Source organism: Aquarana catesbeiana, linkage group LG06 (genome assembly GCF_042186555.1).
Source record: "Aquarana catesbeiana isolate 2022-GZ linkage group LG06, ASM4218655v1, whole genome shotgun sequence".
Classification (NCBI taxonomy): domain Eukaryota; kingdom Metazoa; phylum Chordata; class Amphibia; order Anura; family Ranidae; genus Aquarana; species Aquarana catesbeiana.
Window position 1 is genome coordinate 390,416,467 of NC_133329.1, and position 230,621 is coordinate 390,647,087.

Consider the following 230,621-nt stretch of genomic DNA (forward strand, 5'->3'; position numbering starts at 1 on the left):
CTCTTTTCCCTTTTGCACTCTCGTTGGCTCTCTTTTCCCTTTTGCACTCTCGTTGGCTCTCTTTCCCTTTTGCACTCTCGTTGGCTCTCTTTCCCCTCTCGTTGGCTCTCTTTCCCTTTTGCACTCTCGTTGGCTCTCTTTCCCTTTTGCACTCTCGTTGGCTCCCTTTCCCCTTTTGCACTCTCGTTGGCTCTCTTTCCCTTTTGCACTCTCGTTGGCTCTCTTTCCCTTTTGCACTCTCGTTGGCTCTCTTTTCCCTTTTGCACTCTCGTTGGCTCTCTTTTCCCTTTTGCACTCTCGTTGGCTCTCTTTTCCCTTTTGCACTCTCGTTGGCTCTCTTTTCCCTTTTGCACTCTCGTTGGCTCTCTTTTCCCTTTTGCACTCTCGTTGGCTCTCTTTTCCCTTTTGCACTCTCGTTGGCTCTCTTTTCCCTTTTGCACTCTCGTTGGCTCTCTTTTCCCTTTTGCACTCTCGTTGGCTCTCTTTTCCCTTTTGCACTCTCGTTGGCTCTTTTCCCTTTTGCACTCTCGTTGGCTCTCTTTCCCTTTTGCACTCTCGTTGGCTCTCTTTCCCCTCTCGTTGGCTCTCTTTCCCCTTTTGCACTCTTGTTGGCTCTCTTTCCCTTTTGCACTCTCGTTGGCTCTCTTTCCCTTTTGCACTCTCGTTGGCTCTCTTTCCCTTTTGCACTCTCGTTGGCTCCCTTTCCCCTTTTGCACTCTCGTTGGCTCTCTTTCCCTTTTGCACTCTCGTTGGCTCTCTTTCCCTTTTGCACTCTCGTTGGCTCTCTTTCCCTTTTGCACTCTCGTTGGCTCTCTTTTCCCTTTTGCACTCTCGTTGGCTCTCTTTTCCCTTTTGCACTCTCGTTGGCTCTCTTTTCCCTTTTGCACTCTCGTTGGCTCTCTTTTCCCTTTTGCACTCTCGTTGGCTCTCTTTCCCTTTTGCACTCTCGTTGGCTCTCTTTCCCCTCTCGTTGGCTCTCTTTCCCTTTTGCACTCTCGTTGGCTCTCTTTCCCTTTTGCACTCTCGTTGGCTCCCTTTCCCCTTTTGCACTCTCGTTGGCTCTCTTTCCCTTTTGCACTCTCGTTGGCTCTCTTTCCCTTTTGCACTCTCGTTGGCTCTCTTTCCCTTTTGCACTCTCGTTGGCTCTCTTTTCCCTTTTGCACTCTCGTTGGCTCTCTTTTCCCTTCTGCACTCTCGTTGGCTCTCTTTTCCCTTTTGCACTCTCGTTGGCTCTCTTTCCCCTCTCGTTGGCTCTCTTTCCCTTTTGCACTCTTGTTGGCTCTCTTTCCCTTTTGCACTCTTGTTGGCTCGCTTTCCCTTTTGCACTCTTGTTGGCTCTCTTTCCCTTTTGCACTCTCGTTGGCTCTCTTTCCCTTTTGCACTCTCGTTGGCTCTCTTTCCCCTTTTAATAAAAATAAGGAAAGGGTTTCCGCGCTCACGGACCTAGAGGCTTGCAGCCTCCCCTTACACTTACCCCCGAAGGGGTGAGTTGAATAGTGGAAGGGATTGATTAGGGGTGGATGGCGCTGCCTTATCTGGGTATCTTGACTTATAATTTAATGAACCTCAAAAGGAACCAGGTACTATATAATAATAATAATAAATGCACCCCTTTATCCCTCATTAGGTAGTGGATCTAGATGTCCCCCGTTACCTGAGTGGACTGTGCTAGCAAATCAGTCTCATACCTATATACAGGTGTACACCATGTGATTAATCAACACAAATTAATTAAGTGACAATTGATAAAAAAATCACTAGTGGCAACCAAACAAACCAAAAATAAAGTTAAAATTAAATAAAATACCACGGTACGAACTTATATTAATCCCCAAATGTGTCCAAATGTGCTTATAAGCAAAAATGTGAATATGAATAGTCCCAACATTAGACATATAGTGCAGGATTGCTCATTAGATAATATAGAACTGATGGAAAAATAATAGAAATTAGTGAACAACTTAGTGGAAAAAAAAAAAAAAAAATTTTTTGATGAAAAAATATTTTGATGAAAAAAATATATAGTGTAAAAAGTGAAATAAAGTCCAATAGCAGGAAGTGAAAACGTCTGTAATCGGTGACTTTCGTGAAACCAGCTGATCAAATCCAGTGACTTGCGGTGCTCCCCCTCAAAGATCCCCACTCACCAGCTCCCTGCACCCCTGCAGGGGTAGTAGGCATGTAATAGTAGGCAGCAATAAGATGTATATGGGTCATCAGGGTCCACCGCTCCAGCTGTAAGGTATCCTTCAGTGTATCCTCATAGAGAAGAAACAGGGCTCCATAGTGTGATACTTTTTTTAAAAAAATTTTTTATTTATCACAACAGTACAAAAATAAAAATAAACCAGGTGAATAAAAAGTTCAAAAACCAAGCCAAACAGTCACACAGCGTGTAAGCTGTTTCGTATGGAGAGTGCAGGCCGTCTAGAACCGTCAGCTGTGCGGCGTGCCGCACAGCTGACGGTTCTAGATGGCCTGCACTCTCCATACGAAACAGCTTACACGCTGTGTGACTCACCTGGTTTATTTTTATTTTTGTACTGTTGTGATAAATAAAAATTTTTTTTTTTAAAAAGTATCACACTATGGAGCCCTGTTTCTTCTCTATGAGGATACACTGAAGGATACCTTACAGCTGGAGCGGTGGACCCTGATGACCCATATACATCTTATTGCTGCCTACTATTACATGCCTACTACCCCTGCAGGGGTGCAGGGAGCTGGTGAGTGGGGATCTTTGAGGGGGAGCACCGCAAGTCACTGGATTTGATCAGCTGGTTTCACGAAAGTCACCGATTACAGACGTTTTCACTTCCTGCTATTGGACTTTATTTCACTTTTTACACTATATATTTTTTTCATCAAAATATTTTTTCATCAAAAAATTTTTTTTTTTTTTTTTTTCCACTAAGTTGTTCACTAATTTCTATTATTTTTCCATCAGTTCTATATTATCTAATGAGCAATCCTGCACTATATGTCTAATGTTGGGACTATTCATATTCACATTTTTGCTTATAAGCACATTTGGACACATTTGGGGATTAATATAAGTTCGTACCGTGGTATTTTATTTAATTTTAACTTTATTTTTGGTTTGTTTGGTTGCCACTAGTGATTTTTTTATCAATTGTCACTTAATTAATTTGTGTTGATTAATCACATGGTGTACACCTGTATATAGGTATGAGACTGATTTGCTAGCACAGTCCACTCAGGTAACGGGGGACATCTAGATCCACTACCTAATGAGGGATAAAGGGGTGCATTTATTATTATTATATAGTACCTGGTTCCTTTTGAGGTTCATTAAATTATAAGTCAAGATACCCAGATAAGGCAGCGCCATCCACCCCTAATCAATCCCTTCCTCTTTCCCCTTTTGCACTCTCGTTGGCTCTCTTTCCCCTTTTGCACTCTCATTGGCTCTCTTTCCCCTTTTGCACTCTTGTTGGCTCTCTTTCCCCTTTTGCACTCTCGTTGGCTCTCTTTTCCCTTTTGCACTCTCGATGGCTCTCTTTCCCTTTTCTTTTCCTCTCTCCTTCCCTTCGCTCTCTCCTCCCCTTTTGCACTATTCTTCACTTCCTTTTCTTTCAATCATTCAAAATTAGCTTTTTTTAGGCAGGACCAAATCTTGATTTTTTTTTCCTGTTATATATATTTTGTGATTGCAATCTATACTTCTTTTTTCTGTTTTTTCTTTTCAGGCATTCCTTGAACAATACCCAGCTGTGAACAACAGTCTGCTGGTGGATTAAATGCTCACCATCCATCCGTTTGTCAGAGCACTTACTCCCTTCTTGCCCGGACCCCTGTTTAATCGTGTGATGGGTGTGGTGTTTGTGCACAAAGAGCTGCCCCTGCCTGTGAAATAAATACTTTTTGTGTAATTCAGACTCTGTTATTTTCCGATCGACTAACTGTTAAGGGTGTAGATTTAAAAAAAAAAAGTCTCCCTTTAAGGCTGCATTCATACCTGAGCGTTTTGAGCTCATAAAACGCCGGAAAAACGCCCAACAAGCAAAATCCCATTCATTTCAATGGCACCTGTTCACATCTAAGCGTTTTGTCACCTGAAGCAAAACACCTGAAACAACGCCCTAAGCTCAAAAAAGAACATGAGCTTCTTTGGGGCAGATTACAGATGTTTTTCTGCCTTTTCCATGGGTGACCTGAACAAAATCGTAGTGAAAACTGCAACAAAAACGCGCAGCTTTGAAACGCTCAGGTGTGAATGCAGCCTAAGGGTTTACCACAGTATAAAGCCTACCTGCTGAGCAGTTCAGTTTTTCATCCATCAGTAGCTGTACTGCACCAGTCCTCCCCATTCCCTTGTGTCTGCAATCTGGTGATCCTGGAACACACCTGCTGGTGATGCTGGAACATCCAACTTGAAAGGGGTGCTTGATGATGATAGAAAAACAAATGTTGGTTATAAAACATTTCTCAAGTTCCCTAATCCGATTCAGACCTACCCTGAAAGCCTTAATGTTATTAAGGCAAAAAGCAGAGAGTCAAATTACATAGCACAGACTTAATGAAGTCGATTCCTGCTGCCTTCTGCTAATCCTTATATAGAAGTGTGATTGTGTCTGCAGGGAATTGCAAGAAATAAACACAACTGTTGGGGTTGCTGGAGAGCATTGGTTACATTCACATGAGTGTCTGGAGGCAGAAGCCCAAAAAAATCTGCAGATTCTCGGCGGTGGTTGTAAATGCTGCCTGCACACGCTGTGTGCGACCAATGGCGGCTGTCAGATTTGTACAAATCAATGTCCAGTGCCACCCAGTGGTGGTGGGTCCATAAGGGGCACAGGAGAACCACCCCCCCACCCAAGTTAAAAAAAATGTTAGAATGATTTATTTTAAAATAAATGATAATATGACTATGTGTGTGCAGTGCACTGTGTGGGGCACCGGACTAATAGGTGTCTATTAGGTCTGCCAATTTTTAACAAGCACATGATAAGAGCCTGGGGCTCTAATTGGCTTGTTATAAGTTGTCCTCTAGGGCGCAGAGCACTGCGCCCCAAACCCTCCCACTTTTGATCTTAACGAATCAAAATTCACCATCACGTCACTTACAGTTTCCGGCTTCTCGTCCCGGCCAGTCAGGAGACTGAAGATTTGGAACACGGAAGCCGCTGGGTATCAGGGGAGCCGTAACAGCCCAGGCTGGAGGCTCCCTTTTGCAGGTAAGGACCTGGATGGGTTTGTTTGTTTTTTATCATCAGCCACCACTGGTGACACCGCTGTTCACATGCAACCGCTCATTGGTTACATGCAAGTAAAGTGTATCTAGGGGTTGTGTTTCTGCAGCGTTCTGGCCACAACCAATTGGTCAGTTTGTATGCAGCCATCGCAAAGAGTGTTGCCGCACCCAGAGGTGGCGTTTAGCCTCCTCTGAACGCCGCAAATGATCTGTATCCATGCGCTCATGTGAATGTAACCTTACTAGAGTACTGAGTACCTGTGTTGCCAGGAATTGCTCTTTAACCACTTGACTTCCGGAAGATTTACCCCCCTTCCTGACCAGGCCGTTTTTTGCGATACGACACTGCGTTAATTTAACTGACAACTGCGCGGTCGTGCGAAGCTGTACACAAATAAAATTGTATGCCTTTCTTTTCCCCACAAATAGAGCTTTCTTTTGGTGGTATTTGATCACCTCTGCAGTTTTTATTTTTTGCGCTATAAACAAAATGAGGGTAACCATTTTGAAAAAAAAAAACCAATTTTTTTACTTTTTGCTATAATAAACATCCCCAAAAAATATATAAAAAATTCTTCCTCAGTTTAGGCCAATATGTATTCTTCTACATATTTTTGGTCAAAATAATCGCAATAAGCATATATTAATTGGTTTGCGCAAAAGTTATAGTGTCTACAAAATAGAGGATAGATTTATGGCATTTTTGTAATTTTTTTTTTTTATTTAATTTTTTTAACTAGTAATAGCGGCAATCTGCGATTTTTAGCAGGACTGCTATATTGCGGCAAACAGATCGGACACTTTTGACACTTTTTTTTTGGGGACCAGTGACATTTATACAGCGATCAGTGCTATAAAAATGCACTGATTACTGTATAAATGTCACTGGCAGGGAAGGGGTTAACACTAGGGGGCGATCAAAGTGTTAAATGTGTTCTCTGGGAGGTGTTTCTAACTGTATAGGGGCTGGGCTGACTGGAGGAGGAGAGAGATCACTGTTCCTAATCACTAGGAACAGACGATCACTCTCAGCTCCCCTGTCAGATCGGGGATCCGCCGCGTTTACACTGGCAGATCCTTGTTCTGCCTCTGTGTGGAGCGGTCGCGGGTGGCTGGCGGACATCGTGCCCATCGGCCACGCGCACGGGCTCTGGGGGCCGCGGGCTGCTATATCTACTACACGAAGCAACGTACAATGATGGCGATTCGCGTAATAGCACCAACCTGCCGCAGTACAACTGCAGCGGCTGCTCTTTAAGTGGTTAACTGACAATTGCGCGGTCGTGTGACACTGTACCCAAATAAAATTTTATGCCTTTCCCCCCACAAATAGAGCTTTCTTTTGGTGGTATTTGATTACCTCTACATTTTTTATTTTTTTGCGCTATAAACAAAAAAAAAAGCGGCAATTTTTGAAAAATAAAAATAATTGTATTTTTTTGCTTTCTGCTATAAAACACATCCAATAAAAAAAAATGTAAAAATCGAATTTCTTTATAAATTTAGGCCAATATGTATTCTGCTACATATTTTTGGTAAGCAAAATCCCAATAAGTGTATATTGATTGGTTTGCGCAAAAGTTATCACGTCTACAAACTATGGGATATATTAATTTTTTAATTTTTTTAGTAATAGCGTTGATCAGCGACTTATAGCGCGGCTGCGCTATTGCAGCAGACAAATTGGACCCTAACTGACACTTTTGACACTTCTTGGGGACCAGTGACACTAATACAGAGATATAAAAACACAATAATGGCGCACTAAAGCTTTGGGAGGAGTGGGTATGGGCTAAGTTCAATGAGAGAGCAACTGTGTGTCTCTAGGAGTCTCTGATGAACAGTCTATGGCAGGGATATGCAATTAGCGGACCTCCAGCTGTTGCAAAACTACAAGTCCCATCATGCCTCTGCCTCGGGGTGTCATGCTTGTGGCTGTCAAAGTCTTGCTATGCCTCATGGGACTTGTAGTTCTGCAACAGCTGGAGGTCCACTAGTTGCATATCCCTGGTCTATGGGATGAACTGCCGGCTGTAGGCGGCTGCAGGCTCGGGGAGGAGCTAGAAGGAAACTCTGCAGGTACAAAAGGCAAGGAGAGAGAGCAGCGCCATCGGAGTGCAGTATTACAAATAATTCAAAGGCAACAAAGAATATGTAAAACAGGGTTCATCCGCTCTGTATGGAGGACATGCTGTGGCGTGTGGGGGTGTCAGAAAGTTTCTTATATCTAATATACATTAATTAACGAATGAATGGATTAGATCTTACAGAATAATTGAGTTGAATATAGAGAGAGAGAGAGATATCTTCTAGTTATGGAAAAAGTGAAATTATATAGATTTTTATACTTGTAGAAGTTTACATATTGTTATAAGCTCATAACCATTTCTTTGGAGAGGTCACATATGGCAATAATTAGGAATCTTGTGTTGGTTTCCTTCACTTTCCCCCATCTGTGAGAAGGAAGGATTCACATTTCTTAAGATGTAAAAGTTCATGTTGTAGTTAAGATTATAAATCCGTTATACTGCAATATTTCTTGATTAGGATATTAAGAAGAACATTGGGTTTTCTTGTAATATTCTAAATATACACATACAGTGGAACCTTGGTTAACGAGTAACGCGGTTAACGAGCGTTTTGAAAGACGAGCAACTTTTTATAAAAAAAAATCCTGACTTGGTTTGCGAGTGTTGTCTTGCAAAACGAGCAGTATTCAAGCTAATGTGGTGTGCAATACTGCATTTGGCCAGAGGTGCGGGGGTGCTGGTGACACTTGGAACAGTTCGGGGCTGTTCGGAAATACTCAGTTCCCAAGTGTTTCCGAGTTCAGTCGAGCTGTCCCCGAGTATTTCCGAGGCTCTCCGGCGCCCCCCCCCCCCCCCCCCACATCTTGCCACATGCGGGATTGCATGCAATAGAAGTCAATGCAGGACTAATTATCTTCATTTCTATTGAATTTTATGGGGAAACTCGCTTTGATATGCGAGTCCTTTGGATTACAAGCATTCTGCTGGAACGGATTATGCTCGTAATCCAAGGTTCAACTGTATATGTATGTATATATAATTTTGATTTAGGATTTTAAATGGTTTCACACACAGTTTTTGCCAACTCCTCAGGAATGTGAAAGCAACTCCCATCATTACGTGGATAAGCCCGTGGTTTTCTGTAGAACAAGAAAGCCCAGAGAAACTTTAAGCCCAGGTTAACACCTATGCGAATTAGACGTGCGTTTCCCCGCATCTGATTCGCATAGCGGGAGAATGTGACGGGCTCCCTATAAAGCCGGTTCACATATCTCCGGGGCGGCTGCGGAGCGCACTGCCCAAAAACGCTGCACGTCTTTAGCTCCGTTTCAGGGCCGAATTCAGGTGTAGAGTCGGTCCTGATTCGTCCCTGAAACGGGGAACAGGGACGCACGGCGCTCCTGTGCGATCTGCAGCGCGTTATAGTGTGAACTTGGCCTAAACCAGCCCTTTCAAAGATAAAGTGGGGGGTCAGATTTTAAGAGTAAAAACTAGTAACAGAAGACAGAAAGGCAGATTTTGCTGCAGACACACAACACGAGACATTGAAGAAAGCTGCCACATACACACATCTGATTCAATCTTCATCTTGAGAATATAATATACTATCGATTTGTTATTTTTACATTCTAAATTTTGATATTCTTGTAATATTTTGCTATTTTTATTAAATCAATTTTTGAGTTTTTACACAAGAACTGAACAGACTTTCTTGGAACTTTCCTCATCAATTTGAATTATTGAAATATCGATATTAATACCATAAAACGATATTTCAACAGTGTCCCTCTGGTCGTGGCCATGGCTAGTGGCCCCCAGCACTTCCTAGTCCATAGGCGTATGCGGGAGGACACCGCTGACGTCACTACCAGATGTTAAATGGAGCCCGGACGTGCGCACGTTCGGAGCATGCACGCTCCTTCCTCAGGCATTCTTTGTTGCCATTAAAGCGGAGTTCCACACAAAAATGGAACTTCCGCTTTTCGGAACCCTCCCCCCCTCCGGTGTCACATTTGGCACCTTTCAGGGGGGAGGGGGGTGCAGATACCTGTCTAATACAGGTATTTGCACCCACTTCCGGCATAGACTCCCATGGGAGTCTATGCCTCTTCCTGTCCCTCCGCGCTGTCTCCTGGGAAACACACAGCTCCCAGGAGAGAGCGGGGACCAGTTACGATGCGCAGCGCGACTCGCGCATGCGCAGTAGGGAACCGGGAAGTGAAGCCGCAACGCTTCACTTCCTGATTCCCTCACCTAGGATGGCGGCGGCAGCTGCGGATTACCGAGCGGGTTCTCGGCGTCGCCTGCCGACATCGCTGGACCCTGGGACAGGTAAGTGGCCATGTATTAAAAGTCAGCAGCTGCAGTATTTGTAGCTGCTGGCTTTTAATATTTTTTTTTTTTGGCGGTTTAGGTGGACTCCCTCTTTAAATTATTTGTAATACTGCACTCAGATGGCGCTGCTCTCTCTCTCCTTGCCACTAATACAGTCATTAGTGCTATAAAAATATGCACTGTCGCTGTACTAATGACCCCGGCTGGGAAGAAGTTAACATCAGGGGCGATCAAAGGGGTTAACCGTGTGCCTAGCCAGTGTTTGTGTACTGTGTGGACGAGGTGCTTTTACTCGGGGAAGGCCATGCCTTTCCCACTGCCAGAACGGTGATCTGCCTTGTTTACATCGCCGTTCTGGCTCTCTGCCTAATGATCAGCGATTGCCAGCGGATATCGAGTCTGCGGTACCAGCAGATCAGCTTCCACTGTGTATAATAATAGCGTTGGTGGGCCGCCGGCAGGTACCAGACGCGGGAGTGCTGGATTACATACTAGGTAGATGATCCTACTCAGGAGAGGCGCCTTGCCGTCGTATATGTAGGTTATATGGTCGGCAAGCGGTTAAAGCAGAACTACGCTGTTTAATTCATTTTTAATATTCAAAGCTCACAGATCCATCCATGATTCCATGCTTTATTTTGTTGAGAAATCACTTTGCAAATTGCCCCCCCTTAGCATTTCAGTCTGCGGCTATCTTGAGTAAGGGCAGATGATTCATGTAGCATTTACTTCCTGGAATCCATCTGTCCTTAGATCAGGCATGCATGCATGCAGGAGAGTGTGCTTCGCTAAGAAAGCCCCCCCTTGAAGACTCCTTGGATGTATGGAATCATTTGCCTAGGCAAGAAACCAGGAAGTAACTGAAGGAATAAAAAAAAAAAACAAACAAAAAAAAGTAACAACAAGTAAAAATAATATACCTTTGTATCTATTTACTAATGCTAGCAGCATGAGGATTAAAAATAGTCAATATTGATTGAGAGAGTGACGTTCCACTTTGAGGCACCTGTTTCAGCAGACTGGGTCCTCAATGCAGGGGTTTTGCCTTCGGTGACCATTTGTGCTTAGCCTATGGAATAAGGAGGGGGAGGCGGGATGGAAACAAAGTTTGTGTACTTTAATAACGTTTGTCTATTACAAAGATCCCTTCAACCAGCAATGGATTAAGGCAGAATGGGGCCCTAGACAAGATAGCAGCTTTACCCCCCCCCCATCGCCTTCAATTTACATTGATGAGGATAGCACAGAGAAGCTGCCCCGATTTCATGGTCTGTATTGGTCTGGCCCTATCAGACACCAACTGCCTACAGGTGAGCGGCAGCCGCACAGCTTTGATAATTGCACTATCCTCTGGTTTACTGCAGGAGCAAAAGGGTTTTTGCTGGGCCCCAATGCCCGGTACACACGATGAGATTATCGGACGAATGATCGTCTGTTTTTTTTTTTTTTTTTGCATGCTAATCTCAGATCGAATCTGATGAGTTTACTAAATTCACGAAAATTCTCGTACGCCAGAATAAAAATTTGGAAGTGATGTCATGTGTTTGTAATGCATTTTCGAATGACAGCTGTACTGATTTGAACGAAAATCGTAACGATCAAATAATATCGGATGAACTTGTCCCGATCGGCTCTCGAAAAGCTCTGTACTAACGATCAGATTATCGTACGATCGCTCCGAAATCGGTATTTTCGTACAATTTTCTGATCGTGTGTACCGGGCTTTAGACCCCTTTCACACTGAAGCGCTGCTAAAACAGCCGCTAAAGCGCCGGTCATTTTTGCGGTGCTTTAGAAGCGCTTTTTTTTTTTTAAGGTCATGTGTCATCGACCTCCCCCCCGCTGAGTTGTGTTCTGGCAGGGGAACGCCCTAGCCCCCCCCCCCGCCAGGACACTCTGATCAGCGCTCTCTGCCATTGGCTGAGAGTGCTGATCAGGAGTTGGTCGGCTGCTGGTTTTCGGAGGCGGCCAGACCGACACACACACACGGGAAGAATGTCGGCTGTTTTATTTTATCGTTTTTTTGTTTTTGAACCGGCAAAAGTCTCCCGACATTCTGCCCATGTGTACACGGGGCTTTAGTGCCATTTCTGTCTGCTGCTTCCTTCCTCTGCTATCAGCATATGTCACTTCTGACAAGTTTTTCTGACTCCAAGAGAAAAAAGGTGACAGGGGAGGGACTTCCAGCTGATTGACAGCCTCACTTCTGTTCCTTTGCCCTGTGTGAAAGGGGGGGGGTGTTTCTTCCCTCCAATCAGCTCTCAGGCTCGATTCACATCTATGCATGTTGCTTTTGAGCGTTTCTGCAGTGTTTTTTGTGGTGCTTGCCACGTTTTTGAGCAGCGGTTTTACGGCGTTTTTGCCGCGTTTTGAGTTTTTTTTTTTTTTTACAGTTTTTTTTTTTTTTTAGACTGTATAGTCTAAAAAAAATAAAAAACGCCAAAAACGCAAAACGCGTCAAAAACGCTGCACTTGATGCTGGTCCATTGAATTCTATTACATGCAAAACGCTGCATTTTGCATGAAAAAAAAGTCCCTGACCCTTTCCAAAAACGCAGAGGTACAAAAAGGCATTGATGTGAACATGTTCCATAGGAACCCATGTTAAAAAAATTCCTATGCATTTCTGCAAAATGCATCAAAAAACACGCCTAGTGTAAATGGAGCCTCAAAGTTATTCTCACTGAGCTCTGCAGTGTGTAAGTTGAGGTTTCCGACCCCCTTTTTTTTTTCCTAACGGCTCAGACAAGCTTTATAAATTCTGCATTTTGTACAGATCTAGAGAAGAGAAGACCACAGCTCTTCTGCGGTCTTCTCTTCTCTACACCTGTTCAAAATGCGGAATTTATAATATAAAGTGGTCAGAAACCTGAACAGGTACAACTTCTGTGGGAGGATTTGTTTAATCTCTGTGTATCACCTGGGGGCAGTCACTTCACTGGGTATATGTAAAGGTTTACAACCACTTCATTATTTTCAATTATTTTGTGAATTACAATATTTTGCGATTTGGTACAATAAAATTATGATTAACAAATAATTAAAATTAATAATTTTATTGTAATTTTATAATTTTTAAATTTTTTTTTTTAATTAAGGAAAAATGTTTATTGAACAAAAAAGAAAAACAGCATGTAACAGACATACAGTGTTCTATATAACAGAGCGGTCCCATACACAGTGTGAATATACTGAGCATGTACACACTGCAGCTGTACAATCCGTATCCACCAAGTAGTACAGGTATAATAATAACCAGGAGCCCCGACAGACCAAATTTAAGTGGCACAATTTTATTCATTTTAATTTTGTATCTTTGGTGATCAGGTGATCTGCTTTATTGGAGGAAAATAACAAATTGGCAGGAGAAAGCTGTGAAAATTTGTATCCTCCTTTTTATTTTACAAAATGTTTATTTTATCTGATCTCTAATTTTTTTTTTTTTGGTGCCCATTCAGAATAGACACGCTGTTGATTCACAGGAATGCCAGGGGTTTAAAAAAAACTGTTTAGAATTTCACTGCAAGGATGAAATGGTAATTCCTTCCAGGATCCAAAATTAGATTTTTTTTCCTCCCCGGACCAATTTCCTGCTGGTCTCCTGCCAGATGAATGACGTCAGCAGTTGTAGATCCATATCTTCAAGTGCTCAGACACAGCAGATTGCACAGATCCCTACTAGTGTGAAAAGCAGGATTAACCTGTGCATTGCTAATAGAAGGTCTTACAGACTACAGGTGTATAGGGAGCTCTATGGCCTTTTTTGGTCTGGATATGTGAATGTCATCAGCTTAAAGTGTTTGTTACCCCCAACACTTCATATTCCTGATATGTGGCTGCTGTACCATGTACTTGTATGAGAAAGTCTCCTGTTCTCTATGTATCGCTTCCTTTATGTGAACTCCCCGGTGTTCCTGGCAGTCCCTCTGCTTTATTATACACAAACTGACCACAATAACCCCTTCCCGCTGACCGTATGCACATATGCGTACTCGGCTTTCCGGGGTTATACCGGGATGATGCCCGCAGCTGCAGGCATCATCCCGGTACCGTTGTTTCCAGCGGGCGATCGGCTACCCGTGTATAACAACCGATGCGGCTAAAAGCCGCTCGGCTGTTATACCGGAGGAGCGGGAGGGGACGTCCCCCCCCCTCCCGCCGCTGTCACCGGGCCTCCCGTGCGATCGGGAGGCCCGGTGTCCAATCGGGAATCTTCGGCGGCTGGGGGCGGGCTGGAACGAAGCTGTGAGCAGCTTCGTTCCAGCCTTCTTGTTGTAAACGCAGAAGCGACGTCATGACGTCACTTCCCGTTTACTCGGCTGCCAATGGCGCCGAATTTAAAAAAGTACACAGTATTCAGAATCGCCGTTTTTGGCGATCTGAATACTTTGAAGTGTGAAGGAGGGATGGGGGGTCTTTTAGACCCCCCATCCCTCCATAAAGAGTACCTGTCACCACCTATTACTGTCACAAGGGATGTTTACATTCCTTGTGACAGCAATAAAAGTAAAAAAAAAAAAAAAAATTTTTTTTTAAACACAATTTTAAAGTAAAAAAATAAATAAAATAAATAAATAAAGTAAAAAAAAAAAAAATTTAAAGTGCCCCTGTCCCCGCAAGCTCGCGCAGCGAAGAAAACGCATACGGAAGTCGCGCCCGCATATGTAAACGGTGTTCAAACCAAACATGTGAGGTATCGCCACGATCGTCAGAGCGAGAGCAATAATTCTAGCACTAGGCCTCCTATGTAGCTCAAACCTGGTAACCGTAAAAAATTTTTAAAGCGTCGCCTATGGAAATTCATAGGTACCGTAGTTTGTCGCCATTCCACGAGTGCGTGCAATTATAAAGGGTGACATGTTTGGTATCTATTTACTCGGCATAACATCATCTTTCACATTATACAAAAAAATTGGGGTAACTTTACTGTTTGGATTTTTTAAAATTCATGAAAGTGTCCCTTTTCCAAAAATTTGCGTTTAAAACACCGCTGCACAAATACCGTGTGATAAAAAATATTGCAACAATCGCCATTTTATTCTCTAGATTCTCTGCTAAAAAAATATATATAATGTTAGGGAACTCTAAGTAATTTTCTAGCAAAAAATACGGATTTTAACTTGTAAACACCAAATTTCAAAAATAGGCTTAGTCATGAAAGGGATAAGCAGCAGAGCACAGCGTGGTCAGTTCTCTAGCTATGCTGGGAACTCAGTGTACTCTCCTCTAATGATCAGACTTGTCCTGACACGCCCCCCCGCTGCACAGCCATTCACTGGGAAGCTCAGTGTGCTTCTCCTCCCCCTGAGAACAAAGGGAATGTGATCACTTATAAAAAAGGGGAAAACAAAAGTATAATGTTTTTTTTTCTATCTATACAAAAATGTTTTGTCTTTCATTTCTATTTTAAAGTGAATCAATTGTTTTACAAGGTGATCCTTTACAATCACTTTAACAAATTCACCTCCCTGAGTTAAAGCAGAACTAATGGCACTGTGTCCATCAGTGCAGCCTCATCAGTGCCTCGCCCTCAGTACCCATCAGTCCAGCCTCATCAGCGCACATCAGTGCAGCCTCATCAGTGCCTCGCCCTCAGTGCCCATCAGTGCTGCCTCATCAGTGCCCCATCAGTGCCCATCAGCGCAGCCTCATCAATGTCCATCAGTGCAGCCTCATCAGTGCCTCGCCCTCAGTGCTCATTAGTGCAGCCTCATCAGTGCCCATCAGCGCAGCCTCATCAGTGCACAGCAGTGCAGCATCATCAGTGCCCCATCAGCACCGCCTCATCAGTGCAGCCTCATCAGTGCCTCGCCCTCAGTGCCCATCAGTGCAGCCTCTTCAGCGCACAGCAGTGCAGCCTCATCAGTGCACATCAGTGGAGAAAAATTACCTGTTTGCAAAATTTTATAACAAACTATGAAAATTTTTTAGTTTTTTAAAAATTTTCAGTCTTTTTTCGTTTGTTTAGCAAAAAATAAAAAACCCAGTGGTGATTAAATACCACCAAAAGAAAGCTCTATTTGTGTGAAAAAAAATGATAAAAATTTCATATGGGTGCAGCGTTGTATGTTCGTGCAAATGTCATTCAAAATGTGACAGCGCTGAAAGCTGAAAATTGGCCTGGGCAGGAAGGGGGCAAAAGTGCCCAATAAGTAAGTGGTTAAAGTGGTCTTAAAAGGGCTTAAAGTAGAACTGTAGGCAAAACTTTTTCTGGGTGCCCCCTTGGCAGCATACCTATGACAAGCTCCATCTTGGCTCCTCCCTCAGGATCAGTGAATATTATAAAAGAATAGGATTAGAGCACCCCCAGTATTCTCCTTTTTTTTCCCCTCATACCTTTGGTCAATGAATGTTTGGTCGGGTGTCCTTACCTCTGCAGTCGGCAGCTTCCATCTGGTCTCAGCCACTCCTGGATGCAGTCCCTTGGCCCGGGCTGCTAAACGTGCTGAAAAGCAAGGGAGTCCCTTCTGAGGGTTTTTTGGGACATGCAGCGTGTCCCCTAACCAGGGGCATTAGTTCTGCTTATGAGGATGAGGCTTCAGCTCGTGGGGCAATGGAGGGAGCAGCTATCTCTTATTCCTTATTTTTTTTTTCTGTAGGTTTGCTTGGTTCCCGTTCCCTGTTTTTTTTCTCATGTTCTGGTTGAGTCTGTGCCCCCCCCATATGCCATCCCATTAGTGTAGCGTTGTGTATAGGGGCAGCGCACTCCTCGCGCCATCTTTTCTATACCTGCCCAGCGACATTCTGCGCATGTGCGATCATCCGTGACGCTTGGCGCTTTGGAGCTGGGTGGGTCCTGGCGTTGCAGCGCATGTGCGGTCCGTTCGAAAGCCGCGCGGCCTGTGTCTGGCCGAGAAAGTTCCCTCGGCGGATAAGTTCCCCCCTGTACTGCGCAGGCGCAGCGCCTGCGCAGTAGGAACTACTGTCAGCCGCCGGAGATAGCCGAAGCTCAAACTTTTCAATCAGCTCTACACGGCGCCTGCGCCCTAGGTCCAGGTTCCTTCCTCACCATCCAAGTGTACCTAGAGGGGGAAACAAAAAGAGCCGAGCGAAGCGAGGCCGTGCACGAAGCGTGGCGAGCGAAGCGAGCCCGCGAGGGGCCCTCTTACAGGCGCCGTGTACAGCTGATTTTCAGCTATTCTTTGGCTATTTCCGCCGGATCCTACTGCGCAGGTGCAGCGCCTGCAGAACACCGTCTTGGAAATGGAAAAAACATCCCATTTTTTTAGCCACTAAGTTCCAGGTGTGTTTAATAGGGGCATGTTTTTTTTCCTATCCACTATTTATTGATCCTAGGAGCCTCAGTAGGGTGGCCTGCTTTCCCTTGGCAGTTTCCACTCTGAGAGCTCCTGGAGTTTGGAAAAGTTTTCCAAAGGTGAGCAAAATCTTTAAAAAAAAAAAAAAAAAAGAGAAGGGGTAAAGGGGATGGAGGTAGGTTAGGGGCCCCTCTGGTTCCTTTAAAAAAAATATATATATATAGGACTTCAGGGCGTCATGAGGACTCAAGCCCCAGCCCGGATAGATCTTCCAGGTCTAGACACCGTCCAAATGGGGGAAAATCATCCTCAAAGAGAAAACGATCTTCTCATTCCCAACGCCCAAGGTCCGCAAGGTGTCAAGCCTGTGGCGCCACCCCACTACCAGGCAAACTAGTCTGCAAAAGCTGCTTCAGAAAATATGCAGCTGACAGGGAATCTGAAGGTCAACAAGTGACCGACTTGGTGAAAAAGGTGGTGAAGGACTCTCTTGCGGAATTAATGTCCGCGGTCCCAACACAGCAGATTCAGTCACCACCTCAGGAGGAAAATGAAAACCTTTCTCTCCCCGGCCCTTCTACGGTGGAGCCCCCTCATGCCGGGCGCGTTGCCTCTACTAAACAGATGGAGGGAAATGTTCAGTCGGATGAGTCCTCAGATGATCCAGAGACCTTAGGGTTCAGCTTTTCCCTAGTAGTACAGCCTTATGTTCAGGCAGTGAAGCTGGCTATCGGCTGGAAGGAGGCCGACGCTCCTTCAAGTCGAAAAGCTATTTTCCCTTTCTAAAAAAGCAAGTGTCCTTTTTTCCCTTGATGGATGATATCAGAGGTGTCATCAAACAGAAATGGAATCAGACAGAAAAGAGATTTCCAATTAATCGGTTGTCAAAGCTGTATCCCCCAGCCGAATCAGATTCCGCTCTGCTGTATGGCCCACCTGCGGGGGACGCAGCGGTAGTGCGCCTGACGAAGAACATCGCGCTTCCTATGGACGATTCAGCTTCATTTAAAGATCCTTTAGATAGAAGGATAGATATGGCTCTGAAGAAAGCCTATAAGATGGCTGGAAATGCATGTAAGCCACCAATAGCTTTGACATCTGTGTCCAATGCTGTGCGTGTTTGGACATAAAATGTAGAAGCGGCAATTTGTCAAGATGTCCCTATAGGATGATTTAATAAAAGGCTCTGGATGAGCTAAAGCTTTCGGCAGACTTTATCGGTGAGGCAGCGATTGATTCCATCAGATGTTCTGCGAAGGCAATGCCACACAGTGTGATGGCAAAACGCGTGTTATGGTTAAAACCGTGGGCAGCAGACATTGCATCCAAACAGAACTGGTGCAAAATTCCATTTGATGGGAAGGCCTTGTTTGGAGAGAAGGTGGACAAGGCCATCTCCCGTGTCACAGGAGGCAAATCCGGCTTGCTCCCACAGGATAGAAGAACCAGGCGCACTAGAACTATCGCTTCCAGGTTTCAACATTTCAGGAACAGAGATTTCAGGCAGTCTAGGCAAGGAAGGGGCTCAAGACAAAATTGGAAAGGCACACAATCCACTTTCATGAAGTATCGCAGACAAGGGGTTACACCTACCCTTCCACAAAACCCCTTTGACGCTAAGTTAGCCCAGGTGATCCCAGTGGGAGCCAGACTCAAACGCTTTTCCGAGGTTTGGGTCAAAAGATGTCAGGATCCCTGAGTGGTCTTGACAACCCAGTACAGTCATTTTTGGACATTCTCAAGCCAGCCACCCAAGGATTTCTTCACCCCTTCAAGATTACCGGGGTCCTCACAGAAAGCAGAGGCTCTCTATCAGTGCCTTCATTCTTTACAGGAATAGCAAAAGCAGCCGTACCAGTACCTCCGTACCAGAGATTCTTGGGTTTCCACTCTGCCCTTTTTCTGATACCCAAAAAGACGAGGCTGGAGACCCATATCAGATCTCAAAAGATTAAACTACCACATACTTCAGAAGAGGTTCAAAATGGAGTCATTACAGACCATAATCCGTGCAGTCCAACCAGGGGACTGGGTGATATCTGTAGACCTACAGGGTGCATATCTGCACATTCCCATACTTCCATCATTTTAAAAGTACCTCAGATTTGCGGTAGGAAAAATTCACCTGCCGAGCCCCCCTTCAGTCTCTGTACATCACCCAGAGTTTTTACGAAGATGTTGATTTCCATCCTGGCCCCACTTTGAGAAAGAGGTCTCAGAGTTTACCACTACTTAGACCACATTCTACTTTTAGTGGGAGATCCAGCTCAGTTAACGGAACACAGGGCACTCCTTCTGTCAACCCTGGCAAAATTCGGCTGGGTGGTAAATCAAGTAAAAAGTCACCTCACTCCTACACAGGAGATGATCTATCTGGGCGCCCACTTCGATACCGCCAAAAGGACAGTATCCTTGCCTCCACAGAAAGTGTCAGCCATCACTCAGAAAATGGAGAGTAATGCCGCGTACACACGAGCGGACTTTACGGCAGACTTTGCCTGGCGGACGGGATTTTGTCAGACAATTCGATCGTGTTTGGGCTCCAGCGGACTTTGTTTTCTCAAAAGTTGGACGGACTTAGATTTGAAACATGTTTTAAATCAATCCGTTGAAATCGAGTCCGGTCGAAAAGTCCGCTCGTCTGTATGCTAGTTCGACGGACAAAAAGCCACGCTAGGGCAGCTATTGGCTACTGGCTATGAACTTCCTTGTTTTAGTCCGGTCGTACGTCATCACGTACGAATTCGACGGACTTTGGTGGATTGTGTGTAGGCAAGTCCGTTCATTCAGAAAGTCTGTCAAAGTCCGCCGAGCAAAGTCTGCCGTAAAGTCCGCTCGTGTGTATGCGGCATAAGACTGCAGCCCTATCTGTCTGCGTCGACAGATGCATGTGCTTCCACTGTGGAGACACTTATAAATCTAGTAGTGTTAGGACTGCAAGTAATACAGGGTGCCTTGACGAGGCCTTGCAGCTTTCACATGCGTTTGCAAATGTGTGCTAACTAAACCCCTGCTTTTAACATACGGTTAGACAGGCTAATTTGGTTGGTCAGCAGACTGGTTGGTGAGTTGAGCTATGGAATTGTCTTTGTCTTACATGTATATGCCCTCCATGTGCTCCTTACTGTGAAGGCCAGTTATGGGTGTGGGCGGTGGCCAGTGTTTTGTTACTGTTCGTAAATGTGGGTCAGGGACACGCTGGACACCTTTGCTGCCATTGTGCTCTTGCTGGGTGTCCAGTGTGCTCCTGTCCCTTTAAGGGGGCTTGGGCCGCCTCCAGGCTCACCTGTCTCACACCTATCCATTTAATGCATGTGCTTCCACTGTGGAGACACTTATAAATCTAGTAGTGTTAGGACTGCAAGTAATACAGGGTGCCTTGACGAGGCCTTGCAGCTTTCACATGCGTTTGCAAATGTGTGCTAACTAAACCCCTGCTTTTAACATATGGTTAGACAGGCTAATTTGGTTGGTCAGCAGACTGGTTGGTGAGTTGAGCTATGGAATTGTCTTTGTCTTACAGCCCTATCTGTCTGCGTCGAATTGCCTGAGCCTACTGGGGATGATGATGTTATGCATTCCAATGGGCCTACGGGCCCATCGGCACCTGAGGAGCTTTCAAACGGAATTCCTGAACCAATCGAACAGATCCGATCTCTCCCTACGTATACACCTAACAAACCCAATGCACAGGGGTCTACATTGGTGGACGAAGAGGGAGATGCTGGTAAAATCGCGCCCTTTGGGTCACATCTCTTGGACCACGTTTACCACATATGCCGGTGCAGTAGGCTGGGGGGCTCACTGCAACCATATTGCAATACAAGAGAGATGGGCCTTCAATACAGCAGGAGTAGTGTCCAACATCCTAGAAGTCCGTGCAGCATACCTTGCTCTGATTGCTCTGACTCAACAGATCAGAGGGAAAGCAATATTGCTTTGGATGGACAACAGGGCTGCAGTGTCATATATTCATCGCCAAGGAGGAACTCACAGCAGCTCCCTCCTGGGAGAGGTAGAGCCCATCATCCTGTGGGCGGAAAGGAATCTGTTTCGATCTGAGAGCAGTTTGTCTCCCAGGTCATCTAAACTTGGAAGCCGACCTCTTGTCACAAAAGTTTGTAGATCCCAACTAATGGTCACGGCATCCGAGAGCCTTGGATTGAATAGCAGACCTCTGGGGTCTTCCCGAATTGGACCTCTTTGCCACAGCGAGCAATGCGAACTTACTGAGATTCATCACACATCTTCCACACCCTCTGGCGGAGACAGTGGATGCCCTCTCCAGCCCATGGGCTTGCAGTCTAGCCTATACGTCCCCCCGGCCATTTATCTCCAGGTTTCTTGCGAGGCTTACGATAGAGGACACAATGGTAATAGCAGTCCTTCCATACTGGCCGGGGCGTCCTTGGTTTCCGACTGCAATGTCCCTAAATACCCGACCTCCAGTCAAAATACCATGGGCTACCTCGCCTTCTTTTGCAGGGTCCTCACATCTTCCCGAACCCACTCAGACTGAACCTTCACATTTGGATGCTGAAAGGCAGAGGTTCCAGGCGTTAGGAGGCTGGTCTAGCGTCATCTCAACCTTGGTCAGGGCCAGAAAGCCATCAACAAACGGCATGTATGATAGCGTGTGGAAAAAAGTTTAAATTCTTTGCGGTTGGTAGAAACTTCGATCCAATCCTGCCCGATGCCTTTCAGATACTCGATTTTCTACAAACTTGAGGTGCGACGCAAAACTATTTTATTCTCCAGGATCTCTGCCTTCAGAAAATATATCATGTTTTTGGGGGGAGTTTAAGTAATCTTCAGGCCTGACATTATTTTTTTTAAATGTGTGCATCAAATACAAAAATGTCTCTGGCAGTGTAAGGGTTAAAGGTTAGTGTTTGGGTAGGGGTTAAGTGTTGGAGCCTGATTAAGTGTTGGCCATAGGTCAGAGGTTGGGTACATTTAGGGGAAAAAAAAAAAGTCTCTTTGTTTTGGGGCTCATTGTTATCAGCACTGAAATCTAATGTACCAGATAAATTTGTCGTTTTTCATTTTTGCAGCAAAACCGGAGTTTCCTTTTTAATGGTTTTCGGTCGTCTGCTTCCAAGCGTCGCACACATCTGTTTAGTAGCAGCCCCTCCAGCTACTGCCATTATCTCCTGCAAATTCTGTTTGTTAATATGGATGAAATGTCACCCAGTTCCCAGAATTATACCCAGAGGACAGGCTGTCATAACTGCCGCCTCTTCAGGCCCGGCGTGCCATACAATAGGAGTAAGTATCATTCATTGGAAAGCACTCATCCACCATTAGCTCCCCTGCAGATATCTCTGTGCATCCTCACAGCTCCGCAGACCGATGGTAATTAGGACAAAAATATGTGCTGTTAGCTGTAGTGCCATAGAACAGCCACCGATATGCGGACAAGTTCTTCCCCATTATACGCAGCTCACCTCTAAGGCTTAAAAACTAAAGGCAAAACTTTGTTTTTTTTTGTTTTTTTTTTTTTTTACAACAGAGAGTAAGGGAGGATTATAACCCCTGCAGGTTTTTTTTTTTAACATTGGGGAGACTTCCCTTCACTTCCTGTCCAATAACCCAAACAGGAAGTGAGAGGAAATCCCTCTAAAGTGAGAGAATTCCTGGTTGTCACCAGAACTAGTGTCCCCATTGGAGGATTCCCCTCCATTAGGGTTCTGCTGACAACCCAAAATGTAAGATTTTCTCTGACATGGCCTAGGCTAAAATAGGCACTCTTCCCTAACAACCAATCGGATTCTAGCATTGACTAGCAACAGAGAAAGGAAAACCGGCCTGCCAAGGGCCACATGGATTGCACTGCTTTTAAAAACTTTTGGTAATGCATAGCTCCCAACTGTCCCTGATTTGGAGGGACTGTCCCTGATTTGGAGCGATGTCCCTCTGTCCCTCTTTCCTCCTCATTTTGGTCTGATCTATATACCCTGTTTCCCCGAAAATAAGACCTAGCGTGATTGTCGGTGATGGCTGCCCCCCCCAAATAAGCCCTACCCTATTTCCCCCGAAAATAAGCCCTACCCTGAAAATAAGACCTACAAGGACTTTAACCAGGGCTTATTTGGGGGGTAGGGCTTATATTGCAGCCATCACCGACAATCACGCTAGGTCTTATGTTCGGGGAAACAGGGTAGTTGTATATAAAATGCACTTTTTATCTATCAAAAAGTGTTTCCCAGAGCCAAACCTTTCCGAAAGCCAATATAAAGGAATAGTAGTGGTAAAAGAGCACTTGTGGGTTTAACCAATCTTGTTTTTTTTGTGCAATTCTCCTTTAAGGGGGCGTGGCAAGGGGTGTGTCCTATACCTGCATGCTTTTGCTGATAGGTGTCCCTCATTCCCATCTCAAAAAGTTGGGAGGTATGGTAATAACATAAGACTTTTTTGTTAATCTGTAAATATTCTTTCTGCTCAGCTCATATTTACAGAGATGCCCAATATGTGTGCAGAATGTAGGCACATTAACACGAGCTTTAAGAAGCTATGTATTGTCAATGTACTAAGGTGAGAGGCTCACAATTCTGCATTTGTCGCACCTGCATTTTTATTAAACCACATTCTTACCATGAGTGCCATTGGCTGGTAGAACTCAAAAGTTATCTGTATTCAAATGCATATATACACTATATTACCAAAAGTATTGGGACGCCTGCCTTTACACACACACATAGCTCCCAACTGTCCCTCATTTTGGTCTGATCTGTAGAGATGTATATAAAATGCACTTTTTATCTATCAAAAAGTGTTTCCCGGTGCTAAATCTTTCATCTGGTTTCTGAATTGCTGCATTTGTAAATTCCGAAAGCCAATATAAAGGAATAGTAGTGGTAAAAGAGCACTTGTGGGTTTAACCGATCTTGTTTTTTTTGTACAATTCTCCTTTTAAGGGGGCGTGGCAAGGGGGTGTGTCCTATACCTGCATGCTTTTGCTGATAGGTGTCCCTCATTCCCATCTCAAAAAGTTGGAAGGTTATGCACGCACATGAACTTTAATGGCATCCCAGTCTTAGTCCGTAAGATTCGATATTGGGTTGGCCCACCCTCTGCAGGGTGTCACCAGAACTAGCATCCCCATTGGATGATTTCCCCTCTATTCCTACTTTGGTGTCAACCGAAAATTTGGGATTTTCTTTTACTTTCACTTTTGCTGATAACAGTAAACAGGACAACTAGAGAGGATCAGTCTCCCTAACAGGGGCACAGACAGCAATAAAAACCCAACAAGGGGTTCTAATCCCTCTCCACTCTATCCAAAACTAAAAAAAAAAAGTTTTTTTTAGATGCACCTTGAACCATTCCTTTAAGCCCCTCCCGCTGTTAGCACAATTTGGCCACACCCAACATTTAGTGTGGTGTTTTATTTTATTTATTTATTTCAGGTACTTATATAGCGCCGTCAATTTACGCAGCGCTTTACATATATATTATACATTCACATCAGTCCCTATACCCTCAAGGAGCTTACAATCTAAGGTCCCTAACTCACATTCATACATACTAGGGCCAATTTAGACAGGATCCAATTAACCTACCAGCATGTCTTTGGAGTGTGGGAGGAAACCGGAGTACCCGGAGGAAACCCACGCAGACACAGGGAGAACATGCAAACTCCAGGCAGGTAGTGTCGTGGTCGGGATTCGAACCAGCGACCCTTCTTACTGCTAGGTGCGAGTGCTACCCACTACACCACTGTGGTGTTCTTCGCATGCTTCTGTTATCCGCACCCCCTGCTCCGCCCCTGCCGAACCCCCAATAAAAGTGGACATGGTCAGTAAGGTGCCTCCGGATTTTATAATATATATATATATATATATATATATATATATATATATATATATATATATATATATATATATACACGTTTTTATTTATATATATATGTTTAGGAGTTGCTTCAACACACTTAACATATGTTGCAGTAATGCACACATTAAAGAGTAACTCCACTTTCGATGAGAAAAGCACATTCCCCTCTGGGTGATCGATGTACATTACAAGAATTTTAATAAACTTTGTTGCGGATTCCAACCTTTTATTATTCTGAAGAAATAGCTGTTTGTTTGTCTGTGTCCATGTGCAATGTGAATGGGAGTGACTTTATAATTATCAATCAGCTTCTGCACTTGCAGGACTCTAATAAGGAAAGTGGCAGGGTCTGCATACCTTTTAGATGCGATTTCCCTTTGGGAGTATCTCAGCAAAAAATTCAATTTTTATTCCAGGGGACGCCCAAAAACGGACTTGTATCTTAGTGCAGACTTCTTGGAAAATCAGTGCGCCAATCACACAAGCAGGAAATGACACTTCTTGGGGTGGGGAGGTGTTCTGTATCCCACCTGTGTACAGAACACCTCCAGGTTGCCATATTGTATTTTACAGGAAATTACAGTGCTGCAGATTGAAAACAAGAGGTCATTTTTAATAATGATCAATTATTTTTGAATAGTTTTATTATTATTACTCCTACTATTATTATATATTATTATTGATTAGTGTTATTATTATTATTGAATATATATATATTTTTACTTGCTATTTTTTTTCCTCCACAAAGTGGAGTTACCCTTTAATGCAATCATTACCGCAATTAAATAGAGTGAATGGACCCTAAATGTAGCAAAACACTATTTTTAGCAACTCTTATCAACCAATCAAAAATAATCTTTTATTGTTGTGACTCCAGTGACCCGAAAATTGATTGTGTTATTGGCCTTTCCATCATTAGTCCTTCCTGAATGCACACGTAGGAGGACATCCCTCCATAGACCGCCCTCCCATCGGTCACCAGGCTTTATCTCAGAATAGGTGTAGACTGGACAGCTTGGAGCCGCAGATTTCATAAGTTCAACAATACGTCCCCCCCCCCCAGTCCAGAGACAGAGATCTGCCAGACTAATGAGTGTCATGTATGGGGGGGGGGGTGGACATATAGATGATGCAATTACTATGGTTACTAACAGTGAGTGGGTGTTAGGGGAGCGATCTGAAACGGTTTATATATATATATGAATGTACCGCCATTCTACACACTGAGCAGAAAAATGATATTATGTACCGGATTCCCGATAGTCTGTATTCTGGATCCTACCTGTACAGGAACCGAGTCTGCTGATCACCCCAACACCGGGTGGCATCTGTCAGGACAACCAATAGTCTTCTACACCGATCACCAATGTAAGGGATGACTTCTACACAAACCGCCAATGTGATGGGTAACTTCCAAACCAACCATTAATGTACCATAAGGGGTCACCCCTACACTGACCACCAATCTAAGAGGTCACCTCTACACTGACCACCAATCTAAGGGGTCACCTTTACACTGACCACCAATCTAAGGGGTCACCCCTACACTGACCACCAATCTAAGGGGTCACCTCTACACTGACCACCAATCTAAGGGGTCACCTCTACACTGACCACCAATCTAAGAGGTCACCCCTACACTGACCACCAATCTAAGAGGTCACCTCTACACTGACCACCAATCTAATGGGTCACCTCTACACCTCTACACTGACCACCAATCTAAGGGGTCACCTCTACACTGACCACCAATCTAAGGGGTCACCTCTACACTGACCACCAATCTAAGGGGTCACCTCTACACTGAACACCAATCTTAGGGGTCATCTCTACACTGACCACCAATCTAAGGGGTCACCTCTACACTGACCACCAATCTAAGGGGTCATCTCTACACTGACCACCAATCTAAGGGGTCATCTCTACACTGACCACCAATCTAAGGGGTCATCTCTACACTGACCACCAATCTAAGGGGTCACCTCTACACTGACCACCAATCTAAGAGGTCACCTCTACACTGACCACCAATCTAAGAGGTCACCTCTACACTGACCACCAATCTAAGGGGTCACCTCTACACTGACCACCAATCTAAGGGGTCACCTCTACACTGACCACCAATCTAAGGGGTCACCTCTACACTGACCACCAATCTAAGAGGTCACCTCTACACTGACCACCAATCTAAGGGGTCATCTCTACACTGACCACCAATCTAAGGGGTCACCTCTACACTGACCACCAATCTAAGGGGTCATCTCTACACTGACCACCAATCTAAGGGGTCACCTCTACACTGACCACCAATCTAAGGGGTCCCCTCTACACTGACCACCAATCTAAGAGGTCACCTCTACACTGACCACCAATCTAAGGGGTCATCTCTACACTGACCACCAATCTAAGGGGTCACCTCTACACTGACCACCAATCTAAGAGGTCACCTCTACACTGACCACCAATCTAAGAGGTCACCTCTACACTGACCACCAATCTAAGGGGTCACCTCTAAACTGACCACCAATCTAAGGGGTCTCCTCTACACTGACCATCAATGTAAGGGGTCTTTTCTACACCAACCACCAATGTAATGGGTCACTGACTACACTGATCTACACTGTAATTGAACACTTCTACACCAACCACCAATCTAAGGGCTCACTTCTAGATCGACCACCAATGTAAAGAGTTATTTATACACTGACCACCAATGTAATGGGTCACCCCTACACTGACCACCAATGTAATGGGTCACCCCTACACTGACCACCAATCTAAGGGTTCACCTCTACACTGACCACCAATCTAAGGGGTCACCTCTACACTGACCACCATTGTAAGAGGTCACTTCTACGCAGATCATCAATGTAAGGAGTCACTTCTGTGCTGATCACCAATGTAAGGGGTCATTTCTACGCTGACCATCAGAGTAAAGGGTCACCTCTACACTGACCACCAATGTAAGGGGTCACTTCTGCTCTGACCACCAATCTAAGGGGTCACCTCTACACTGACCACCAATCTAAGAGGTCACCTCTACACTGACCACCAATCTAAGGGGTCACCTCTACACTGACCACCATTGTAAGAGGTCACTTCTACGCAGATCATCAATGTAAGGAGTCACTTCTGTGCTGATCACCAATGTAAGGGGTCATTTCTACGCTGACCATCAGAGTAAAGGGTCACCTCTACACTGACCACCAATGTAAGGAGTCACTTCTGCTCTGACCACCAATGTAAAGGGTCACCTCTACACTGACCACCAATGTAAGGAGTCACTTCTACAAGTTCCTCCACATTAATCTGATCCCTCCTGTATTGAATTGTAATGTAACTGTACTGTCTGCCCTCATGTTGTAAAGCCCTGCGTAAACTGTTGGCGATATATAAATCCTGTATAGTAATAATAATTAAACTCATCCAGTCAGGTCTGTATGGAGCTCTGTACACAGGGGCACAGTCATGCTGGAACAGAAAAGAATCTTCCCTGTACTGTTAGCACAAGGGTGGAAGAGCACAAGAGGCCGTGACGACACAATTTGCTGGGCGTGGCGGGCGCCGTCATCCGTAGAAGTGATTGGTTGAATCGGCATTTACCTGTTCATGTGCATTTCAATGTATTCCCCAAACGTGAATCTTTCACACGTCACACACACACACGCCGGTAAATGCTGGTTCAAAAAAAGTCTCAATGTTTAAGTGAATACAGCGATTCACCTCTATAGACACTGCGTGTGGCTGTGGAAAAAAAAAACGCTGCGATTTTCATGTGAATGAGGCCCATCTGTCCTCAGGTCAGCGGCTCCACAAATTACAGCAAGAGGGTAAGAAAGACAGCCAAGCAACTAGCATTTTCAGAATGAAGACTCAACATTGGCAGCCTTCTTTATGTCTCTAATAATTATAATAATGATATCTCTAAAGGAAACTTTCATTGAAAAAAAAAAACTGGCAGGGTCAGTCTTTGTTGACTTTCTTTTGAAAATGCTTAGTTGCCTGGCTGCCCTCGCAGTAACGAAATGAATTTTGAGTGAGGTGTAGATGGCCACTTTATTAGGTACACCTGTTCAGTTGCTTGGTGACACAAACTGCTAATCAGCCAATCACATGGCAGCAACTCAATGCATTTAGGCATCTAGATGTGGTGAAGACGACTTGATGACGTTCAAACCAAACATCAGAATGGGGAAGAAAGGGGGATTTAAGTGACTCTGAACGTGGCATGGTCGGGGGTGCCAGACAGGCTGGTCTGAGTATTTAAAAAACAGCTGATGTTCCTGGTACCAGCGAGGTGTACCCAATAAAGTGGCGGTAAGATAATACAGTATATATATATATATATATATATATATACACTCACCGGCCACTTTATTAGGTACACCTTCCTAGTACCGGGTTGGACCCCTTTTTGCCTTCATTCTTGGTGGCATAGATACAACAAGGTGTTGGAAACATTCCTCAGAGATTTTGCTCCATAGTGACATGATGGCATCACGCAGTTGCTGCAGATTTGTCGGCTGCACATCCATGATGGGAATCTCCCGTTCCACCACATCCCAAAGGTGCTCTATTGGATGAGATGTGGTGAGTGTGGAGACCATTGGAGTACAGGGACCTCATTGTCCAGTGGTGAGATGATTTGATCTTTGTGACATGGTGTATTATCCTGCTGGAAGGAGCCATCAGAAGATGGGGACACTGTAGTCATAAAGGGATGGACATGGTCAGCAACAATACTCAGGTAGGCCGTGGGGTTTAAATGATGATCAATTGGTACTAAGGGGCCCAAAGTGTGCCAAGAAAATATCCCCCCCACCATTACACCACCACCAGCCTGAACCGGTGATACAAGGCAGGATGGATCCATGTGCCAAATTCTGACCCGACCATCTGAATGTCGGAGCTGAAATCCAGACTCATCAGACCAGGAAACGTTTTTCCAATCTTCTATTGTACAATTTTGGTGATCTGTGCGATTTGTAGCCTCAGTTTCCTGTTCTTAGCTGACAGGAGTGGCACCCGGTGTGGTCTTCTGCTGCTGTAGCCCATCTGCTTCAAGGTTCAATGTGTTGTGTGTTCAAAGATGGTATTCTGCATACCTTGGTTGTAACGGGAGGTTATTTAAGTTCCTGTTGCCTTTCTATCACCTGGAACCAGTCTGTCCATTCTCATCTGACTTGACATTGACAAGGCATTTTCCCCCACACAACTGCCGCTCACTGGATATTTTCTCTTTTTCGGACCTTTCTCTGTAAACCCCGAGAGATGGTTGTGTGTAAAAATCCCAGTGGATCAGCAGTTCTTGAAATACTCAGACCAGCCCGTCTGGCACCAACAACCATGCCACGTTCAAAGTCACTTATATCCTTTTTCTGCCTCATTCTGATGTTCGGTCTGAACTTCAGCAAGTCGTCTTCACCACGTTTAGATGCCTAAATGCATTGAGTTGCTGCCACATGATCGGCTGATTAGCAATTTGTGTTACCAAGCAATTGAACAGGTGTACCTAATAAAGTGGCCAGTGAGTGTGTGTGTATATATATATATATATATATATATATATATATATATATATATGTATAATGAAAAAAACTCTGTACATATAAGGGATATATTTACTGGCCACTTTATTAGGTACACCTTGCTAGTACTGGGTTGGTACAGATGTACCTAATAAACTGGCCGGTGAGTGAATATATTTTTATATATTTTTTTTAGATATATCTTTTTTTCTGTTTTTATATATATATATATATATACCCTTTAAACGTCAGGAATCAATAAAGCAGATTGGGGTGACAACCCTTCCTATTACATACAGGAAGAAGGCATGGTGGTCAGTGAAGGGTTAATGGGCGTGTCCCTATGAAGCGCTCATTGCTGGTCGGTGATAGGCGGGGGGGGGCGGGGCTGTGAGGCGGAGGGGCGGGGTCAGCGGGCGCAGTCTCCGCTCGGCTCTCCAGTCGCTGTCCGTGGTGCTGATCGCGGCCGGGGAGAGCAGAGCGGGGCGGTATGCGCCCAGTGTGATCGGGAGCCCAGGGGGCCCCTCATCCGTCACACCTCGGAGGCCTCCAGCACCAGGATGGGTCTCCCTGCAGGCGCCGTCCTCTGCCTCCTGATGATTACCTGCTGCCCCCGCGGGGGCCTGGGGGCCCGGAGCCACGGTGAGTGACATCTCCGCATCCATCCGATCCCCCCCCGACTGCTGTACAACCTTCTCCCGAGGACTGCCTGTTATAATGTATGGGGGGATTGTACACCGATCTGTACACACCGGGGGAGGGGAGACTCATCACTAACATCACCCGGACACATACAGCCCCCCCGGATCTACACACACCCCCTACTACAGGGGGGGCTCCACTACTAGGGGGGGTTCCACTACTACAGGGGGGGGGCTCCACTACTACAGGGGGGTCCTCCACTACAGGGAGTTACACTACTACAGGGGGCTCCACTACTACAGGGGGGCTCCACTACTACAGGGGGCTCCACTACTACAGGGGGGTCCTCTACTACAGGGGGGCTCCACTACTACAGGGGGCTCCACTACTACAGGGGGGTCCTCTACTACAGGGGGGTTACACTACTACAGGGGGGTCCTCTACTACAGGGGGGCTCCACTACTACAGAAGGTCCTCTACTACAGGGGGGTCCTCTACTACAGGGGGGCTCCACTACTACAGGGGGCTCCACTACTACAGGGGGGTCCTCTACTACAGGGGGGGTTACAGTACTACAGGGGGGTCCACTACTACAGGGGGCTCCACTACTATAGGGGAGATCCACTACTACAGGGGGCTCCACTACTACAGGGGGGATCCACTACTACAGGGGGCTCCACTACTACAGGGGGGGATCCACTACTACAGGGGGCTCCACTACTACAGGGGGGTCCACTACTACAGGGGGGATTCACTACTACAGGGGGGCTCCACTACTACAGGGGGCTCCACTACTACAGGGGGGTTACACTACTACAGAGGGGCTCCACTACTACAGGGGGCTCCACTACTACAGGGGGGTCCTCTACTACAGGGGGCTCCACTACTACAGGGGGTCCTCTACTACAGGGGGGATTACACTACTACAGGGGGGTCCACTACTACAGGGGGCTCCACTACTATAGGGGAGATCCACTACTACAGGGGGGGCTCCACTACTACAGGCGGGTCCTCTACTACAGGGGGGGCTCCACTACTACGGGGGGATCCACTACTACAGGGGGCTCCACTACTACAGGGGGGGCTCCACTACTACAGGGGGGATCCACTACTACAGGGGGCTCCACTACTACAGGGGGGGCTCCACTACTACAGGGGGGATCCACTACTACAGGGGGCTCCACTACTACAGGGGGGTCCACTACTACAGGGGGGGTTCACTACTACAGGGGGGCTCCACTACTACAGGGGGCTCCACTACTACAGGCGGGTCCTCTACTACAGGAGGGGCTCCACTACTACAGGGGGGATCCACTACTACAGGGGGCTCCACTACTACAGGGGGGTCCACTACTACAGGGGGGATTCACTACTACAGGGGGGCTCCACTACTACAGGGGGGTCCTCTACTACAGGGGGCTCCACTACTACAGGGGGGTCCTCTACTACAGGGGGGTTACACTACTACAGGGGGGTCCTCTACTACAGGGGGGCTCCACTACTACAGGGGGCTCCACTACTACAGGGGGGTCCTCTACTACAGGGGGGTTCCACTACTACAGGGGGGCTCAACTCCTACAGGGGGGCTCCACTACTACAGGGGGGCTCCACTACTACAGGGGGCTCCACTACTATAGGGGGGATCCACTACTACAGGGGGGCTCCACTACTACAGGCGGGTCCTCTACTACAGGGGGGGCTCCACTACTACAGGGGGGATCCACTACTACAGGGGGCTCCACTACTACAGGAGGGATCCACTACTACAGGGGGCTCCACTACTACAGGGGGGATTCACTACTACAGAGGGGCTCCACTACTACAGGGGGCTCCACTACTACAGGGGGGTCCTCTACTACAGGGGGCTCTACTACTACAGGGGGGTCCTCTACTACAGGGGGGTTACACTACTACAGGGGGGTCCTCTACTACAGGGGGGCTCCACTACTACAGGGGGCTCCACTACTACAGGGGGGTCCTCTACTACAGGGGGGGTTACACTACTACAGGGGGGGTTACACTACTACAGGGGGCTCCACTACTATAGGGGAGATCCACTACTACAGGGGGGTCCTCTACTACAGGGGGGCTCCACTACTACAGGGGGTCCTCTACTACAGGGGGTCCTCTACTACAGGGGGGCTCCACTACTACAGGGGGCTCCACTACTACAGGGGGGTCCTCTACTACAGGGGGGGTTACACTACTACAGGGGGGTCCACTACTACAGGGGGTTCCACTACTATAGGGGAGATCCACTACTACAGGGGGGCTCCACTACTACAGGCGGGTCCTCTACTACAGGGGGGGGCTCCACTACTACGGGGGGATCCACTACTACAGGGGGCTCCACTACTACAGGGGGGCTCCACTACTACAGGGGGATCCACTACTACAGGGGGCTCCACTACTACAGGGGGGCTCCACTACTACAGGGGGGATCCACTACTACAGGGGGCTCCACTACTACAGGGGGGATCCACTACTACAGGGGGCTCCACTACTACAGGGGGGCTCCACTACTACAGGGGGGATCCACTACTACAGGGGGCTCCACTACTACAGGGGGGTCCACTACTACAGGGGGGATTCACTACTACAGGGGGGCTCCACTACTACAGGGGGCTCCACTACTACAGGGGGGTCCTCTACTACAGGGGGCTCCACTACTACAGGGGGTCCACTACTACAGGGGGCTCCACTACTATAGGGGAGATCCACTACTACAGGGGGCTCCACTACTACAGGGGGGATCCACTACTACAGGGGGGCTCCACTACTACAGGCGGGTCCTCTACTACAGGGGGGGCTCCACTACTACGGGGGGATCCACTACTACAGGGGGCTCCACTACTACAGGGGGGGCTCCACTACTACAGGGGGGATCCACTACTACAGGGGGCTCCACTACTACAGGGGGGGCTCCACTACTACAGGGGGGATCCACTACTACAGGGGGCTCCACTACTACAGGGGGGTCCACTACTACAGGGGGGATTCACTACTACAGGGGGGCTCCACTACTACAGGGGGCTCCACTACTACAGGCGGGTCCTCTACTACAGGGGGGGCTCCACTACTACAGGGGGCTCCACTACTACAGGGGGTCCACTACTACAGGGGGGATTCACTACTACAGGGGGGCTCCACTACTACAGGGGGGTCCTCTACTACAGGGGGCTCCACTACTACAGGGGGGTCCTCTACTACAGGGGGGTTACACTACTACAGGGGGGGTCCTCTACTACAGGGGGGCTCCACTACTACAGGGGGCTCCACTACTACAGGGGGGTCCTCTACTACAGGGGGGTTCCACTACTACAGGGGGGCTCCACTCCTACAGGGGGGCTCCACTACTACAGGGGGGCTCCACTACTACAGGGGGCTCCACTACTATAGGGGGATCCACTACTACAGGGGGGGCTCCACTACTACAGGCGGGTCCTCTACTACAGGGGGGGCTCCACTACTACAGGGGGGGATCCACTACTACAGGGGGCTCCACTACTACAGGGGGGGCTCCACTACTACAGGGGGGATCCACTACTACAGGGGGCTCCACTACTTCAGGGGGAATTCACTACTACAGAGGGGCTCCACTACTACAGGGGGCTCCACTACTACAGGGGGGTCCTCTACTACAGGGGGCTCTACTACTACAGGGGGGTCCTCTACTACAGGGGGGTTACACTACTACAGGGGGGTCTCTACTACAGGGGGGCTCCACTACTACAGGGGGCTCCACTACTACAGGGGGATCCTCTACTACAGGGGGGCTCCACTCCTACAGGGGGGCTCCACTACTACAGGGGGGCTCCACTGCTACAGGGGGGGGCTCCACTTCTACAGGCGGGTCCTCTACTACAGGGGGGGCTCCACTACTACAGGGGGGGATCCACTACTACAGGGGGCTCCACTACTACAGGGGGGCTCCACTACTACAGGCGGGTCCTCTACTACAGGGGGGGCTCAACTACTACAGGGGGATCCACTACTACAGGGGGCTCCACTACTACAGGGGGGTCCACTACTACAGGGGGATCCACTACTACAGGGGGGCTCCACTACTACAGGGGGCTCCACTACTACAGGGGGGGCTCCACTACTACAGGGGGGCTCCACTACTACAGGGGGTCCTCTACTACAGGGGGGGCTCCACTACTACAGGGGGCTCCACTACTATAGGGGTCCTCTACTACAGGGGGGCTCCACTACTACAGGGGGGATCCACTACTACAGGGGGGTTACACTACTACAGGGGGGTCCTCTACTACAGGGGGGCTCCACTACTACAGGGGGCTCCACTACCACATGGGGTCCTCTACTACAGGGGGGTTTCACTACTACAGGGGGGCTCCACTCCTACAGGGGGGCTCCACTACTACAGGGGGCTCCACTACTACAGGGGGGCTCCACTACTACAGGCGGGTCCTCTACTACAGGGGGGGCTCCACTACTACAGGGGGGATCCACTACTACAGGGGGCTCCACTACTACAGGGGGGGCTCCACTACTACAGGCGGGTCCTCTACTACAGGGGGGGCTCCACTACTACAGGGGGGATCCACTACTACAGGGGGCTCCACTACTACAGGGGGTCCACTACTACAGGGGGATCCACTACTACAGGGGGGCTCCACTACTACAGGGGGCTCCACTACTACAGGGGGCTCCACTACTACAGGGGGGGCTCCACTACTACAGGCGGGTCCTCTACTACAGGGGGGGCTCCACTACTACAGGGGGGATCCACTACTACAGGGGGCTCCACTACTACAGGGGGGTCCACTACTACAGGGGGGTCCTCTACTACAGGGGGCTCCACTACTACAGGGGGCTCCACTACTACAGGGGGGGCTCCACTACTACAGGGGGGATCCACTACTACAGGGGGGCTCCACTACTACAGGGGGCTCCACTACTACAGGGGGGCTCCACTACTACAGGGGGGGCTCCACTCCTACAGGGGGGATCCACTACTACAGGGGGGCTCCACTACTACAGGGGGGGCTCCACTACTACAGGGGGGCTCCACTACTACAGGGGGGGCTCCACTACTACGGGGGGCTCCACTACTACAAGGGGCTCCACTACTACAGGGGGATCCACTACTACAGGGGGCTCCACTACTACAGGGGGCTCCACTACTACAGGGGGGCTCCACTACTACAGGGAGGCTCTACTACTACAGGGTGGCTCCACTACTACAGGGGCTCTACTACTACAGGGGGCTCCACTGCTACAAGGGGGCTCCACTACTACAGGGGGCTCCACTACTACAAGGGGCTCCACTATTACAGGGGGGCTCCACTGCTACAGGGGGCTCCGCTGCTACAGGGGGATCCACTGCTACAGGGGGGTCCACTGCTACAGGGGGGCTCCACTACTACGGGGGGGCCTCTACTACAGGGGGGCTCCACTACTACAGGGGGACTCCACTACTACGGGGGTCCTCTACTATGGGGGGCTCCACTACTACAGGGGGGTCCTCTACTACAGGGGGGCTCCACTACTACAGGGGGCTCCACTACTACAGGGGGGCTCCACTACTACAGGGGGATCCACTACTATAGGGGGGATTCTCTACTACAGGGGGCTCCACTACTACAGGGGGGCCCTCTACTACAGGGGGGCTCCACTACTACAGGGGGCTCCACTACTACAGGGGGGGCTCCACTCCTACAGGGGGGATCCACTACTACAGGGGGCTCCACTACTACAGGGGGGGGCTCCACTACTACAGGGGGGCTCCACTACTACAGGGGGGCTCCACTACTACGGGGGGCTCCACTACTACAAGGGGCTCCACTACTACAGGGGGATCCACTACTACAGGGGGCTCCACTACTACAGGGGGGCTCCACTACTACAGGGAGGCTCTACTACTACAGGGTGGCTCCACTACTACAGGGGCTCTACTACTACAGGGGGCTCCACTGCTACAAGGGGGCTCCACTACTACAGGGGGCTCCACTACTACAAGGGGCTCCACTATTACAGGGGGGCTCCACTGCTACAGGGGGCTCCGCTGCTACAGGGGGATCCACTGCTACAGGGGGGTCCACTGCTACAGGGGGGCTCCACTACTACGGGGGGGCCTCTACTACAGGGGGGCTCCACTACTACAGGGGGACTCCACTCCTACAGGGGGGCTCCACTACTACAGGGGGCTCCACTACTACAGGGGGGCTCCACTACTACAGGCGGGTCCTCTACTACAGGGGGGCTCCACTACTACAAGGGGCTCTACTACTATAGGGGGCTCTATTACTACAGGGGGCTCCACTACTACAGGGGGGCTCCACTACTACAGGGGGCTCCACTACTACAGGGGGGCTCCACTGCTACAGGGGGCTCCACTATTACAGGGGGCTCCACTATTACAGGGGGCTCCACTACTACAAGGGGCTCCACTACTACAGGGGCTCTACTACTACAGGGGGGGCTCCACTACTACAGGGGGATTCACTACTACAGGGGGGATCCACTACTACAGGGGGCTCCACTACTACAGGGGGGCTCCACTACTACAGGGGGCTCCACTACTACAAGGGGGCTCCACTACTACAGGGGGATCCTCTACTACAGGGGGGTCCACTACTACAGGGGGCTCCACTAATACAGGGGGGCTCCACTAATACAGGGGGGCTCCACTACTGCAGGGGGGGCTCCTCTACTACAGGGGGGCTCTACTACTACGGGGGGCTCCATTACTACGGGGGTCCATTACTACAGGGGGGGCTCCACTACTACAGGGGGCTCCACTACTACAGGGGGGCTCCTCTACTACAGGGGGCTCCACTACTACAGGGGGGGCTCCACTACTATGGGGGGCTCCACTACTATGGGGGCTCCACTACTACGGGGGGCTCCACTACTACAGGGGGGGCTCCTTTACTACAGGGGGCTCCACTACTACAGGGGGGCTCCACTACTACAGGGGGCTCTTCTACTGCAGGGGGGCTCCTCTACTACAGGGGGATCCACTACTAAAGGGGGGGCTCCACTACTACGGGGCTCCACTACTACAGGGGGGCTCCGCTACTATGGGCGGCTCCACTACTACGGGGGGATCCACTACTATGGGGGGCTCCACTACTACGGGGGGCTCCACTACTACAGGGGACTCCTCTACAACAGGGGGGCTCCACTACTACAGGGGGCTCCACTACTACAAGGGGGCTCCACTACTACAGGGGGATCCTCTACTACAGGGGGGTCCACTACTACAGGGGGCTCCACTAATACAGGGGGGCTCCACTAATACAGGGGGGCTCCACTACTGCAGGGGGGGCTCCTCTACTACAGGGGGGCTCTACTACTACGGGGGGCTCCATTACTACGGGGGTCCATTACTACAGGGGGGGCTCCACTACTACAGGGGGCTCCACTACTACAGGGGGGCTCCTCTACTACAGGGGGCTCCACTACTACAGGGGGGGCTCCACTACTATGGGGGGCTCCACTACTATGGGGGCTCCACTACTACGGGGGGCTCCACTACTACAGGGGGGCTCCTTTACTACAGGGGGCTCCACTACTACAGGGGGGCTCCACTACTACAGGGGGCTCTTCTACTGCAGGGGGGCTCCTCTACTACAGGGGGATCCACTACTAAAGGGGGGGCTCCACTACTACGGGGCTCCACTACTACAGGGGGGGCTCCGCTACTATGGGCGGCTCCACTACTACGGGGGGATCCACTACTATGGGGGGGCTCCACTACTACGGGGGGCTCCACTACTACAGGGGACTCCTCTACAACAGGGGGGCTCCACTGCTACAGGGGGATCCACTACTATGGGGGGCTCCACTACTACAGGGGGCTCCACTACTACAGGGGGCTCCACTACTACGGGGTGATCCACTACTACAGGGTGGCTCCTCTACTATGGGGTGCTTCACTACCAGGTGCTCCTCTATGGGGTGATCCTCTACAGGGTGCTCCACTACTGGGTGATCCACTATAGGATGCTCCACTACCGGGTGATCCTATACAGGGTGATCCTCTACTGGGTGCTCCTCTACAGGTTGCTTCACAACAGGGTGTTCTTCTATGGAGTGCTCCACTACGGGGTGGTCCTTCACGAGGTGCTCAACTACAGGGTGCTCCTCATGGGTGCTCCACTACAGAGTGCTCCTCTACGGGATGCTCCACTACACGGTGCATCACTACATGGTGCATCACTACAGGGTGCTCCACTACAAGGTGCTTCTGTACAGGGTGCTCCTCTACTGGGTGCCTCACTACGGGGTGCTTCACTACAGGGTGCTCCTCTACAGGGTGCTCCTCTACTGGGTGCCCCACTACGGAGTGCTCCTCTACGGGGTGCTCCACTACAGGGTGCTCCTCTACTGGGTGCTCTTCTACAGGGTCCTCCTCTACAGGGTGCTCCTCTACAGGGTGGTCCCCTACAGGATGTTCTTCCACGGGGTGCTCCTCTATGGAGCGCTCCTCCATGGGGCGCTACACTACAGGGTGCTCCTCTATGGGGCGCTACACTACAGGGTGCTCCTCTATGGGGTGCTACACTACAGGGTGCTCCTCTATGGGGTTCTACACTACAGGATGCTCCTCTATGGGGTGCTCCTCTACAGGATTTCTGCACTGTGTGTTCCTCTACTCGGTGCCCCTGTACAGGGTGCTCCACTGTGTGCTCCTTCAAAGAGTGCTTCTCTACAGGGTGCTCCACTATTGGGAGCTCCTTTACAGGGTGCGACACTACTAGGTGCTCCTCTAGAGGGTGCTCCTCTACTGGGTGCTCCTCTATAGAGTGCTACGCTGTGTGCTCCTCTACTGGGTGCTCCTCTATAGAGTGCTACGCTGTGTGCTCCTCTACTGGGTGCTCCTCTATAGAGTGCTACACTGTGTGCTCCTCTACTAGATGCTCTTTTACTACAGGACTCCACTATGTGCACCTCTTCTGCATGTCTATACTAATGTACACAATGTATCCTTTTATTTATATTGTCAGAATCATAAACCTTTACTGTGTGATATTGTGTATATTTACAGTATATATTGTCATTCTGGAGCAGACAGAATCTGTAGTAGCTGTGCATGGCAGCCAATCAGCCTCCAGCTTTCATTTTCAAAGCTTAGCTAAACAAGCTGAAGAAAGAAGCTGATTGGTTACTTTACATGGCGGTTCCTGTTTTAGTAAATCCCCCCCCATTTTCATGTGCTCAGTTATTTGCTGTTGTTATGTTCCTCTCATATACCTTTCATCCTTCCCTATTCCATGCAGGGATTGGGATTTTGAATAGAACATGATATTCGGTTACTTTTAGAGATTACTTAGAAATGAGTTGTTTTTTTCTTCTTGTGCTTTTTTAGGTTTATTCAGTAAATCTGAGCAAAAGCCCCGTCAGCAATCTGATTTCTAATCGCTGCCAGATTGATTCTGATTGGATGCTGTTGATTGCTGGTCTAATGGGACACTGTTGGCTGAAATCACAAATCTTTACACATTAATATTTTATTGTATTATGTGACAGTTATTTTCAAGTCTCATTGGGCACAACTGAAAATAGCTGTCATTTTTTTTTTTTAAAGCTTCTTATCTAGGTGTTTTAATTTTGTAAGGTGAGTCCTTGTAGGTTCAATTCTCATTGCTAACCCATCAAGATAAGTATTTGTATTTTCCCAAAAAAGTGGGTTATTTTCAGTTAAAGCTAAACTCCGGTAATGACACAAAATGTAGCGCCCCCCCCGCACTGCAAGGGTTAAATGATGGTTTAGTCTAGAGGTGGGGGGATAGGCTGGATTACCTAATTCCTGGCTCCAGCTCTGCCCTCAGGCTCCGGTCTGTAGGCACTCCTATGGCATTATCACGCCTAGTGCGAGGCTATTAACCCTGCATTGCCCAAAGGGAAGGCAAGACGGCGACCTCGGCCTGAAGCCCCCTAGGGAGGAGGCTACATAGACTGAGGGACCCTCAGTCTCCTCCTGGCTCCGACAGGGTCCCTCAATCTATGTAGGCTGCTCTCTAGAGGGGTTTTCAGGCCACGGTTTCCAGCTCGCCTCCCCGTGGGCAATGCAGGGTTAATAGCCTCCCACTAAGCGTGATAATGCCATAGGACAGAGCTGGAGCCAGGAATTAGGTAAGTAATCCAGCCTATCCCTGCACCCAGGGCCGGGACAAGGGGTGGGCAGAAGGGGCGGCTGCCCTGGGCACTGTGAGGTTGGGGGGGTATTTGTGTTCTAGGAGCTGAAATTGAGGGGCGGGGGGTGCTAGGAATAGTGATTTGTGTTGGATGGAGATTGGGGGGGAGGTGGAGAAGATTTGTTCTAGGAGGGGGATTTGGGGGGAAGAAGATTTGTTCTAGGAGGGGGATTTGGGGGGAAGATTTGTTTTAGGAGGAGGATTTGGGGGGAAGAAGATTTGTTCTGGGAGGGGGATTTGGGGGGAAGAAGATTTGTTTTAGGAGGGGGATTTGGGGGGAAGAAGATTTGTTTTAGGAGGGGGATTTGGGGGGACAGAAGATTTGTTTTAGGAGGGGGATTTGGGGGGAAGATTTGTTCTAGGAGGGGGATTTGGGGGGAAGAAGATTTGTTCTAGGAGGGGGATTTGGGGGGAAGAAGATTTGTTCTAGGAGGGGGATTTGTGGGGAAGAAGATTTGTTCTAGGAGGGGGATTTGGGGGGAAGAAGTTTTGTTCTAGGAGGGGGATTTGTGGGGAAGAAGATTTGTTCTAGGAGGGGGATTTGGGGGGAAGAAGTTTTGTTCTAGGAGGGGGATTTGGGGGGAAGAAGATTTGTTCTAGGAGGGGGATTTGGGGGGAAGAAGATTTGTTCTAGGAGGGGGATTTGTGGGGAAGAAGATTTGTTCTAGGAGGGGGATTTGTGGGGAAGAAGATTTGTTCTAGGAGGGGGATTTGGGGGGAAGAAGATTTGTTCTAGGAGGGGGATTTGGGGGAAGAAGATTTGTTCTAGGAGGGGGATTTGGGGGGAAGAAGATTTGTTCTAGGAGGGGGATTTGTGGGGAAGAAGATTTGTTCTAGGAGGGGGATTTGGGGGGAAGAAGTTTTGTTCTAGGAGGGGGATTTGTGGGGAAGAAGATTTGTTCTAGGAGGGGGATTTGGGGGGAAGAAGTTTTGTTCTAGGAGGGGGATTTGGGGGGAAGAAGTTTTGTTCTAGGAGGGGGATTTGGGGGGAAGAAGATTTGTTCTAGGAGGGGGATTTGGGGGGAAGAAGATTTGTTCTAGGAGGGGGATTTGGGGGGAAGAAGATCTGTTCTAGGAGGGGGATTTGGAGGGAAGAAGATTTGTTTTAGGAGGGGGATTTGGGGGGAAGAAGATTTGTTTTAGGAGGGGGATTTGGGGGGAAGAAGATTTGTTCTAGGAGGGGGATTTGGGGGCTTTGTGCTAGAAGAGGTGATATGGTAGAGGGGGGAGGAAATTTGTGCTAGGCAGGGACATTTCTGGGGGGGAGGGGCAATTTGTGCTACTAGATGTTTGTACTAGGAGGGGAAATTTGGGGGGGGGGGGGATCTGTGCTAGAAGGGGGGATTGGGGGAAGAATTTGTGCTGGGAGGGGTTATTCAAAGTGGGGGGGGGGGATTTGTGCTCAAGGGGAAATTTAAGGGGTAGAGGATTTATGCTGGGAAGGATGTTTTTTGTGTTTGGAGGGTTTTGTGCTTGGGAGATTTGAAGAGAGAGAGAGAGAGGATTTGAGCTTGGAGGGGGGATGGGGGAAAAGATTTGTGCTGGCAGGGGGGGACTTCAGTAGGGGGGGCAGATTTGTACTGGGTAAAGGAGGATTTATGCTTAGGGGGTAAACATGCAGATTAGTGCTCAATTTCTTTTTTTTTTTTGGGGGGGGGGGGGGGTGATTTACTAAAGGCAAATAGACTGTGCACTTTGCAAGTGCAATTTCTCCAGAGCTTAGTAAATGAGGGGAAGCTTCACTTTGCAAAGAATACCAAATCACATGCAAGAAAAGTAAAAAAAAAAAAATTTAGAGCTGCACGATTCTGGTAAAAAATTAGAATCATGGTTTTTTTTTTTTGCTTACAATAAAGATCACGATTCTCACGGCGTAATATCATCTGTCAAAGTATTTTAAAAAAATTGGGCTAACTTTACTGTTTCGTTTATTTATTTATTTATTTTTTTATCAAATAGTTTTTTATTATCATTTTTTTTCCCTAAAAAAAAAAAAAACTCAAAAACACACAAAACTTTGCGATCACATATCCCCACCCAACAACAACACCAAAAAAAAAAAATCCATATCTGCACTTACAAGATTATATTTCGATCGTTATTCAGAGCCCTCCATCACATTATTACACCTAAATGGTGTTTATATTCGTATGCAGTTATTCCCCTCCAAAAATCGATCCCATTATTAACTTTCCTCGATATCATTAGTATTACTCATCTGACTGTTCAAACAAATTGGAGACTAACCACCAGTGCCAAATTTTCACAAATTTTTTTAGGACTTCTCCTATATTTATATGTCAATTCCTCTCATTTAGATTAAGATTAATTGCTTTAATCCATTGATCTCTATCGTTTTTTTAAAATTCATTGAAGTTTTCTTTTCAAAAAAATTGCGTTTGAAAGACTGCTGCGCAAATACAGTGTGACATAAAATATTGTAACGACCGCCATGTTATTCTCTAGGGGTCTCTGCTTAAAAAAAGAAAATATATATATATATAATGTTTGGGGGTCCTAAGTAATTTTCTAGCAGAAAATACCAATTTTAACTTGTAAATAACAAATGTCAGAAAAAAGCTCAGATCACATCTTGGCGTCCCGGATCGTGGGCGGAATCGCCGCGATTCTGCCCACGATCCCGAACCATGGCAAAGTGCAGGACGCCCATGCGATCCCTGTCACTTCCAATGGCACTGTGATCGCGGCAGGATTTTGCCGCGATTGTCGCCTGACGAATCGCGGTAAAATCACGCACACAGAATTGCGGTATACGCCTGACGCCCAAAAAAAGTTCTTGTACTTCCTTTGGGCGACAGGCGTCCCGCAATTCTCTTTGCGTGATTTTGCCATGATTCGTCGGGTGAAAGTTGCGGCAAAATCGTGCCACGGTCAGGGTGCCATTGGAAGTGACGGGGATCGCACGGGCGTCCAGCGATTTGCCGCTATTTCGAATCGCGGGCAGAATCGCAGCGATTCCGCCCGCGATTCGGATCGCTCAGTTGTGAACGGAGCCTAAGTCTTTAAGTGGTTAAACTTTCCTCATTTACAGACCGAAGTTCACCACTTTGATCTAAAAGAACCAAACGTTACAATGTTTCCTTTTATATCTTGCCAGGTTTGACAGCTGTGAGTGAGCAGAGAACGGCTCTGCACTTGTTACATGAATGAATTGTGGAAATGCTGGATTAGGATTGTGAGGGGGAATGAATCGAGATTGCGATTTTTTTAACAATTAATCGGGCAGCTTTAACATAATTGGATGATGGAAGTCAAATTTCACAATTTTAATGTTTTTACATACTGTCAACAGTGCAGTACAGCATCATCATATAATTTGTTTGTCGGTGATCCGGAACACTGACTAGTGACAGTATGTAAAAAAAAAAAAAAAAAAAAAAAAGAATTAATAATAAATTAATAATAAATTAAAGAATTAATAATATTTTTCAAAAAAATTTTCAAAAAAAATAAAAAAATTTATTTATATTTATTTATTTATTTTTAGTTATTTTATAACACTGTGACCAGTGCAATATAATGTTATCATAGTATAACATCAGTATCAGTGTCATATCACAGCCCATCTGTACCATGTGATTAGCTGTGGCCAATCGCAGCTAATCACAACAATACTCACTGAATGAATCAGTTTCATTCAGTAAAGAATGGTTGTTTATACCAATGAAATTCATTGGTATAAGCCACGGGTGCTCAACCTGTGGCCCTCCAGCTGTTGCGGAACTACAAGTCCCATCATGCCTCTGCCTTTAGGAGTCATGCTTGTAACTGTCAGCCTTGCAATGCCTCATGGGACTTGTAGTTCTGCAACAGCTGGAGGGCCACAGGTTGAGCACCCGTGGCTTATACCAATGAATTTCATTGGTATAAACAACCATTCTTTACTGAATGAAACTGATTCATTCAGTGAGTATTGTTGTGATTAGCTGCGATTGGCCACAGCTAATCACATGGTACAGATGGGCTGTGATATTGACCCTGTCTGTACCATGTGATCAAAGTGACCAATCACAGCTAGCAATGCAATCGTGCACAATGGATGGCATGAAAGGAAGCCATCCATTGTTTACAACTGTCATGTGATCTGCTGAGATTGGTCACAGTGATCACATGGTACCGGGCTGGTACCACAGTGATTTGTCATCAGCTGTGTCCGGGCGCGTTACGGGCAAAGACTATTGTCCCGCCTGGCCGTCATTTTGCAATAGGCCGGGCAGAAAGTGGTTAATGTGTTGGCCCCTGTACTCCGGTGAGCTAGTGTTGTACAACTACCCTTTCATTATCTATTACCAGTGCATCAAGTGGACATTTTGTCTGCATTGTATCGATTATACCTGAGCAATGTTTGCTTAATTTTCATCTTTTTCTTGTGTTTTTGTATTTGTATACTTTATATACAATAAAGTTACCTTTAAAAAAAAGGGGGGGGGTGAAGGGTTAGCCCCTATAGAGCTCAATTTACAAAGATAAAACACCAAGATAAAAAAAAAGTACTTTCTAGTAAGTGGCAGTTATTTTCAGTTGGGCCCAATGACATTTGAAAATAACTGTCACATAATGAAATAAAGTAACCTTAGCCTTGTATATTGAGATTTAAAAATGTCAGGTACCTGGCTAAATAAAGCTCCTCATCCCCCAGTGATGACACGTTGTGGATGGAGTCTCTATGTATGTAGAAGGTGTCTTCAGATTGGTTATAGCGTCCCCCTGTGCCGGCACACTTCTTTTTATTGCCTCCAATATTTTTTTTATTGCTTTAAAAAAAAAAAAAGAAGAAGGATTTGGCTGTCAGAGGTGTCACTTGTAGTAAATATATGAAAGTTGATTAGAGGTCGGCTGTTGTCGGAAGCGGCACACCATGGCACGGTGTCATTAGATGGAAGCCCCAGGACGGAAGAAGCGACAGCCGTGCCGGAGAATACAGAATTCTATACTTTTAGTGTTGAATAATTCTCTTTGATGGCGGTGATAATAACCAGCCTCAAGGAAGCCCCAGCAGGCCCTCGAAATATTTTATCGGGAAGATTTGATGGTGTTTACGTGTTTTGTTTTGTTTTTTTGGGAACGCAGAAAATTCAAAATGTGAACAAAAACAAAAGTGTGCCGATACCAAATCATTTCTTGTATGGAAACCTCACAACAGTAAAATCAGTCTGTATATGCAGTAAAGCATGCTTGTCACTGTGGAACCTAAGGGGTTAATCCTCTGCGTTGTGTGAAAAGGCTGTTTGATCCATTCATCTCTGATCCTCCCCTTCTTCCACAGTCCCCAATCCATCACCTGATAGAACAGAGCCCTAGGAGGCACTCTGCACATGCTCAGTTTGGTGTGTATTGCTAGAGAGGTTTTTTCTTTTCTTGGAAGGGTGCATGTGATCAGCACAGGGCCAATCAGCACTGCCCAGACAGAGGGTCAGGGGTCCTGCAGCCTCATAGGACAGTCAGAGGAGAATGAAAACTCCTCCTACAAGCTTTAACCAGACACCGATAGAAGTCACAAGACTGCTATATACTGCTGATGAGAAAAGGTTTGTATTTACTAAAATAATTGCATTTCCATGTTCTGTGTACTGTGGGAGACCAGATATAGTGAATGCAGAGTCCTGGGTTTAGTAACACTTTAAAGCGGTTGTAAACCCTTACATTTTGCCTAGTGAAGTGACTGGCCTCAGCTCATACACAGAGATGAAACAAATCCTCCTACATAAGTTGTACCTGTTTATCTGCAGCCGTCTGTCCCCTACATCCATTCAAAGTGCAGAATTTACACAGGATCGCTCAGCTCTGAAAGCAGGGGGTGGAGATCTGAAGTTACATCAGTGAGGAGAGCTGATTGGAGGGAAGCCCCCTCCCCTTTCACACAGCACACAGGAACAAAGCTGAGGCTGTCAATCACAGACTGTGCCCTCCTGTCACCATTTTTTTCTTGGTGTCAGGAAAACTTGTCAGAAGTGACTCACACAGATAACATAGGAAGGAGGCAGCAGACGGAAATTATACTTAGTGCTTTGGATTGAAACAAGTGCACACTATTCAGGGGTCTCAAACTGGTGACCCTCCAGCTCTTGCGAAACTACAAGTCCCATCATGCCTCTGCCTGTGGGAGTCATGCTTGTAACTGTCAGCCTCGCGATGCCTCATGGGACTTGTAGTTTCGCAACATCTGGAGGGCAACCAATTTGAGACCCCTGAGGGATGTCTTTTGTTCATATGTCATGTCTGAGGTTTACAACCGCTTTAACCAGTTCACGCAAATCGCCGTACCCGTACGTCGGTACATTGACCCTAAATACCGTTGTCGTGGCAGCAGCTAGCTGCCATAACCCCGGTATTTTCAGGAACAGCGTGTGTTTCTCTTTAAGATAAAAGTGCCCCCTGAGCCTGGATGCTGAGTGAGGCGAAGATTGTCTCCGCTCAGCTCCATAACATTAGATGGCAGAAGTGATGTCAAACGTCACTTCCGCCCAATGCTCTTAAAGGGGAATTTTTTTTTTTTAATTTATTGCATTTTAGTGTAAATATGAGATCTGAGGTCTTTTTGACCCCAGATCTCACATTTAAGAGGTCCTGTCATGCCTTGTTTTCTATTACTACAAGGGATGTTTACATAAAATGAAAAAAAAAAAAAAAAACGATCAAGCTTCGAGGGTCGTAGTTAGGAGACCTGGGGGGTAGGTAGCCAAAGTCCTACCCCAGCACTGGTCAGTTTGGGGCTCCTATCATCTATGGTTCTGGAGATACGGGCCTCCTTGCGCAGCCTGTCAGAAGCTACATACATCGCAGCCAGTTTAAATACAAGCTGGCACACTCTGCAGCAGACTTAGAGGATGAGCTCACAGTGCCTCTCACTTCTTGTCAGAAACACTGAGCTCAATAAACAGCTTGGAGCGTTGTACTAATGGTAAAGCACCATTGGAACAAGCTGTCCAATAAAAATGCTGCAGTGGAGGCTCTCCTCTCACTGCAGTGTCATAGAAGGGGTTCATGTTTCTAAAAGACAAATGCTCCCTTCCAGCCCTTAGAGGGGTTGTAAACCCTTGTGTTTTTTCACCTTAATGGATACTACCCAACATTTTGAGATGGAAACGAGGGACACCTACTAATAAACGTATGTAGGCATAGGACACGCCCCCCTGCCACACTCCCTTAAAGGAGAATTAACAAAAAAAAAAAAGCTTAAATAAATCCACAAGGCCTTTTTTTTTTACCATTACAATACCTTATATATTGGCTTTTAAAATGTACAAATGCAGCAATTTAGAAATTGGATGAAATGTTTAGCACTGGGAAATACTTTTTGAAAGCTAAAAAGTGCATTTTATAAACAACTATATAGATCCGAGCAAAATGAGGGACAAATGAGGATGAAAGAGGGACAGAGGGACATTGCTCCAAATCAGGGACAGTCCCTCGAAATCAAGGACAGTTGGGAGCTTTGTTAATGCATCCTATGCATTAAGGTGAAAAAACACCTGCCAGCCACGACCCCCCAGCCCCCCCATTTTACTTACCTGAGCCCTTTCATCTCCTCAGTGAGGACGCGCTCTCCCTCTCTCCACGGGGTCCCAGCTCTTGATTGGATAGATTGATAGCAGCGCAACCATTGGCTCCCGCTGCTGTCAATCAAATGCAATGACGTGGGGCCAAGTCCGGCATTCGTGTCTGTGGACGCAAATGCTGGACTCGGGAGCGCGCCCTCAAGGTAACCCCCTCGGGAGAGTGCTTCTCCTAGGGGGGTCATCTGATGCGGAGAGGAGCTGCGAGAGCTGCCGGGGGACCCCAGAAGAGCAGGTTTGGGGCCACTCTGTGCAAAACAAGCTGCACAGTGGAGGTAAGTATGATATGTTTGTTATTTAAAAAAAAAAAAAAAAATGATCCTTTACAATCACTTTAACTGCTAGGAAAAAACATGTGTTTATGGGTATTATTATTCATTATTATTATACACGATTTATATCGCGCCAACAGTTTACACAGCGCTTTACAATGTAGAGGGGGGACATAAGATTTACCCACAATCCCATGTTTTTCTCACACGGTTAAGAGGGAGAATGATAATCTGCTGCCTGCTGAAAGGGTACTGTTATAATTAAGCTAAATCATATCTTATTATGCTATATGTTAGAACATAATTTATAATTTAACATAATGTATTATTTATCTATTTACTGCGAAATTACTGGTTGGAAGTTATAACTTTAAACTTCAGTAATTTGTCCGTTAAGCCCCCTGCTTGAGTGCAGCTTTTGGAAATATAGTAAATTACCTTAAAAACAATATATAATAATTATTTGCATATTACTTACTTATGGTAATTAACCCATTAACCCCAGGCCAATTCTGACACTTCTCTCCTACATGTAAAAATCATCATTTTTTTTTGCTAGAAAATTTACTCGGAATCCCCAAATATTATATATATATATATATATATATATATATATATATATATATTGCTTTAGCAGACACCCTGGGGAATAAAATGGCGGTTGTTGCAACTTTTTATGTTACACTGTATTTGCGAAGCAATTTTTCAAACTCGTTTTTTTTGGGAAAAAAAATGTTTCATGGAAAAAAAAAGTTAGCCCGTTTTTTTTTTTTTGTATACTATGAAAGATGATGTTTTGTTGGGTAAATAGATACCTAACATGTCACACGTTAAAATTGCGCACACTCGTAGAATGGCGCCAAACTTCAGCTCTTAAAGTTCTCCATAGGCTACATTTTAAGTTTTTTCATGTTTAGAGTTACAGAGGAGGTTAGTGCTAGACCGCACGTCCCTGCCATACAGTTACATTGGTTCAGCTTTGACCAATGTACCTTATTTATCGGTGTATAACACGCACTTTTTTCCCCTTAAATCGGGAAAATCGTGGGTGCCTGTTGTACGCCGATCCCCGCTGTCTGGAGGAACGAGCGCCACTGATATACACAAGTGTACTGTGTACTCGGCTAGGCTCGGCTCCGCTCGCAGTCTCGCCCAGTCCAGCCATTGGACCTGTGTTATGCCCATCATAGGAGCCGGGCCTAGGGGAGGGACTGGGAGAGGAGCTGAGTACACCGGACGTCTGGCTCTGTCTATCTCGGCGGCGGTAATTTTAAACGGCAAGGCTGCAGTGACACTGGGGCAAGGCTGCAATGACACTGGGGCAAGGCTGCAGTGACACTGGGCAAGGCTGCAATGACACTGGGGCAAGGCTGCAATGACACTGGGGCAAGGCTGCAATGACACTGGGCAAGGCTGCAATGACACTGGGCAAGGCTGCAATGACACTGGGGCAAGGCTGCAATGACACTGGGGCAAGGCTGCAATGACACTGGGCAAGGCTGCAATGACACTGGGGCAAGGCTGCAATGACACTGGGGCAAGGCTGCAATGACACTGGGCAAGGCTGCAATGACACTGGGCAATGCTGCAATGACACTGGGCAAGGCTGCAGTGACACTGGGCAAGGCTGCAATGACATTGGGCAATGCTGCAATGACACTGGGCAAGGCTGCAATGACACTGGGCAAGGCTGCAGTGACACTGGGCAAGGCTGCAATGACACTGGGGCAAGGCTGCAATGACACTGGGCAATGCTGCAATGACACTGGGCAATGCTGCAATGACACTGGGCAAGGCTGCAATGACACTGGGGCAAGGCTGCAATGACACTGGGCAAGGCTGCAATGACACTGGGCAATGCTGCAATGACACTGGGCAAGGCTGCAGTGACACTGGGCAAGGCTGCAATGACATTGGGCAATGCTGCAATGACACTGGGCAAGGCTGCAATGACAATGGGCAAGGCTGCAATGACACTGGGGCAAGGCTGCAATAACACTGGGCAAGGCTGCAGTGACACTGAACAAGGCTGCAGTGACACTGGACAAGGCTGCAATGACAATGACACTGGGCAAGGCTGCAATGACACTGGGGCAAGGCTGCAATGACACTGGGGCAAGGCTGCAATGACACTGGGGCAAGGCTGCAATGACACTGGGGCAAGGCTGCAATGACACTGGGCAAGGCTGCAATGACACTGGGGTAAGGCTGCAATGACACTGGGGCAAGGCTGCAATGACACTGACAAGGCTGCATATGACACTGATAAGGTTGCATTGATGGGCATTTAAATGTAAGTTTTTTCCTTTTAACTTCCCTCCTAAAAGTTTTTTTCCTTAAAATTCCCTCCTAAACTTGGGGTGCGTGTTATACGCCGGCGCATGTTGTACGCCGATAAATACGGTAATTATGTATATACCATACCTGTGGGATCCCTCTGGAAGCTGGAGCTCTCTGTAGTAGACACCATTACTCCACTTGCTTCCCGGTCCGATTCCAAGCCGCTGCCGTGCTGCATTGTAAACACAGGAGGTCGGCTGCTTGGCACAGGTGCCATTCCGAAATCGCTTTGTGTTTATTCCGGGGATGTAAAGCCTTCTCTGGAGTAGCGATGTCCACTACTGTAATTTCCAGCTTCTAGAGCAGGGGTGTCAAACTCAAATTCATCGGGGGCCGCATCAGCAATATGGTTGTCCTCAAGGGGCCGGTTCTATATCTAAGACTATGTATCTACTCTTTATCATATTAAATAATTGCTTATGCATTTAATTATAACTTTTTTAATTTAAGTAATAATTAGCTTAGAGTTCAGGGGTGTGATGTGTACATAGTGCAAGGTTCAAGAGTGAGTTACGTAGAGAGCGCAGGGTACAGGGTTTGCACTGTGGACAGAGTGCAGGGTTCAGGGGTTGTGCTGTGGACAGAGTGCAGGGTTCAGGGGTTGTGCTGTGGACAGAGCGCAGGGTTCAGGGGTTTGCGCTGTGGACAGAGTGCAGGGTTCAGGGGTTTGCGCTGTGGACAGAGTGCAGGGTTCAGGGGTTTGCGCTGTGGACAGAGAGCAGGGTTCAGGGGTTTGCGCTGTGGACAGAGCGCAGGGGTTTGCGCTGTGGACAGAGCGCAGGGTTCAGGGGTTTGCGCTGTGGACAGAGTGCAGGGTTCAGGGGTTTGCGCTGTGGACAGAGTGCAGGGTTCAGGGGTTTGCGCTGTGGACAGAGTGCAGGGTTCAGGGGTTTGCACTGTGGACAGAGTGCAGGGTTCAGGGGTTTGCGCTGTGGACAGAGTGCAGGGTTCAGGGGTTTGCGCTGTGGACAGAGAGCAGGGTTCAGGGGTTTGCGCTGTGGACAGAGCGCAGGGGTTTGCGCTGTGGACAGAGCGCAGGGTTCAGGGGTTTGCGCTGTGGACAGAGTGCAGGGTTCAGGGGTTTGCGCTGTGGACAGAGTGCAGGGTTCAGGGGTTTGCGCTGTGGACAGAGTGCAGGGTTCAGGGGTTTGCACTGTGGACAGAGTGCAGGGTTCAGGGGTTTGCGCTGTGGACAGAGTGCAGGGTTCAGGGGTTTGCACTGTGGACAGAGTGCAGGGTTCAGGGGTTTGCGCTGTGGACAGAGTGCAGGGTTCAGGGGTTTGCGCTGTGGACAGAGTGCAGGGTTCAGGGGTTTGCACTGTGGACAGAGTGCAGGGTTCAGGGGTTTGCGCTGTGGACAGAGTGCAGGGTTCAGGGGTTTGCGCTGTGAACAGGGTTCAGGGGTTTGTGCTGTGGACAGAGTGCAGGGTTCAGGGGTTTGCGCCGGGAGGAAGAACGGGTGAGAGTCGGAGGGCGCTGCGGGCCACATGACAAGGCTCGGCAGGCCGGATTCGGCCCTCAGGCCTTGTGTTTGACACCTGTGTTCTAGAGAGATCCCACAGGTATGGAATCTACATAATTAGATTGGTCCAAACTGGATTAATGTAATTATGTCTTAATAGCCATTCCTGGATTTCTTCTTTAACCAATTGCCTACTAGGCACCTTTACTCCCTTCCTGCCCAGGCCAATAGTCAGCTTTCAGCTCTGTCATGCAAAGCTGTACCCATATGACATTTTTTATCATTTTTTTCCCCACATATATTTAATCACCACTGAGTTTTTTATTTTTTGCTTTTTGAAAAAAAATAAGTCATTTTTCTCCCACACTGAGACACTAATATGCAGCACCGATGGACACTGATAGGCGGCACCGATGGACAATGATAGGTGGCACAGATAGGCAGCACTGATAGGCTGCACTGATGGGCACTGATGAGGAGGCACTAATATGCAGCACTGATGGGCAATAATAGGTGGCACAGATAGATGGCACTGACGGGCACTGGTGAGGAGGCACTAATTTGCAGCACTGATGGGCACTGATAGGCGGCCCTGATGGGCAATGATAGGTGGCACAGATAGGCAGCACTAATGGGCGGCACTGATGAGCAGGCACTGATGGGCACAGAAAGGCAGCACTGAATTGCATCATTGATGGGCGCAGAATGGCCTCCCTGGTGGGCACAAATTGGTGTCACTGTTGCGCACAAATTGGCATCACTGATGGGCACAGACTGGCATCACTGATGGGCACTGTTGGGCTGCACTGATGATCAGTACAGGTCTCCCCTATGAGGAGATGCCACTGATTGGCTCTCCTCTCCTCACACTCTGTCAGTCTGAGGCGATGAGAGACGATTAATGGCACCTCCGTGTTTACATGTGCTCGCCTGTGATTGGACACAGCCCATCACATGGGTAAAAAGCCACGTCATTGGCTCTTTACTGAGATCGGGGTCACCCCTTGTCCCGGGGACACGGCGCGCCTGCGATCGCCGCACTGTGCACCCTGGGGGGCGTGTGATCGCCGTGAGACTAGGTGACATCATATGACATCATCATTTGAAATACACCCCTCAAGCATCTTGAGTAAGGACTGGTTCACACCACAAAAACGCACTTCAGATCCGTTCTGGATGTGTTTCTGCATGCGCGTTTTCAGGTGCATTTTTAATGCGTTTCCGGATGCATTCCAGATGCTTTTTTTCTTCTTCTTCTTTTTTTTCACTGTACTGTGGTTCGGAGCGACTTTGATGCATTTTACTGCAGTCCGGTACAGTCCAGTGCAGGAAAAATGTAGCATGTTCTATTTTTTTTCTAGAACTGGAAAGCCCTGGAACTGGCTGGCAGTGGCGGCTGGTGCTTAATATTTTTTTTGGGGGGGGGGGGGGGGGGCGGCAAACAAACCGGGAGACAGATGGCGGTGATCACCCCTCCGTGCCCTGCGCCCCGAGCCCACCAATTAGAGCCTCAGGCTCTAATCACGTGTTTCAAAAAAAAACAAACCCTATCGAAATCCATGCGTCCGGCGACCTGCGTGTACATTAGGGGCCGGGCTCATGGTTTAGAAGGGAGATGCCCCCGCGCCCCTAATGGACGGGCCGCCACTGTTGACAGCACTGGTGTGAACTATGCCATTGGAAACCATATAACCTACTTTCCATGCGTTTTTGATGCATAAAAAAAACGCACTGGACTGCATGTGGTGTGAACTGGCCGTTAGGGCAGCTGATTCACGATCACTCATCCATCTGCCCTTAGGTCAGGCATGCAAGCAGTGAAAACCCCTCCTCCAGATGGAGACTCCTGGGATTTATGACATTATTTTAGCCTAGGCCAGAAACCAGGAAGCAACTAAAAAAACGATGTAAAACAAGTAAATACCTTCCTATTAGAGCTGCTTGATTAAGGCTGCTTTCACACTGGGGTGGTGGGGGCGTCGGCGGTAAAACAGCGCTATTTTTTAGCGCTGCTTTACCGTAGTTTTTGCGGCGGTATTCGCCCGCTAGCGGTGCGGTTTTAACCCCCGCTGGCGGCCGAAAAAGGGTTAAAACCGCTCGCATAGCGCGGCTATAGCCGCGGTATTGCTGCGGTATAGCTGCGCTGCCCCATTGACTTTAATGGGCAGGAGCGGTTTAGGAGCGGTGAATACACCGCGCCAAAGATGCGGTTTGCAGGAGTTTTTTTTTACTCCTGCCAGCGCACCGCTTCAGTGTGAAAGCCCTCGGGCTTTCACACTGAACAAACAGTAGAGTCTATTTTAGGTCGGTTTGCAGGCGCTATCTTTAGCGCAATAACGCCTGCAAACCGCCCCAGTGTGAAAGGGCTCTAATCGTTAAGAATCGTTATCGTGATTTTTTCCCCGTTGCGATCTTGACAAAGTATTTCCCAATTCTTTCTTTGCAGAGAATTCTATTTGCTCTGCTAAAGCCGACAGCCTTCAAAGGAAAACAAAAATAAAAAAAAAAAAGGCAAATCACAACATTCTTTTGCAGTGGAACTTAAGTATAAATATTGTAACGATTTGTCCTTTAGATCAAAGGAATAAACTTTGGTGTGTAAATGAGGGAAGTTGAACCACTTAAAGCGGGGGTCCACCTATCTATCATTTTTTTTTTTTTTTGAGTTAATTCACAAACTTTTCTTCTCAGCATTACATACTCACATATTGTGTGTAATATGTCCGCCTGTGTCAGATTTCGTCGGAATGAATAACTTATATTATTCACTGCAGGCGGTTTCCATCTTCATTGTGGGCATTTGAAGCCCACAAGCATTTATTTCCTGGATGTGGTGAATGCTGTGCTCCCAGCATTCACCGCTCGTTCCCGCACATGCTCAGTGGCATCCTGGGAAGCCTGAGACTAGCTCCCAGGGAGGAGAACCAGGAAGTGCAAAGAAGAATAGAAAAATAAAAGGTAATTACGGCGATTTAAATTTTTTTAAACGGCATGTCAGCATCTAGGCAAGGAAGAGAATACATACAGATATTGTTCAAAATTTGGGTGGAACCCCGCTTTAAAACACTAAACCTTTTTTTTTTGACATTTGTTGCTTACAAGTTAAAATCTTTTTTTTTTGTTAGAAAATTACTTAGAACCCCCAAACATTTTATATATATATATAATGTTTGGGGGTTCCAAGTAATTTTAGAAATCGAAAGGCAGGCATTTTACAGAGATCAAAATGGACTTCCTAAAGGATTTCACTTGATGACGGGATCTGCAAACCATTTGATTATTTTAGAGAAAAGCTCAGTAAATGGTAGAGAGGGAGATCTCTTCTTCTTCCTGGGAACGGCAGGCGCCGGGAGATGGAGAAAAGGCAATGATTGCTCATTCTCTGCGAGGAATAACAAGCACTTCTGGTGATATGTGCGTTCTTAGGATTGCTTTTTTTTTTTGATTATACTAGAAAATATTCTAGCGGGCAGCTCTCAGGTCGGTCGCATTGCTTGGGAATAGCAGGCAGTGGACTGTGCTGAGCTGTGCCTGCATGGAGGTCACCAGAGGCCATATGGAGCCCGGCCAGTCATTGGGTCCAGGCCGACCATCCCGGGGGGGGGGGGGGGGGGTGAAGGGAAGGCAGCTGCAATGTTCCAGACTCATTTACTCATGTCAGTGTATGTATTAGATTGTAAGCTCTTCTGAGCAGGGCCCCCTTACTCCTCTTGTATTTTATCGTATTATAACTGTATTGTCTCCCTTTTATGTAAAGTGCTGTGTAAACTGTTGGCGCTATATAAATCCTGTATTATAATAATAATAATTATGCCGCACATTCGGCTTATTTGAATTGATGTCACGATGATGTCACATTTGATGATGACATTTGATGCCATGATGAAGTCACGATGATGTCACATTTGATGTCATGATGATGTCACGTTTGATGTCACGATGATGTCACATTTGATGTCACGATGATGTCACATCAGGTAACCTTTACCTGTTGCTCGGATCCGGGCCGGGTAGGTAAATGAGTGTTGCAGAGGTGATATCTGAAAAGCCCAATTAACGTTCAGGGTAAAATCAGCTAAATAGGTGCATCAAAAAAAAAGCGTTCAATGGTTTGCAGTTCGTTTTTTTTTTTTCCACAGCCTGAGCACAAAAGCCTGTCCCCTGCCAGCCTGCTGCAGAGGTAAACAGTGCCTTGCATTCAGCCACCAAAAATGATCAGCTGACAATAGGGTTATCGCCGAAAAAAAAAAAAAAAAAAAAGGTGCTGCGTCCCATTGACTTCAATGCAAAATCACGTCCTTCTGACTTCAATCCAAAAACACCCCCCCGATTAACTTCAATGCAAAATTGCATCCCATTGACTTCAATGCAAAATCACGTCTTATTGACTTCAATGCAAAAACACCCACTACTGACTTCAGTGCAAAACCGCGTCCCATTGACTTCAGTGCAAAAACACCCACTCTTGACTTCAATGTGAAATTACATCCCATTGGCTTCAATGCAAAATTTTGTCAAATTGACTTCTATGCAAAAACGCCCCTATTGACTTCAATGCAAAATCGCGTCCCATTGACTTCGATGCAAAATCAGCTCCTATTGAATTTAATGCAAAAACAAGTCCTTCTGACTTCAATCCAAAAACACCCCCGATTAACTTCAATGCAAAATCGCGTCCCATTGACTTCAATGCGAAAACACCCACTATTGACGTCAATGCGAAATTACGTCCTATCGACTTTAATGCAAAAATGCCCCCTATTGACTTCAATGTAAAATTACATCCCGTTGACTTCAATGCAAAATCACGTCCTATTGACTTTAATACAAAAAAATGCCCTCTTATTGACTTCAATACAAAATCACATCATATTGACTTCAATGCAAAATTGTGTCAAATTGACTTCTATGCAAAAACGCCCCCTATTGACTTCAATGCAAAATCGCGTCCCATTGACTTCAATGCAAAATCAGGTCTTATTGACTTTCATGCAAAAACACCCTCTTATTGACTTCAATACAAAATCACGTCCTTCTGACTTCAATACAAAAACACCCTCCCCCCCCCCGATTAATTTCAATGCAAAATCGCGTCCCAGTGACTTCAATGAAAAAACACCCACTATTGACTTCAATGCGAAATTACATCCCATTGACTTCAATGCAAAATCACGTCCTATTGACTTTAATGCAAAAAATGCCCTCTATTGATTCCAATGTAAAATCACATCATATTGACTTCAATGCAAAATTGTGTCAAATTGACTTCAATGCAAAAACGCCCCCTATTGACTTCAATGCAAAATCGCGTCCCGTTGACTTCAATGCAAAATCACGTCCTATTGACTTCAATGCAAAAACACCCTCTTATTGACTTCAATGTAAAATCACACCCCATTGACGTCAATGCATAATTGTGTCCCATTGACTTCAATGCAAATTCGCATCCCATTGACTTCAAGCTGTATGTAGGAACGTAGCCTCCCTCTTTTGCTTACTCCGGAGATTGGGGATTTGTATTGTGTATAGAGCAGAGCACATGACCGCAAATATTGTGCACTGCTTGTTCCAAACAACAGGAAGTGAGGGGGGAAGAGAGAGGTTCAGGAGCTCACAGAGGATGGTGCCAAAATACAGCAAGAAACGATTTCATGAAAAATAGATTACAGGACCATTAAGTAGTGGATGTGGATGGGTGTGGATGGATGTGGATGGGTGTGGAGGGATGTGGAGGGATGTGGATGGATGTGGATGGGTGTGGATGGAAGTGGATGGGTGCGGATGGATGCGGATGGGTGCGGATGGGTGCGGATGGATGCGGATGGGTGTGGAGGGATGTGGAGGGGTGTGGATGGGTGTGGATGGATGTGGAGGGGTGTGGAGGGGTGTGGATGGGTGCGGATGGGTGCGGATGGGTGCGGATGGATGCGGATGGATGCGGATGGATGTGGATGGGTGTGGATGGGTGTGGATGGATGTGGATGGGTGTGGATGGGTGCGGATGGATGCGGATGGGTGCGGAGGGATGTGGATGGAAGTGGATGGGTGTGGATGGATGCGGATGGGTGTGGATGGATGTGGATGGGTGTGGATGGGTGCGGATGGATGCGGAGGGATGCGGATGGGTGTGGATGGGTGCGGATGGATGCCGAGGGATGTGGAGGGGTGCGGATGGGTGTGGATGGGTGCGGATGGATGTGGATGGGTGTGGATGGGTGTGGATGGATGTGGATGGATGTGGATGGGTGTGGATGGATGTGGATGGGTGTGGATGGGTGCGGATGGATGCGGAGGGATGCGGATGGGTGTGGATGGGTGCGGATGGATGCGGAGGGATGCGGATGGGTGCGGATGGGTGCGGATGGATGTGGATGGGTGTGGATGGGTGTGGATGGATGTGGATGGGTGTGGATGGATGTGGATGGGTGTGGATGGATGTGGATGGGTGTGGATGGGTGCGGATGGATGCGGAGGGATGCGGATGGGTGTGGATGGGTGCGGATGGATGCGGAGGGATGCGGATGGGTGTGGATGGGTGCGGATGGATGCGGAGGGATGCGGATGGGTGTGGATGGGTGCGGATGGATGCGGATGGGTGTGGATGGGTGCGGATGGGTGCGGATGGATGCGGATGGGTGTGGAGGGATGTGGATGGGTGCGGATGGATGTGGATGGATGTGGAGGGATATGGAGGGGTGCGGATGGGTGCGGATGGGTGCGGATGGATGCGGATGGGTGTGGAGGGATGTGGATGGGTGTGGATGGATGTGGATGGGTGCGGATGGGTGCGGATGGGTGCGGAGGGATGTGGATGGAAGTGGATGGGTGTGGATGGATGCGGATGGGTGTGGATGGATGCGGATGGATGTGGATGGGTGTGGATGGATGCGGATGGATGCGGATGGGTGCGGATGGGTGCGGATGGATGCGGATGGAAGTGGATGGGTGTGGATGGATGCGGATGGGTGTGGATGGATGTGGATGGGTGTGGATGGGTGTGGATGGATGCGGAGGGATGCGGATGGGTGTGGATGGGTGCGGATGGATGCGGAGGGATGCGGATGGGTGTGGATGGGTGCGGATGGATGCGGATGGGTGTGGATGGGTGCGGATGGGTGCGGATGGGTGCGGATGGATGCGGATGGAAGTGGATGGGTGTGGATGGATGCGGATGGGTGTGGATGGATGTGGATGGGTGTGGATGGATGCGGATGGGTGCGGAGGGATGTGGATGGAAGTGGATGGGTGTGGATGGATGCGGATGGGTGTGGATGGATGTGGATGGGTGTGGATGGATGTGGATGGGTGTGGATGGGTGTGAATGGATGTGGATGGGTGTGGATGGATGAGGATGGGTGTGGATGATTTTTGGAGAAGAAGGATATTGTTTATTGTTACCTTCAGTATCTGTATATAGGAAGCAAAATATTTCGGAACTTCTTATATTTTATTTTTATTGTAACCACACCCCCTCCATTGTTGTAAATGGAAGAGACCTTCTAATGCATCTTATTTCATTAGACAAATAACAGTGTGCAACGTTCAGGACTGCACAGCGATCGATCACAATTCTTTTACTGCTCAGACCACCATAAAATAAAAAATGAAGTATTATGGGACTCGGTTCATCATCTCTTCAGTGTGGCCGCCGGGCCCTTAAAGTGAACGGAAACCAAAGCTGGATGACGTTTGGCTTGTCAAAGCCGTATTAAACCCAAAAGCAAACATTTATTATATGACAGCTCACCAGTCATTAGAAGTGATGGCCGCATTAGTTTTCTTTTCTCCTGGTGATCTGACCAGTAAGGCTGTGTTCACACATATACGATGCGGGAACCAGTGCGATTCCTGTGCGGGTTCCCGTATCGCATCTGACTCGCAGGCAGTTCACACTACTTTCTGCGAACCGCTGCGGGTGTCAATGGAAAGTTAAGTACACCCCCGCCCAGATCGGTTCGCAGAAAGCAGCAGAACGCAGTGCGACCTGTGGAATTGGATCGCATGGGTAATAGGGGCGGCCCGTCCATTAACCGCTTCAGATCCGCGCTGTAGCTGAATGATGGCTACAGTGGGGACCTACTTTGCCGGGAGGGCATCAATAGACGTCCTCCCGTGCTCGAGCGGCCTGTGTACCCCTCATTTATGAGACTCGCTGGATCACAGATCGGAGGTCCCAACCCCTTACCACGTGATCAGCTGTCAGCCAATGACAGCTGATCACGTGATGTAAACAGAGCCGGTAATCGGCTATTTTTTTCTCCTCACGCTGATAGCATGAGGAGAAAAAAAATGGCTATCACCGGCGGCTGTCAGAGGGACATCGGTCCCGATCAACGAGAGCAGCCGCCAGCTCATCTGTGCCCACCTGTGCCACCTACCAGTGCCCACAGTGCCACCCATCAGTGCCCACAGTGCCGCCTATCAGTGCCCACAGTGCCACCTATCAATGTCAACAATCAGTGCCTCTTCAACAGTGCTGCCCTTCAGTATCACTGACCAGTACCCATCAGTGCCACCTATCAGTGCCATATATCAGTGGTACCGATCAGTAACACCTATCAGTGCCCTTCAGTGCCACCCATCAGTGCCACCTTATCTGTGCCCATCAGTACCACCTTATCTGTCCCCATCAGTGCTGCCTAATCTGTGCCTATCAGTGCCACCTTATCTGTGCCTATCAATGCCGCCTATCAGTGCCCATCAGTGCCTATCAATAAAGGAGAAAAGTTACCTGTTTGCAAAATTGTATAACAAACTACGAAGCATGATTTTTTTCCCCCCAAATTTCTGTCTTTTTTTGTTTGTTTAGCAAAAAATAAAAACCCCAGAGGTGATTAAATACCACCAAAAGAAAGCTCTATTTGTGTAAAAAAAAAAGATATAAATGTAATTTGCGTACAGCGTTGCAGAACCGTGCAATTATATATAATTATATTATATTCGACTTTTTAATTAATTTCATGAATTTAAATGAATATGAATTTATTTTCGGCCATTATCAGCATATTTTTTTGGCTGATTATTTTCGGCGGCCATTATTGGCACCATTTTTTTCTATCGGCAAAAAGCCCATATTTTCGACCAATCATTTTCAGAGGTCGATATATCGGTGCATCCCTAAAAACAACTGCTGGAATTACATGAACATGTTAACTCCTTGCTGCCTGCCCACAGTAGTGTTATCGCGGGGCGAGGCAGGACAGACAACATGGCTGCACATCACCGGGTTGCTTATAGGGTTGGGGCGCACATGTGTGGGTGTGCCCCCCATGTCTACCCGCGCTGTTATTCGACACAGCACAAGTTTGGCAGCTGATTTCAGCCAATGATTTTGGCTGAGATCAGCTGTGCCCAATCACACACACACAGTTCTGTGTTTTACAAACACAGAACTTTGCGTACAAGGAACAGCGATCTGGCTGTTTCTACTCCATGAAAAGCAGGGAGAAAAAACAGCCAGATCAGAAATTAAAAGCCAGCACACATTACACATTGTTAGGTGCACCTTATCCCCTTGAGTGGCCCCGATCATCGTCTTCTGGGGTCCCCCCGGCGGCGCTCGTGGCTGCTCCTCGCATTGGTAAACCCCCCATGGGAAAAGCGCTTTCCCGGGGGGGGGTTACCTTGCGGGCGCGCTCCCGAGTCCAGCATTTGCGTGCATAGACACAGACTGCCGGACTCGGTTCGCCCCCCCCCCCCCGCCCCGGCGCCCGCGTCATTTGACTTGATTGACAGCCGCGGGAGCCAATGGCTGCACTGCTATCAATCTATCCAATCAAGAGCCGAGAAACCCGGGGCAGAGAAGCCAAGGGAATGAACGGGCTCAGGTGAGTAAAACGGGGAGGCCGGTCAGTGTCGGAAGTTTTTCACCTTAGTGCATAGGATGCATTAAAGCAGAGTTCTGCAGACAAATACTGCAGCTGCCGACTTTTAAAATATGGACACTTACCTGACCAGGGCGACCGCGATGTCCGGCCCCCGAAGCCCATCTATCCCTCGGCTCTCGGGTGCTGCTGCCGCCATCTTCGTTTTGCAAGGAGGAATGGGCAAAAATCCCAGTGGTAAGATGTGCCAAGTTCATAGAGACTTATCCAAAGCGACTTGGAGCTGTGATAGCCGCAAAAGGTGGCTCTACAAAGTATTGACTTTAGGGGGGTGAATAGTTATGCACATTGACTTTTTCTGTTATTTTGTCCTATTTGTTGTTTGCTTCACAATAAAAAAAAACACATCTTCAAAGTTGTGGGCATGTTCTGTAAATTAAATGATGCAAATCCTCAAACAATCCATGTTAATTGCAGGTTGTGAGGCAACAAAACACGAAAAATGCCAAGGGGGGTGAATACTTTTGCAAGGCACTGTAAATTGTGATTGGAACGTCACACGCTCTTTTTTAAAGCGGGGGTTCACCCACACCACCAAAAAAAAAAAATATTAAAAGCCAGCAGCTACAAATACTGCAGCTGCTGACTTTTAATACATGGCCACTTACCTGTTCCAGGGTCCAGCGATGTCGGCAGGGGACGCCGAGAACCCGCTCGGTTCTCGGCAGCTGCCGCCGCCATCCTAGGTGAGGGAATCAGGAAGTGAAGCATTGCGGCTTCACTTCCCGGTTCCCTACTGCGCATGCGCGAGTCGCGCTGCACGTCTCAAGTGGTCCCCGCTCTCTCTTGGGAGCTGTGTGTTCCCAGCAGACAGCGCGGTCGGGACGGGAAGAGGCGTAGACTCCCATGGGAGTCTATGCCGGAAGTGGGGGCAAATACCTGTCTTAGACAGGTATCTGCACCCCCCTCCCCCCTGAAAGGTGCCAAATGTGACACCGGAGAAGGGGAGGGTTCCGAAAAGCGGAAGTTCCATTTTTGTGTGGAACTCCACTTCACTTCCTGATTCCCTCACCTAGGATGGCGGCGGCAGCTGCCGAGAACCGAGCGGGTTCTCGGCGTCGCCTGCCGACATTGCTGGACCCTGGAACAGGTAAGTGGCCATGTATTAAAAGTCAGCAGCTGCAGTATTTGTAGCTGCTGGCTTTTAATTTTTTTTTTTTTTTGGTGGTGTGGGTGAACCCCCGCTTTAAAAAAGAGCTTGTGACGTTCCAATCACAATTTACAGTGCCTTGCAAAAGTATTCACCCCCCTTGGCATTTTTCGTGTTTTGTTGCCTCACAACCTGCAATTAACATGGATTGTTTGAGGATTTGCATCATTTAATTTACAGAACATACCCACAACTTGGAAGATGTGTTTTTTTATTGTGAAGCAAACAACAAATAGGACAAAATAACAGAAAAAGTCAATGTGCATAACTATTCACCCCACTAAAGTCAATACTTTGTAGAGCCACCTTTTGCGGTTATCACAGCTCCAAGTCGCTTTGGATAAGTCTCTATGATCTTGCCACATCTTACCACTGGGATTTTTGCCCATTCCTCCTTGCAAAACTGCTCCAGCTCCTTCAAGTTGGATGGTTTGCGCTTGTGAACAGCAATCTTTAAGTCTGACCACAGATTCTCTATTGGATTGAGGTCTGGGCTTTGACTAAGCTATTCCAACACATTTACATGTTTCCCTTTAAACCACTCAAGTGTTGCTTTAGCAGTGTGTTTGGGGTCATTGTCCTGCTGGAAGGTGAACCTCCGTCCTAGCCTCAAATCCCACACAGAGTGGTACAGGTTTTGCTCACGAATATCTCTGTATTTAGCACTATCCATCTTTCCCTCAACTCTGACCAGTTTCCCAGTCCCGACTGCTGAAAAACATCCCCACAGCATGATGCTGCCACCACCATGTTTCACAGTGGGGATGGTGTTCTTTGGGTGATGTGATGTGTTGGGTTTGCGCCAGACATAGCGCTTTCTTTAATGGCCAAAAAGGTCAATTTTAGTCTCATCAGACCAGAGCACCTTCCTCCATACATTTTGGGAGTCTCCCACATGCCTTTTCACAAACTCAAAACGTGCCATTTTGTTTTTTGCTGAAAGTAATGGCTTTCTTCTGGCCACTCTGCCATAAAGCCCAACTCTATGGAGCGTACGGCTTATTGTCGTCCTATGTACAGATACTCCAGTCTGTGCTGTGGAACTCTGCAGCTCCTCCAGGGTTACCTTAGGTCTCTGTGCTGCCTCTCTGATTAATGCCCTCCTTGCCCGGTCCATGGGTTTTGGTGTGCGGCCGTCTCTTGGCAGGTTTGCTGTTGTGCCATGTTCTTTCCATTTGGTTATGATAGATTGGATGGTGCTCCTAGGGATCATCAAAGATTTGGATATTTTTTTATAACCTAACCCTGACTTGTACTTCTCAAATACATTGTCCCTTACTTGTTTGGAGAGTTCCTTGGTCTTCATGGCAGTGTTTAGTTAGTGGTGCCTCTTGCTTAGGTGTTGCCGCCTCTGGGGCCTTTCAAAAAGGTGTGTATATGTAATGACAGATCATGTGACACTTAGATTGCACACAGGTGGACATCATTTCACTAATTATGTGACTTCTGAAGGTAATTGGTTGCACCAGAGCTTTTTATGGGCTTCATAACAAAGGGGGTGAATACATACGCACATGCCAATTATCAGTTTTTTATTTCTGAAAAATAGTTTTATGTATATATTTTTCTAATTTTACTTCACCAACTTAGACTATTGTGTTCTGATCCATCACATATAATTCAGATTAATAAAACATTGAACTGAAGGCTGTAATGTAACAAAATAGGTAAGGGGGTGAATACTTTTGTAAATCATGATTTAAATCACTAGTAAAAAGGCTTGATTTATATCATAATTTATAAAGCGCAACTGTCATCTCTGTCCCGCAGCGGCTCCTCCTCTGACCCGCTATTGACTCACCGACAGTCTCATTCACTTTAATGGGACGGCTGGTGATGCAGCAGTGACACAACAAGGTGAAGGACGTGGCGGCAGCGGGTGATTGGATGCCCGCTAACAGGCGCTGCCATGATGGATCTGAAATGACAGGTGCTCTTTAAATGTAAGGACTTACTCTGGCTGGTAGTTAGAATCTTTAATATTTGCAAACAAAATGAAGGTTTCCTATTTAGAATAATAAGCTGTCAGGTTAGTAAATTAGCGATATCAGAATCGATTCAGTCATACAGTTTGCAGTGTACATTTGCAAAACAATGGGATAAAGGAATATTCCTGAACTTTTGTTTTATCTCACGGTTACTGTGAAATTGTGTGAATGCATCAATACAGTGCATGTTATCTCAGCTTGCAGAGCTTGGATTCATTGAATGAGTTTACCAAAAATGTAAATATTGCAGAATATACAGCCTCATGCTACATTACTAAGCTCCATTTCACGCTGAATAAACTAAATGATTAATGTATCCTAAATAGAAAACTATCTTTAGGTAGATGTTTACTCCAAAGGCATTTTATTAAAATAAATTTGATCAAAATTAAAAAAAAAAAAAATCGATTTAAATCCATAAATCTGATTGAAACTTAAAAAAAAAAAAAAAAATCTTATTTTTTTTTTTAGATTTTTAAAAAAAAATCATCGATTTTTATCCACCCTGATATGTGCAGCTGCCGGCCGGGAAATGCCACGCTGCCTATGATTGGCGGTGTGCAGTAATGGCTTCCTAGCGGGCTCGATCTGGACATGCCCGAGCCCCTCACTACTCAACAAACGTTTCAAAGAAGCTACAGAACCATTTTGGGGCGTGGAGTATCATGCGTTTTTTTTCCATGCGGTGTTTGTAGCGCATTCATTAAAAACAAAAATTGCCCCATAAATTTATATGTGCCTTTCTTTAACCAGTAGCTGTCCAGGGCAGTTTTTTAATTTGTATTATCATTTTTTTTTTGCTAGCAAATGATCCAAAAGAGGATCAATGCCTTCCCTCCTGACAGAATGGCGATCTGCCTGTGTAACGAACAATCAGCGGGCGCCGGCGGACATCAAGTCCGTAGTACCCGCACCTGGGCACAGTGGGAGGAGTGGCAGGCCACCGGCGGAGCGCTTGCCGCACCCTAGACCTGGAATCGTCAGATCACGTACTAGGTACGTGATCTGCAGAGCGGCCGACCCTGCCGCAATATATCTACGCGCGTTTCGACGGATCCTATTTTTTTCTGCAAAAAAAAAAAAATAAACATTTTCCGTAGCGTTCATATGTGGAAAATCTGCGCGGTTTTGTGATTATCCAAAAATTTCACGTTTCGCTCGCTGAGTATAAATTGATCTCCAGAACCCCACCAGCCGCCATCCTTCATCGTTATGACAGCTCGGGATTGATAAAAATAAAAAACGTTCTGGCTGTGCGCCGCCATCGCCGCGGCATGTTGTTCTGCCCTCAGAAATAAACCCAACGGTATGATTTGTGGGGCTCTGGAAAAGCACTAATAACGCCGAGGGTTGTTACACAACCTCATTTACTGCGGCTAAACAAATAAACAGCCTCCTGCCTCCGAGAGAGCTGTGGACGTGTCCCAAAATCCCAGCCATGATGACATAAATTTGGGAAGGAAATTGCTGGATGTCTGTATCTCCCAGATGCTCCATCCTCCCCGGAGAGCCACTGCTTTCTGCTTTCAGCTGAACGTAGCTTTTTTTTTTTTTTTTTTTTAATTCTCTTTGGTGAAATTTTAGCAGCTATTTCTGAAGTCACGCAAACTAAAGTCTTAGCTAGGCTAGCATGGATCGCTATCCACCTGGGCATCGGATGTCTCTTTGACCGTCTGAACAAAAGTCCCCCCAGATCATTCATTAAAACAAAAATTGCCCCATAAATTTATATGTGCCTTTAACCAGTAGCTGTCCAGGGCAGTTTTTTAATTTCTATTATCATTTTTTGATAGCAAATGACTTAGAACCCCCAAACATTACATATTTTCTAAAAGCAGAGGACCTGGAGAAGAAAATGTTGGCTGTTGCTGGGTTTTTTTTGTCCTTTTATCACATGCAAATTTTTTGTAAAAAAATACACTAAATTAAATTTAATTGTGAAAAAATACACTAAATTAAATTTAAGTGTGAAAAAAATACACTAAATTAATTTTAGCTGTCCAGGGCAATTTTTAATTTTTATTATCATTTTTTGCTTGCAAATGACTTAGAACCCCCAAACATTACATATTTTCTAAAAGTAGAGGACCTGGAGAAGAAAATGTTGGCTGTTGCATTTTTTATTTGTCTTTTTATCACATGCAGATTTTTAGGAAAAAATACAATAAATTAAATTTAAGTGTGAAAAAATACACTAAAATGAATTTTAGCTATCTAGGGCAATTTTTAATATTTATTATCATTTTTTGCTAGCAAATGACTTGGAACCCCCAAACATTACATATTTTCTAAAAGCAAAGGACCTGGAGAAGAAAATGTTGGCTGTCAAATGACTTAGAACCCTCAAAGATAATGGAAAATTTATATCAAATACTTACCGTAATTTTCCTTTCCTGATGGACTCCATGGCAGCCTACGTATGGGTTAATCCCGCCTCTCATACCTCATAGGACCCCACTCCCATAAATATTTGCATCTGGTCAGAGACCGTGTTCCGTAACTTAGCCTACTGCAGCAAATGGGAGGGAACTCCTGCTGCCATGGAGTCCATCAGGAAAGGAAAATTACGGTAAGTATTTGATATAAATTTTCCGTTTTCCTGACAGACGCCATGGCAGCCTACGTATGGGAAATAACTAGCCATACACACCCGGGTGGGTAATTGCTGGATAAAGAAAAAAAGGTTTAATTGGCACCATCAACAGATAATACGTGCAAACCAAAGTTAACCGAAGACAAAGAAGCCGGTTCTACACAATAGTGCGTCATAAAAGTGTTAATTGATGACCATGAGGCCGCTTTACAGATTACTTCCCGAGACACATGCCGGGATGCTGCCCACGATGTAGAAACGCTCCTGATAGAATAAGCGGTTACCGCCTCCGGAGGAGCCAAACCCCTAGACCTATAAGCCCATTGAATGGCCTGAACGATCCATGCTGCGATGGTTCTAGAGGAAGCCCGTGATCCTTCCATGAAAGAGAACAAACAGATGATCAGATTGGCGAAAGGAAGCTGTGGCTTCTAGGTATTGCTTTAGAACCTCCCCAACATATAGAGGGTGAACATTAGAGTCCTCAGTAGACCTGAAAGTAGGAAGGACAATCTCCTGATTCTCATGGAAGATGGTTGTTACTTTTGGATTCGATCCTAACATGGGGATCAAGACAACTCGATTTGGGAAGAAGGTAAGGAATGGTTCTTTGCATCCTAAGGAACCCTCTTGGCCGATGTTATGGCCACTAGAAAGACCACTTTGAGAGAAAGCTCTTTAATCGATGATTGATCCATATGCCGTATTTCCTTTTCTGAGAAGAAATCCAGGACAAGAGGAAGATCCCATTTAGAAAATCTTGGTCTTCTCTGAGGCCTAAGCCTTATTGCTCCCCTGAAGAACTTCAAAGAGAGACTATGTTGAGATGGACCATAAGGTAAGAGATACACCTTGGTCCTAGGAGGAGAACAAAAAAGGAACACGGTCTCTGACCAGATGCAAAGATTTATGGGAGTGGGGTCCTATGAGGTATGAGAGGCGGGATTAACCCATACGTAGGCTGCCATGGAGTCTGTCAGGAATACATATTTTCTAAAAGCAGAGGACCTGGAGAAGAAAATGTTGGCTGTTGCGTTTTTTTTTTTTTTTTGTCCTTTTATCACATGCACATTTTAGGAAAAAATACACTAAATTAAATTTAATTGTGAAAAAATACACTAAATTAATTTTAGCTGTCCAGGGCAATTTTTAATTTTTATTATCATTTTTTGCTAGCAAATGACTTAGAACCCCCAAACATTACATATTTTCTAAAAGCAGAGGACCTGGAGAAGAAAATGTTGGCTGTTGCTGGGTTTTTTTTGTCCTTTTATCACATGCAAATTTTTTGTAAAAAAATACACTAAATTAAATTTAATTGTGAAAAAATACACTAAATTAAATTTAAGTGTGAAAAAAATACACTAAATTAATTTTAGCTGTCCAGGGCAATTTTTAATTTTTATTATCATTTTTTGCTTGCAAATGACTTAGAACCCCCAAACATTACATATTTTCTAAAAGTAGAGGACCTGGAGAAGAAAATGTTGGCTGTTGCATTTTTTTATTTGTCTTTTTATCACATGCAGATTTTTAGGAAAAAATACAATAAATTAAATTTAAGTGTGAAAAAATACACTAAAATGAATTTTAGCTATCTAGGGCAATTTTTAATATTTATTATCATTTTTTGCTAGCAAATGACTTGGAACCCCCAAACATTACATATTTTCTAAAAGCAAAGGACCTGGAGAAGAAAATGTTGGCTGTCAAATGACTTAGAACCCTCAAAGATAATGGAAAATTTATATCAAATACTTACCGTAATTTTCCTTTCCTGATGGACTCCATGGCAGCCTACGTATGGGTTAATCCCGCCTCTCATACCTCATAGGACCCCACTCCCATAAATATTTGCATCTGGTCAGAGACCGTGTTCCGTAACTTAGCCTACTGCAGCAAATGGGAGGGAACTCCTGCTGCCATGGAGTCCATCAGGAAAGGAAAATTACGGTAAGTATTTGATATAAATTTTCCGTTTTCCTGACAGACGCCATGGCAGCCTACGTATGGGAAATAACTAGCCATACACACCCGGGTGGGTAATTGCTGGATAAAGAAAAAAAGGTTTAATTGGCACCATCAACAGATAATACGTGCAAACCAAAGTTAACCGAAGACAAAGAAGCCGGTTCTACACAATAGTGCGTCATAAAAGTGTTAATTGATGACCATGAGGCCGCTTTACAGATTACTTCCCGAGACAAATGCCGGGATGCTGCCCACGATGTAGAAACGCTCCTGATAGAATAAGCGGTTACCGCCTCCGGAGGAGCCAAACCCCTAGACCTATAAGCCCATTGAATGGCCTGAACGATCCATGCTGCGATGGTTCTAGAGGAAGCCCGTGATCCTTCCATGAAAGAGAACAAACAGATGATCAGATTGGCGAAAGGAAGCTGTGGCTTCTAGGTATTGCTTTAGAACCTCCCCAACATATAGAGGGTGAACATTAGAGTCCTCAGTAGACCTGAAAGTAGGAAGGACAATCTCCTGATTCTCATGGAAGATGGTTGTTACTTTTGGATTCGATCCTAACATGGGGATCAAGACAACTCGATTTGGGAAGAAGGTAAGGAATGGTTCTTTGCATCCTAAGGAACCCTCTTGGCCGATGTTATGGCCACTAGAAAGACCACTTTGAGAGAAAGCTCTTTAATCGATGATTGATCCATATGCCGTATTTCCTTTTCTGAGAAGAAATCCAGGACAAGAGGAAGATCCCATTTAGAAAATCTTGGTCTTCTCTGAGGCCTAAGCCTTATTGCTCCCCTGAAGAACTTCAAAGAGAGACTATGTTGAGATGGACCATAAGGTAAGAGATACACCTTGGTCCTAGGAGGAGAACAAAAAAGGAACACGGTCTCTGACCAGATGCAAAGATTTATGGGAGTGGGGTCCTATGAGGTATGAGAGGCGGGATTAACCCATACGTAGGCTGCCATGGAGTCTGTCAGGAATACATATTTTCTAAAAGCAGAGGACCTGGAGAAGAAAATGTTGGCTGTTGCGTTTTTTTTTTTTTTTTGTCCTTTTATCACATGCACATTTTAGGAAAAAATACACTAAATTAAATTTAATTGTGAAAAAATACACTAAATTAATTTTAGCTGTCCAGGGCAATTTTTAATTTTTATTATCATTTTTTGCTAGCAAATGACTTAGAACCCCCAAACATTACATGTTTTCTAAAAGTAGAGGACCTGGAGAAAAAAATGTTGGCTGTTGCATTTTTTTTTTTTTTTTTTTTTAGTCCTTTTATCACATGCAGATTTTTAAGAAAAAATACACTAAATTAAATTCAAGTGTGAAATAAATACACTAAAATGAATTTTAGCTATCCAGGGCAATTTTTAATTTTTATTATAATTTTTTGCTAGCAAATGACTTAGAACCCCCAAACATTACATATTTTCTAAAAGCAGAGGACCTGGAGAAGAAAATGTTGGCTGTTGCACTTTTATTTTCAATTTTTATTTTACACTTTTTTAAAATGAACTTTATTGCTATCAAAAAGGAGGGGCTAACAAGCCCCCTTGTAATAGCTTTGGGCAGGTGACAGGTAAGAGTACAAGGAGGCTATTATGGAGACAAGAGGGGTCTATTTTAGACTATGTATGAATTTGTATGGATGTAATGATTTATTTATTTGGAGGTACACTGATGTTGTGGCTGAAATTTAGGTATGGCTTCTTCATAGTTACCTTGGTCCAGCTTGGACTGATATACTGGAAGTATCCACGTGACCTCTGAAAGATTTACCCCCCTTCATGACCAGGCCATTTTTTTGCTATACGGTACTGGGTTCTTTTGACAATTGCGCGGTCATTTAACGCTGTACCCGAATAACAATTGTGTCATTTTTTTCCCCACAAATAAAGCTTTTTTTTGGTGGTATTTGATCACCACTGTTTTTTTTTTTTTTTGCGCTATGAACCAAAAAAGACTGTCAGTTTTGAAAAAAAAAAAATATATTTTTTTAAGTTCTGTTATAAAACATATCCAATAAAAAAATGTTAAAATCTAATTTCTTTGATAATTTATTTTAAGTTTCTCTGTTACATAATTTTGGTAAAAAAATCCCAATAAGCATATATTGATTGGTTTGCGCAAAAGTTATAGTGTCTATAAACTATGGTATATATACACTGGAATTTTTTTTTTTTAATACTAGCAATGGCAGGGATCAGCGGGACTGTGATATTGCGGCGGCCAATCTGACACTAACTGACACTTTGTGGGAACCAGTGGCACTAAGACAGTTATTAGTGCTTAAAATGTCACTGAACTAATGAGACTGGCTGGGAAGGGGTTAAACATCAGGGGCTATTAAAGGGTTAAATGTGTGCCTAATCAGTGTTTATGTGTACTGTGTGAGGTGCTTTTACTAAGGGACATCATGGATTTCATTCCCTGCTTTGCAGGGAAAGAAAATCCATTACTTCCCCGATGACAGGACAGAACTCTGCCTTGTTTACATACCCGGAAGTGCCGGATCACGTACCCAGTACGTGATCTGGTGCAGCAGAGCCGCCTTGCCGCCATATATGTAAGGTGGTACTGCCTGTGTTCTATCGAATACTGCCCTCCGTAAAAAAAAAATGCCTCCCCCAGGCTGCGCATGCGCAGTACGGAACGATGCTCCAGCTGATTTCCCGATCAGCTGTTGTGACGGCTTGAGGACGAATGCGCAGATCGTAGGAGGCAGTCTTTGAGGATCCGAGCGCTGAGGGAGAATGTAATTGGCAGATTCTTCCTCGCTATTGCGGGGCGGGTTGTGGGTGTGTTGAAGGGCGGGTTTTGTGTGTGTTTTGACCCACCCCTAGACACAGGAAAAACACTGAACACGCCGTGCAACAGACAGAAAACACGCCGTTCTATACAGGCAAAACATGCCCTGCAGCAGCGAGGCAGAATCTGACAAGTACGTTCTCCCTCCCCTGCTCCCTCCGATAATGCCCCCAACGATGTGCGCATGCGCTGTGTTGACGTCACGCTAGCTGATCAACATACAGTCAGGTCCATAAATATTGGGACATCGACACAATTCTAATCTTTTTGGCTCTATACACCACCACAATTTGAATTTGAAATGAAATGAACAAGATGTGCTTTAATTGCAGACTTTCAGCTTTAATTTGAGGGTATTTACATCCAAATCAGGTGAACGGTGTAGGAATTACAACAGTTTGTATATGTGCCTCCCACTTTTTAAGGGACCAAAAGTAATAGGACAGATTAACAATCATCCATCAAACTTTCACTTTTTAAATACTTGGTTGCAAATCCTTTGCAGACAATTACAGCCTGAAGTCTGGAACACATAGACATCACCAGACGCTGGGTTTCATCCCTAGTGATGCTCTGCCAGGCCTCTACTGCAACTGTCTTCAGTTCCTGTTTGTTCTTGGGGCATTTTCCCTTCAGTTTTGTCTTCAGCAAGTGAAATGCATGCTCAATCGGATTCAGATCAGGTGATTGACTTGGCCATTGCATAACATTCCACCTCTTTCCCTTAAAAAACTCTTTGGTTGCTTTTGCAGTATGCTTCGGGTCATTGTCCATCTGCACTATGAAGCGCCGTCCAATGAGTTCAGAAGCATTTTGCTGAATGTGAGCAGATAATATTGCCCGAAACACTTCAGAATTCATCCTGCTGCTTTTGTCAGCAGTCACATCATCAATAAATACAAGAGAACCAGTTCCATTGGCAGCCATACATGCCCACGCCATGACACTACCACCACCATGCTTCACTGATGAGGTGGTATGCTTTGGATCATGAGCAGTTCCTTTCCTTCTCCATACTCTTCTCTTCCCATCACTCTGGTACAAGCTGATCTTGGTCTCATCTGTCCATAGGATGTTGTTCCAGAACTGTGAAGGCTTTTTTATATGTTGTTTGGCAAACTCTAATCTGGCCTTCCTGTTTTTGAGGCTCACCAATGGTTTACATCTTGTGGTGAACCCTCTGTATTCACTCTGGTGAAGTCTTGATTGTTGACTTTGTTACACATACACCTACCTCCTGGAGAGTGTTCTTGATCTGGCCAACTGTTGTGAAGGGTGTTTTCTTCACCAGGGAAAGAATTCTTCGGTCATCCACCACAGTTGTTTTCCGTGGTCTTCCGGGTCTTTTGGTGTTGCTGAGCTCACCGGTGCGTTCTTTCTTTTTAAGGATGTTCCAAACAGTTGATTTGGCCACACCTTATGTTTTTGCTATCTCTCTGATGGGTTTGTTTCGTTTTTTCAGCCTAATGATGGCTTGCTTCACTGATAGTGACAGCTCTTTGGATCTCATATTGAGAGTTGACAGCAACAGATTCCAAATGCAAATAGCACACTTGAAATGAACTCTGGACCTTTTATCTGCTCCTTGTAAATGGGATAATGAGGGAATAACACACACCTGGCCATGGAACAGCTGAGCAGCCAATTGTCCCATTACTTTTGGTCCCTTAAAAATGTGGGATGCACATATACAAACTGTTCTAATTCCTTCACCGTTCACCTAATTTGGATGTAAATAACCTCAAATTAAAGCTGAAAGTCTGCAGTTAAAGCACATCTTGTTCGTTTCATTTCAAATCCATTGTGGTGGTGTATAGAGCCAAAAAGATTAGAAATGTGTCGATGTCCCAATATTTATGGACCTGACTGTATCAGCTGGAGTGACGTTTTTCGCATTTCTCGATAGAACACCAGCAATCGGTTAATGTTATCGATGCAACAGTTCTCCAACAGCCAAAGCCAAAGTCACATCCAAGTTGTAATGGAAATCGCACCACTTTGGAGTTGCACAAGTGTGAATGGAGCCTTAATGCTGTCTGTGACCCTGCACTTCCTGTCCACAGGGACACAACAGGAAGTAAACAAATATGTCACTACTAATGGCACTGTCTGGGAAGGGGTTAAACATCTAGGGGGATCAAAGGGTTGGATGTGTGCCTAGCCAGTGTTTGTGTACACAGTGAGGTGCTTTCGCTAAAGGATGTGCTAGGCTTTATTCCCTGCTACGCAGGGAAACAAAATCCAGCACAGCCCCGCTGACAGATCAGACATCCGCCCGGTGTGTCTCCTCGGCGATCAGTGGGTGGCGGCGGACATCCATTGGCCGGTACCTGCTGATCGGCTTCTGTTGTGACTAATCATAGCAGAAGCGGCGCGCACCCCACCCACACAGATGTCATATTGGGGGGCAATGGCTGTGTCCGGGCAGCCGCTGTGTCTCAGTTGACATCAATGGGACTTCCTGCACAGGGACACACAGGACACCCATGCATTCCTACGCAGGTAAACACGGCCCTCACACGGGATACGCATTGATACGCCTCGTGTAAATGAGGCCTAAATCTTCACTGGTGCCAAGGCAGCTCTGAGGTAAACACATGTAAACAAGGCCTCAGAGATCTGAATCTCCTCATTCTCTCTGCTGAGGGTGTTATCAGCAGTATAATAAGAGATAACATACGCAATGCATGACCTTCTCAGACCACATCAAAAGGCAACACTGATGAGTAAAGTGCAGTCGCCATAGCAACCGGGTTACACCTTTCATAACCAGCTGAACAGTGGAAGATGTTTGCTCATTTCTCACTGAGGATGACTGGCCTTTACACGTTCATGTTTGCCTTAAAGACATAGTTCACCTTTACCAACGAGCTGCTTCTGCAAGTAAAGGGCACCTGTAGATAAAAACAAACTGTGCAGCTTTCACCAAAGTTGAATAATGCCCTTGCTATAGATCAGCGGTCTCCAAACTGCCGCCTGGGGGCCGGATGTGGCCCTTTGCTTGCTTTTATCTGGCTCTTGGGGCACTATCCACCCCCACCCCCCTCCCCCCACTGTCAGCAACCATTCCTGATACTGACACCAATGATGAGGAACCATTCCTCCCACTGACACCAATGATGAGGAACTATTCCTCCCACTGACACCAATGATGGGGCACTATTCCTCCCACTGATACCAATGATGGGGCACTATTCCTCTCACTAATACCAATGATGGGGCACTATTCCTCCTACTGACACCAATGATGAGGCACTATTCTTCTCACTAACACCAATGATGGGGCACTATTCCTCCCACTGATACCAATGATGGGGCACTATTCCTCCCACTGATACCAATGATGGGGCACTATTCCTCTCACTAATACAAATGATGGGGTACTATTCCTGCCATTGACACCAGACTGCCTGCCAAACGCTCTCTGAGGGCAGGTTCACGTCATGAATTGAATTCCTGTGTGATTCACATGTGATCCGGGCGCAGTGCAATTTCAGCCCATTCATTTGAATGGACTGAAATTGCGCCGGGCCTCACCAAAAATAGTGCATGCATTACTGTAAAAACAGCAACTACTGTACCATGCTATCCCGTGCAAGCAAACACACTGCATTTGCGATCTGCATTTGGGGTGTCATTACATTAACACTGCCAACCACTGCAGATCACAAGTGCAATGCGCTTTCAACACAGTGCAGTAAAAAAGCGCATGGAACGCAGTTTTCCCACACTGTGATCTGTTGTGAACTGGCCCTGAAGAGGGATCCAAAGGCAGACTGTTCTTCAAAGACCAAAGCTTGTGTGAACAAGCCCTATATGAGCTGTATAGGTGCCCAGATGTAAAGGGAAGTGCGTCCACCTATATCCTCCGACATCTGTTTGGGTCCTCATTATTGGACCTGGACATAAATGTATTGCATTCAGTTCGACATTCATGAATGGACCCGGATGTAAAAGGATGTATAAGGACGCACATCCACTTACATCTGGCCCCCGCCCATAGGGATACACTGCAGTGCGGTCCAATGTATCTGAATGGACTCGGGTGTAATTTGGGTGCCCATCCTCTTACAGCCAGATGCCCATACTTTGCAGTTTAGTCCAACATTCCTAAATTGTTATGGATGTAGCCGGACGCACATTTGCTTCAATCTGGCTGCCCATAGGGCTACACTGCGGTCCAGTCCAATGTACCGGAATGGACCTGGATGTAACCGGATGCACATCTGCTTAAATTTGGCCGCCCATAGGGATATGCTGCAGTCCGGTCTGAACGGACCTGAACGTAAACAGATATAACCAGACGCACATCCCCTTAGATCTGGCTGCCCCTAAGCCATGTACTACAGTCCAGTCCAATATACCTAAATGGCCCCGGGTGTAATGGGACGAACGTTGACTTATATCCAGCTGCCCATAGGGTTACACTGCAAATGGTGTCGGCTATGTTTGAGCATTTGTTTGTGCCACATCCAATATTAGAGAAAAGAACAAAATCCCCTTGTGGTGGACTTTTAAGGCACAAAAACTTTTGGGAAATGGTTTTCTAATTTGAAATATTTATTCAATATGATAGGTACAAAACATGTATAAAAAAACATAAAATGTATTAGAACAAGTTTACAATGCTGTCATCATAGCATAATACAAGTAGTGAGCTAGTAGTTCTTGCACCCTACGCGTTTCGGAGTACATAGGTGTCTTTCCTTCTTCAGGGGTATAGTTAAGCAAGAATTAAATTATAGTTAAGCAGAACTGCTGGATGCTGGAGCGAACGGTCACTAGTCTAACAGGGTCTTTTTCCTCTTCTGGCCTCAGTGGGTCCTCTGGCCTGACCCTCCCGGGGTGTGCGTTGTGCGGGGGAGCTGGGTCAGCAATTTGGGCTAGGCACCCCTCTTCAAGGCACGCCACCTTTGTTGGATTTCTGGCTCAAGCAAATTGGGAGCATCGTTTGCACTCATATGTTTTTAATCAGCATGGTTTGAAAGGGCTGCCATCCCAATATATAACATAAAGTATTCTTGCTAAACTATACCCCTGAAGAAGGAGAGACACATATGTACTCCGAAACGCATCGGGTGCAAGAACTACTAGCTCACTACTTGTATTATGTTATGATGACAGCATTGTAAACTTGTTCTAATATATTTTATGTTTTTTATACATGTTTTGTACCTATCATATTGAATAAATATTTCAAATTATAAAATTCCACCACAAGGGGATTTTGTTCTTTTCCATAGGATTACACTGCAGTCCAGTCCAAAGGTCCTGAACTGACCCGGGTGTATACGGGTACATATCTGCTTACACCAGGCTGCCCATAGGGATGCATTGTAGTCAGTTTGTGATCCATCCAATCATGGACTGATGGAACGTCCATATAAAAGAGGCGCAATTGAGGACGCCAAAAGGCCCGGCAACCACCTGGAGAATCGGTGTAAAGAGCGGAGAGCAGGCTGCGAGCGCTAAGGTAAGTAAAAGTGCTTTTTAATGGTCCCCTGGATGGGCATTTAACCCTTGGTGTGCAGGGGGGAGTACAACTGCAAGGGTAGTTTTTAGTTTTCCACTTCGGCTTTAAAATGAAACCCATCTATCTGTTTTATCCAATTAACTGCGGAAATTAAACCATTTATCAAGAGCAACAGTATGAGTCTATCATCTGCACATCTACTCTTCTTAGGTATTAATGTTGCGCAAGATATTATAATTATATTTCATTCTATTTATACCCCCGTTGTCATAATCCCCCCTCCCCCCCGGTTGTAGACATGTCACTTTTGACCGCGGTGTGAAGTGTGTGCTGATTCAGAGAGTGACGCTCTACATCCATTCTCCTCCACCCCCACTCCTTCCTGTGACTCATCCCACGTCAAATAATGAAGCTGCCCTTTACATCGGATTATATTCTGCTCGGCATTGCTTCTGTGTGGGAGATCAGAAGCATTGTTGTAATTGTGCCCCATCCTATACCCAGGTGAGCTCTGCCTTACCTCAATTATTGGCACCAGCTTAATGGTTGGCGCTCTGTATTGCCGGTCATACACCAAAAATCCCCACAGTTCAGCACTGAGCAGAGGACATAGCAGAGCTTCATTGCTAATTGGGTGGATTAAAGTGTATCCTAAACCCAAGAACAAAAATAATAGGATGCAGTCTTCCGATCCTAAGGGTCCTTTCACACTGGGGCGGTTTGCACGCGATATTGCGCTAATAATAGCACCAGCAAACCGACCCGAAAGTGCCGCTGCTTTCATTCCAGTGTGAAAGCCCCGAGGGCTTTCAAACTGGAGCGGTGCGCTGGCAGGACGGTAAAAAAAGTCCTGCTAGCAGCATCTTCGGAGCGGTGAAGGAGCAGAGTGTATACCGCTCCTTTACCGCTCCTGCCCATTGAAATCAATGGGACGCTGCGGCTATACCGCCGGCAAAGCGCCTCTGCAGAGGCGCTTTGCGGTGGTTTTTAACCATTTCTCGGCCGCTAGGGGGGGTAAAACCGCCCTGCTAGCGGCCGCATACCGACGGTAAAGCGCCGCTTACAATAGTAGCGATTTACCGCCGACGCCCGCCCCAGTGTGAAAGGGCCCTTAGTGGTGGCAACATCTGTTCAGGGTTTTTATCCTTAATTTTCACCTGGCCAGTAACACACTTTCTGTTCAAGGGTGACAATATCACTCGCTGTTTTGTATGTAGAGAAGCAGTGTTGTCACCCTAGAAGAGGATTCTCACCTTCTCTCCCCTTCCCTTTTCTTCCCTTCCCTTCTCTTCTCCTCTTCTCTCCTCTCCTCTCCTCTCTTCTCTTCTCTCTTCTCTATTTTCTTCTCTCTCCTCCCTTCTGTCTTCCCTCTCCTCCTCTGTTCTCCCATCTCTCTTTTTTCTCCTCTCCTTTCCTCTCCTTTCTTCTCCCTTGTCTCTTCTCCTCCCTTCCCTTCTCTCTGTTCTTCGCTCTCTTCTCCATTCTCTCTTTTTTTCTCTTCTCCCTTCTCTCTTGTCTTCTCTTCTCTCTTTTCTCCTCTTTTCCTCTTCTCCCTTCTCTTCTCTTCTCTCTTTTCTTCTCTTCCCTTTTCTCTCTTCTCCCTTCTCTCTCTCCTCTCTCTTCTCTCTTTTCCTCTCTTCTCTCGTCTCTCTTTTCTTTTCTTCTCTGCTCCCTTCTCTCTTTTCTTCTCTTCCCCTTCCTCTCTCTTCTCATCTCATCTCTTCCCTTCTCTCTTCTATTCCCTTCTCTCTTTTCTTCTCTACTCCCTTCTCTCCTTTCTCTTCTATTCCCTTCTCCCTTTTCTTTTCTTTTCCTTTCTTCTCTCTTCTCCCTTAAATATTCCCTCCTCTCTCCTCTCCTTTCCTCTTCTCCCTTCTCTTCCCTTCTCTCTTCTCTCTTTTCTTCTCTTCCCGTCTCTTCTCCCCTTTCTCTTTTCTTCTCTTCCCTCTTCTCTCTTCTCCCTTCTCTCTCCTCTCTCTTCTCTTCCCGTCTCTTCCCTTCTCTCTTCTCCCTTTTCTTCTCTTCTCCCTTCTCTCTTTTCTTCTCTTCTCCTTCCTCTCTTTTGTTCCTTTCTCCCTTCTCTCTTTTCCTCTCTTCTCCCTTCTCTCTTTTCTTCTTTTCTCGCTTCTCTCTTTTCTTCTTTTCTCCTCTTCTCCCTTCTCTCTCCTCTTCTCCCTTCTCCCTTCTCTCTTTTCTTCTCTTCTCCCTTCTCTCTTTTCCTCTCTAGTCCCTTCTCCCTTCTGTTTTCTTTTCTTCTCTCTTCTCCCTTCTCTCCTCTCTCTTTTCTTCTCCCTTCTCTCGTTTCTTCTCTTCTCCCCTCTCCCTTCTCCCCTCTCTCTTCTCTCTCTATTCCCTTCTCTCTTTTCTTCTCTTTTCCATTCTCCCTTCTCGCCCTTCCCAATTCTCCCTTCTCCCTTCCCTCTTCTCCACCTTCTCTCTTCTTTCTCTTTTCTCCTTTCTCTCTCCTCTCCTCTCTTCTTCTCCATAGCATAACTCTCAACTTTATGATGGGAAAGAGGGACACTTATTAGCAAAAATTATGCAGGCAAATGACACACTCCCATTACATAGAGAACTAATACACAAAAATTGTTGAATAAAGCACCACTTCATAATAATTTTTACCCCCTCCCGCCTCTGGTTCACCACTGGAAAGAAAAAAATCCCTATCTGTTTTATTGCAATTACATGATAGTTTAAGTTTTTGGGGTTTTATTCGAGATGTGCAAAGCGAGATCACGCAAATACATATAAGTATAACATTTAATTAGGTAATGACAGATACAGATAACAAATGTCATAACATTAGAAAATTTAACAAGAATACTTAACTAAAGGTGCCTTTTCTGCCACCAAACCGCTTTTGTGGCGTGGCACAGAAGATCAAAGTCGGACGCGTGCATGATAGCAGCTCTGAGATGAGACTTATTATTCCAAGTTTTAGCTGTGTTATATACTGTAGAGGACTTGTGTGTAAGTAAATGACCAACCCCACTTTCAAACAACATGATCTTTTAAGGACTTGGTCAGTTTGTAATGGCATTCCTTTGGTATGAAGTCAGCTAAGGTAACCAGGCTTTAGACAACTTTATTAAGGAAATATTAAATTTCTCCATCACTATCTAAATGCCCTTTTTTTTAGTTAATTTAACTGGTGGTCACATGATGCTGCAGCCCCTTTGGGTCGTTTTTTTGGATGCCCAGTGGCAGGGTCCTCTTAGGATCCAGAAGAGGATGATGGCCTTACCGGTGGAATGGCGATCTCAGAGTGGGCATCGCAGCGCTGGATCAGCGGCCCTCCACCCGTAAACCGGTGGCGGCGAGGGACCTGGAGATGGTACTTAGATAAGTATATCTTACTTTGCAAGGTAAATGGAAAACGATGCCTATTAGGGTATATTTAGACATGCGCCTAAATCTCCTTTGCCTCTAAAGCCCGGTCTGTGTAAGGGGCATTCTTCCCACTGACCCCCAACTTAAAGAGCATTTTTTCCCATTGACCACCAATGTAAGGGGAATTTTTCCCAATAACCCCCAACAGTGGCGGCTGGTCGGTTGGTCGGTCCCCCCAACAAACCCACCTGCCCCTCCGTCACTTGCTCGTCTGTCTGCCCACCAGCCCTGCACTTACCCATGAAGTGAAGGACACGGCCGTATCTGGGGAGATGCGATGCAGCGGAATGCGGGAAGACGTGTAACCGCCCTGGACCAAATCGAAGGGTCCGGTGTGCCTGCCAGAACGAGCCGAGCCAATCATGAAGGGAAGCCAACTGGGAAGCGGGACCGAAGACCAGGGGAGCCGAGCTGAAGTGTCAGGATGACGTGCAGCACCAAGCCGGATGGGAGGAAGGAGCATGGAAGCCCATGCTTCCCATCTCGGCCAATCGGGTCTCAGGACCGATTTCCTGATTGGCCAGGAGGAGAATCAGGAAGACAATAGCGAATATTAAATTTCTATTGTCACACAAGTGGGTGGGCACTGTACCCCGAGCCCACCTTTTTTGAAGCCAGTTAGAGACTCCAGCTCTAATCACGTGCTTCGGAAAGAAAAACCCCATTGGAATCCATGCGTCCGGCGCCCTGCAAGTAGATTAGGTTCCAGGCGCATGGATTAGGGGAGCGGCACCACATATGGACAGGCCGCCACTGACCCCCAATGAATTTTTTTTAGCAGGGATTACCCTAGACCTGAAAATGATTGAAAAGGTTCTTCTGGGGTAAAAACGTTTGAGAAAGGCTCTCCTAAACAAACCATAGTCCAATGCCAGTAGAAGTCATTCGGTCTACATCAGCCAGGCAGCCAGCTGTCTATTGCTGAACAAAAATCAATCCCACGTCATACCATTAAACGCCTTCAGGATGGTTGCTGTCGATTCCTGGGAGCACCAGCAAGAGAAAACATCTATTTCCAATAATCTGATTACATTGAGCTGCTGAAAGCTGTGCTGTGATTGATTGGTATAAACTGTTGATTGTTATTTGTACAGTGTTATTAAATCAAGTCTATTCAAATTATTTGTTACGTGGTAAGCTTAGAGATTCTGTAGAAGACTACCAAAACAGGGGGTCGTATTGTTGAGGCTAAATGAGTCGTATTTGCGAAAAATCACTGAAGTATCTGTGTGACATTTCGAGTCAATGGAAAGGCAGCTTTTAAGTGTCCGCCTTCTGTACTCCCTCTGCATATATCCTGTCGCTGTTCATCTCACATTCGTCTGAGAGCCCCAACCGACGTCAGCAAACACAATCATCGGCAACGTCAAGTGTAGATGGGAATATTCTGACATATGAAGAGGCTCTGGTATTACTGCCTTGTGTTCTCTAAGGGTTTCCAGGCAGAGAATCTCATAAGCCCCCCTTCCTTTGCTTGTCAGATTTTATTTCAACATCTCAAAGCTCTGCTCATGATAATCAACTGTGTCCTTCTGTCGGTATATGCTGGGTATATGTAATTACTAAATAATCATATTTTATAATAGTGGACGCTTGGGTGAGAAACAGTTATTGTTGGGGGAGATTACATTTTTTCTTTTTTTTTTTTGCTTTGCAAACGTGAAGGCTGTGCAAGGAGGATGAAAAGTGAGTGATGGGAGGAAGGGAGTGTAGAGGGCAATGGGGCGAAGGGGGTAAGTGTGGAAGGTGATTGTAAAGAAAATGGTATTGGAGAGGATAAGTGGATAGAGGAGGTGAGTGGAAAGGTAGAATGTGATTAGAAGAGAGAAGAAGGCGATGGTGGAGTGTGATTGGAAGGGGGTAGGAGGTGAGGGTAAGGTGTGATTGCAAGGGGCAGAAGGTCAGGGAGCTGTGTGATTGGAAGGGGCAGGAGGTAATGGCGGAGCATGATTGGAAGGGGGTAGGAGGTGATTGGAAGTGCCGGAGGTGAACATGGTGTGTGATTGCAAAGAACAAAAGGCTAGGGAACTGCGTGGTTGGAATTGGGAGGTGAGGGCAGCGTGTGATTGATAGGGGCAGGTGGTGAGGGCAGAGTCTGATTGGAAAGAGCAGAAGATGGGGTAAAGTGTGATTGGATGGGGCAGGTGGTGAGGGCAGAGTGTGATTGGAAAGAGCAGAAGATGGGATAAAGTGTGATTGGATGGGACAGGTGGTGAGGGCAGAGTCTGATTGGAAAGAGCAGAAGATGGGATAAAGTGTGATTGGATGGGGCAGGTGGTGAGGGCAGAGTGTGATTGGAAGGGGCAGGAAATGATGGTAGAGTGTGATTGGAAGGGGCAGGAGATGATAGTAGAATGTGATTGGAAGGGGCAGGTGGTGATAGTAGAGTGTGATTGGAAGGGGCAGGTGCTGATAGTAGAGTGTGATTGGAAGAGGCAGGAGGTGATGATACAGTGTGATTGGAAGGTAAGAGTACATTGTAATTGGAAGGGCAAAGGTGAGGGTACAATGAGTTTGGAAAGGCCCAGAGATGAAGGTACAGTGTAATTGGAAAGGGCAGGAGGTAAGGGTAGAGTGTGATTGGAAGGGGCCAGTTAGGACAGTAGAGTGTAATTGGAAGGGAGTAGGAGATAAAATACTGTGTGATTGGAGGGGACAGTAGGTGATGGTAGATTTTGGTTAGAAGGGGCAGGAGGTGATAATAGATTGTGATTGGAAGGAGCAGATGGTGAAGGTATAGTGAAGGTGAAGGACATGAGAGTGTGTTTGAAAGGGGGTAGAAGGTGAGAGTACATTGTGATTGGAAGAGACAGGAGGTGAAGGTAATGTGTGATTGGAAGGGACAGGAAGTGTAGGTAATGTGTGATTGGAAGGGGCAGGAGGTGAGGGTAGAGTGTGATTGGAAGGGGCAGGAGGTGAGGGTAGGGTTTGATTGGACGGTGAGAGTACATTGTAATTGGAAGGGCAGAAGGTGAGGGTACAATGAGTTTGGAAAGGCCCAGAGATAAAGGTACAGTAAAATTGGAAAAGGCAGGAGGTAAGGGTAGAGTGTGATTGGAAGGGGCCAGTTGGGACAGTAGAGTGTAATTGGAAGGGATACTGTGATTGGTGGGGATAGGTGACGAGGTAGAATATCATTAGAAGGGAGCAGGAGGTTGAGGGTGCAGTGTGATTGGAAGGGGCAGCAGATAATGGTAGAGTGTGCTGGACAGGGGCAATTAAGAGGTAGAGTGTGATTTAAAGGGTTTAGGAGGTGGTGGCATGATGTGATTGGAAGAGAGCGAGAGGCAGGGGTAGAATGTGATTGGAAGTGTTCAGGAGATAAGGTAGGGTGTGATTGGAAGGAAGAGGGTGGTGAAGTAGAGTGTTAATGGAAGGATATTTTAAGGAACATAATAATGTAAGGAACATAATAATGTTTGTGGTTCTTGGGGTTTTCATACAGTACAAAACAACCATTCTCAAAGATGGATCTGTGGAACCCCAGGGTTCCTTCAGAGGTTACTAGGGGTTCCATGAGGTATCACTAATTGACCTCTCATACCTATATAGATCCAGGTCAGCAGCAATTGGCAGAGTCAACTGCATAACACCAATAATATTTTTAGCATTCAAAAAGGGGTGCATTCTGACCACCACTGTAAGAAACATTCTTTCCACTGGCCACCAGTGTACGGGCCATTTTTCCTAGTGATGAATTGGTTTTAGCAGGGCTTCACCCAATCCTGAAAATTATTTTAGTGGTTCCATTATTAAAACTTGGCCCATGTAACACTAGAAATTTTGACTCTGGGAAATTGTATATGATTACTAAAGGTTCCCTCACCCTCTCCTATGGCGTCTATGCTCTACTGGCAAAACCAACAAGATATCACCCTGACTGGCAAGCGAGGGAGTGTTGGGTAAAATGGGAGTTGCACATCGCTGATTCCGCCATTGGGGAGATGTCACCAGCATCAGATTGACAATATGACAGGGCCCCTTTATTCAGTGGAGATTTGCATATAACTGCAGCTGTTTGTATCTCTGGATCTGCTGGTTATTATCTTCTAAATTGCTGATTATTTATTATGTGGTTTTGACTGAAAACAACCTCTGTTGATGCAGTTCGTCATGCTATGCTCAATTTAAATTACCATGAATTGTGCGTCAGTTGTTCCCAATTATAAAAACCATTCATTCTCTCTTTTATTGATTCTTAAGGCTGCCTGTTTGATCTGAGGCTGTGCTCCAAGGAGGAGGTCTGTGTACAAGGTGAGTCTTCCTACCCGCATATCCTCGTATATTCATAACACATCACATCTAGTCTGACCCTTTTCCTATTAAAGCAGAACTGCAAGCCAGATACTACAGTGGGGAAAATAACGATTTGATCCCCTGCAGATTTTGTAAGTTTGCCCACTTACAAGGAAATGAAGGGTCTATAATTTTTTATCGTAGATGTATTTTAAGTGATAGAGACAGAATATCAACCAAAAATCCATAAAAAACACACAATACAAATGTTATAAATTGAGTTGCAGTTCAGTGAGTAAAATAAGTTTTTGGTCCCCAAGTAAAACATGACTTATTACTTGGTGGAGAAACCCTTGTTGACAAGCACAGAGGTAAGACATTTCTTGTAGTTGGTGACCAGGTTTGCACACATCTCAGGAGGGATTTTGAACTACTCCTCTTTACAAATCAACTCTAAATCTAAAGGGTTTCTTGACTGTTGCTTGGCAATTCAAAGTCAAAGTTTCAGCTCCCTCCATAAACTTTCTATAGGATTAAGGTCTGGAGACTGGCTAGGCAAAACATGACTTACTACTTGGTGGAGAAACTCTTGGCAAGCACAGAGGTCAGACGTTTCTTGTAGTTGGTGACCAGGTTGGCACACATCTCAGGAGGGATTTTGGTCCACTCTTCTTTACAGATCTTCTCTAAATCTAAAGGGTTTCTTGGCTGTTGCTTGGAAATTTGAAGTCAAAGTTTCAGCTCCCTCCATAAATTTCCTATAGCATTAAGGTTCCGACCGTTACGCTCCATCGGACAATTGTCAGATTTTCCGCGGACAAATGTTAGATGGCAGGTTTTAAAATTTTCCATGGACAAATTTCTGTTGTCGGATTTTCCGAGCCATCCATTCAAAATATTTTTCTCGGGCTAAAAAAAAAAAAAAAAAAAAAATTGATGCACATATACACTATATTACCAAAAGTATTGAGACGCCTGCCTTTACACGCACATGATCTTTAATGGCATCCCAGTCTAATGCCCTGTGCACACGGTCGGATTTTCCGACGGAAAATGTGTGATAGGACCTTGTTGTCGGAAATTCCGACCGTGTGTAGGCTCCATCACACATCTTCCATCGGATTTTCCGACACACAAAGTTGGAGAGCAGGATATAAAATTTTCCGACAACAAAATCCGTTGTCGGAATTTCCGATCGTGTGTACACAAATCCGACGGACAAAGTGCCACGCATGCTCAGAATAAATAAAGAGATGAAAGCTATTGGCCACTGCCCCGTTTATAGTCCCGACGTACGTGTTTTATGTCACCGCGTTCAGAATGATCGGATTTTCCGACAACTTTGTGTGACCGTGTGTATGCAAGACAAGTTTGAGCCAACATCCGTCAGAAAAAATCCTAGGATTTTGTTGTCGGAATGTCCGAACAAAGTCCGACCGTGTGTACGGGGCATAAGTCCGTAGTGTTCAACATTGAGTTGGCCCACCCTTTGCAGCTATAACAGCTTCAACTCTTCTGGGAAGGCCGTCCACAAGGTTTAGGAGTGCGTCTATGGGAATATTTGACCATTCTTCCAGAAGCACATTTGTGAGGTCAGGCACTGATATTGGACGAGAAGGCCTGGCTCACAGTCTCCGCTCTAATTCACCCCAAAGGTGTTCTATTGGGTTGAGGTCAGGACTCTGTGCAGGCCAGTCAAGTTCCTCCACCCCAAACCCATTCATCCATGTCTTTATGGACGGAACTCAATATCACAGGCAAGACTGCAATACTGACCTTCAATCCAAAATCCCCCTCTGCATTACTTTCGTTTTTACCTCCAATTTTGTTGAGAAAAAAAATGTTCCCCTCTGGGTGATCTCTGTACATTGCAAGGATTTTAACAAACTTGCAGATTCCTACCTTTTGTTATGCTGAAGAAATAGCTGTTTGTTTGATTCTGTGCATGTGCTGAGTGAATCTAATGGGAGTGATTTTATATTTATCAATCAGATGCTGCATCTGCAGGGCTCTAATGAGGAGAAGTGGCAGGGTCTGAATCTCTTAAGACGTTTGTTGCAGGGGACGCCCTAAATCAGTCTGGTAGCTTAGTGCAGACTTCTGGGAAAATCAGTGAGCCAATCACACAAACAGGAAATTACATTTCTGGGAGGCGTCCTGTATACCATCTGTGTGCGGAACGCCTCCAGGTAGCCATATTACATTTTACAGAAAATTACAGAGCTGCAGATTAAAAAGGAAAGGTAAGATTTTTACTAACATTCAATTACGAAATGATTTGTGTTTGCTATATTATATTATTATTTTATTTATTTTTTGCTATTTTTTTCCCCACGAAAGGGCTTTGGAGCAGTGGTGGCCTGTCCATTATCGCCCCCCCCCCCCCCCCCCATCCATACGTCTGGCCCCCTGATCTACATACAGGGCGCCGGACTATGAATTTCAACGGGGGGAGTTTTGAAACACGGGCTTATAGCCAGAGGCTCTAATAGGCTACAAAAGAGGGGGGGCTCGTGGGGCGCAGGGCGCCGGACTATGAATTTCAATGGGGGGAGTTTTGAAACACTGGCTTATAGCCAGAGGCTAAAAAAAGGGGGGGCTCGTGGGGCGCAGAGAACTGCGCCCTGATCACACCCAGTTGTGTGACAATAGCGAATGAATATTCTCTATTTTCACACATTTTCACACTAAATCTCCTCCCCGCCAATCAGGAAGTGGGTCGTGAGACCCGTTTCCCAATTGGCCAAAACGCCAGGCGATCCTATTGGATGACTAGTGCCTAGGAGGAGGAGAAAGGAGACCGGAGCCGCCACCTAGATGGGGTAAGTGCCGGACCGACCGCCAGACAGCGGGGTGGTGGGGGTTGTGCTGCCGCCCCCCCCAAAAAAAAAAAAACCCCACCAGCCGCCACTGCTTTTGAGTGTATAAAGCCACAACTTTCTCTACTTCAACCAAAATAAAACAAAAGGTTTTGCCTGTACATACACTTTAACACCTTGTCCGTGTTTCTTTATTATGTTGTTTTTCAGATGGATTATTCGGCCAGTGTCGGGATCGATCGGAAAGGGAAGTGGGACAGTTTCAGGTGACTCCTAGAACTCTGCAACAGTTGCAAGGCATTCTGCGTCGGCTGTCGGCAAAAGGTAATCAGTAACCGAAATAATCAGCTGTGAAGCCCCGCTCCATTATTTCCGAGGACTTACAAAAAAAGATGACAGCCGTTCCTCACAATTGAAGCAACCGGCTCTGCTGTGATTAATTGAACGGCGAAGCTCCGTGTCATTTGCATTTTCTCCCAGAGTGACTTGATGCATCCTTTTCTTTTGATTTCCCCGTTTTTTTTTTTTTTATTTCATAAAGAATGATTTCGCCAGGCCACACAATTAACTTCTAACCGACATTTCTAGATTAATCACCATCAGCAGGGCAAAGAACGCATAAGAAAAGAGAGGATATGCAAAGTAGATTGGCTGGAGAATTAAAGTTTTATTCCTTTTTTTTTTGCCTGTGGTCACAGGGTTGTCGTGGAAGGATGATGTGACGCAGCGAGTAATGGCTCATGAAATGGGGCGCATCCCGCAGCACAAAGCACTGGAGTCTTTCGATCTTCTGGATGAGGAGAGGTAGATTATGATATTAAAGGTCCATTCTGGTTTGAAAATGAAGGATTGCAGTGCATACAGGGAACACAGTTTTTGTTCTTCATCCAGACATAGCTGTAGTGCACCGAGCCTCTCTTTTCCAATTGTACACGAAATTACCAAATGTATTGGGACGCCTGCCTTTACACGCACATGAACTTTAGCCTGGGTTCACACTGCTGCCTTGCGATGTGGTGCGAATTTGATGCGGCTTTTTGTCCACGGTGAGGTGCGAATTTACTTTGCGATTTGAGATGTGGAGGTGCGAACAAATTTGCATCACACCGTAGAAGATCGCGTCGCACCCGCGTCAAAGAAGCACCGGAGTCTTTTTTTTTTTCCCCCTCATCAAATTCACAATGCTGCTATGTGAACCAAACGCATAGAAATCCATTCTATTCAATTGATATGCAAATCTTGGTCTTCCTAACCACATCCAAACCACTCAAGATTTGCAGCAGTGTGAACCCAGTGTGAAAGTTTATATACAGTATACTCTATATTACCAATAGTATTGGGACACCTGCCTTTACACGCACATGTACTGAACTAATGTGATCCCAGTCTTAGTCCGTAGGGTTCAATATTGAGTTGGCCCACCCTATAGCTATAACAGCTTCAACTCTTCTGGGAAGGCCGTCTACAAGGTTTAGGAGTCTGTCTATGGGAATGTTTGACCATTCTTCCAGAAGAGCATTTGTGAGGTCAGGCACTGATGTTGGACAGGAAGGTCTGGCTTCGCTCTAATTCATCCCAAAGGTGTTGAGGTCAGGACTCTGTGTGGGCCAGTCAAGTTCCTCCACCTCAATCTCGCTCATTCACACTATATTAGGGTTGTCCCGATACCACTTTTTTAGGACCGAGTACAAGTACCGATACTTTTTTTCAAGTACTCGCCGATACCGATTACCGATACTTTTTTTTTAATGTCACGTGACAGTTTTTTTTTTGCTATTTTTTTTTTTTGGGGGGGGGGTGAACGTTGTATGTGTGTGTTTTTTTGTTTTTTTTTACAATTTTAATTTTTTACAATAATATTTTTTTATTCTTTATTGTTTTTTTTTTTTTTTTTTTTTTTAATCAGCCCTTTTGGGGGGCTTTGGTGAGATATCAGGGGTCTTAACAGACCTCTGATATCTCCCCCTTGAGACAGAGGAAGAGACCGAGGATAGAGATTCCCCAGTCCCTTTCTCTGCAGCCTCAGCTGCACTGAGAATGAATGGAGAGAAGACAGCGGCTTCTCTCCATTTATAAACTGACACATAGTAATCACAGAAGATTACAATGTTTCAGTTATGTAAATGGACAGAGTCAGCTGACTCTATCCATACACAAAGGAAGGAGGAGGGGGACGGAGGAACTGAGGGGGAGAACGGAGGGGGACAGATAAGGAGAGAGGAACGGAGGGGGAGAACGGAGGGGGACAGATAAGGAGAGAGGAACTGAGGGGGAGAACGGAGGGGGACAGATAAGGAGAGAGGAACGGAGGGGGAGAACGGAGGGGGACAGATAAGGAGAGAGGAACTGAGGGGGAGAACGGAGGGGGACAGATAAGGAGAGAGGAACTGAGGGGGAGAACGGAGGGGGACAGATAAGGAGAGAGGAACGGAGGGGGAGAACGGAGGGGGACAGATAAGGAGAGAGGAACTGAGGGGGAGAACGGAGGGGGACAGATAAGGAGAGAGGAACGGAGGGGGAGAACGGAGGGGGACAGATAAGGAGAGAGGAATGGAGGGGGAGAACCGAGGGGGACAGATAAGGAGAGAGGAACGAAGGGGGAGTACGAGGGGGACAGATAAGGAGAGAGGAATGCAGGGGACAGCGGAGAGGCACAGAGGAAAGGAGGGGGCATGGAGGAGGATGCAGTGACAGTCAGCTGTGAGCAATCACCGCTGTATGTCACTAAAGCTGGTGAAAGCCGCTGGGGGAGAATCTTGTAACTCCCCCACGCGCCGATCACAGCTGTCCTCTAGGTATCGGGGGAAGCATCGGGAGCATTTGCCCGAGTACAAGTACTTGGGCAAATGCTCGGTATCGGGACAACCCTACACTATATTGCCAAAAGTATTGGGCCACCGCTCCAAATCATTCGGTGGAGGGGGGATTATGATGTGGGGTTGTTTTGCAGGGGTTGATCTTGGCCCCTTAGTTCCAGTGAAGGGAACTCTTAGGGTGTCAGCATACCACATTTTGGACAATTTCATGATCCCAACTTTGTGGGAACAGTTTGGGGATGGCCCCTTCCTGTTCCAACATGACTGCGCACCAGTCCACAAAGCAAGATCCATAAAGACATGGATGAGCGAGTTCCCCGCTCCAAAGAAGCTGCTGGTAGGACTTTTTCTGACGCCCTGCCAGCGCACCGCTCGGGCTTTCACTCTGGAGTGAATGGAGCATCTGTTTTAGGGCAGTTTGCAGGCGCTATTTTAACGCTATAGCGCCTGCAAAACGCCCCCAGTGTGAAAGGGGTCTTAGTGAGGATTCCTGCAGTGCAGAGAGGTAACAAAGGGGGACCGGTTGGGTAAAAATACATGGCTGGAGGGGTGGGATATTTGCAGACATTCTCATTTAAAATCCTAAAATCCCTATTTTCTTAGATCCCCATTGGCGGGGCGGACAATTCAGCGGCTTACAGGTCCATTGTCAGCTCAAAGGTGGACCAACCAAGTGGATCCCTTACCATATTTAAGATCAAAGGTGACATCATCAGATTCCTCATCAGGACCACAAAGACTTCCTATGAGCTTCAAGCAGAACTTGTCTCCTCTGTTGGATCGATACTTGACCTACTTTCTGCTCTCCTCTCAGTCACCAAGTTCACAGGTAAGTCCTAAGCAGGAAAATATCAACCAAAGCTCAATGGTTCACCTGTAAGGAGCAATACTACCACCATATTAGTCAGGGCTAGCTGGAGACCTGTTGTTCCCCTTTTCTAGTTTAATCTCAGAGTTCAAATTATCCCATCAGGCTTGTAAAATTTTAAAGTTCAAATCACCTTCCTGAGAGCAGATGCCTGGTATTATCTTTGTTAAAGTGTATTTGTAGTCAAAACGTGGGAAGATTTGCATTCGCTTTTGTTCCCGGTGACCATTGTCTCTGCGACAAAAAGGGATTGATGCTCCAACATGTTTAGTTGTCATCAAAACATAAGTGAGGTAAAGTCCTCCAATGAGCACATCTTTTTTAAAGCGGAACTTCATTAATTGTTTCCATCTAATAAATATTCTGCCCTTATTGTTTTAACTTTGGATAGTAAAACTTTTTTTTTCTGCCAGTAAATACCTTATACAGCCCACTTCCTGTTTCTTGTCTGGTCATTAGCCTAGGCGTTATGACATCACGCACAGCTCTCTCTCTCACTCTTGTGAGAGTTTGCCAGGAAGGGAGGGGGTGGGGGTCATAAGAGGGCCAAATAGTGCTGCAGAGCTGGAGGTGTGCCTCTGTGTGTCTGTGTAAATCCAGGAAGTGAACAGGCAGCAGCTTCAGCTGCCCACAGTTAAAATGGTTGCAGCCAGACTCAGTGGAGGGAGATTTCTGCAGCATATTTGGCAAGTACAGAATCACAGTATATGTAAAATAATACGCAAAGTAGCTAGAGGGAAGCTTCAGAATGGCATAAGAGTTTTTATTACAAATTATATGAGCAGACTGCAGTTCCTCTTTAAGTGACAGCCAGACTGCAAGTGAATGGAAGTCTCCCAAATGGGATACAAATATTGAAGAAACCCCTTTCCCCCTATAACCCCGCCCCTCACTCCCCTCTAATCAATTGCCCCAGTTTAAAAATATCTAAACTAAATGGATCAAATATTTACCTGATTCTTGGCCTTGTGATGTGCCGGGTCTGGAGTCTTCTGTTCTGGACTGCAAAGTGGCAGGGTTAGTTTCGGGAGCCCAAGTCTCAGCATGGTGATGTGAACACCTTCTATTGGGTCCATCAATAGGGTTAGTATCCTTAAGACTCCAGTGGCAGTGACATGACCTTAGAATGAGGGGCAGCAGGAAGACCAGTCAGGTGGTAGGCCCAGACTGAATCAGTGAACCGCTACTCTTTACTCCAAATATAGGAGGTGCGGAGGCCCATGTGATGACGGGAAGATAAAGTTTGTTTCAAAGTGTTTTCTCCTAATTGTGAGGTAGTGTTCAAAATTTAAAGTGGGCTTAACTATTCAGTCTCTAAAAAAAAAAAAAGTTTGGGCTAAAGTTACACATTAACTTGAAGAATTTCTGGATTGTTCTCCAGGTAATGCTTCCATTACTGTGATGTAGGAGATAACTTCCCCTACACCCCAAATTCAAACCCCAACGCAGTCCTCCGTCCAATGGGAGCCCCAATTATTGTTGTTGACCTGCTGAGCACATTAATTCCATCCAATTTCCCAAAAAATGCTGTTTATAATAGAAATTACCAGCCCTCATTTGACCCAACATTGGAGGTGACATTTATGGGAAAGATAACATTCTAGCAAAGCATTATTTTGCCATATTTTCTCCATTTATCTGTTTCTTTGAACTTGTCTATTTAAATATCTCTAGTTAACCCACTTGTCATTATCTGAAACTTTCAATTTCTATCTATGTAGCTGGGCTATCAGGACCCCAACCGTGTGAGAAACTCCCAACACTTCTTTGCTGCCTCTCACTCCTGGCCCGAGGGATCTAGACATGTTGTCTACGGGAGGCTTCAGGGTGGACCAGAATCGCCTTTACCTATTCAGTGGCCCAGTGACACTCACCATGCCTGGGCAGAACTGAGAAGGAAGCTTCCACGTGATAGTGTGGACAGTAACTTGATGGATGATGTCCTTGATAGTTCCGAAAGGATTGAAAGGATGAGCCTGATGGACGAAGGTGACCAGGACCGCCGGCCAGAAGAAGGAAGGACATTGAAAGGTCTCTGTGCTTAGTTATTTGTTGGTTGTTTGAAAAGTGGGGCTATCTTGAGGGCAAGGAGGTGGAGGTGGTCTACTCAATGTTCAAAGCTATCAAAGCCCCAACGGGGACGTATTTTTTTGTCAGTGATTGTTGATTAGTGCCTAGGAAGTTTTATTGAGGTTTATAATGCTATGGTTGGTTTGTGTAGTGATGTGCAGCGAGGTCACTGGCTTTATCAGCCGTTTTCAAGCATCACATTTACACTTCCTTTACATATATGCCGTTTTGCCTACAATTGGCATGGACACACACCATGAAGTTATTATCTAAAAGAAATCCTGGTAACATTTATACATACAGTATATACTATATAAGGCACGTCCATAAACAACTTGATAAACCTGAATTTGGATTTGGAAATAGAAGAAGATTATTTATGGGAATTAAATGTGTAGGACTACCAACATCCTTAAAACGTGAGAAAAAAAAGAGCATGAAACAAGTGCAACAGGGGCCGTCCCTTTGGACTTTTAAGGCAGAAATAAAGGAAATGGAGTAAATAAAAGGCAACCATGTGCCACTTTTATTGAGTACACAGTATCTGATAAATTTTGTAGTCATAAACAATCACATTAAAATAAAAAAAAAAAATCAGTTGCAGCCACTGTGCCCTCAAACGCTGCCACTGTGCTCTCAAATGCTGCCACTGTGCCATCAATTGCAGCCACTGTGCCCATCAAACGCTGCCACTGTGCCCATCAAACGCTGCCACTGTGCCCTCAAATGCTGCCACTGTGCCCTCAAATGCTGCCACTGTCCATCAATTGCAGTCGCTGTGCCCATCAAACGCTGTCACTGTGCCCATCAAACGCTGTCACTGTGCCATCAAACGCTGCCACTGTGCCATTATATGCTGCCAGTGTGCCCATCAAATGCTGCCACTGTGCCATTATATGCTGCCAGTGTGCCCATCAAATGCTGCCACTGTGCCATTATATGCTGCCAGTGTGCCCATCAAATGCTGCCAGTCTGCCCATCATATGCTGCCAGTGTGCCCATCAAATGCTGCCAGTGTCCCTCCTGGGATACCCCGCTCCCAATACCCCCCCCCCTTGGATGGATCGCGGGACACCATAGGAGGAGGACCGGCGCTTACCTTGGTAAGGAGTCCTCTTCTCCGGCGTCTCCTCTCCAGTCAGCTTCCTCCGCTCTGTCCCACTTCCGCCAAAGCGCTGAGCATCCAATAGGGACGCCTGGCGCTTTGGCCAGTCAGGAAACAGGTCTCACTGACCTGCCTCCAGATTGGTGTGGAGGCAATGCGGTGTGAAAATAGCGAATGTTCATTCGCTATGGTCACAATTGGGTGGGATCAGAGCACACTCTCTGCACCCCAAGCCCACCCTTTTTTGAAGCCTATCAGAGCCTCTGGCTCTAATCAGGTGCTTCAAAAAAAATACACCCCCTCTTGCCCCCGCCATAGGAGTCCATGCGTCCGGCGTCCCGAAAGGGGCCGGGCGCATGGATAGGGAGGGGGCAGCAGGGATGGGGGGGCGGCGCCTGTGCATTGTACCCACAATGCACGGGCCGCCACTGGGGAAATGATAAAAACAAGTGCGGGGAATGGACATTGGCTGAAAGAGTCGGCTTGGACACAAAGATGGACAAGCATGCAACCCAGAACCGGCCACTGATTCACATCCACAAGGGACGCCCCGATGTTAAACCAGCAAAGGAGTATTGCTGTCTGAAAGGCCATAAATAAACAAAAGAAATTCAATCAATGTTTTTAGAATAAGTGTACAAGTACAACTAGTGTGCTGTAACAAGACAAGAGCTTGTGTTACCCAGAATTTCCTATATAAACTAGAATGTTACCTTTCACTGTGCTGATAGAGGTGCAGACATCAGAGCGGCAGTCCTCAGTCCTTATTATAGGCTTACCTATAGGTAAAAGTAATGTGTGGAAGGTTACTTCCTCTTTAAAAGGCTTCTTTACAGTGTATTCAGTGACAGTTGCTCCTCGCGTCTTTTGCATAGACAGAGATACATAATGGTCCATTCTTTTTGTTCTAGGTCCGATGGGAAAGCAGACCATGGCGGAGATGCAGTCTATTCCAGATGTACAAAATTTGGGAGACGTGCAGAGTTTAGCGGGAGTGTTTGAGAAATATGGCGTAGACTTAAGACAGCTCAGCGAATCACAACTGGAGCAGCTGTCTGCTTTTCTTCAGTTAATCCAATCAGATGCTCTACAGAACCAGGGTACGGAAGTCATATGGGCCATCTATTAGTAGCAGAAATAAGGAATATATGTGATCAGTCACTATGCATGTGCTGAGGATTTTTTATTTTGCATTTTTTTGCATTTTTATTTCTTCTTTAATGGATTTTTACGTATAAAAGATTATTGACATTATATACACTGCAGATAAGAGGAGCTCACAATATTGTAATGCTTTGTTTAAGATGTTCTTAACTAGTTTTTCGGATTTAGTATTCTGATATTTATTGCCATTTAGACCTAAATTCGCTATATACAAGGGAAGGAGCAGGGTGAGGTTGCAACAAATATATAAAACCTTTAAAATTTTGCCATTTCCTATTATATAACAACGCTATAGTTATTGGTTGCCTTTAACTACTTGACCTCTGGTAAGGTTTTAACCCCTTCGTGACCAGGGCGTTTTTTTGCTATTCAGCACTGCGCTACTTTAAATTGCACGGTCATGCAACACTGTACCCAAATATTTATATAATTTTTTTCACACAAATAGAGCTTTCTTTTGGTGGTATTTGATCACCACGGGATTTTTAAATGTTTTTTTTTATTATATAATTAAAAAAAGACCGAAAATTAAAAGGAAAAAAAAAACAATATTTTCTATTTTCTGTTATAAAATATATCCAATGAAATCAAATTTCTTCATACATTTAGGCCAAAATGTATTCTGCCTCTACCTCACAAATAAGAGAAACTTTATCTTCCCCTCATCATATGTATTCATGTCTAGTAAAGACAAAACTGCATTTTTGGGGACACTCTACTATTGGGGACACTATACTATTGGGGACACTGGTATAGTTCCGAAGTTCTGATTGTGATCAAGATACCGATTCATACAGATGCTATACTTGTAATGGGGGTGATCAGCTACTTATAGTGTGACTGTGATAGTCTGGCGGGAAATCTGGCGCTAACTGACACTGCCTGGAAGGGACGCTAACAGACTAACAGACACTGACATCGCCAGTGACACTAATACAGTGGTTAGTGATAATACTGTATGGACATGTGCATGACGATAAAATTAATTTAGTTTTGATTCGATAATCTAGTTATTTTGTTTTGTTAAATTCAGTTGATCCCTTTAATTCGTATTCGGGATTCATATTCGGAATTCTTCAAATTTTCTTCAAATTTACCGATTTTTTTTTTTTACTGAACTTGTTTTTCGATTCGTTAATCTAGTTATTTAGTTTTGTTAAATTCGATTGATTCCTTTAATTCATATTCGGAATTCATATTCGGAATTCTTCAAATTTTCTTAGAATTTACACATTTTTTTTTTTTTACTGAATTTGTTTCGATTTGTTAATCTAGTTATTTCGTTTTGTTAAATTCGATTGATTCCTTGATTCGTATTCAGAATTTTTCGAATTCTCTTCGAATTTACAAATGTTTTTCGTTTCGAAACGTTCGAATCGATAAATTTTAAATTGGCCGAATCGAAAACTTTAGTTTTTTTTTTTTGTTAAATTCGAATGTGGCAAAGTGAACAAACAAAAGAAAAATCTTCATCAAATGATTACAATGACTCTTTAAATCACCTTTGGATTAACTAAAACAGCATTATTTTGAAATGGTACTCTAATGACACACACGGTCTTTAAATTCAGCAATATATATACAGTTAGAATTTGACTGGATTTCGATGTAAAATTAGATTTGAATTTCAGTCCGAATTTCCGAAATTTGGACGACATTTGTTTCGTCATTCAGAGCATTCGGGAAAATGAGTTTATATTGTAATTCAGGTATGTGTCTATTTCTGAATCTCTGAATAATGAAAAATTTGTCCGAATATTAATTCGGAACGTAACGAACCTGTCTAATACTGTACACTGTACTAATGACACTGGCTAGGAAGGGGTTAACATCAGTGGCAATCAAGAGGTTAACTGTGTGCCTAACAAGTGTAATGTGTGTAATGTGTGCTGCTTTAACAGAACAGTCTGCTTTTTCTCCCTGAAATCAGAGTTGATTTCAGGAAGAAGAAATAGACAAATCACTGTTCACAATGCAAGTTACGGTGAAGGTGTGCATTTGTGAGAAAAAGCTTGAGACATACTACATAGCAAGGCACCACATCCAATATTACATGGAGAAAAAACAAAAAGAGGAAAAATGGATTTTGAAGGCTACCAATATAATCCCAAATAGGAAAGGAAAAAGGGAGTCTTTATAAATAAAATATAATATAAAAAATATCAAAATGTATTAAATCACATAAAAATATGATGAAACAAAAAACATGAACATTATTAAATGGTACACTGTCCCCTATTATGAATACAGAGGCTGAGCAAGAAAAACCGCATGAATGGCCCATGTAATGATGGTATGAAAGGTCCAAAACAGATCCCTTCTGGTCGGAGGTCAGGCATACGGAGTACCAGTGTCAGCGCCAGTGGATCACTACGCGTTTCGCCAATAGCTTCTTCAGGGGGTCCTATTGGTACTAGGGGGTACATTATAATTCACATTAAGTCCATGTACTTTACATATGTGGTCATAATTATTTGCTGTACATTGTCAGAGATCACTCAATAAGTGCAACACATTCTGGCATTCTATATATAATTGAAAGACATTGTGTAGTACTTTTAAAAAGAAAGAAAATTATTGAAAAATATTTACTCAAGAGAGAGAAAAAAAACACGAAAATATATACATATATGATATTATCCAAACCAATATACCAATTGACTGGTGTAAATACCATGACTGGAGAAAAACATTCAGGAAACACAGGAGGGGTCATTTCATGGAGCAGTGCATCAGCAACAGGAAAGATATCAGGGAAGGGAAAAGGAATGGAAAGATAAAAACTGAAAAGAAGGAGGAGAATGCAAATGGCTCCAAAGAAGAGGGTGTGTAAAAACAGCCCAATTGGGAGTCCTTGGTCGAAAAACTGGCAACCTGCCAAAAATCAGATTAAATCAGATTATATATATATAATTTATATAAATATATATATATATATATATATATATATATATATATATATATATATATATATATATATATATATATATATATATATATAAAACAGAATTTAAATAAAATAGTATCTATGTCTAAAGCTGGAAAATAATTAATAAATAATTATGTAAATTATATGGTACTTAATCTCATTAAGAGGTCTATGTTAAATTAAATAAGACTAGATTATATTACCGTATATACTCGAGTATAAGCCGATCCGAATATAAGCTGAGGCACCTTATTTTACCACAAAAAACTGGGAAAACTTATTGACTCGAGTATAAGCCTAGGATGAGAAATGCGCAGCTACTGTAAGTGGAAAAGAGGGTCAACAATGCCCATTTGCAGCCTCACTGTGCCCATTTGCAGCCTCACTGTGCCCATTTGCAGCCATAGGTCCCCCAAACTTCAAACGCGGTAGTTAAGGGTTCCTAGATGCCCCCTAGCTGCAGTCGAAATTTGGGGTCTCTGGACCCAAAGGGTTCCAAAATGACATTACTGCAGCTGGACACAGTTGACCGACTTTGGGTCCCCGTATCTCGGGGCCACGTGGTGCTAGGAACCCCAAAAAATGTGCAAACCCAGTGTAACTAGCACTACATCATATCCAAAGATGGGGTTCCTAGCACCAAGTGGCCCCGAGATACGGGGCCCCAAAGTCGGTTCGGAAAATGTCAAGCACTTTTCTGCAGCAGAGAATGACACTTTCGGAACTGAATTTGGGGCCCCGTATCTCCGGGCCACGTAGGGCTAGGAACACCAGCTTTGGATAGTTGTAGTGCTCGTTCTACTAGGTTTGCACACCAAATTTGGGGTTCCTAGCACCAAGGGGCCCCAAAGTCAGTTTGGAAAAATGTCATTCTCTGCTGCAGAAAAGTGCTTGACTCGAGTATAAGCCGAGGGGGGCATTTTCAGCACAAAAATGTGCTGAAAAACTCGGCTTCTACTCGAGTATATACGGTAACTTAAATCATTTCAATCGGATCAAATTGATATTAATAGTGTCTGAACTTTAGAATAAATAAATATAAAGTGTGCATTGTGATGGGGACCTGAGCGTTAACAGTTGCGGTGTCAGTATACATGGTGTACATTCATCTCTAAGATTAGAGGCCCACCATAAGGTTGAGTATTCCCTCACGGCAACATCAGCCTTGTCCCAGGGAATTGGTGAAGACGACACGAAACAGTCTTACCCTATATGTGTAGTAGAGTGACCCTGTAACAATGTGCCTAGCGTTGCCCAGAAGAACCCAACCCTGGGGTAGACCTCTCTTGCTTGGCACTCAAAGAGGAGGAGAAACCTGAAGGACGTGACTACAACCGCCCGCCTACTACGAACCCCCGCAGCCCCCTACCCCTTACAAAGCTGTTTCCCAATACAAGGCCAAACAAATGCTGGGTAGAAATGCAAAAGGAATTCTTGATGTACAATAAGATGAATCAAAAACCAGGAGCCATTTGTTATTGTCATCTACACCCATGCTTGAGGTGGATGCATGCAGGAAGATTGTAAGCCCTGAATGGAGGTTCAGTTTCTGTGAGGACAAGGTGTCCTCTTACTTCCCTACTGGGGGAAAATTTTTGTTCTCCTCCATTATACAGTCTATTACCTCATCATTCATTGTGTAATCTTATGTCATGTAATATATACTTTTAACAATGCATTGTCTAATATTTTTGGAAAAACAAAATTATATATATATATATATATATATATATATATATATATATATATATATATATATATATATATATATATATATATATATATATATATATATTTTCCTTTCTTTTTTTAAAATTATTTTTCAATTATTATTATTGTGTTTTTATTTATTTTTTAACTTTATTATTCAAATATTCATTTTAATATTTTTCTCTACATATATTACTGATCTTTGTAGTGAGTTTTCTTTGCATTGTAATACTTTAAATGTCTTAAATAAAAGAAATAAAAAAAAAAAACCTACTGGGGCAGATTTACTAAAACTGGAGAGTCCACAATCTGGTGCAGCTATGCATAGAAACCAATCAGCTTCCAGGTTCCAAGGCTCCATTCACATCTAAGCATGTTGCTTTTGGGCGTTTCTGCAGTACTTTCTGCATTTCTTTAGCACATTTTTACCTTGATTTTGCCACGCTTTTGCTGCAATTTGTGTTTTTTATCCTTTTTTAGGGGGGGGGTAAAATTTGTTGTTGGGCAGATTTAAAAACGCAAATTGTGACAAAAAAACGCTGTAAAAACGCACTACATGCCTTTCTGCAGCTTCTCCATTGAAGTCTATTAAACCAAAAAAAAAAGCAAAAAAGCACAGTTTTGCGTTTAAAAAAAGTCCCTGACCCTTCCCAAAAATGCAGAGGCACAAATATGCATTGATGTGAACGTGTTCCATAAAAACCCATGTTAGGCCTGATTCACACCTATGCATTTTGAGTGCTTTTTGCATTTTGCAGATTTGCATACAGTCCATTTAACATGGTTTCCTATGGAACACGTTCTGTAGTGCAAATCTGCAAAATGCAAAAAGCACTGAAAATGCATAGGTGTGAATCAGGCCTTAAACAAAAAAAAGTCCTGCATTTCTGCAAAAAGCATGAAAAAACGCATTGGTGTAAATGGGAGTCTTAAGCCCCCATTCACAATGGGCATATTTGAAAGGTCAAGCCACATGCCAAATCGGAGCCTATTGCCGGCAAAGGCACCGTCCGAATGGGTGCGACGCCGACACCGATTCCCAAAAGTACTTCCTGCACTACTTTTGGAGATTTCAGGGGCATTTTCCCCAAAGTCGCAATGAAATGCGGGTTTGAAATTGTGCAAGTTCAGCTGAATTTGCACGATTTCAAACCCGCCTCCAATGTGTACCTGGGCTTATTGTCAAAGTTTAAGGCCAGGTTTACACTGGTGCGACAAACGCTCCGACATTGGGAGCTCATGTCGCATGACATGTGAAAATCAATGTTTCCCTATGGGAGCCGTCTTAACTGGTCCGACACAAGTCGGTCCGACTTTGAAAATGCTCCCTGTACTACTTTGGTCCGACTTTGATCCTACTTCAGCCCATTGACTATCATTGAAGTTGGATCAAAGCCAAATCGCAGTCTTGCATGATCCGACTTTGGCATGCGACTTGTGCTCTGATGATCTTGAAGGGGAACTCCACACCAAATTTTAAATAAAAAACCGGCATGGGTTTTCCCCCTCCTAGAGCATACCAGGCCCTTCGGTCTCGTATGGATTTTAAGGGGAACCCCCTACGCCTCAAAAACGGCGTGGGGGGTCCCCCCAAAATCCATACCAGACCCTTATCCGAGCACGCAGCCCGGCCGGTCAGGAAAAGGGGTGCAACATGGAGGGGTGTATGTTTTGGGTCGGGGGGGTGCCCTGTGCCCCCCCATCCAAAAGCACCTTGTCCCCATGTTGACGAGGACAAGGGCTTCTTCCTGACAACCCTGGCCATTGGTTGTCGGGGTCTACGGGCGTGGGGCTTATCAGAATCCGGGAGCCCCCTTTAATAAGGGGGTCCCCAGATCCCGGCCCCCCCCGCCCTATGTGAATGAGTATGGGGTACATCGTACCCCTACCCACTCACCTGGGGAAAAAAAAGTGTCAATAAAGAAAAACACACTAGACATGTTTTTAAAGAAATTTATTAGGCAGCTCCGGGGGTCTCTTCTGACCTGGGGGGTCTCTTCCGACTTCTCCGCTCTCTCCGGCCTCTTCTCCCGGTCTCTGGTTCTTCTGCCGGGCTCCTCCGTTAACTTCTGCTCTTTTGCCCGCTATTTTGCTAGCGTTGGCCCGGTCTTCTCTGTCGTCTTCTTCCCTCCGGTCTTCTTCCGATGTTGACACGACACTCTCTCCCGCTGTAATGCCGCGTGCTTGGTGCGCAACGACTTATATAGGCATGGGGCGTGGTCACCGGGTGATGTCATCCGGTGACCCCGCCCCTTATGACGTCACCGTTCCGTCATGCCCCAGGTGGTGACATCATAAGGGGGCAGAGTGCTGGACTCGGGAGCGCGCCCGCAAGGTAACCTCCCTCGGGGAAGCGCTCCCGAGGGGGTTATTAGATGTGAGGAGGAGCCGCGAGAGCCGTCGAGGGACCCCAGAAGAGCAGGTTCGGGGCCACTCTGTGCAAAACGAGCTGCACAATGGAGGTAAGTATGATATGTTTGTTATTTTTTTTTTTTTTTAATTTTACCTTTACAATCACTTTAATTGAACAAGCTGAATTTAGAAGCTGATTGGCTGCCATGCACAGCTGCACCAGATTCTGAGTGTTCCGGTTTTAGTAAATCTCCCCCTTTGTCTTTTAATTATAGAGAGGCTTATGGGGGCATTGGATAAATATTTATGTAAAGAAGAGAACCCCTTTAAATTTGTATCTTATCTCTTTGCAGGGACAAAGAATGTGGATAAAAGCCCACCAAAAAGAGTGAGTAACATTTTATAGCATAATAAAAAAAATAAAAACTAGATTGTTTGTAATTGTGTGTGTGTTTTTACCATATGCTGAGTAATTTATTGCCAAGTGTCGCTAGTTTCTTTAGAAACCCCCTTATTTTGGACATTGATCAACTTTTCAGTAAAATCCTTTTTAAATGCTTGTTTTTACCATATGAGTTGTCCATTCATAATATGTGGATTTTCACTGGTCTCTGTATAAAGAAATACAGGCGTTGTGCATCCAGAGCTGGGCATTGCACCCAAAGTCAGAGGATGGCCTTATTTCTTAAATAGGAATTGCAAAAAAATATAAATATATATGTATGTATATATGTATATATATATATATATATATATATATATATATATATATATATTCATTCATATATATAATTTATATAAAAAATAAATAATTGTGATTGTAAAAAATAAGTAAATGTGATAAGCATTCGCTCATCCTTGACAAATTATTTCCATATTCCTAAAGTATATGTAAACCCTCACCTTGTAAAATCAACCCATTCCGTTTAAAATAGAAATGTAAGGCAAAATATTTGTGTATAGCTACAATAAACATCATGAATACCTTTTTTTTCCCCCTTTTTTTTAAGCGATCGCATACCCACTGTTCTCAGCTGCATAAGGAGCTGAGAGAGGAGAAACAACAGTACACTGGTCTTCCCAATGAATGGCTGTGCAGACGGGCATGTTGGCAGAAGTCTGATCATTGGAGGAGGGCAGGCTGGGTTCCCAGCACAGCTAAAGAACTGACCCCTGGTCAGTTTTTAATAGGAAAGCAGAGGGACCGGCAGGAACAGCAGGGATTTTTACATAAAAAGAAGCAATACAAAGAGAAGAGGAGACGTCCTCATACAAGTACATGGTACAGCAGCCACATATCAGGAATAGGAAATGCTGGGTTTACATATTCTTTTAATACAATGATTTTATGTGATTGTCAGCTCCATCTAGTGGCCATAATGCTGTATTTTTCTGAAATACAACAATCAGAAAAAAAGTACCACAATATGGCCTCTAGATGGAGCTGACAAGCATCCTTCCTGGAAATCACTATGAGGATTGACTGTAGGCTGGAAAAAAATGGCTGAAGTTCTGGCTCATGGTCACCGACTTACCTACATGTTCTATATTGGATAAGTAAGGAGAAGCAGCATACTGATAAGGTTATCCCTTAAAATGGTAGAATGCATTATAAGGTTAATTGTTTTCCTCTACTGGCTCTTTCTAGTCTGAGGTTTGATTTTCAAAAGGAGTAAAAGCTAATATAAAGACAGGTATTAGGTATTAAAGTGTATCTCCAGCCAAAGTATTGTTTTAGTTTTGGAGTGAGGACCACTGGCCCTGTTGAGGAGGTTTTCCTTCACTTCCTGTTCCAGTGACAACACACCATCAGGACAGGAAATTAAGACAAATCTCCAGGAGTAACATAGATAGCAATAAAAAGTATTAGCATTAACTATTAGTTGGTAGAACATGAGACGGTTTTAGCTTCCGTCAGCTTTTTATTGCCGTTTATGTTCCCGTTGGAGAACATAGTGATGAGGGACACTATAATATAAGGTACACATTTACCCCATTTCCCAGCTACAGGATGTCCAGTATTATTAGGCCACATATGTCAAACACAAGGCCGGTGGGCCGAATGCGGCCTGTTAGGCCTTGTTATGTGATCCTCACACCCAGTTTTCCAGCAAGAATGTGGGAAGCTCCATTCTGCCACCTCCGACTCTCACCCTCCGCGCCCCGCTGGGACTTGTAAACATAGAAGCCTTCTGTGTTTACAAGGAACAGCTTTGCTCAGTGGCTCCCAGATCTAACAGATCCCCGCACACACTCATGGCAGGGCATGGTGGGGACAGATCTCCAGGATGTGAGGAAGAGAACTATCAAGGCAGTCATCTACACAGGGAGGTACTAGGGCCGGACCAGGTAGGAGAGAGAGAGAGATACAAAAAAGCTTTTTTTTGGGGGGGGGGGATTGGGGTTGCACACCCTGCACTCTGTACACAGCACACCCATGAACTCTGTGCATAGTGCACCCCTAAACCCTTCATTCTGTACATAGCCCACCCCTGAACACTGCATTCTGTTCATAGCGTACCTCTGAACACTGCATTCTGTACATAGCGCACCCCTGAACACTGCATTCTGTACATAGCACACCCCTGGACACTGCATTCTGTACATACCGCACCCCTGAACACTGCATTCTGTACATAGCACACCCCTGAATACTGCATTCTGTACGTAGAGCACCCATGAACTCTGCATTCTGTACGTAGAGCACCCATGAACTCTGCATTCTGTACGTAGCACACCCATGAACACTGCATTGTGTACATAGCGCACCTTTGAACACTGCATTCTGTACGTAGCGCACCCATGAACACTGCATTATGTACACAGCACACCCATGAGCTCTGTATGTAGTGCATTCCTAAACCCTGTATTCTCTACATAGCCCACCCCTGAACAGTGCATTCTGTACATAGCCCACCCCTAAACACTGCATTCTGTACGTAGCGCACCCATGAACTCTGCATTCTGTACATAGCCCACCCCTGAACAGTGCATTCTGTACATAGCGCACCCCTGAACAGTGCATTCTGTACATAGCCCACCTCTGAACACTGCATTCTGTACATAGCACACCCCTGAACACTGCATTCTGTACATCTCATACCCCTGAACAGTGCAATCTTTACATAGCGCACTCCTGAACACTGCATTCTGTACATAGCGCACCCCTGGACAGTGTATTCTGTACATAGCGCACTCCTGAACACTGCATTCTGTACATAGCGCACTCCTGAACACTGCATTCTGTACATAGCACACTCCTGAACACTGCATTCTGTACATCTCACACAACTGAACACCGCATTCTGTACACAACACACCCCTGAACTCTGCACTCTGTATGTAGCGTAATCCTGAACTCTGCACTCTGTACATAACACATCCCAGATACAACCAGCCGTTTGAGGGCAACAAAAATGCTGATGTGGCCTGGGATGAAATTGAGTTTGACACTCCTGATCTAGCCCTTTCCTCCCCAGCCTGGTCCGCCCCTTTCATTCATTGAAAATCAGTTCTTTCAATCATGGAGGCTCAGCATCACAAGTGGGCATGACCACAGCTTCCTGTTTTCAGGAAGCCATGAACAGCACCCTGCATTGCATAGAGAAGCGCAAAGACCCAGTGATGATGTCACTGTGTCCAAAATAAAACATGTAATAAAAACAGGTTTTATTTAATAATTTCATTAGCATGTTGATGAAGGGAAAAGGAGAAACCAAGGGAGTTGAAATGAGGAGATTAAACTTCAGCTTTAATCCTTTATCACAGGTCTCCGAAGGGGAGATGCAGCACTTGGCCCAGGGCGAACCGCAGTTCTCAGCTCCAGAAATATCCCCAAGAGAGATCTCTCCAGCCCCCCTGGCACTGAATACTGACCAGCGAGTGCCCGATGGACGCATAAGCGCAACAACTGCCACCATCACCACCCACCTGGTACCCGATTCCCAGACTATGGTGGAGCAGCCTGGGAACCCAATGGCAGCTGAAGATGGGGAAAAAAAGGTCCCAGAGAAAAAAAGTTACCCAGAAATCCCAGAGATGAGATTGGACCCTGGGCAGAGCCCACACAAAGCTACAGAGGACTATGGATACATCCTGACCGACCAAAAGTGAGTTCCTTCATTACTAACACAAACTGTCAGGGCTGTGATCAGGGGAAGGGAGTACTGGGGAGCCTCTGACCACATCTGGCAGGTGGGAGACCGCTGGCTTGCCTTAGTTTTAAAGATTAAAGTGGTATTATGCCCAAAAGCAAACATTTATTATATTGCAGATTACCAATTCTTTGATGTGATGGCGGCATTCGTTTTCTCTTTTCCTTATTTTCACCTGGTGATCCAGCCAGTAAATCTGTTTTTCAAAAGAACAAGCTGCCCTGCAGATGTATCAGTTACAGGGATAAGACAAACTATTCAACACTGGCAGGGGTGATCAGTTTTATTTATGTAAAACCTTTATCCCAAAAAGAAAAAAAAATCTGTTTGCTGTAACTGCTTATAAAGTGTTAGCTGGAGTTTGGCTTCTATTTGTTTGTGTATTTAAATCTGCTAGTATATTTAACACTCCCCTCCGCCCAGACTGATAATGCTGCTGTCTACTGTGCCCCCTGTGCTCCTTCATCCAGAGTGGAAGCACTCTAATACAGGGGGTGTGTTACTGGCCAGATCACCAGGTGAAAACAGGGAAATAAGCCTTAAAAAGAAAACTAATGCAGTCCCCACATCTATTGAATGGTAAGCTGCTATATACAGTGGGGGGGGGGGAAGAATTATTTGAACCTCTGCAGATTTTTTAAAGTTTGCCCACTTACAAAGAAATGAAGGGTCTATCATTTTTATCATAGGTGTATTTAAAAATGATAGAGACAGAAAATAAAACCAAAAATCCAGAAAAAAACACACGATACAAATGTTATAAATCAAGTTTCAGTTCAGTGAGTAAAATAATTATTTGATCCCCAAGCAAAATGTGACTTAGTACTTGGTGGAGAAACCCTTGTTGGCAAGCACAGAGGTAAGAGATTTCTTGTAGTTGGTGACCAGGTTTGCACACATCTCAGGAGGGATTTTGGTCCACTCTTCTTTACAAATCTCTAAATCTTTAAGGTTTCTTGGCTGTCGCTTGGCAGCTCGAAGTTTCAGCTCCATCCATACATTTTCTACAGGTTTAGGGTTTGGAGACTGGCTAGGCCGCTCCATGACCTTAATGTGCTTTTTCTTGAGCCACTCCTTTGTTGCCTTGGTGGTATGTTTTGGGTCATTGTCTTGCTGGAAGACTCATCCATGACCCATCTTCAGTGTTCTGGCTGAGGAAAGAAGGTTCTCATCCAAGATTTTACAATACGTGGCCCCATCCATTGGCCCCTCAATGCGGCAAAGTCACCCTGTACCTTTAGCAGAGAAACTGCCCCAAAACATAATGTTTCCACCTCCGTGCTTGACTGTAGAGATGGTGTTCTTAGGGTCATAGTTAGCATTTTTTTTCCTCCAAACACGGCAAGTTGAGTTAATTGCCAAAGAGCTCAATTTCGGTCTCATCTGACCACAGCACTTTATCCCAATCCTTCTCTGAATCATTTAGATGTTCACTGGCAAACTTCAGACAGGCCTGTACATGTGCCTCCTTGAGGAGGCGATCTTCCGGGTGCTGCAGGATATCAATCCATGACGGCGTATTGTGTTACCAATGGTTTGTTTGGTGACTGTGGTCCCAACTGCCTTGAGATCATTCACAAGCTCCTCCCATGTAGTTCTGGGCTGATCCCTCACTTTTCTCGTGATCATCCTCACCCCATGAGGCAAAATCTTGCATGGAGCTCCAGACTGAGGGCAATTGATGGTTGTTTTGTATTTCTTCCATTTGCGAATAATCACTCCAACAGTTGTCTCCTTCTCACCAAGCTTCTTGCTGATGGTCTTGTAGCCCATTCCAGCCTTGTGCAGGTCTACAATCTTGTCCCTGACGTCCTTTGACAGCTCCTTGTTTCTGCCCATGATGGTGAGGTTGGAATGGAAGAGATTCTGTGGACAGGTGTCTTTTATACACATAACGAGTTGTCGTTAGGAGCACCTTCTTAAATTGACAAGACTAATCTGTGTACCACATGAGCACCTACTGTAGCCAATCTGTGGGAGCCAGAATTATTGTTGGTTGGTAGGGAATCAAATTCCTATTTTACTCACTGAACTGCAACTCAATTTATTTGTATCGTGTGTTTTTTCTGGATTTTTGGTTGACATTCTGTCTCTATCATTTAAAATGCACCTATGATAACAATTATAGACTCATTCATTTCTTTGTAAGTAGGCAAACTTACAAAATCTGCAGGTGATCAAATAATTATTTTCCACACTGTATTACAATTTTTGTTTTGGGTTGAACACCACTTTAAAAGGGAACCCTGTGTAAGGCAGGTTAGAGTTGTAGACCAGAATAAGACTGCAAAAATATTTTTTGCATACATACTGCCATTGCCATCTGCATCCACAGCACGTTCTGAAATCACATTTAACCCTTTCACTGCCAGAGCCTTTTTTTTTTTGCACACATGTTGAAAAAATTATTTTAGGTCTGAAGTTTACTTAAAACCCCCAAACAGATATTTTCTAAAAGCAGGGACCCTAAATAATAAAATAGTGGTAGTTCCAGAGTTTTATGTCACACGATATGAGTCCAACACTTGATCAAGCACAACATTTCAATAAGAAATACACTAAAGTTAATTTTAGGGCACAAAATACAAAATATTACACATTTTTGTTATAAAATATAAAAGATGAGGTTGCACCAAGTAAATATATACCCAACATGTCAAGCCTTAAAATCGTGTGCACCCGTGAAGCGGCGACAAACTTTGGTACCCTAAATTTTCCATAGGCGACACTTTAAAAGCCCCCTATAGGTCATCAGTTTAGCATTAAGGCGATTGTTATTCTTATGGAAAAAGAAAACGACTTTACAAACACGTTATACTTACCTCCTCAGTGCAGTTGGTTTTGCACAGAGCAGCCCAGATCCTTCTTTTCTGGGGTCCCTCTTCGGCTCTCCTGGCCCCTCCCTCCTGTCGAGTGCCCCCACAGCAAGCAGCTTGCTATAGGGGGACACCCAAGCCCAGCTGGTTCGGCCCCGCCCCTCTCCTGATTGGCTAACTGACTTTGATTGACAGCAGTGGGAGTCAATCAGGAGAGAGAGTCACAGATAGCAGAGGCACTCGTGGACATCGCTGGATGGAGATGGACCTCAGGTAAGTATTAGGGGGGCTGAGGGGGGCTGCTGCACACAGAAGGCTTGTTAAAAAACTTTCTGCCTTTACAACCACTTTAACCTTAAATAATGATCCTACAATTATTACCCTCACCCTGGCATGGACGGTGATATGAAATGTGTGGAGCAAATGACATTTTCATGCATTGGCACCCCTGATGCATGTGTTTATGTTCCCATGTGCGTGTATGGAAGGGGTTGGGTGGGGCTCAGAATGTTTTTTTTTGGGGGGGGGGTAGTTTGAGTGCTTGGGTGTAACTTTAATTTTTGATACATTTTTGCAACAAAGTTTATTTATTTTTTATCACATAAGGAACATCAGGGTTTTTCAAACAGGATGCCACGGCACCTTTATATGCCGCAAAAAGTTCCCCTGGGGTGCCGCAAAAAGTCCCCTGGTGTGCCACAGCAAAATTACACAAAGCCCTCTTCAATCCAACCATGAAGGGGTTACCGTGTAATGTTCTGTGTACAGAAAAGAGGGAGAGCACATCCTGTTCCTCCTCCAGGCTCTCTCCCCCTCTAGGCTGTTATCTATATTTTGCCGGCAAAAGTCCTACCAACTGATGACGTCATCGCTTGCTATGGGAAGGTCGGGCAGCTTACACAGCTTCTCACTTTTGCTGGCAAAATATAGATAACAGCCTAGAGGGGGAGAGAGCCCGGAGGAGGAACAGGATGTGCTCTCCCTCCTCTCTGTATACAGAACTTACCACAGTAGCCTTTTCATGGTCGGATTATACAGGGCTTTGTGTCAATTTGCTGTAGCGGGGGCAAAGAGGGGATTTGGGGGGGGGGGGGGATGTGGGGTTGTGGCTTGTAGGAGGTATTTGTGCTATGAGGGAGGGGGGGGGTTGGGTTAGACAGGGGATTTCTTTTTTTGGGGGGGGGGGGGGTTGTGCTAGCAGGGGGATGGGGGGCATTTACAACCTACTGACTTAGCTCTGCCTTACAAACTACATTTTAGGGCTTTTTCACATCAGGTTCAGCGCGGTAAAACATATGAAATTGCGCGTTTTCCCACACCACACAAAAATGCGTTGCCTTTTGCAGTTGCGCATGGGTGCCATTAGTCCACCAATTATATTTTGTTTGCGCCCATTTAAACGCATGGTACAGCAGTACCATGTATTTCGGTAGGGCTCAATTTGTATTTCGGTAGGGCTCAATTTAAAAATCATGCGGGCAACTTGTTCACGGGTTTCACAAGCATAGAGCAGCCTACCAAAAAAGCATTTAGGGCTTGGACTCACCTCTTTGTGTGAAGGAGCCCTCAGACTGGTGGGCCCCGGGGGTTGTACTCAATTGTAAAGGGTGCCTTGACTACAAAAAAAAAAATAAATGGTTAAAAAACAGTTCCTTATGTGATATTTTTTTGTGACATGTTCTCTTTATTCACCTGCCCTCCATTGAAGCTAATGGCATGCAGACCACACTCCATTAGCTTCTTCCCCAGCCACAGTGGCCGGGGAAAGTGACAGCTGGACCCGGATGTGAGTTTTTACACGTCACCTAAAAGGTTTTCAGTAGAAAGCGGAGATCAGTAAATAGACATTCGCTGGTCTCTCTCCCCCCTCTTCTATGGCAGTCTCAGGTCCACCAATGGGAGCATGGAGCCAGGTAAACATAGTGGGGGTGTGTATGGGGGACAGATGTATACCGGAAGCGATTGGACGGCTGTATAGCCACCTAATCAAGTCCATCTGACAGCCAATAGCTTTTTCTTTTTTTAAAGCTTTATTTTTAATTACATAGCAGACAAAAAAGTACCCCATGTGATTTTGTGGGTGACAATTTTCCTTTAATGAGATATTAGGGGTCTGATACTCCCCTGATTTCTCACCTGCCACCCAATGAATCTAATTGAGCTCAGATCATGCTGCATTAGCTTCTTCCCCAGCCAGACCGTTAAGATAAAAGTGACACCAGAACCCGGAAGTGACGTTTTGCACGTCGCTTCCGGGTTCTTAGCAGGAAGGGGATGTACGCTGATCTCCCTCCCCTCTACCTGGCTGCACCCACCATACAAGTCCCAGGTCTCCCAATGGGCACCCAGCCTGGAGCCCAGGAAACATGGCACTCATGGGGGGGGGGGGGGGGAGATGGCAGCGGTTTTCCTAGGGCAGGTGGAAGTGATCCTCTAGCTTTACAGCCATTGGATCGCTTCCATCTTACAGCAAACAGTCAGCTTGTCAGATGCCAAAGTATGCCATGCGCTGGGGACAGCAAAAGCATTAAAGTTTAGATACAGCCAGAACTTTTTTTAGAAGCCCTGCCAGGTGTTGATCGCTATTTATTTTCCTGCTGGGGAGATTCACCCTCTCCATTCAGATCCCATTCACACCTCAGCGTAGCTTGGAGGAGAAAAAAATCAATTCTCTGTGTAGATGTTTCACAAGTCGCCTAAAAAGCCAAACGCCTGAAGCTCGAAAAAGTTCTGGAGCTTGGGCATATTTGCGCATTTTTATTCCTATAGAAATATTATTTATTTATGTTATGTATTATTAGTATTATTATTATTTTTTTTAATAAGGGTTAGGAGTTAAGGTCAGGGGTAATTTATTTATTATTACATACTATTAATTTATTGTAAATTATATATATTTTTTTTATTTGTGTATTTATTTTAAATGAATTTATTCATTTATTTTTAGTAGTCATATTAACACCCTAACCAAAAAAAAAAAAAATAATAAAAAAATAAATAAATAACCCTAATGGAAAAGCTAAAAAACCTAGCAACAAATCATGCAACAGATGATAGTTTTCCCTATTGGCTAGTAAAAAACGTTAAAGCTCAAAAACACTGTATAAAACCGCACATAAAAACTTGCCAAAGTCATGCATAAAAACGCACAAAAAGCGCCGGAAAAACACTTAAAAGATGCTACACTCAAGTGTGAATGCAGCTTCATTCTCACCGGGACAGGAAGTGATGGAAAATCCAGAAACTTGTTTTTTTTTCCAAAACAGGAACAGAGGAGAAGTTTTTGTATGTGGACACCTGTCTGTAAGGGCAAATGTCTCTAAATTCTTGTTGCACCTCCAGGACAGGAAGCAAAGAGAAATGTTCCCAACAGGACATAGAGAACAAAAAAACTGAAAATTGTTTCATACTTACCGTCATTTTCTTTTCCTGGTGCCTATCCATGGCAGCATACCTGTGACAAGCTCCGCCTTGGCTCCTCCCTCAGGACCAGAGAATATTATAAAAGAAAAGGATTAGTGCGCTCCCAGCATTCTACATAATATAGCATACCGAGGGTGGGATTGTATGCTGCCATGGATAGGCACCAGGAAAAGAAAATTTTGGTAAGTATGAAACATCTTTCTGTTTTCCTGGTGCCTCCATGGCAGCATACCTGTGACAAATAACTAGCTGAAATGGGTGGGATGATGCATAGTAAAAGATTTATTTGAAAAATAATTTAAGATAAGGCAAATGCCGGCCTGATAGCCTGTCTGCCAGTTTCTACAGATGAGAAAGCTGCCGGGTCTACTATGTAACATCTCGTAAGCGCATGTTGGGATGACCATAATGCTACCCTTTAGATCGTTTTGATGGATACGTCTGCTCTGGCCGTCTAAGAAGCAGAAAACAACCAGGTGACATACAGCCCAACTGAAGAGGGGGTTCCAGTCCCCTATCCCTGTACACCTTCTTAAGCACTTCCCGCCCGGCCGGGCAGTGTTTCAGTTATCCTGACTGGGCGTCATATGACCTCCTTCAGGATAACAGCCGCCGCGTGCCCGTGGGGGCGCGCATCGCGGCGATCGGTGGTGCTGTGTGTCAGTCTGACACACCGCTACACCGATCTCGGTAAAGAGCCTCCGACGGAGGCTGTTTACCACGTGATCAGCCGTGTCCAATCACGGCTGATCACGATGTAAACAGGAAAAGCCGTTGATCGGCTTTTCCGACAGACGCAAGTAGAGGAGAGCCGATCGGCGGCTCTCCTGACAAGGGGGGGTCTGCGCTGATTGTTTATCAGCGCAGCCCCCCCTCGGATGCCCACACTGGACCACCAGGGAAGCCTCCAGGACCACCAGGGAAGCCCCCAGCATGTGGATGGCCAGGTATGTACCCCATGGCCATCCACATATAAAAAAAAATGCCCAATACATGCCAATCAGTGCCCACAAATGGGCACTGACTGGCACCATTACAGAAATAAAAAAATAAGTGATGCCCAGCAATGCCACCCACCAGTGTAATCAGTGCCACCCATCAGTGTCCCTCAGTGCCACCTATCAGTACCCATCAGTGTCCATCCGTGCCACCTATTAGTGCCACCCATAAGTGCCCATCAGTGCCGCCTATTAGTGCCTATCAGTGCCACCTATGAGTGCCCATCAGTGCCGCATACCAGTGCCACCTATCAGTGCCCATCAGTGCCGCCTATCAGAGCCCATCATCAGTGCCCATCAGTGCCACCTCATCAGTGCCACCTCATCAGTGCCCATCGGTGCCACCTTATCAGTGCCCGTCAGTGCAGCCATATCAGTGCCCGTCATTGCAGAAGAAAATGTACTTTTTTACAAAAAAATTTAAGAGAAACAAAGAAAACCTTTTTTTTTTTCCAAATTTTCAGGGTTTTTTTTTTTTGTTGCGCAAAAAATAAAAAACCCACAGGTGATCAAATACCACCAAAAGAAAGCTCTATTTGTGGGAACAAAATGATAAAAAATTTGTTTGGGCACAGTGTAGCATGACCGCGCAATTGTCATTCAAAGTGCGACAGCGCTGAAAGCTGAAAATTGGTCTGGGCAGGAAGGTATATAAGTGCCCGGTATTGAAGTGGTTAACCAACTTGAATATCCATGATACTATTGTACTAGAGCAGGGATCTGCAAACTTTGGCTCCCCAGCTGCTGCAGAACCACATGTCCCATGAGGTATTGTAAAGCTCTGATATAGATGATGCTTCTTTGCCCCTCTCTTTTTTTTTTTTTTAACTCGCCTGGATGACGGTCCCTACCTTAAATGTTGGAGAGGGTCTTGTTCGGGTGGCATACTGCTTATTTTAGGCAACAGACAGAAAAAGCAGCTAGAGAAAGTCAAAGGAGTTAGCGACTGGTATTTCAGCTGGAGCAAGGAAACGGTATTCCTGAATAAAGAAAAAAAAAGAAATTACATTTACCGTTTGCAAAAAACAGGGTCCCCTGCAGGGGCTCCCCGCATAGGCAACCTCCTCAGATGACAACAGGATGCCATGCTGAAAGCCCCCAGTAATAAACAATGGAGAGGGGAGGGGCATTTTGTGGAAGATACAACCCTCTTAAAAAAAAAAGGGCAAAAAAATTTAAAATTTGCCCCTATTCAAGATGGCCACCACGGCCTCAGGCCAGGCCGCGCATGCGCAGCTGGCGGCACTAGGACCTATGCGGCCCGCCCGACTTAGCCCGGCCCACCAAGCCGGCTCCTGACGGGCAGGAAGATGCTGAGGGACTCAGAAAAGCTGGTGCGAGGTGCGCTCCACCCACTATAGTAACCAGGAATGAAGGTACAAGATCACAAGGAGGGGAAGGTGGTGGGGGAGGAAGAAAGCGAAAAAGAGAGAGAGGAACACAAAGAAAGGAAAGCGAGAGAGAATGGATGACAGGAGGGAGAAATGGAAATATTCACTGGTCCTGAGGGAGGAGCCAAGGCGGAGCTTGTCACACGTATGCTGTCATGGAGGCACCAGGAAATAAAATTACAGGGGTTTAACCCTTCCCTACTTTGTTATTACTTTGTTGACTAAGCCTCAGTTCACACTAGAACATGGTGTGGGATCTGTCTCCCGCACTACATTCAAAATGCGCTGTCTTTGCAATCTACAGCGAGTGTCAGTGCAATGCTAAGGACACCCCAAACGCAGGTTGCAACCACAGTGCGTTTCCCGAACCGGATTGCATGGTACAAAAGTACCATGCGATCCAGTTGCAGTGCTCTTCCAAAAGTAATGCATGCGCTACTTTGATGCGATGTGATGCAATTTGAGCCCTTTTAAAATGAATGGGCTCAAATCGCACCGCACTAAATCCGCATGTGAATTGCATGGTGCGCATTCCTGTGCGATTCCTAGCGTGAACCTAGCCTTAGAAAAACATGGCACATATCTAATTAGTGAACTGTTGCATTAGCAAGCACATTAGTTTGTCCCAAATCCCCTTTGATATTTCGGTTTTGGGATAGTGGCAGAGAGGTCAGTCACCTGGAAACCAACTCTAAGGGCTCTTTCACACTGGTGGCCAGGGGCGGTAAAAAAAACAGGTGGCTGAGCCATCGCGTTATCTGCCTCCCTAGCCACCCACCAGATTTCTAACATTGCAGCCTGGTAGGGCTGTACACAGGGCCAAAACTGCATTGAGAGGGGCGCCGCTGCCAGAAATCCTTAAAGGAAATGCAGGTCTTCTCCTGGGCATACCTGCCCCGTACCAACTTCACCACCACTCCTCCGGGGTCCTGCTCCCCCCACCCCGCCACCAGTGCCTGACCTGCCCGCAGTGCCACCCCTCCCTTACCCTGGACGGGTGGGGGCTCTGCAGCATTGCCAAGAACTGGTGAAGCTACGTCAGGTCCTAGAGGGCATCATGGAGCGCTATAAGCAGAGCAAGGTGGCTGCCCTCCGGTGCCAGCTGTGCGAGAAGACCTGAGTAAGCCACCGTCATGCACTAGCAGAGCAACATCTTCTACTGTGAGCTCTGCCACCCCCCCCCCCCGCTGTCATCCACCCCAGGGACTGCTGGTTAAGCACTGCCAGGTATTACCCACCCAGGGCCAGGTGAGACAGAGACTGAGCGCCTGGAAAATCCTGACTTGTAACGGCCACAAGCTGGAGCACACTACATGTACTGTGTGCAGTGCAAGACCCAATGTGCGATCAGTGTCCTGAGGAGGGCTGACACCACGGCCACAAGGTCAAGGCTCTGGAGGTCATGTTGAAGCTAGGGGGCAGGTGAAGGGGTGTGCACAAAATGAGGGGGGAATAAGGGGGTTGCACAAGATATGGAAGGGGGGGGGGGGTAGGAAAGTTGCACAAGGTAAAGCGGGTGCAAAAGGTAGGGGGTCAGAGGGAAGCTGCAAAAGGTGTGGGGGGAGGAGAGAAAGACAAGTCAAGGGGGTGTCATGGGGTGCAGAAGATGAGGGGAAGAAAAGGTAAACTGCAAAAGGTGAGGGGGGAGAAGGGGGAGCTGCTCAAGGTGGGGGGGTGGGGTAGAGGAGGACAAGGTGGGGGTGGGTGCACAAGGAGGGGCATGAAAAAGCTGCACAAGGTGGAGGGGGGGAGTGCACAAGGTGAGGGGGAGGAGAACAAGGTTGGGGGGATATCAGGGGTGCCCAAGATGAGGGGGAGGGTGGGAAAGCTGCACAAAATGAGGATGGCACAAGGAGAGGGTTGAGAGGGAACAAAGGGGGGGGCATAGGTAAACTTCACAAGGACAAGGTGCGGGTGGCATGGGGGGGGGGGGATGAGGAAGCTGAAAAAGGTGGTGGAGGTGCACAAGGTGAAAGGGGGTGCACGAGATGGGGGGGGGATGCACAAGGTATGGGGGAGGAGTTGGACAAGGTAAAAAGGGTATAAAAGGTGGGGGGTCAGGGGGAAGCTGCAAAAGGGGAGGGAGGAAGGGGGAGCTGCTCAAGGTTGGGGGAATGGGGTGGAGGAGGAAAAGGTGGGGGGTGCACAAGGAGGGGCATGGGGAAGCTGCAGAAGGTGGGGGGGAGGAATGTGCACAAGGTGTGAGGGAGGAGGACAAGGTGGGGGGGGGGGTTCAGGGGGTGCACAGGATGAGGGGGAGGAAGCTGCACAAGGTGAGGGGCGGGTGTGAAAAAAATTGCAGGGGGGATGGGGTTAGCTGCAGGGCGGGGAGGGGGGGCTGAAATGCTGTGGTAGTGGCAGTGGCTCCTGCACAATATTAGCTAGGTGAGACCCATCAATAACTGCTGAATGACCACATGGCCCCCTGTGTGCTCCCTGGCCCCCCCCCCTTCTCTGTCTCAAAAGTGAGACATCAGGGGTCTGCTTAGACCTCTGATATTTCTCCAAAGACCCACGTCAGGGCTGCTAAAGTATTGTAAAAAAAAAAAATTTCTAAAAAAATAAATTAAAAAAATACAAAAATAAAAAAACAGACACCATGCATTGCCCTACTGACATCGTCCTCTTCGGGGAGGGGGGGCGCCAAACTGAGTCTTTGCTCTGGGTGAAAGAATGTCTAGCTTTGCCACTGGCTGTACACATGGCATAGCCGTGGTGCTTTGCTTCACGCCCGCAGCAATTTTAACTCAGGCTACAGAGTTTGAATAGCGGCACCGCCTCTCAAGCTGCCCATTGAAATCATTAGGGCCAAATGCTTGGCTCACAGGTGCATCACAGTCCTGCAATGTAAAGGCTGTTCCTGAATGCCTTCAGCTGCTGCTTTACCACCCTCTGAAAAATAATCGAGTGTGGATTGCCTTTCAAAGGGCTTTAAGCACTACCGCCTGTCTAAAGCTGGCCATACACCTATAGATTATTTGCAGATTTTCTATGGTTAGATAGAAAATGTGCAACAGATCTCTCCATGTTCGCTAAACTGTGAGGATGGAGGAATCTCCCACTTTTTTCATCTAACCATAGAAAATCTGCAGATAATCTATAGGTGTATGGCCAGCCTTAAAGAGCTCTAAGGACCCCTTCACACTCATTTCATCTGTTGCGTTGCGCTACTGTTTTGCACGTTTATGCACCAATACACAACCGAACACTCGCCAGCGTTCAAAAAAGCTGATACTTGAAGATGCGAAACATTGTGTCACAATAAACCATGTCCTTAGGGAACCCCCACCTTACACCATGCCCACCAATCAATAAAGCACCATGGCACACTATGATAGGTACACTTTCTTTAGCCCACAGAAATCTGTCCCTACCATGAACGTGCTAGTTGGTGGTCTTCCCCCCCCCCCCCCCCCCCCCAGTCCAATGGTTCCTGATCGTTCTCCTGCTATAATATGAATTACCCTTGGCAAGTATTATGTTACTGACACCATGTTGGAATCTCCCTGTAACTGAAATACCATCTTTTGGTGGACCACTCCTCTAATACTATCTGCAGATTATTATCAGGGGGCTGGGATGACTGATTTCTGCCCAGTGCCCACTCTCTTCTGATCTCAACCCTGCAGGTTTCTTCTATACACATTGTTCTGCTTGAGAAATGACAGGCACAGCATAAACAAGTCACATGATCAAACCAGGGTAATTACAGCAATTTTATGCGATTATTCCAGAGCATTGCAAATGAGTGTTCTGAATTACGCAGAGAACACAATGTAGCATTAGAACCTTGAAAAGCCTTCTTCCTCGATTCGGTGATTCATGACTTAAAACTGAAATGAAAACAAAACACTTGGGTACAAGTCCCAAATGTGTATATATCATAATCTTTCATATTAACAATTGATAAAAACATAGAATACAAAGATGAACAAGAATAAATTTAAAAAGTGAAAAGTGTTGTAGTATGAAGTAATCGGCAGTAAACATGGATCAGTTTTTATTTGCTTGGTCCCACTACAGCAGCCTTTCTCAACGCTTATACCAAAGAGGAACCCCTAAAATGATTTTTAGGGGGGACCTTTACTAAAACGAATTGACTAGGAAAAATGCTCCATACATTGGTGGTCAGTAGGAAGAAGGCTCCCCTTGCATTGGTGGTTAGTAGGAATAAAAATAAAAAAAACAAAAATTGTTTTACCAGTGGTTAGCAGGAAGCATGCTCCTCCTTGCAGTGGTGGTCAGTAGAAAGAAGGCCCCCTTTACAGTGGTGGAATGTAGGAAGAAGGCTCCCCTTATAGTGGTGGTTAGTAAGAAGGTTCCCCTTACAGTGGTGGTCAGTAGGAAGAAGGCCCCTCTTACAGTAGTGGTCAGTAGGAAAAGGCCTCCTTACAGTGGTGGTCAGTAGAAAGAAGGCTCCCTTTACAGTTGTGGTTAGTAGGAAGAAGGCTCCTCTTACAGTGGTGGTCAGTAGGATAAAGGCTTCCCTTACAGTGGTGGTTAGTGGGAAGCAGGCTCCCCTTGCAGTGGTGGTCAGTAGGATAAAGGCTCCCCTTACAGTGGTGGTTAGTGGGAAGCAGGCTCCCCTTGCAGTGGTGGTCAGTAGAAAGAAGGCCCCTTTATAGTGGTGGTCAGTAGAAAGAAGGCCCCCCCTTATAGTGGTGGTTAGTAGGAAGAAGGCTCCCCCTATATTGGTGGTCAGTAGGAAGAAGTCCTTCCTACAGTGGTGGTCAGTAGGAAGAAGGCCTCTCTTACAGTAGTGGTCAGTAGGAAAAGGCCTCCTTACAGTGGTGGTCAGTAGAAAGAAGGCTCCATTTACAGTTGTGGTTAGTAGGAAGAAGGCTCCTCTTACAGTGGTGGTCAGTAGGATAAAGGCTTCCCTTACAGTGGTGGTCAGTAGGAAGAAGGCCTCCTTACAGTGGTGGTCAGTAGGAATAAGGCCCCCCTTATAGTGGTGGTCAGTAGGAAGAAGGTTTCCCTTACAGTGGTGGTTAGTAGGAAGAAGGCTCCCCTTACAGTCATGGTCAGTAGGAAGAAGGCTCCCCTTACAGTGGTGGTTAGTGGGAAGCAGGCTCCCCTTGCAGTGGTGGTCAGTAGAAAGAAGGCCCCTTTATAGTGGTGGTCAGTAGAAAGAAGGCTCCCCCTATAGTGGTAGTCAGTAGGAAGAAAGCCTCCTTACAGTGGTGGTCAGCAGAAAGAAGCCCCCCCCCCCCCTTAGAGGGGTGGACAGTAGGAAGAAGGTTTCTCTTACAGTGGTGGTCAGTAGGAAGAAGACTCCCCTTACAGTGGTGGTCAGTAGGAAAAAGGCCTCTTTACAGTGGTGGTCAGTAGGAAGAAGCCCCCCCCCCCCCATAATTGTGGTCAGTAGGAAGAAGGCTCCCATTACAGTGGTGGTTAGTAGGAAGAAGGCCCCCCTTACAGTGGTGGTTAGTAGGAAGAAGGCCCCCCTTACAGTAGAGGTCAGTAGGAATAAGGCCTCCTTACAGTGGTGGTCAGTAGGAAGAAGCCCCCCCCCCCCCACTTATAGTAGTGGTCAGTAGGGAAAAGGCCCACTCTTACAGTGGTGGTCAGTAGGAAAAAGGCCTCGCCCCCCTTACAGTGGTGGTCGGTAGGAAGAAGGCCACCTTACAGTGGTGGTCAGTAGGAAGAAGGCCCCCCTTATATTGGTGGTCAGTAGGAAGAAGTCCTTCCTACAATGGTGGTCAGTAGGAAGAAGGCCACCCTGATGTCCTCCCTAAAGACAGCTAAAATATAATTGGTGTCATGCTGCTTGCTTTGAAAGTAGTGTTAACCCTGGAACTATGCAAGCAACATCTAATGGAGGTCAGTTGATCTCAGCACAAGGAACCCCTAGAAACTTCTGGAGGAACCTTCGGGATCCACAGAACCCTGGTTGAGAAAGGCTGCACTACAGTGATAAAAGCTGAGTTCTGAGTTTTGATTCATTGGTTAGACGGAAAGGGTTAGAACCTCTGTTGATTTTTATTACTGCCTGTGTCCTCACTGGAAAGTTTTCCCATCACTTCCTGTCCAGGAAGTGAGGAGAGCCCTTGTCAACAGAGACGCAGCAATATAAGATCCAACGTTCTTCACTTTTTTCAAAGCAAAAACTGCAAACAATTTTAAAGATAAACTGTGCTTTGCCCATGCAGGGAAAAGCAACAGCTGCATATACACTTTATGGCCAAACATTTGTACACACCTGACCATCACAGCTATATAAGCCTGTTGTACATTCCATTCCAAAACCACAGCCATTATTATAGAGTTGGCCCACCTTTGCAGCTATAACCACCTGCACCTTTCTGGGAAGACAGGTATTTGTGCCCATTCCACCCACAATCATTTTGTAAGGTCAGGTACTGACATTAGATAAGAAGACCTGGCCCACAATTGGCTTTCCCATTTATCCCAATGATGTTAGTAGGGTTGAGATCAGGGCTTTGTGTAGGCCACTCATGGCCCTATACACAAAACTCATCAAACCATGTATTTATGGAGCTGGCTTTGTCCAAAAGGGCACAGTTATGCTGCAACAAAAAACCCTACCCAAAATTTTACCACAATGTTGGACGAGCACAATTGTCTAAAATGTCTTTATAGGGCTGTAGCATTAACAGTACTCTCATTGGAAACACCTAAATTTAATAATTTTGAAGGGTGTTCACATATTTTAAGTCATATAGCGTAAGTAGTCATTGCGTTTGCAGAGCCTGTAATCTAACAACAGCACAGTGGACACCCTGATACCACACTAATAATATTTATGGTATATAGGGACAGCTCAGTAACTCAACATGTGAGTTACACATCTCAGGATAAAGCACTCTTGCAGACAAGGGTTAAGGATTGCTGTGGGGAGGGTGGGTCACATTGTCCTGGGAAGGGCCTCAGCCCTGGGCTTACCCCTCTGCCTTTCTCCGTAGGCCACTGAGCCTGATAAATGGGGTTCGTCTGTTGGAAATCCTGGCCCAGCGAGTCCATCTGTCCACTTCCAGCTTCATCAACATCAGGTGAGGAAGACCAACATACTCAAGGTGCCTACATATAGACTATGAACATCTAATACTCACAGCAACAGTACAAGTACAGTGATAAATCTAATGAAACAAAGTACCAAGCAGTGCAGCTCTAGATTAGAAGATAATCTGATGCACTTGATTGTAGTTGTAGCTAGTAGTAGTTAATGACATTCAGCTACACCTTTTCTGTAATGTTGAAGATGTTTTGCTGCTTATTGAAGCAGCTCCTTCAGTTGTAATGAGCATCAGGAACAAACCCTAGTATCTCCGTCATCTTGAAGTGGTTCTTCAGTCCCCTGTGTGAAAATTAAAAGTCAGCAACTACAAAAACGGTAGCTGCTGACTTTTAAAAAAAGAAGCCACCTGTCCAGAGATCCAGTGTCATGCTCTGCCGACTGGGTTTCTTCACCGCTCTTGGGTGCTGGCGCCGACATCATAACTGTGGGCAGCCGTTTGTGACTGCTTGCAGCTTCACAGCCGCTTCCTCACCATGCATGCGTTATCCACGCTGCACCTTGTGAATGGTCCCACAGTCTCTTGGAAGCTGTGATGTGTCCCAAGAGGCTGCAGGGAGTCTCCAAACTGGGGCCCTTGGCTTGCCTTTATCCGGCCCTTGAGGCATTATTCGTGCTCCTAACACCAACAATGGGGCATAATACTTGCCACTGACACCAACAATGGCGCATTATTCCTTCAATGACACCAACAATGGCGCATTATTCCTTCAATTACACCAACGATGGGGCATAATTCCTTCCATGGACACCAATTATTTTCCCCCCCGATACCAAAGATTGTTGATATTGTTTACTCCCACTGAAAACAGTCTGCCCCCCCCTAAAGCCTGAAGGACAGTAAACTGGCCCTTTCTTTAGAAATTTTGGAGACCCCTGGCCTAGATGGTCAGAGCAGAGGTGGGAGCGGGTACCTGTCAAAACCTGTTAAATTTGACAGAGGGGGGAATGAGGAGGAACAGTGTAACTTCCCCTTTTGGGTGAAGTTCCACTTTAAACCAAACCCCATAAAAATGTGTTAAGGCAGATGTTGGTTTTACCATGTGGTTAACAATGCTGGGTATGTTCCTAACAACCATTAGAACTGAAGAAACTATTTGGAATGAATAGTTGAACATTACAGTCAAGTTGGATGTGGCTAACTACTAGTAGCTTAACAGTGACCTGGATAAATGAGAAGCTTCACAGACAAAATGTATGTTTAGATTTGATCTTTATACTTTTGGGTGCGTTTGCCTATTCACTTAAAACCCAACTCCCAACAATTTTTTTTTTTAGTTTTGGAAAGAGTGTGAAGAAAGTATAATCCCTTTCAACTTTATATTGCGTGGATGTAAAACAAGTTTAGAACATCTCTAAAGATTTTATTTCTATCTTTGCCCCCACTCCGGAGATATCCGCTTACAACCGGTCCAGGTAAAGAAAGAGAAATCTCAGCGGAGACACAGACAACATTTAACATGAGAGGCACTGGATCCCACCTTGTAGAGTGCAGTGGCTCAGGTTAAGCCTTTCTTAGACACGTAGGGGCCTTCAAAGGTGCCTTGACCAAGATCTGGATATTTGAATGAAACAGGAATACCACACCCGCATAATCCAAGATAAAAAATCCAACATGTTTCAGGGGTTTGTACCCCTCATCAGGACTTAAGGTGCAGTTTGGTATGAAGAAATGGTAAACTTGCAAGGGTTTTAGAAGATTCAGGTGTAACCTGGATCCTTCTTCTGAAGAAGGATCTTCAGCTTTTGTTCTTCCAAACATTCACATTTAAAATCTATCAGAGGTTTTAACCCTTCTTTGAGCTATCCAAAACTAAAACAAATGTTTTGGCTGAGGTTAAGCTTTAACTTAAACTAAACCGGTGGTTACCATTAGCTTATGCAACTGCCCCTTACACTAAACAACAGGCACTTCCAGTAGCATGCAGTTTTCCTTCCTTAAAGAGTGCTCCAGAAGCTCTGAAGAGTGGTTTAGTCCAGTGTTCCCCAGAAAATGGGTAACTGCAATATGAATAAATGGCATAACCATTTGCGCTCCACCTGCTATGACTACTTGTGTGTCACCCCTTGTCTGATGGGATATCCCACTGGTCTGGGATGCTGGTCAGTTTACAAAATGGAGGTGGGGTGGACTTTACTGCAGAAAGGGGGACAACTGTGCTCTGATATACAGTATATAAAGAAACCAACTCTCATGGCTCTGGCACTCTTTCTTTCTACCTTGCTACTGGTTAGTAAGGCCACTCCTTACAATAATAGGCCAATAGTAAGGCACTGGAGGAGGCAAGGGAGGCTAAATCTGTTGACCAAAGCTAGTGGATATTTGTTTAGCAAAGCACCAACTTTTCCAAAAAAAAAAAAAAAAAAATTCAAAGACAGAATCACTGAGTTGGAAAAAGGATCACCCTTGTATGTCAGTATTTTATTGGACCACTTTTTGCTTTAATGACAGCCTTTAGTCTGTTGGGATATGTCTTTACTAACTTTGCACATCTAAACATTGCAATATTTGCCCGCTCTTCTTTGCAGAACTTCTCAAGTTCAGTTAAATTTGATGGTGTTCATTTGTGGACTTTAGTTTTCAAATCATTCCACAGGTTTTCAATGAGGTTTAAGTCTGGGCTCTGACGAGGCCATGCAGGGACATTCACCTTTTTCTCCTTCAATCACTGTGTGGTCATTTTTGCTGTGTGCTTTGGGTCATTGTCATGTTGAAAGCTAAACCTTATACCCATTGACAACCTTCTGGCAAAGGGCAGCAGATTTTCTTCAAGAGTTTGATGGTATTTTGCCCCATTCATTTTTACTTCAATAACAGAGACTTGTCAGGATAGAAGGAAAATGGGTGGGGCAAAATACCATCAAATTCTTGAGGAAAATCTGCTGCCCTCTGCCAGAAAGTTGTCAATGGGAAGAAGGTTTACCTTCCAACATGACAATGACCAGAGCACACAGCAAAAATGAGCACACAGTCGTTGAAGGAGACAAAGGTGAATTTCCTTGCATGGCCTAGTCAGAGCCCAGACTTAAACCCCATTGAAAATCTGTGGAATGACTTGTAGACTGAAGTCCACAAATGGTCACCATCAAATGTAAGTGAACTTGAGCAGTTCTGCAAAGAAGAGTGGGTAAATATTGCAAAGTCTAGATGTGCAAAGTTGGTAGAGACGTATCCCAACAGACAAAAGGCTGGAATTAAAGCAAAAGGTGGTTCAACAAAATACTGACATAATGGGAATGATCCTTTTTTAAACTCTGTCTTTGAATTTGTTTTTATTTTTTTTCTGAAACGTTGGTGTTATATCTTTCACTTGGATGTTAGAAGTTGCACTGACCAAATACAGCAGGATAAAACAGCTATTCTTTTCTATACCCACTGTATATTGTGAAAAATGTGTAACCAATTAATTCCCATAATTTAAGGGAAAAACTTCACCTTTATATCTGTTGCCTACAGGCACAGGCTTTTTTTTGCCTAATGGTAAATGTGGCCCTGACTAGCTAGACTGACACCGGCCTGGCCTCCTTCTCCTTTCCAATGGCTCTGTCTGTCCCTACTGACAATAAAAGGAAGATATTAACACTGCAACAGTACTGATGAGTTGCATTTTAGCTGCCTATCACAGTCTTGCTTTTTACATTGTACAGTCACCTTTTAAAGTGAACCTTTACTCCATTATATATATATATATATATATATATATATATATATATATATATATATATATATATATATATATATATATATATATATATATATATATAAATGTAACCATATCTGTCATACCAGACAGACACCACAATATGCCTGCTAATTTTAGCCAGAAAGACCTATCCAGTGCCCCACTCTAATTTGGTTTCACCTTTTTACTAGGGCATGACTTTTTCTAAGTTCATGGCTAAGCTCCACCAACTGCCATCACCTTGTCCAGTAAGCCGGCCCTTCCTGACCACTAAAGAAAATGAATGGGCAAAAAAGTCACTCTCTAGATGTGCAAAGCTGGTAGAGACATCCCCAAAAAGACCTGCAACTGTAATTGCAGCGAAAGTTGACTCAGGGGGGCTGGACACAAATGCACACCACACTTTTCAGATAATTATTTGTAAATAAATTTTGAAAACCATTTAGCATTTTCCTTCCACTTCACAATTATGTGCCACTTTGTGTTGGTCTATCACATAAAATCCCAATAAAATACATTTCCGTTTTTGGTTGTAACATGACAAATGTGGAAAATTTCAAGGGGTATGAATACTTTTTCAAGGCACTGTAGACCTCCATAGGATCACCTTGAGGCTGCAGAGCTCGACAGGTAAGTGGCTGACCGAAGCAGAGTTCTTGGTGGAAGTACAACTGTCAAGCTTCAGGCTGGAAACATAGGCAGCAGAGGCTTCCATGTGTAGCAAGATGGCTGCGCCTCCAATCAGCACCTCTCTTGGCTGGGTGATGGTGCCGAGCTCTACAGCCTCAAATTGATCTTTTGAAAGTCTATATGGGTTTATGACGAGCCTTGATCCACTTTTAACTAGTGAGTGCATTTTTATTTTCTTTCTAATAAATCGCTACACCTAGCTGGAGGCTCCCTCTTCCTGACCACTAAGGCAATCAAATTGGATAGTGGAATGGTAGGTTTCAAGGCTTAATCTTTTAAGGTGCGGTTACTTTCTGCTGAGTGGTTAACCCCTCAGGGTACAGGACACCTGTCTTCTTCAGTTTTGGTCAGTCTGAGACCTTTCACTAGAACAAAGGGCTCTCCAATCCAGCCAGGTCACAGGGGGAGCTCCGAACCTTCAATCTCACCATGTCCAGGGTGAAGAAATGGTAGATTTCCAAGGGCGTTGGAGGGTTCACAAGTAATCTTCACTGTTGCTCCTGATTGACCCAACACAGGGACTCACAGTCCCCAGTAAACCATGGTGGGATCTGTGAGTGTTGATATCTTCCCTGTCACCATCACCACCATGATTTAGAGTAGCAACCAGCCTAAAAGATCCATATTTACTTGCACCACCTTCAGAGCCCAAAATCTTAACAGGTGTCTGCCCCCTCTCCAGCATGCACAGGTTCTTCCATCAGGACCACTCCCCAGGGAAATAAATGAATGCCCAAACAAGATTGTCATTCTTCCTATAGGAAGGATAATCCTTACTTGAGTCAGTGAGAAAAACAAAATTCCAAAAGTATAACAAGAAAGCTGTTTCTTCACAGATATTCCTTTTCCATTTCTTTCAATAGTAAGGAGAAATCCATTGCTCTCACAATTTGGTTAAGACAAAGTCATGACATAGTGTGTACTTGTCTCAATTAAGAGCACTAAGTGTCATTTCTGTCTGCTGCCTTGTTGCTTTGCTATCTGCATGAGTCACTTCTGGCAAGTTTTCCTGACATCAAGACAAAAATGCGAGAGGGGAGGGAGCTCCAGCTGATTGACAGCTGTTCCTGTGAGCTGTGTGGAGGGGGGTGTATCCCTTCCCTTCCCCAATCCGCTCTCACTGAGCTCTGCAGAGTGTAACTTCAGCTCTCCGCCCCCCTTTTTTCTGAACTCTCAGACAAGCTTTATAAATTCAGCACTTTAAATGGCTGTAGAGAAGAGAAGACGGCAGTTAAACAGGTATAACTTATGCAGGAGGATTTGTTTCATCTCTGTGTATCACCTGAGGCCAGTCACTTCACTGGGTGTTTTAAAGGGTTTTCAACCACTTCAAATATCACATTCCTCTAGACCAGGAGTCTCCAATCTTTCTAAACAAAGGGCCACTTTACATTCCTTCAGACTTTAGGGGTGTCGTACGGTGGCCAGTTGGAGTAGAAGCTGTCCCACCATCAATGGGAGCAAACAATGTCCCAAGCTTGATGGTCAGTAAGAGTAAAAAAACTATCTAGCACCCATGGTCAGTAGGAGGAGGAATAATGCCCCATGGTTGGTATTAATGGAAGGAATAATGCCCCATTGTTGGTATCACTGGGAGGAATAGTGGCCCATTGTTGGTGTCGGTGGAAGGAATAGTGCCCTACCATTAATGTCAGTGGGAGGAATAGTGTCCTCTCATTGGTGTCAGTGGAGGGAATAGTGCTCCATCGTTGGTGTCAGTGGGAGAAATAGTGCTCCATCGTTGGTGTCAGTTGAAGGACTAGTGCCCTCTCATTGGTGTCAGTGGGAGGAATAGTGCCCCACCCATCATTGGAGCACAGGTGTGTCAGGAGGAAGCTGTCTGGAGCTGCTGCAGGTGATCCGTGTGAGAGGGGAGTGGTGAGGAAATCTCTCCCAGCTCTCCTGGCTCCTTTCTGGGGAAGCCATGGAGGCCAGCAGGGCCTCTCCTGCTGGAGGCTCCAAGCCATCTCCTGGGCCATCAGGTGACATGCCTGCCCCTGTGCAAACCATGGCTTGTGATCTCTCTGCCCCTGGTGAGAATGAAGGCTCAGAGGCAATTCAGGAGCGAGTGGTGGCCGGGATTAAGGTCCTGAATAGGGAGAGAGACAAGCTCTATAAACTGAGAGCGGAGGTAAAGCGCTTGAGAAGACAGCGTGAGGGCTTGCATAGCCAGAGACGTGGGTCCATGGATCCGGAGATCCAACTGGCCAAGGTCCGGGTTGAACACCAGGAGACCATTGTGGCCATGATGGAAGGCAGAGATGGGCCCTTTAAGGAAAAATTCTGCAATGACCGAAGGTTTGCCAGGATGACAAAAATGGAGGTGGAGGAGGAGACCCCCAGTTCAGACCCCCTGCCCCCTCAGGGAGAGGTAAGCAGCCCCATGCCTTCCCAGGACTCAGGAGGCATGCTCAGGGTAATCCAAGCAATGGAGTCTCCTATGCGGGGTGATCAGTTGGTATTTCATGAGGAGGACATTACAGATAATGTGCCTGACAAGGTAAAGCCTGTCAAGCCTCATGTGGTGCATAAAACTGTTTTTGTGAACACTGTGACTGATACTGACAATGTGCCCAGTGACAATCAGGCTGCTAGTCCTATGTGTGGCAATGCTGTGCCTGCTGATGCTGCAGTGCAGCAAAAAATGCATTTAAAAAATGACATTCCTGCAGAGGAACTACAAGATTCAACAGAACCAATTAACCCCCCTTTAGCTGAGTCTAAAGTTGTTTGCCCCACAGCTGCTGAGGACTCTACAGCACAGCTTCAGGAGACAGCTGGTATTACATCAGAAACTGTGACTATTCCTGATGGGAATGTGAATATTTGTGTGACTGATAAGAATCTTCCCAGCACAAGTGTGATGGACAGTCCTACCAACTCCATTCCAGCAGATAATAATAATAATTGTAATGTACAGACTAATGTTACATCAGTGTGGGGCCTTGGCCCTGATAAGCCTACATTTGCCCAGGTGGTACGCTCTGCTCCTGGTAGCTCCGCCCCCAAGAGGGTTTTCCCCCTGCGACCTACCACCTTGAGCACCCCAGGATCTGGTCTTGGGTCTCTGGTTTCTGCTGGGGGTCCGAGACGAAATGTAGTGATTCTTAAATGGGAAGGTGGTGCAATCCCTCCAGCACGGCGTGTGGTGGTGGACATGATTTTGGAGATGGGTTTTGGGGCAAACGATCTGTATGCCCTAATACATGTTGCTGGGAGCCGGGAATATACTATTAGTTTCACCAGGCCAGAGGGTCTTGACCTGTTCTGGGAGAGATATGAGGCTCGGTGCAGGTCAAGACCCGAATGGGAAGGTCTGGCCCCATTGGTGGTTTCACAAAGGTCTACAGTGAAAAAAATCGCAATTATTCTCACTAATGAGACTGTTCCTGCTCGAGATTTAGAGGTCTGGTTAAAGAATTATGGTGAGGTATTGACTAAGCCCAGCAAAATCCTTGATGAGCGTAACATCTGGACTGGGGGTTGGTCGGTTACAGTCAGGTTGGCCAGGGATGGGAATGTTGTCCGTCACCTGCCCTCCTCAGCTTTTATAGGGAGGGATAGGATGACTATTTTCTACCCTGGTCAGCCGAAGCTGTGTCACCGCTGTGGAGAAAAGGGGCATTTGAGTTCCTCCTGTTCAGCCTTGATATGTTCAGTGTGTCGGGGTCAGTGTCATATGGCCAAGGACTGCACCGAGATGATCAGGTGCAACCTGTGCCTGCGCCTTGGCCACCCCTACAGCAGATGTCCTGAAGCCTGGCACAATATAGAGAAGGAGGTAATTGATGACATGTCAAGGCTGGACAGGATGGAGGGTGAGGCCCCTGGTGTACCATCCTCCTCTGCGGTGACTGACTCCCCTGGTCCTGCTCAGGATCCCTCTCCAGTTCCTGTGGCCACCCCTCCTGTATCTGTAAGTATTCCTTCTGTATCTGTATCTGTCTCCCCCCAGCCTACTGTACCCTCTCCTCATGTGTCAGAACCTTCCAAGTCTGTGCCCCCCGAGTCAGTTCCCCCCCAGGAGTCTACCCCTCCTAAGTCTGACTCAAAGGGAGCACCCCCCCCACCAGGAGTGGTAACATGTACTAAAAAGGTTGCTTCTTCCTCTGTAAAGAAGTCTTGTGGAAAGACTTCACAGAAAAAAGTAACAGATGAGGGCATCTCTGAAGCTGACCTGCAGTACCTGGAGGAGAGAAGGAAGGTTGGGAAGCGGAAGAAGCAGGTGGTGAGGGCGGAACAGGCTCCAGTGCCTGTCTCCAACCGTTATAGGTCCTCTAATTGGGATATCTCTTCATCTGGAGCTTTTTCAGGGCGAAGTTCTGATTCCGAAATGGAGTTTGAGGCGGCCTCAAGAAAGAGAGAGGCATCTGGTGATGAGCAGCAGAGGGGAGCTAAGAAGCAATCCACCCAATAACCCAAATGGCGGTTCCCCCTCCGTTAAAAGTGGTGACAATAAATGTCGCCAGCATTAAGTCAGTAAGAGCTCGTTCTATGGCCTTCTTTTTGTTCAGCCAATTAGATGCTGAAATTTTATTTTTGCAAGAGACTAGGCTCACCTCCTTGGCAGATATTCATATGGCCAAGAGAGAGTGGAGGTATGGTCCATCTTACTGGTCTCTTGCGGCCGAGCCTTACGGCGGTGTGGCGGTGTTGTTTAAAACCGGCATGGTAACTGTCCGGCGGGTTATTGAGGTGGAGATTGGGAGATGTATGGTCTTAGACGTCCTTGTGGGAGGGCAGGACCTGCACCTAATTAATGTTTATGGGCCGCACACAAAGTGGGACAGGAAATGCCTTTTTACAAGGATCAAGCCATTTCTTTTTACATCCCGGCAAGTGGTCTTTGGAGGTGACTTTAATACAGTAACTAGGCCCAAGGACAGGAAGGACTTCAAGGACAGGCTGGGATATGATAGCGTTTTTTTAAATAGTATGGTTAGGGATGCTGGTCTTGTGGATGTGCACATTAAGCACCTCCTGGATGACACTGGGTTCACCTTTCATCGAGGTAATAGTCAGAGTAGAATAGATAGGTTTTTTTTTGAAGGAGACCTCTGCTTTCTCACCCCCAGTGGTGCAGGCAGTAGAGTTCTCTGATCACTGTATGCTATCTGTGGTCCTGAATGCTTCAGACGCCCCTCAGAGGGGTAAGGGCATCTGGAGATTGAATTCGACTCTACTCAAGGAAGAACATGTTAGACAATCCTTTGAGGAATTCTTTCAGGCACAGGTGACCATCCTGGACTTTTGTAGCAGCAAGGCTGAGTGGTGGGAGCTGACCAAAAAGAGGATTGCTGGATTCTTCAGGGGCCTAGCCAATAGAAAGCAATTTAATAAATACATGACCTACCAACGTTTACAGAGGAAGCTGGATATTCTTGTCTCGAGAGGAGGAGATCCTGGGGCAATCTCTGAAGTGAAACTCCTTCTCAGGAAGTGTCAATATGACCGGCATGCCTCTTTGGTTCTGGAGAGGGACTATGGGAAGTACCACTCGCCTGACCCTTACCAGAACTGCAAACAAGGTGTAGCTGTTAAAACGGTCGTTGGCCTTAAGGACAGTACAGGTTCCTTGACAAAGTCCAGGTCAGGGATTCTGGAGGTCGTGAGGTCCTTTTATGCTGACCTTCTTGGGAGGAAAGAGCTCGACCGTGACAAGATGGAAAGCTTTTTGGACTCTACTCCAGGTCTAAATGATGAAGATGTCCCATTGATGAATTTGACAGAGGAGAGTGAGTTTTACAAAGCTTTTAAGCCTATTCTGGCCCCACATTTGGTAGAGGTTTTTAACAGTTGCCTTGCAGAAGGGGTACTTCCCCCTTCCATGAGGCACTCAGCTGTGATTCTTCTTTCAAAGGGTAAAGATCCTTCGATGATTGAGAATTGGCACCCCATCAGCCTTCTTAATGTCGATAGAAAGATACTGGCAAAGATCATTTTCTGGCACCTATCGTCAGTAGCAGAGTCTTTGCTTTCTCGCCATCAGCACTGTTCGGTCTAGGGTAGGTGCACCTTCACAGCAGTTTTAGCTGTCCGGGAGGCCTTGGAGCGATGCAGGGCTGCAGGCTGGGGAAAGTATTTGCTGACATTGGATCAGGCAAAAGCTTTTGATCGTGTTAACCATGAGTACCTGTGGTTGCTCCTTAGTAAGTACGGTCTGCCGGGTGGTTTTGTCAATTGGTTAAAAGTCTTGTATAAGGGGGCAGAAAGCTTTCCTCTTGTTAATGGTTGGGTTGGGCAGTCCTTTGAGGTTGGCTCCGGGGTGCGCCAGGGTTGTCCCCTGAGTCCCCTGCTCTATGTGTTTGCAATCGACCCCTTCATCAGGAGGCTAGAGAGCGGCATGTTGTGTGGGGTGCCAGTGGGGCTCCCAGGTGAGCCGCCTTTGAGGGTTGTTGCCTATGCGGACGATGTGTCCGTGATTGTCACTGGGGCGGATGAAGCAGAGGAGGTGGTCTCTCTGACATCACGGTATTCTGAAGCATCAGGCTCCAAGATCAATCAGGAAAAGACTGAAGTTTTCTGGATGGGAAAGGAAGGTGAGGGTTTTGATCTCCCGGACACCTTTCCAGTGCCCCAGGAAAGAATTAAGATTCTAGGCATTGAATTTGGACCTGGCGATTATGGCCTCAAAAACTGAGAAGGCAGACTGGAAATTGCCAATACTAAGGTGGTCAGCTGGAAGAGATGGAAGTTATCTATGAGGGAAAGGGTTGATCTGATTAAGACTTACCTGATTCCGATCTTCTTGTATGTCAGCTTTGTCTGCATCTTGCCAGTGTCTCTCTATGCTAGGGTCAGTAGTGTGTTCTTCCAGATGTTGTGGGGGAACAGACTGAACCCCATCAAGAGGAATGTCACCTATCTATCCAGAAGGGAGGGTGGCTTAGGTATGGTCAACCCAGTTCTTTTCTTTTCACTGCTTTTTCTCAAGTTTAATATTGGTAATATGCTTGCAGTGGAACCTCCTGGATGGGCAGGCATTTTTAGATCTTGGTTTAGGCCTTTTCTACGACTTTGGGTAGAAGGTGGCCAAGTGAAGAATCTCAGGGGTCATCGTGGTCAGCTACCAGCCTATGTCGCTCCGTGCCTGAAGTTACTACGGCAGTGGCGATTGTCGGCTGAAGATCTCAGATCGGTTCCGAGGAAAGTCCTTATGAGCCGAGTCTTGAGCGAAGTCTTTCATGACCCATTGGCCTTAAGGGATTGCCCAGGCCCAGTTTTGAGGGCAGGGTTAAGACTTATTAATTTGGACAGAGTACCCCCTAAATTCAGGGATCTGGCCTGGTTGTGCTTCCATGGGAGGCTCTATGTTAGGGGCAATTTGAAATTCCGCAGTGGGGTGGATCGTAGCTGTCCTCGGGAGGAGTGTGCAGGTGAGGAGGAGACTATGGACCATTTTCTGCTTCATTGCCCCTTTAACATAGAGGTGTACAAACAGGTGGGGCGGGCCCTTGGTGTCCCTTTCCTCTCCAGGCTGGGTTATGCTGAGTGGGTGTACGGAGCATTCAATACTGGTGGTGGTTTTTGTTTAGATACACTTTTTCTAGTTAGCCTAGTAGTCCGTTATTTCACTTGGAACGCACGGTGTCAGGTCAGCATTCGGCATAAAATCCTTCCTGTTCAGGTGGTGGTGTATGACATTCTGCATGAGGTGGAGAAGATTCGGGTACTTGAGAGAGACAAGCGGAGTCAGGGGGCTTGGTTGAAGGCGTGGAGGGGTTTCAAGCCTCCCTGACTGCCAGGAGTCTCTTTCCCGGGTGTGGCTGTCTGTCTCTTATCACCCTAGATTATTATTTTTTTTGGGATTAATTTTTGATAAATGGCTGCGTACATAGGTGATGGGTTGTGCCTCTTAGGCCCTCTCTGCTGCTTTATGTAAATAATTTTGGTAGTGGATTATGTATATATTGTATATATTCTGAACATGGATGTGTATTCCTTGGATTTCTGTTGAAGTTTTGTACTATGGTTTTGTTTTTTACTTTTGTATAAAATTGGTTGCTTGATTCTTTTTAATAAAAGATCAATAGTGCCCTCTCATTGGTGTCAGTGGAAGGAATAGTGCTCCATTGTTGGTGTCAGTGGAAGGAATAGTGCCCTCTCATTGGTGTCAGTGGAAGGAATAGTGCTCCATCGTTGGTGTCAGTGGGAGGAATAGTGCCCCGTTTTTTATATCATTAGGAAGAATATTCTAATGGAAAATTCCTGAAAGTCGCACATGACTTCAAAACCCAGTAAGAAGTTGTATGACAGCCTGAGCCTGGGCTCCAACCAGGCCATGCCCCCAACGTGTCACGCCACCCACTGAAATTAGGTTCTCAATGACTAAGCTCCATGGGCGGAGTGAAATGCATTGGGGGCGTGGCCTGGTTGGAGCCCAGGCTGAGGCTGTCATATACCTTCATACGGGGGGAGTTTTGCAGAGATGTGCGACTTCCAGGACTTTTCCCTTTCCCATTTGATGTCTAGAGCTGGGACGAGTTCTGTCCTTGTCTGCACTGCAAGTGGTCGCTAAATAAGAGGACCTGGTGGAACCTTGAGCAGCACCTGTAAATTTAGTTTGGGTCACATTAGAAAGAATAGTGTTTCGTTGTTTATAACAGAAATTATGTCTGATTGTTGGTGTCAACGGAGGAATAGTGCACCAAGGGCCAGATAATGGCAGTCAAAGACCGCATCAGACCTACCACCCACAGTTTGGAGACCACTGCTCCAGACCATCAGAACACAGAGTTCCCACCAAGAGCAAATAAGTCAAAAAGAAAATGTTTCCAGCAACCTGATCTGCACAGTATCACATTTAGCAAAGGCAGTATAAGGAATCGTAAGCTGCCAATAACACTTATTTAGAGGGACCAGCATAGATGGAGAAGTTTTATTTTCACCAGTAGATGTTCCTCCTGAGGGTTCAAAGGATTTTGAATGCCATCATACAGGCTGCTCAAAGTGTATCTAAAGCAAAAACATTCTTTTTATTTTTGGATGAAGTGGGGAAGGGTTAAAACCCCACCAGGCTTTTGTTGCTAGAACATGTATGACTGAGGTGCTGAATTCGACTCCATAATAGATCATGGTTGGAGGAAGTTTAAATGAGACACAATGGGGTTGATTTACTAAAACTGGAGAGTGTAAAATCTGGTGCAGCTCTACATAGAAACCAATCAGCTTCCAGGTTTTATTGTCAAAGCTTAATTGAACAAGCTGAAGTTAGAAGCTGATTGGCTACTATACAGAGCTGCACCAGATTTTGCACTCTCCAGTTTTAGTAAATCAACCCCAATGGATCAGCTGAGGCACAGTGTCCTAAAATTCAAAACTCCCTAGAACAGGGATAGACAGGAAACTGTCCAATGGGATCAATTAATCTGGTGACAACTGTCTAAAAGGGAGTTTCTCTCACTTTAGAGCAGGGGTCTCCAGACTTTGAGCCAATTTACTGTCCTTCAGACTTAAGTGGGGCATAGTGCCTGTGGTTAGTAGGGGGAGGAATTGTGCTTCATAATATGTATTAGTGATAAGAATAATGCCCTATCAGTGTCAGTGGAAGCAAAAATGCTCCATCATTGGTGTCAGTGGGAGGAATAGTGCCCCATCCTTGGTGTTGGTGGGAGGAATAGTATCCCATCATTGGTGTTAGTGGAAATAATAGTGCCCCATCATTGGTGTCGGTGGGAGGAATAGTATCCCATCATTGGTTTTAGTGGAAAGAATAGTGCCCCATCATTGGTGTCAGTGGGAAGAATAGTGCCCCATCATTACTGTCGGTGGGAAGAATAGTGTTCCCATCATTGGTGTTAGTGGAAAGAATAGTGCCCCATCGTTGGTGTCAGTGGGAAGAATAGTGCCCCATCATTGCTGTCGGTGGGAAGAATAGTGTCCCATCATTGTTGTCGGTGAGAAGAATAGTGTTCCGATCATTGGTGTTAGTGGAAAGAATGGTGCCCCATCATTGGTGTCAGTAGGAGGAATAGTATCCCATCATTGGTGTCAGTGGAAAGAATAGTGCCCCATCATTGGTGTCAGTGGAAGGAATAGTGTCCCATCATTGGTATCAGTGGGAGGAATAGTGCCCCATTGTTGGTGTCAGTGGGAGGAATAGTGCCCCATTGTTGGTGTCATTGGGAGGAATAGTGCCCCATCATTGGTGTCAGTGGGAGAAATAGTGCCCCATCATTGGTATCAGTGAGAGGAATAGTGCCCCATTGTTGGTGTCAGTGGGAGGAATAGTGCCCCATCATTGGTATCAGTGGGAGGAATAGTGCCCCATTGTTGGTGTCAGTGGGAGAAATAGTGCCCCATCATTGGTATCAGTGGGAGGAATAGTGCCCCATTGTTGGTATCAGTGGGAGGAATAGTGCCCCATTGTTGGTGTCAGTGGGAGGAATAGTGCCCTATTGTTGGTGTCAGTGAGAGGAATAGTGCCCTATCGTTGGTGCCGTTGGGAGAAGTAGCGCCCCATCATTATTATCAGTGAAAGAAATCGTGTTTCGGTGGAAGGAGTCCCTAGGGGCCGGACAAAGGCATGCAAAGGGCCGCATTCGACCAGCGAGCAGCATTTTGGAGACCACTGATATAGAGCAATTTCCTCTCACTTCCTGCTGACACAGATGGCAAAAAGAAAAGCTGATGGGGGTTTACTTCTTCCCTGCTCTATCCAAAATGAAAAAATTCGACTTTAGGGAATTGGAAATCGTAAACTCCTGTTACACATTGAACTAAACATTACCGTCGGGTCTTTATGAAGAGAAATATCCGAATAAATTGCAGAAACTGGCAGATCTGTGCAGGGCAGGCGGCAGTACATCCGATAGGCAGATGATATTTGTTCTGCAGGGTTGGCATTTTAATGCATTCAGCCGTGACCTTTACAGTGTTATTTCTCCCATCATCGTCTATTCATAAAGGTCTGTTGGCCCATTTTGTTAATATTTCAGAACTGAAACCGATATAATGAAGTTCTTAATTGAAGTCGACCTTCTGTTGGCGAGTCCCATATCACTCAAACATTTTGTTTCCCTTGCAGCGTGGCTGGATCTGCCGTGACTTTCCGGATCCGAAAAAATCACCAAAATTTGACCTTGGCGGACGTCGCAAACCGCGCAGGTAGGTGATAGTATTACAAGGTGAAAAGAACAACAGAGCTGTGATTCTGACTATACACACTCCTACAAAGGTGAAATGGAAATTTAAAGATAGGCAACTCCTATCCTTATATTGATTAGTGGTTCCAAATTAATAATAACTCCTGAACAGACACAAAAGATACACTCCGCATCTTTCCAAGTAACTCTTCTGCTTTAATATGACGCAATTAAAGGTTTGTTATACACATGATTACGTAGGTATCACATTCACATTACGATTGTACTTTTATAGTAACAAGGGGCGTAACATAGGCAGGCTAATTCTATTCAGGATTCGATAGAATGCAAACATGTAATGAAAACATTATTAGTGCCGTGTGCACAGTGAGGGCAGTGTGCAATACATACAAAATAGAATACTATTATATACAGAACTTACACATTTCCTTTACAAAGGCCATGCAACTGTCCTGAACATTGAGTTTGACCGTATTGATAAGATATCTGTGCATGGCCTCCTTACATGGTATGTCCAGCCAAAACATTTTCTGATAGGTTTGAATAGTGATGAGCTGAAGTTCCCTGGGCAGGGGTTTCAAAGACAAAGAAGTTTGGCTGCCCAACCCAAATCTAGCAAATTACAAATGCCCATTTTCGGGGCTAATAGGCAAAGGGTTGTAAAAAAAATAGCTGAAGGGGGAGGGGCACTGCCCTGGGGAATATGTACTAATGTAGCATGTTTTAAAGAAAAAGTCAATGCAGCCGAGAGCAGTGATTTTTTTTTTTTTTTTAGCACTGACATCTACAAAGAAAAAATTATTTTTAAATTGACGGCAAATTATCATTCTCCCTCCTGCTTTAAAAACAGCACACAGACCCTAAAGGTCGTCTAAAATACATAGAAGACCCTAATGGTCTATTATGTATTGTAGGGAAACTCTGGAGAGGATGTTTACTTTGATGGTTTTTTACATTTTTGTTTTTCTTTGTAAATTTCGTTTTTACTGTAGCACATGAAAGAAAAAAAAAATTGCATAGAGTCCCCCACAAAATGCATACCAGACCTTTTGAGTCTGGTATGAATTTTAGGGGGGACTCCACGCAAAATAACAAAAAAATAAATGCATGGTGTCCCCCTGAAAATCCATATGACGTCTTCCCGTGATCGCGCTTCTCACCCGCCCCCTGTATCACAAATCTTGGTAAAGAGCCAATCACAGCTGATCACAGTGTAAACAGGATATCGTCATTCTTCTCCTCATGCTGACAGCGTGCGAGGAGAGGAGAGGCGATAACCAGCGAATCCACACAGGGGACATTTACACTGATTATTAGGGCACTGATCATCAGTGCAGCCCCAACAGTGCCCATCTGTGATGCCTGTTTTTGCTGCCTATCATTGCCACCTATCAGTGCCCGTCATTGCCGCCTATCAGTGCCTCCTATCAGTGCCGCCTCATCAATAGTGCCCATCAGTGCAGCCTATCAGTGCCACAAATCAGTGCCGCCTCATCAGTCCCACCTCATTAGTGCCCATCAGTGCAGCCTATTAGTGCCCATTAGTGCAGCCTATCAGTGCCGCCTCATCATTAGTGCCCATCCGTGCAGCCTATCAGTGCCGCCTCATCATTAGTGCCCATCAGTGCAGCCTATCAGTGCCGCCTCATCAGTGCCACCTCATTAGTGCCCATCAGTGCAGCCTAACAGTGCCCATTAGTGCAGCCTATCAGTGCCAATCAGTGCAGGCTCATCAGCGCACATCAGTGAAGGAGAAAAAATGTTATTTACAAAATTTTTTTTTATAAGAGAAACTAAGAAAAATGTTTTTTTTTTGTTTTTTTTTTCAAAATTTTCAGGTTTTTGTCAGGTGTTTAGCAAAAAATAAAAAACCCAGTGGTGATTAAAAATCACCAAAAGAAAGCTCTATGTGTCTCCAAAAAAATGATAAAACCGCGCAATTCTCATTCAAAGTTTGACAGCGCTGAAAGCTGAAAATTGGCCTGGGCAGGATGAGGGAAGATGGGGGATGGGGGAAAGCATGCATCATGAAGGAAAGACGAAAGGCCTTATGCCCTCAACAGGGTGCCCCATCCCCCAGCAAAGCACCTTGTCCCCTTGTTGATAAGGACAAGGGCCTCATCCCCACAACCCTTGCCTGGTGGTTGTGGGGGGTTTATCGGAATGTGAAAGCCCCGTTTAATAATAAAAGTCCTTTATTAAAAAATCCCCAAAAATGTCCCTCATTGTAAATCCATTGTCGGTCACAATGCCCGCCAATGACGACTAGCAGGAAAAACAAAAAACAAAACTTGACAACCCAGGCATGGTAACACTAGCTGAATGGCGGCTCCCTCCCTGAGCTGTCATCAGCTATATAAAGGAAGGGGCGGGGATAGTGGTGACATCATCACTCAGATATGGCCATGGCTCCTTTTCTACGCCATTTGCTTATAGTTACATAGTTACATAGTAGGTGAGGTTGAAAAAAGACACACGTCCATCAAGTCCAACCCATGTGTGTGATTATGTGTCAGTATTTCATTACATATCCCTGTATGTTGCGGTCATTCAGGTGATTATCTAATAGTTTCTTGAAGCTATCAATGCTCCCCGCTGAGACCACCGCCTGTGGAAGGGAATTCCACATCCTTGCCGCTCTTACAGTAAAGAACCCTCTACGTAGTTTAAGGTTAAACCTCTTTTCTTCTAATTGTAATGAGTGGCCACGAGTCTTGTTAAACTCTCTTCTGCGAAAAAGTTTTATCCCTATTGTGGGGTCACCAGTCCGGTATTTGTAAATTGAAATCATATCCCCTCTCAAGCGTCTCTTCTCCAGAGAGAATAAGTTCAGTGCTTGCAACCTTTCCTCATAACTAAGATCCTCCAGACCCTTTATTAGCTTTGTTGCCCTTCTTTGTACTCGCTCCATTTCCAGTACATCCCTCCTGAGGACTGGTGCCCAGAACTGGACAGCATACTCCAGGTGTGGCCGGACCAGAGTCTTGTAGAGCGGGAGAATTATCGTTTTATCTCTGGAGCTGATCCCCTTTTTAATGCCAATATTCTGTTTGCTTTATTAGCAGCAGCTTGGCATTGCATGCCATTGCTGAGCCTATCATCTACTAGGACCCCCAGGTCCTTTTCCATCCTAGATTCCCCCAGAGGTTCTCCCCCCAGTGTATAGATTGCATTCATATTTTTGCCACCCAAATGCATTATTTTACATTTTTCTACATTGAACTTCATCTGCCATGTAGTCGCCCACCCCATTAATTTGTTCAGGTCTTTTTGCAAGGTTTCCACATCCTGCGGAGAAGTTATTGCCCTGCTTAGCTTAGTATCGTCTGCAAATACAGAGATTGAACTGTTTATCCCATCCTCCAGATCGTTTATGAACAAATTAAATAGGATTGGTCCCAGCACAGAACCCTGGGGAACCCCACTACCCACCCCTGACCATTCTGAGTACTCCCCATTTATCACCACCCTCTGAACACGCCCTTGTAGCCAGTTTTCAATCCATGTACTCACCCTATGCTCCATGCCAACGCACCTTATTTTGTACAGTAAACGTTTATGGGGAACTGTGTCAAATGCTTTTGCAAAATCCAGATACACCACGTCTACGGGCCTTCCTTTATCTAGATGGCAACTCACCTCCTCATAGAAGGTTAATAGATTGGTTTGGCAAGAACGATTCTTCATGGATCCATGCTGATTACTGCTAATGATATCATTCGTATTACTAAAATCTTGTATTTATTACTAAAATCTTGTATGTGGCCGTGATTCCTGGTCATGTAAGTGAATGGGCCAGGTGACGTCAGTGGTTGATAGGGACGCATCGGGTGCAAGCAGCCGCTGCTTCCTTAGCAACCATTGACAGCTAGGATAATGGTGACATCATTGCCCAAATATGGCCATACTTAGCCCTATGATGTAACTCGCTCCTCTCCCTGCCCATTTGCTTATGTGGCTAGGGATTCCTGGCCATGTAAGTGAATGGGCCAGTTGACCTTGGTGGGTGGTAAGGACGCAGCGGGTGTAAGCAGCTGCTGCTTCTTTAACAGCCATTGACAGCCAGGATAGCGGTGACATAATTTCTCATATATGGCCACACTTTGCCCAATGATGTAACCCGCTCCACTCCCTGCCCATTTGCTTACATGGCTGGGGATTCCTGCTGGCCATGTCAGTGAATGGGCCAGGTGATGTCAGTGGTTGCTAGGCATGCAGCAGGTGCAAGCAGCCGCTGCTTCCTTAACAACCATTGACAGCCAGGATAGAAGTGACATCGTTGTCCAAATATGACCATACTTAGCCCCTTGATGAAGTCCGCTCCATTCCTTGTCCATTTGCTTACATGGTCGGGGATTCCTGGACTTATAAGTGAATGGGCAGGGTGACGTCGGTGGTTGTTAAGGACACATCAGCTGCAAGCATTGGCTCCTTCCTTAACAACCACTAAAAGACGGAAGCTGTCACATTCGTCCATGCCGAATGCCCCAATTCTAACTAATATTCGGACAAAGCACTAAGCACAACTAAATTAGCAGGACAGGAAGTGAGGATAAAACTCTGGGAGTTTTGGAGAGCAGGAAAAACCTGACAGGGGGTTGAAGCCTTCCACATTCTCTGCAAAACTGGAAAAACAGTTCTTATACAAGAACATACTCTAAAAGTTTTTACAAACCTACAGTATATGAAAAGGTACAGAAGTGTGCAGTACCCCACATTGGTCACATGGTGGCACTGCAACAGGCAAGCTTTGCATGAGATAATTAGATGTGTAAATTGTACTGACAAAGCTGGGTGGTAAAACTGATCTTGGTAATACTGTTAATAACTCCCGAGTATTGATCCTGAATAAATTCCAATCGGGATAAACCCATTTGAAATATCTACTTATAGATTAGATGTTGGTAATTTAGTTGTTTTCTTAAGATGTGACATTCAGTTAGGCTTATTGGCATCATAAATGTTTAATTGTTGAACTTGTGAATTTGTAATTAGCCCTTAAAGGAAGCTTATACTGGGAGAAACAGGTAGGCTTTCATTGTGGCTGACCTCCCCGAAAAATACTAGTTGACCGGCTCCCGTAGGGAGCCAACGACATCACCACCATACCCCCCAATCTGCTGAGATGAGTAAGAGGGACGATTTTTACACAAAAAAAAAGTATGTTGGCAAAGGACACACCCCTACCACGCCCTGGATCGCAAAGAATTATTGCGCAAAAAATAATTGGTTAGACCCACACCTGTACATTTCTTTTATTCTGGTTTTTCAAAATAAAAAATGCAGTAATTAGGAGGATAAATAAAAATGTGGGTGCAGTATAACACTGTTGTTAGTTAAAGAGTATCTAAACCCAAAAATAAAAATGTTATATATTTTATCTTACTAGTCCTTAGATGTGGTGGCTGCATTAGTTTTCCTTTTCAGAAGCTTTTTTTTTTTCCTTTGTTTTGACTTGGTGACTCTGCCAGTAACACACTTCCTTTGCTAGGGTGACAACATTCACTGCACTGTATTTATGGGGGAGCAGCGTTGTCACCCTAGGACAGCATGTGTTATGACAACAGAACGTCTTCCTCTCTCCTCATCTCCATTACATAGAGGGGAGTTGATTTTTAGTTCACAGAATATAAGTGGGAAAGCTGCTGGTTGTGAATGTTGTTTGATGTATCAGTTCAGTGCACAGGAAGTTACAAGGATGCTGGATTCCTGGCAGGATCAACAAGTATTTTCTGTACTTGTAGAAATGAAAAATAATTTTAAATAGGAAAAACGAACACAGCCACCACATCTAAGGACCTGTAAGCTGCATTATAGAACAGTGCCTTGAAAAAGTATTCATACCCCCCCTTGAAATTTTTGACATTTTGTCATGTTACAACCAAAAACTTAAATGTATTTTATTGGGATTTTATGTGATAGACCGACACAAAGTGGCACATAATTGTGAAGTGGAAGGAAAATGATAAATGGTTTTCAAAATTTTTTTACAAATAAATATGTGAAAAGTGTGGGGTACATTTGTATTCAGCCCCCCTTTATTCTGATACCCCTAACTAAATTCTAGTGGAACCAATTGTCTTTAGAAATCACCTAGTTAGTAAATAGAGTCCAACTGTATGTAATTTAATCTCAGTATAAATACAGCTGTTCTGTGAAGCCCTCGGAGGTTTGTTAGAGAACCTTAGTGAACAAACAGCATCATGAAGGGCAAGGAACACACCAGAAAGGTCAGGAATAAAGTTGTGGAGAAGTTTAAAGCAGGGTTAGGTTATAAAAAAATATCCCAAGCTTTGAACATCTCACGGAGCACTGTTCAATCCATCATCCGAAAATGTAAAGAGTATGGCACAACTGCAAACCTACCAAGACATGGCCGTCCACCTAAACTGACAAGCCGGGCAAGGAGAGCATTCATCAGAGAAGCAGCCAAGAGGCCCATGGTAACTCGGGTGGAGCTGCAGAGATCCACAGCTCAGGTGGGAGAATCTGTCCACAGGACAACTATTAGTCGTGTTCTCCACAAATCTGACCTTTATGGAAGAGTGGCAAGAAGAAAGTCATTGCTGAAAGAAAGTCATAAGAAGTCCCATTTGCAGTTTGTGGGAAGCCATGTGGGGGACACAGCAAACTTGTGGAAGAAGGTGCTCTGGTCAGATGAGACCAAAATTGAACTTTTTGGCCTAAAAACAAAACACCGTGTGTGGCAGAAAACTAACACTGCACATCACCCTGAACACACCATCCCCACCGTGAAACATGGTGGTGGCAGCATCATGTTATGGGGATGCTTTTCTTCAGCAGGGACAGGAAGCTGGTCAGAGTTGATGGGAAGATGGATGGAGCCAAATACAGGGCAATCTTAGAAGAAAACCTGTTATGCTGCCTACACACGACTGGACTTTTCGACAGCAAAGGTCCGACGGAACGAATCCTCCGGACAATTCGATCGTTTGTGGGCTTCATCGGACCTTTGCTGACGAAAAATCAGACGGACTTTAGAAATAGAACATGTTTCAAATCTTTCCGATGGACTCGAGTCCGGTCTAAAAATCCGTTCGTCGGTATGCTAGTGCGATGGACAAACAACGACTCAAGGGCAGCTATTGGCTACTGGCTATGAACTCCCTCATTCTAGTCCCTTTGTATGTCATCACGTTCAAATCAGTTGGACTTTGGTGTGGTCGTGTTTAGGCAAGTCCGTTTCATCGGAAGTCCGTCAGAAAGTCCTCCGGAGTTCAGTCCGTCGAAAGTCCGGTCGTGTGTACGCGGCATTAGAGTCTGCAAAAGACTTGAGACTGGGGGGAGGTTCACCTTCCAGCAGGACAACGACCCTAAACATACGGCCAGAACTACAATGGAATGGTTTAGATCAAAGCATATTCATGTGTTAGAATGGCCCAGTCAAAGTCCAGACCTAAATCCAATAGAGAATCTGTGGCAAGACTTGAAAATTGCTGTTCACAGACACTCTCCATCAGATCTGACAGAGCTTGAGATATTTTACAAAGAAGAATGGGCAAAAATGTCCCTCTATAGATGTGGAAAGCTGGTAGAGACATCCCCAAAAAGATGTCCGCCGACACCCGCTGATCGTTGAGGAGAGACACAAGGCAGAGCTTTGTCCTGTAGGCGGGGATGTGCTGGATTTTCTTTGCAGGGAAAGAAATTCCATCACATCCCTTAGAAAAAGCAGCACACATAGTATACACAAACACTGGTTAGGCACACATTTAACCCTTTGATCGCCCTAGCTGTTTAACCCCTTCCCAGCCAGTGTCATTAGTACAATGACAGTGCATATTTTAGTGTCACTGGTTCTCACAAAATGTTAAAAGTGGCAGTTAGTGTCAGATTGGTTGCCGCAATAACGCAGTTCCACTACAAGTCGCTGATCGCCGCCATTACTAGTTTAAAAAATATAGTATAAAATAAATTAGGACCGTCCACAGCCCAGAGGTTCAGGAAGAAGAGGACAGCGCCAGGGTTGGTGTAAGGTAAGTAATGAAGCCTTCTTATCTTCCCATAGACGTAACAAGCCATTAAACTTTTTTTTCCTTCTAAGCCCAGGGTTGGGATTTGAAAGCCGGTTGGGTGCACACACCCTGATTAAGGTTTGACTTTGCTCAGAAAATGGCACAAGGAGCCTATCGGGTGTGATGCTGTACAATGAACATGCTGATAGGAGGAGAGAAGAGAATAACAGAGAGATGAGCTTGTTTGTCTGCTGCTTCTCCTTTTACTGTCCAGTCACGGGCTGGAGGAGAAACAAGACCCTAAAGCGGAGTTCCACCCAAAAATGGAACTTCCGCTTTAAGGGAGGTGACCCCCTGACATGCCACATTTGGCATGTCATTTTTTTGGGGGGGGGGGAGCGGTACCCTCTTTTCAGAGGGTCCTAGCTCCCACTTCCTCCCGGCGCACCGCGGCACCGGAAGGGAGATCACCTCTCCCCCTCCCTCTCGGCAATCATCTGGGACACGTCACAGGTCCCAGGTGATTGTTCGGCCAGTCACATGCGCAGTGACTACAGCCGGGCGCCCACACTTACAATGCCAGCGCCGCAGAAAGGAGGGGGAGACGAGCGGGGCTTCGCTCCCCTGCATCACTGGACCCTGGGACAGGTAAGTGTCCGATTATTAAAAGTCAGCAGCTGCAGTATTTGTATTTTGTATTTGTAGTATTTAATTATTTTTTTTATTTTTTTTAGCAGAACTCCACTTTAAGGCTGGGTTTACACTAGTGCGAATTGGATGCAGGTTCTCCGCATCCAATTCACAATAGCAGGAGATTGTGACCGGCTCTCTATGGAGCCGGTTCACCCATCTCTGCTGCGGCTCCGGTGAGAATTTGCACCGGGTCCTGTGCGTCTTTTGGTCCATTTCAGGTCCGAATTCAGCCAATAATTCAGGCTGAAATGGGACCTGCAACGGTGAACGGGGATGCTCCGGACCCCTGCTGTTAGCCGCATGCAGCAATAAAGTGATCCCAGCCTGAAGTGTCATTGAACGGCTTCAGAGGAAAAAAATCAGGTCAGTTGCCCTGCCAGATGGGGCTGGGCTATGTGCCAGAGCTGTGTAAATCTTAGAACAGTATGGACAGAAATACAAATCCTTTGACAGGTAGGACAGCTTCTGTATATGTATTTAGCTTTTTGCCTGGAGCTCAGTTGTAATCAGGCATTGCAGCATCAAACATCAATGAGTGTCTTATAAAGCTGACAATCTAATAGTTACGGGGTCAGTGTTTTATCCCACATCCCTAAATCACTTTATTTTTTCTTTCAGTGGCTCTAAAGTCAGATCTACAGACTGAAACGGGTGTTAAGATTGTGCAGACAGGAACCGGACAGGTGAGGGGGACCAAAGATTCCATTATTTCTGCCTAACATCCTTTATCTTTTCATGTCAAACACTTTTCTATTTGTGATGTATAAAAATGCCTCATGCTGCACATTCTGCTGAGTGTACCTACTTCATAATATATATACTGTGTGTATATATATATATATATATATATATATATATATATATATATATATATATATATAATCTCACACAAGTGAGTACAACCTTCACCTTCACATGTGACAACACTGAAGAAATGACACTTTGCTACAATGTAAAGTAGTGAGTGTACAGCTTGTATAACAGTGTAAATTTGCTGTCCCCTCAAAATAACTCAACACACAGCCATCAATGTCTAAACCACTGGCAACAAAAGTGAGTACACCCCTAAGTGAAAATGTCCAAATTGGGCCCAATTAGCCATTTTCCCTCCCCGGTGTCATGTGACTCGTTAGTGTTACAAGGTCTCAGGTGTGAATGGGGAGCAGGTGTGTTAAATTTGGTGTTAGCGCTCTCACTCTCTCATACTGGTCACTGGAAGTTCAACATGGCACCTCATGGCAAAGAACTCTCTGAGGATCTGAAAATAAGAAAAGATGGTCTAGGCTATAAGAAGATTCCCAAGACCCTGAAACTGAGCTGCAACACGGTGGCCAAGACAATACAGCGGTTTAACAAGACAGGTTCCACTCAGAACAGGCCTCACCATGGTCCACCAAAGAGGTTGAGTGCTCAGCATTATATCCAGAGGTTGTCTTTGAGAAATAGACATATGAGTGCTGCCAGCATTGCCAGGTTGAAGGGGTGGGGGGGTCAGCCTGTCAGTGCTCAGACCATATGCCGCACACTGCATCAAATTGGTCTGCATGGCTGTCATCCCAGAAAGATGATGCACAAGAAAACCCGCAAACAGGATTATTGGAACCATGTCCTGTGGTCTGATGAGACCAAGATAAACTTATTTGGTTCAGATGGTGTCAGGCGTGTGTGGCGGCAACCAGGTGAGGAGTACAAAGACAAGTGTGTCTTGCCTACAGTCAAGCATGGTGGTGGGAGTAAATAGGAAAGAATATCTCCGCACTACCAGGACAACAATAAACAACGGAACACTAGCTGCAGCAGACACCGAACTGGTCAAACCGCACCAACAGTAAATAAATAAAAATCAATATATGGTGTCTCGCTCTAGTGAAAAAATGAGTACCATAAATAAAGTTCTAAATTAATTAACGTGCTATATAAAGTGACATTGTATGTGCAAAATTGCAAAAAATGCATATATAGTGACAACACGTGCACATTTGCATAGAAACGCATGAAATTGCTACATAATCGCATAACCTTCAAATTGCATAGAATAAAAAGGTGCTAATGCTGACAAAATATAAGGTAAAGTCCAACAGTGCACATGAATAGAGAGGAAAGTCCCTGATGAAGTCACGTGATCGTGACGATACGCGTTGGATTGGCTTGCACAGACACCAGAAGTGAGGTCAGGCCACGAGCTTGCTGCTTGTTTTTATCTCGTTTTTTATTTATGGTACTAATTTTTTCACTAGAGCGCAACACCATATACTGATTTTTATTTATTTATGGTGGTGGGAGTGTCATGGTCAGGGGCTGCATGAGTGCTGCCAGCACTGGGGAGCTACAGATCATTGAGGGAACCATGAATGCCAACATGTACTGTGACATACTGAAGCAGAGCATGATCCCCTCCCCTCTGGGCCGCAGGGCAGTATTCCAACATGATAACGAACCCAAACACACCTCCAAGACCACCACTGCCTTGCTAAAGAAGCTGAGGGTAAAGGTGATGGACTGGCCAAGCATGTCTCCAGACCTAAACCCTATTGAGCATCTGTGGGGCATCACCAAACGGAAGGTGGAGGAGCGCAAGGTCTCTAACATCCACCAGCTCCGTGATGTCGTCATGGAGGAGTGGAAGAGGACTCCGGTGGCAACCTGTGAAGCTCTGGTGAACTCCATGACCAGGAGGGTGAAGGCAGTGCTGGAAAATAATGGTGACCACACAAAATATTGACTCTTTGGGCCCATTTTAGACATTTTCACTTAGGGGTGTACTCACTTTTGTTGCCAGCGGTTTAGACATTAATGGCTGTGTGTTGAGTTATTTTGAGGGGACAGCAAATTTACACTGTTATACAAGCTGTACACTCACTACTTTACATTGTAGCAAAGTGCCATTTCTTCAGTGTTGTCACATGAAAAGATAGAATAAAATATTTTAAAAAATGTGAGGGGTGTACTCACTTTTGTGAGATGGTGTATATACACCCATCAGCCATAACTTTATGACCACTCACCTAACATTGAGTAGGTCCCACTTTTGCCGCCAAAGCAGCTCATCGAGGCAGGGACACTTGGGGGTTGATTTACTAAAGACAAATAGACTTTGCGCTTTGCAGTTGCTCCAGAGCTTAGTAAATGAGCAGAAGCTCTGCTGACTTCCATCATCCAAGCATTGATGGGCACTGGTAAGCCAGGCAGCAACCAGCAAGTGAGCTTACCCCCCGCCACACAACCCCACACCGCTCAAGCCAAAAAACCCTGCAAAACTTGGACTTCGGGCTGAAGCCCCAGGTCTTTTTGCCACCTAGCAACGCCCCTGCCATGATCTCTGAAGGAATGCTGTGGTATCTGGCACCAAGCCATCAGTGGCAGATACTTTGGAGTTGATTTCCGAAAGGCAAATAGACTGTGCACTCTGCAAGTGCAGTTGCTCCAGATTTTAGTAAATTAGGTAAAACTTCACTTTGCAAAAAAATACCCAATTACGGGCAAGGAAAAAAAAACAGCATTTTTGCTTGCACATGATTGGATGATGAAAGTCAGCAGAGCTTCTGTTCATTTACTAAGCTCTGAAGCAACTGCAAAGTGTCTATTTGCCTTAAGTAAATCAATCTAAGTACTGTAAGTTGCAATTTGGGTCCTCCATGGATCAGACCTGATTTTCCAGCACGTCTCAGAGATGCTCAATTCGATTGAGATCTGGAGAATTTGTAGGCCAAGTCAACACCTAAAAAACTCACTGTTGTATTCCCCGAACCATTCCTGAGCCATCATTGCAGTGTGGCAGGGAGCATTATCCTGCTGAAAGAGGCCACTGCCAGCGGGGAATACCGTTTTCATGAAGGGGTGTACTTGGTCACTAACAATGTTTAGGTAGGTGGTACATGTCAAAGTAATCTTCCCCTGAATGGCAGGATCCAAGGTTTCCCAGCAGAACATTGCCCACAGCATCACACTGCCTCTGCCAGCTTGTCACCTTCACATACTGCATCCTGGTGCCATCTCTTCCCCAGGTAAGTGACGCACCCACACCCGGCTATCCACATGATGAAATAAGAAAACGTGATTCATCGGATCAGACCACCTTCTTCCATTGCTCTGTGGTCCAGTTCTGATGCTCAAGTGCTCATTGTAGGTGCTTTTGTCTGTGGACACGGGTCAGCATGGACACCCTGACCGGTCTGCAGCTACCCAGCCCCCATACACAACAAACTGCCATACCCATTTTTTCTGCTTTCAACACATCAGCTGCAGGGACAACATGTTGATTGGCTGCCTAATATATCCCACCCACTTTCAGATGCCATTGTAATGAGATAATCAATAGTATGCACTTTACCTGTCAGTGGTCATAAAGTTGTGGCTGATTGGTGTAGATACATCTGCAGTGTGCAGCCAGTTTAGCATATGCCCGGTCACAAGGCGTTGACTTCCACTCGTTCTTAGACGCTCAGTGATTTTACTATTACTTAAAACTAGTCTCAATCAGGCTTGTGCAAAAATGTGATAATTTAGTCTTAACTCAAACTATGTGTAAAAAAAAAAAAAATTCATACCCCACCCTGCGCTAGACATTGGGTGCCTAAACTCACCCTTGGGGCTAGGGGTGCTCATCTCCACTGGCCTCAAGATATGATTTGATTATGATTATCCTGTCCACGATTCATTTAGATTCCGCGATTCATCACGATTACTGCGCACGGTTTTCATCCAAAAAATTCAAGCAGTCAGAAGAACTCCATTTTGTTTTTATTTTATCTGTTCTTAAAAAAAAAAAGACAACACTCCCTGCATGTAGCAAAGTGTAAACACAGCAGACAACTCAAAGAGAAGCTCCAGAGTGACCGACCCCAAAATACTACAAGAAAGGGTCAGAGACTGCGGACATGATACAAGAGAGGGTCAGAGACTGTGGACATGATACAAGAGAGGGTCAGAGACTGCAGACATGATAGAAGAGATGATCAGAGACTGCAGACATGATACAAGAGAGAGTCAGAGACTGCAGACATGATAGAAGAGAGGGTCAGAGACTGCGGACATGATACAAGAGAGGGTCAGAGACTACGGACATGATACAAGACTGGGTCAGAGACTGCAGACATGATACAAGAAAGGGTCAGAGACTGCGGACATGATACAAGAGAGGGTCAGAGACTGCGGACATGATACTAGAGATGGTCAGAGACTGCGGACATGATACAAGAGAGGGTCGGAGACTGTGGACATGATACAAGAGAGGGTCAGAGACTGCAGACATGATACAAGAGATGGACAGAGACTTTTGTAGCTACACAAGACACTGCACCTACCCTCCTATGGGTTCCTCTCACAAATCCTTGCACAAAGACTACCACTGCTGGCAGCTGTTTACTTAAAGTGGTGTAGGAGATCTATAACAGCTCACAACATTTGGATCCTTGCACAAAGACTACTGTTCATCTGACTATGTATGTAGTATACTATACAGGGGTAGGTAGATTCCCAGCAACACACAGCCAACCCTTTATCCAACTTTTCATGGTCACAAATGATAAGACTTTGGTGCTTTCCTTTACGTGCCCAGTCCACTCTTTAAGCCACAAGAGATAAGATGGTGCTGTGCTGTCCACAGGAGACAGCCCATTCTTTATACTACAATAAGATGGTGGTTGATTCCCAAAGTACCTGATGATGATGATGATGATGCCTGCAGCAGCAGCCTGTGAGGAGGACAGAGGACAACCGCGGCAGTCTGGCATCTCGGGTCTCCCACAGCAGCCTGTTCTAAAGAGGACGTGGCAGCCTATGCATAGTGTGAGGTGAGCCATGGAGGAAGGCTCTGGGGAATGGGTCATGACTCATCGGGAGTTGGGGGACATTCGCCCCACGTGTCTCGCAGCAGCCAGCTCAACACGGCTGGGGATGATGTCAGCGGGGGGCGGAAAAAAAAAGGCGCCCACGGCTCCTTCGACTGCTTTCGGTTCAGTTCAGACTCAGAAGCAGGGCATAAAGCGGCGCGTGGGTGTCATCATCAGAAAATCGATTATGCAAGTCGTAGTTTTCGATGCCGCATCGTGGGTGGTCGAATCACGATGCATCGATGCTACGATTAATTTTAACACCCCTACTTGGGGCAGAACTATAGTCTGCAATACTTACCTCTGCTCTTATGGTCTGAGGTCCCTCGCTCCTCCTCGAGTTCTTTCATGTTCTGGTTTTCATTGGCTTTGACTGGCCGGTGCAGGATGCTGTAACTCCCATGCAAGAGAACAGTCATCACGGCACGCAGGAACGGTGCTACATTATAAACTGAGCTGCGCATGTGCAGCTCAGTGTCCATTCTTCAGATAACTGTGTATTGGCAGGTAAATGTCTGTTCACATTTTTTTTTAATTTAAAGTGATACTAAAGTCTTGTTATTTTAAAAAAATAACAAACATGTTATACTATATATAATGGTTTTGCACAGAGCAGCCCAGGTCCTCCTCTTCTCAGGTCCCCCGCTAGCGCTCCTGGCCCCTCCCTCCTGCTGAGTGCCCGCCCCCCTGCAAGCAGCTTGCTATGGGGGCACCAGAGCCGAGTGGCTGCTCTGTGTGTCCATTCAGACAGGGAGCTCGGGCCCTCCCCCTCTCTCTCCTCATTGGCTCCCTGACTTTGATTGACAGCAGCGGGAGCCAATGGCGCCCGCTGCTGTGTCTTAGCCAATCAGGAGGGAGAGTCTCGGACAGCCAAGCCTCTCGTGCAACGTCTCTGGATCGAAATGGGGCTCAGTTATTAGGGGGGGCTGCTGCACACAGAAGGTTTTTTATCTTAGTGCATGGAATGCATTAACCACTTGCCGACCGGCCGCAGTACATATATTGCAGCAGGCCTGCTCTACTGTGCGAAACGACGTACCTGTACGTCATTTCGTGCAGTATACAGAGGGGGAGCCAATCAGTGGGTCCGGAGGAAGCAATGTTCGCTGGCCACCCGTGATCGTTCCCCAAAGAGGCAGAACGGGGATCTGCCTATGTAAGCAAGGCAGACCATTGTTCTGACAGGGGAGGACACAGAGATCTTCGGTTCCTGCTAAGCAGGAACACGGATCTCTGTATTCATCCAGTCAGTCCATCCCCCACACAGTTAGCAAGCACCCCCTATTGACACACTTAACCCTTTGATCGCCCCTGGTTTTAACCCTTTCCCTGCCAGTGTCATTAGTACAGTGACAGTGCATATTGCTAGCACTGATCACTGTAATAATGTCACTGGTTCCCAAAAAAGTGTCAGATAGGTGTCCGATTTGTCTGCCGCAATGTCACAGTCCCGCTAAAAATCGCTGATCGCCGCCATTACTAGTAAAAAAATAAAAATGCCATAAAAATATACCATAAATTGTAGACACGATAACTTTTGCACAAACCAATCAATATACGCTTATTGGGATTTTTTATTTTCAAAAATATGTAGCGGAATACATATTGGCCTAAATTGATGAAGAAATTTGATTTTCTTACATTTTTTTTTATTGGATATGTTTTATAGCAGAAAAAAATATTGTTTTTTTTTTTCAAAATTGTTTATAGCGCAACAAATAAAAACCGCAGAGGTGATCAAATACCACCAAAAGAAAGCTCTATTTGTGGGAAAAAAAAGGACATGAGTTTTATTTGTGTCTAACGTCGCACGACCGCGCAATTGTCAGTTAAAATAACGCAGTGCAGTATCGCAAAAAATGTCCTGGTCATTAAGGGGGTAAAACTTTCCGGAGCGGAAATGGTTAAGATAAAAGAAAACCTCCTGTCTTTAGAATCCCTTTAAGGCTCGAAGGGGTTGTAAACCTTCGGGGTTTTTACACCTTAATGCATTCTATGCATTAAGGTGAAAAACCTTTTGTGCTGCAGCACCCCCCCAGACCCTCCTTTTTCCTTACCTGAGCCAATCGTTCCAGCGACAGGGACGAGCACAGCAGCTCCAGCCGCTGTCTCGGGTCCTCATTGGATAAAATGATAGCAGCAGGGGCCATTGGCTCCCGCTGCTGTCAATCAAATCCAGTAACATGGGCGGGGGGCGGGGCCGAGTCCTGCTGTCTGTGTCAATGGACCCAGCAGCAGGACTCAGAAACCTTTCCAAGGGGGCACTCGAGAAGAGGAGGAGGAAGGAGCACCGCGGGGGAACATCACCGCTATCTGAGCTTGTTGGTCATAACATGTTGGACATGGACAAGTTGGACACCCCCCTTGCCTTTGCAGCTATAACGGCTTCCACACTGTGACGGAACTGTCCAGCACACAGCTTGGGTGCTTCCGTCAGGGTATAGCTTCCTCCAGTCTGGACCCAAGAACCGGGTATTGTAGCTGAATATTGCACCCAAGACTAGATGGCATTTGCTTAGGTGCTCTGGAACTGGAACTTTATTGCAAACTCACACAGAATTTATATAGCACACAGGACCAGGTAGGGCCTGATCACATTACCCTAACAATACAGACTGTAAACAGGAATATCATTAACATGGCTAAGGAACAGCCAACATAAACAAAATCTAAGCTAATTAAACAACTAGCCACTTAAACCAGCCAACAACCCTGGATGGAAATTACATTACACATTATTATAAGCATAGAGACATAAAATCCCACAATGGTTCCATAACAAAGTAAAGTGGTCACAATAATAATCACATCTCCGAGAGATGAGCAGACAGACAGAAACAATAGGCGACTCAATTAACAATGGGGATCAAAACCTAGGAGGTACACAATGGGAGAGTTACAAACTTGTGTAATCTGTCAGAAGACAATGCTCCAGCAGTCTGATACAGTGGAATTCATTTATCTTTATAGATTTCTTGAGGGACATTGTTGATAAATATTACTGTTCCAAGTGGAGGGATTCTCCAAATCAGTCTGCAGGAGGGCCACCATATTTCCCCCTAACCTGTACAAGATTTTATATTACGCCTTTTCATCCACTCCAGAAGGGAAGCTTTATTGTCCTTATTCAGAGAAATAATCCAAGCCTCGCTCTCAGCGTCCATCACGTGGTTGTCCATCATTGGAGAATGATCTGCTCTCTCCATGGGCCATAATCAGTGGGTAGGAGGCTTGCCCCTAGTCCCCTCCAAATGTTCCTGTCCTGGTTGGGTCTGTCACACATACTTCTTAGAAGACATTTCACAAGATTTAGAAGATGTCTGTAGAAAATTGTACTGATTAAAGTGATTGTAAAGTCTCGTTTTTTTTTTCTATAAAAATAACAAACATGTCATACTTACCTACACTGTAATGGTTTTGCACAGAGCAGCCCAGATCCTCCTCTTCTCAGGGCCCTCTTCAGCTCTCCTGCCAACCCCCCCCCCCCCCGTCAAGTGCCCCCACAGCAAGAAGCTTCCGAGCTGTAGCTCCGTGTGTCCATTTAGACACAAAGCCCTGGTTTGGCCCCGCCCCCTCTCTCCTGATTGGCTAAATGACTTTGATGGACAGCAGCGGGAGCCAATGATGCCGCTGCTGTGTCTCAGCCAATCAGGAGGGAGAGTCCTGAATGGCCGAGACAATCATGCAACATCGCTGGATTGAGTGGGGGCTCAGGTATGTATTAGGGGGTGCTGGGGGCAGCTACTGCACACAGAAGGTTTTTTATCTCAATGCATAGAATGCAATAAGATAAAAAAAACCTTCTGACTTTACAACCACTTTAAGCCAAAAAAAAATATTTATGAGGTCAGGTACTGATGTTGGCTGAGAAGACCTGGCTCACAATTGGCACCATCCCAATGTGGTTGAGGTCAGGGCTCTGTACAGGTCACTTAAGTTGCTCCACACCAAACTCAGTAAACCATGTCCCTATGGAGCTGTCTTTATACACAGGGGCACAGCCAAACTGGAACAGAAAAGTGGGAAGTGTCCAATGGTCTAAAATGTTTGTATATATGCTGTAGCATTTAAAGTACCCTTTAATGAAAACACCTGAACTCAATCATTTGGAGGGGTGACCACATACTTTTACATAGCTCCAAACTGTCCCGGATTTCGAGGGACGGTCCCTGATTTGGAACAAAGTCCCTCTGTCCCTCTCTCCTCCTCATTTGTCCCTCATTTTGGTCTGATCTATATAATTGTATATAAAATGCACTTTTTATCTTTCAAAAGTTTCCCAGTGCTAAACTTTTCATCCAATCTCTAAATGTTTGCATTTGTAAATATTAATAGCCAGTATAAAGGAATAGTAGTGGTAAAAAAAAGCACTTGTGGGTTTAACTCATCATTTTTTTTTGTATAATTCTACTTTAGGGAGAGGGGGGTGGTGTTTCCTATGCCTACATATTATTGCTAATAGGTGTCCCTCGTTCATATCTCAAAAAGTTGGGAGGTATGCTTTTAGCCATGTAATAGATGTGAAGTTCCGGTCTCCACGTAGGATTTGGACATCTGGTCATTATGATTCCATCACTGTTATTTCTGTTAAACATGAAGTGCCCTTTGCTGCCAGTTTCAATATACACAATGTTGGTGTATATTGGGGGGGTTCCTACATATAATGAAATATTCTCATCGCAAAGCCAACCCAGGGCTGCTGATAAGGCAGTATAGCCAGCCCTCCTGTACTGGGTCCGGGCCCCATCAGTTCAAGGGGGGGGGGGGGGGGGGCAGTCATCTGGGCTGGCTGTACTGTCTTATTGCAGACACCAATCCTCTTCTGCCTTCCCCTGCCACGCTGCCAGCTTCTCCCTCTGGCTGCACCACAGGGAAGTGGTTCTAGCACATGGACCCCTTCCATCTGCTGTCCAGGCCCCCCTGTGTGCCCTTTTCCCCCCACAGTGTTGCTGGCTTCCCTCCTCTCCTGCTGGCAGCTGCTGTGGGCACCCAGGGGGATGTTTTAGGATGGAGAGCGGGGTAAGGGGCCAGTAAATATATCAGTTATTGGCCCCTTCCTTTCCCGAATGAACACAGTGAGTGATCGGTACCAATCACTCCTGTGCCCATTCATCACTGAAGCATAGGAAACTGCGTACAGAGCACTTGCAATTCATTCATCTTTGCAACTGAGGCTGCAAAGAAAGGGACTGATAAAATCTATGTCCTCAGTCACTTCTGGACAGGAAGGAGGTGGGGCCTGTCCGGTTGGCTGTATGGGGCCCCGTGATTTGGGGTGGAGGGGGGGCTGCAGAGAGCTCAGAAGGACAGTGGGATGCACAGGAGAACAGTGGGATGGACAGGGGGACAGTGGGATGGAGAGGGGGGACAGTGGGATGGAGAGGGGGACAGTGGGATGGACAGTGGGATGGACAGGGGGAAAGTAGGATGGAGAGGGGGACTGTGGGATGGACAGGGGGCAGTGAGATGGAGAGGGGGACAGTGGGATGGACAGGGGGAAAGTAGGATGGAGAGTGGGACTGTGGGATGGAGAGGGGGACTGTGGGATGGACAGGGGGACAGAGGGATGGACAGGGGGACAGAGGGATGGACAGGGGGACTGTGGGATGGACAGGGGGACAGAGGGATGGAGAGGGGGACTGTGAGATGGATAGAGGGATGGACAGAGGGACTGTGGGATGGACTGGGGGACTCTGGGATGGACAGGGGGACTCTGGGATAGACAGGGGGACTGTGGGATGGACAGGGGGACAGAGGGACTGTGGGATGGACAGGGGGACTCTGGGATGGACAGGGGGGCTGTGGGATGGACAGGGGGGCTGTGGGATGGACAGGGGGACAGAGTGATGGACAGGGGGACAGAGGGATGGACAGGGGGATTGTGGGATGGACAGAGGGATGGACAGGGGGACTGTGGGATGGACAGGGGGACAGAGGGATGGACGGGGGGACTGTGGGATGGACAGGGGGACAGATGGATGGAGAGAGGGATGGACAGGGGGACAGAGGGATGGACAGGGGGACAGAGGGATGGACAGGGGGACAGAGGGACTGTGGGGGGGACAGAGGGGTGGACAGGGGGACAGAGGGGTGGACAGGGGGACAGAGGGATGGACAGGGGGACAGAGGGATGGACAGGGGGACAGTGGGATGGACAGAGGGGTGGACAGGGGGACAGAGGGGGGGACAGTGGGGTGGACAGGGGGACAGTGGAATGGACAGAGGGGTGGACAGGGGGACAGAGGGGTGGGGGGGACAGTGGGATGGACAGGGGACAGAGGGGTGGACAGAGGGATGGACAGGGGGACAGAGGGATGGACAGGGGGACAGAGGGATGGACAGTGGGATGGACAGGGGGACAGAGGGGTGGACAGGGGGACAGAGGGGGGGACAGTGGGGTGGACAGGGGGACAGTGGGGTGGACAGGGGGACAGTGGGATGGACAGGGGTCCTCTCTTGTTAGTAGGCTGTTGCCTGAAGCCTCCACTCTCGCTGTCACTCTTCGCGCCTCCTGTCTCGCTGTCACCCTCCGCGCCTCCTATCTGCCACGTGAGGAAGACGTGAATCCGCGCGGGACTGTGCTGGAAACTACACTTCCCAGCATGCAGCGCGGCACACGGAGCCCTCCATCAATGACTGGGGTGGGGGAGGCGGCTTGAGCGGAGCGGATATGCTCCCTGCCGAAGTAGAGTGGACCTGCCCAAGCCGAGCCGACCTGGCCCCGGCCCGAGCCTGGCCTGTCGGGAATCCGGCCCTGGGTGGGGTGGGCTGGATAAATGTCCTCGGCGGGCCGCATGTGGCCCGCGGGCCGTAGTTTGAGGACCCCTGAGTTAAAGAGTCAAGACTGGCAATTTGTAAGAATCTGAATAGGTATTCTTAGAATTTTTGAATTATGCACACTCACCTATATATATATTTTTTTATTTACTACCTTATTTAGCCTTACTTACTGGGGTTGATTTAGTAAAGGCAAATAGACTGTGCACTTTGCAAAGTGCAGTTGCATTCTGCGTTTGCAAAGTGCGGTTGCTCCAGAGCTTAGTAAATGAGGTAAAGCTTCACTTTGCAAAGTATAACCAATCAGTGAAAGGAAAATAAAAATATATATATTATTTATATATTTATATATATAATAAAAATAGCATTTTTGCTTGCACACGATTGGATGATAGAAGTCAGCAGAGCTTCTGTTCATTTTCTAAGCTCTGGAGCAACTGCTCATGCAGAGTGCAACTGTACTTTGCAAAGTGCACCGTCTATTTGCCTTTAGTAAATCAGCCGCATAGTCTTCTAGCTCCTAAGTAAATGTAATGGAGCTCTAAATGGGGATGTTGGTCGTCTACCATAAAAAGACCCTGCTCTCTCTGTAAATGGTGGATTATCCCTTTCAAGAGAGACCACATTGGAGTGAGTGGGGTATTTATGTGGAGATCTAGATGGAGAGAGGTTGTGTTCTGTCTCTCTCCTGAGCAGTTGGTGGATGAGAAGACAGCAGGTGGTGTCCAGGTACTGTGAGCCTAGGGCAGGGATGGCGACCCTTGGCACCCCAGATGTTTTGGAACTACATTTCCCATGATGATCATGCACTCTGTAGTGTAGTTGAGCATCATGGGAAATGTAGTTCTAAAACATCTGGGGTGCCAAGGTTCGCCATCACTGGCCTAGGGGATTATGGCATCCTTGGCTATGCTTCCCTGAGGTCATCAAGTGCGTCTACTGTGATAGTTAAGGTCAGAAATGAAAGTCACTGGTGGCCTTAGAGAAAGTAATTAAGTGGAAACTCTAATCATGATGGAAGACCTTTTTGAACTTAGAAATGGGAAATTTATTTTCAGCAAAAAAACATCCAAAAAAAGTTCAACAGTTAATGGCAGTTGTGTGGACATTGGTCGCTCCTTACACAGTATTAAAGAACTGCTTGTCTAGAGGTAATGCAAAAGCTTCAGTAGGAAAAGAAGGTTGGCGGTGGCTACAGAGAGGTCAAGAGTGCAGAGATGGTTAAAACCACAAAGGGATCAGCCAGGGTCAGGGGGCCCAGACAAGTAGAGAGAGAGATGAGTGACTTGTCCATATAAGAATGGAACAAGTGGGACAGAGAGGTGCCCAAGGTTTGTAAGTATCCTGTCTCTTACAGGCCAAGGAATTATCTAAAGTTGGGAACATTGACAGGGAAATGTGGCCTTAGAGTTTGTAAGACTCATCTAGAGATCTATAGCGAGAGGAACTTGTGGATAATCATCTGAAAAAAATCTTGCTCTGCTATGGTTTAGTTGCCACTAAGTACGGCTTTCTCTCTGTCGTGTGGACATCCCCTACATATGCCACAGGTTACGATGGTGCCCATGGAGTGTATAACAGATTTATTGACTAGATATTATCCAGTATAAAGTTTAATAGTTACCTGCAGTTGTGTTGACACTAATCACACTTTATGCACCATTAAAGAACATCCATTATGATAATGTGAAAACTTATTTGGCTAAGTATTGGCTATAGAGAGGTCCAGAAAGGACCAGATTTATACTCTTGTGCCCCCCCCCCCCATTCTCTAACACACTTTGGAGAAGGCTAGGGGACCCTGTAGGAGGTTGAAAGGATTGGGCTGAGAGGCACTCTAAGGGATTGGGTAGCATTGCAGATGCCGGTAGGTCACTGATGGGGGTTGGTTGGCGGTGGACAGGGTAAAGCACATTGTAATGGTCTATGATGGGGAACACTGCAGGGGGCTGGGAAGAAGGCTGGAGATACAGTAGAAAGTAGAAGGCAGTGAAGTTGGTTATGAGGAGGGCTGGAGGAGAACTGAAGGTGGGCTGTTTGCACAGGTGTGCAGAGATGCTTTCTCCTACTCTGCACTTGATTTTTCAGACCACCTCTCAGGATAAGGTGAAACAACTTCTTCTACCGGTGCCTTTGGTCTTGCAATTGGTCATGACAGGAGAGAGAGGAAGAAAGGCACAGGAATACTTGTACCAAGCCCAGCTTTAATGAGGCCCAAGGCCTGTGTGGCCTGGGATGCTGTGTGTCTGGATTAGAGATGAGAGAATCCACTGAGGTTCGATTCACCAGCGGTTAGGCAAAACCATACAATTATTTGCGAACTGCGAATTCCACTACGAAAACCCGTTTGGCTCCTGTGGGGCTACTGGGCAAACTATTGCCAAACAGATAGCATGGGGGTCAAGCACTATTGTAGGTAGGGGTCCTTTGTCAGTGGCTTCAAGGACAACATGAAAAATGCACATATCCTTTAAATTACAGTGCCTTGAAAAAGTATTCAGACCCTTTGAAATTTTCCACATTTTGTCATGTTACAACCAAAAACGTAAATGTATTTTATTGGGATTTTATGTGATAGACCAACACAAAGTGGCACATAATTGTGAAGTGGAAGGAAAATGATAAATGGTTTTCCACATTTTTACAAATCAATATCTGAAAAGTGTGGCTTGCATTTGTGTTCAGCTCCTTTTACTCTGATACCCCTAACTAAAATCTAGTGAAACCAATTGCCTTCAGAAGTCACCTGGAGAAATGTAAAGCAGGGTAAGGTTATAAAAAAAATATCCCAAGCTTAAAACATCTCACGGAGCTCTGTTCAATCCATAATCTGAAAATGGAAAGAGTATGGCACAACTGCAAACCTACCAAGACATGGCCGTCCACCTAAACTGACAAGCCGGGCAAGGAAAACATTCATCAGAGAAGCAGCCAAGAGGTCCATGGTAACTCTGGAGGAGCTGCAGAGATCCACAGCTCAGGTGGGAGAATCTGTCCACAGGACAACTATTAGTCGTGCTCTCCACAAATCTGACCTTTATGGAAGAGTGACAAGAAGAAAGACGTTGTTGAAAGAAAGCCGTAAAAAGTCCTGTTTGCAGTTTCTGAGAAGCCATGTGGGGGACACAGCAAACATGTGGAAGAAGGTGCTCTGGTCAGATGAGACCAAAATTTTACTTTTTGGCCTTAAAGCAAAACGCTATGTGTGGCAGAAAACTAACACTGCACATCACCCTGAACCATCCCCACCGTGAAACATGGTGGTGGCAGCATCATGTTGTGGGGATGCTTTTCTTCAGCAGGGACAGGGAAGCTGATCAGAGTTGATGGGAAGATGGATGGAGCCAAATACAGGGCAATCTTAGAAGAAAACCTGTTAGAGTCTGCAAAAGTCCTGAGACTGGGGCGGAGGTTCACCTTCCAGCAGGACAACGACCCGAAACATACAGCCAGAGCTACAATGGAATGGTTTAGATCAAAGCATATTCATGTGTTAGGCCCCTTTCACACTGGGGCGGTTTGCAGGCGTTATTGCGCTAAAAATAGCGCCTGCAAACCGCCCCTAAACAGCCTCCGCTGCTTGTTCAGTGTGAAAGCCCGAGGGCTTTCACACTGAAGCGGTGCGCTGGCAGGAGAAGAAAAAATCTCCTGCGAGCCGCATCTTTGGAGCGGTGAAGGAGCGGTGTATTCACTGCTCCTAAACCGCTCCTGCCCATTGAAATCAATGGGACAGCGCGGCTATACCGTGGCTATAGCCGCGCTGTACGAGTGGTTTTAACCCTTTTTCGGCCGCCAGCGGGGGGTTAAAACCGCACCGCTAGCGGGCGAATACAGCGGTAAAACAGCGCTAAAAATAGCGATGTTTTACCGCCGACGCCCCCTACCGCCCCAGTGTGAAAGGGGCCTTAGAATGGCCCAGTCAAAGTCCAGACCTAAATCCAATCCAATCCTAAATCCGTAGCTGTGAGGGTGGATCGAAGTGTGTACCTGCCACACTGTGCTCCCATCCGTACCAGATCAGTTCATTGATTCACTTCGGGCTCTGTCAAGTCCCTATGTATACCTGTCTGCACAGCTTTCAACTAGCAGGTCCTCGCTCTGGCCATCTCCTTCTTTCCACCCCTCTCCTTGGTGTCATTTTGGCAACTAAGGGGTCTACATCGGAGGGCCATACCGGGTTGTCCTTTGTGTGGGACCTTGTTCTCTTTTCCCCCCCTGTTGCCATTGGACCTGCCATCTTGTGGTGATGTATTGATCTACCCCACCGGGTCGGGGGCCCTCCAGGCCAACAGCTGCAACACATCTTGTCTTTAAATAATACAATCTGGATATGAGATTATTCCAAGAGCCATACAGCTTGCACGACGTTTGTACGTTCTGTGATAAATCGCATACACCCCTGATGAAGAAATAGGAATTTTGAAACGCGTTGGGTATCTCTGTTGCGTTCACTTCCAACTCAACAGACTTCTGCGGTCACTGTCTGTACAAATTGAACTGTTACTGTATGATCATTCATCTCCAGAATATCATTTTGACATTGTTATGTGTACTGTTTATGTGCTAAGTATTTTAAATATTTTCCCTTAATAAATATTATATATTTTTTACACATTTTTCATACTTCATTTGCCATCTGCCCTATCCAAAGTCCCACTTAGAGGAAATTTTCTTTTTTTTTTTTTCAATCTATTGTCATTAGGGAAGTGGGGCAGGTTTGTGCAATTTCTGTGACAAGTAGCACTCTTTTCAATTATAAATCCAATTGAGAATCTGTGACAAGACTTGAAAATTGCTGATCACAGACGCTCTCCATCCAATCTGACAGAGCTTGAGCTATTTTGCAAAGAAGAATGGGCAAAAATGTCCCTCTCTAGATGTGCAAAGCTGGTAGAGACATCCCCAAAAAGACTTGCAGCTGTAATTGCAGTGAAAGGCGGTTCTACAAAGTATTGACTCAGGGGGGCGCCATACAAATGTACCCCACACACTTTTTAGATGTTTATTTGTAAAAAAAATTTGAAAAACAATTATCATTTTCCTTCCACTTCATAATTCACAATTATGTGCCACTTTGTGTTGGTCTATCACATAAAATCCCAATAAAATACATTTATGTTTTTGGTTGTAACATGACAAAATGTGGAAAATGTTAAGGGGTATGAATACTTTTTCAAGGCACTGTACAGGTTTAGGTAAAAGTAAAAGATGAACTAATTTTGACAAGCGGCCAAGGCAACAATGTTCTTTGGTTGTGGAATTTGTTTTCCTAGTTTCTTCTGTATGTGATGTGGTTGGGAGGGTTGGCCATGATGTGTGAAATCTTACCACTGCTTCGTCCTGCAGGGTCTGCTCACTCCCAACTACATCCATACGGAGAACCTCTACCTCTCATTTATAGGACTTTCTGTCATCGTTGATGGTTGGGGTAATTGGCTGGCTTTTAATTAAGAGGAGTAAATATCTGGTGATTTAGGTGCACAATGCACAATGCTTACAACTAAACTCTTCCTATCCTTGAATGTTCAAACATACACTGACATTATATCTACCATTATACTGAAGTGCTCGGCCTAATCAAATCCTCCCATTATTTGCCCTTCTAATCTTGTGGACCATGGCTCATGCAGTGCAATGGATGTGACAGTTGGGGATGTTATGTGTCTGGATGTAACAGTCGGGGTTGTTTTGTATCTGGATGTAACAGATGGGTATGTTGAGTGTCTGGATGTGACAGTCGGAAATAAAGTATGTCTAGATGTGACAGTTGGGGATGTTAGGCATCTGGATGTTACAGTCAGGGATGTAAAGGGTCTGAATGTGACAGTTGTGGATATTGTGTGTCTGGATGTGACAGTCAGGAATGTTATGTGTTTGGATGTGACAGTTGGGGATGTTACATGTCTGGATGTGACAGTCAGGAATGTTGTGTGTTTGGATGTGACAGTTGGGGATGTTACATGTCTGAATGTGACATTCGGGGATGTTCTATGTCTGGATGCGACAGACGAGGACGTTGTCTCTCTAGAAATGACAGTCGGGGATGTTGTGTGTCTGGATGTGACAATTGGTGACATTGTGTGTCTGGATGTCACAGTTGAGGATGTTGTGTGTCTGGATGTGACAGTCAGGTGCGTGTCTGGATGAGACAGTTAGGGAAGTTGTGTCTGAATGTGACAGTTGGGTACATTCTGTGTCTGGATGTAACAGTCAGGGTTGTTATTTGTCTGAATGTGACAGTTGGGTTTGTTGTGTGTCTGGATGTGACAGTTGGGGATGTTATGTGTCTGGATGTGACCAGGGGGATGTTACCTGTCTGGATGTGACAGTCAGGCATGTTGTGTATCTGGATGTGACAGTTGGGGAAGTTATGTGTCTGTATGTGAGAGTTGGATGTTGTGTGTCTGGATGTGACAGTTGGGGTTTTTTGTGTGTCTAGATGTGACAGTAAGGAATGCTGTGTGTCTGGATGTGACAGTCAGGGATATTATGTGTCTGGATGTGACAGGCGGGATGTTACATGTCTGGATGTGCAAATGACAGTTGGGGATGTTGTGTGTCTGGATGTGACAGTTGGTGACATTGTGTATCTGGATGTGACAGTTGGGAATGTTGTGTCTGGATGTGACAGTCGGGTGTGTGTCTGGATAAGACAGTAAGGGACTTTGTGTCAGGATGTGACAGACGAGGATGTTGTGTGTCTGGATGTGACAGTTGGATACATTCTGTGTCTCGATGTGACAGTCGGGGTTGTTATGTGTCTGAATGTGACAGTCGGGGTTGTTGTGTGTCTGGATGTGGCAGTTGGGGGTGTTATGTGTCTGGATGTGACCGGGGGATGTTACGTGTCTGGATGTGACAGTCAGGCATGTTATGTATCTGGATGTGACAGTTGGGGAAGTTATGTGTCTGCATGTGAGAGTTGGATGTTGTGTGTCTGGTTGTGACAGTTGGGGGTTGTGTGTCTAGATGTGACAGTCAGGGATGTTGTGTGTCTAGATGTGACAGTAAGGAATGCTGTGTGTCTGGATGTGACAGTCAGGGATATTATGTGTCTGGATGTGACAGGTGGGGATGTTGTGTGTCTGGATGTGACAGTTGGATATGTTATGTGTCTGGATGTGACAGGCAGGATGTTCTATGTTTGGATGCGACAGTCAGGGACGTTGTCTCTCTGGAAATGACAGTTAGAGACATTCTATGTCTGGATGTGACAGTCTGGGATATTGTGTGTCCGGATGTGATAGTCAAGGGTGTTGTGTGTCTGGTTGTGAAAATCAATGGGGTTATTGTGTGTCTGGATGTGACAGTCAGGGATGTTGTTTGTCTGGATGTGACAGTCGGGGATGTTCTCTGTCTGGAAATGAGAGTTGGAGATGTTGTGTGTCTAGATGTGACAGTCAGGAAGTTCTGAGTCTGGATGTGACAGTCGAGGACGTTGTCTGTCTGCAAGTGACTGTCGGGAATGTTATGTGTCTGGAAGTGACAATCGGGGATATTGTGTGTCTGGATCTGACAGCCAGGGATAATGTGTTGCTGTGGATGTGACAGTTGGGGAAGCTGTGTGTCTGGATGTGATAGTCGGGGACATTCTATATCTAGGGGATGATAAGGGACTATATACAAGATTTTAGTAATAAGAACGATATCATTAGCAGTAATCAGCATGGATTCATGAAGAATCGTTCTTGCCAAACCAATCTATTAACCTTCTATGAGGAGGTGAGTTGCCATCTAGATAAAGGAAGGCCCGTAGACGTGGTGTATCTGGATTTTACCAAAAGCATTTGACACAGTTCCCCATAAATGTTTACTATACAAAATAAGGTCCGTTGGCATGGACCATAGGGTGAGTACTTGGATTGAAAACTGGCTACAAGGGCGAGTTCAGAGGGTGGTGATAAATGGGGAGCACTCAGAATGGTCAGGGGTGGGTAGTGGGGTTCCCCAGGGTTCTGTGCTGGGACCAATCCTATTTAATTTGTTTATAAACGATCTGGAGGATGGGATAAACAGTTCAATCTCTGTATTTGCAGACGATACTAAGATAAGCAGAGCAATAACTTCTCCGCAGGATGTGGAAATCTTGCAAAAAGACCTGAACAAATTAATGGGGTGGGCGACTACATGGCAAATGAGGTTCAATGTAGAAAAATGTAAAATAATGCATTTGGGTGGCAAAAATATGAATGCAATCTATACACTGGGGGGAGAACCTCTGGGGGAATCTAGGATGGAAAAGGACCTGGGGGTCCTAGTAGATGATAGGCTCAGCAATGGCATGCAATGCCAAGCTGCTGCTAACAAAGCAAACAGAATATTGGCATTAAAAGGGGGATCAACTCCAGAGATAAAACGATAATTCTCCCGCTCTACAAGACTCTGGTCCGGCCGCACCTGGAGTATGCTGTCCAGTTCTGGGCACCAGTCCTCAGGAAGGATGTACTGGAAATGGAGCGAGTACAAAGAAGGGCAACAAACCTAATAAAGGGTCTGGAGGATCTTAGTTATGAGGAAAGGTTGCGAGCACTGAACTTATTCTCTCTGGAGAAGACGCTTGAGAGGGGATATGATTTCAATTTACAAATACTGTACTGGTGACCTCACAATAGGGATAAAACTTTTTCGCAGAAGAGAGTTTAATAAGACTCGTGGCCACTCATTAAAATTAGAAGAAAAGAGGTTTAACCTTAAACTACGTAGAGGGTTCTTTACTGTAAGAGCGGCAAGGATGTGGAATTCCCTTCCACAGGCGGTGGTCTCAGCGGGGAGCATTGATAGCTTCAAGAAACTATTAGATAAGAACCTGAATGACCACAACATACAGGGATATACAACGTAATACTGACACATAATCACACACATAGGTTGGACTTGATGGACTTGTGTCTTTTTTCAACCTCACCTACTATGTAACTATACTATGTAGATGTGACAGTTGGGGATGTTATGTGTTTGCATGTGACAGTCTGGGATTTTGTGTGTGTATGTGACAGTTAGGGATATGTTTCGGGATGTGACAGTTGGGGACATTGTCTGTCTGGAAGTGACAGTCGGGACATTCTATGTCTGGATGTGACAGTTGGGAATGTTATGTGTACGGATGTGACAATCAGGGACATTCTATGTCTTGAGGTGCCAGTTTGGGATGTTATGTGTCTGAATGTGACAGTCGGGAATGTTGTTTCTGCATGTGAGAGTCAGGGATGTTGTGTGTCTAAGTGTGATAGTTGGGGGTGGCACATGTCTAGATGCGACAGTCAGGGATGTTGGGTGTCTGGATATGACAATCGGGGACATTCTATGTCTGGATGTGACAATCAGGGATGTTATGTGACTGGATGTGACAGTCGGGACATTCCATGTCTGGATGTGACAGTTAGGGATATTATCTGCCTTGATGTGACATTCAGGATGTTCTGTGTCTGAATGTGATATTTGGGGGTGTTATCTGTCTAGATGTGATAGTTGGGGATGTTGTGCATCTGGATATGACAGTCAGGGATGTTGTGTGTCTGGATGTGACAGTCGGGAATGCTATGTGTCTGGATGTGACATTCGGGGACATTCTATATCTGGATGTGACAGTCGGGGATGTTGTGTGTCTGGATGTGACAGTCGGGGACATTCTATGTCTGGATATGACAGCCGGGGACATTCTATGTCTGGATGTAACAGTAGGGGACATTCTGTGTCTGGATGTGACAGTCGGGGGACATTCTATGTCTGGATGTGACAGTTGGGGACATTCTGTGTCTGGATGTGACAGTTGGGGACATTCTGTATCTGGATGTGACAGTCGGGGACATTCTGTGTCTGGATGGGACAGTCGGGGACATTCTATGTCTGGATGTGACAGTCAGGGACATTCTATGTCTGGATGTGACAATCGGGGACATTCTGTATCTGGATGTGACAGCCGGGGACATTCTATGTCTGGATGTGACAGTCGGGGACATTCTATGTCTGGATGTGACAGTCGGGGACATTCTGTGTCTGGATGTGACAGTCGGGGACATTCTATGTCTGGATGTGACAGTCAGGAATTTTGTGTGTCTGGATGTGACAGTCAGGGATTTTGTGTGTCTGGATGTGACAGTCGGGGACATTCTGTGTCTGGATGTGACAGTCAGGGACATTCTATGTCTGTATGTGACAGTCAGGGATTTTGTGCGTCTGGATGTGACAGTCGGGGACATTCTGTGTCTGGATGTGGCAGTCGGGGACATTCTGTGTATGGATGTGACAGTTGGGGACATTCTATGTCTGGATGTGACAGTCGGGGACATTCTGTGTCTGGAAGTGACAGTTGGGAACATTCTATGTCTGGATGTGGCAGTTGGGGACATTCTATGTCTGATGTGACAGTCGGGATGTTGTGTGTCTGGATGTGACAGTCGGGGACATTCTATGTCTGGATGTGACAGTCAGGGACATTCTGTGTCTGGATGTGACAGTTGGGGACTTTCTGTGTATGGATGTGACAGTCTGAGACATTCTGTGTCTGGATGTGACAGTTGGGGACATTCTATGTCTGGATGTGACAGTCGGGGACATTCTGTCTGGATGTGACAGTTGGGGACATTCTATGTCTGATGTGACAGTCGGGGATGTTGTGTGATTGGATGTGACAGTCGGGGACATTCTGTGTCTGGATGTGACAGTCGGGGATGTTGTGTGATTGGATGTGAGTCGGGGACGTTCTGTGTTTGGATGTGACAGTCGGGGACATTCTGTGTCTGGATGTGACAGTCGGGGACGTTCTATGTTTGGATGTGACAGTCGGGGACGTTCTGTGTCTGGATGTGACATTCGGGGACATTCTATGTCTGGATGTGACAGTCGGGGATGTTGTGTGTTTGGATGTGACAGTCGGGGACATTCTGTGTCTGGATGTGACAGTCGGGGACGTTCTGTTTGGTTGTGACAGTCGGGGACATTCTGTGTCTGAATGTGACAGTTGGGGACGTTTCTATGTTTGGATGTGACAGTTGGAGACATTCTATGTCTGGATGTGACAGTCGGGGACATTCTATGTCTGGATGTGACAGTTGGGGACATTCTATGTCTGGATGTGACAGTCGGGGACATTCTATGTCTGGATGTGACAGTCGGGGACATTCTATGTCTGATGTGACAGTTGGGGACATTCTATGTCTGGGTGTGACAGTCGGGGACGTTCTATGTCTGGATGTGACAGTCGGGGACATTCTAAGTCTGATGTGACAGTCGGGGAGATTCTATGTCTGGATGTGACAGTCGGGGACATTCTATGTCTGGATGTGACAGTCGGGGACATTCTATGTCTGGATGTGACAGTCGGGGATGTTGTGTGTATGGATGTGACAGTTGGGGACATTCTATGTCTGGATGTGACAGTCGGGGACATTCTGTGTCTGGGTGTGACAGTTGGGGACATTCTATGTCTGGATGTGACAGTCAGGAACGTTCTATGTCTGGATGTGACAATAGGGACATTCTGTGTATGATGTGACAGTCGGGGACATTCTGTGTCTGGATGTGACAGTCGGGGACATTCTATGTCTGGATGTGTCAGTCGGGGACATTCTATGTCTGGATGTGTCAGTCGGGGACATTCTGTGTCTGGATGTGACAGTCGGGGACATTCTATGTCTGGATGTGACAGTTGGGGACATTCTATGTCTGGATGTGACAGTTGGGGACATTCTATGTCTGGATGGGACAGTCGGGGACATTCTATGTCTGGATGTGACAGTCGGGGACATTCTATGTCTGGATGTGACAGTTGGGGACATTCTATGTCTGATGTGACAGTTGGGGACATTCTATGTCTGGATGTGACAGTTGGGGACATTCTATGTCTGGATGTGACAGTCGGGGACATTCTATGTCTGGATGTGACAGTCGGGGATGTTGTGTGTATGGATGTGACAGTTGGGGACATTCTGTATCTGGATGTGACAGTCGGGGACATTCTATGTCTGGATGTGACAGTTGGGGACATTCTATGTCTGGATGTGACAGTCGGGAATTTTGTGTGTCTGGATGTGACAGTCAGGGATTTTGTGTGTCTGGATGTGACAGTCGGGGACATTCTGTGTCTGGATGTGACAGTCGGGGACATTCTATGTCTGGATGTGACAGTCAGGGACATTCTATGTCTGGATGTGACAGTCGGGGACATTCTATGTCTGGATGTGACAGTTGGGGACATTCTATGTCTGGATGTGACAGTTGGGGACATTCTATGTCTGGATGTGACAGTTGGGGACATTCTATGTCTGGATGTGACAGTCGGGGACATTCTATGTCTGGATGTGACAGTCAGGGATGTTGTGTGTATGGATGTGACAGTTGGGGACATTCTGTATCTGGATGTGACAGTCGGGGACATTCTATGTCTGGATGTGACAGTTGGGGACATTCTATGTCTGGATGTGACAGTCGGGAATTTTGTGTGTCTGGATGTGACAGTCAGGGATTTTGTGTGTCTGGATGTGACAGTCGGGGACATTCTGTGTCTGGATGTGACAGTTGGGGACATTCTATGTCTGGATGGGACAGTCGGGGACATTCTATGTCTGGATGTGACAGTCGGGGACATTCTATGTCTGGATGTGACAGTTGGGGACATTCTATGTCTGGATGTGACAGTTGGGGACATTCTATGTCTGATGTGACAGTTGGGGACATTCTATGTCTGGATGTGACAGTTGGGGACATTCTATGTCTGGATGTGACAGTCGGGGACATTCTATGTCTGGATGTGACAGTCGGGGATGTTGTGTGTATGGATGTGACAGTTGGGGACATTCTGTATCTGGATGTGACAGTCGGGGACATTCTATGTCTGGATGTGACAGTCGGGGACATTCTATGTCTGGATGTGACAGTTGGGGACATTCTATGTCTGGATGTGACAGTCGGGAATTTTGTGTGTCTGGATGTGACAGTCAGGGATTTTGTGTGTCTGGATGTGACAGTCGGGGACATTCTGTGTCTGGATGTGACAGTCGGGGACATTCTATGTCTGGATGTGACAGTCGGGGACATTCTATGTCTGGATGTGACAGTTGGGGACATTCTATGTCTGGATGTGACAGTTGGGGACATTCTATGTCTGGATGTGACAGTTGGGGACATTCTATGTCTGGATGTGACAGTCGGGGACATTCTATGTCTGGATGTGACAGTCGGGGATGTTGTGTGTATGGATGTGACAGTTGGGGACATTCTGTATCTGGATGTGACAGTCGGGGACATTCTATGTCTGGATGTGACAGTTGGGGACATTCTATGTCTGGATGTGACAGTCGGGAATTTTGTGTGTCCGGATGTGACAGTAAGGGATTTTGTGTGTCTGGATGTGACAGTCGGGGACATTCTGTGTCTGGATGTGACAGTCAGGGACATTCTATGTCTGGATGTGACAGTCAGGGATTTTGTGCATCTGGATGTGACAGTCGGGGACATTCTGTGTATGGATGTGACAGTTGGGGACATTCTATGTCTGGATGTGACAGTTGGGGACATTCTGTGTCTGGAAGTGACAGTTGGGAACATTCTATGTCTGGATGTGGCAGTCGGGATGTTGTGTGTCTGGATGTGACAGTCGGGGACATTCTATGTCTGGATGTGACAGTCAGGGACATTCTGTGTCTGGATGTGACAGTTGGGGACTTTCTGTGTATGGATGTGACAGTCTGAGACATTCTGTGTCTGGATGTGACAGTTGGGGACATTCTATGTCTGGATGTGACAGTCGGGGACATTCTGTCTGGATGTGACAGTTGGGGACATTCTATGTCTGATGTGACAGTCGGGGATGTTGTGTGATTGGATGTGAGTCGGGGACGTTCTATGTTTGGATGTGACAGTCGGGGACGTTCTGTGTCTGGATGTGACATTCGGGGACATTCTATGTCTGGATGTGACAGTCGGGGATGTTGTGTGTTTGGATGTGACAGTCGGGGACATTCTGTGTCTGGATGTGACAGTCGGGGACGTTCTGTTTGGATGTGACAGTCGGGGACATTCTGTGTCTGATTGTGACAGTTGGGGACGTTTCTATGTTTGGATGTGACAGTCGGAGACATTCTATGTCTGGATGTGACAGTCGGGGACATTCTATGTCTGGATGTGACAGTCGGGGACATTCTATGTCTGGGTGTGACAGTCGGGGACATTCTATGTCTGGATGTGACAGTCGGGGACATTCTATGTCTGGGTGTGACAGTCGGGGACATTCTATGTCTGATGTGACAGTTGGGGACATTCTATGTCTGGGTGTGACAGTCGGGGATGTTCTATGTCTGGATGTGACAGTCGGGGACATTCTAAGTCTGATGTGACAGTCGGGGAGATTCTATGTCTGGATGTGACAGTTGGGGACATTCTATGTCTGGATGTGACAGTCGGGGACATTCTATGTCTGGATGTGACAGTCGGGGACATTCTATGTCTGGATGTGACAGTCGGGGATGTTGTGTGTATGGATGTGACAGTTGGGGACATTCTATGTCTGGATGTGACAGTCGGGGATGTTGTGTGTATGGATGTGACAGTTGGGGACATTCTATGTCTGGATGTGACAGTCAGGAACGTTCTATGTCTGGATGTGACAGTCGGGGACATTCTGTGTCTGGATGTGACAGTTGGGGACATTCTGTGTCTGGGTGTGACAGTCGGGGACATTCTGTGTCTGGATGTGACAGTCGGGGACATTCTATGTCTGGATGTGACAGCCGGGGACATTCTGTGTCTGGGTGTGACAGTCGGGGACATTCTGTGTCTGGATGTGACAGTCAGGGACATTCTATGTCTGGATGTGACAGTCGGGGACATTCTATGTCTGGATGTGACAGTTGGGGACATTCTATGTCTGGATGTGACAGTCGGGGACATTCTATGTTTGGATGTGACAGTTGGGGACATTCTATGTCTGGATGTGATAGTCGGGGACATTCTATGTCTGATGTGACAGTTGGGGACATTCTATGTCTGGATGTGACAGTTGGGGACATTCTATGTCTGGATGTGACAGTCGGGGACATTCTATGTCTGGATGTGACAGTTGGGGACATTCTATGTCTGATGTGACAGTCGGGGACATTCTATGTCTGGATGTGACAGTCGGGGATGTTGTGTGTATGGATGTGACAGTCGGGGACATTCTATGTCTGGATGTGACAGTTGGGGACATTCTATGTCTGGATGTGACAGTCGGGGACATTCTATGTCTGGATGTGACAGTCGGGGATGTTGTGTGTATGGATGTGACAGTTGGGGACATTCTATGTCTGGATGTGACAGTCGGGGATATTCTATGTCTGGATGTGACAGTCTGGGACATTCTATGTCTGGATGTGACAGTTGGGGACATTCTATGTCTGGATGTGACAGTTGGGGACATTCTATGTCTGGATGTGACGGTCGGGGACATTCTATGTCTGGATGTGACAGTCGGGGACATTCTATGTCTGGATGTGACAGTCGGGGATGTTGTGTGTATGGATGTGACAGTTGGGGACATTCTATGTCTGGATGTGACAGTCGGGGACATTCTATGTCTGGATGTGACAGTTGGGGACATTCTATGTCTGATGTGACAGTTGGGGACATTCTATGTCTGGATGTGACAGTTGGGGACATTCTATGTCTGGATGTGACAGTCGGGGACATTCTATGTCTGGATGTGACAGTCGGGGACATTCTATGTCTGGATGTGACAGTTGGGGACATTCTATGTCTGATGTGACAGTTGGGGACATTCTATGTCTGGATGTGACAGTTGGGGACATTATATGTCTGGATGTGACAGTCGGGGACATTCTATGTCTGGATGTGACAGTCGGGGATGTTGTGTGTATGGATGTGACAGTCGGGGACATTCTATGTCTGATGTGACAGTTGGGGACATTCTATGTCTGATGTGACAGTTGGGGACATTCTATGTCTGGATGTGACAGTTGGGGACATTCTATGTCTGGATGTGACAGTCGGGGACATTCTATGTCTGGATGTGACAGTCGGGGACATTCTATGTCTGATGTGACAGTTGGGGACATTCTATGTCTGGATGTGACAGTTGGGGACATTCTATGTCTGGATGTGACAGTCGGGGACATTCTATGTCTGGATGTGACAGTCGGGGATGTTGTGTGTATGGATGTGACAGTCGGGGACATTCTATGTCTGGATGTGACAGTTGGGGACATTCTATGTCTGGATGTGACAGTCGGGGACATTCTATGTCTGGATGTGACAGTCGGGGACATTCTATGTCTGGATGTGACAGTCGGGGAATATTCTATGTCTGGATGTGACAGTCGGGGACATTCTATGTCTGCATGTGACAGTCGGGGACATTCTATGTCTGGATGTGACAGTTGGGGACATTCTATGTCTGGATGTGACAGTCGGGGACATTCTATGTCTGGATGTGACAGTCTGGGACATTCTATGTCTGGATGTGACAGTCGGGGACATTCTATGTCTGGATGTGACAGTTGGGGACATTCTGTGTCTGGATGTGACAGTCGGGGACATTCTATGTCTGGATGTGACAGTCGGGGACATTCTATGTCTGGATGTGACAGTCGGGGATGTTGTGTGTATGGATGTGACAGTCGGGGACATTCTATGTCTGGATGTGACAGTTGGGGACATTCTATGTCTGATGTGACAGTTGGGGACATTCTATGTCTGGATGTGACAGTTGGGGACATTCTATGTCTGGATGTGACAGTCGGGGACATTCTATGTCTGGATGTGACAGTTGGGGACATTCTATGTCTGATGTGACAGTTGGGGACATTCTATGTCTGGATGTGACAGTTGGGGACATTCTATGTCTGGATGTGACAGTCGGGGACATTCTATGTCTGGATGTGACAGTCGGGGATGTTGTGTGTATGGATGTGACAGTCGGGGACATTCTATGTCTGGATGTGACAGTTGGGGACATTCTATGTCTGGATGTGACAGTCGGGGACATTCTATGTCTGGATGTGACAGTCGGGGAATATTCTATGTCTGGATGTGACAGTCGGGGACATTCTATGTCTGGATGTGACAGTTGGGGACATTCTATGTCTGGATGTGACAGTCGGGGACATTCTATGTCTGGATGTGACAGTCGGGGACATTCTATGTCTGGATGTGACAGTCGGGGACATTCTATGTCTGGATGTGACAGTTGGGGACATTCTGTGTCTGGATGTGACAGTCGGGGACATTCTATGTCTGGATGTGACAGTCGGGGACATTCTATGTCTGGATGTGACAGTCGGGGACATTCTATGTCTGGATGTGACAGTCGGGGACATTCTATGTCTGGATGTGACAGTCGGGGACATTCTATGTCTGGATGTGACAGTTGGGGACATTCTGTGTCTGATGTGACATTTCGGGATGTAGTAGATCTTCTCTCTCTCTCTTAATTCCGGTTGCTGTTTTAGGTCCCTGTCTTATCGTATTGATTACAGGTTAATGTGGGGGATGGGCTCTCGGTGGGGTGGTGGTGGGGGAGGTGTCATCCAGCTGCAGGGATGGAGGAGGGGGGGGGGTGAAGATGGGAGTTGTTGGTCGGTCTATAGATGGGGGCAGGGAAGGAGGACGCTTTTTTTTTTTTTTTTTTGTGCGGTCACGCCTCCCCTCTGTAACATGGAACTGTTGTCATGGTAACCTCTTTTGATGTGACAAGTGCTGTGATTGTGACGGAGAAGGGCGATATTCTAGGGAGCTTACGGTGGCAAGGAGAGGGTACCAGACCCCCATCCTACACACACTCTTCCCTGCCGCTCCCATCTCCGTCCTCCATCACTGCCTCTCCGCCTGGGTACTCATCATCCCGTCTTCTCCGGGAGCCCCTGACCCATCTTTTGTGTGCCGACTCGGTCGTCCTGCCCATCCATGACCGCCTTCTACCCGTTCATTCCACTAACTGTCTTCTCTGCCATCCTGAAAGCCTCCATTCTCCTCCATCCTCCCTTCTCACTTTCCTCCTCTCGTTCCTCCTCGCCTCCCTCTTCATTCCTCGTCCTCTCTATTCCGCCCTGTCTCATTCGGCAATGTTTTTTTTTTTTTGTATCTCTGTGCCGTGTGGCTCCCATTCCCTCTCTGTTAGATGTTCTCCAGGCCAGAGCATTGTGTGTGTGTGTGACATGAATAAGGTGCGGGGCCCGAGATCTCAGTATTGTCCCCGTGTCCCCCCCCCCCCTCCTCCCCTTGGAGGACTCTTTAAGGAGACAGCTTTAGCCGAGCAGCTGCAAAATTCACAGCGCCTATTAGGTAAGTTCTGTGGAAGAACACTTGTTCTCTTTTTTTCCCCCAGCTCCCCTCCACCGCTGTCTGTGGAAGTGGGTGGGGGCTTAAAGCGTAGAAAAGCGTCTTATTAATTATGACTATTGTTCGGCCAATTGCATCATCTTTTTTTTTGCAACATTTGTTATATAAAGTCAACATTTCTAAAGTTGTTCTTTCTGACCCTTTTTCCTTCTGTTGAAGATGTTTTGCTGTTGTTGTCTTGTCTCATTATGACCTTGAGAAGGATCTTGTGACCATCCAGTGATGGATTGCAAGCTCTGCGGTCTATAGGGGCGCTCGTAGATGTAGTTCTTTAATGCTTGAGGAGCCACAAGTCCCAGCAGGAGCCAACAAAATGTGGGACCCAATGTCCTACCAGATCCAGCATTTGGTAACCAAATGTTCTACCAGTTCCAACATTCGGGAACCAAATGTCCTACTGGATCCAACATATGGGAATGAAATATCCCAGCAGATCCAAATTTAGGAACCAAATGTCCTAGCAGATATAAATTTGAGAACCAAATGTCCTAGCAGATCCAAATTTGGGAACCAAATGTCCTAGCAGATATCATTTTGAGAACCAAATGTCCCAGCAGATCCAAATTTAGGAACCAAATGTCCTAGCAGATATAATTTTGAGAACCAAATGTCCCAGCAGATCCACATTTAGGAACCAAATGTCCCAGCAGATCCAAATTTAGGAACCAAATATCCTAGTAGATATACTTTTGAGAACCAAATGTCCTAGCAGATCTAAATTTGGAAACCAAATGTCCTAGCAGATCCAAATTTAGGAACCAAATGTCCTAGCAGATGCAAATTTAGGAACCAAATGTCCTAGCAGATCCAAATTTGGCAACCAAATGTCCTAGCAGATATAAATTTGAGAACCAAATGTCTTAGCAGATCCAAATTTGGAAACCAAATGTCCGAACAGATCCAAATTTAGAAACAAAATGTCATAGCAGATCCACATTTTGGAACCAAATGTCCTAGCAGGTCCAAATTTGAGAACCAAATGTCCTAGCAAACATAAATTTGAGAACCAAATGTCCTAGCAGGTCCAAATTTGAGAACCAAATGTCCTAGCAGATCAAAATTTAGGAACCAAATGTCCTAGCAGATCCAAATTCGGGAACTAAATGTCCTAGCAAACATAAATTTGAGAACCAAATGTCCTAGCAGGTCCAAATTTGAGAACCAAATGTCCTAGCAGATCCAAATTTAGGAACCAAATGTCCTAGCAGATCCAAATTTGGGAACCAAATGTCCTAGCAAACATAAATTTGAGAACCAAATGTCCTAGCAGATCCAAATTTAGGAACCAAATGTCCTAGCAGATCCAAATTTAGGAACCAAATGTCCTTGCAGATCCAAATTTGAGAACCAAATGTCCTAGCAGATCCAAATTTAGGAACCAAATGTCCTTGCAGATCCAAATTTGAGAACCAAATGTCCTAGCAGATGCAAATGTGATAACCAAATATCCTAGCAGATCCAAATTTGAGAACCAAATGTCCTTGCAGATCCAACCTTTGGGTGTCGGTGTTGCTGGGACCTAAAGTTCCACTGCCACTGGATCTGGCTTTAGATTGGCACATGATTGGTGTAAGGTTTCCTCATACGGAAACAAAAGATTTTGGTTCTGATTTTGGACAATTGGACGAACTGTGTGTCTATATACAAGACCAGATCAGAGTACAGTGTTAGGATAGAGAGTTGTCTTAGCAATTCCAACCTTTGGCTGTCATTGCTGCTGGGACCTATAGTTCCTCTTTAGCTGGACCTGGCTTTAGATTGGCATGGGACTTGTCTGAGGGTTTCCTCCTACAAAAACAAAAGACTTTGGAAAGCTGACGGTTTTGATTTTGGACAACTTTGGAACTGTGTGTGGGAAAACAAGACCAGATCAGAGTACAATGATAGGATAAAGAGTTGTCCTAGCAGTCCCAACCGTTGGCTGTCAGGGCTGCTGGGACTTATAGTTCCGCTTTTGCTAGAGCTGGCTTTAGCTTGACACATGGCTGGTGTGAGGTTTCCTCCTACAGAAACAAAGGATTTTGGAAAGCTGATGGTTCTGATTTTGGCCAACTCTCGAACTGTGTGTAGAGATCAAAGTACAGTGATAGGATAAAGAGTTGTTCTAGCAGTTCACACCTTTGGCTGTCAGGTCTGCTTGGACTTATAGTTCTACTTGAACTAGATCTGGCTTTAGATTGACACGTTACTGGGTTCAAGGTTTCCTCCTATGGAAGCAAAAAATTTGGGAAAGTTGATGATTCGGATTTTGGCCAACTTTTAAACTGTTTGAGCGTATACAAAGACCAGATCAGAGAACAATGATAGGGTAGAGTTGATTGGTAAGGTCAATGTTAGCATAGAAACGGTTACTTCAAAGGACATCTCAAAGCCAGGGAAATCACCGTGGATTGATTGAAGGAGAGAACCAGAAGTGACTGTTAACCTTTTTTGATTGATCCAGCTCTCACTTTTTTGGACGTGGTTATATCTCTCAATTAAAATTCGTGAAGTAGCTGATCAACACCTAAAATTGTTGGGACCTTTTTTTAATGCAGTGGGCCCTAAAGCAGTATTAAACCTAAAAGCAAATGTTTCTTATATTGCCGCTTACCAATCCTTACCTTAGATGTGGTGACTGCATTCGTTTTCTTTATTAGGCTTTCTTTTCTTTTTTTTTTTCAAGATCCTGTAAGTAAGTCTGTTGTTTTTTTGCAACACAACAAGCTGCATCATCCTGCAAATGTAGCAGTTGGAGGGCTGAGACAAACCATTTACCACTGACAGGGTTGCTTACAATGATCAGCTTTTAATAATTCATGTATTATCCCAGAAGGAACAAAACTGTGGCTGTAACTGCTTAAAAGGGGTTAGCTGGAGTTTGGCTTAGTGTATCTAAGGCTGGCCACACATTATACAATTTTCCGTTAGATTTATAAAAACCATATAATCTGAGGTCAAACCTAAAAAAATGTTCCATTTGTATGCAATCGGGCAGGCCCTTGCACTACATAGTTTAACCCCTTGGCGCCTCCTGGCCCGTTAAGTAGTTTTAGATGCCGGGAGGCGGGGTTTGTGATCATGTGACTGCCGTGATTGGCTGTCACAGTGGTCACATGATCGGAAAGCTCCCGATCGCTTTCCGTTAGCCGCCGGGAGTGTGCATGCCGTGTGTTTTTGGCACAGGTCTGTTTCCCTTTAGGTACGCATATATGCGACCTTTCGGCGTTAAGGCCCGCCCACCGGGAGGCCGCAGATATGCGTGCGGCCCGGCGCCAAGGAGTGAAAGTGATTGTAAAGGTTCGTTTATTTTTAAAAATAAAAATAACAAACATGCCTATACTTACCTGCTCTGTGCAATGGCTTTGCACAGAGCAGCCCCGATCTTCTTCTTCTGGGGTCCCCCGCCGATTCTCCTGGCTCCTCCCCTTCATCGGGTGCCCCCACGGAAAGCTGCTTTCCATGGGGGGGCACTCGTGCGGGCGCGCTTACCGAGTCCTGCTGCTGCGTCCATCGACACAGACAGTGGGACTCAGCCCCCGCCCCCCCCCCAATCCCGTGCCACTGGATTTGATTGACAGCAGCAGAAGCCAATGGCTCCTGCTGCTATCAATCTGTCCAATGAGGAGAGAGACAGCGTCTGGAGCTGCTGGGCTCGTGCACATCGCTGGATGGGATCGGGTTCAGGTAAGAAAAAAAGGGGGCCGGGGGGGGGGGGGGGGCAGATGCAGCAGAGAAGGTTTTTCACCTTAATGCATAGAATGCATTAAGGTGAAAAATCTTGAGACTTTACAACCACTTAATGGTAAATCTAAAGGAAATTGAATAAGAAAATTGTATAATCTATGGCCAGCTTTAATCTTCTAGCACATCTAACACTCCCCTCCCCCCAGGATGACAATGCTGCTGTCCAAAGGTGTCTCTGTTGTTCCTTCATCCAGAGTGTAGGCACTCTAATGCCCTGTACACACGATCGGACATTGATCGGACATTCCGGCAACAAAATCCATGGATTTTGTTCCGACGGATGTTGGCTCAAACTTGTCTTGCATACACACGGTCACACAAAGTTGTCGGAAAATCCGATCGTTAGGAACGCGGTGACGTAAAACACGTACGTCGGGACTATAAACGGGGCAGTAGCCAATAGCTTTCGTCTCTTAATTTATTCTGAGCATGCGTGGCACTTTGTCCGTCGGATTTGTGTACACATGATCGGAATTTCCGACAACGGATTTTGTTGTCGGAAAATTTTATCTCCTGCTCTCCAACTTTGTGTGTCGGAAAATCCGATGGAAAATGTCCGATGGAGCCCACACACGGTCGGAATTTCCGACAACACGCTCCGACCGTGTGTACAGGGCATAATACTGGAGATGGGTTACCGACTGGATCACTAGGTGAAAAAAAAAAAAAGAAAACAAGTGCAGCCACCACATCTAATGATTGGTAGGCTGCGATATATGACATTTCTGGGTTGGGGGTTTAATACCGTTTTAAGGCTGGCTATACACCAGTAGAATTTAATTCAAAGAAACCTGTTTTTGGAGCGTTTGTTCAATTTTCCTATAGGTATGGGGTCAAATCGGTGATTGTTCTCGAGGGCGATTGAAGGAGAAGGATGGATATTTTTTCTTTAACAAACAAAATTCTATCTATGGATGTGGTTTTCATTCGGGAAAAAATACACTTATGTACATCCCGAAATTATTATTATTTAAGGTACTTATATATCGGCATCAATTTATGCAGCGCTTTACATATACATTGTACATTCACATCAGTCCCTGCCCTCAAGGAGCTTACAATCTAAGGTCCCTAACTCACATTCATATACTAGGGGCCAATTTAGACAGAAGCCAATTAACCTACCAGCATGTCTTTGTAGTGTGGGAGGAAACCGGAGTACCCGGAGGAAACCCACGCAGGCACAGGGAGAACATGCAAACTCCAGGCAGGTAGTCTCATGGTTGGGATTTGAACCAACGTTTTGAACCAGTGACCCGTTTTACTGCTAGGTGAGAGTGCTACCCACTACACCACTGTGCAGCCCAAATTGTAGAATTCCGAAGATTGGCATTCATTGGCAATCAAACAACATTTTCGGGGGTTTTCCTATAAAATTTGTCCATAATAGTACTATTGAATACTCTAACCGACTGATTGAAATTCTACCGGCATATGGCCAGCTTTACAAGCATTTCTGGATGTAATAAAGCGGTATTAAACCCAAAAGCATTTATTATATTGCAGCTGACCAATTCTTAGATGTGATGGCTGCATTCGTTTTCTTTTTTAGCCTTTCTTTCTTAAATTTTCATCTGGTGATCCAGCCAGTAAGTCCATCCATGGATGGATGGCTGCAGTTCCCACTTTTGGGGCATGCCATTCAGGAGAGAGTGAGGCTTGCTGAGGTGTGAGAGGAAGAGAGCTGGAGCCATCCATCCATCCGCTGGGCTCCTGCACCCCAGACCCAGAAGTACTAGATACTGGATCTGGCGCAGAGCGGCTGTCCTGCCGCAGTATATGTGCGGTGGACAGTCGTGAAGCGGTTAAGGCTTCGTTCACATGGGGAGTACTACAGCTAAACCCATGCAAGGGCCGTGTTTACCCACACTGGGATGCACAGGTGTTCCATGCATATATGCAAAGCATATAGAGCAGGGATATGCAATTAGCGAACCTCTAGCTGTTACAAAACTACAAGTTCCACCATGCCTCTGCCCCTGGGTGTCATGCTTGTGGCTGTCAGAGTCTTGCTATGCCTCATGGGACTTGTAGTTCTGCAACAGCTGGAGGTCCGCTAATTGCATATCCCTGATATAGAGCCAATCTCTCCTCCAGCCACTCCATCCTAAGGCCGTACATTTCTGGAGAATGTCTGAGGGCTTCAGCTATGGGTTCCATGGCTAGGGCAACTAGGGAGAAAGGGCAGCCCTGCCTGGTACCCCTCTGCACATGGAAGGGGGCAGACACAAGGCCGTTCAGCCGAATACCTGCCAGGGGGCCCGTGTAGAGTGTTTGAATCCATAAGAAAAAACATAATGGAAATCCCATCCTCCTCATCACCTCCCACAGATATGCCCACTCCACTGTATCAAATGCCTTTTCTATATCCAAGGTGGCAATTGTTCTAGTGCTTTAGTTTACATAGGGGGAGTGTATGTATGTATGTATGACTGTATGTGTATGGAGAAAAAAAACGGCGAATATTGGCATCAGTAGATCTCCTGGGCATGAAGCCCATTTGATCAGAGTCTACCAGGGATTTATTGACTTTATTTAACCTGGTGGCTAGTAGTTTTGTGAGGATCTTCAGGTCACAATTAAGAAGCGCAATGGGACTGTAGGAAGCACACCATTTGGGGTCCATATTGGGTTTAAGTATGCATATAACATGGGCCTCCTTCATAGAGGGAGGTAGGGACCCGGAAAGCAGGCAAGATTTATATAAAGCCACCAGCCTGGAGGCAAGCAATTCAGTATGGGCTCTGTAGAATTCTATTGACAGGCCATTGGGGATTTACCCGCTGGGAAAGAGCGAATGGCAAGGGTAATTTATTCGGGGGTGAAATCTGCTGCTAGGCGTTCCCTTTCCGAATCTGAGAGCCAGCCCAACACCAGGGTATCTATTATATTAGTCATAGATATAGGGTAAAAATTAGGCGGTAAGGAGGAGGTATACAAGGTGGTGTAGTACCTAGTAAATTCAGCCAGAATATCTTCCTGAGAAAGCACTATCTTTCCCTCTGCCGTGAGAATTTCAGAAACTACTGTGAGAGGTCTGTCATGTTGGGCCATTAGTGCCAATAATTTGCTATTTTTGTCCCCAAACTCAAAGTATTCCTGTCTATGAGTTTGTATACCAAGTATAGTGACTTCTGAAATATGGAGATGTAGCTTTTGCTGAATTGATGAGAGATGGTCAAAATTTTCAGTAGTAGGAGAGAAGGAGTATTGGGTCAAGGAACACTCAACTTTAGTCTGTAATGTGGAGGTGAGAACCCCCTGTTCAGCCCTAACAGCAACAATTTCTGATATATACTGCCCCCTGCTATGAGCTTTAAACGCATCCCAAACCATTTCAGGGGAGGCAGACTCTTCATTATTCTCCCAAACTCCTGCACTTTAGGGGGAATACGCTTCTGGGATGTCTCGTGATTAATCCAGTTAGGTTGCAAGCGCCAGAGGGCCTGGTTACGTGTCCTCTGAATCCTCAGTGTCAATTTTAGGGGGCTATGATCAGATAGACCAGAGAGGAGGTAGCATGACTCCTGGACCTCACCAAGGAAAGCCGGGTTTGAAAATTTCCCGTTAGGGTCTGAGTGAACAGCATTAATCGTGTAGGGTAAGCTTTTACTGATTAATATGGCTACCCCACGGGAATAGGTGGAGTAAGTCGCATGGAACAGTTTCTGTACCAACGGCCTTTTGGGAGCCAGAGTTTTTCTACCCAGGAGATGGGTTTCTTGTAATAGTACTATGTGTGAATTATGCATTTTCAGGTACTGAAACAATAGAGAACGCTTGTATTTAGAATTAAAGTGGATGTAAAACCGAAAGAAATAATTTTAATTAAGGCTTGCACCTTGTACAGTATAGAATTTCATGTCATCTATGCCCAGTCTTGCCACGAAGAGTTAATCCAGCTCTGTGCAGTCTTCTTATCTTTTTTTTCAGTGAGATAAAAACAGACAGAGAAATTGGAGTCCATTTCTGCCTCTTGCTGTGAGTGACAGGTGATTTACATATCTCATGCACAAGTATGAGAGAGGCATTCTGTGTACCTTAGATCCCCTCCTCCTTTCTTTTCCAGCTCTCCCAGGATTGGTTGCTCCACACCTCAGCACCTCAGCATGATTGGGCATGCAGAAGTCATGTGGTGACTTTTCTGGGTTTTGACTGGATGTTAGTGATCATAGCAGAAGTTCAGTGTAAGAAATACACAGGAGAAAATGCATGACATGTAAGGATACATGCAGGAGGCATGTATATCCTTATAGATAACCACTATGGCAGTTGTTTAGAAAGGATGAGAGTGTGTTTACATCCACTTTAAGCCCTCTAACATTCTAGGACAAAATGGTCAGAGAGTCTTCAGTGTTAGCCATAGTGCAGTGTTAGGGGTGGACGGACCTAGTATAGGGCCTCTGCATTACATGACCGTGAGGTGCCTGTGTCAAGCAGAACCTTGTCAAGCCCATACATTGAATATACATTATAAAACAAGAAATCCTTAATCTGTTTGAGCCATCACAGTAGCTCAACAGCAGGTATGAGGTGGGGGTGGGGCCAGAGACACTCGGAAACATCAGGTATTTCAGGTATTCCTTTTAAATACCTGAATGTTCCCGGTCCTCTGTAAAGTGTAAGTTCACCTTTACAGAAAAATCTGTAAGGTGAACTTACACAGGACCCCCTCCTCACCACCCCCTGGAGCGCAGCGATATCCCGTTCTGAGCCCTGCTATAGCAGCCTCACCGGATCGGAGCTTAGAAATCCCCTCGGCATTCTCTCTACTGCTTCCTCGCTGACAGGATGAGCTACACGGATCTGATTGGAATGATACAAAATGTCCCACCCAACGTGGGACATTTTGGATATTAAGCCAAGGGGATTTCTAAGCCCCGGTAAGGTGAGGAGGCTATAGCAGGGCTCATAACGGGAGATCACTGTGCCGCAGGTGGGGGGGGGGGGTGTGAGGAGGGGGTCCTGTGTAAGTTCACCTTACAGATTTTTCTGTAAAGGCGAACTTACCCTTTAACAAAACTCCCTACCCTTGCGCCGATTAAAAAAAAAAAAAAAAACATAGAAAAGAAAACCAGGTGCATGGTCTATACCCTTAACTTGTGTGAAAAGTGCAGGCTCCATGTCCCTTAGGAGTGGTCCATGTAGGGATGGCGCCTGTGGATCTAAGTCCAGAGCGAACCCCCAACTATAACTATAATTAACGCTTCAGAGAAAAAAACAAGAACTAAACAAGAACGAGGCCAACAAAACTTTGTGCTGCATTGAGAGTGCTCCGCTTCCGAGATATGCGGTAAGTGCCAGGATCATGAACTCCAGAGGGTGCTGCAAAATGCAGATTTGTAATCCGTTAAGGAGACTCGATGAGGCCTTAGCGAGATTCCAGCCAGGTGCCTGCTGCCGCAGGGGTTTTAAAGTAGAAGGTGGTGCCGCAATCAATGATTCTATGCTTGCTGGGTTACAGGAGGCTGTATTTCAGCCCATGCTCCCGAAGGCACTTTACGATCTCTGTGAAGGAACGCTGGCACTGTTGCACTTAAAGGGAGTAATCTGGGTATGGAGATAATTTGGCGTTGTCATGGGTCAGCTTGGGTATATTTCTGGGTATATTTCTGGCTCCCGCCAGCATCCTGTCACGGTCCCGGTAGTTTAATAGCATAATCAGAAAGGGCCTAGGTGGGGCTCCAGGTATCAGTGGTGTGGTAGAGACCCTGTGAGCTCTTTCCACTGCAATCATAGGAGGGAGGTCAGTAAGGCCTAGGAACTGGTGAGGAACCGCTCAGCGAATTCTGCAGGTTTGGTGCCCTCAGCCCTTTTGGGAGCCCCACTACCCACAAATTGTTGCATCGGAGCCTGTTCTCCATATCCACTGTTTGGTCTTGTAAGGCCTGCACTTGCTTCTGAAGGATCCGCAGCTCCCTGGGGTCTGTGTGGACTGTGTCCTCCACATGAGATATGAGTGTCTCTGCTTCAGACAGCCGGGAGCGGGATTTTTCCGAATCGTGCCTGAAGAGGCTGACTTCCGTCAAGATAGAATCAATTTTGGAAGTCTGAGCTTCCTTGCAGGAGGTAATAGCGGCCATCAGATCTGTGGAGGAGAGCTCCATGTCTTCCATGTTTGCAGGCGCTATCTGCCTGCAGAGGCTCTGGAAGAGAAGGTAGACCATGTGGTCAAGATGGTCACGCCGTGGGGGAAGTGCGAACAGGGGCTGGCGTGTTCCGGATGGATTTCGACTTACCAGGAGCCATCTGGGAGGTCGGGAGAGAGGCCAGCCGAAGGAGCGTCCACAGAGCAAGAGATTTAGGAGGTGGAAAGTCCGGTCCGCAAAGACAGGAGAACCGAAAAGATCAATGAGAAGCGGAGCTCAGCTACAGCGCGTTGCATGTTGATCGGGGGAAGGGGGGAACAAGGGAGGTATTATATGTGTACATTACACTTCAGCTTTAAGCTTACCCCAGGAAGATCAGTGATGAGGTGATTTGTGATTGGTTACACTTTGAATATCAGTAATGCTCTTCGTACTGCTTTATTGGGTATATTTTTAAGTCTTCCATTTGTACAAGGTGTTAATGTTACATTAACCAGTCATATATTTCTGAAAGATTCCATGTTAAATCAGATCTTTTCTCCACCCACAGCGCAGTAACGGCACCACCTACCCTCACGCCACTCACTTTGGGGATACCTTCCGGTTTGTCCTCCTAATCTTTATTGCCTTGGCTTGTATTGCTGGGATAGTTATCGCCTCAGCTGTCATCTTCTGCCTCCGCCAACATGCCAAACAGCGGGAGAAGGAACGATTGGCCGGACTTGGCCCTGAGGGCGGTGGAGACTCCACGTATGAGTACCAGGTAAACTATTGAATGGACTATGTGTATAAAATAATCTGTTATAATTATTAAAGTACACCTGTAGCCAACTTTTGGAGGAAGTAAGAGGAAATCTCTCCAAGGTGTCACCGAAACAGATGTGCCCAATTGGATGATGACTCCAAGAGAAACATATAGGACAATTTAATGTCACCAACAGAAGCAGAGATGTTTTAAGGCTACTAGGGGCCTCTTCCACAGGCAGCGGTTACCACTGGCCTCTCCTGTCTGCTGGAGAGGCCCCAAGTGTCCTTGAAGCATTGATTCATTCTGTTGGTGACATTAAAGTGTCCTGTCTGTCTCTATAAACATGGTGTGCTGGTGATATCTTGGATTGGACTTATGCTTTGGTGGCACCATCACATCACCTTCCAATGACTGGGTCTCATTGCTGTATGGAGTGCGCTGGACTCTTTGTGGATATGGCCGAATTGGTAGATTTCTTGTTAACTCCTGTTTTGGTGACAGCTGTAAAATATTGTATTTCCCAAGACAATTAAAAGGGTGAATTTCCCCAGTGGGGCCATAGACAGCAGCACATGCTGTCAGAATCTATGAACCTCCAGTTTTCTGGAAAAGATTTCCATAAAGATTTTGGAGTGTATCTGTGGGAATTTGTTCCCATTCACCTAAAAAGAAATATTTTGAGGTCCAGTACTGATTTGGCTCTGTAAAGGCAATTTGAGTTCCTCCACACCAAACTCATCAAACCATGGCTTTATGGAGATGTTGGTTGTGAAGACCTGACTCATTCCAATTCATCCCTAAAATGTTGAGTAGCATTGCCATTAGAACTCTGTACAAGCCACTCAAGTTTCTCCACACAAAACTCATCAAATCTTGTCGTTATGAAGTTGTTGGTTGAGAAGACCTTGCTTGTTCCAATTTATCCCAAAGGTGTTCAGTAGGGTTGAGGCCAGGGCTCTCTGCAGGACACTCAAGTTCCTCCACACCAAACTCATTAAATCATGTCTTTATGCAGATGTTGGTTGGGAAGACCTTACCCGCTCCAAATCAACCCAAAGGTGTTCAGTAGGGTTGAGGTCAGGGCTGTGTGCAGGAAACTTAAGATCATCCACACCAAGCTCATCAAACCATGTCTTTATGCAGATGTTGGTTGGGAAGACCTTGCTCACTCCAAATCAACCCAAAGGTGTTCAGTAGGGTTGAGGTCAGGGCTCTGTGCAGGACACTTGAGATCCTCCACACCAAGCTCATCAAACCATGTCTTTATGGAAAAGTTGGTGGGAGAAGACCTTGCTCATTCCAATTCATCCCAAAGGTGCTCAGTAGGGTTGAGGTCGGGGCTCTGTACAAGACACTCAAGTTCCTCCACACCAAACTCATCAATGCATGTCTTTATGGAGCTGGCTTTGTACACAGTGGCATAGTCATGCTGGAGCAGAAAAGGGCCTTCACCAAAGGCCTGTTACTACAAGGTTGGAAGAACACAATTGCCTAAAATGTCTTTCCTGTAATATATATGAAGGAGTGTCCACGTACCATTGACCATATAGTGTTATTAAATCTGTGTGGCGGCTAGTGTCCTATTTCCTAAATAGTCCCTGGTCCGAGCCTCCAAATATGCATACCAGTATGTTCTCAAGATCAGGACACCGTCCTCTCGAGTTCTCGGAACGTAGATGTAAAAGTTCCAGTAAAAGCTAGAAGGCTTTCTACTGATTCTGGCTGCAATGAGTTCAAGAAACTTGCATTATAGGTATATTTGGCGGATTTTTTGAGTTAGTTGAGTTGTAATGTTTTCAGGATTGGGTGGTCATTTCAGTGGTTGATTTTATGTGTTGCCTGTAATTGCTCTTTGAAGATAAATAGAATCCCTCTAGAGTCCTTTTTGTCCTTCTCTCCTCCGCTCCAGGATCTCTGCAGACAGCACATGGCAGGAAAGTCTCTATTCGGTCGCACAGAAGGTAGCGGGGCAGCGGCAGAGAACTCCCGTGTCAGCAGTGTGTCTTCCCAGTTCAGCGACGTGCCACAGCCCAGCCCCAGTTCACACAGCAGCACTCCGTCTTGGTGCGAGGAACCCGTGCAGTCCAACATGGACATCTCCACCGGTCACATGATCCTGGTAAGAGCACCCAGAAGGAAAGAAAATATTGCTGAGTGACAACCAACAAGGTATTTGTTTTCATTTTTACTCTTGTACCAGAAGAATGACAGCTGGAATGTGATTCAGAGATTTCATTACTTGAGCTGCTGGGAATATGATTATAGCTCAGCTCCACAAAAAATTGTTACAAATGAAAATAGGCCCATAGCAGGTTCTAAAAATAAAAAAGGTCTGGCTGTAATACCTAATCTGAAGGTTCCTCCAGCAGTATCTCATTTTGGCCTTAAGATGTCCATGGTCTTTTGGCTCATCGTCAAAAAAGAAAAAAAAAAGCATAACATACAGCTGGGAATGGGGGGATTCCAGGAGGGAGAGGTCATTTGTTTATGGAGGCTGAGCCTGGAGTTGAGCTTTAAGTGTTGGGTTTGCAGGCAAGTGTTAAAGACTCACTGTAAGATCCATAAGACACAGAGAGCGCAGCTCAGCCCCGTCCCCCCTTCCCTCCTCACTGGCTGTGATTGACAGCAGCAGGAGCCAATGGCTCCTGCTTCTGCATCTCAGCCGATGAGAAGGGAGAAAGAATGCATGGAGGTAAAAAACCTTCAGCCTTTAGAACCACTTTAAATTCTATGGTCAGGTTAAATATTAGGTGGTATAGGGACCCTTTTTTTCCTGTGCCCATGTAGAAGGGCCACTTTAAGCTGAAGTTTAGTTATAAAACATTTTTTTGCCACTTTGGTTACTTTACTTACCTGTAATGAAGGTTGTCCCACGACGTGCAGGCTGCTGAAATCTGTAGAAATCTTCACTGCAGGGTTGCCCTGTCCTCTTCCTACTGCTGAGCTTCTGCAGCTGTGGGTCTCTGGTGAGTTAGGTTGAGGTAGGATGAGTTAAGTTTTCTTCTGACCTTTTTTTTTCTTTTACTTCTTGTATTGTTCTTTGTAAAGCTCAATACACATATCTTTTTTCTAAAAAAAAAAAAAATTCTCTGACGGGGACACATCCCCTGCTGCCCTCTCCTCCAATAAGAAAAGTTCTTTCACTGATTACACTGCTTGTAACATGATCTATGAATGGTGGAGAGTGTGATCAGTCACAGGATTCTCTCCTCTATTCACAAATCTGGGTTACAAGAAGTGTGGTCCTGTAGGGGAGGAGGTTTCTGGAGAGAGTTAAAGGGAGACTATATGGTATGTGTCTCTAAAGGGGGCTGAAGGGGTCCCTCTGGGAGGCTAAGGATTTTTCGGGGCACTGTAGGACACAGGAGGGCACTGTGGTTGGGGGCACTAAGAGGGGTAGAGGCTTTGCAAAAGCCAGGGGGCTTGGGCAGCACTCTAGGACAGTGGTCATCAACCCTGTCCTCAGGGCCCACTAACAGGCCAGGTTTTATGTATTACCTTGGGGAGATGCAGACTAGAATACTGCAATCACTGAGCAGCAAATGATATCGCCTGTGATGTATTTCAGTAATCTTGCAAACCTGGGCTGTTAGTGGGCCCTGAGGACAGGGTTGATGACCACTGCTCTAGGAGACTGAAGGATGGGGGCCTGGGGGCATGAAGGGAGGTTGAGGGGCACTGTGCCCCACAATAGGAGTCTTGCTGGCACTATCAGAACTATGGGGCACTGTGGCAGATTAGGGGAGGTGGTTTGTGGAGTGAGCTGGGGGGAAACTGTAGGTGATGTGTCTCTGAATATGGCTGAGGGGATCTCTCTAGTAGGCTGAGGATTGTGCAGGGGGCTGGGGGCACTGTTGGAGGTTGGGCAGCACTGCAGGGGACTGGGGGATCTCAGGGTGCCTGGGGGCACGCAGGAAGGTTGAGAGGCACTGTGCCCCACTATGGAAGTCTGGGTGGCACTATGGGAACTATGAGGCACTGTGGCAGGTTAGGGGAGGTGGTTTGTTGAGGAAACTTGGGGGAAACTGTGGGTGATGTGTCTTTTGAGGGGACTGAGGGGCTCTTTCTAGGAGGCAGAGGATTTTGCAGGGGCACTGTGAAACACTGGAGCGCACTGCGGGGGGCTAGGGTGCACTGTGGTTGGAGGCTATGGGAGTCTGGATGGCACTATGGGAACTATGAGGCACTGTGGCAGGTTAGGGGAGGTGGTTTGTGGAGGAAGCTGGGGGGGGGGACTGTGGCTGATGTGTCTCTAAAGGGGGCTGAGGGGGTCTCTCTAGTAGGCTGAGGAATTTGCAAAGTCACTGTGGAACAATGGAGGGCACTGCAGGGGCTAGGGGATACTGTGGGGGGGGCTAGAGGCTCTATGGAAAGCCAGGGGGCTTAGGGCACTGTGGGAGGTTGGGCAGCACTTTATGGGGGTTAAAAGCCCTTAGGAGGGCCTGGGGACCCGCAGGGAGGTTGAGGGGCACTGTGGAACACTGGTGGGCACTGCGGGGGCTAGGGAGCACTGTGGTTGAGGGCTCTAAGTGGATAGAGGCTCTGCAGAAAGCCAGGGGGCATTTTAGGGGGCTGGGGACACGGTGGGAAGTTGGGCAGCACTGTAGGAGGCTGAGAGCTCTTAGGGGGGCTTTGGGGCATGTAGGGAGGTTGAGAGGCACTGTGGCCCACTATAGGAGGCTGGGTGGCACTATGGTAACTATGTAGCACTCTGGCTGATTAGGGAATCTGCAGCTGGCTTGAGGCCTAGAAGGAGGGAGGCAGTGGGCCATGGTTGGGTGGTTGAGAAGCTCTTCTCTAGCATTCCCCTATATAACAATATAAAAACATTTTTACTTCTGTCTGCATTGCTGATTTATGAATTTCCCTTCATTCCTGTCCTGGGGACAATCATTTTCCTACATGGAGATCCAGAAAGTAACAGCACTTCCTGTTGCAGGCTGACAACGCTAAGCTACTGTCTTGCAATTAGAAGCAGCATTGTCAGCCTGCCCTGCAAGTGCCATCAGTTGGCTGCTGTCTGATAGATGACGTGAAATGCATTACTGAGTTGAAACTGGTTTTAATCATTATATTTCCACCTATTTCTTTACATTTTTTCAGGCATACATGGAAGATCATTTGAGAAACCGGGACCGGCTAGCAAAAGAGTGGCAGGCACTGTGTGCATATCAAGCGGAGCCCAATGCCTGCTCCGTCGCCAAGTCCGACACCAACCTGAAGAAGAACAGGAATCCCGAATTTGTTCCATGTGAGGGTTATACTGAATCTAGTCATGTCTACTTCTTCACCCTTTCTACACTCACAGGGCAGAATTCTCCCTTCTTCAACCCCTCTTCCTTTCTTTGCTAATTACATCCTCATAATGGAAGCCTGTCCTGGTATGTGATGGTGTTGCTGCAATATAGAAGGTCCCTCTTTTTCTGCATGAAAACAGTGGTCTCTCTGCAGAGGTCAGAAACCCTTTTCCCCCGTTCCTTGCTGATTAAGGCCCTGGAAGGACTCCGCTAGCTCAGCGGGGGATCACTCCGTTGATCCCCGCTGAGCAGGCGGATGACAGGTCCGTCTCTGCTCACTGTGCAGGGACGGACCTGTCAGAGCCCCGCTGTTCTCTATGGGGAGATCGTACGAAAAGGGACAGCATGTCCGTTTTCATTCAATCTTATCAGCTGGCCAGATGACAAACGTATTGCCATCCGTCTGTTTTGAGCGGATTTTGTCGGATTGGATGGCAGGCGGTTGTCAGCGGACACATCTCCGCTGACATCCACCTGTCCATAGAAGTCAAGGAGTGTCCCACTCGGATCTGCCTGAAAAATGGACAGGCGGATCCTAGCAGGCTGATCGTGTGAAAGGGGCCTAAAGCTTTCCAATCAGCAAATACCATGAGCAGTGGCGGCTGGTGCTCAAAATTTTTGAGGTGGGGGGGGGCGCAAACAAACGGAAAAATTCTGGAAAAAACCCCATCAATTGCAGCTTCACTGTACCATCAAATGCAGCCAGTGTGCCCCATCAAACGCTCCCCCTGTGCCATATCAAATGCTGCCAGTGTGCCCCCCCGTCTGCACTTACCCTGTCTTGGTGGGACAGCTCCTTGATGTCTTCTCCCGTCCTCTCTTCCCGTCCCCTGCTATGAATGGACGCCTGATAGGCGACTGTCGTTTCAGCCAATCAGGTGACGGGTAACAGATCCGAGCACCTGATTGGCGGAGAGGCATTTTAGTGTTAGAAAAGCGAATTAATATTCGCTTTCCTAACACAGCTGAGTGACCTGCGAGCGCCCAGTATGGCGCTCGCAGGTCACCTTTTTTGATGCCTATTAGAGCCTATGGCTCTAATCAGGTGCTTCAAAAACAGCCCCCCGCTGCTGTAAATCAGGCGCCTTTTCGGACACCTGAGTAGGGAGTGACAGCGGTGGCCATAGATAGATTCATGCAATGCATGAATCTATCTATTGGTGCTAGAGGGGGCGAAGCCTGTGTGCCCGTGCGCCCTTATGGACGCACCACCACTGATGAGTTTCTCTGATTGCAGAGCTTTAGGTTCGACTCAGCAGGGGGCATGATCAGCATGGGCTACTGATATGGGGGGTACAGGCAACCCTTCCATACTGGGCCCGGGCCAGGGCCCTATTGGATCAGCAGGGGGCGCCTGATTTTAGCTTTGAAGCAGCGATGTTATCTCTCATATGCACCTCCTGGCCTCAACCTGATTGGCTGACCTGGGCTTAATGTGTATTTGGGGTGACCTCCCGCTATCCAAGCAGATGTCTGCATTGACATTTAGGACTCATGGCATTGCGGCAACGCATGTTACATGCGTTGGTGTGATGCAGTGCCATTCATTCTGCATGGTACTCCAACGCACCTTGCAATTGATGTGCATTGCCGTTTCTAGACTGGTATCAGCAAGGGATCATTTGATACAATTCAAATTTCTACATAGAATATACTACACTCCAGATAAACTTGCAAGAATCTTTCCAGCGCATCCCTGGAACTGTTGGAGGTGTGCTGCCCCTGGGGCGGATTTTCTGCACATTTTCTTGCACTGCACACCCATCCAACAGTTTTGGGTGGAGGGTATGGACTGTGTTAAGTCGGTCATGACGATTACCATCAGACCTTCTATAGCGGTCTGTTTGTTGGGCCTGGCAGACCCCGCTGGCATCCAAGAAGGTGATTCGTACACTACTTACCCTGTTCCTGTAGTATGCACGCAAAATACCGTATTTATCGGCATATAACACAAATTTTTTCCCCCTGAAAATAGAGGGCAAATCATACGTGCGTGTTATACGCTGATATTTTACCTGGGCTGCCTTGGAGGGGAAGGGGGGGGGGGGGGCGGGCGCCGCCGGATTACACAGAGCAAGGATCTCCTGCTTACTCGGCGGCCACTGTAATACAAAGTCCTGCCTCCTGGACTAGCACCTGTGATAGATGCCACACGTCCGGTATTGGTCCAGTGTTCTGTCTAAGAGCTGGTCCAAGAGGTGGGTCTTTCGTATTACAGTGGCCGCCGAGTAAACAGGAGATCCTCGCTCTGTGTAATCCGGCGTCTCATCTCTGTGCACTGATCAGGCTGCATTGATGGGGAAAGGTGAGGCTGCAGATAGGCACTGATCAGGCTGCATTGATGGGCAAAGGTGAGGCTGCAGATGGGCACTGATCAGGCTGCATTGATGGGCAATGGTAAGGCTGCAGAAGGGCACTGATCAGGCTGCATTATGGGCACTGATCAGGCTGCATTGATGGGCGCTGGTGAGGCTGCAAACGGGCACTGATCAGGTTGCATTGATGGGCAATGGTAAGGCTGCAGATGTGCACTGATCAGGCTGCATTGATGGGCAAAGGTGAGGCTGCAGATGGGCACTGATTAGGCTGCATTATTGGGCAATGGTGAAGCTGCAGATGGGCACTGATCAGGCTGCATTGATGGGCAGTGGTAAGGCTGCAGAAGGGCACTGATCAGGCTGCATTGATGGGCAATGGTGAGGCTGCAGATGGGCACTGATCAGGCTGCATTGATGGCCACTGATTAGGCTGCATTGATGGGCGCTGGTGAGGCTGCATATGGGCACTGATCAGGTTGCATTGATGGGCAGTGGTAAGGCTGCAGAAGGGCACTGATCAGGCTGCATTGATGGGCAAAGTTGAGGCTGCAGATGGGCACTGATCAGGCTGCAATGGTGAGGCTGCAGATGGGACTGATCAGGCTGCATTGATGGGCAATGATAAGGCTGCAGATGGGCACTGATCAGGCTGCATTGGTGGGCAATGGTGAGGCTGCAGATGCGCACTGATCAGGCTGCATTGATGGGCAAAGTTGAGGCTGCAGATGGGCACTGATCAGGTTGCATTGATGGGCAATGGTAAGGCTGCAGATGTGCACTGATCAGGCTGCATTGATGGGCAAAGGTGAGGCTGCAGATGGGCACTGATTAGGCTGCATTATTGGGCAATGGTGAAGCTGCAGATGGGCACTGATCAGGCTGCATTGATGGGCAGTGGTAAGGCTGCAGAAGGGCACTGATCAGGCTGCATTGATGGGCAATGGTGAGGCTGCAGATGGGCACTGATCAGGCTGCATTGATGGCCACTGATTAGGCTGCATTGATGGGCGCTGGTGAGGCTGCATATGGGCACTGATCAGGTTGCATTGATGGGCAGTGGTAAGGCTGCAGAAGGGCACTGATCAGGCTGCATTGATGGGCAAAGTTGAGGCTGCAGATGGGCACTGATCAGGCTGCAATGGTGAGGCTGCAGATGGGACTGATCAGGCTGCATTGATGGGCAATGATAAGGCTGCAGATGGGCACTGATCAGGCTGCATTGGTGGGCAATGGTGAGGCTGCAGATGCGCACTGATCAGGCTGCATTGATGGGCAAAGTTGAGGCTGCAGATGGGCACTGATCAGGTTGCATTGATGGGCAGTGGTAAGGCTGCAGATGGGCACTGATCAGGCTGCATTGATGGGCATTGGTGAGGCTGCAGATGGGCACTGACCCTTATTTTGCTTCAAAGTTCTTTATTTAAAATGTAAGTTTTTTTTCCTTGAAACTTGCCAGTTAAAATTAAGGTGCGTGTTATACACCGCTAAATACGGTAATCATTTTGTCATGGAAGAAACCGGTGTCCCCTACCATCGTGGCTTGGAAGGCGTTAATAAATAATACCTTACCACGGTACAAAGCTACGTATGTTAATAGAGGGGTGCCAGCTAAATTTGAAAAGGTGTGGGAAAATTGGATGAATGATAATGCTACTGCTTCGGACTAACTGTCTATTGGTTAAAGCTTCAGATAGTTGGCAGGATGCTGAATATATGCAGGCCTCGATGAGCACCTGGTTTAATAACTGTGGGTATCCCCGGGGTGAAGTGTATTGTAGTGCTGACTGTTGTCTCTGTTTTTTATGTTTGTAACTTTATTTAGAAAATTTCAACAAAAAAGATTTAAAAAAAAAAAAAAATTATATATATATATATATATATATATATATATATATATATATATATATATATATATATATATAATATATATATATATATATATATACTGTATAATAGACAGTAAATATAGAATAAGATTCTTGTTGGCATATCATTATTGTAGGAAGCAGACAGCGAGATCCTTGATTTATGTATCCATTGGGCAGTGGCTTCCTTTGGTTTATTCCAGCCCTGATTCTTTAGCTTTAAAATATGTTTTTTTTTTTTTCATAGAAAATTGCCAAAATCATGGCCTGTCATAAAGGATCACACCAGACTTCAAAGCTCTATAATATCCATCAAAATACACAAAAATATCCAAAAAGAGGGATGTATGATACCCCAATTATGTGCAGAGAAAATAAAAAAAAAAAAAACAGCATTTTTGCTTGCACACAATTAGCTGATGGAAGTCAGCAGAGCTTCATCTCATTCACTTAGCTCTGGGGATATTTCCCCTTCAAAGTGAACAGTCTATTTGCCTTTAGTAAATCAACCCCCACGTGTCTTTATTATAAATGCCTGTGCTGCAATGGACATTACTCTTGGGTAACTATTTTTATTTCTTTTTTTTGTAGATGACCACGCTCGTATTAAACTAAGGAGTGACAACAACCCGTCCCGAAGCGACTACATCAATGCCAGCCCTATTGTGAGTGATATTCAACCACGTCTCTGTCTCTCATGACTAATTAGCACTGCGCCCCCCCCGAGCCCACCCAGTTGTGTGACAATAGCGGATTAGTATTCCCTATTGTCTTCCTGATTCTCCTCCCGGCCGGTCAGGAAGCGGGTCCCGAGACCCATCACCTGATTGGCCGAGAGGAGAAGCGATCCTTTTGGCTTCTTAGGAGGAGCAGGGAGGAGACGCACGGTGGAAGCCGCCGCCAGGAGGAAGCACTTGCCGCGACCTAGATGGGGTAAGTGCGGGGCTGGTGACCGACCAACTGGAGGGTTGGCTGTGGGTGCATTGTTTGCCCCCCCCCCCCAAAAAAAATATACCACCAGCCGCCACTGTAGAATGTATTACCCCAACATTTCATATTCCTGATATGAGCCTGTTGTACCATGTATATGTACATGTACCATGTGTATGAGAAAGTCTCCTGTTCTCTATGTGTTGCTTCCTTTGTGTGTAATCCCTGTTGTTCCTGCCAGTCCCTCTGCTTTCCTATTAAAAACTGATCACACTAAGCAAGAGAGAACAGTGTGGTCAGTCTTCTGGCTGTGCTGGGAACTCAGCCTGCTCTCCTCCAATTATTAGACTTTTCCTGACTTGCTACCCCCCCCCCACCCCTTGCACAGCCATTCACTGGGAGGGTCCGTGTGCTGCTGCTTCTCCTCCCCCAGCTCTTATGCAGCTGAGAACAGAGGGAATGTGATCACTTATTAAAAAAAAAAAAAAAAAAAGGGGAAAAAGGGTATTTATAACGTTTTTTTATTATATCTATACAGAGATTACCGAAATGTTTAGCGTTTCATTTCTAGTTTAAACAGAATGGGTTGTTTTACAAGGTGAGGGTTCACACACATATATTTAATCACATATACTTTAATACTTTTTTCTGCCCTCAGATTGAACATGACCCACGTATGCCGGCTTATATCGCCACGCATGGTCCGCTGTCACACACCATCGCAGACTTCTGGCAGGTGAGTTTACAGATGTAAGTACAGAGGGCTAATGTAATGCATATGCACTGCAGCAAAGAGGGTGGGCTCTAACGCCCACGTGGCGCACATATACATCCATGGGGGGGGATTGGTCAATGTCTCTGTGCTGAGAGTGTGCTCATGGTGCCCTCCCAGCACAGTGATCCCCTTAAAGAGATACCGGGGCTGGGCGAAAAGGGGTTAACATGTATAAAGGAAAACTCTGCTGACCACTAAATGTCTACATAACATCCCACCGGTGTCAGTCTTTTCTGTAACGCATTTATTTCATTTCAGTGCCTCTAACAGACAAATGTGGAAGAATTAAAAAAAAAAAAATAAGGACCTGGACCTGTGTGTGGCCAGTGCTTCTTAGTAGGAGTGAGTGACATTAAAAGACGTAGTGGGAAAAAAAGGACATCAATTTTATTTATGTACAGCGTCGCACGACCGCGCAATTGTCAGTTAAGGTAACGCAGGGCCGTATCGCAAAAAACTTGTCAGTGGGGAGGGTGATATTTAACCACTTCAGCCCCGGAAGGTTTTACCCCCCCCCCCTTCATGACCAGGCCATTTTTTGCAATACGGCACTGCGTTAATTTACCTGACAATTGTGCGGTCGTGCGACACTGTACCCAAGTGAAACTTTTGTCCTTTTTTTCCCACATTTGGAGTTTTCTTTTAGTGGTATTGGATCACCTCTGCGGTTTTTATTTTTTTGCGCTATAAACAAAAAAAAGAGCGACAATTTTGAAAAAAAAATATATTTTTTACTTTCTGCTATAAAACATACCCAATAAAAAAAAAATGTAGAAAAATCGAATTTATTCATCAGTTTAGGCCAATATGTACTCTGCTACATATTTCCGGTAAAAAAAAAAGTGTATATTGATCGGTTTGCACAAAAGTTATAGCGTCTACAAACTATAGAATTTTTATTTATTTATTTCTTTTTTACTAGTAATGGCGGCGATCAGCGATTTTTAGCGGGACAGCGACATTACTGCGGACAAATCGGACACTAAGTGACACTCTCACTGTACTAATGACACTGGCAGGGAAGGGGTTAACATCAGGGGTGACCAAAGGGTTAAGTGTGTTCTTAGGGAGTGATTGTTAACTGGGGGGGGGGCTTAACTGGAGGAAAACAGAGATCCGTGTTCCTGCTTAGCAGAAACACAAGATCTCCATCTTCCTCTCCAACAGAACCGCGGTCTGCCTTGTTTACATAGGCAGACTGCCGTTCTGCTTCTCCTGTCAACGAGTGGCAGGTCCCGCTGATTAGCTCCTGCTGTGTCCGATCACAGCAGGAGTTGGTCGCCGGCGGCGTGCGCCCCAGATCATGTCACCAGCTTATACTGGAACATAGGTAAGGATTAAAAGATGAAGAAGCCCATAATGAGTAAATCAGCTGCTGAAAGTGTTTAAAAATACTGAGGGTTTAATATCACTTTAACCGCTTGCCGATCGCCTACCACAGTATATTCTGCGGCAGGTCGGCTCTATTGCACGAAACTACGTACCTGTACCTCATTTAGTGCAATAGACAGCGGGGGGGCACACTGATTTGCAAGAGGGGGAGCTAATCAGCGGGCCCGGCGGACGTGATTTCTGCCGGGACCCGCTGATCGTTCCCCAAAGAGGCAAAACAGCGATCTGCCTATGTAAACAAGGCAGATTGTCGTTCTGACAGGGAAGAAGATAGATGCTAAGCAGGAACACGGGTCTCTGTGTTCCCCCAGTCAGACCACCCCCCACACAGTTAGCAAACACCCCCTAGGGACACACCTAACCTTTCGATCGCCCCTGGGATTAACCCCTTCCTTGCCAGTATCATTAGTACAGTAGCAGTGCATATTATTAGCACCGATCACTGTAATAATGTCACTGGTTCCCAAAAAAGTGACAGGTGTCCAATTTGTCCGCCTCAGTGTCGCAGTCCGCTAAAAATCGCTATTTATTTATTTTCCAAAATTGTCGCTTTTTTTGTTTATAGCACAAAAAATAAAAACCGCATAGGTCATCAAATACCGCCAAAAGAATTTTTTGTGGGGAAAAAAAGGACATCAATTTTATTTGGGTACAGCATCGCACGACCGCGCAATTGTCAGTTAAAAGAACGCAGTGCTGTATCGCAAAAAATAGCCTGGTCATTAGAGGGTAAAACCTTCAGGGGCTTAAGTGGTTAAAGTAGTGTTTGGCAATATTTAAAAGTGTGATGGTAAGTGTGATGGTCATGTGATCGCCATTACAATGCTGACATGGTAATCACATGGCTTTGTTGATAAGCTTTTTTTTTCTTTTCAATAAGTCCATATACAGTATATATAGTGAAGTATGACGCTCTCTCTGTACTCGTAGATGGTTTGGGAAAACGGCTGCACGGTCATAGTGATGTTATCGCCATTGGTAGAGGACGGAGTAAAACAGTGCGATCGCTATTGGCCTGACGAAGGCTCCTCCCTCTATCACATCTATGAGGTTAGTAATGTGCTGAAGGTGTTCCTATTACCTCTGCTGCTCCCTGGTGGCGGAAGTGGGGGGGGGGGGGTTTCAGATCAGTGAGCATAGAGAGCCTTTTTACAGAGCTGGAGTTCTTTTTCACAGGTGAACCTTGTATCAGAACATATCTGGTGTGAAGACTTTCTGGTTCGCAGTTTTTATCTGAAAAACGTTCAGACCCAGGAGACGAGGACCCTGACGCAGTTCCATTTCCTGAGCTGGCCAGCAGAGGGCACTCCCAGCAGCACTCGCCCCCTGCTTGACTTCCGCAGGTAAGCTTCTCCAATAGGGCTCGCTATTATGTACAATGCTGCTAGATATAAAGATGGCCGTATACCATACAATTAGGGCTGAAACAACTAATCAGTACAATGGATTATAATTGATTAGTTGGTCAGCCGATTATTTGGCCTACATACAGAATGCATTATTATTATTATACAGGATTTATATATCACCAACAGTTTGCGCAGCGCTTTACAACATGAGGGAAGACAGTACACTTACAATACAAATCAATACAGGAGGGATCAGAGGGCCCTGCTCATTAGAGCTTACAATCTAGAAGGGAGGGTCAAGTGGAAACAAAAGGTAATAACTGTGGTGGATGAGCTGATGGAGAAAATGAAAATACAGTTGTTAGGTGTGGGTAGGATAGGCTTCTAGAGAAGGGTTTTCAGGGATCGTCTAAAAGCTAATAGAGTAGGAGATAAGCGGACAGATTGGGGTAGGGCGTTCCATAGGATTGGAGAGGCTTTGGAAAAGTCCTGGAGGCGAGCGTGGGAGGAGGTGATGAGGGAGCTAGAGAGCAGGAGGTCTTGAGAAGAGCGAAGAGAACGATTAGGTTGGTATTTAGAGACTAGGTTAGTGATGTAGCTGGGGGCAGAGTTGTGGATGGCTTTGTAGGTAGTTGTTAGTATTTTGAATTTAATTCTTTGGGTGAGAGGAAGCCAGTGGAGGGATTGGAAGAAAGGAGTAGCAGAGACAGAGCGATTGGTAAGGTGGATGAGTCTGGCAGCGGCATTTATGATGGATTGAAGAGGAGATAGACTATGTAAAGGTAAGCCAATGAGAAGGGAGTTGCAGTAGTAGAGACGAGAGATGACCAGCGAGTGAATTAAGAACTTTGTTGTGTCATTGGTTAGAAAGGGGTGTATTTTGGAGATGTTCCGGAGGTTGAGGCGGCAAGATTTGGACAGTGATTGGATGTGGTGCTTAAAGGAGAGTTCAGAGTCCAGGACTTCACCTAGGACCTTGACATGTGGGGATGGGCTGATAGTTGTGCCATCAATTTTGACAGAGAGGTCAGGGAAAGGGGCTAATGGGGGAGGAAAAATTATAAGTTCGGTTTTGGATAGATTGAGTTTCAGGAAGTGGTGTGACATCCAGACTGATATATCTGATAGTAAATTAGTGATACGTGAGGAGACAGAGGGAGTGAGCTGAGGGGTAGAGAAATAGATTTGGGTGTTGTCAGCATAGAGGTGGTATTGGAAGCCATGGGAGGCTATCAGCTGACCCAGGGAGGAGGTGTAGATTGAAAATAGGAGAGGTCCAAGAACAGAACCTTGGGAGACCCCAACAGAGAAAGGAAGAGGAGAGGTGGAAGTAGAGATGTAAGAAACTTTAAAGGTGCGGTTGGATAAGTAGGAAGAAACCCAGTGAAGAGTACAGTCAGGGAGACCAAAGGCATGGAGTTTTTTGAGGAGGAGGGGGTGGTCAGCCGTATCAAAGGCAGCAGAGAGGTCCAGGAGTAGGAGTACAGAATAGTGTCCATTGGTTTTGGCCATTAGTAGACCGTTTGTTAGTTTTAGGAGAGCAGTTTCTGTGGAATGTTGAGGACGAAATCCAGACTGAAGGGGATCAAGAAAGCTATTATCAGCGAGGTGGACGCTCAGTTGGTTGTAGACCAGTCGTTCAAGGAATTTGGATAAAAAGGGGAGCAAGGAGATGGGGCGTAGGTTGTTAAGATTGGATGGGTCCAGTGAGGGCTTTTTAAGTATGGGGCGGACAAGTGCATGTTTTAAGGAATTGGGGAAGATACCAGAAGAGAGGGAGAGATTGAAGATGTGGGTTAGAGAGTGTAAAAAATGGCCTGGTCATTAAGGGGGTAAAACCTTCAGCGGGTGAAGTGGTTAAAGGTAGAGGAGAGATTTGGGGTCTTATTGACCCTATATCTCTTCATAAAGAGGACCTGTCATCCCTTATTTCTATTACAAGGGATGTTTACATTCCTAGTATAGGAATAAAAGTCATCGATAAAAAATAAAATAAAAGGACAATGCTCGCACGCAGAAGCAAACGCATACATAAGTCGCACACACATATGTAAACGATGTTCGCACCACACATGTGAGGTATCGCCGCGAATGTTACTGCGAGAGCAATAATTCTAGCGCTAGACCTCGTAGCGGTAATCTGTAAAGATTTTTTAAGCGTTGCCTATTCAGAGTTTTAAGCATCGAAGTTTGTCGCCATTCCACGAGCGGATGCAGTTTTAAAGCGTGACATGTTAGGTATCTATTTACTCGGCGTAACGTCATCATTTATATTTTACAAAAAATTTGATTGTGTATTATGTTTTTTTTTTTTTTTTGCATTAAAATTTTAAAAAGTTTATTTTTTCCAAATAAATTGCACTAGAAAAACCGAAGCGCGAATACTGTATGACATAAAAAATTACAGTGATTGCCATTTTATTCTCTAGGGTCTTTGCTAAAACAAAACAAAAAAATAAATATATATATATATATCTTTATCTATATATAGATATCTCTATATATAGAGAGATATATCTATATATATATCTATATATATATATATCTATATATATATATATATCTATATATATATATATAGATATATATATATATATATATATATCTATATATATATATATATATAGATAGATATATATAGATAGATATCTATATCTATATATAGATATAGATAGATAGATATCTATATATAGATATCTATCTATCTATATAGATATAGATAGATAGATATATGGAGGTTCTAAGTCATTTTCTAGCAAAAAAATACAGATTTAGTGGCAGAAAAGCCCGGGTCAGCAAGTGGATAATGTAGATGTTACCCTAATTTGGAAGATGGGAATATACGTTATGCAGCCATAGTGATACACTGAGATCTACTAAAAAGGACATGTCATTTGGTGAGACCTTACTTTACATCAGGGGTTTCCAAACTTTCTAAACAAAGAGCCAATTTACTGTCCTTCAAACTTTAGGGGGCCGGACTGGACAGTGGAATTAGAAATTGTCCTGGCATCAGTGAGAGTTAACAGTACATCTTTGGCAATTAGGGGGAGAAATAGTGCCCCATCATTGGTGTCAGTAGGAGGAATAGTTCCCCATCATTGGTATCAGTGGGAGGAATAGTGCCCCATCATTGGTATCAGTGGGAGGAATAGTGCCCCATCATTGGTGTCAGTGAGAGGAATAATGCCCCATCATTGGTGTCAGTGAGAGGAATAATGCCCCATCATTGGTGTCAGTGGGAGAAATAGTGCCCCATCATTGGTGTCAGTAACAGGAATTATGCCCCATTGTTGGTATCAATAGGAGGTATTGTGTCTTGCATCAGTGGAAGGAAAAGTGCTCCAAGGGCCAGATAAAGGTAAGTAAAGGGCCGCATCTGGCCCCTGGGCCACAGTTTTTGAGACCACTGCTTTACATTGTAGTAGGATGGAACTTATATTCCTGAATAGGGCTGACCTGGACGTCCCACTGTAATCGTATGTTACTTATATGTCTGATAAGGTCTAACATGGCTGCCTCCTACATTAATAAACCAATGTTTTGCATTGCTTTTCTACATACACTGTGCCTTTTGTGTGCTTGTTTCTTCCTTTTTGTTTTTCCTAGCCAAGCTGGAATAAGATTTGCTCAGGTGTTGCCCTTTACACAATCTGGTTGTTGACTTCCAAACTCAATGTATGACCTCCACGTTCTCCTCCGTCCTCCTCCGTCCTCTCTCAGCCCGCGGCTGCCCCTGTCATTTTTGTGATTTGCAGCTTGTAATTTTGGTCTCAGTTGCATAGTCACAAAAGTGATCATGAGCAGGTGGGACACGCCTCCTTCTCCGGGAACCGCCATGCGCTCCTGCACCTGCAGACAGGTGGTGCCATCAAGTCTGGGACAGTAACTCCATTCACACCTGTGCGACTTGTCGTGCGACTTTGGACATCAAAGTCGCATGACAAGTTGCGCCCCATGTTTTCCAATGAGTATCGTTCATATCTATGCAAATTAAAGTCACGGTGACTTCAAAGTAGTTCATGCACTACATTTGTCCGACTTTCACGCAACTTGATAGCTATAGACTTCAATGCAAAAAGGGTTGTAAACCCTCGTTTTTTTTTTAATTATAAAAATAAAAACATGTCTATACTTACCTGCTCTGTGTAATCGTTTTACACAGAGCAGCCCCAATCCTTTTCTTCTTGGGTGCCCCATCGGCGTTCCAAGTCCCTTCTCTTCATCAGATGCCCCCCCACGGAAAGCCCCTTTCCCTGGGGGGGGGGGGGGGACCCGCGTGGGTGCACTCCCGAGTCCCGCTGCTGCGTCCATTGACACAGTCGGCGGGACTCGGGCCCCACCCACCGCTCCTGTGTCACTGGATTTTATTGACAGCAGCGGGAGCCAATCTGTCCAATGAGGAGAGAGACAGCAACTGGAGCCATTGCGCTCGTGCACATCGCTGGATCGGGCTCAGGTAAGAAAAAAGGAGGGGGGGGGTCTGTGGGGGAGCTGCAGCACAGAAGATTTTTCACCTTGAGACTTCACAACCACTTTAACCCAAAAAAGTTGCATGAAAGCAACCGAAATGTTTTACATGCAACAGTTGTTCATTATCACGGGTCGCATCTACAAAGTCGCATCTAAGTCTCACCCATCCAAAGTTGCACCACAGTTGCACTCCAAAAATCACACAACTTTGGAGTCATACAAGTGTGAATGGGATCGATCACTAATTTGCACAGTCATTTAACCAATAACAGTGCATGTACATTGTTCTGTTCAAAGGGGGGGGGGGGACAATATAAATTGGCTACATCCAATGTAAATCTTTGATTTAAAACGGAAAATGTTGCATTTGGTCACTAGATGGGGCTATTTTAGGCTATTGATGATTATTGCTGTCTGTGTTTCCACTGGGCAGAATCACCCTCTTTATGTGTCCTGTTGACCATCATGCCCAAGTAATGGAAAATCCAAGCTTCTTGCTGACTAAAAGGGAATTTCTCTTCACTTTGGGGGGGCATCCTCTTACATCCCGTTTAACTTACTGCAAGGGTTAGAGATTCTTGTTAAGTCTATGGGATGAGGAATAAGAGGTAATAATAATTGTATTTCTTGCTCTGTATGTACAGATCATCAGGAGTTCTGACATTTCATTGGTGCACGTGTGTGTTCCATATCAACAACTCACCAAGAATATGAAGTCAGTGGTGGTTCAACTGGACATTTTCCTATTTGGCCTCATGCACATATTTTTACGCAGTTCTTAGGGGCGTCTGGGGTTTTCGATTCATTTTCTGCCTCTAAACCAGGGGGGGTCTCTAAACTTTCTAAACAAAGGGCCAGTTTACTGTCCTTCAGACTTTAGGGGGACCGGACTGGGGCCACTAGAAGTAGAAAATGTCCTGGCATCAGTGGGAGTATACAATGCCCCATCGTTGGTGTCATTGAGTGGGAAGAATCATGCGTCATCGTTGGTGTCACTGGCAGGAACCTTGCCCCCTTCGTTGGTGTAATTGGGAGGAATTGTGCCCTATTGTCAGTGTCATTGAGTGGGAAGAATCATACCCCATTGTTGGTGTCATTGGCAGGAACTGTGCCCCATCGCTGGTGCCATTGGGAGGAATTGTGCCCCTTCATTTGTGTCTGTAGGGGAAATTTAGCCACATCATTGGTATCACTGGCAGAAACTGTGCCCCATCAGTGGAGTCATTGGGAGAAATTGTGCCCCATCCTTGGTGTCATTGCGCTGGAAGAATCCTGCCCCATAGTTGCCGGTGACACCAATGATGGGGAATGATTCTTCCAGCACCATGACACCAAGGATGGGGCACAATTTCTCCCAATGACACCATTGATGGGGCACAGTTCCTGCCAGTGATACCAACGATGTGGCAAAATTCCCCCTACAGACACAAATGAAGGGGCGCAATTCCTCCCAATTGTGCCCCATGGTTGGCGTCACTGGCAGGAACTGTGCCCCATCGTTGGTGTCATTGGGAGGAACTGTGCCCCATCATTTGTGTCATTGGGAGGAATTGTGCCCCTTTGTTGGTGTCACTAGGGGGAATCATGCCCCATCGTTGGTGTCACTGGCAGGAACTGTGCCCCATCATTGGTGTCATTGGGAGGAATTGTGCCCCTTTGTTGGTGTCACTAGGGGGAATCATGCCCCATCGTTGGTGTCACTGGCAGGCACTGTGCCCCATCATTGGTGTCATTGGGAGGAATTGTGCCCCTTTGTTGGCGTCACTAGGGGGAATCATGCCCCATCGTTGGTGTCACTGGCAGGCACTGTGCCCCATCATTGGTGTCATTGGGAGGAATTGTGCCCCTTTGTTGGTGTCACTAGGGGGAATCATGCCCCATCGTTGGTGTCACTGGCAGGAACTGTGCCCCATCATTGGTGTCATTGGGAGGAATTGTACCCCCATCATTGGTGTTGAGTGGGAAGAATCATGCCCTATCATTGGTGTCTCTGGCAGGAACCGTGCCGCATGGTTGGTGTCATTGGGAGGAATTGTGCCCCTTCGTTGGTGTCAGCAGGGTGAATTATACCCCATTAGTGTCAGAGGATGAAATGTTGCCCCAAGGGCCGAATAAAAGCAAGCAAAGGGCCGCATCTGGTCCCCGGGCCGCATTTCGGAGACCACAGCCCTAAACTAAACTCCACTGCTTGTTAGCCTGTGGGGTTGATTTACTAAAGGGAAATAGACTGTGCACGTTTGCAAGTGCAGCTGCTCCAGAGCTTAGTAAATGAGGTAAAGCTTCATTTTGCAAAGAATACCCAATCACATGCAAGGAATATAAAAAAAAAAAAACTTTGTCTTGCACGTAATTGGATGATGGAAGTCAGCAAAGCTTCTGCTCATTTACTAAGCTCTGGAGAAACTGCACTTTGCAAAGGTGCACAGCCTATTCGCCTTTAATATATCCACCCCAATGTGTCCATGTACACATAGGCATTTAAAGAGAGTTTAGAGGCAAAAAAAAAACCCGCTTCCAGTGCGTCCAGGAGCAGCAGAAAAAAAAATGCTCAATGCGTGTGAACACATCTGAGCGCACGTTAATGCTAGGTGCGTTTAGCTCCTTAGGGTTCATTCATTTCAAAGGGCCAGAATAAAAAAAAATTCTGTCCAATGAAATGAATTTACGCCCATGCACCTAACGTGGCAAAGCATTAAACACTTTTAAAAGCGTCAAAATGCCGCTGCCAGGAAGAAAGACACCTAGGAGAGATAGAGAAACGCCCAGCGTGTGCATGAGGCCTTATATCTAATTACAATGATTACTGCACACTCCGAATAAGAGGAATAATTAGAAACATTTAAGAAATATACAACAGATGATGGCTGGAGATAATCAATGCATAACACGGGACTGATCTAGTTTGGTATATTGGTGGATCCTGCATCGGATGGTTGTACTGCAGACAGCATGACTTTAGAAAACAATTGCCATGTATGTTATGCGTCAGACAGGGGGCTGAAAGGCCGTCCTATGACGAAATATATTTTCTAGACATGTGCGGTTCGTTCCGAATTGAAATTCAGACAAATTTTTCATTATTCGGATGCATCCGAATTTCCGAATTACAATAGTAACCAGTTTAAACGAATCCAAAATAACAAAAAAATTTCAACGAATTTGAATAGTTATCGAATCCAATTAGAATTTCCGAAGAGAAGAAATTAGAATAGAAAAGAATAGAATAGTAAATAAAAGAATAGAATATAATAGAGTAAAACAGAACAGAATACAATAAAAAAAAAATAATAGAAAAAAATAGAATAGAAAATAAAAGAATAGAATAGAAAAGAATAGAGTAAAACAGAACAAAATAGAATAGAAAATAAAAGAACAGAATAAAATAGAATAGGAAATAAAGGAATAGAATAGAATAGAAAATAGAATAAAATAGAAAGAATATAACCAACTTCTGAAATTCGAATTTCAAATAGAATAAATTTGAATACAATAGAAAAGAATACAATAGAAAAAATAGAATAGAAAATAATAAAATAGAATAAAATAGAATATAACCTTCTTCTGAAATTCGAATTTCATATAGAATAAATTCAAATTGAATAGAAAATAATAGAATAGAAAAGAATAAAATAGAATAAACAATAGAAAAGACTAGAATAGAAAGAATATAACACTATAAATTCAAATGGAATAAATTTGAATTTGAATACAATAGAAAAGAAAAGAATAGAAAAAATAGAATAGAAAATAATAGAATAGAAAAAAAGAATAGAATAAAATAGAAAGAATATAACCTTCTTCTGAAATTCGAATTTCAAATAGAATAAATTCAAATTCAAATAGAATAGGAAATAAAATAATAGAATAGAAAAGAATAAAATAGAATAAACAATAGAAAAGAATAGAAGAGAAAGAATAATATAACGCTATAACTGTTTTCTGAAATTCGAATTTTGAAAATAATGATTTTGAATTTGAATAGAATAGTAAAGAAAAGAGTAAAACAGAACAAAATAGAAAATAAAAGAACAGAATAAAATAGAATAGAAAATAAAGGAATAGAATAGAAAATAGAATAAAATAGAAAGACTATAACCATCTTCTGAAATTTGAATTTCAAGTAGAAAAAGTTTGAATACAATAGAAAAGAATAGAACAGAAAAAATAGAATAGAAAAGAAAAATTATATAATAGAAAAAAGAATAGAATATAATAAAATAGAATATAACCTTTGAATTTAAAATAGATTAAATTCAAATTCAAATAGAATAGAAAATAGTATAATAGAAAAGAATAGAATAAAACAGAACAAAATAGAATATAAAAGAACAATAAAATAGAATAGAAAATAAAGGAATGGAAAAGAATGGAAAATAGAATAAAATAGAAAGAATATAACCAACTTCTGAAATTCGAATTTCATATAAAATAAATTTGAATACAATAAAAAAGAATAGAATAGAAAAAATAGAATAGTATAGAGAAAAAAGAATAGAATAAAATAAAATAGAAAGAATAAAACCTTCTGAAATTCAAATTTCAAATAGAATAAATTCAAATTCCAATAGAATAGAAAAGAATAGAATAGAAAATAAAATAATAGAATAGAAAAGAATAAAATAGAATAAACAATAGAAACGAATAGAATAGAAAGACTATAACACTATAACTGTTTTTTCCGAAATTCGAATTTTGAAAAGAATAATTTTGAATTTGAATAGAATAGAAAAGAATAGAATAGAAAAGAATAGAACAGAAAAGAAAAGAGTAAATTAGAAAAAAAAACAATAGAATCAAATCAAATAGAAAGAATATAACCATACCAAAATTGGATTTCGAATAGAATAAATTCAGTCTAGAATAGAATTAGATTCTAATTTGATTGCAATTTGAATGGAATTCGAATTGATTCAAATTTTCAACGTTGGAAAATTTGATTCGAATAAACTTAACAAATTCCGAAAACGTAGTATTAAACGAATTACACAAATTTAGCTAAACAAATTTATGTGAACACTGAAAAGGAAACGTAACAAATCAAATGTTTTCGTTCTGCACATCCTTAATACTTTGTTATAAGACATCATCTGAATGCGAAGCAGCAAGAAATGACTTAGTGGCTTAGTGGGTAGCACATCTGCCTTGCAGCGTTGGGGTCCCTGGTAAAATTCCTGGCTGGGATGCTAGCTGCTTGGAGTTTGTATGTACTCCCTGTGCTTGTGTGGGTGGAAGGTTGATTGGCCCTAGTGTATATGCATGTGAGATACGGACCCCAAGCTGGCCACATACCCTAGTAGGTTAGTTGTGTGTAAATTCTCACTACATTCGATGACTTGACGAATGTCATTGGAAAACCAGCTTTAGATTGTAAGCTTCTCGAGGGCAGTGAATGGATGTGATTGTATTGTAAGAGAATTGAGGTATAAATTGATGACAATATATAAGTGATAAATATTGCTCTCTTTGATGCAACAGAATTCCAGTATGGCAGTTCATGTACACAAATATTAAGATGTGACAGGTCCACTTTAGAAGAAATTAGAGATCTATGTAGCAAATTGGAGGAAACAATTTCTTTGCTTTGGAGGAAACAATGTCGTCTGTTTTCTTGTTTTACAGGAAGGTGAACAAGTCTTTCCGCGGACGCTCCTGCCCAATCATCGTGCACTGCAGGTATTGTGACCTCTTGCAGCCATTAATCAGCCAATCAGGTTTTTCCAGTTTTTTGTTTTTTTCTTAAACACAGATTAGGCAGTTAAATCTGAAATCTCATTGGTTTGCTATTTTGAACGCAGACACATTCCTTTTCTTTTGTTCTGTTTCGGTAGCTGCCAACCAGCCGAAGAACCATGTGTAGTAACATTTATAGCCACTGGGTGGCGCACAGGCATCCAAAACTGAACTCAGAGTCTGTAATGGGACACAATGGGGAGGATTTACTAAAACTGCAGAGTGAAAAATCTGGTGCAGCTCTGCATAGAAACCAATCAGCTTCCAGGTTTTATTGTCAAAGGTTAATTGAACAAAATGGAAAAGGTTTCCCTGTGGGGTTTTGTATTGCAGCAGAAAATTCAAAGTAAATTGTAAAAATATATTTATTACAAAAATTGAAGATACAGAGGCATAAATATATGTTAAAACATGAGCTCAGGTTAATTGAACAAGCTGAAGTTAGAAGCTGATTGGCTACCATGCACAGATGCACCAGATTCTGAGTGATCCAGTTTTAGTAAACTAACCCCAAACTGTATATCACCTGTAGGCTGAACGTGTATGAAATGCAACAAAAAAGTTTGTGCTTTTCCATTGCTGACCACCCCCCCCCCCCCCCCCCCCCCTTCAAAAAAGTCAGACGCCTGGCTGTTTCTAGCCCCAGTACATTTTATATAGAACAATCACGCAACATTTGCTGCCCTGCAAAAGCGTAACTAGAACCTTCAGGGCCCCCGGTGCAATGAACCATGAAGGGCCCCCCTGAACTCTTATCCCGGAGCCCTTTCAAATGATCGCTGGGGGCCCTTGATTATGGTCCTGCAGCAGGACCCCTTCCTGACATCTTGGGTAGGGTTGCCACCTTTTCTTCGAGCCAAACCCAAGACTTTAGCAGCGCACAGCAAATTCTTTTTTTGTAGTATACACTATACATATATTTTGTGATTAAATAACTATTCTAATTGTATATATTTAATCACAGGAGTCCTCCCTCACATCAGAGTCCACAGAGTTCTGCTTTACATCTGAATACGCAGCGTTTCCCTTTTACATCTGAACTTACACTGTAAGGGAGGACTGTGCAGACACTGATATAAGGGAGAACTCTGGGCCCTAAGGGGGAGCTCTGTGGATTGTAATGCAAAGGGGAACTCTGATGTAAGGGGTGCTCTGGGAATCCTGATGTAAGGGAGTCTCTGCTCACCAAAGCCCCCACTTACATGCTCAGAGGCTGAGGAGATAAGAGAGGAAGGGAGGGAAGCTTCACTCACCATAGATGGAGGCTTGGGCCCTGGAGTTCCGCCGCTATGGTCAGCAAACACTAGCCTGTGCTATAAATACACATATGTGAAAAATAAGTGCAGCGCTCAAATAAATCTCAGAATAAACTGAAAAATAGTGTACATATACATAATAGTGCACATAAATAAGCTAAGAATAAACTCAAAAAATATATATACAAAAAGTTTGTAAATAAACACTGAATATGCGTGTACAGTAAGCCTAAAATAAAATTGATATACTAAAGGTCATAACGTGACAATGAAAATATATGAAAATAATGTCCAATAATACCCAAGGAAAATTTTTTTTTACAAATAAACCTTAGACCTTAGTATTTGGACAGGTGAACCAAACAATAAATGGTGGATATCCAAAACGTGGTTCAAAAATAGCTGACACTTCAACTGGATAACGATGTGACAAAGAAAAACGTGCCCAAACTTGTTGATAGGTGATCCACCAGAGAGTCAAAAGGCTTACCGAAACGATTGAATCCAAATGGGTATACACCCAATGGGTCAATCAGGCTTGTAGGGCTACACGCCCAAGGGGAACTGTCACAAGGGACACGACCTCCAACCACAAGACCAACTCCAACAATGGACCTCAGTGGGATAGGTAATAGACAGAGAACCGCATGGATAGTTGCTTCAATGGGACAAATTTATGAAAAGGAAGAAGAAGTAAGCACATAGTGTAATCCCATTTAAATTGGAAGTAATTTATTTAGTAAAAAAAAGGAGGAAATACACTCACATTTTAGTAGATAAAAAAGCGCTTTGGAGTAAAACAGTGACTTCAGCAGAGCATCCCGACGCGTTTCATCTTACAAGACACCCCAGGTGATGTCTTGTACGACAAGTTTGGGATTCTTCCCCATTCACCATCAGTATACAGCAGCAGCCCTGAGGAAGGGCGAGTTTTTGTTCCCCCCAAAACATGTTGGCTTAATAACTTGTTGCTACTTTCAACGACTACAAATTTACCTTCCAAATTGCATTTAATTGGATATTGTGCACTCCTTTCTACCGACCCTTATAGGTACAGAAAATAGGGACACCCAGAGAGCACCTGCTTCTGTGATGATGCTGATTTATTGTCTAGCAGGCAGGCAGGGTGACACAGAAAGCTGTAAAGCTGGAATGGGAAATAAAGTTGTCACCTGCTTGGCCACCTTCTCCAAATCATTTGGTGGAGGGGGGATTATGGTGTGGGGGTTGTTTTTCAGGGGTTGGGCTTGGCCCCTTAGTTCCTGTGAAGGAACTCTTAAGGCGTCAGCATATCAAGACATTTTGGCCAATTTCATGCTCCCAACTTTGTGGGAACAGTTTGGAGATGGCCCCTTCCTGTTTCAACATGACTGCACACAAATGCACAAAGCAAGATCCATAAAGACATGGATGAGCGAGTTTGGCGTGGAGGAACTTGACTGGCCTGCACAGAGTCCTGACCTCAACCCCATAGAACCCCTTTAGGATGAATTAGAGTTGAGACTGCGAGCCAGGCATTTTTGTCCACATCAGTGCTTGACATCACAAATGCGCTTCTGGAAGAATGGTTAAACATTCCCATAGACACACTCCTAAACCTTGTGGACAGTCTTCTCAGAAGAGTTGAAGCTGTTATAGCTGCAAAGGGTGGACCAACTTAATATTGAACCCTACGGACTAAGACTGGGATGCCATTAAAGTTCATGTGTGTGCAAAGGCAGGTGTCCCAATACTTTTGACAATAATATATATATATATATAGATATATATATAGATATTTCTATATATATATAGATATATATATATCGATAGATAGATAGATAGATCTATATATATATATATATACACTGGAGTCTATAAAGTGTTGTGTCCCTTTATCTTCTTGCATGTAATGTATCCTTATTTGTGATTATTTCTTCCAGTGATGGAGCTGGAAGAACGGGAACATACATCCTCATAGACATGGTCCTCAATCGCATGGCTAAAGGTGAGAAAGAATTCATATACAAGAACATGAAAGACAGAGACATATTAAAGAGGGAAATATTATAGAGGGAAACTTTTATTACCGGTTATGAATCAATGTGTAAGCATTATTTATTTATCAAAACTGAAAACATTTTGTGTGTATTATGCCATAATCTCATCGTTTCTGCAGGGTGACCCTTGCAGGCCTCTCTTGGTCAAAAAATTGACTTTCTTAACCCGCTAACCCCAAAAGTAACTCTTGAAATCATTTTCATGGTCTCAGGGAATCCCTGCTAATTGGATCTCATTATGAGTCAATGGGAAAAATGTCACTTACAGTAGACTGGTTGTTAGTGAGAATGCCCCCCCACCTACCACTTACAGTAGTGGGCAGAATGCCACCCTAATAGACAGCTACAAAGATCAATGGTGTCATGCAGCTGGCATGGTTTTGGCCCCTAAACAGTGCAGGCACCGACAGATAGGAGTCAAATCAATCACAGCTCAAGGAACACCTAGCAACCTCTGGAAGAACCCTGGGCTTCCATGGAACCCTAGTTGAGAATAGCTGACATAATGTATAGGCCAAAAGTATGTGGACACCCTTCCGAGTAGTTGAACTCAGGTGTTTTTAGTGAAGGGTAATGTTAATACTACAGAAAAAAAAATCATTTTGGACAATTGTGAGCTTCCAATCTTGTGGTAACAGTTTGGCGAAGACCCTTTTCTGTTCCAGCATGACTGTGCCCATATACAAAGCCAGCTCCATAAAGACATGGTGTGATGAGTTTGCTGTGTAGGAACTTGAGTGTCCTACACAGAGCCCTGACCTTAACCCTACTGAACACCTCTGGGATGAGTTGGAATGCCAATGGTAAGCCAGGTCTTCTTATCCAACATCAGTACCTGACCTCACAAATGGGGACAAATTCCCACAGACACACCCCCAAAGATTTGTGGAAAGCCATCCTAGAAGGGGGGAGGCTGTTATAGCCACAAAGGCAGGCAACTCCATATTTTGGTTGTGGTTATGAAATGGGATGTCCAGTAAGTTCATATAGGTGTGATGGTCAGATGTCCATAAATCAGGGGTCTCAAACTGGTGTCCCTCCAGCTGTTGTGAAACTACAAGTCCCATGAGGCATTGCAAGGCTGACCGTTACAGGCATGACTCCCACAGGCAGAGGCGTGATGGGACTTGTAGTTTTGCAACAGCTGGAGGGCCGCCAGTTTGAGACCCCTGCCATAAATAGTCAGCCATATAGTGTATATGCAAAAGGGAAGAGGGCATTAAAAGCGAACCTGTTGCTTTTCATGGACAAAGAGCAGGTTATCTTTAAAGGTGTGTGCAGTTCTTGTTTGTCACATGTCCTCTGACACCTGCCGCCATCTGATCTGATCCTGTCTGCCAAAAACAGACAGATAGTGGTCCTATTTTCCATCCCTCGGATCGGATGAAAATGGACAGGCGGTCTGTTTCCATCCAGTTGCTCTATAGAGGAGAGCGGGACTGGGTCTGAGTCTGCTCTGCACAAATAGCTGATTAGCAATTTGTGTTGCCAAGCAATTGAACAGGTGTGCCTAATAAAGTGGAAAGAAGAAAGAAATGGCTGCACATCCAGAAGTTCCGGTTTCCTTTTATTTTGTTTCACAAAGATAACACCAAAGACACCAAACTGTGGTCACATAGACACATTTTACACATACATCTTGTGCTTAATCATTACTTTGGTAATGATTAAGCACAAGATGTATGTGTGAAACGCATCTACGTGACCACAGTTTGGTGTCTTTGGTGTTATCTTTGTGAAACAAAATAAAAGGCAATTGAAAGTTCTGGATGTGCAGCCATTTCTTTCTTCTTTCCAAGTTTCCCAAGGAGGCGGGCCGGGGCTAGCACTCTGCAAGATACTCCAATCATCCTCATCTCTATATACCTGGAGCAGCATTTTTTTTTCTTGCCTAATAAAGTGGCCGGTGAGTGTATATAACGTTCTTTATGATCCTGTGTGCAGGTGTGAAGGAGATCGATATTGCGGCCTCACTGGAGCATGTCCGGGACCAGCGCCTTGGGATGGTGCGGACAAAGGTATAGAGCATTCCTACTCGCTTCATATCCATAGTCTGTGAATTACATACAATATGTCTGTCACATTCTCCCACGGTCAAGAAGCTGCTGTTGATAGTTTTATGTTACACGGTGTCTTCAACTGTTAGTCCCTCCTATATCAACCAATCAGATTGTCCCTTTCATTCCTCCAAAATGTAGTGGGTAAGTCAAAGGGAGAACTGTGGTTATAGTGAGCAGACAGGGCTACTTTTAAGCAAACCTGTAGTGGACCAGCCTTCATGTCTCTCTTGCTTGTGTACTACTATCCTCTGATCCCTTTTATTGGCCACCAAAATTGATAGCAAGCTTCAATGGCCAACAGAGACAGGAGGTGATGGTGCCAGAGGGTAGAATTCCAAGCCTGGCTAGGATTTGCTTAAAGAAGAAGTACAGCCAAAGCTTGTTTGGCTGTACTTCTCCTGTGGATCACAGGAATGCAGTTCCTTCTGCACTCCTGTGACCCATTTTCAGCAGACAGCAGGCTGAAGCCTGCTATCGGCTGACGTCACAGAGCTGGTCCAGGCTGGGGCAAGATTGCGACAATCAAGGTGGGAGTTGCCCACAACCCTGGACTGGCACCCGGCTCAGCCTCTCAGCGAGCCTCTGAGAGCCTGAGCCAGCCGCTCCCGCCCCCTCCGCAGCCCAGCTCTCCAGTGACCTAGGAGGGGGCTAGCTCTCTGCTCACGGAGCTCTGAGAACCAAGCGATCAGCGGTCTTTGATCGCTCGGTTCTCAGTCTTAGAGCCGGCGGGGGACAGATGCAGCATATGACCAACGCTGCATCCACCTAGGTAAGTATGAAAAAAAAAAAAAAACTTCTCTTTTAATACAGTTTTGCGATGTCTGGGGTTCCCACTGAAGAGCTGCATGTTATTCAACCTCAATTCCAAAAAAGCTGGGACTGTGTAAAATCTACGTAAAAACAGAATTTAATGATTTGAAAATCTCATAAAACCCATATATTACTCACAATAGAAAATAGAAAACGTATCAAATGTTTAAACTGCAAAAATGTACCTTTTTTTTAGAAACAAATAAGGGTATTTTAAACTTGATGGCACAAAACGTCTCAAAAAAGTTGGGTCAGGGTCATATTTAGGGGTGAATTAATATAGTTTTTATTGTAAAAAAAAGAACACAGAACATTTATGAATAAATGGAAAGCTCACATAGCCATAAGTTTCCGAACATGTGGAAGGGAGTTGAAAGGGAAGGACGACCATAACCTATTTTTTAAGGCATTGGAGTCAGAGTAGAGAATCCACACCAACCACAGGGCGAAAAACTTGGGGGAGGTGTCAATATCAAACGCAAGTAATTCTTCCATTTTCATAATATAATTAACTTGAGCAACCCATTCCACCAAAAGAGGGGTAACAATGGACTTCCAATATTGGGGGATGAGTTGTCTGCCAGCCTAGAGGAAATGCAGCTCTAAAACCTGGATATATCTTTCAGCATCAATGATGCCAGATTTATAGATACGCAAGCTGCCCATTCTATACATACTAATGGACCCCCAAACCATCAGAGATGCAGGTTTAGCTGAGCACTGATGACAAACTGTAAGGTCTGTCTTTTCTTTAGTCTAGGGGAAGCGGCGCCCATGGCTGCCAAAAAGAATGTCAAATTTTGATTGTCTGACCACAAAACATTTTTCCACTTTGCAAAGGACCATTTTAAATTAGCTTTGGTGTTTCCAGATTATGTTTAGATATGGCTTCTTCTTTGCATGATAGAGCTTTACCTTGCAATTTGAGATGGCACGGCAAACTGTGTTTACAGGCAGTGATTTTTGGAAGTATTCCTGCGCCCATGCAGTGATGTCCATCACAGAATCATGTCTGTGTTTAATGCAGTGCCGTCTAAGGGGAAGATGATCACAGCCATCCAATATTTGTTTTTCCAGCAAAGAGATTTCTCCAGATTTTTTGAGTATTTTGATAATATTATGTACTGTAGATGATGATATATTTAAAGCGGAGTTCCACCCAAAAATTGAACTTCCGCTTTAAGGGAAGGTGACCCCCTGACACGCCACATTTGGCATGTCATTTTTTTGGAAGGGGAGCGGAAACCCTCTTTTTAGAGGGTTTCAGCTCCCACTTCCTCCCGGGGCACTGCGGCGCCGGAAGGAAGTTCACCTCTCCCCCCTCCCTCTTGGCAATCATCTGGGACACGTCACAGGTCTCAGATGTTTGCCTGGCCAGTCACAGCATGCAACGCGGCTTGCGCAGCATGTGCCCGGCTGTGAAGCCACAGCCGGGCCGCCCACAGTGACAATGCCGGCGCTGCAGAGAAGAGGGGGAGACGAGCGGGGGCTTCATTCCCCCGCATCGCTGGACCCTGGGACAAGTAAGTGTCCGATTATTAAAAGTCAGCAGCTGCAGTATTTGTAGCTGCTGACTTTTATTTTTTTTTTTTTTAGCGGAACTCCTCTTTAAAGTCTTTGCAATTTATGTTCAGGAACATTACTCTGAAATTGGATGACAATTTTTAGATGCAGCTTTTTACAGACTGGTGAACCTCTGCCCATCTTTACTTCTGAGACACTTTTTATACCCAATCATGTTACTGACCTGTTGCCAATTGACCTAATTAGTTGTAAAATGTTCTTCCAGTTCTTTCTTGTTAGTACCACTTACTTTGATAGCTTTTTGTTGCCTTGTCCCAATTTTTTTAAGACCCGTTGCTGCCATCAATTTCAATTTCAAAATTACCTTATTGTTTTCTTAAAATGGTACATTTTCTCAGTTTAACCATTTCATATGTTTTCTATTGTGAATAAATTATGGGTTTCTGAGATCATTGCTTTCTGGTTTTATGTAGATTTTACACAGCGATCCAACTTTTTTGGAATTGTAGTTGTACAGTCTAAGGGCTTTAAAACATCACAGACATGGAATAAATTGATGTATAAGGCAGACACTGAGCCCATTGTAGAGTTTGCGAGGGGCACATAAATGGCTTCATTTACCATTTTAATGGGACAGTCTACCCAAAGCTGATATTTTGGTTATGGATAGATGTTGATGTGTTCATAATATAACTGGCTTCTTATATCTCCTAAGACTCCAGTGGTGAGATTTTCTGTTTATATGGTAAGAATCTGACCAGAAAATCACCAGACAATCTGGAATCATCATTCTAGACATTGTTATTGGCAGGTAGGTAGACCTGGTCTTCAAACTGGAGATCCTGACATAAAAGCCATTGGAAGATGGTGGTCAAATAAATGATCACAATCTGTCCATAAAATGTTTTTTAAGGATCGTTTCTTGATCATGCAAAAGAAGAGAGCAGGCAGACACTCTCACGCCAACCATGTCAACTGTATTTCCTCCCAAAGCAGTTGGCCAGTTCCTTCTGCTAACTGTAGACCCTACCTATAAACTGGCCAGATCCAGTGGCAATTGTCTTACATGTCCTGCCATTCAGCCCAGCCTCATCCCCATTGCTGAGATTTTTGGGTAGACTGAACATTTAAAATGGACTCCAGTGATGAACAATTTTGCTGGTACTGTATTTCTATGGTGACACATTTGGTTCTTTTCCATTTTTGCAGGATCAGTTTGAGTTTGCCCTGACGGCAGTGGCGGAGGAAGTAAATGCAATCTTGAAGGCTCTGCCACAGTGAGATTGACCCAGCTGCCCCACTCGGTGTTGTGACATTGCGCCTGCCTTACAAAGATGGCAGCTCCACCTCAACTATCCATTTATGTGCTCTCTACTCTTCATGCCAGAGATTTATGGCTGCCCTTCTACATCCCTAATGCCTATTTGCCTTTCCAAGCATCTACCCCTCTACTGCCTGACTTTTCTTATCCCAAAATTTGCTACCTCGTCCCCCATGCTTCACCCCTAAGCTGCTAGTACCTCATTGTCATCCAATCATGTCTATTCATCGTTCTCCAATAGCAGAGAGGCTCCGAGTCTCCCAAGCTCCCCAGGGTGAAATCCCAGAATAACAATTTCAACAAACCACCTGGAACTACATCAAATACATTATATGGCACAACAGACTATATTTTTTATAAATGTAATATTTTATTGCCTCAAGCACTTAAGGTAAATTAAGCTACTCCTAAAGTAACAATGGTACCAAGATATAGGCATCTTAAAGATGTCTGCATTTACCCATGTAAGTGTCCAGATCAATCTGTGTCCTTGTGGAGGCCTAGACTGCACACTCTTGCCCAAGTTGAGAATAAACCCTGCTTCCTTCAGGCGTTGAGTCCCTTTCCTGTCATTCAACTGTCAAATGCCTCTGCTTCTTACTGAAGTTCTAGCACTTGACAGTTGAAAGGTGGGGACTTGGGCTTAGCACTGGAAAGAGGAGGGGCTTAATCTTGACCTGGACAAAAGTCAACGCCTGATGTACAGCTGGGGCCTAGGATCCAAGGGGGCTTCTCAGGGATCGACAGGAAGACCAATACAGATGCTTGCAGGCACCACTAAGAGTCTGCAAATCATCTCTATGTTAGGTCAGGTTTACTTAAATATTAAATGTATATTTAAGAAAATTGCAAAATTCAGTGGGCCTTTGAGTCTGTGAAATGTATGCAGTGGACACTGTAAGAGCTGTAGAAAATGGCTGCAATGACATCTTCCACTGGACTGTATGGTGGATAAAGAAGTCCCCCTAACTGCACTTTGGATGAGGCCACCCCATGTAACAAAGCTGAACACCTTTCAAAAGCTTAAAAAAACTGTACAACAATCAAAGAGCTTTATTGTTGTTTCGGGGCCCCAGGTATTAGAATCTAAAACTTGCAAACATGCTTCAAAACTGCTAACCCTTTGATTAGTTTATGTTGTTGACCCTCTGGCCTACAAATATTCAAATAGTTTCAGATATGCCCGCCATAGATTTAGTTGTGTCCTCTCTACCACTGTGTTCTGATTTAGGCAGAAGAGAACGGTCAGTCTTTTCATTTGCCTTTGAAAACAAAAATGAGGAATTCAAGGGACTGAGACTAGCTCTTGGGATCTGCTTGCTTCATAATGCGGTTCTAATGGCGGCGACAGAGAGGACAGCGCAGGACCTAAAGACTTCAAATCTTGCTGAAGTCTACAAGACATCTGTACTAATGAATCTTTAAACACTGAAGCAAATGTATGAAAATATCAGGTCTTTAGGTCGGCATATTCACTACACAGAACCCCCTCTGACGTGCAGACCGGTCGTAGGACATCTCAGAGTTCCCAAGCCAAGGGTTGACATAGCAGAACTACCTTGCTTAGCAAGTTCAAAACATCAGGGGGCATGCCATGTAGAGTCAAGGCAATTCCAGAGCCTTTTGTAAGACGAGGAAACTGAGCTGTTATTGGATGAGGGCACTTGGCACGCACTGACGATGCCCAGCGCCCAACCTCACCGTACTCTAAGTCATTCTGTCCTGTCGTATCTTCTCCGTTTCTAAATATGCTGCATTTTCTGCTGGGGACAGATATGGGGGAAGGCATATCTGAGACGAGGTAGCCCATCCACTCCCCAGTCTTATACCTCTTTTCCTTTTCATACCGCATTGTATAGACATTCGCCACCACCAACAAGAAAATGAAAATCATTTCTAGAGAAATATAATAGACTTTAATTTTGTATCTTGATGTGAATAAAGTATTCGTGTTGGATTTGTGCAACTGCAAACAAGTTGTTGTGGTGTCATCTTTCTTTTCGATGTATTTGGCTGAACATCTCAACACAAGAGTCCTGCTTCTCACCTAACTTATTAAAGGCTGAAACATCCATTGGCATTAATGTTGCAGCCCTTACGTCGATTGCCTTAGAAGCCACTTTTGCAGGAACACCTGTTCATTTACACCAATAGCCGAGCATAGAAGCAGAAGAGTGATGGCAGAAAAAGACAAAGTGGTCCATCAAGCCTGTCCTTTTTTGAAGGGGGTAAACTGTATCTATAAAGCTTTTTTTCCCTTTGGATAGAGCGGGGAAGGAATTTTGCAGTTTGGTTTGGTAAAAGGTTGTCCCAAGAACAGAAAGTGAGGAAAATGTTTCTCTAATGGAGCCCCAGACAGCAGTAAATCCTGACAGGGATGCCATTCTTTTCCAATTCTATCCAAAAACTAAAATAAAAAGTTTTGGGTTTTCTTTATGTGCCCTGAGGATGTCCTTTGCATAGACTAAACACATAGGGAGGGGCTAATGGTCTATGACGTCATCACACTGGCTGGTGTACCACAGCATGGTGTTTTTTTGAGCTTTTGTTTCCCTGAGATGCCCATGAGTATATTTGCATGAAATATACAGCCGTGGCCAAAAGTTTTGAGAATGACACAAATATTAACTTTCACAAAGTCTGCTGTCTCAGTTTTTATGATGGCAATTTGCATATACTCTAGAATGTTATGAAGAGTGATCAGATAAATTGCAGAGTCCCTCTTTGCCATGAAAATTAACTTAATCCCATAAAAAAACATTTCCACTGCATTTGTGAAGAAGGCTTCAGGTTGCCCACAAAAGTCCAGCAAGCGACCAGGACTGTCTCCTACAGTTGATTCAGCTGCGGAATCGGGGCACCACGCAGCAGGCAGGTGTGACGGCATCTGCATGCACAGTGAGGAGAAGACTTTTGGAGGATGGCCTGGTGTCAAGAAGGACAGCAAAGAAGCCACTTTTCTCCAGTAAAAAATATCAGGGGCAGACTGATATTCTGCAAAATGTAGAGGGATTGGACAGCTGAGGACTGGGGGAAAGTCATTTTCTCTGATGAATCCCCTTTCCGATTGGGGCATCCAGGAAAAACCTTGTCCGGAGAAGAAAAGGTGAGCGCTACCATCAGTCCTGTGTCGTGCCAACAGTAAACCATCCTGAGACCATTCATGTGTGGGGTTGCTTCTCAGCCAAGGAAGTGAGCTCACTCACAATTTTGAACACAGCCATGAATAAAGAATGGTACAAAAACAGCCTTCGAGAGCAACTTCTCCCAATCATTCAAGAACAATTTGGTAAGGAATAATGCCTTTTCCAGCATAACGAAGCACCTTGCCATAAGGCAAAAGTGATAACTAAGTGGCTTGGGGAACAAAACATCGAAAGTTTGCGTCCATGGCCAGGAAACTCCCCAGACCTTAATCCCATTGAGAACTTGTGGTCAATCCTCAAGAGGCGGGTGAACAAAAAAAACCCACAAATTCTGACAAACTCCAAGCTTTGATTATGCAAGAATGGGCTGCCATCAGTCAGGATGTGGCCCAGAAGTTGAATGACAGCATGCTAGGGAGAATTGCAGAGGTCTTTAAAAAGAAGGTCAACACTGCAAATATTGACTCTTTGCATAAACTTTGACACTTATAAAATGCTTGTAATGATACTTCAGTATACTATAGTAACATCTGAAAAAAGGTCTAAAAACACTGAAGCAACACACTTTGTGAAAATTAATATTTGTGTCATTCTCAAAACTTTTGGCCACGGCTGTACATTTGTGTTTTTTGGCAATATTACGCTATGGTCCTTTGTATCTTCCTTTGAATCTCACTGCGGAGCATTTTCCGGAAAGCCAGCAGAGGACTCGGTAGGTTGTTACCATATCCTGGTGTGATTCGTATTTGATGTATCCTGCGCTAGTGATCTCTTACAACCTGGAGATCCTGGTTATCCGGTAGGGGAATTCATATATCTATGTCTGAGGTTGTTTGGGACTAAAACACATGGAACTGTGGCATTTAATTTTCACACAAGATTCTACAGCTGCCCCCTAGTGGAGCCCTGAAATATTCGTTCGGGGGTGGACTTTAATTTATATTATATCATTGTGTGACTTGCACCGAAATATGATTTTATTTTTCCACTATATTGTTGGTTTATTTATTAATGTTGATATTATTTGCATCACTTTGCTGTTTGTATATTGTGATTTTTACGCTTAGAGGTTTTGCGCACTCTTTTTGTTTATTAAACTGTATCTCTATAGCTTTTTTTTTCTTTTTTATAGAGTAGGGAGGGACTTTTGCAGAGTTTGGTCTGGTGAAAGGTCTCCAGAACAGAAAGTGAGAAGAAAAAACTCTGTAACGGAGCCCCAGGTAGCAGTAAATCCTGACAGGGGCTCCAAACTTTCCCCATTCTATCCAAAAACTAAAGTAAAAAGTTCTGGGTGTAGCTACACATGACCTTTTTTGAGTATAGACCAGGGGTCTCCAAACTTTTCAAACAAAGGGCCAGTTTACTGTCCTTCGCATTTTAGGGTGGCCGGATTGTGGCCAGTGGGGATAGAAAATGCCCCGGGCCCAGAATCAGTGAGCATAAACATGGCCTCAGGGTTGGTGATCAGTGGGAGGAGTAGTACCCCTTTATTGGTATTAGTAGGAGGAATAGTGCCCCATCATTGGTATAAGTGGGAGGACTAGTGCCCCATTATTGGTATCAGTGGGAGGAATAGTGACCCATCATTGGTATTAATGGGAGGAATAGTGCCCCATCATTGGTATTAGTGGGAGGACTAGTGCCCCATCATTGGTATCAGTGGGAGGAATAGTACCCCATTATTGGTATCAGTGGGAGGAATAGTGCCGTATCAGTGGGAGGAATAGTGCCCCATCATTGGTATCAGTGGGAGGAATAGTACCCCATCATTGGTATATATTAGTGGGTGGAATAGTACCCCCATCATTGGCGTTATTGGGAGGGATAGTGCCCCATCATTTATATCAGTAGGAGGAATAGTGCCCCGTCTTTGGTATTAGTGAGAGAAATAGTGCCCCATTATAGGTATCAGTGGGAAGAAAAGTACCCCATCATTGGTATTATTGGGAGGAATAGTGCCCCATTATTGGTATCAGTGGGAGGAATAGGGCACCATCAGTTGTGTCAGTGAGAGATATCGTGACCCATCGTTGGTGTCCGTGGGATGAATAGTGCCCCAAGGGCTGGATATAGGCTAGCAAACGGCTGCATCCAGCCCTGGGGCCACAGTTTGGAGACCCCTGGTATTACATAGTTGGTGAAGTTGAAAAAGTCCATCAAGTCCAACCTGTGTGTGTTCTTATGTCAGTATTATTTTGTATATCCCTGTATGTTGTGGTCGCTCAGGTGCCTATCTAATAGTTTTTTTTTAATTATCTGCGCTCCCTGCTTAAACCACTGCCTGTGGAAGAGAAGAGAAGAGTGCTCAGTCTTTTCCCATAGCTGAGATCCGCCAGTCCCTTAATTAGCTTTGTTACCCTTCTCTGGACTCTCTCCAGTTCCAGCACATCCTTCCTGAGTACTGATGCCCAGAACTGGACAGTATACTCCAGGTGCGGCCGGACCAGAGTCTTGTAGAGTGGGAGAATTATCGTTTTATCTCTGGAGTTGATCCCCTTTTTAATGCCAATATTCTGTTTGCTTTGCTTGCAGCAGCTTGGCATTGCTGAGCCTATCATCTACTAGGACCCCCAGGTCCTTTTCCATCCTAGATTCCCCCAGAGGTTCACCCCCTAGTGAGTAAATTGCATTCATGTTTTTGCTACCCATATGCATTATTTTACATTTTTCTACATTGAACCTCATTTGCCATGTAGTTGCCCACCCCGTTAATTTGTTCAGATCTTCTTGCAAGTTTTCCACATCCTGTGGAGAAGTGATTGCCCTGCTTAGTTCAGTATCGTCCGCAAATACTGAAATTGAGTTGCTTATCCCATCCTCCAAATCATTTATGAATAAATTAAATAGGATTGGTCCCAGGACAGAACCCTGGGGGACCCCACTTTCCACACCGGACCATTCTGAGTACTCCCCATTTATATCTACCCTCTGAACTCGCCCTTGTAGCCAGTTTTTAATCCGTGTACTCACCCTATGGTCCATGCCAACTGACCTAACGTTGTACAGTAAATGTTTATGGGGAACTGTGTGAAATGCTTTTGCAAAATCCAGATACACCATGTCTACGGGCCTTCCTTTATCCAGATGGCAACTCACCTCCTCATAGAAGGTTAATAGATTGGTTTGGCAAGAACGATTCTTCATGAATCCATGCTGATTACTGCTAATGATACCGTTGTCATTACTAAAATCTCTATAGTCCCTTATCATCCCCTCCAAGAGCTTGCATACTATTGATGTTAGGCTAACTGGTCTGTAATTCCAGGGATGTATCTTGGCCCTATTTTTAAATATTGGTGCTACATTGGCTTTTCTCCAATCTTCTGGTACCACACCAGTCAGTAGATGCTTTTTAAAAATTAGGAACAATGGTCTGGCAATTACTTGACTGATTCCCCGGGCGGACCCTCGGGTGCAAGCCATCTGGTCCCTTTGACTTATTAATGTTACGTTTTTCAAGTCTATTCCTAATTCTGTCCTCTCTTAGCCATGGAGATGCTTCCTGTGACGTGTCATGAGAATAAACATTGCAGTCTTGGTTACTGAAGCCTCCCCCGATTCCTTCGTGAAGACTGAGGAGAAGAATAAATTCAATACCTTCGCCATCTCTCCGTCTTTTGTAACCAGATCAGGATCAAAAACACTTTATGTGGGGTGCAGGAAGGCTAGGATCCCCAAAGGTTTTTTTTTTTCTTCTTTCCCTATCACTTTCTGCTATTGCTGGCACAGTTAATAGCCAGACTCTTAGCATTAAAACACTTATGCCGCGTACACACGATTGGGCTTCTCGTCGGAAAAAGATATGATGGCTTTTCCGACGGGATGCTGCTCAAGCTTGCCTAGCATACACACGGTCACGCAAAAGTTCGCTGAACTTACGATCATCAAGAACGCGGTGACGTACAACACTCTTTTGCTGGCCGAATTTCCGATCATGTGTGCGGGGCATAACAGAGGTTCTAATTAATTTCCCACTCTATCCAAAACTGAAAAAAAATGTTTCCTCTATTGCATGAAATGACATACTAGACATGTGCGCCATCAATAAATTTGTTTCGTGCAAAAATTAATTCGTAGTTCGTGTCCAAAATTCTATTCGGATTCGTACGATATACAAATTTTCATTAGATTCATAAACTTTTCGCAAAATAACGAAAGTTCGTTATGATGAATTTATCATTATGAGGGGCTCCCACCATCCCTGTGCTGTACTGACTTCCTCTGATTGGTGAACAAAACACCAGTCACCTTTCTGTTGTAATAGAATTTGGATCCGAAATTCGTTAACGAAATTTCATATTTCGTATAAAATTCGTAAGCACAGAAATTCCCATAGGGTACCCACCATCCCTGTGCTGAGTTCCCAGGTCTGTACACCTGCTGTGTCCATTATGAGGGGTTCCCACCATCCCTGTGCTGAGTTTCCAGGTCTGAGTGTACACCCACTGTGCCCATTATGAGGGGCTCCCACCATCCCTGTGCTGTGCCCATTATGAGGGGCTCCCACCATCCCTGTGCTGTGCCCATTATGAGAGGCTCCCACCATCCCTGTGATGACTTCCTGGGGTTTTAACTTTTAGGTTTGTTAACTTTTCGTAACAATTACGAATTTTCGTTATGATGAATTTATCATTATGAGGGGTTCACACCATCCCTGTGCTGTGCTGACTTCCTGGTAAATTTGGATCTGAGATTCGTAAACGAAATTTCGTATTTCGTACAGAATTCGTATGCATAAAAATTTGTATTTTGGATTCGTACGAATTGTACAAAACTAAATCGCACATGTCTATGACATACAGGTACGTTGTTTCATGCAATAGAGCCGACCTGCCGCAGTATATGTACTGCGGCCGGTCAGCAAGTGGTTT

The 230,621-nt window shown here is 45.5% G+C and overlaps 2 protein-coding genes across 6 annotated transcripts in view; both read left to right on the forward strand.

The window, feature by feature from the left end:
- The window catches only part of DNPEP (aspartyl aminopeptidase), a 101,753-nt gene extending 97,860 nt beyond the window's left edge, over window positions 1–3,893 (forward strand). For all 4 annotated transcript variants that reach the window (XM_073634322.1, XM_073634323.1, XM_073634324.1 and 1 more), the window contains exon 15: window positions 3,711–3,893. In XM_073634322.1, coding sequence (XP_073490423.1) covers window positions 3,711–3,761 — 51 coding nt within the window. In that variant the 3' untranslated portion in view covers window positions 3,762–3,893. The remainder of the gene's footprint in view (window positions 1–3,710) is intronic.
- Window positions 3,894–30,584: 26,691 nt separating this feature from the next.
- PTPRN (protein tyrosine phosphatase receptor type N) lies at window positions 30,585–224,580 on the forward strand. Of its 2 annotated transcripts, XM_073634326.1 has the most exons (23): window positions 30,585–30,841; window positions 86,134–86,184; window positions 89,196–89,309; window positions 89,684–89,789; window positions 92,405–92,630; window positions 94,391–94,700; window positions 96,756–96,944; window positions 104,353–104,387; window positions 107,768–108,108; window positions 123,708–123,794; window positions 139,217–139,296; window positions 148,583–148,647; window positions 189,268–189,480; window positions 191,375–191,584; window positions 194,569–194,716; window positions 199,537–199,610; window positions 200,534–200,611; window positions 202,973–203,092; window positions 203,219–203,385; window positions 213,484–213,537; window positions 216,773–216,837; window positions 218,834–218,907; window positions 222,493–224,580. In XM_073634326.1, the coding sequence occupies exons 1-23, from the start codon at window positions 30,760–30,762 to the stop codon at window positions 222,562–222,564; spliced, it is 2,961 nt and encodes a 986-aa protein (XP_073490427.1). In that variant the 5' UTR covers window positions 30,585–30,759; the 3' UTR covers window positions 222,565–224,580. The 2 variants fall into 2 exon arrangements, with proteins under 2 accessions (XP_073490427.1, XP_073490428.1); XM_073634327.1 differs by lacking the exon at window positions 123,708–123,794.
- Window positions 224,581–230,621: the final 6,041 nt, after the last annotated feature.

Bases quoted from the DNA above. Each gene is read 5' to 3' on its own strand.
- PTPRN (XM_073634326.1), top strand. From the start codon at position 30,760: ATGGGTCTCCCTGCAGGCGCCGTCCTCTGCCTCCTGATGATTACCTGC. The intron at 108,109-123,707 runs GTGAGTTCCTTC...CTTTCTCCGTAG, and splicing joins TACATCCTGACCGACCAAAA to GCCACTGAGCCTGATAAATG. The intron at 194,717-199,536 runs GTGAGGGTTATA...TTTTTTTTGTAG, and splicing joins GAATCCCGAATTTGTTCCAT to ATGACCACGCTCGTATTAAA.